The sequence below is a fragment of the Carassius gibelio genome, chromosome A8 (genome assembly GCF_023724105.1).
Source record: "Carassius gibelio isolate Cgi1373 ecotype wild population from Czech Republic chromosome A8, carGib1.2-hapl.c, whole genome shotgun sequence".
Taxonomy (NCBI): domain Eukaryota; kingdom Metazoa; phylum Chordata; class Actinopteri; order Cypriniformes; family Cyprinidae; genus Carassius; species Carassius gibelio.
Genome location: NC_068378.1, coordinates 23,945,074 through 24,233,431, shown reverse-complemented (window position 1 = coordinate 24,233,431; position 288,358 = coordinate 23,945,074). Strand labels below are relative to the sequence as shown.

The 288,358-nt window shown below is 36.8% G+C and overlaps 8 protein-coding genes and 2 pseudogenes across 24 annotated transcripts in view; 7 read left to right on the top strand and 3 right to left on the bottom strand.

Moving 5' to 3' along the window:
* Positions 1 to 14,187, top strand: part of LOC128018959 (uncharacterized) — a 16,369-nt gene extending 2,182 nt beyond the window's left edge. Inside the window, exons 2-14 of one of the 2 annotated variants that reach the window (XM_052604876.1) lie at positions 774 to 1,257; positions 3,239 to 3,305; positions 3,813 to 4,327; positions 4,879 to 4,955; positions 5,061 to 5,101; positions 5,972 to 6,043; positions 6,205 to 6,240; positions 6,439 to 6,492; positions 6,858 to 7,040; positions 7,142 to 7,435; positions 7,601 to 7,681; positions 10,158 to 10,406; positions 12,110 to 14,187. In XM_052604876.1, the coding sequence (XP_052460836.1) occupies positions 1,016 to 1,257; positions 3,239 to 3,305; positions 3,813 to 4,327; positions 4,879 to 4,955; positions 5,061 to 5,101; positions 5,972 to 6,043; positions 6,205 to 6,240; positions 6,439 to 6,492; positions 6,858 to 7,040; positions 7,142 to 7,435; positions 7,601 to 7,681; positions 10,158 to 10,406; positions 12,110 to 12,571 (2,373 nt within the window). In that variant the 5' untranslated portion in view covers positions 774 to 1,015 and the 3' untranslated portion in view covers positions 12,572 to 14,187. The remainder of the gene's footprint in view (positions 1 to 773; positions 1,258 to 3,238; positions 3,306 to 3,812; positions 4,328 to 4,878; positions 4,956 to 5,060; positions 5,102 to 5,971; positions 6,044 to 6,204; positions 6,241 to 6,438; positions 6,493 to 6,857; positions 7,041 to 7,141; positions 7,436 to 7,600; positions 7,682 to 10,157; positions 10,407 to 12,109) is intronic. The other variant, XM_052604878.1, reaches the window with a different exon arrangement.
* A 1,588-nt stretch (positions 14,188 to 15,775) lies between these two features.
* LOC128018958 (coiled-coil domain-containing protein 120) lies at positions 15,776 to 64,827 on the top strand. Of its 4 annotated transcripts, none has more exons than XM_052604873.1 (11): positions 15,776 to 15,931; positions 53,294 to 53,435; positions 53,543 to 53,624; positions 55,414 to 55,544; positions 55,728 to 55,844; positions 55,940 to 56,063; positions 56,933 to 56,989; positions 57,551 to 57,692; positions 58,810 to 58,911; positions 59,627 to 60,661; positions 61,649 to 64,827. In XM_052604873.1, exons 2-11 carry the CDS (start codon positions 53,388 to 53,390, stop codon positions 61,752 to 61,754), a joined length of 1,944 nt encoding a protein of 647 aa, XP_052460833.1. In that variant the 5' UTR covers positions 15,776 to 15,931; positions 53,294 to 53,387; the 3' UTR covers positions 61,755 to 64,827. The 4 variants fall into 4 exon arrangements, with proteins under 4 accessions (XP_052460833.1, XP_052460832.1, XP_052460834.1 ...); XM_052604872.1 differs by lacking the exon at positions 15,776 to 15,931 and adding an exon at positions 34,928 to 35,198; XM_052604874.1 differs by lacking the exons at positions 15,776 to 15,931; positions 56,933 to 56,989 and adding an exon at positions 34,928 to 35,198.
* A 5,547-nt stretch (positions 64,828 to 70,374) lies between these two features.
* On the top strand, positions 70,375 to 84,087 carry LOC128019159 (ATP-binding cassette sub-family D member 1-like; annotated as a pseudogene).
* A 3,748-nt stretch (positions 84,088 to 87,835) lies between these two features.
* On the top strand, positions 87,836 to 155,424 carry LOC128018957 (plexin-B3). Of its 4 annotated transcripts, none has more exons than XM_052604871.1 (35): positions 87,836 to 88,092; positions 121,555 to 122,659; positions 128,150 to 128,329; positions 130,136 to 130,264; positions 130,565 to 130,665; positions 132,087 to 132,219; positions 132,616 to 132,775; positions 133,344 to 133,452; positions 135,468 to 135,576; positions 136,004 to 136,129; positions 136,350 to 136,466; positions 136,693 to 136,783; positions 137,814 to 137,980; positions 139,527 to 139,678; positions 139,764 to 140,030; positions 140,552 to 140,725; positions 141,094 to 141,238; positions 141,459 to 141,695; positions 143,088 to 143,246; positions 143,699 to 143,847; positions 144,009 to 144,109; positions 145,268 to 145,485; positions 145,940 to 146,118; positions 147,096 to 147,162; positions 147,528 to 147,674; positions 147,769 to 147,928; positions 148,021 to 148,124; positions 149,381 to 149,462; positions 149,588 to 149,754; positions 149,901 to 150,061; positions 150,994 to 151,141; positions 151,299 to 151,363; positions 151,487 to 151,562; positions 152,336 to 152,410; positions 152,492 to 155,424. In XM_052604871.1, the coding sequence occupies exons 2-35, from the start codon at positions 121,568 to 121,570 to the stop codon at positions 152,594 to 152,596; spliced, it is 5,652 nt and encodes a 1,883-aa protein (XP_052460831.1). In that variant the 5' UTR covers positions 87,836 to 88,092; positions 121,555 to 121,567; the 3' UTR covers positions 152,597 to 155,424. The 4 variants fall into 4 exon arrangements, with proteins under 4 accessions (XP_052460831.1, XP_052460829.1, XP_052460828.1 ...); XM_052604869.1 differs by having other exon boundaries at positions 121,552 to 122,659; XM_052604868.1 differs by lacking the exon at positions 87,836 to 88,092 and adding an exon at positions 111,304 to 111,483 and having other exon boundaries at positions 121,552 to 122,659.
* A 1,129-nt stretch (positions 155,425 to 156,553) lies between these two features.
* On the top strand, positions 156,554 to 175,974 carry LOC128018951 (SRSF protein kinase 3). The gene is made up of 16 exons (XM_052604854.1): positions 156,554 to 156,674; positions 157,068 to 157,185; positions 158,821 to 159,212; positions 162,258 to 162,366; positions 162,571 to 162,658; positions 162,739 to 162,826; positions 163,907 to 164,013; positions 164,157 to 164,322; positions 165,931 to 165,956; positions 169,302 to 169,500; positions 170,884 to 171,111; positions 172,936 to 173,033; positions 173,124 to 173,231; positions 173,351 to 173,420; positions 174,375 to 174,467; positions 175,317 to 175,974. The coding sequence occupies exons 1-16, from the start codon at positions 156,659 to 156,661 to the stop codon at positions 175,499 to 175,501; spliced, it is 2,091 nt and encodes a 696-aa protein (XP_052460814.1). The 5' UTR covers positions 156,554 to 156,658; the 3' UTR covers positions 175,502 to 175,974.
* A 367-nt stretch (positions 175,975 to 176,341) lies between these two features.
* On the bottom strand, positions 176,342 to 179,654 carry LOC128018956 (pre-rRNA-processing protein TSR2 homolog; annotated as a pseudogene).
* On the top strand, positions 179,610 to 224,997 carry LOC128018954 (catechol O-methyltransferase A). Of its 5 annotated transcripts, XM_052604861.1 has the most exons (8): positions 179,610 to 179,745; positions 179,955 to 180,079; positions 186,951 to 187,056; positions 218,048 to 218,219; positions 219,408 to 219,525; positions 220,879 to 221,072; positions 223,541 to 223,672; positions 223,792 to 224,997. In XM_052604861.1, the coding sequence occupies exons 2-8, from the start codon at positions 180,016 to 180,018 to the stop codon at positions 223,969 to 223,971; spliced, it is 966 nt and encodes a 321-aa protein (XP_052460821.1). In that variant the 5' UTR covers positions 179,610 to 179,745; positions 179,955 to 180,015; the 3' UTR covers positions 223,972 to 224,997. The 5 variants fall into 5 exon arrangements, with proteins under 5 accessions (XP_052460821.1, XP_052460825.1, XP_052460822.1 ...); XM_052604865.1 differs by lacking the exons at positions 179,610 to 179,745; positions 186,951 to 187,056; XM_052604862.1 differs by lacking the exons at positions 179,610 to 179,745; positions 179,955 to 180,079; positions 186,951 to 187,056 and adding an exon at positions 213,896 to 213,930.
* On the bottom strand, positions 181,584 to 212,644 carry LOC128018953 (cyclin-dependent kinase 16). 5 transcript variants are annotated; one of them, XM_052604857.1, is made up of 17 exons: positions 212,173 to 212,641; positions 205,889 to 206,069; positions 202,288 to 202,452; positions 200,275 to 200,408; positions 199,791 to 199,916; positions 198,271 to 198,327; positions 198,055 to 198,169; positions 197,465 to 197,559; positions 196,766 to 196,828; positions 195,742 to 195,865; positions 195,295 to 195,415; positions 194,905 to 195,002; positions 194,681 to 194,786; positions 194,523 to 194,565; positions 193,289 to 193,379; positions 192,868 to 192,945; positions 181,584 to 185,425 (listed from the first exon to the last, which is right to left on the bottom strand). In XM_052604857.1, the coding sequence occupies exons 2-17, from the start codon at positions 206,007 to 206,009 to the stop codon at positions 185,388 to 185,390; spliced, it is 1,575 nt and encodes a 524-aa protein (XP_052460817.1). In that variant the 5' UTR covers positions 206,010 to 206,069; positions 212,173 to 212,641; the 3' UTR covers positions 181,584 to 185,387. The 5 variants fall into 5 exon arrangements, with proteins under 5 accessions (XP_052460817.1, XP_052460820.1, XP_052460816.1 ...); XM_052604856.1 differs by lacking the exon at positions 181,584 to 185,425 and adding an exon at positions 188,560 to 189,911 and having other exon boundaries at positions 212,173 to 212,643; XM_052604855.1 differs by lacking the exon at positions 181,584 to 185,425 and adding an exon at positions 189,517 to 190,002 and having other exon boundaries at positions 212,173 to 212,644.
* A 132-nt stretch (positions 224,998 to 225,129) lies between the features above and the next one.
* On the bottom strand, positions 225,130 to 227,900 carry abt1 (activator of basal transcription 1). Its single transcript, XM_052604866.1, has 3 exons — positions 227,187 to 227,900; positions 226,231 to 226,406; positions 225,130 to 225,764 (listed from the first exon to the last, which is right to left on the bottom strand). Exons 1-3 carry the CDS (start codon positions 227,524 to 227,526, stop codon positions 225,384 to 225,386), a joined length of 897 nt encoding a protein of 298 aa, XP_052460826.1. The 5' UTR covers positions 227,527 to 227,900; the 3' UTR covers positions 225,130 to 225,383.
* Positions 227,901 to 243,243: 15,343 nt separating this feature from the next.
* Positions 243,244 to 285,957, top strand: LOC128018950 (metabotropic glutamate receptor 6-like). Of its 2 annotated transcripts, none has more exons than XM_052604852.1 (11): positions 243,244 to 243,824; positions 258,754 to 258,970; positions 259,243 to 259,378; positions 268,367 to 268,521; positions 268,954 to 269,094; positions 269,273 to 269,473; positions 271,725 to 271,864; positions 272,784 to 273,407; positions 276,092 to 276,403; positions 279,427 to 279,672; positions 284,684 to 285,957. In XM_052604852.1, the coding sequence occupies exons 1-10, from the start codon at positions 243,270 to 243,272 to the stop codon at positions 279,667 to 279,669; spliced, it is 2,724 nt and encodes a 907-aa protein (XP_052460812.1). In that variant the 5' UTR covers positions 243,244 to 243,269; the 3' UTR covers positions 279,670 to 279,672; positions 284,684 to 285,957. The 2 variants fall into 2 exon arrangements, with proteins under 2 accessions (XP_052460812.1, XP_052460813.1); XM_052604853.1 differs by lacking the exon at positions 243,244 to 243,824 and adding an exon at positions 246,010 to 246,217.
* The last annotated feature ends 2,401 nt before the right edge of the window (positions 285,958 to 288,358 follow it).

The window sequence follows — 288,358 nt, the reverse complement described above, 5'->3', positions numbered from 1 at the left end:
GAAAACTTGAAATCGCATCATATGACCCTATTAAGCTAAAACCCACAGCAAGATTTGATTATTACTGAGATGTTGATTACATCTATTTGTCAGGTTTGTATTGTTCTTCTAGTTGTGAAAGTGCTCATTACCTTGTTCAGCCATTGAGTAGTTTTCTTAAACAGCAGTTGTATTAACCAGTTGGTTTTAATTAGAGGAAATGAGGTATTTTCCATTAAACAAACTTTAACAAACGCTGGCTGCTTGCTGGACTGTAGCGCATTTCTTTGCCATAGTAATTGCGCTGCATTGCAGATATCGAATGTTCTCAGTCCATTTGTATGCTGGCAATTCTGTCACCATGGCATCCGCTCATTTCAGCATGGTTCTATAAATATTTTCCTTCATGCTACTCTATCCTGTTTCTGCTAGCTTGAGTTTTTGCAGTAGCCTAATTTAACAGAAGGGTTTTATTTACATCAGTTCATTGGGAGAGACTTTCTTAGAAACTATTGCTTAAATGTTTTATTGGTATGCAGATCCTGATGCATGTACACAAAAATCTTATTTCTCTTTGGCAGTTTCTTAAATCATCAGTGACGATGTTAAGCTCATATGAATTCTATGTCTATAGTAATTCAGTATGTCTTTAGAAATCCATTAAGCAGCAAAAATGACCATGTTGGCAGAAATTTTTAAAACAGCCCTTACCATTATAATAATGTTACTGCATCTATAAATAATTAATTGAAAATTAAGTATTTTAGTTCTTCACATCTGCTTTTTCTTTACAGGTATGATTCATAACCAGTAAAGACATGGATGAAATATTGGATTTTTGACATTTCATGCAACCCAAGCTCTTCAGAGCTTTGAGATTACTTCTAATTTATATGGACTACAAAGTCATTTTTCCTATTTAAAAATGTGAGCTGGCGTTTCAACATCCAAATTCTTCCTGGCATGGCTTAAAACCATTGGTCTCACAAATCTACTAGTAATACAGAGGCCTCCAGGCCAGAGAACGGGATCAGATATGACTGATGAGCTGAATGGGGCCTTGGCTGAACCGCAGATGACGAAACCGGAAGAGACTCCTCCAATTGGAGCAGATGTTGTTACTGACGATGTGGTCAATGCAATGGGGAACAGTGTTCCTGGAAAGGTGATGTCTGAATCGCCACCTGATTGGTTGAAGCCAATGGAAGAGGATGAAGATGACGGTGGTGACGGTGTCAAGAGCAGTGAATGGATCATCATGAAGACCAATGATGACGTGTATGTGTTGCTTATGCCTAATTTTTGTTTGCATTAAGTGGGATTTTTTTTATAGTTTGCGTTAGAGGTGCAACAATATGTCACAGTACATCAATGCTACTGTAGTGTATATAGGGCTGGGTGATATGGGCAAAAAATTATCGTGCTAATATTTTTCATATCAGTCAGTATCAATAATTATCAGTCGATGGGATCATATTGTCAAGTCACCTTTATTTATATAGCGGTTTAAACAAAATAGATTGCTTCAAAGAAACTGAATAACATTCATTAGGAAAACAGTGCGTCAATAACCCAAAATGACAGGCCGTTCATCATTGAATTCAGTGATGTCATCTCTGTTCAGTTTAAATAGTGTCTGTGCACTTAATTCCAATCAAGTCAGTGATATCGCTGTAGATGAAGTGACCCCATTTGTCTACACTAGATGTCGAAAAGGACATTCCAGACTAACCTATAGTTTTCTGTTGGCGGGTGAAGATCCTCTTTTGTTCTTTATGCTAGAATCCATTATCTTTGAAGAATATTTTGGTGGATTGTAACAGTTTTAAGTCTGTCAGAACTTATTTTTCTCCTATGGCATGAAGTCGATGTAAATATGTTCATTAACAAAAAACCGCATCATCTGTAAAAATTGTAACAAACTATAGGGTAAAATTTATATGTAAGATTATGTTAAAAAAGTAAATTTTCTGACTGTTTGAGTTTTATCAAAATTAACCATTGGTTATCTACAGTATTACACAGTTAGATCATGATAACCTGAGTTGAAAACACACACAGTACCTCATAATTGTGGTAAATTGTAACTACGTATATGATTTTTATAGTGCTTATATAAAAAACAGTAGCCTAAATACATTTACTATAAATACTCTATGGTTTTGAGCAGTGCTGCCACTTATTGAGAGCATAGACTCAAATACTATAAAGTGAAGCCAAAACATCTCAGTAAGGCCACTGTTATCTTGCGAAAATTATGTCATTTGGATCCAGAGTTAAACTGTATTGATCGTGAGAGCCACCGTATCAAAGTCCCGGCCAAATTCCCACAGACCCAATTAAAAGCTCACAATCATGATGCCACATCCCATTTTTATAGCATTAAATAACTAAAAGCGAACTTATTAGAAAAACAGAACAATTGAATATACATCAGTGTGAAAAGAACTACCTAAAATGATTGTAACCATCTTTAGAAAAAATTATTTAAAGTGTAATTAGTTTTTTTTTTTTTTTTTGTCTCAAGTCCCATTAGATTACATGGAGTGGGTGGGGTTTATGACATATACTGGGTCCTGCCACCTGGGGTAACATCGAACATGTTATCATTAAATCGAGGAAAAATATTTTGTGATAATTATCATTATTTTATCAACCCGCCCTAAACATCGTGAGAGTTTAGACATTAAATTTAGCATCAAATATGATGTTTATTATTTATAAGACAAAAAAAAAGCATTATTTAATAAAAAAATATTTAATACATTAACATTAAATATTTAAAACCTATACAGGTGGAGCTGGGGAAGGCGGAGGGTTTCTGAAGCGCACTGCCACTACTACAGTGAGCACTAGCCAAGTATTTGAATGTTTGAGCAGCAAGCTCATTGGCTGCTGATACAAAAAGAAAAAATCAGCTGTGCCACGTGAATAGTGATGTAATTATATCAGATTGAATTAGAACGTATCAGTCTGCGCCATCTAGAGTTTCATGACAGAACTTTGTATCTAAATTTTTTTAGTTGACTTTTTCCACTCAAACTGCTATGCTGATTATTTGCAATTAAACGTTTTATTTATTAAATAAAAATAAATACTAAACAGAAGTGTGAGACCATTACTGGTCTCACACTTTTTGACCCAATTTAGTTTTTATATTTTAATTCATTTGATGATAAATCACTTTTGATAATTATACCACACCTGTTGATCGTGTTCAGTTGTTGAACTGACTTTCGTACTTTTCATATTCTCACAGTCCAAAAGTAAAACGAGGCAGAGGTCGGCCCCGGAAAGGATCGCACCCAGTTCGCCCTAAAACTGAGGTTTGTGTAGCAATCTATCTTGATTTTGGTTTGTTTGCTCCGTTAGAGAGAATAATATGTATGCACTATGGGAGCATTTGTTTTAATGAAAAATACAGTAAAACAGTAATATTGTGAAATATTATTTCAGTTTTAAAGAACTAATTTCTGTTGGAATATATTTTAAAATGTAATTATTTCCTGAAATGCAAAGCTGAATTTTTAGCTTGATCCTTTAACATTCATTCTAATATACTTTGATTTGCTGCTTAGTTCTCAGTTATTACTTGTTAATGTGTTTTTAATATGTTTGTAGGATGTTTTTTTAATTGTATTATTTAATATAATAGCAGCATTTTTGTTTAAATCCTTTAATTAGTGGTGCTTTCTAAGGTTACTACTTTTCTAAGTATCCAGGAAAATGTCCATAATCATTTTATCTTCTTCAGTCTTAATTGAATCCTATTTTAAATTATTACAATATTTTTAAAACACTTTCTTCTTTTCTATGTGGTTGTTTGGCGTTAGCGGATTGTTCCTCCTTTACTGGGAAGAACGCGTTCTAGTAATGCATCAGGAACTGCCATTCCCGTCCCAGATCCAGCGCACACACCTGAGGCTTTACCCAGAAATCTGCAGAGCATCAATCACAACCCGATATCAACATCTGAAAAACCCAGACTCATCCCCATCTCACCTGCAGGGGGCAGCAGCCTCTCCACAACCCCCAACACCGAATTTCACAGCCCTCCACGCCTCACGAGGGTCACGCCGCTCAGTTTCGACACATCCGTGACACAGAATTTCATTCACACTCCAGCTGTAAAATTGGGTAATGTTTCCAGACAGAGTGTTTCCTTTACTGAACCTGGGAAAGATGGCACTGAACTTCCCCTTCAGCTCTGGCTTTGTCCTCCTATGGAGCCCATTAGCCCTACAAAAACTCAGGATATGTTCTCAGATCAGATTGTAAGTTCAGCAAATTTTCCGGGGACTACGCTTAATGGATCAGTGACCCTAAAAGAAAGTCTTCCTCTGCTCAGGTGAACAAATCTGACTCATTTCATACCACTGACTCATTTTAATTACCGTATTTTTCGGACTATAAGTCGCACCCGAGTATAAGTCGCATCAGTCCAAAAATACGTCATGATGAGGAAAAAAACATATAAGTCGCATTGGACTAAAAGTCGCATTTATTTAGAACCAATAACGAAGAGAAAACATTACCGTCTCCAGCCACGAGAGGGCGCTCTATGTCTTCAGTGTAGACTACAGGAGCACTGAGCAGCATAGAGCGCCCTCTCGCGGCTGTAGATGGTAATGTTTTCTCTTGGTTCATGTCTCTTTGTTCATTTCTCTAGGTTCATGTCAAATTCATTTTGATAAATAAGTCGCCCCTGACTATAAGTCGCAGGACCAGCCAAACTATGAAAAAAAAGTGCGACTTATAGAATACGGTATATATTTTGCATGCTCTATTTTTAACTAGGTTCACAAATGTTTTAACATTGTGTCCAGTTCATGGTTTCTGCAGGTCTTAAAAAGTCTTTAGTTTACCTTCATAAAGTCCGAGTTGTTTGTGTTTCTTCAGTGAATGTGAAAGCTGTGGCTGCGCTTTTCCTGCTCAGAAGATCGGAGACGTAATGTGCTACGGATGTAGGCCTAAATGTATGTGAATTTGTGTTTACACTATTCATTTCAGCAAGCAGTGGAGGATAAGTATGATATTGTGTGATTTGCATTGTTTAATTTCTTTATTTCTCATTTCTGCAGCAGACAAGAAGCAGTCTCCTCCAAATATTGTGTTTAGGAAGGTATGTACCATTAGACAGGCATCGCAAAAGATCTCATTCCTGCTTTTCTGTACTTTCTGACACTGATTCTTGAGACTGTGATAAAACCAAGAGTTTAAATATTCATATTTTATAGATAAATTTAAATATTCATATTTTATAGATAAATAGAAATAAAACTTTTTATATATTTAGGATATTTGTATAATATTTTATGTTTTTGTATATGAAGTATTGAGTTTTGTTCTGAAGTTGTATTTTTATTAAACATTTTTTAGTGAGTAATATTGTTGCTAACAGAAATGTATAAATAAAAAATATAAAATTAGCACATTTTTTAAAGAATATTCTAGTGATCATCTCTAGTTCATTTCAAATCGGAAATGTCATTGTATTTTGAGACATGATTTTCCCCATGTATCAGTGCTGTATAAATATTTTTTAAGGCAAAACTGCACACAAATACATTTGTATATATTATTTTATTTTAATTGTACTTGCCAGAACGTCCATTGATGGACCTTATTACTCATCTGTGCTGTGTTGTTGATGTTGTGAAGTGGACATGAAGCAGTGCATCTGTGTTCATGTCAGCTCTGTGGGAGGTAAAAGGCTTTGGCGATATTTTTGCGTTTGAACTAATTTCCCTTTTTGTCTGCTCTCAATATATAAGCCCAAACTAGTTTGTTTATCGTAAGTAGCTGAAAAGCTAGGTCCAGATTATCCTCGATTTCTCTGCTAGCATTCTTTCATTCTCTTGATTATTCTTTTCTAGTAACTTACTTTCCCTCTTATTTCCAATTCTGTTGAATATAACACCTTAGTTATCATATTTCCTTTGCTTCATTTTTATTATGCTTTTTTTATTTTATCTTTATGATTATTTTCAAGGTGGGGCAGGATCAGTGGGAGGTTGGGAAAACAACAAAAAAAACAAAAAAACATCCAAGAAAACAAGTTCTGGTAATGATAATCGCATGACATCATATAGACACATTCGTTATGTTTTTGGGTGGAAACGTGAAACTGCAGCATACACAAAAGCATTGCCAAAGATCATCCAAAAATTCATCAATAGCTGAACTAATTCACACCTAAACATAACGTCACTCTGTCTCTCACAGAAACAACGTCCCGAACACAAGAAAACTGTCAAAATGGTGAGTCTACATGCTTTATGGAGCTAAATCTTTTTTTTTTTCCTTCACATATATTTAGTCTTTACAATGTAAAAGGGATCAGTGGATGGTTACTCATTCATAACTCTGATGCCTGATTCATTGTGTGATGCATATAGTGCAGAAATCACAATATATTCAGGAAATACTAATCCAGGTTATTATTGTGTGTTTTTATAGGATTTTGTCCCTGATGGTGATGATGATGATGATGACGATGATGATGACGATGAGGTGAGTGATTTGGCAGCACATGCATCTTTTTTGGTGTTTTTAATGATTGTGGCATGGGAGGTTTTTTTACCCTATGAAGCCTTCTGCATTGTATTTGAGACCTCTAAATTATCACCATGATCAAAAAGTGCTGAAAAACCTAAAGTGTCAATAAACTGTTTCATTTAATTGTGAAACTATTATTTCATATTTCAGGCTTTACATGTTTTGAGCATATTACGAATTGGACATGGAATATTCTTTTCCTGGTTATTGCTGAGCTCATAAAACCACTTTAAACCTAAATTAAGGTTTTATTACATTTAAAAAAAATCTGCCCTTTATTACCGGAAGAGCACAATTTCTCTGTCTGTTCTTGATTTCAGGTTGTGAAGAAGCGCAGTCGCAGGATGTGTCAGCAGTGTGATGCGTGCCTTCGCGAAGACGACTGTGGCACATGTGACTTCTGCGTGGACAAGCCCAAGTTTGGTGGCAGCAACAAGAAAAAGCAGAAATGCCGCTTACGCCAGTGCAAGCTTCAGTCAAGGCTTCATGGTCAAAAAGGAAATGTACGTATTTCTCTGACTAGCATCTGCTGGCATCGCCTGACCGTATGCCAGATACACACACATGCAAGATGAGTTTAGCCAGATGTTTCTTGTTTTATCAGATCGTGGAGGGAAAGCGAAATCCATCCCTTCCACGGAGAAGGAGAGATGAGAAGCCCAAGCTCAAGAGGCGCGGGAGACCGTCGAAAAAACAGAAACTCAGAAGCAACCCCTGGGAGGATGATGACGAAGTGTATTATAAGGACGAGGATGACAAAGAAGACTTGAGGCGTTATAAGATGAATGGCAGGAGGAAAGGAGGAAAGAGGAAATGGAAGTACAGTTTTAAGGAAGAAGAGGAAGACGTCTTCATTGAGGCCGTGATTGAGGAAGATGGAGCGTCCAACACAGAGGAGGTTTCTGGTTTCTGAGTCATGAAGTTGTCAGGAATTATAGTCATTTTTATACGATGGGATTGCAGCATTAGACTATATCAATATCACTCAGTTAGGTTCTTCAATGTTTTCATGATTGTATTTAATGTAATATTATGTTTACTATTTTTTTTATTTTTATAATAGAATCCTGATATTTTGGCCAGTCAGAGGTCAGCGATGGTGTCTAATGAGATGCACTCAAACACGTCTGGACTCAGTGCTCAGGTTACTTTCTACATCATTTTTGTTTCCAGCCTTGATTCTGAAATTAGTTTCCTAATTCATAGGCTTCAAAAAATATATACATATATAAAACAAAGATTTCTAAGCCTTGAAATAAACATATTAGCTCTGAGATGAATTGTAACTCTTTTATTTAAAAAAGAAAAAAAGAAGGTACAATGAGGACTTATATTAACAGTGTATGCTTTTCATCCAGAGTGTCCTACATTGCATTCAGATTATTATGTCACTGTTAACAAAAACAAGAATTTAAAAAACTATTATTTATATATATATATATATATATATATATATATATATATATATATATATATATATATATATATATATATATATATATATATATATATATATATATAACAGGGATGCACCGGTTGACCGGCCATAAATCGGAACCGGACGGTTTTTGCTTAAAATACGCGATCGGCAATCGGCCGGTTTTTTGTATTTTCTCAGCCGATTTTTTCCGGAAGTTCGCTCGCGTGCACAGACTACGTTGTAATCGTTCGCTATGTCATTTGTGTGGAACAGTATTTCGAAATTTGTGCGCAGGACCATAGACAGTAAAAGAAACGCAGGACACCGGCAGCCGATCAGTTCTGGAAATGCAGAGCTTCATGTCTGAGGCACAGATAGCAGGAAGCGATCAGCCGTTGGTGTACTGGCGCACAAATAAAAGTCCCTTTCCTGCGCGCACTAAACCGGTCCGAGCCCTGAAGACGAGTAGACCGTGAAGACATGTTCAGCTCAGTTTCTCACGTGTTGGATGAGAAACGAAACGGACTAAACTGTGACAAAACTGATTTTTTTATTAGAGCTTGCATACACGTTTGAAAAGCCAGAAATAAACGTCAGTTCTGCATTAGGATGATTATTTTTTTTATTTTACCTTAAAATTACATAGACTTAATTTAATTTAAAAATCACCTTCTGTAAGACACTGAAAAAAAGTGTTTCATTCATCCAATTAAAACATTTTAGGGTAATGATTCACATCTATAAATATTTTTTTTTACTTGAGACAATAAGTTATTTATTTTTCACTGGCTCAAGTAAAAATATATAGCTGTGAATCATTACCCTAATTTTTACATTTTTATTGGATGAATGAAACACTTTGCATCTTTGTTTTATTCGCATCAACATTATTTGATTTTAACATTTTGGAAAATGTATTTATATAGCATACTTTTAGTCTCACTGGTAAAGAGCTTTTTTTAAAAACCAAATTTAAAAACTAAAATACTGAATGCTGATTAAGAAACATCTTATTGAATGTGTGTTGATTGTGTTGTTTGGATTGTAGAACTATGCAGTTATTGCCTTTAATTTCACATGGTTACAGTTAATCTTTTAATTTAAGGCCAGTTCTCTGTAGTTTCAACCCAATTCAAAAACCAAAGCTAAATGCTGATGTCTGTACCATGTTTGTATTGAATGTAGGCTACTTATTGTGCAGTAACTGCCTTTAATTTCAGATGGTTACGGTTATTGTTTTCAATAGCCAAAAGCAAGTTTGGCCTATTAAATACCAAATATCTTGTTTATGCACACTTTCCTTCTTTCTTGTTTGTTGCTTAAAAAAAAATCGGCCAGTTTGCTTGTAAAAAAAACCGGTATCGGAATCGGCCACGAAAAATCATGATCGGTGCATCCCTAATATATAATATACATTTCTTTTTTTTTTTCATTAACGCTATAAAATTACAGTACCACTATTAATGGATGTGTAAATGTTTAATTTCAAACATTAAACTATATAATTTGTATGTTGATATAGAACAGCAAGGAACCATTAAAATGGTAACACTTTACAATACGGTGCATTAGTTATTATTAATTAATACATTAATGTTAACAGTATTACACTATTTATTCATCTTTGTGTTTATTAATAAAAGTAAAGTTGTTCATTGTTATTTGATGTGAGCTCAAGTCCATTCATTAATATCTACAGAAAAAAAACATTGGATTTTAGTAATGTGTTAGTAAATTTAGCAGTCAGTATGAATTGAAATTAATAACTGTTTTACAAGTATTAATTGTAAGTTCATGTTAACAAATGTAGTTAACTAAAGTTAACAAAAGAAACCTTATTGTAAAGTGTAACCATTTAAAGCTTTTCTTTTATAGTTTCTCATACAAGTATTGGCAGGCGGTTAGTGCATGCTGCCTTCACAAATTTGGAGTATTTATTTATGCTCTAGTGATCTAATAATGAACATTATTTAGTTATGTACCTAACATTACCTTCGATGGTTGCAAAAATCTCTGACTGTTGAATCTTGCATCAGGATTGTTGGTAGTTCACCAGGAGTTTTTCGTTTGGTTTTGTTTTTGAGGCAGTCTGCATTTTTTTCCAGATTAAAAGTGCAACCTGCATCATCCAGTTATGTATGTTTTGAGTTGGTTTGCCGCTGAAAGCTGATGTTTGTCTGGATTTCTGCATGTTTCACAGGGATTATACTACAACATGTCAGGCGTGCCGGCGGCTCCTTACGTGCTCGGATCAGTACCTCTGTGTAACAGCAATCCAGCGCCGATGGGTCAGGTGACCAGCTCTCTGCCGATGGCGGACGATGGCACTCAGAACGGCTTTCTTCAGATCGAGATGGTGAGAGTGGGATCACCACAGTCACATTACACAGAAGCAGCTCTGGACACAGAACAACATGTGTCAGAACCACTACAGGAGCCAACGCCGGTGGTGAGTCTGTCTTCACTGCTGCCCAATACAGCAATATTCATGTTTGAATGTTTTTGAAAGAAGTCTCTTCTGCTCTTCAAGACTGCATTTATTAGATCAAAAATACAGTAAAACTATAATATTGTGAAATGTTATTACAATTTAAATTAAGTCTTTTCTATTTGAATATACTTTATAATGTAATTTATTCCTGTGATGCGCAGCTGTATTTTCATCATCATTACTCCAGTCTTCAGTGTCACATGATCCTTCAGGAATCATTGTAATATATTGATTTGCTGCTCAAGAAACATTTCTGATTATCAGATTCAGTGCTGAAAAGAGTTAATATTTTTGTGCAAACCATGATACGGTTCTTTAATGAATGGAAAGTTCAAAAGAACAGCTTTTATTTGAAATAGAAATCTTTTGTAACATTAGAAAAGTCTTTAATCTCAGATTTTATCAGTTTATCAGAACAAAATATAATTTTAATATATATATATATATATATATTTTTTTTTACTTTGATTTAATTTGAACTCATATTAATTACATTTTATAACTTCAATTTCTAAAATTATTTTGTAAGTAAATCTCCAATTGTTTAACAGTTTAACAGTTATATAATATTTATAAAAGAAAATCTTTCTTTGCATTTACAGTCTAATTTTAATTAGAATATTATTATATTTTAAAATATTAAAGTGGCACAAGCACGCCCTCAAGCGAACAGTTTCACAAAAAAAGGAGGTTTTATTGATTATCAATTTATTAAAAGGCCTAAGCATTTTTCACAGTGTTTGTAAAGTGTTAATGGATCATGTTGATAGTTAAAGTGATTTTTCTACACCTGGGGTTATTCTTTTAGGATACTTGGGCAGAACTATATATATATATATATATATATATATATATATATATATATATATATATATATATATATATATATATATATATATATATATATATATATATATATATATATATATATATATATAAAACACAAAAAATCATCACCATTACATAAATTCATTAAAAGACAAAATGTCTTAAAAAACAAGTTAAGTTAGTTCTTATTTTGTTTCCAGATACTACTTGGTTTTATAACTTTTTTGTATTATTGTGTACAATGAAATTCAGTGATGTTTATGTGTCAGTCTTTACAGCCATTACAAAATGTGACCCTGGAGCACAAAAGCAGTCTCTGGGGTATATTTTTAGCAATAGCCCAAAAAACATTGTATGGGTCAAAATTATAGATTTTTCTTTTATGGCAAAAATCATTAGTATATTAAGTAAAGATCATGTTCCAAGAAGATATTTAGTAGATTTCCTGCCATAAATATATAAAAACGTAATTTTTTTGATTAGTAATATGCATTGCTATGAACTTCATTTGGACAACTTTAAAGGTGATTTTCTCAGTATTTAGATTTTTTTGCACCCTCAGATTCCAAAATTTCAAATAGTTGTATCACGGCCAAATATTGTCTGATCCTAACAATACATCACCATACATCAATGGAAAGCTTATTTGTTCAGCTTTCAAGTGATGTATAAATCTCAATTTAAAGAAATTGTCCCTTATGACTGGTTTGTCCTCTAACCCCTATTTTGAATCATTGTGGTGATTGTTGATTTAAAATCCTTCCAGCACAATCAGAGATTTCCGCAGCTATCAAGCAGGTCAGACCATGCAAATGTCACATCTGCTTTCATAGATTACTCACATCTTCAGTCTGGTGGGAGGAGAGAACGACCGAGACCAAGGCCTGATGGAGCTGTTCACTTCCTTAGGCCAGACCGTGCTGCCCGCTCACTGGGTGGGCGTCATGTCCAAAGGCCCCATCCTCCAGCTCCTGCAGTGCTCCAAAATCTCCAGCATGGCTGACACGGTGGTCCAGATCGAGAAGGGCTACTTCTACCAGGTCAGTGTCCAGAACCAGCCTCTCCTGCTCATGCACGCCGTCTACTCACGCCACCCCACCTGCCTCGAATCGGTCGATGAAGTGGTGTCGCTCTTGCTGGATTTGGAAGGGCTGGGTGTGTGTCAGGGCTACCAGAACTTCCACATGGGCTCGCCGCGGGAGCCTAGAATGAGCGTGAGAGCGGCTCTGTGCGATTTACTCATTCCCAAGGATGAGGAACAGTGTCCAAAATGCACACATGCTGTGGAGGGTTGAGCAGCTGTGTGAGAATCGACTGTAAACAAGAATCCTCCTCCACCAGCTTTGAAGCTTATAGTGCAGCCAGAACTGTTTCTGACCTCATGATGAACTGACTTAAAAAATGGTGCTTCTTCATGTAATGTTTTTTTTTTAAGAAAGAAGTTAATGATTCAAAAAAGGATCTGCAAAACACTGAGTTTTACTGAAATCCCTTTTTTTCCATTGCTTTCCTGTTGGGATTAGGACATAAATACAATCAGCTCTCATTTAAACTACCTCTTCATTATTTCATGAACCACTTTTAACCTTAAACCTCCCACGTGCCCTTACTGACTCAGAAGTTTGGTGAACAATTTTATTGTTGTACAATGACAAGCACGGAAGCTTGTTTCCACCATAGGATAAAAAATACAAAAAGCTATTTTTATCTGACAATGCAGACTTTTTTTTTCTTGTGATCGCAAGATATAAAATCAGAATTTCAAGATATAAACTAAATTCACAATTGCAGGGGGAAAATAATCTGAATTGTCACTTATTTTTATTTTGTGGCAGAAACAAACAAAAAAATAGCGAGGTCTAAACTGAGAATTTCGAGAGAAGAATTTGGAATTGGAATTGCAAAAAAGAACATCAGAATTTAGATCAATCAGAATAATCAGAGATTATATCTCGCAGTTCTGAGAAAAAATCTGTATTGTGAGATAAAGTCACAGTTACCATATTATTTTTTAGTATTCTGTCGCAAAATATTTTTTTTATTCTGTACTAACTTTGTCATGCTACATTTGGCGTTAATTGTTCAAATCTAAAGTTATTTGAAAGTAATTTTAAACCAAAGTCATTCAACCTTTTAAAATATTTTTTTTTATTGATGCCTTTTTTTAGCCCAAAGCTAGCACACCGTCTTTCATTGTGTGTGTTATTACGTGTGCAACAGAAGATACGCTCCGGTCTTTTTTTGTCCTGTTGTTAATCACACCTGCTTTCATGTGACTCAATTGTGTTACGTATGATAAAGTGCAGCTAATGGCATTGCGATCCGCAGTGCATCTGTGTGCATTTTTGCTGTTGTGTGTATTATTCCCAGCCTACAGCAGACATCCGGCCTGAGGAGATTTCAGTGATCAGCCTTTATACGGTTTAGGTATATTTGAATTCCTCCTAGTAGAAAAATCGATGCGGTTAACATTTGACTAGTTTTTATTTGTTTTTCATTCCTGAGTGATTCTAATTCTGATGTTTAAGGCAGCATTTTTTTTTACCTCTACCCCTGCAGATCTGTGTAAAATAAGGTGTAAAATATACATAATTGCCTGAAAGTATTTATAAGTAGAGGATGTAAGCTAGAGGTGATTCTGAGAGCGTCTCTGTATTGTAAATCTTGCTCTTTTGGTCTGTTTAACCACCGATTTCAGTTTTTGAAACACTGTAAAGTAAGATTTTTATGAATTACATAGAGAGAAAATTCTGCTCCTTGATAATCAGAATCACTCTTGAATCATCATGATGTAATGCAGGGGTTTTTGAACTTTTTGGTCCATGAAGAATCTAGAAAAAAACCCACTTTGCAACATGTACTTTTTGATGTGGTAACTTGCAATTAATAAAGTACGATTTCATGCAATAAATTTATTGAAGTTGACACCATTTGTAATGGTAAAACATTAAAACTCTAATTTAGCTTGTTTTTAAGTCAAATGGGGCTTCTGAACAACATTTGCTGTGAAAAGCGGTATACAAATGCATTAAGATTGAATTTAAAATGTTAATGCATTCAACGACATGTGTAATATCATGCTTGCAGTTTTAGTCTCACAGTATAAATTGAACTTTATGCATAAAAATATACAGATGGCTTTATATTTCATATCTCGCAAGAGGATCATATGGATGTTGAAAGCCCTGATGTAAGTGTCATTTCAGTAGTTTTCCACAAGAGGACCTTGTTCTCTTAATTTAGCAATGCATGGAGGAGCAGCAGATGCTTATGAATTGATCTTTTTGAAGCAACACTTTACTTCTCTCTTAAAAGATTTCCATTATGGAAGACAAAAATGGTATTCCTGTATTTGCTGTGACTCTTGGAGACACCTGGAGTCAGTTCTTATGGGTTGAGCACAGTGAGTCGAGAGAGAGAGAGAGAGAGACTCATTCATGGTGTTGTGCATCGATCCTGAATGAGCTGCTTTGTTTCCATACGGAAGTGAGAGAAAGTGACCCCAGTGGCCTTCCGTCTGATATCTGGCTTTCGCATTCAGTCTCAGCCTGATATTCATATCCTCCGTGAATCACTATTTTAGCATGTGTGCTTTCAGTGGATCTGCCAGATTCCACTTACAAAGAGAAAGAGGCTTTCAAATGTAGAAAAAAAACAACCCAATTTGGTAATTTCATTGTTACATTTGTGTATTCTTTTGCATTAAAGAGCTAGTTCACCTTCAGTTGCTGGTCTCCACTGACTTGCATAGGTCTTTTCTCTCTCCATATTATGGAAGTCAATGGGGAACAGCAGGTGAAGATGAACTATCTCTTTAAGATACGGCGACAGCTTTAGAATTTTTGTGCAGGATTTCAGGCCTGTGTTGAGGACCAAACCATCAACAAATCAAACTCAAGCAGAGATATTGAATGGGAAGCTGATTTATCCACCAATACTTAATCTCCAACAAGGCTTTATGGATTATGGCTGTGGTTTAACCCCTGAGATGCCAGAAGGGTCAAGTAATCAGGCATCAATCAGAGAATTAATAACACAGCTGATGCATAACAATTTACAGTTTCATATATATCTATATATATAGAGAGAGAGAGAGAGCCAGAACATTCGGTATTTAAATAATAGTATAATTATATAAATAAATAAATATATATATATTACAAGTATGAGTATTGTATATTTACTCAATTAGATTGATGTGCTTTAAATATTTTTAAATTCAATAAAATAAAGTTTTTATGTACTTTTTTTTTGTGTATATATATATATATATATATATATATATATATATATATATATATATATATATATATATATACACACACACACACACACGCATATATTTCACTATTTGTGTTTCCAGTACTGTGGCACTGAACGGGTTAATCGAGACACAAGCCACTAAATGTGGATGAAATATGATTGGTTTGGTTCCTGTGTGTAGATCAAGGCAGGATAAAAATCTCCAGCCCCTGCAGATGGAGGGTGTAGAGTGGCTGTGTGTGTAAACACAGGGGTGTGTGTTGAAGATGAGTCGATGATCATCATGATCTGGAATCATGCAGCTCAGTGAAGGACTAAAGACGCTCCGGAGATGCTCGTGAGATGATGCAGAGGGACGCACGTGGATGGCAGAGACTCCAGCATCCTCTCAGGTATTCAGGAACGGCCAGATGTTGTGATCGGATGTTGCATTGAGGAGCTGCTCTGTTTGCATGCAGCACATGGTCCGCTGTGCAAAACAAACACGTTTGACAATGAATTCCGCGACTATGTGCTGTTACATACACACGTGCTGTGTGCAGAAATGAAGTTTAATTGTTTTGCGTGCGTTATTTCAGTCTGAATTTATCGATGTTTAGTACTGATGCTGAAATTGAGATTTATATTGTGACTGGTTTTTAAGAATTAATATTAATTCATATATATATAGTGTGTATGTGTGTTTTTGCGCATTGTTATGGTGCTGTATAAAATCTGACCCCTGATCTCAGTGCGGTTGGCAGTGTTTGGCGATTTGAGGGTCCTCGCCCCAGATCCACGCGCATGATCAGATATATTAATGGGGTCACACATGCACCTCAGCGCATTAACTGTTGTGCTAATTAATAGCAACTGTGTTTACTTATTGTGTTAATGTGTTTAGAGTAAAGGTGTAACCCGATGTGTGCAGTTTTTGGGCATGGACACGCGTGGGAATGTTGCGTTGCTCCTGCGCGGAGAACTTGGGCGTGTTCAGTTTTTATCCGCGCGCACTTTTCATCGTAAATGTTTATAACAGCGAACTGATTTTTCTCGAACCATTGTTATTAAACCTCAGCTAAGAATTTAACTCATTAGCTATTGCAGACCCAATTCAAACATTATTTTTAATATGAATTTAGTCGTACCTCATTTTATATTTAAGTTTTATGTGATTGCAGATAGACATTGTGAGTATTTGCTATTTATTTTGTTATTTTAGTAATTTTACATTTTGCTATTTCAGAGTTCTCATGAAACAGCAATTTCTCAAATATTTATTACAATATTGATAAATTCATAATTTCACTAGTTAGAGGTAATTGGATACCTCACCTGAATATGTTCATAGATTTGTGTTGGAAGTTATCTTTGGAAAGGACATATAGATATTTTATTTGTAAACATCATACTTTTTTGTTGTTGTTGTTGCTTATTTCAGTTAATGGCACCCACATAAAAAATCTCACCAAAATTTCTCTGTGTGCACATTGCCAAAACTTAATATTTTCCAAAATCAGACGTCGCTTGTTATGATTTTCAAGGGTGTAGAATTCAGTAGAGACGCTACCAATATCCAGTAACTACTAAATTGTTCTAAGCAATAATTTTGATCAAACAATTTTATGTCTGCTGCTGTTACGTCCCAACCAATGCCAAAATCAAACCTATGCCCTTGTATTGATAATATATATATATATATATATATATATATATATATATATATATATATATATATATATATATATATATATATATATATATATATATATAATAGTGGAGAGTGTTAACTCACGCTATTTACTTTCACTGAAAAGACTTGTTCACGGATTGATTTAGTGACCCTTACTGTCATACAGTATGTGTATTGTCATGAAACATTTGAGAACAGTGATGAACGAGTGCTAGGAGTGTGTGGGTCTAAACCTTAACCTTACCACTATTCTTTGGCTGCCTTGCAAGCAATGCTATTTGCTCCTGGAAATATAATTTTAAACAGAATATCCAGCTAAGAGTTCCTCACTGAAACTCAATGTGAATGTTCTTGGTACAAATTTGCAAGCATTTGCACATATCTGTGTAAATATCTGGAAGCTCTTTTGCTGGATCACTCTCATATATCAGTGATAATCTAGTTGAAGGGTTTCAGAAAGTGAATATGAAACTAAAAACTAAGCTGTATTTATGAAACACCGTTACACATGATGTTTCTCCTAAATAGTTTGCCACACTTTCATGATGCAAACACTCACTATAACATAAATATTTGAAGTCTCTCTGTGTCTCAGATCTCAAATACGCTGTCATGTGAAAGTAATATTATCACTAAGCGTCTAATACATCATGACTCGCTCTTTAGCTGGAGGAGCCCAAATCTTAGCCCATTATCCTCTTTACAGATCATAAGTGTAATCAGAGGATTACGCTGAACTGCAGAGAAAGAGAGCAGCTCTGAATGTGCAAACTGGGTTACGCCGCTACGGGGTGAAAAGGTTTCGCTGAGTATAATTCTGCTATATTAAAAGGAGCGCTCACACTAATCTGTCCCTTCCTGACCTTATGAGAGGGTGTGTGTGGATCTGTTGAGCTGGTGAACTGATTATGTGAGCCAAACGCATGGGTGAGGTCTGGAGGAACCTGTGCCGGTGTAGTTTTAGCTCTGTTTTGTGTCTGGATGGGTTCTCTGGTGTATGTTTGGCTAATCTAGCGCAGAAGATGTTGGAAGCTTTTAAGGACAGGTGGATTTTCAAAAATGTGGCATTTATATGATGCTGTATGGATGTAAGAGGTCAGGTGAGGATACAATGAGAAAAGATAAGAATGGATACAATCCTCTCATTCTCTGGAGAAAATATTGAGGCTTGTGTGTGGAAATCTCTCAGGAACCACGGTGATGTGTTATGGGTGGTCGCCAGTGTGTTGCTATGCTGTTGCTGGGAGTGTTCTGGGTGGTTGCCAGGGGGTTGCTACACTGTTGCTAGAGTGTTGCCAGGGTATTGCTTTGCCATTGCTAGGAGTGTGCTTAGCGACTGCCAGGGTGTGGTTATGGTATATATTATTAAAACTCAGTCACCACCACGTTAGCTAAGCATAAGCATGTTAAAGGGACAGTTTTCCCAAAAAATAAAAATACTGCAATCCTTTACTCACCCTTGTGTCATTCCAAACATGTATGGTTTTCTTCATTGACTTTTATTGTATGATTAAAATCATTCTTCAACATATCCTCTGTGTTCCGCAGAAGAACGAAATTCAAACTGTTTCAGCATTTGCATTTATGAAGACTGTTTCTGACTTAAAGGGATAGTTCACCCAAAAATGAATGTTTATCTGCTTACCCCCAGGGCATCCAAGATATAGGTGGCTTTGTTTCTTCAGTAGAACACAAATAGAGATTTTTAACTCAAACCGTTTCAGGCTGTCAGTCTAAGTGGATGGGAAAACTGGCTTTGAGAGTCTAAAAAAAACCCTGCGGCTCATGACGATATATTAATGTGTAAAGACACAAAAAGATTGGTATATGCAAGAAACTGAACAGTATTTATATATATATATATATATATATATATATATATATATCAATGTATCGTCACAAGGCACAGGGTTTCATTTGGTTTTGTTAGTGTATGTTTTTTTTTACTCTCAAAACCATGATTCCCATTGACTTGCATTATATGACTGACATACTGCAATGATTTGAGTAAAAAAAAAAAATAGTGTTCTACTGAAGAAACAAAGTCACCTACATATTGAATGCCCTTGGGCTAAGCAGGTAAACATCACATTTACATTTTTGGGTGAACTATACCTTTAAGACTTAGGGTTAATGGTTTGTTCAGATCTCTAACCCTAAGAGCAACAGAAATGTTTGCCTTAAGACGAATGTCTAAGAGAAACAGAAAAAAGAGGCTATAGACGGATAAAGAAAATTCAAAAGTAGAGATCAGAGATGAGGAGAGAAATAGATTGTGTGTAGAGTAAAAATTGCAACAGTCAAACCTCTCGTTGTCTAATTAGACATTCAGAGCAGAGCGGCTTGTGTTACTGGAGGCTCAGGGAATATTTTCAGCAGCCTCTAAATCAAAGTGGCCTCTATCCCTGTCTCATCCCTTTCTCAGTCAACACACGGGTCAGGATGTGCTATAGGAAAAAGTGTGGGTTGCTTTGTGCATAATAAAGAGTTTCCTATAGTGAAGGTGCGTAGCTTAGCCCTCAGAAAATGTGCTTTTGAAATCCCTGGAGGACAAAACTACATGGATGTGCAATGACTTTTAAAGGAGTATTTCATCCAAACAACTCTACTCATTCTCAGGCCATCCAATATGTACAGTAGATATGTTTCTTTCTTGGGAACAGATTTGGAGAAATGTAGTATTACATCACTTGCTCACCAAAGAAGTGCTCATCTCTGCAGTGAATGGGTGCCGTGAGAATAACAGTCCAAACAGCTGATAAAATCCATTGGTGGGCAAGTGATGTAATGCTAATTTTATCCAATTCTGTTCCAATGAAGAAACAAACTTAGTCAGCGGAGATTATGTGAACTAGATGCCCCTGCAAAGACCTCGTCACCTTGATGCCCATCAGCATAAGACCACGGGAACCAGACAATTCCTCTGCACAATCTGACCTGTGTTGCCATGCCATGCTGGTTTCATCTGGCCAGAGGAGAACTGGCCTCCAACTGAGCTGGTTTCTCCCAAGGTTTTTTCTCCAAGGTTTTGGTTCCTTGTCACTGTCCCTTTGGCTTGCTTAGTTGGGGACGCCTGACTGATTGCACGGACAGTATCGAAAGAGAGCTGAGCTGGATGATGGCATCAATGAATCATCAAAGAACTGACTTAAGATGGAAAAATGATTCTTTGTTATTATCCTCTTGCATTATTGACCAACTATTTTCCTGTTTTGTCACTGTAAAGCTGCTTTGATACTATCAGTATTGTATAAAGCACAATACAAATAAAGATGACTTGACTTGATTTATCAGTCATCTTGGATAGAGGACAAATATAGCAAATTTACTATTCCTTTAACAAACCCCACAGCCAGAGTAGACCCTTTAGAGATGTGTAATGTTTGATCTCCGCTCAAGAGGTTTGGGGTAGATAAGGACGTGCGGTGGTGTTCACAGCGTCAGCGTCAGGGTGTCAGTGACAGAGCTGGGTCAACACTCAGGTCTGCGCCTCTCGCTCTGGGCTCAGTTTAATGAGTTTGTAATCACTCTCATGTCAGAAGGATGCTTGTGCCCTGGAGGCTTGGACGGTGTCAGAGCACTTAAGGAGCGCTGGAATTCATTCTGCTGAGACTCATGCTGTGCTGCTGCGCTGTTATTAAAATACGAAGGCTTATGAGTGATTCCAAAAGAAAAGAACACCTAAACCCCATGAAAGTTATGAAGCGAATTACACAAATATTTGTCATACCTTCCGAAGAACAATAAATACACCTTTGGTCTCCTGTGTGCTTGAGAGAGAGGCATGGTAATGTGAAACAGCTCTAGGGAATCGGACAATATGAAATCAGGTCATGTTGATCCAAGAAACCAAATGCAAAAAGTAGATTCTCAGTTAGAAATGGATGAGATCTGCTTTTCTATATCTTTAGTCAGGATGGAGGGCATATTTATTTATACCTTTTATTCATTCATTCATTCCTTAAACATTTTTATTTGTTTATATTTGTTTATTTAAATATGCCATCGATTTGTTTTTGTTTATTCTTTCTACTATTTATTCATTCTTTAATTCATTCATTCATTCATTCTGTTTGTTCATGTGAAGTGGTAGTACACCTAAAAATGTAAAACTCTGTAATCATTAAAAAAATAGTTTTGAAAAGAAGATGGTTTGAGAAAAAATAATAATAATAGTTTATTTTGAATATTTTGTCCATACATTGAAAGGCTTCAATTAAAAAAAATCTCATATGTAGTGTTTTGTTCAAGAAATTCATGCATATTTGGAATAACATTCATTTTTAGCTGAACTATCCCTTTGAAGTGAATGAAAATACTGTGAGAGACACTCTTGTGTTTGTGTGCTGTTGATTGTTCAGCCAGGAAACCTTATAAATATGTCTTTGAATTATTAATATTATTATTTTTAAACACTGCCTTGTTTTCATTCTCATCAAGTTAAGCATTATGTCAACACTGTGGATATCAAGAGACAAAGTTCATATTTAAACTAAATCTCAATCAACAGATTTAAAGCATCTTTGCTGATATCGATTGCTCATCTTAATCTTAAAAAACTGTGTGATGATCTTGAAACCAACTAAAGTCAAATGGACTCAGACAGACATAGGATCCTCTTAGACTGTGGTAACATACATGAATATCAATGTGGTGAGATTAATTTTTAATGAGGCTAGTGTGTACTCAGCATTAAATCACTTGCCTTGCCTTGCTTGCATATATATATTCAGTCTTATTAGCTGATATGTGGTAAATATTTCCCTGTAGGTAAAAATATTTTTTCTTCTGAGAAAAAGACCCTGTTATCTTCTCAAGACATTTAAAGGAAACCTCAAACATTGCATTAAATTTTTTTTAGAACAAATCTATGAGCTATTGCTTGCTATCCATTGATATTACTGTATGTCAACATTTGTCTCATTTGCGTCTAAGAAACTGTCTTCTGGGGAATAATGATCAGTGAATGATCAGTGAATCTTTCTTTGTGGTAAACTTCAGTAATAAATGTTTCATTGACTATTTGGTTGCAGGTTTGCTTTTAATAAGGTGAGAAGCATTTTTTTCCCATTTTTTTTTACTAGAGCCCAAACACTGACACAGTCTCTGTTGTCTAAGTGCTGTTTTAGGGGATCAGCTGATGGATGTGTGTGGTATAGAGTTTAAAAGATTAGTGGCTTTCAAGGGCTTTTCCCACGTCCTCTAGAGCATTAACTCCTGGAAGGACAGAGCTGTGCTTCAAAACCTGCCACTTAACTCTAGCTGTTTGGGTTACAGGAGCTTTGCAGCTGGTTTTCTACACCCCACCATTAGCTAAAGCATGCTGACGTTCTACAGATGAGAGTCACACACCTGAATGCACAGCCATTATAATAATATATAATTACATTTATATGTAAATATGAATGCAAATTTAAATTTCATATAAATACATATCAGCAGTTCAGTGCTAAATACTCAAATAGTGGGGTGTAGAATCTCAGTTCACGGTGTGTTTGGGCATATGTATTGTATAAATGCATAATAAATGAATAAACATTTTAATTATTTTTATTCTTATTTATTTTATTATCATTATTTTGAACTGCTGTGCAAATATTTTATTTATTTTTTATTTGTTGTTATTTTACATATTCCCAGAACCCAGCCCAAAGCTCTTTTTGTTGTTGTTGTTGTTGTTGAGATATCAACCTCAAATTTGTAACACCACTTGTTTAGATTTATAGCTATGATTTTACAGTAAATCGTGTTTTAAAAATATACAAATATATATATTTTTAAATACAACAATTTAACAATTTTTCAATTTAAAAATAGTATTTTTGTTAATTTTTCATCATTTAAACTTAAACTTCTTTTTTTTTTCTTTTTCTCACTTCAATAATCTGCAAAGTGTCTTCTTTAAAAAGAGACCTTAAGTCTGTGCTCCAAAGCATTAAAAATATATGACAGTTTAAGTTGGAAATTTCATATCCAGGTCTATGCTCAAAAAGTGTTTTAATTACATAATATACATTAATATATACTTCATAGAGTTAGGAGAAAGAAAAAAATCACTTCATGTTTAATTGAGTAATGAGTAATGCAGCCTAGCATGCATGTAATGTGCAGGTTAAACTGGTTTATATTAGATGCATGTATTTTGCACTTAAAGGACAACAAGAGTCCCTCCCGAGTAATCCTTTGACTGATGGGCGTGTTGGACACAAACTGATTCCTGCAGCTCTCCTGAAAGCCTCATGGGATAGAAAGAAGGGCGTAGTTGAAAGAAATCATCCGAGTGAGGCAAATAGAGGAGACAGTTTGGAAGGCAGTGTGGCCAATGGCTACGACAGCTCAGGGGAATTTAAAATGACCTGTCCGAACTCTAAAAGTGGGTAACTTTGTGGACAGACATCTATAAACGTAGCTTTATTTGTTTGAACATGCTCCTTGAGAAGATTTGCAAGGTTGCCATTTTGTGCGGTTTTGGCCATTTGAGTGTCTCATTGAATGAATCTGACCTCACCGGTTCAGTACCGACATCTGGATGAGAGTCAGTCACCCAAACATGACGGTGACGGCCCAGATCCGCCCTCCCTGTGCCAGCACCTCAGGGGTGAAAGGTTATTGGCTGTGCAGTCAGAGCTGCCAGCCTGCGATATGCCACTATTTTTAGTAGGGGATTTTTCACGTTGTTGCCATGCAGCAGTTAGACTCCCGATCGCTCTCAGCTCAATGTGTAGCTCCAGCTCATTGTGCAGTTTAGCATTGCAGAGCTGTGATGTAGAACTGTGACGGATCTCTAAGCTTCACTCAGGCAGAAGAATGTAGGTCATATTATAAAGCAAACGCCTAGAGAGGCAGACAGAGAGACTGGCTACAAGGCATTAAAACCTACTCCAGCATGCACATTTTAAAGATGTTTCCTAACTTGCCGTAGGCTGCATCGTGAAGGAGTGAACCAGAGGATGAGCAGGAGCAGGACGGTGGGTGCGACTGTAGCAGGGCAAGAAAACCTCACAAATGCTGTGCAGTATAGTGTCAAGGACTAAGGAAGGAATGAGCACAGTTACAAGACACTCAGTTAAACAAAAGCAAGCGTAGCACATGAAGCGTTCCTGCACCTCCAGATACAAACAGATGCAGTTATGTCTTCATCACGTGCTCTGACTTGCACAATCCTGTCCTTGCATCCTCCGTTTGCAGATGCAGAATGTGTTAGAGACTGAATATCTTGCACTGTCTCACAGTCGGACAGAGCTTTTTAATCATGGAAAGAAAAAGGAGTTCGGTCTATAGGAGATTTATTTATAGACAATGTATTTGCTTCTTTTGCTCAGCTTAGACAAACATCTGGGCTATCCTCTAATTGTTTTCAGGTATTTACAAGTATAAAATTATGTTAGGTAATATCTCTAATTTTGACATTTACAAATCCCCTGAATATCTTTATTCATTTATGACCTCTGAACTCGGCTCGAAGGGTTTTGTTTCTAAATATGTTAAATATTTGAATGATTATAGAACTCCTTTTACACAATACTTAAAGATAAGTATAACTAGGATAGCTATAGGGATAGATATTTCAGAAGATAATTGGACTAAGGCCCTCCAAGGTATTAGGTCTTGCTCCATCAACTCTAATTTTCCATTTATTCAATATAAAGTTGTCCATAGATTGCACTACTTTTGTACCAAATTACGAAATGTCTTAAATGCAAGTCCAATGATGGCACTCAAAGGTACTTAAGATTGATTTTCCTCATGACCCTCTTATTGCAATATTAAGCTGGGCTGCCTTATTACAGAAGTATAGTTTCAGTTAGATCCAAACAGTTAAATATGAAAAGACCATTGCAAAAAAGACAATTAACTCCCAAAGAGTCTTCGGGTTCAGGTTTTTCGTGACAGCAGCAATGGATACAGAAATTAGATAACAATATTTTCATGTAAACGGGTTATCTATCTTTCTGTTTGAATTTCTGTTATGAATGGCTCTTGTTTTCCTGCATAAAAATCATACTTAAATTATGATGACAAATTAATTACATTCTTTTCTCTAGCTGCAGCATGCTGCTGTAAAAGATTAATTATAAGCAATTAATTTCTCTTGGCAGTTGGCACACGTTGTGTAGACTGTGGAGATTCGTTGTTGCGGTGTGAATTATTGTTAGAGTGAAGCCAGGTGGTGATCTATTTATAAAACGCCCTTCTGAGCATGTTCTGAATTTTAGGACTGTTCACACCTCTAGAAGTGCTGCAGCCAGGTTGTTGTAGTGCTGCTCCTTGCCACAGAGGGCGCACTTGTACTTTAAATATCATTTGCACACAAACATTTGACTTGATTTTTCAATCATCAAAAACGATAGGATTTGCTAGCATAATTTCAGATCTAAAATACAAATATTAGGAAATGGAATGAGCAGGAACTTGGTGGTACAATATTATATTATTCGGGTCATAATATTGTTAAATATTGTTGTAATGTATAAAATTTTTACCTGCCTCAGACTTTTGGGACGTTTGGTGTTAACTGCTATTATCTACTTTGAGCTTTTTACTGCACTGCAGTGCTTCATTGTGTCTTTGGCTGTAGTTGTTCGTGTCTGTATTTCAGGAGGTTGCTGATGTACTGTAATCTGTCCATTCTTGGCAGGGATGAAATTCCATGGATCCATCACAGTGTGAAAAGCTTTACAGCCCATTACCAAAATCTGTCCTACCTTGAGTTTTGGACACCCTCCAGTGATGGAGCATCACAGATGACTTGGCAATTTCCGAATTCAGATAATTCAGTTACATCAAACATTCTGTCATTTTTAGACTCTTTGATACCAAATCAGAAACCTAAGTTTTAATATTAAAGCTTGCTAAGACATTTCCTCTGATAAAATACCGCAGAACAAGCTGGATTTCTTTTTTCTCCACCAGTATGCCTATGGTTCTGTTGACTGATGTCTTTGTTTTTCATGCTTATAATCATCAGTGCTGTTGATTTGAAGCCATATTATCTGCATTCCCCCACTGATGCCCAGAGAGCTCTTCTGAAGGCTGAGGGAACTACAGGTCTTGACAAGTTAACAGAGCGGTGAAGTGTTTGGGTTATTTTTCAGAGTTATCTCAGCTTCCCTCATGAGCCCCAGCTGTTCAGCCCCTCTGCAGCACACAAACACTAGCAGACAGGTTGCCAGATTTAGGACACACAACAGGAACAAGCACAATTGACAATGGAAGGCGAAGAGCCTTATTAATGGCTGATAATACATGGGGCAACTTTTTGAGCAATGTTGTCTCCAATGGGCAACCTGATGAGACACAGGGCCCATGAACAATATAAAGTATCCAGATAGACATTTGTTATCCATTCTCAATGTGAAAGCGCACAAGCAACATTGGCAAAATTGCTCAAAAAGTTGTCCCGTGTATCATAAGCCTTAGACATTATACGGTGATAAATGGAGGTCTCTGGTCAGAGAGCTTTTTAGATGGTTTTCAATGCTTTTTAGGTCAGGTATAATCTTCGATCTCTAACCCAGGTTGTTTGCTGGCTACCATGGCTGCAATATGCTGTGTTTTCCACCAACTGGCAACCCATGGGTGTTCAAATACCTCTGGGTGAACTGGAATTGGATGGAATCATACCAACTAGGGATGCACCGATAGGATTTTTTTGGGGCCGATACCAATTTTAACAAACAATTATTGGCCGATACCAATGCCGATATTTGTCACCTCTTCTCTTATTTGAAATTTTGCCATCTAAATAGTATTTTGGTCATGTTTTTAAATCAGCAAAGTTCTAAAACACCTGCATAAAATTATATTAGCAGTTTTATTGCTGATCCATCAAATAATTTCTAATGAACATGGATTGGATCCGTTTAATATTCAGCAGGTCTACATAAATACATCAGGAACAAAGAGATCTGTATATATTTGTTTACTGTCAGCTGTAATAGTGGCTCAGTGCCTTCACGGTTTGTTTTATCAAACCAACGCTTTTTCCTTATAAAGCTGATATGCCGATGGTTGCGAATTGAGGAAAAATCGGCCGATAAATATCGGCGACCGATACATCGGTGCATCCCTAAGACAAACAAAAACAGGTGTTCTGACATGGAACACACATTTCCAAGTAAAATAACTGGCTCTAGCATTGAACAAGTATGTTTTCTAAATATCACACCTTTATAGTTGTGATGTGGACACTGATATTCTTTTATATTTTGAACGATTTCTAAAATGATATCTTTATTGTTGTATTTAGCCTTAATACTTTGTGATAATGTTGTGTTATGTAGTATTCAGATGTGAGCTTGATAAGTTGGCACTGCAGCAGCTTCTGGTGGAGGAGGGTGAGCAGAGGACACACTGTTTGGATTTTTCTTCTTGGTAACTCGCGCCCCTCCCGATCGGAATCAAAGCGCAGCGAAGAGTAACGCATGCTGTTTGAAGCTCTGCTCACAAGTCTACATTGACTCCTAACGGGATCGCACGCTCAACCGCCATGAGCCAGAGCGAGAAATTCTTCCAGGGCAGTGGGGCACTGCATGAAATAATAATCAAAACACTTAGATGAAAAATGGTGTGTGGCTGAGACTGCTATGGTGCTGACAGAAGCTTTAATCAGAGGAATTTAATATATTCAAACAGTCTCAATGTGGACACAGACTAAAGTTTCTATTGTGCAGAAATTGTCTATAGCAGTGGCACAGAACTAGTTTTGCTCATGACCCAGATTTTGTGAAGTTATGACCCAGAACAGTACCAGGCTTGTTAATAATAAACAACAATGGCTTTATAATAAGACTTAAAATTATTAATATTATCTTCACATAAACTGAATAGGGAAATTATCTCTTTATAAATTCTCATTAGATATTTTTGCACAGTAGTTTTACAGTAACTTTAGTAGTTTGAGTAAAAGTTTGATAAGCACATTTATAATAATAATTAATCTTAATTATTAATGATTATATGTTGTTTAGTTGCATTTTACATCTCTCTCTCTCTCTCTCTCTCTCTATATATATATATATTTTTTTTTTCTGTTTTATAATTAATTATAAATTATTATATATATATTTTTTATATATAATTTGCATTTATAGACTAATTTGCATTCTATACATACACAATTTATATATATTTTTTCTTTTTTTATATTTTATAATTGATTATAAATTATTATTATGTTACTAATATATATTTGTAGCATTTTGAAGTTTTTATATAATTATTTGCATTTAAATAATAATTAGCATTTTATATGCATTTACATGATGTATTTTTCCTTGGTGTCTGCAATCTTTCAGAACAGAAGTGTGACTCATTTGCGGATCTTGACCATTTGAGAACCACCGGTCTATTGGATGTTGACACTCATACTAGTCGTTTATGGGCTTGGATGAATGTATGTTTATGTTTTGTCGCAGGGGCAGGCAGTTCATCCAGTGGTTCATGACTTTAAGAGGAAGTAGAGGAAGCTTTGCCCAGGGATGTTCACATGACCGAACGCTTTACTGTCATCCTGTGTGGAGTGGTGTGCTGTTGAGGGCATGCACGTCTCCAACACCACAATCCCTGAACATTTTTTACTCTCATAGAATAGAAAGAGCACAGACTTTTCACTCCGTAGTTCTGTATAGATACAGGACACTATGGGAAGAAGTTTACTAATTTAATACATCTGTTACTGTTATGCAGGATATGTACAGAATTGTAAAAATAATAGTTATTTGCATTTCATTCAGGTATGGAAATGATGTTGAAGTGTTGCAGATGGTTGCCAAGGTGTTGCTATGCCTTTTTGTCCACCAGGTGGCAATATTTCTAAGTAATTAATGCACCTCTCCTGAACAAGCAAAGGTACAATTGACTCATTATTACTTATTAGTCGATTGCTCTGTCAAATTACATACATTTTTTTATGTGCTGAGTGCTGACACATAACAGCGATGGAAATACATTTTTGTATCATTGTAAACTCATAAACTATATTACAACCCAGCTCTTTATCTGCTAAATTTGACTATATGGCATGAAGATATTAAGATATTATAAACATTAATATCATGATTGTCTTTAAAGCTACTTTGAAACTATATTGTGCACTATCAGGCATAAAAGTACCAAAAATTGTACTGGTGTAGTAGCTTTTCAAAAGTTGCTTATTTTTACCCTATTTATCCATAAATGATGCATATTTGTAACTTGAATGGTACATATTTAGTCAATTTTAGTACCTTAATAGTGCAATTTTGTGCCTTTTGAAAGGATACCACCCTGGTGACCGCTTGTGCACCTTTTTTCTGAGAGTGTGAAAAGAAAATACATTTGACTTGATTTAACATAAAACATTGATGTCTTTGTACGTCGTAAGTGGAGATGAGGTTCATTTAAGGTGGGACAGAGAATCTGGCATGAGCCGTGGTGATTGGGACACCCGAAGGGAGATGTTAGCCATCTGTTTAACAAATCGTGACATAAACGCTCTCCACCCCCTCCTGATTCTCACAGGTGGTTGTCATTAGCCAAGACCACAAATGCTGCCCAAAGGGAGTGACCTTAAACCCAACAGCTGCCCATTCAAGAACCCCAACATAAAACAGAGCGGTGCTCAAAGAGGGATATCATCACTACCACAGACTGACGACTAAAGTGCCCATCCATCCACCAAAACAAATGGACTGAGAGAGGGATATTCTATGGTTCTTCCTTAAGCGTTGGCATGAGATGAAACAAAACCATGCTTCCAGGCCTGCAAGCCGAACTGCTTATTATAACATCTAAATCCCAAGCCATAATGATGTGGAAAGGACTTGAATTATTCATATACTGGTACACCAAATCTTAAGAACAGAATATGTAAAGTTGTGTTTTCATACTGCACTTTAAGCGGATTTTAACAAATGCACTCGCACTTCTTTGATGTCTGAGTTTTCAAAGGAACAAGGGAGATTTATGAGTCTAAGACAAAAGCTTCACAGCAGCCAGGCATCATATGAGGGAGATCTTGGGGTAGCAGCTGATTCTGACATACAGTTTTGTTCAAAATAATAGCAGTACAATGTGACTAACCAGAATAATCAAGGTTTTTAGTATATTTTTTATTGCTACGTGGCAAACAAGTTACCAGTAGGTTCAGTAGATTGTCAGAAAACAAACAAGACCCAGCATTCATGATATGCACGCTCTTAAGGCTGTGCAATTGGGCAATTAGTTGAAAGGGGTGTGTTCAAAAAAATAGCAGTGTCTACCTTTGACTGTACAAACTCAAAACTATTTAGTACAAACATTTTTTTTTTCTGGGATTTAGCAATCCTGTGAATCACTAAACTAATATTTAGTTGTATGACCACAGTTTTTTAAAACTGCTTGACATCTGTGTGCCATGGAGTCAACCAACTTGTGGCACCTCTCAGCTGTTATTCCACTCCATGATTCTTTAACAACATTCCACAATTCATTCACATTTCTTGTTTTTACTTCAGAAACAGCATTTTTGATATCACCCCACAAGTTCTCAATTGGATTAAGGTCTGGAGATTGGGCTGGCCACTCCATAACATTAATTTTGTTGGTTTGGAACCAAGACTTTGCCCGTTTACTAGTGTGTTTTGGGTCATTGTCTTGTTGAAACAACCATTTCAAGGGCATGTCCTCTTCAGCATAGGGCAACATGACCTCTTCAAGTATTTTAACATATGCAAACTGATCCATGATCCCTGGTATGCGATAAATAGGCCCAACACCATAGTAGGAGAAACATGCCCATATCATGATGCTTGCACCTCCATGCTTCACTGTCTTCACTGTGTACTGTGGCTTGAATTCAGAGTTTGTGGGTCGTCTCACAAACTGCCTGTGGCCCTTGGACCCAAAAAGAACAATTTTACTCTCATCAGTCCACAAAATGTTCCTCCATTTCTCTTTAGGCCAGTTGATGTGTTCTTTGGCAAATTGTAACCTCTTCTGCACATGCCTTTTTTTTAACAGAGGGACTTTGCGGGGGATTCTTGAAAATAGATTAGCTTCACACAGACGTCTTCTAACTGTCACAGTACTTACAGGTAACTCCAGACTGTCTTTGATCATCCTGGAGGTGATCATTGGCTGAGCCTTTGCCATTCTGGTTATTCTTCTATCCATTTTGATGGTTGTCTTCCGTTTTCTTCCACGTCTCTCTGGTTTTGCTCTCCATTTTAAGGCATTGGAGATCATTTTAGCTGAACAGCCTATCATTTTTTGCACCTCTTTATAGGTTTTCCCCTCTCTAATCAACTTTTTAATCAAAGTACGCTGTTCTTCTGAACAATGTCTTGAACGACCCATTTCCTCAGCTTTCAAATGCATGTTCAACAAGTGTTGGCTTCATCCTTAAATAGGGGCCACCTGATTCACACCTGTTTCTTCACAAAATTGATGACCTCAGTGATTGAATGCCACACTGCTATTTTTTTGAACACACCCCTTTCAACTAATTCAACTAATTGCCCAATTGCACAGCCTTAAGAGCGTGCATATCATGAATGCTGGGTCTCATTTGTTTTCTGAGAATCTACTGAACCTACTGGTAACTTGTTTGCCACGTAGCAATAAAAAAATATACGAAAAACCTTGATTATTCTGGTTAGTCACATTGTACTGCTATTATTTTGAACAATACTGTATTTAATGCTGCTCTTTTATGTTTCATGCCAGTTGGCTTGCTTCCCTTTCCATCTTTCTTTTCTAAAACCTCTCCAGGAGTCATCCAGGGAAAAAAGCCCCTCAGATCCAAACTCTAAATGCTCCTCTACAGTAATCCACAGCTTCACGCTCACAGTGGGGAGAGGACAGGGTTTATCTGTGTGGTCACAGCACTGCAGATAAGAGTCCAGTGATCTACTTAACACCTACTGAATCTACTGAAGACACAACAGTGTAAACACTGAGGCTGTAGCTGTCATCTTGGGAGTACAAATACATTTTTGTGTTGTCATAAAGTGTAACATTTATTATTATTATTTTATTTATTTTTATTTAAAAGGGATGAAGTTATTAAAATATTATTAACAATAACATATTTTTTTTTTTTGTAAAGCTGCTTTAAAATAATGTGTATTGTGAATCACTGGGTGATAATGTAGTTGATAATTACTAGATACCACTTTAGCATAGTGTTAGTATACAGGTACTGTTTTATACTTATGAAATTTATGTGTTTATAATGTTGTTGTTTTTCCAAGACAATGACAACTGTTTCTAGTTCTTTGGGACTTGCATTAAATGATTTTGGCAAACAAAAAATGATCTTTTCAGTAATTCACATGCAAGTGAATGAGGCTTTTGTCTTGGTTTTAGAATTTTTTTCCAGAAATCGTCTTATTTTTTAAATAAAATGCTTATTTTAATATTCCAATGCAAAAAGTTTTATTTGAGCTGTCAGTTGGGTAAATCATCCTTTTTAAAAGTGGGACTTTTATTAAGTGGATGAACATTAATTATTTAAATCCTGTGGGTGGATTTTTTTTTTTATAAAAAAATAAAAATAAAAAATTATTTTGGTTCTTGAAAAAAAAAAGATTTTTAAATACAATTGTATAAAATATAAAAAAATGACAAACTGAAATTAAAGACATATAAAAACAAAAACTAATAAAACACAAAAAAATTACAAAAACATGCAACAATACCCAAAATTTTAACTAAAATTTAAAAAATATATTAATAATTCAAAATATGAAATCAAAATTATAATACTATGTCAATGATACTAAAATAAAATATGGAATGATTGGAAACAGGAATAATCCACTGAGCGCAGGATGGCTCATCAATACTTATTTTGTCATTTTTATTCCCAAAAGAGTGCAATTGAAATGCACATGCTAATTCGTTCATTTTTAGGAGTAAACTTGGATACAGATTTTCTCAGAGCTCACAGACATGGATAAGAAAAGTTTTTTTGTGTGTGTGTGTGTGGTTTAAAAGAGTGTGTACTGTAAATGTTGCATTAGTGTCACATTATTTTCAGGCTGTAAATTGTCATGATGTTGATTGGAGCATCAGATAATGGTTAATTGGATAAGCACAAAGCTGGAACCATGACAGCGCAGACGGTGGTGTGGGATTGTCAGTCTCATTAGGAGGAGACCGTTGTCCCGTCCTGTGGAGTGATTGATGAAGAGGCAGAGGGGTCTGGTCCCAGCAGGGTTTCTCTAAGTCTCTCTGTCCTCCAGCAGGATTCGTTGTGAGAATGTTCTCGTAGAGAATTCCAGGAAGGGCAGGAGATGCACTTTGTTCTGATCTCCAGCTGAACTTCCCTTCATTGAAATCCTTGCGCTCAAATTAAACTGCAGCACTGATGTAAATCCCAGATGACAGGCTCTCCTGTACAGTAAAGCTCTCGCACACCACACTGACCATTAGAACCCAAGTCATCTGTAATCCTGCCTCACTTCATGCCTAATTACATGGTGAGAGACAAGCATAAAAAAACTAGCTGGTTAAGATTAAACCATCTAATTAATGGATTAAAGGCAGAAAACCTGCTTCCAAAACCTTTTAGGAATAGTTAATTATGGAACACTGCTATATATCAGAATCTTCCCAAATCAGTTTATTTATTTATTTTTTATTTTTAAAAAAAGCATTTGTGACTTACTTGCGAGAATCACATTTCAGGAACATTAACAGCAGTCATGTTGAGCTGTGTCTGTTTTCTCAATTATATGTATATATATATAGAGAGAGAGAGAGTTTTTTTTTTTTTTTTACATGACTGTGAATTATTTACCCTTTTTTTTTTTTTTTTTTGCTGTTGTTTCAGTGTAATATAAGCCGTGGGCAGCTTAAAGGATCAAACTGTTGTTTCATGTCAATGACATCCTTTACATGTGAATAGCAATGCCTTTTTAAAGCCAATTGGTTTGCAAATGAAGGCACAGCTCTGTCCCTTTGGGGAAACTGAAGGTAGCCGAAACACAGTCTCAGTTTTCCCCACCTAGCTTACCATGAGGCTGCTGTTCTACTTTCTTTTCCTTTTTTTTTTTTTTGACATCTTTGAAACCTCAAGAGTCATGAGATATTCAAACACACATTCAATCGAAAGCACGACAGCTGTGTTGGAGAAATTTATTAGGAGGCTGAGTGTGAAAAAGTACTCACAAATATCTATAATTACAGCCATGTTTGTTTTTACTAAGTTATTTTTATCATATGTATATGTTATTAAATATAAATTATTGAATGAGCAATATGAACAGAATATGAAGAAACTGTGATTCAGAAGTTTAATATTAATCGATCCAAACGATCCAAGATCGCAGTATTTAATTTATTTATTAATTCATGTTGTACAAAATATTTTTTATTATAATTCTAAATTTTAATAACAGCAATATGAAGAGCTAAAAGAAAAGGAAGTTCATTTTTTGAATGCAATGCTATTTAATTCAAGCTGAACACCTTTAATTCAGTGACGAGAACCGGAGATGCATTTAAAGAAATAAAAAGAAACTTTCTGCAGGTTAATTTTATTATTCAGTTAATACCTGGTAACTCTACTAGAGCGTCCTGTTACGTAATCTTATTATATATTCATAATACCACCCGCCCCGCTTACAAGAGCCCACCTACACACCTTTCAGCCAATCATTTCAACCTGTCCGGTGGACGTCACGTTAGCTAATTAATATTCATAAGCCGAGTCTTTAAAGCTTAACCCTGTGCGCGTTTTTGGAATGGATCTGTCCGCTGGAGTGCGCTGAGTTCAGAGTAAAAAACAGCACTGAAAAGTCTCCGGGTTGAATGGCTCTGCTTTGGACTACTAGTTTATCATTACAACTCGATGACTTATCCGTTTTAACCTCGTCAGCGGAATTATTTCATTATACTGACAGCTGAATTTTTCGCTGTATTGCACCTCGACATTGAGCGATGCAGTTGCCGGTTTTTCTTTAAACTAACACAGAACATCACTATCAGGACTAAACATCAGGACTAAACTTTTAATGTTACAGGTAAGATTTCTTGTATAAAACAAGTCTGAAATCTTATTAGTATATTCTCAAACGCATAACACCAAACCACTTACCTTTTTATTTGGAACACACTGTGGAAGTACAATTGGTTTTACCACAGTACATTTTTGTAAGGGGACTAGGGAGCAATATATCAGTTGGATTTCATGACGTTTTATCATGACATTATGGCCAGAGTCATAATAACAGCTTGTTGTGATCATTGTTTTCAATAATGTATAATTTTGTGGTGCAGTTAAACACATGAGAAGAGTGTTATTGTGGCAGCATTGTTGTATTTTGCATTTGCACCTGCTTCTCACTTAAAAATCACAGTTTATAGGGCATAATTTATAGAGAGATGATGAATATGTTGCAAAGTTTGATGACAGTCCTCTGTTTGCATGCAAGCATTTGCTCACTATTTTCAAGGTGGTGATTTTCACACAGAAAGCCTTTGTGTGGTTTGGTTAGCAGTGAACCTCCTTGAAGATTTATCTTGAAAAAGAAAAGAATAGACTTTAGACTGCTAGCTTTTGTAAATATTGATCAGCTAGCATTACCTTATCAATAGGCTCATTTATAGCGGTCTTCTTTTTTTTGCAAGTATATTGATCTCTGCTCTGAGCATCTGACATTGCAGTCATATATTGTTTAATCATTTGTGCTTTAGCTGTAGGTGTAGGTGATCTAAGCTCTAAGAAACACACAGTATACCTCTTTGAAACGGTCTGTCAATAAGCCATCATTTCAGGCAAAAATCTGCCAGTGGAGTTTGAGTTGACTTGCTTTGAGCTGGAGTGTGGCTTGACGAAGTTTATTGTTGCTTTGTGCTAAAGGAGATTATTGAAGTGTTTGTAGAGCTCCTTAGAAACCAGCTTCCGTCTGTGTCACATCCCCATGCTCAACACACACACACACACACACACAGACTCAAAAACCTCTTGAGTCCAGGAAGAGTCAGTTCATTAAAAGAAGACCTAAACAAACCTTGATTTAATGCAGGTCTTTATAATCAATCAGGTTAATGAATAAACATAAATAAACCTTGCTCCACTATATTGTTAAATTTAACTTCCCATTCTCTTCCTCATTTTAAGCAAATGTTATTTTGCTGAATTTTCATGTATTATAATGTATTTTGTGTCCGAAAAAAGAAAATACATTTCTAAGAAAAATCTGACAATAACCCACAAACCCATACTGACCATGAACAGATGATGCCAACAACACTATTATTATTATTATTATTATTATTATTATTATTATTATTAATATTATTAGTGTTTGTTAAGGCAACCATTACTTCTAATTTCTACACTTAGAGTTAGTGATTTGAATAAACCATATGATTTGAAGGACATATAAAACTTCTGTGCATAATTTTGAGTAAAAATAATTTTTTGGTATCTTATATTTATGTGTCTTAAATATCATTTGTAGTTAACATTAAACTGTTTCGTCAATGTGTTTCAGTACATTTTTAATTTTCCCTTTGTCAGATTTTTGAATAATTATTTGTATTTTTGTTATATATATATATATATATATATTAGTAGTTATATTTTTATGTTTAAAATACAACATATATATAATAAAAAATATTATAATAATAAATAAAAAATAAATAGACACTAAATAAAATATTCTAAATAGTTAAGGTAATAGTTACATTTTATATTTTTGAAATATGGTTTATATGGTTTATATATGTGTACAAATGAAAAAGTAAATAATATAATATAATAATAATAGTAATATTAATATACGGCCCTAGTACATGACCCAATGTTGATAGTACCCATGCATCTAGATAAAAGTAATTGTTGTTAATTCTCTGTTGTGCCTCAGTGGCACCATCAACACATGTGTGCATGTGTCAGAAGCAGCTGTGAGAGCCCCAGCTCTGTCAGGTTTATGGGTCACTATCACGATGCCAAGACAACAGTGTTGTCTCCATACCTCCCATAATCAGCTGCTCGCTAGATCGCCAGCAAATGTGTCGCTTGTGATGGGCTTGAGTCTAGTGACCACATGAGACCACTGACTGATTTAATGAGATGCTCTTATGTTGATGAAAGCAGTTGTGTGAATCAGAGGCTGTTTAGTGTTAGTAATGGTGTTTGTTTTCAAGTGTAGTATGTAATATATTATTTCATATTTTGAGATTGACAATAGTTTCCCTAATATATAAATGTACATTTTTAGTAAAAAAAAAATAAAAATAAAAATATATATATATATATGTATATAATATAGTAAATTCCAAAAGAGGACACATATAGAAATCAGTGGTTAAGTTGTATTTACAACACTGTTCCAGAACAGTTCAACCCAAATATTCAGCTGTGTGCAGTGCATTTAATGGAGGACAGTTTCCTGAACCTGGGAGAGTAGCCTACTGTGCACAAAGGTTGTTTCTATAAAGTGGGGCATTTCCAACTTTGCAAGGACAGTCTTGCATACTCACAGCCTGTAAGTACGTTTTCATATTTAAAGATTTTGCCACTGATGATTCAAACGCGAGTTTTGAGCAGTGTAGAGCTTGTGGTTTGTCATTTCTCCTTTCAAAAAAATTTTTTTAAAGGAAGGGAAGCAAATTAAACTTTAGGCAGACACCAGGAAACAAATTGAAGTCATTGTGATGCCATGTGGGGCATTCCCAAAGACACCTACTTTAGTAATATGTACATACTTTACAGTATACTAAAGTAAGGGCCGTTTCATAGTCAACGCATCTGTACGCATACACGTCCCCGAGACTACGCATCGTTACGCTTCGGCCGCCATTATGCGTCGGTGCGTAGCCAAATGTGTCGTCCTAGTTTTTGATACGCTACGCGCCGATTCACGCAATACTATGCGTTGTTGGTGGGGGCGACATTGCAAGTATTGTGCATTAATTCAAGTATATTGTGTTTACAGAAGAAGAAGGTTTGAATACATTGGCGGGCGAAGAGGAAAAATTATGCGAACTTATACGTATCCATCCACATTTATACGATAGTTCATCCGCAACAGAATACACTCCTCTTCAGTTGCCATTGTGATCTGAATATCACGCGACCCGACTCTACTAATATCACCCGACTCTACTACCCCCTGTTGCGTGAGCGGTGTATTGCATACACGCATCACCCGTGACACTTGCGTTCACTGTTTAGACTATGAAAGGGAGCGCGTCGCTCGCGTTGCTTGCTCGCGTTTCTCGCGTTGACTATGAATCGGCCCTAAGTGTCTTTGGGAATGCCCCACATGGCATCACAATGACTTCAAATTAAACAATTTGTTTCCTGGTGTTTGCATAAAGTTTAATTTGCTTCCCTTCCTTTAAAAAATGTTTAATGCCAGTGCAATGTGGAATGCCAGTGCATGACAGAACAGTTGATTTCGCTCTTAAAAAATGCTGAACTTAAGTAGTTAAGTAGTTCAAGGGATACTCCACCCCAAAATGAAAATCTTGTCATTAACCCTCATGTCATTCCAAAACCTGTAAAATTTTCGTTCATCTTCGGAACACAATATAAGATATATTTTGAATGAAAATTGGGTGCCCTGTGACTGTCCCATAGACTTCCAAGTAAGTTACATTGTCAGGTCCAGAAAAGTATGAAAGACATCGTCAGAATAGTCCATCTGCCATCTGTAGTTTAAACGTAACGTTATGAAGCAACGAGAATACGAAAAATAGCGACTTTATTCAACAGTTCTTTGTCAACAGTCTCCTCTGTGTCTCTCCACATCACTCAAACTGCCTGTGCTCTTCTGTATCAGCCGCGCCACAAGGATGCGCTGTTTGTACGTGTATTTAGCGTTGATTTGAAAGAAAATTTTCTTCGCTTACAAAAAGTATTCTCATCACTTCATAATGTTACGGTTGAACCACTGATGGCAGATGGACTATTCTGATGATGTATTTCATATTTTCAGTAGGGCTGGGCGATATGGAGCAAAAAATATATCTTGATATATTTAGCTATATCTCGATATACAATATATATCTCCATATCTTTACAGGAAAAATAACCCCCCAAAACCTAATGCAAAAACAAATATGCCAAATTTTACGTTTAGGGGCCTATACATTTTTTTTCTTCTTCATCATATTTTTTATTGTTACCTAATTCTGTGTTTTAGCATGTGTAATTATTTAAATGCATAAAACAACTTAATTTGTTAATTTTGTTTCTTAAAATAGCCTTATGAAATATTTTTACCCCCTCTGAAATTCTGTGTATTTACATTTTTCTGGTTCTCAAATGAAGGCATAAAACATTCATTTAATTTATCTTTTAATTATTGAAAATTAAGCAAACTTTATTTTTTGATAAAAATTTTTTTTTTAAATTTACTACTAAAAATAAAACATGGAAGAAATGTTGTTATTATTCCTTAAAAAATATGTTCGTTTCATTTTAATAGTAGTAGTAGTAGTAGGCTATGTACATTCTGCTGAACAATAGTAATAGATTTCTGGCAAATACTTGTCTTTAAACTAAACCAGACTTTTATTTTGACGGGTAACTGTACCTTTACAGTTCTGTGTATGTGATGCTACAGTCTATGATGTGATATGACGCTGGTTTTACTCAAATCAAACACTCAGATGCTCATGAAGTGACTCTCAGTGCAGTTCTGGAGATGTTCTTCATGTGTTCACATCCTCATTTAGTGAGACGACAGAACCTGAAATCACCGCGAGCGTCACGCGCGCTTCCGTGTGTGTAATGAATGAAGTTGCGCTTCTGCAACTTCATTCATATCGTGATTTGATGTGAGTGCAATGACCTACTTTTGATTAATTCATTCAAAAATTGACAAATTCCGTGACATTCCGCGTTAAACTGTAAATTCTGTTTTTATGCCTGGATTCCGCGATTCCGTGCGCATTTTCTGCATCGCGGACATCATAGGGCACTACAGTAGACATCTGCCTGCTGTTCGTCCGACGCCTTTAAACCGAGGTATCTCCTTATAATGGAGCCAGTTGTCCTTTTCTGATACTAGTTCTGTAGCGGACGGCGCCATGTTCATTAGACAACACGCGAGGGGAGGGGGAACAAAACACTACAGTTCTCTGTACAGTTTTCTCTCCACCTTCAATACCACGACTTAGGTGCCCTTGAGCAAGGCATCAAACCCCAACTGCTCCCCGGGCACCGCAGCATAAATGGCTGCCCGCTGCTCCGGGTGTGTGTTCACAGTGTGTGTGTGTGTGTTCACTGCTCTGTGTGTGTGCACTTCGGATGGGTTAAATGCAAAGCACAAATTCTGAGTGAGGGTCACCATACTTGGCTGAATGTCACGTCACTTTCACTTTCACAAAAAAATCAAGGAGGCAGGGGCGAGCACAGCATAGAGAAGACAAACAAGAAAAGTGGCGGAATCAGAATGAAATATATATCATAAGTTAAACATAAAAGCACATTGTTATCTACTTTTGACTCACATATGTGCTTGTCAGTCTTGAATCTCAATAGGTCATGAAATTACTTGGTCTCATGAGTACTTTAAAGGTGTTCACATTCTCTACTCATACACTCTACTCATCTGGACAAATTAGCTGGACAATCAGATAGTCCTGTCCTTAACTAAATCAACCTACAATTGGATTACTAATAGCTGTCTTTGCATATTGGGATATGCATATATAGGATATTAGGTATTTTTATATTGAAAACATCACCGGTCATATTCGACTGTATTTCTGTCAGTAGCTCTTCTGGACAGGGCAGTTTCCACCTTTGCACCAATTCAACACCTCAATTAAAGCATGTTTTCTGGTGGGTGGAGTGTCTTTTAGCAATGGGGTGTTATGTACATTGCACAAAAGTGCTGACGCCTGCAGTCCAACCCAACCCAGAATGATCTCAGAGTGCACTATTAACCAACTGGCTTTTTGACTCACAGCCATCACAGTCTGAATCATTTCATGAGCCTCAGATGCTTATACAGTAGTGCATAAGCTTATCATAAGTGGAACATTGATCTGAAAGGGGATGAGATCACCTTCAATCACACTCATGCAAACACACACACACACACACACACGCGCGCACACACACACACAGACACACAAACATACAAAATCCTACCCATTGGCTTTGAATATCCAAACGAGGTTCCAATTTGCATCAGTATGATTCCAGCTGCTTGAATGAGCCCAGTCTGTTTAAAGCCCACGTGTTTCTCTTTGAGGTCTAATCTGCTCATAATTATCTCATGTTTTCAATGCACTTTAATTTCTCTCCTTCTGGATATATTTGCACTTCTCACTTTTTCTGTCTAATTGGTTTTATTTCTATTAGTTTTTTTTTAAATATATATTAAAGAGCCACACAGATGGGAAATCAAAAATTACCTGTATTACAGTGTATGATGTAGCTGTCCACAGTGTAAACGATGTGCAAAGTAATTAAACCAAAAAGTACATGATTTATAAAGTTATTGGCTTCTAAAGTATGGAAAAAAGATGCTAACGCATTGTTTACCGTGAAGTTGTGTGCGGAACAACGAATCAAAACTATGTCAGTTGACCAATCAGAACACAGTATGCTACCGAAAGGTGGGGTTTAAGGAAACTGAATCTTTTGAACAGCTTTGCGCGAACCGTTTGGGGATCTCTGAGAATTGAGGTAATTTTAAAATGATATTTTGACAAAATGACAATGTTTTTAACATTGGATGGATTTAAACCTGTTGTACAGGACTTATAAACAGTGATAGGAAGCTTAGAATTTTAAGCTTACTGGCTCTTTAATTTTGAAAACATATTTTTATTTTTATTTCTTTTAAAGTTAGTAATTCAATTTAAAAATAATTATTTAAAATTGTTATTTCTGTGTTTTCTGTGTACTACTTGTTGCTGAAGTAGTCGTCATCATTTATAATGTTCTGCTCTACCTGATTCATTGCTCAAATCTTTACTGCTGAGCCTGAGTTCAAAGAATTCTAAGAAAGCAGTTTTTTTTGTTTTTTTTTCTAGCCATCAGGAGCACCCAAAACATTTTTCCACACACACAGTGTTCTTGTTTTGAGCAGCTTCTCCATTCGGAACCACTGCATGAAACCCTGAATTAGAGTTTTGATGGTTGGGAAAGATTTCTCAATCCCTGTGTGGTCTTTATGTACTGCAGCAGTGCTTACCATCGTCTTCGAAGGCCGTTGTCTTTGTGTTGTTATCTAGAATGCGTATTTAATATGCTTTGGCTGTGGATCAATGTGGAACAGATTTCAGAGGTAGAGCTTTGCTGTGAAAGCCTACTGTGTGGTTCGCTGTACCGTGCCGCCCAGCAGTGGATGGATGTTGTAGATGCCCTCAGATGAATGTTTGTGTAACATGTGTCTTCCAGATGTACAGGTAGTTGTTGCGGTCTATCCCCATGGGACTGCATTTCCTATCTATCATCTGACTTGAAAGAGTTTTATGTGCACTGAGGTCTTTGAATGTGAGAGAAAAGCATCACTTATCGTCCAGGGCCTAACAAAAGGACTATGATTAGGTTCTCATGTGGGGGACGTAATTGTCATGGTGCACTTGTTGTTTGTTGTCTTTTACAAGCATGCTGGAAATATGTGTTGAGCGCTCTGGTGGATTAAATCCAGGCAAGTGAAGCCAGGATGCCAGTGTATGTTTTTCTTTTTCTCTCTTGAGGTAACCAACATGCATCACCGTTAATAGATGTTTGCAAATTGTAAAATAATTGAATTATCTGAAGGTACAATGACTATTTTTCTCTCCCTAGTTATGAATCATTTCAAAACGGCGGCATTTCACGTTTTTTAGCTTTGCTAATCAAGGTCATTTGCCCTCAAAACAATTGCTGCTGTTACTCTAAAATTAAAATTGACTGAAATGTACTCTTTGTCAGGCCATGATCCAATATGTAGATGTGTTTGCTTTTCATCAGAACAGATTTGGAGAAATTTAGCATTATATCACTTGTTCATCAATGGATCCTCTGCAGTGAATGGGTGCCGTCAGAATAAGAGTCTTTTTAAAGACATTTTTTTTACCTCAATGTGTTGTTTCGGCTCTATTTTTATATTAGTGTCCTCTAAGATTGCGAGTGATAACAAAAGAAAAAGAAAATGTTTACAGCGGCATGAGTCGTGACTGTCATCAGCCTGATTGGAACAAATTTTCTCTGTAAGTATTTTTAAAACATAAGACTTCAGATTTGAAGACTACAATAAGATTTCACTTCTACTGCAGTTAATACAATTTTGGTAGGCTACTATGCGATGATGGACTAAATGTTATGTAATTTAAATGGGCTACCTGTTATTTTTTGGGTATATCAAAAAGTGTATATTTTTAAATGTGATTATTGTTGGTACAAAGTATTTACCATACTTTCAAAATCAATATTCAAATAAGAAAAATATGCAATATGAAAGTAATTTAAGAAAAAATGTGTTTTACAGAGAGAGAGAGAGAGAGAGAGAGAAAAAACAAGATTTGGTTTTCAAAAAGCCTTTTTCCAAAAGGTACATCTGAAAAAAGTGGGGTCATCTTATAATCAGGACTGTCTTATATTTAGGTCAATAGAGTACGTTGCTGCATGTTTAAGCTGTTGAACGGCAGTATGAAGAAACCAGCATCATGACCCAACGTAACCTTTGAGCATGAATGCATCTGATCCTGATTGTGCCAGCACATTGGGCTTTGGCTGTTTTCACACTAAATTTGGACACCATGTTTATCTTCACACCTTTTCTGTGTGTCCAACAATTGCATAACAGATCCAGAAATTTGATGCACATACACATTCAAAAACGTAAACTATAGCAAATTTACAGTTATGTTGTGGAAAAATATGTAGCTAAGTTGAATGTTGTGTAAGTGATGTCAGATTGCCATTCATCTTGAATAGACATTTCTTATTATTAGCAATGTTGAAAACAGTGCTGCACCCCCCCACCACCACCCCCAGGATCCTTCAATGAATAGACAGTTCAAAAGACAGCATTTCATTTAAAATAGAAATCATTTGTATGATTATAAATGTCTTCACTCTCACTTGATATCAATTTAATGCATCCTTGCTGAATAAAATAATTAAATAAAAACCTTTGAACGGTAGTGTACATACAGTATAAGCTGTGTTATGAAATCAGCACCCAAGAGGAGTATTGCAGTGTCCGGCTGCAGATGATTATGGATCAGCAGAAAATATCATCTCAGCTCCTAAAAATACCGTCACCTTCTGTAACTCTACAGTATCTTTGCATCATTTCTGTTTTTCATGTGTGCTGTTTGCTTTAGGTTCAGATTGAGATTGTGAAATGGGGGGGAGCTGGTTCATATGTCGAGGCCATCTGCTGTCTGCGGCCGTCCTGACTCCTCTCTGCTGGAGCTGTTGTTGCTGCCAGTCAGAGGAAATGTGCCCTCCGCCCAGCCTGCTGAGAGGAGATGGAGCAGATTTTTAAAGGTAGTCAGGAAGAGAAGGATATGGGATTTCATTAAGTTGCTGGTGTGGTGAGAAGCAAAGAGCATCAAGGTGTGATCTAACTAGTGTTTCCTTTCGGGACCCTTGGGAGACCCCTTGGACTGGTATCATGCCCAGCTGTAGCCGCATGGTGCATGATGTAACCATTGCAATGAGCATTCGTAAACTGTGCCAAAAATTCAGCATGACCGAAAGGTTCATCGGCATCATCTGACCTGTGCACAAAGGCCAGGACCTGATGAATGCATGAGTAAAGCAGAGACAAATGATTACAAGCCTCATGGGGTTCGGAAGTTGGTTTGATTTCATTTCACTGCATTTTAATATTCATTTTGAAGGAAACTCCCAGTCTCTTGAGATTACATTTAGTCGCTAATACTGTGAATTTGGTTTCAGAGAGACTTGATGGCCATTTAAAGGGTTAGTTCACCCAAGTTTGAAAATTAGGCTGTGTTTTACTCACCCCAGAGGCATCCTAGGTGTATATGGCTTTCTTCTTCAGACGAGTCCAGAAGGAGTTATATTAAAAATTGTCTTTAATCTTTCAAATTGTTTAATGCCACTCAATGGGTGTTGCATGCATCAGTAAAAAATAAGTAAAAATAAAAAAAAAAATGTTTAAAAAGTGTTACACATTACACGGCTCCGGGGGGTGAACAAAGACTTCCTGTGGCAAATCGATGAATTTTTGTAAGAAAAATATCCATATTCAAAACGTAATAATCACTTTAATGTAGCTTGCCCCAACAGTTGTACGCGGAAGCAGCTCTGGGCTGATGACATCATGAGGTCAGCGTTGGGCATGTGCAGGTGAGTCTCATGAAAACCAACGTTTGTTTATAGGAACAAAGGAAGCAAAGTTTCCTTACTTCAGCAAAGGAAATGCAGTTTCCTCTTGGCCTATATTGAAATCCTCTGACAATCGTCTTTACAAACCCTTGTTTAGTACTTCTAATTAATGACCATTGTTTTGTTTTGATCTCCCCTGCGTTCCTGCCTACGTCACTTCTGAGCTGCACATGCGCAAAGCTGACCTCATACGTCATTCCCCCGTAACTGCTTCACTGCTTTACAACAGTGAGCGCAAGCTAGATTAAAGTGATTATGTTTGTATTTTATTCTTAATAAAATGCATCAATTCGCTACAGGAGGACTTTGTTCACCCCCGGATCCTTATGAGACACTTTTTTATTTTTATGGATGGGAGCTTTTTATTTAACTTCTTTTGGACTGATGCATGCAACACCCACAGAGTGGCATTAAACAGCTTGAAAGATCAAAGACTTCTCTGAAAGAAGAAAGTCATATACACCTAGGATGCCCATGGGGTTAGTAAAACACAGCCTAATTTTCATTTTTGGGTGAACTAACACTTTAAATATAGAAAAACATTGTACTGCATGTACCACATGTCCTTGAAAATAAAATCAAACATGATGCTGCAGTGGTAATTTGGGTGCCAGATCAAATCAATAGAGAACTAAGTGGAATTTAGTTGCCAAAAATCACAGAAATCACACAATTCACCTTTAGTTTGCATGCTGTTTGAATGAAGTCCCCTTTTTAATTAAAGGGCATCAACTATGCAGTTTGCAAGAATAAAATGACATACTTGGTTTACCAAATTTCCTGTCTTCCTCAAAAGAGAAATGGCTGTTTTTACTATTTTGGACTAATTATGTGTCTGCATAAGGCCCTTTCTGTTTTGTGTATTGTTGGTTTGTTTTTATTTTGTCAAATGAGCAATAGACAACATTAAAGCGATATTCTGTCATCATTTACTCTCCCTCGAGTTGTTTAAAGCCTGTATGATTTTCTTTCTTCTATTGAACACAAAAAAAGATATTTTGAAGAATGTTTGGTAACCAAACAGTTGCTATTAGCCATTGACTTCAATTTTTCCCTTACTATGAAAGGACCTTTTAATACCAGCATTTTTCAAAATATTTTCTTTTGTGCTCAACAGAATAAAGACATTCATACAGGTTTGGAAAAACTTGAGTATGAGTAAATATTCTGAATTAAATGTTTTGGGTGTACTATTCGTTTAAGACCTTTACTTATAACTTGCATGTTCCAGGTCATGCAGAAACCTGATGCCATTTGGTCCCAATTGTCCTTTATACGAAAGAGCAATGCCACACATGCATCTGTTTAGCACAATTATCCGGATCAGGATGGCTTCAGGCAATGGTTTTGACAGCTGTATTTAGGTGCACTCACTTTCTTTGAATATGCCACAGTTTGTGTAATTTTCAAGATGCAGATAATTATAAATAGAATTTTATGTTTTATGCAGAAAATGAGAGTGATGGTTATCCATGCAAAACTCACCTACTGTTGTAGACTGTAACCAGAATGTTGGTAGTCTGAGTGGTTGCTAGGTAGTTGCTTACAGGCCCAAATCATCCAAAGAGCCCACCCCAATTCTCTATGATATTTTGGTTAAGAAAAACCTGTTTTGACTTTGTGTTTGTCATTAGTGTGACCCATACATTTTGTGACTGCATGTAATTTTGCAGTGAAGAAAGTAAGATGGTTTCGGTGCAGTCCGGTGATGTGGAAACGCAGCTGTGTCCACACTTCCTTGTTAGTGTGGGATTAATTACCGGAGGCACAGAACAGTGGAGAACACGTCTGTCAGATCCGCCGGGATCAGAGAGGTCGCAGTGAGTCCAGGGAGCATGAAGAAATCTGCTGACCCCCCCTGCTGTCTTCAGCGCTGTCTGCGAGAAGATACAATTCAGTACAAACCGTGCTCCCCAGAGGAGACTGTTCTGCAGACCTGAGGAAAAAAAGTTGCCATTCTGTTTCAAATTGAAATTGTTGATGTTATGTGAAATATCAAGGTCGTTATTGGAGTGATCAGTCAGGAGAATCTTGCTGAGAGAAAAAATAAAGAGGAAAGAAAACAGAATGATGGATGTGCTGTCTTTTACAGGCAGTGTGTGTGTGTGTGTGTGTGTGTGTGTGTGCGTGTGTGCGTGTGTGTGTGTGCGTGCGCTCTTGTTTTTGTGATGTATCAGGACACAACTCTGTATAATGACCTGGGTATGACACCGGTATTACAAGGAGAGGGTGACTTATGAGGACATAACCCATGTCCCCATTTTTCAAAACGCTTATAAATCATACAGAATGAGTTTTTTTGAGAAAGTAAAAATGCACAAAGTTTCCTGTGAGGGTTAGGGTTGGTGTAGGGCCATAGAATATACAGTTTGTATGTATGGGATGTCCCCACTTTTCACTAAGCATTCTATCTTAATTCTTTTTTTTTTTATGATTATTTAAATATATATACATACATACATATGTGTGTGTGGGCTGTCCGGAAAGTATCCAGCCATGTAATATGAACAATTTGAGATGAACAATGCAATACGATTAAAACAGCTGGAGCTATGGGCATCCGGTAACTGACAGCTTCATTAGGCCTGCCCATCACATCTCACATTACGTCAAATCACCCATCTGACTCAGCCCTACTACAGCCCAGATTTAGTCTTTTCCCAAAACTAAAATCACCTATGTAGGGTTTATATATATATACAGTACAGACCAAAAGTTTGGACACACCTTCTCATTCAAAGAGTTTTCTTTATTTTCATGACTATGATAATTGTAGATTCACACTGAAGGCATCAAAACTATGAATTAACACAAGTGGAATTATATATGGAATTATACATATGTCATATTCTAGTTTCTTCAAAGTAGCCACCTTTAGCTTTGATTACTGCTTTGCACACTCTTGGCATTCTCTTGATGAGCTTCAAGAGGTAGTCACCTGAAATGGTCTTCCAACAGTCTTGAAGGAGTTCCCCGAGAGATGCTTAGCACTTGTTGGCCCTTTTGCCTTCTGTCTGCGGTCCAGCTCACCCCTAAACCATCTGGATTGGGTTCAGGTCCGGTGACTGTGGAGGACAGGTCATCTGGTGCAGCACCCCATCACTCTCCTTCTTGCTCAAATAGCCCTTGATGCCTTCAGTGTGACTCTACAATTATCATAGTCATGAAAATAAAGAAAACTCTTTGAATGAGAAGCTGTGTCCAAACTTTTGTTCTGTACTGTATATATTATACCATGTATTATATGTTATATAACATTTCATTATTATATCTATAAATTACACACCCATATAAAATATAATAAAACAATGTTTTTTTAATTCTTTAACAAATTTGTAAAAAAAATTATCTGTATCTTGTTTTTTCACTTTTTTAATATTTTTTTATTCTGTTTTATACAGTGTTAATTTTGACAGCAAATTCGGATTTAGTCTTAGTCTTAGTCTTTTGAATAACACACCATTTAGTTTTAGTCACATTTTAGTCATCTGAAATGTTTTAGTCTTAGTCTAGTTTTAGTCGACTAAATATCATAAGAGTTTTAGTCTTAGTCTAGTCTTAAGTCTTTTAGTCTTAGTCTAGTTTTTTTTTTTTTAGTAGAACAAAGTCAACTTAGTTGACTTGACTAAATGTTTCCATCAGTCTGTTATGGAATGGTATTTATAAAATAAACATAAGGCCTGCTCTCAATGAAAAATATACATGCTCTCTGAAAAAGATATGCATTCGTCCTGAATGATATGCAATGCATATGACATTCTTTCAAGATGAAGTACAGTATTATTGAAATAGACAACCACCTATATTATATTTGTATTGTATGTTCATTCTATTTCTTTATTTGTTTACATTTTTTAAGTTTGTTTTTGTTCATTTAAAATAGCACTGCATAGTCTTCACTGTAAAATAAAATACACAATCAAACCAAAATGTATTCAGACACCTTCAACGTTTCTTACAATATCACAGTTAATCTGCTGTAGTTTAGAAATTGGTAATAAAATATGACAATAACTCAGGGTTAAACTGTGTCAGAACAACAAATTCATCTTGATAATGTCTGTGGTGTGAAAAGGTTGCATTAGCAATTAAAGAAAGAAACACTTAAGCAAAACATGCTCAGGTCCCTAATCATTTTTTTTTTTTTTGTATTTTTTAGTCACTAGTAAAACAATATAATCTATTCTATCTGATTTTTGGATTGACTTTGGATAAATTCTTGTTAAAACTACAAAGTAATTTAATCAAGAGCAGTGAGTGATTTACTTTCATTTTCATACATTAAAGACACTGACAGCAGAGCTAGTAAATTAGGCGCGGTCACTTTAAGAGACAAATGCATCCGTTATAAAGATACACATCCGATTTCTTTCCAACTCTTTACTTTCACTGAAGACACAACTACAGACCTTTTCGAACACACTTTCCAAGACGGGCATTTCGACATATTTAGTATGTATTTGTTGTCGGTACAAAAGCAAGAAGACTTTGAGACGCGTCTCTGCTTGCTCCCTGAACACCGCGCTGCTGAATTGAGCTCTTTCACTTTTCGCTCTTTTTCTTATGTTTATTTAAAATGCGATTTGTATTTGTTCGTTCAGGTGCAGGAGGACGCAAACGTCCTGAAGGAGAACTCGGTTCAGTGTTGCGCGAGTAACCAGCTGCTCAGTTCAACTTTCCCGCAGCGCGGGGCTGAAGCCAACTTGATGTGTTGAATGCTTGGAGCACGTTATAAAACGTATTCTTACACATTTCTGTTTTAATAAATGCTCATATTAAAACATAGCATTACACATAAGTAGGTACAAAAATAATCAGTGATACATTTACGACCCCATAAAAATTTGGGTCGCAATGGCATTTCAAAAGGTCGCAGTGTAGTTCCCTGTGTAAACAACTTAACTGTTATGAAAACGTCTTCGAAACTGTGCAAATTTCTGCAAACTCATCTTTGTTCTCTTTTCTGTGTAACTGCTGCTGCGTTTGTTTAGCTGTGGCGCTTGCATTTGCCGCGGCTTTTTATAATGGCTCGGCTGCTTCTGCATAGATCAACCTACCCTCAAAGATTCGCTCTGATTGGATCTCTTCTCCATTCGTCCCGCCCATATATTTTCGTCTCATTTTTATTCGTTGACTAAAGTGTCAGTTATATTTCGTCACATTTTTCGTCATCATATCTGACTTTTTATTTAGTTTTTATTTAGTTTTCGTCCGTGAAAAAGGTTAGTTGACGAATATTTTTCGTCATAGTCTTCGTCAACGAAATTAACACTGGTTTTATATTGGTGTATACCCATAAAATAAAAATAATACCTGTAATTCTTGGGTAATTTTAATGCAACCAATTTCAATATCCTACGAAATGCCACATGCATGTACAATACGGCCCCTTTACATGTTCAGAACTGAGCTACAGGTTTACAGAGAACATAATAGAGAACAAATGCGGGAAGTCTCGAAAATGGACAGATCATAATTCCACGAACATCTGAACGGAGCTGATAATACAGGCTCCGACATGAGAGGGTGGAATGCTGGCAAACCTTGTGAAGACCGCAGAACATTTGTCATGACGTTTGGCGAATCACACACACACACACACACACACACACACACATGCACAGCTTGTCTGGTGCATATTTATAGTCTCAAATTAATGCTTGCTTGCAAAATCTGATTTTATCCTAGATTTTTATGTTTTCCAGACAATGCAAAAAACACTATATGGCTGTGCAGAACTTCCAGCCATTATGCTAAGTAGTGAGTAGTGAGTGATTGTCTATAGATTGTATTTGCTAAAAGGATTTTGGCTGAATACTGAGTGTTTGCTAGGTGACCAAGTCCAAAAATTATATTCTGGTCTCTAGATTTGGCTCAAATCGCTCATTGAGCATAAGTCTATGAAATGTGTTTGCATGGTTTATTGTTGAACACTAAGTGTGAGAAATAATAAAGTGACTACAGTACATCCTTAGCAATTACCTCTAAAGGAAAAAAAACACTTTTATAATGAGTAAAACTATTCAGTACGTATATGAGATCAACATATCATGCTGCTTTTATGAGAAATGACTTCATGTCCAACTTAGAAAGGATGAATATTGCGAAAGGGTTTAGTCAAAACTTTTCGAGATTTAGGTAAACTCTACAGTAAATGCTTAGAATTTGGCAAACACGTCAGTTCTTCAAGATCAGGGGACTTATCAAGCTCAAACTGACAACATCGTGACTCCATTAGCTGAAACCCAACACTAGGCAAACTAAGACAGGCATAGACACCGTGTTTGCTCTTGCAATTACGTTATCGGCCCGCTCGCTTTCATTTGTCCTCCCTTGACCCTCGAGTGTGTGTGATGGGCACGATTAGGTCATGACAACATACAATAGCTACATTGTTCTGTTGCTTTCTTTTAATTTTGGACGCATGCTTCACTCATCTGCTACTCTATTCTCCAGGTTAGTTCCGCATATGACTCAAATGGGTCTATTGATTTTCTTTATAATTATAACCTTCTGCATTTTTCAGAGACACCCATCATTCACAGCTTCTCAATGATAGAGCCACTCCGGGGCATCCAGAGAGCCACCCATCTCTTACGCAGCCGAGATAATAACTACTTTCTGATGCATGAAAAACGGCACTGAGACGGATAGATCATCACTGGGTGTCGAAGCTGAAAACATTTGGGCTTTTTGGTGTTTATTTAGGTTGCAGACAGGAAACCGTGTGAGTTGTAGTATTTGTGGTTTTTCGACCTTTCTCCTCATTGTCCGTGCCTCCTTGTTTATGGCTGATCTGAGGAAATGACTCGTGCCCTGGGTGAGTGTTTTTGTGTGTGAGGGTTTCTGACGGCATTGTTGTTATAGGTCAGTCTGAGCCTTCCATTTCTGTTTTCTGCACTCGCTTCCTGCTTCGTGAGCCACTTCCTGCACGCCGCAGTCCACTTCCTGTCCGGAGTTCCCACAGGCAGTTCCATGTGAATATGAAAAGGGGGAAACGCACTGTGAATCACATGTGAATGTGACTTGGGTCAACCAAAGATCTTGAAAGTGAAAATAAACTAAAAATAAGATCTCAAATCACTTATGCGTGTTTCTACTATTTAAGCAGTATTTCATTTAAATAGTACGTTTTCAGTTATATTAATTTAGTTTTGTTTTATGTGTTTTTCATTTGATTTGTTTTGGTTTATTTAAATATTTAGCTTTAAGTTAGTTTAAGTACTTTGGCTTATTTCCATTTGGTAACATTTCAAATTTTCATTTAAGGTTTTACATTTTTTATATATATATTTATATCTATTTGAGTTATTTTATCATTATTTCAATTAACCGAAGCCATTTTTATTCGTTTTCATTTTTGCTAAAAATAACAGCAATGAACTGAAGGCTCTAAAAATATCTTAATTTTGTGCACCCGAGAAATTAAAATAACAAAATAATAAACACTGAGATCTCTTTAATATCTCAGTTGTTTCTCATATACATTGAGATGAATTAATCTTAAAGAGATCTCAGTGTCTCAAAACTGTTAGACATTTTGCAGAGATACTCAAGCTTCTGTATCTGCATCTGTATCTAATTTTTATCCTTCAGTAGAATTTCTGAGACAAGTTGAAACAAGATCCTTAATAGAAACATAACTGAGAAATCAGTTACATCTACAAAACCTCACATGTCCTATCAGTTAGATTAAGAGCAACTTTGTAGTCAGTCTTCAAAGCCCCTCTCTAGATCAGAGCTCTTATGTGTGGAGGGTCTTCAGTGTCTCATGTAGTTTGTTTTATATTTCAGGACATTGAGTTTGTGAAGCGTTGCGCAGCAGCACAGTGGCTCCCCCTCAGGTCAGTCGGAGTACTGCAGCAACACCCAGCCACAAATCTGCTTCATGGCCACAAAACCAAACCTCTGCAGAACGTATGACTCTTACCAAAAGGTGAGAAGGTAAGAAACACATAAACTATTTACATGCCTTTCTTGTTTTAATAGACTCCAGCTGCCAGAAAGATGAGTCAGTGTCATATTTTGTTTGTCTCTATGTAGGTAAACTTACAATCAGGGGTCAGTGAGGCGACGCGAAAGACGTATGATATGGAGGTCAAAGGTCACCTGATAACATGCTCCGGTGAGCACCTCCATGTGTCTGTCTGTCTGTGTTTGTTTGTTGATAAGAACGAGACTTTCTACATAAGAACTGTAAATTGTCTTTTGTGGCGACCAGATGTCCACACAGAGACCCCACAAAACCTTAACTGTGGGAACATGTTTCTGTGAGGAGAACATCTTTATAAAGGGAATAAATCTTAGTCATCTTGAAACTGCAGTTTGCATCTGCTGTTTGGTGATGCAAGTGTTGGAGAAATGTACCTTTAAATCTTTAAGTATTTGACGTGTAAAAAGGCCAAGAGCTGCCCAAACATGCAAGGTTATAGGTACGTTTTTCTAGTCTTTCCCAGTTATTCATGATTACTGGGTAAGAATAATAAAAAAAAAGATTTATAGAACTACTTAAACTATTAAGGATTTAAGAAAAAAAGTTTTCTTTACTTTTCTAGCACTTGAAATCAAAATTTTAAACAAGTTATTTTTAAGAAAATTGGAGAGTTGAAAAATAAAGGAACAATTCGATTATTAGATTAATTAGAGAGCTGTGTTTACACTGTAAGCCTTAATGTACAGATCCGATCTTATTGCTTATTAGCATATTGGCTGTTTATTAGTACTGTTAAAGCACATATTAATGCCTTATTCTGCATGACTTTATTCTAGATCCAACCCCATAGCTATAACTATTAACATTTACATTTATGCATTTAGCTGACGCTTTTATCCATTTTATTCATGCCTTAATTTTTTTTTTAATAAGTATGTGTGTTTCCTTGGAACTGAACCCACAACGTTTTGCGCTGCTAACGCAATGCTCTACCACTGAGCCACTGGAACACCATCAAATTAGGAGTTTACTGTGGGAAAATTCATAGTTAAAAGTGAATTAGTGTTACTAATTCACGTTGAGTGGACATTGTTATTTGCAAGCCTGGACAATAGCTATCATGGATGTTTTGTAGCGCAAAATATAAAAAGAGCTAAGTTCATGGGGCAGGAGTTGATAACCAGCTCCTGAATGTTCTGCAGTTTCTTACATATAAAGTTCCCACCTAAATAAAATGCGAGTGCATATTATACAGCACGCCTGCATTCAAATGTTATCTTTATGGTCAAACGTGTCGCCCTAACATTGTGGTGGCTTGGAGTTCTGAGGGGAATCGGATATTTGTGTGTAGATGTAGATCGGATGTTCAGATATCAGATATGGATCTGATTTTTAAACCAGATTTGGAAGTGGCTCAGATCGGATATAAGAAAATCTGATCGCTTGTGTGTTTTTGTGTTTACACATGTGTAAACGCATGCGTGCCAGTGTAAACGCAGCCTTTAAGATGATTTAACGAAATAATTCAAATAAATTCTGTTTTTTAAACTTTCTATATTCATCAAAGAATGTATGTCAAAAATGTATCACAGTGTCTACAGAAATATTATTAGCAGCACAACTGTTTTAAACACTGATAATAATAAAAAATGTTTCCTGAGCAGCAAAATCAGCATATTAGAATGATTTCTGAAGATCATGTGACTCTGAAGACTGGAGTAATGTTGCTGAAAATTCAGCTTTGCATCACAGGAATAAATTACATTTTACAATACATTCGAATAGAAAATTGTTATTTAAAATGTGTATAGCATTTCACAGTTTTTATTATTTGTACTATATGTTTGATCAAATAAATGCATTCATGATGAGCATAAGAAGGCTTTCTTAAAAGAAAACAAAAACATACCAACCCCAAACTTCTAAATAAGTGGATTTGTGGTCCTTGCTATGATGTGACGTGTGTGTGTGTTTTCTACAGAGCTGCAGGGCGCTGCGGACAGTAAGCAGCGTGCGGAGCGGATGGTGGAGCTGCAGGAGCGCCGGAGGAGTCTGCACTCGCTGCTCAACACTCGGATAGCAGAACTCAAACGTGTGTGTCTGCAGGAGGCGGTCAGTATCTAAGAAGAAATTAAGATTGAATAAAGAATATGAAACTATTTATAAAAAACTAGTACAAGAAAGCTTGACATGACCGACTTTGTATTTCACCATGGTGTCCCTCTCGAACCACACAGCGGTGAGATTTTAAGGAAAAATATACTTGTTCATGTTTGCTCCTCATGAATTTTTCAGGAATTAACAGGAGAAGTTCCTCAAGAATATCCTCTGGAAAGTGGAGAGAAAGTCCCTCATGTGCGGCGGAGGGCTGGTCTGTCTCGCAGCGGGTCCAAACACAACACCAAAAATGAGGTGTGTGCATTTGAGATGAGATGGGTGGCCACTATTTGATATGGAATACGTGATAGATAAATATCATAAGCTGCTCAATGTTTGTGCTGGCTTAGGAAGAGGACGTCTCTCAACGCAAGACAAAGAAAACTCTGTTCAGCGGCGCCCTCCGCAGACACGTCGATTCTGAACAGCATCCTCCACACAGCAAACGCACGGTTCATAGAGGATGCCACACAGGTGAGCCTCAAGATTAGAAAGATGAACTAAACACAATCTCATGGCCAAAATGTGTGTTTGGGAATATTTTAATTATGTATACAGTATACTCTACCATTCAGAAGTTTGGGGTTTAGGAGAGTTTGAATGTTTTTGAAAGAAGGCTGCATGTAAAAACAAATATAGTGAATTTTTTTTTAAATGATAAGTATGTTCTTATTTGAATATATTTTGAATTGTAAGTTATTTCTGTGGTATAAAGCTGTATTTTCAGCATCATTACTCCAGTCTTCTGTGTCACATGGTCCTTCAGAAATCATTATAATGTGCTGAATTGCTGTTCAAAAAAACATTTCTTATTATTATCAATGTTGAAATTTATGAAATTGAAAAATAACAAAACTAAAAAAGAAATTATAAAAATAAAAACTCGTTCAGATGTTAACAAAAAGTATAAACTATATCTGATACCAAAATAACACTGGACAAACTATAGATTTTAATAACTATAATCTTTAATTTTTATTCAAATATCTTTAAATAATAACAGTTATATTTTACAAAAGTTAAAATCCTGAATAAGTATTTCCAGAATTGTATATAGAAATTATTTACAAATTAATCCTGAATAAAATCATGAATAAATATTTCCGGAATTGTATGACTATTATTATAAATAAATAAATTCTTTACAAATGAATTATGAATAAACATCCTTTTCAAAAGTATTACTTTTAGATTTGAGGAAAGGACTTCCTGCAGGAAGATCTAGTGGACTTTTTTTGTATGTCTAACACATAAAATGACATGAACAATGTTACAAAATAACAACAATATAGCTTTATCCGTTATCAGCAGCATTGAGCCATGTCTTCTGTTTATGTCTTCAGATAACACAGTGAAGACCGAGAGCAGCTCCACGTTTGTTTCAACCAATCAGGACACTGGTGAGTTATGGGACGGATCATTGTGTTACATGGACATGGGCAGTTGTGGCCTAATGGTTAAAGAGTTGGACTTGTCCTTAGTTCCTGAGGATGTTGCATTATAACAATGAATTCTGCTGTAAATGATAACTACCCTCTTTTAAAAGCACTTGTTTATGTTCAATGTCCCCAACCTCTATTTAGACACTTAAGACACATTTAAAAATGCTAAAAAGTCAAACGAAGTAATATACAGTAGCACAAATATTGCTTGTGCAGCTTTTGAGCACAGACCACACTGGCTACATTTTGTTATTTAATGCAATGAAATTATACAAAACTTTTTTTAATATTATATACTGTTCAAATGTTAATCCATTTATTCATAAAGAACACATACAATATTACTGTTTTTGATCAAATAAATGTGGCTTTGTTGTGTATAAGAAGCCTCTTTTAAAAACTTTACCAACCCTGTACCTCTGAACTGTAGTAGTTTCCTTTAAAAGTGTATCTCTGTGAAGTAGAAAGCATGCTTCTGTCTGAACCTCAGAAGTCTCTCTCTTTCTCTCTCTCCATCAGAAGATGCCTCTGACGGTCTGTCAGCCTCACAGCCCCGGCTGGTCTCGGGGAGCCCAGACAACAGGTTTTCTCGAAAACTCTCCCCAGTGGAGATCTATTACGAGATCAAAACACGCCGCAACTCTGTGGCCAGCTCAGCCAGGTACACACTCAGCACAATTTGCTTTGTTGTTGCAAGGAACAGCTGTTTTTCCACTTAAAGTTGAATCAGCATTAATTAGCTGGCCTGGAATCACCTCATTGAGATGAAAACCAGTTTAAATGGTTTGTAATAATAGCAGTAAAGGAATAGTTCACTCAAAAATTAAATTTTGTTGAAAAGCAACAAAATGTTATTGAATTTCTTGATTATTTTAAAGGGGGTGATTCACTGTAGATGAGATTGAGTAAATTTTTTGAGTAAATAAATTTTTTACTTGTTTTAAGCTATAAGTAAATATTAGCAACTGTAACCAGCTGTGAATATACTGTAATCATAATGTAGAAAATATTTTTATTCAAATATTATTGTTTAAAGTGCCCCTATTATGGGTAATGAAAGGTTCATATTTTGGTTTTCAATATCCCCAACAACATTGTGACATGCATGCAAGCTCAAAAAACACTTTCGTTGTCTAATAATATGCGTTTATTTTTACCTATGTGCTTGACAACTCCCAAATGATTAATTTATAGATACATTTGTCCAAACCCATCCTTTACGTGACGCTAATCTGCGGTGATTGGTCTGATTGGTCCCATTTTCATTTTATCATGAGCCTGTAATGCCTGATAAATCAAGAGTTTGTGAGCACAGTGCTGCCTCGTGTACAGCATTACCGGGGAAAACGCTATTTTACCGCACCAAAAGCGGCAACTAGTGACCAAGAATGAATTTGTATTTTCGTTCAGACAAACGTGAAAAGGCAGTATCCTAATGTTTCATGTTGATGCCAACATTGAACAACTTGGGATTTGTTTTAAAAACGACGCGCTTCAATGTTTCAGAGTCAAATCTTTTTGAGAGACAGTGACTGTACACACGGTGCACTTTCGGATTTAAAACTTGCCAGGATGTTTTCATTCCCTTAGAGCTGTGTTATACATCGCATGAAAGGTCATTTTCAAAAATCCATAATGGGGCACTCTAAACACTTAAAATAAGAAGGCAGCAACACTATTTGGCCATCAGTTTTATACAATGGTCCTTGACACCATTTCACAACAATCCAGGTTTATTAACTGTGTGCTAGAAGACTAAACTTAGAATTTTTTGCCAGCCCGAGTCACTCTCTTCCAAGGAGTGTGTCGAATCTGGAAGGTAGAAGTGTCCCGGCAACTCCACTTCTGTCCCGCAATGGAATAACAGGAGTGCACATCAGGTTACAAATGCGCAAAACACACATACACAAATATTTGTTACAACACTGTACACATCATCTTGAATGCTGACTACGATCAGTACCATGTGGACACTTGGCTAATGGTTTATATAGTAGTTTAAACCCCTGAATTGATAATGGCTATTATATTGTGAAATAGTTTTACAATTTAAAATAATTGTTTTCTATTGTCCTATATTTTAAAATGTAATTTATGTGATGTGATGGCAAAGCACAGCATTCATTAAAAATTTAAATTTCAAACATTTTAACATTAACATTATAAACAGCCATTTATTATTAACATTATGAATTAAAACGGTAACTTAATTTACTGTCACTTTTGATCAATTTAATGTATCCTTGCTGAATAAAAGTATTAGTTTCTTTCAAAAATAAACATTTGACTGATTCCAAACCTTTGAACACTAGTGTATATAATTCTCATGTAAATTAAATGTGCTTGTTTAGTAAATATCATTCTCTACAAAAACCCAGTATGCAATGTCAACAACATTACGACTAAAAATACATAAAATGTATAAATGTCTTTATTTTCACTTTTGATCAGTTGCATTCTTGCTGGATTAAAAAATAAAAATAAGAAATATTAATTAATTAAATATAAAAATTAAATATGAATTAATATTTAATAAAAAAATGTAATTGAAAAAAAGGTAGTGTGTGTATTGTAATGTCTTGTTTATTTGTGTAGGTCAGAATCCTCTAGCGGCTCTGCTGCTGTGAAGCAGTGGTCAGACAATCCCGAGGCGTCCCATCAGGTGCCTCTGCAGTCTCAGGAGGGGTCGTCCTCAGGGTCCTATGAGCAAGGGCACAGACGTAGCAATAGCTCTGAGACATTACTCGACCGGCACGGCTCCACAGCGGAGGACGGAGGTCAAAGGTCAGGCATGCCTGTACGGAACGGCCCGTACAAGAGCTCGGAAGCCATCATGGACTCGACTTTAAAACAGGCGCAGCGTAGCAGTCCCGAGCGGCAGGTAAACGGGCACACTGAACTGGCACACGTTCGCTTGGCCGCAGGAGGTCGGGGAATGAACGGAGGTTACAGTGAGATCCTCATGGATTATGTGTGGGGCAAGCAGCAGAAGATGCAAGCTCAGCAGCAGCAAAGACTGCAGGTGCAAAGTAATGCAAAAACCCGGCAGTGGGCCGATGGTCCCAATGCTCCACCGCCTCCTTACAGGAACGGCTTTGCCCAGTCTCAGCAGCTTATCCTAGGCAACGGCCCTCCGGCCTACAGCCCTCTAATGCTGAGAGGGAAGCCCGGCGAGCCACGGAGGGTCAAAGTGTCACGCACCAAATCCTGCGGCCCGATCGTTCCCTTACAGCAGCACCAGCAAGAGTCCATCCTGCTCACTGCCTACACCGAAAACAACACCTCCAATGCAACACATAACCAGCAGATCGACCACCCCCACAGGCCACCTCATTACCCTCTCGACTCCTCTGCGCCCACGACCCCCGAAGACCCCACACGCAGCCTGCACAAGGCCCTGGCACTGGAGGGTTTGAGAGACTGGTATCTGCGGAATGCGTTGGGACAGACGGCCAGCGGAGGAAAGGGCAAAGAGGGGACGCAGACCCAGCGCAGGCGTACCACGTCCTCTCTGCACAACTCACACCCCAATCCACCGCTCAAACACCAGCCACAGTCCTTCCAAACAGACACGTCCTGTCCACACATCCCCCAGTCAGCCACATTTCATGGACTCCCTCTACACGGCAGGTAATTGCAGACTGAATAAAAACATACATTTATAAAGAAGCCCTTGTTTCAGTAAAATATTAAATTACTAAATAAATGTTATGTAATGCATTATACAGTATATATAAAAATGAATGCATTAGGTATTATACATACTAATGCATTTCACATTTTAAGTTGTACAAATAAATTTATTGAATGAATTTTCATTACAATGTTTTGAATGAATAATAATAATAATATATTTTGAATGACCAATAGTATGTTTCTAAATTAATCTTTTATTTATTTTATATAGAAATTGTATTTTTTAAATTGAATAAAAAACTATTTGAATACATTTTTAAATCTAATTTAATCCTTTGATGGCTTCAGTTCTCAGTGTCATGCTATGCTTGAACAAGAAATAACAGTGAACAATAATATATTTCTAAATGAGCATAAGAGAAATATTTTAAATATTTTATATTTATTATATATACTACCATTCAAAAGTATGTGGTTGGTAATATTTTTGCAAAAAGTATTTTTATGCTTACTAAGGTTGCATTTATTTGATCACACATATAGTAAAACATTGTAAAATATAGGCCGTGTTGTGAGATATTATTATTTAACAAAACTGCTTTCTGTTTGAATACATTATAAAATGTAATTTATTTCTGTGACATCAGGGTCACATGATCCTTCAGAAATCATTAAAAAACATTTATTATTATCATTTTAAAAAACAGTTGAGCTTGTGATAACTGTCATACAATTTATTATCCTGGATTATTTGATGAATATAATGTTCAAACAGCAATTATTTATTTCTTCTTCTTATTATTGTTTTTACAAAAATATAGTCTTTGCTGTCACTTTTGATCAATTTAATGCATCTTTGCTGAATAATAATAAAAATAAAATAAAAAATAAAATATATATATATATATATATGGAGTTCCTTTTCTTAGATATTACCTATCATAACTGATTTTGTCACCTCTTCTTTCTTATCACGTACAGGTCGAAGGAGCTTTCTTTGTACCAAGATACCATTTCATCTAAAATGCAGGACATGACACTTAAAGAGAGCAGTAATGACAGACCCACGCCAGGCACGCTGGTCTGACGCACAAACAAAGAAGAGACCCAGACACAAAGAGACTACAGCAAACACCAGCTTACATGTGTATGGAATGGCAGACTGAGAGAATGCATGATGGACTATTAAAGAGACCTTTTGATTCCTTTCAGTGGTTATAGAATTAAATAATTCTGACGGAAATCAATCTAATCAATGTTACACTAACATATGTTAAGATACCCTTGACATGGGACAAATACTCATACTCAAGACTCTTTTCAGCATGAAATCAAGCTGTCTTCAAGTTTCAGATCATCTCTGGGTTCCTGCAGACTTCTTATGTAGTTTCCCTTTTAATCAGCAAAAGTAGTAGCAAGCTCTGGCAAAAGAGACAATATGTCAGCACATTCCTATCAGGGAACAATGTGAGTTCATTCTGTCACTATTTCCTTGATACGGATTTGTCACAAAGTATATACAAAGAGTTCTTGTTGTTCATGAGAATCCATGAGACCTTCCATAGGTCATACTAGATATTTAAGGCCCTTTGAAAAAACAAATCAGGATCTTCTCAATGTTATATGGAAATATTTCTATGCAAATTACAATCAAGAAGACTGTGTTTAGACAAAATTAATAATTTGAGTTTTGGTCTTGTCATTCTGAGTAGCAATTTAAAAATATGTAGGAGAAAAAAAAAAGCCAAATCTTAAAACTCTGGTGTACTGTTTCAGAGTCAGGGACTCACAGTATTTCATGAAATGTATAATTAAGTTAGTATCTTTATGACTAATCATAATGTGGAGGAGTATAAGTGTGCTTCTTCAGGACGATGACTTTAAGAATGGCACAGCTCCAACATCATCTTTATCTGTATCACTCATATTTATGATGGTTTCTATCTCCTCAGGCTGTAATCGTAGACCAGTATTAATATCCACAATTACAGAGAAAACAGAGACATTCACAGGTAGAATAAAGGATAACTGACATTTGATGTATTTTAAAATAGCATTTTTTTTATGAAAATTAAACCAGAATGAAAGATTGAATCTCAAGAATTCTGTCAAAAATAAATGTAACTCCTAAATCACAAGAAAAATTGTCTTTTAAAACGATTGTTTTAGGTCTATATTAAGATTAGGATTATATACATATATATATATATATATACATATATATATTAAAAAAGGTTTGCATTATGACATTTTCATGACAAGAATTATCATTCTCATTACTGTAAAAGAAGAAAATAATCATATTATTTATGGATTTAAGGATCATCATAGTTCTTTGTTTTGCTGGATTTATGCTGATTTAAAAGAATCCTTTCTGGACAGGATGAAATGTAATTACTGTAATACAAATATAATGTGCATGATCACTAAAAATAATGAAAAATATAAAGACACTCAAAAGCAAAACAACCGGATGCGTTAAGATAATGAGAATTGAGAGGGAAAGGCGCTTAGTTGTCATGAAAATAATGCCACAATGCAAAATAATAATAATAATAGGTTTTTAAAAAAATATCTAAGGAGAAGATTATTTTAAAAATACTGAGAAAAATATGATCTTGTTTTTATTTAGATTTTGGGGTTGAAATATCACTCTTACATGTTTCCTCTTTCTAAAACCATCAGGAATTTTTAGAGATGAGCTCTAGGGGGAGCCCCATGATCTGTTTTGAGGGGGTTCTGGATCCATTCACGTCAGCAGCATCCACTGTAGATGCCTGCACAGCGTCCTGCCAGGTGCAGTGCTTGTCTCAAGAAGCACCAGATTCTTGTGTATAGCGCCTTAATTGCAATTGTTCATTGTTCTTCCTATCAGTTTCACTGCAGATGTCAATATTTACTGTATCTCTCAAAAATTAGATTGCATGAAATGAAAAGGATTAATTAACCAAATCAGGACTTTGCCAAGACTAGTAATTTTCCAGCACCCTCCTTTAGAATTTATTTGAATTGTGATACTCACAATGAGGTGTTGCCTACTAATGATGCCAACTTTTGACCATTGTGCCTAGCAAATGTGGCGAAGCATGTAGAGACAATGACTTAACACTATCAGCCAGTCTAAATAAAGAATTAGGCTTCTGCTTATTAAACTCCAGATCTTATTCTCTCTTTATGACAGAAAAAATACAAAAAACGAACAAAACAGGCATTTTGGATTGCTGGCTAATCCACTCTAAATTATAGATATAGTCTGCTATGTTGAGTGTTCGTGCTCCCTTCTGAAAAAAACCACCAGTGCATGTGGCTATCTGTTTGTCTTTATTTCTTCTCTGTTGTTCTTTGATTTTTATTTGGCTCATTGTGTTATCATTATGTAGGCATCTTGATGTAGGTCTAGAAAAGCTTCTACATCTCAAATGCCTTCACCACAAATATATCTGTAGAATATAACTTACTGAAGCAATCCAAACTTTCTCAGATACTTTGTCAGCAAATGCTGCCGTGCTTGTCTCTCAGGACTACACTGAAAGCTGCTTTAATATGATCTGTTCATTTGAATCCAACACCATCGATGCATGGAAGTTTCACTAATAGAAATACAATTATTTCTTTCCTTCATCTTTTTTTAATAAACACAGACTTTAACACAAGAGACCTGTGAGAATACATTATTGTTGCCGGATGTTTATGATGCTTATAAAACCTTGCGGAGGACATTTAGGTAATCTAAATCAAATGTTTTGAAAGATCATCTTACACTTATGTGAATTATGATTATTTCTGTTGAGAACATAAAGATCTAAAGGATGATGGATATGAAGGATAACAGCCTTTTATTTTTGATGAAAGACTTAATAACTGTTGAAAACCTAATGAAGTTTGTTATATCTGTCTTCATCATGGTACCAAATGCTAATACTGAAGATGTTCCCTCCATGTTGTGGACACTATTTCCCCAGTTACCATTTCAAAATTCCTTTTCAAAAACTCTTTGATATTTCCTGCTAATCTTTTATCACTTTTGGAAGAAACCTTTCCAACTGTATATAGGCTAATTTGCTGTTTTCTCTTTGGTTTTCAACATTTTATATCTCTATTGGAAATAAAATCCAAGACTGTACAAAGTGTCTTTTTAATAAAGTGTTTTTGGTCATACAGTATGTAGTCATCTGTGTTATTTATCATGGCCATGTACTGACTGAATGACTGAGAGGCATTGAACTGAGAAATTGAAAAAAAGCAAAAACCAGCCTAAGCTGGTTGGCTGGTCTTAGCTGGTTTAAGATAGAAAGTAGCTGGTTTTAGCTGGTTTCCAAGTCTGACCAGCTAAAGAAGTGGCTAAAACACATTTTTTCTCACCAGAGTTACGTTTCAATGCTTTTTTGATAACTTAAACTTGTAGCTATTACCAGTTGAGTAAGTGGGCTATTACCATAATTTCCTGATATTGTACTACAAGGGTGTATTTTGACAAGTGGTTTGGTTTTGGCATAATGGGGACCTAATTTAATTGTTTGATCAAAATAATTGCTTGTTGCAATTTAGTCGCTGGATAATGTATTATGTAATATCACATTAATAGATGTTTTTTTTCTGAATAATTCCCAGATTTGGTGATATTATGGTGTAGGCCTACTTTGGTGTAATATTTGTCCTGCAGTCATGCCCAAGCTGTTTAAACTAAACTGAATTATAGACCGATATAATACAACGTATCTTGCCACGCTATGAACTCCCGGACAGACTCAAATGATTCGCGATTCCCAAACTGACTAAAATGATTCGCGAAATGATTCGAAAATGATTCGCGATGCCCAAACTGACTCAAATGATTCGCGATCCCGCTACGAACTCCCGAACTGATTCAAATGATTCGCGATCCCCAAACTGACACAAATGATTCGCGAAATGTTTCGCGATCCCCAAACTGACTCAAATGATTCGCGAAATGATTCGCGAAGTCCAAACTGACTCAAATGATTCGCGAACCCGCTACAAACTCCCGAACAGATTTAAATGATTCGCAATCCCCAAATTGACTCAAATGATTCGCGAAATGATTCGCGAAGTCCAAACTGACTCAAATGATTCGCGAACCAGCTACAAACTCCCAGACAGACAAATGTTTCGCGATTCCCAAACTGACTAAAATGATTGGCGAAATGATTCGCGATCCCCAAACTGACTCAAATGATTCACGAAATTATTCGCAAATGATTCGCGATGCCCAAACTGACTCAAATGATTCGCGATCCCCAAACTGACGCAAATGATTCGCGAAATGATTCTCGATCCCCAAACTGACGCAAATGATTCGCGAAATGATTCGCAAATGATTCGCGATGCCCAAACTGACTCAAATGATTCGCGATCCCGCTACGAACTCCCGAACTGAGTCAAATGATTCACGAAATGATTCTCGATACCCAAACTGACTCAAATGATTCGCGATCCCCCTACGAACTCCCGAACTGACTCAAATGATTCGTGATCCCGAATCGAACTCCCAAACTGACTCAAATGATTCGAGAAACCACTCCGAACTCCCGAACTGACTCAAATGATTCGTCATCCCAATGTTTCAAATGATTCGTGATGCCCATACTGACTCAAATGATTCGCGATCCCGCTACGAACTCCCGAATTGATTCAAATGATTCGCGATCCCCATACTGACTCAAATGATTCGCGATCCCGCTACGAACTCCCAAATTGATTCAAATGATTCGCGATCCCCATACTGACTCAAATGATTCGCGAAATGATTCGCGATCCCCAAACTGACTCAAATGATTCGCGATCCCGCTACGAACTCCCGAATTGATTCAAATGATTCGCGATCCCCATACTGACTCAAATGATTCGCGAAATGATTCACGATCCCCAAACTGACTCAAACGATTCGCGATCCCGCTACGAACTCCCGAACTGATTCAAATGATTCGCGATCCCCAGACTGACTCAAATGATTCGCGAACCCGCTCCGAACTCCCGAACTGACTCAAATGATTTGTGATCCCTTATCGAACTCCCAAACTGACTCAAATGATTAGTGAACCCGCTATACCATGAAAACTGTCCAGCAGAGTTGCTCACTGAATACATTTCAATCTGCTTCTCACACAATGCTATTTTATAGCTTCAAAAGATTTGAAAAATAAAACAAATTTTGTGGTGCTTTTTTATTTTTTAAACAAATTTAACTAATGTAATATTGTCTTACACAACATATGTAATTATATTATTATCTATTTTTTATATTTATTCAATTGGCTTGTTTGCTGAGGATTGGTAGAGCACTTTTTTGTACAGAATAATTCATTGAAAATAGTGTTAAACAATCACGAATTGCATTTCCAGTTTGAATCACTTCTTTTGATCTTATTGCACTGACAATATAAAAGTGAATTATTTAATTTTGTAAATATATATACTAGGGTTCAAAAGTTTGGGGTTAGTAAGATTTTTGTTTTTGAAAGAAATTAAGATTTTATTTAGGAATCATGCATTAAATTGATCAAGTGACAGTAAAGACAGTTATGATGTTACAGAAGATTTATATTCCAAATATTTTTTTCTTTCTTTTGACCTTCCTATTTATCAAAGAATCAAAAAAAAATTTGCAAATATTTCATAAAAATATTAAACAGTATGACCTTTTTGAAAATTCAGCATTGCATCACAGGAATAAATTCAATTTTGAAATATATTCAAATTAAAATATGTTATTTTAAATTGTAATAATATTTCACTATATCGCACCTTTTTATTGTATTTTTAACCAAATAAATTCAGCCTTGGTGACCTGAATAGAATTTATGTTTTAAAAAAAGGTATCGCTTGCAAAAAGATATTTAGATCATATTTTGAGATAATCATTCGTTTTAAAACCCTTGCTTTATCCTTGTTTGTGTTCTGTGGATACTGTAGGTTTGGAGGTGAGGGTGAGTATCCCTTTATAACAGGTGTTAGGGTTAGGATCATTTTGTCCATGTGTCCCAATGACAAAACAAATATTCCTGCTGAACAAACAGCACCCATGCCTGCAATGGGAAATGTTCCTGAACTTCACAGTCATATGGCCAGAGAAAGTGTTTATAGAGAGAGGTCATGTGATGTGTCTGAATACAAAGAAAGCCCTGGAATTGGGGCAAAAGTCTGTATTCACCTCTCTGACCTGAGGCTCACACTCACACACATTGCACTTAACTCATTTTCTTAACCTTCATGATTATTTTAATATTCTCTGATTTGATGCTTAAAAATATATATTTCCTATTAGTAAAATAAAGTTGATTTGACAGGTTATTATTTGAAACGAATCTGTGTGTGAGCTTGCTTGTTCCTCAGTTTGATGTTATCTTGTTGCTTGTGTATCTGTGTGTATGCGTGTCTGCGTGTGTGTTTGGCGTGCATGCGTCTGTGCCCTGCGCAGATCAAGATGTTGCAGCTGTTGGGATGGTAAATCTGAAAATGTCTACAGTATGAATCCAATATGCATTATGTAAATGTAGCAAACCTAAACATTGTGCATCCAACTACCAAATACACAATTTCCTGCCTCCAGTCTAGTTCTTTTAGTCAAGAGCTGTTAAAGCTGTTAAAGGGTTTTCATGTGTGTAAATGACTAAAAAGTACTCTGTCATCTCACAGGTCATGGAGCTGGCTGGCTATACAGCTCGTGTCTATGAGACGTTTGAAGTGTTTGAGGATGTGCGTATCTATGACTGGAAAAGTGTATAATATACAGCTTAAGAAAGTATCCTTACTTTGCACAGTATACCAATTTTCGGTAACACTTCGGTCCAATTCACACTAATACTAGTTGCTTATTAGCATGTCTATTATTAACATATTAGCTTTTTATTAGTGCTTATAAAGTACATATAATGCATGACATCCATGATCCTACCCAATACCCTAAACTTAACAACTACCTTATAAACTATTAATAAGCAGCAAATAAGGAGTTAATTGAGGCAAAAGTCATAGTTAATGGTTAGTTAATAGTGAGAATTGCACCTTAAAATAAAGTGTGACCCAATTTTCTATATGCAAGTACTGTAATATGCAGGTGGCTCAGATTTGATTAAATGTATCCTATACAGTCAGTACATACTGCATGGAATTCTGTATCCCATAATGCAATGCGCTCAACTTCATCTTCCATTTCCAGTGTGACAAATAAACTAGAAGCAATTTAAACTGTGAATTTCACCAAAATTGGTTTAAAATTTTCAATGCAATTACAGGACGCCATTTGCTGAACTGTCATGTAACAACATTATAGCATTTTACTGTTTAAACAGTAACAGGCGCATCATTTATTAAAGTACACAACCCATCAAAAGCTTGGGGTCAGCAAGATTTTTTATTTTTTAAGAAATATTCAGCAAGAACATTGTTTAAAAGTGACAGTAAATACAAAATCTTACAGATTCCAATCTTTTGAACAGAAGTAAATTGTAAGTAAATACTGAACAGTACATAATCTGTACTTTTATATACTACAGTATACTGACCATTTACATTACGTAATTGTCTTGTCATGTTTGTGTGTGTGTGTTTGCTCAGGTAACGTGACTGATGTGGAACAGGGCATCAAATGTGAAAACCTGCCCATAATAACCCCTACAGTCTGAACATTCAGGTAAATTCCCATCTTAAACCCTTCTTGAGTCATTTTAATTCATAATCTATTTTTAGCCAGTGCAAAATTGGTATGCGGATGTAGTAGGCATTGCATACATGGTACATCCAATTAAAACTGCTCTCCATTTTCCAGCTAAGGAGACTATATATTAAATAATTTCTATCTCTATGCTGCAATATCTCGTGCTCATGCAGAGTAAATGAGTCAGTGGTCTGATGCAACATGCTGTTCCCTGCATGATTTATGTGCCTGTGAAGTGTGAATATGTCAGTGAGGTTGTTATCTGTTTCTCTAGCATAGGTCTGTGAGTACTTCTATGATAATACAGCATTGCTAATCATCGGTGCCTGACCTTTGACAATTTAAAGTGGATTTAGTTGAAGATATATTATGAGAGGATAATGTAGAGAATTTCTATTTAGGTATTTTGCTCTTTCACTCTTATGGTGTCAGTTTTTGCTTGCATCACCTGTTATATTACATTAGCTTATCTTTATGGATTTTTAATTAGGTTTCCCCACCTATGATGCTGGTTGAGAGACATAGTCTGTGCAATCAAAAACATGTTGGCAGGACTTGAAACAGTAAAACTTTAAAGCTAGCAAGATAAGTGCAGCATTATTAGCATAATTAGAATTCTAAAATATATGATTGATATATACTATATTAAATCTTTATATACTTTAAAGTAGAATATAATTTCTAATATAGATTCATTATTTACAATCAAATAACTAAGTGATCTTAGATTTATAATAATCTAGATTGCTCAATATTAGAATGTGGGTATACAAAACAATGTATGTCTGCACACCTGTTGTAAATCCAGGGCAATTTTAGAAAACTCCTGTAGTATCAGTACGCAGCTTACACCCAATTATTTTAGTATGAGACCCATCGTTTGTCTTTCTTACTATTTCAGTGAGAATTATTTCATGGAACAAATCTCGAATGCACTAGTTATGAATGCAGTGTTGCATACATTTCTTAAGTCTGGATTGAGTATGTGCTCCCTAATGATTAATTCATGTTTCCTGCTAAATTCTGAGAAATGGGTCACGAGTACCAAAGTGTGACCCCCGTCTGGTCTGCCCCGGACAATGTGCTGATTATATTCTGTTTACACGTTGGTGTGCTCTTAGGGTTTTCACAACAGCGCCTCGATTTGCAGGGTGTTAATACCCTCTCATGGCCCTGATGTTGCAGGCATGCGGTGCGTTCATGACACAGTAAACATTACCCACAATCCTTTTTCAGATCGCTTTTGCAGCCAAAAGCAGCCAAGCCAAGAGGAAGAAGGCACGGTAGACAATAATGTCAGATAAAAAACGTATCACGGCTGCCAAATGGAATGTGGCGGTACTTAAGGTTCTTACATTTTTTGATGAACTGTTCCTTTAAGATTCATTTGTCAGCTCCCTCCGGTTAAATCTATATTTTGCTTCCAGACTGCCATCAGAATAGACTGAAGTCACTCGACCAGCTTGTCTCTATACTTAGAATTATCATTAGCGCCGCGTCCAGATGTTTTGAACCCAATGATTCACATTGGTTTGGTGTTGTGTTGAAGGTCTTTTAATAGTAATTGATGCTCTAGCAGGAGGCCGTGCTGGTGTGTTTATGTGTGTCTGGTGAATGGATGGCTTTAGCATAATGACAGGGTGTAGAAAGGGAGCGATTTTGTTTTCTCGGTATGTTGTGCTGCAGAAAGGCCTTTGAAAACCATCACGCGTTTCCCATCACAGTGGCTCCTTTTAACCCTGTGGCTTTGCTGAATTTGTAAACACATTTAGCTGTTTCCTGTGGTTTGTCCCTCTGTGGATCTTTCTCTCTCCCTCTCTCTCTCTCTCTCTGTGGGGGTGTAATGCGATATGCTGCATGTATGCGTTTTTAGTAACATATAAGGGGAATTTTGGGTCTTTCTCTCCAGGTTGATGAAGGCATGCATCTGCTGATCACGGGCCCCAACGGTTCTTGAAAAAGCTCTCTGTTCAGAATCCTGAGCAGCCTCTGGCCCGTCTACAGCGGAGTGCTTGACAAGCCATCACCCGAGCATGTTTTACATAACTCAATGGTACTGACTGCACACTGCGGCCTAAAAAGTGTACACTAAAAGCATGCACTTCACTGGTGATAAGAAGGTAAATGCTTTTAAGTATGTAATAAGTAGGACTAGGGTTTATGTCAAATGATATGTTAAATGAAGCTATGTTTGTGAATATCAGTTGCTATATAAGTTTTGCAATCCCTCTTTTAATTGTGATTTACAGTTCATTGTTTTTTTATGCTCTGATTTAAACTTCAGTAGCAAAATCTCAGTGAATTGATTCAAAAATCTGATTCAGATTCTGTTTGCATCATCACATATTGTGTATATTTTCCATGTGTAAATTTGTATTTGTGTGTTTAAATATTTTAGATAATTATTATAATTTTTTTTAATGATGTTTATTGTTAATATCATTAGATTATTATTATTATTTTTTTATTTTTTTTACTAAATCTTTGTACATAAAATGTCTGAATATTGTTCCTGTTCAAAATGAAAAACTAAAATCATTATTGAATTAAATGTAATTGGAAGGATGAAGGATGTAATCACATTGACAATTTGATTTGATCATATTCAGTAATTATGTAAATCAGAATAAAGGGAACAAAATGTCATAATTGCTTTCAATGGGGACAAAATCTTAAAATCTAGTAATTTGAAAACAATAGCTATTTAGGAGGAAATACATAAAAAAATGTTGAGCATAAAAAGACAGAAAATTAAGATATTAGTATATTTTTTTCTTGTTGCACTACATTACCCAGCTTTAGTTGTAAAAGAGTTTGTCATAATTGGGAGACATTATAGATGTCATAAAATTTTGTGTTGATAACACAGATATTTTTGTCATGTAAGACAGTGTTAATTTCGTTGACGAAGACTATGACGAAAAATATTCGTCAACTAACCTTTTTCACGGACGAAAACTAAATAAAAACTAAATAAAAAGTCAGATATGATGACGAAAAATGTGACGAAATATAACTGACACTTTAGTCAACGAATAAAAATGAGACGAAAATATATGGGCGGGACGAATGGAGAAGAGATCCAATCAGAGCGAATCTTTGAGGGTAGGTTGATCTATGCAGAAGCAGCCGAGCCATTATAAAAAGCCGCGGCAAATGCAAGCGCCACAGCTAAACAAACGCAGCAGCAGTTACACAGAAAAGAGAACAAAGATGAGTTTGCAGAAATTTGCACAGTTTCGAAGACGTTTTCATAACAGTTAAGTTGTTTACACAGGGAACTACACTGCGACCTTTTGAAATGCCATTGCGACCCAAATTTTTATGGGGTCGTAAATGTATCACTGATTATTTTTGTACCTACTTATGTGTAATGCTATGTTTTAATATGAGCATTTATTAAAACAGAAATGTGTAAGAATACGTTTTATAACGTGCTCCAAGCATTCAACACATCAAGTTGGCTTCAGCCCCGCGCTGCGGGAAAGTTGAACTGAGCAGCTGGTTACTCGCGCAACACTGAACCGAGTTCTCCTTCAGGACGTTTGCGTCCTCCTGCACCTGAACGAACAAATACAAATCGCATTTTAAATAAACATAAGAAAAAGAGCGAAAAGTGAAAGAGCTCAATTCAGCAGCGCGGTGTTCAGGGAGCAAGCAGAGACGCGTCTCAAAGTCTTCTTGCTTTTGTACCGACAACAAATACATACTAAATATGTCGAAATGCCCGTCTTGGAAAGTGTGTTCGAAAAGGTCTGTAGTTGTGTCTTCAGTGAAAGTAAAGAGTTGGAAAGAAATCGGATGTGTATCTTTATAACGGATGCATTTGTCTCTTAAAGTGACCGCGCCTAATTTACTAGCTCTGCTGTCAGTGTCTTTAATGTATGAAAATGAAAGTAAATCACTCACTGCTCTTGATTAAATTACTTTGTAGTTTTAACAAGAATTTATCCAAAGTCAATCCAAAAATCAGATAGAATAGATTATATTGTTTTACTAGTGACTAAAAAATACAAAAAAAAAAAAAATGATTAGGGACCTGAGCATGTTTTGCTTAAGTGTTTCTTTCTTTAATTGCTAATGCAACCTTTTCACACCACAGACATTATCAAGATGAATTTGTTGTTCTGACACAGTTTAACCCTGAGTTATTGTCATATTTTATTACCAATTTCTAAACTACAGCAGATTAACTGTGATATTGTAAGAAACGTTGAAGGTGTCTGAATACATTTTGGTTTGATTGTGTATTTTATTTTACAGTGAAGACTATGCAGTGCTATTTTAAATGAACAAAAACAAACTTAAAAAATGTAAACAAATAAAGAAATAGAATGAACATACAATACAAATATAATATAGGTGGTTGTCTATTTCAATAATACTGTACTTCATCTTGAAAGAATGTCATATGCATTGCATATCATTCAGGACGAATGCATATCTTTTTCAGAGAGCATGTATATTTTTCATTGAGAGCAGGCCTTATGTTTATTTTATAAATACCATTCCATAACAGACTGATGGAAACATTTAGTCAAGTCAACTAAGTTGACTTTGTTCTACTAAAAAAAAAAAAACTAGACTAAGACTAAAAGACTTAAGACTAGACTAAGACTAAAACTCTTATGATATTTAGTCGACTAAAACTAGACTAAGACTAAAACATTTCAGATGACTAAAATGTGACTAAAACTAAATGGTGTGTTATTCAAAAGACTAAGACTAAGACTAAATCCGAATTTGCTGTCAAAATTAACACTGATGTAAGAGTTAACATTTGGCTAAATGTATTCATTTTTGGCTTCATAAAAGCAACATAGCAGCGTAATTCTTGCATTAAAAAAAAAAAAAAAAAAAAACATGCATTACAAAACATTTTGAAAACCAATATGTCATCCAGGCAACTTTGATGAGTTTTTGTCATTGTACTATGATTTGAGATGAGCTAATAATAACCTTGCATACAGAATATTATGTGCATGCCAGTGGTGTATAAATAGGACTATGACTGTAGAAGGCTGTTGGTTTCTCTTTTTACCGGTTCAGCACCCAGTTCTGAGCCACGCTCTGCTATTTTTAGTTTAGGAATTAAGATCAATTAGAAATCAGAGAAGTGGGTTTGCGTGCATGTGTTTTTTTTAATTTTCCACACCGTGCCAGGTTAATTAGCACTGATGAGTATATGAGGAGCACAATCAAAAAGCAGTCAGCACATATGGTGCTCCTGTGACTGTGTTACATGATGGCTTCAATCCAAACCCAACAGGAGTACAGCATGGCTTCGTGATCATGCATACACAATGGGACGTGTCCAACATCATTTACAGAACGGCAGCTGCTTGCCATTTGGCCCACTTGCAGTTCACTGGACATTTCTGTATATCAGGACTGTTAAAGAGAAAAAAGACTGAATAAGACTTTCAACTGCTTTGAGGATGTGCCTAATGCACACTGATTTTGAGTAGACTACATTTTGCAACACTTTGCTCATTTTGCCTTTATGAGAATTATTAATGCAAAATGTGAAACACAGAGGATGGATGCAAAGATAGATCAAACAAGACAAAGTGAAAACAGCATTACATACACAGTGAGGAATATGAGTGTGTAATGAAGGTTCAATCAGAGTAGAGGAAGGAGACCAGAGTCGGCGTACGGGGCTCGTGAGAGGCTTTATTCCAAAACCAAAACAAAACAAATAAACAAACAAACAAGCGCGGCAGGTGCGCGCACTTTCTAACAGCACTTCGGCCACGGATACTGCGTCTGGTTTGCTCGATCGCTCTCCAGCTTCCTGCGCTCACGAGTCCCCGTCTCTCTCTCCTTTCGCCGGCTGTCGCGCTCCTTAAATGCGAGTTCCCCACGCCAATCACTGAAACGAGATCCAGGTGTTACTTGTTTCTCACCTGAACCACTTATCGCCGCTCGTCTCTTCACTCGCTCTCCCGTTGCAGACTTCGCTAAACCACGCCTCCGCCACATACCCCCACCGCCCGACTCAGGCCGGGGAGCCATCCGGCCTGCAGCCCCCCCCCCCCCCCCCATTCCTGGAGAGGAAATTGGCCACAGCCATCTGCGCCCCCGGCCTGTGAATCACCTTGAACTTAAATGGCTGTAAAGCTAGATACCAACGGGTGATTCGCGCGTTGGTATCCTTCATGCGGTGGAGCCACTGGAGGGGCGCGTGGTCCGAGCAGAGGGTGAACTCCCGTCCCAGGAGGTAGTAACGAAGGGTGAGAACCGCCCACCTGATGGCCAAACACTCCTTCTCTATGGTGCTGTACTTAGTCTCTCTCTTGGAGAGCTTCCGACTAATGTACAGCACCGGGCGGTCTTCCCCCCCCACCTCCTGGGACAGGACCGCGCCCAGCCCCCTGTCCGATGCGTCGGTCTGCAAAAAAAAGGGGAGAGCAAAGTTAGGAGAGTGCAGGAGCGGCCCGCCACACAGGGCCGCTTTAACTCGGGTAAAGGCCCGTTGGCACGGCTCCGTCCACTGGACCGTATCTGGTACCTCCTTTTTAGTGAGGTCAGTCAACGGGCTGGTGAGGTCCGAATAATGAGGAATAAACCTCCTGTAATATCCCGCCAGCCCCAAGAACTGCCTCACCTCCTTTTTGGTCTTGGGCCTGGGACAGGTTGCAATTGCTGCCGTCTTATCAATTTGGGGACGCACCTGCCCGTGGCCCAAGTGGAAGCCCAGATACTTTACCTCCACCCGCCCAACTGCGCACTTCTTCGGGTTGGCCGTTAGCCCCGCCCGTCTCAGCGCCCTGAGGACCGCCCTCACATGCTCCATATGCCGCTGCCAGTCCCCACTATAGATGATAATATCATCCAGGTAGGCGGCGGCATATGCAGCATGGGGCCGCAGCACTCGATCCATGAGGCGCTGAAACGTAGCCGGGGCCCCGAACAAGCCGAACGGAAGCGTAACAAATTGGTGTAATCCAAACGGCGTGGTGAAGGCGGTCTTTTCTTTGGAAATGGGAGATAAGGGGATCTGCCAATAACCTTTGGTTAAGTCCAATGTCGAATAAAAACGAGCCGTGCCTAACCGATCGAGCAACTCGTCAATCCGCGGCATTGGATAAGCATCAAATTTGGAAATTGCATTCACCCTGCGATAGTCTACACAGAACCGTACCGAGCCGTCCGTTTTGGGCACCAAAACTATCGGGCTCGCCCAATCGCTGTGTGACTCCTCGATTACTCCCATCCCCAGCATAGCCTCTAATTCGGTCTGAACTACCTTTTTTTTGTGTTCAGGCAATCTATATGGCCGGCTGCGAATTACGACTCCCGGCTCTGTCTCAATGTGGTGCTGAATCAGGTCCGTACGGCCGGGTAGGGGCGAAAACACGTCTGCAAATTCTACCTGCAACTGCGCGATGTCAGTGAGCTGCGAGGGCGAGAGGTGGTCCCCTCCTAGAGCCAGTGCGAGGGGTTTTCCTTTAATAATCGCCTCTGGCCCGAGATCATCCTCCCCACTCACTACCGTCGCTAGCAACACTGACTCCTCCCCGCTCCATTTTTTAAGGAGGTTGAGGTGGTAGATTTGCCGTGAGTCGCCTCTATCTGTCCGTATTACCTCATAATTGAGATCTCCTATCCGCCGTGTGACCTCAAATGGTCCTTGCCACTTGGCTAACAATTTGGAGCTAGAGGTTGGCAGTAAAACGAGCACTTTATCTCCCGGTGCAAATTCTCGTAGCTTAGTTCCCCGGTTATATAGCTGGCTTTGTCTGCCCTGGGCCTGAAGCAAATTCTCCATAGAGAGCCGCCCCAGTGTATGGAGTTTTGCGCGCAGGTCCAGGACATATTGAATTTCATTTTTGCTATCCGAGTGTCCGTCCTCCCAAGTTTCTCTCAGGACGTCTAGCACCCCCCTGGGCTGACGTCCATAGAGAAGCTCGAAGGGGGAAAACCCCGTGGAGGCTTGGGGGACTTCGCGCACAGCAAATAAGAGGGGTTCTAGCCAACGGTCCCAATTTTTCGCGTCTTCATGTACGAATTTCCGGATCATGGTTTTTAATGTGCGATTAAACCGTTCGACCAGACCGTCCGTTTGTGGGTGATAGACGCTGGTACGCACCGCTTTAATGCCCAATAATCCGTACAATTCGTTTAACGTGCGCGACATAAACGCGGTGCCCTGGTCCGTGAGAATCTCTTTTGGGATTCCCACGCGGGAGATTAAACGAAACAAGGCATCCGCCACACTTTTGGCTGAGATGTTGCGGAGCGCCACTGCTTCTGGATACCGTGTCGCGTAATCCACTAAGACTAACGCGAAACGGTGTCCCCGTGTGGATCGCTCTAACGGCCCGATCAGGTCCATACCAATTCGCTCGAAGGGGACCTGCACTAGAGGAATAGGGCGCAAAGGCGCTTTTGGAACGGCCGGTGGGTTTACCAGCTGACATTCCCGACAAGACGCGCACCACCTGCGCACGTTCTCGTGAATGCCCGGCCAAAAGAATCGGGTCGTTAGACGATTTAGTGTTGCTGCTACTCCTAAGTGCCCTGCCATAGGATTACAATGCGCCGTCCGGAAAAGCATTTCCCGACGGCTCCGCGGTACTAACAGCTGGGTTGTATCTTCATTTGTCTGAGCGTCGTGGGTCACTCGATACAACCTGTCTTTAATAACGGCAAAATACGGGTGGGATAGCGGACGCTCAGGGTGGAGGACCCGCCCATCGATCGAGCGGACCTGCTCGAAGGCATGCTTCAGCGTCTCGTCCTGGGATTGTTCCAGGGGAAAGTCATCGCGGCCGGCAAGGTTTAGCCTCGCCATGCCGCTCGGTTCCCCTGAGACCGCCCCGCTAGGCCCCGGGACAGATTCTCCCACCTGAGCGCTCGCCCCGCCCCCCGGCTGGTTCTTTCCCCCGACGGCACCCGCTGTCAAACACCCTAGTAAATGCTGAAATGCTGGCCAATTTGTCCCCAAAATTAGCGGATGCCGGAGGCGCGGACTAACGGCCACCTCCACACTATGCTTATGGCCCCGAAATTTAATACCTATGGCTTTTAATGGATATTCCCTTATATCCCCGTGCACACACCTCACCTTAACCATGCGGCCCGTATCCAATGCCCCGGATTGTATCAGGCTTTGATGGATGGAGGTCTGGTTACAACCTGAATCCACCAGAGCCTGATAGGTACCCCCCTTAATACTCACGGGTATTTGGTACAGCCCGGCTTGATCGGGGGCAGCCTGCGGGTCGTCCGGGATCCGGACCAGTGTCCCCACCTCCATCATCGGGCACCTGTCCACAAAGTGGCCCGGATCCCCGCAACGCCAGCAGGCTGGCCCGGGTCTCCCCGCTGCCCTAGTGGCGGGAAGTGGCTCAGGGGATTGACGTGGGGAAGCAGCCGGAGTGTCTTCACTCCCCCGTCGCTGGGGAGCGGCCATCCCTCGTGCGGGACCTCGGGCCCCGGCCGCAGGCTCCATCGCCACCCTCCAGCGGGGCGCAGCCCTCGGTGGCCCCACCCAACGGGACCTAGGGAGAGGGAGAGATTTCGGAGTGGGGGGGGAGGGGGAAACAGAGAGAGAGAGAGAGACAGCAGGGAGGGGCTCGCCGACCCCGGAGCACGCCGCCAGCTGATCCTCCGCCAGTTGGATGGCCAGATCCAGCGACGCCGGGCGGTGGCACTGGACCCACTGGGCGGACTTCTTTGGAAGGCGGGAGATGAACTGCTCCAGTACCACCGCGTTGATGATGGATTCGGCATCGCCGTCCCCGGCCAACAGCCATTTGCGGCACGAGTCCCGGAGCTGCTGCGCCAACACAAAGAGTCGGCCCGCCTCAGCCAGCTCCAGTGACCGGAAGCGCTGGCGATGTTGTTCTGGGCTGAGGCCCACCCTCTGGAGGATGGCTCGTCTGAGGTCGGCGTAGACCAGGAGGTTCGGAACGGGTAGTTGTTGGGCCGCCTTCTGGGCCTCCCCCGACAGCAGAGGGATCACCCGTACGGGCCAGCTGTCCACCGGCCACCCACACGCCTCCGCAGTCCGCTCGAACAAGTCAAGGAAAGCCTCCGGGTCGTCAGTGGGTCCCATCTTGGGGAGTGGCATGTGAGGGGGCGGGGCGCTGGGGGAGGCCGTCCCCGTCCGAGCCTCCCGGTCCAGCAAGCTCCGGACCAGCTCGCGGTCCTCCTGCTGGGCCCGCATCATCGCCTGGAACCGGTGGTCTTGGTCAGCCCGCAGGTCCAGCAGGGCCTGGTGGTGTTCTTGGTGCAGGCCCGCGAGCGATGATATGATGTCCGCAAATGGCGAGGCTGATGTAGCTGACGGAGTCTGCATGGCGAACGCTCTCCTTCCTCCCGGGTTTCGGCACCAGTGTAATGAAGGTTCAATCAGAGTAGAGGAAGGAGACCAGAGTCGGCGTACGGGGCTCGTGAGAGGCTTTATTCCAAAACCAAAACAAAACAAATAAACAAACAAACAAGCGCGGCAGGTGCGCGCACTTTCTAACAGCACTTCGGCCACGGATACTGCGTCTGGTTTGCTCGATCGCTCTCCAGCTTCCTGCGCTCACGAGTCCCCGTCTCTCTCTCCTTTCGCCGGCTGTCGCGCTCCTTAAATGCGAGTTCCCCACGCCAATCACTGAAACGAGATCCAGGTGTTACTTGTTTCTCACCTGAACCACTTATCGCCGCTCGTCTCTTCACTCGCTCTCCCGTTGCAGACTTCGCTAAACCACGCCTCCGCCACAGAGTGTTATTCAGAAGTAATATCTTTTCATCAAAAGAATCCTGCTATTTTAATCCACTAAAAAAAGATGTGGACTCCAGTTTCCTTTGAACTCATCTGGAGCAAAAAGAACTAGAAAATTACATTTTGGATTCATTATTATTTTTCTTCTCTTTTCAGGCCTTATATGTCGGTGGGAATGCTGAGAAATCAGGTCATCTATCTTCACTCTGTTCAGGAGATGCAGGAGAAAGGCATCACTGACCAGCAGCTGGAGGACATCCTCAAAACTGCTACATCCAGGAGAGAGAAGGAGGTGAGTGACATCACGGGAATCTCTTCCGATATCCTCTTCTAAGAAGGCATGGGCATTCTTACAATGTTCAGTTACGATCGTACCTTTTCTGTTGCTGCTCCGTGTCTGTGGAATGATTTGCCGGAACACCTAAGGTTGTCTTCCACTGTTGATAGTTTTAAATCTTCAATAAAGACTTATTTTTTCTCTTTGGCTTCTAATTCTACTATGGGTTACAATGTGATTGTGTCTGCTGATGTATTTATATATTTTATATTGTCTGAACTGATTGTATACAGCACTTTGGTCAGCAGTGGCTGTTTGAAATGTGCTCTATAAATTAAAGTACCTTGCCTTGCCTTTTTGCATATATGATTACTTTTTCTGTGGTTGGATCAACTGTGTAACATACTGAAACTATATCCCAATATGGAGCCAGAGGAGCAGGGGCCTGTTTCAACAAGGAGGTTCAACCAACTCTGAGTTAAAACTTGAACTCTGAGTTGACTTACTCTGAGATGAGAAACTCTGAATTTTCAGGTTCAGAACATCTGAATTGTGTTTAATTCAGGCAACTCTGAGTAGGTTGACCCTGAGTTTAGCCCGTGCACCACGACCATGAAAAGTCATTTTCCAATTAACCTACTTTCTTATCGATAGATCCTATTTACAGTAGGCTAAGTGCAAATAGCTCTAGATTCTATTTACATTTAGTTAAAACCGTGATGTATTGTATTTCCCATGTAAAAGAAGCAGTTCTTTGCAATAGGCTAAGTGTAAATAATAATTAAATGCTATGTATACTTTATACTGGCAGATACGTACTATTTGCACCTCAATATTGTTGTACATTAACAGGATGCAATAATAACAGATTGTAAATTATTATATTTATTAAAATTATAAATACTTTTATAATTATGAAAATACTCATTAGGCACTGTACTTCCACTTTTAGAACATATTCTTCATTTTTATAGAAAATAAATTCTAAAGTGATATGTGATGAGAAAAGTGATAAGAACAAGTTCGACAAAAGCCAGACTTGAACCCAATCAATCATGTCACACAAGTTAGTTCTCTGCACCCAACATGTTATTGCCTATACCACTGAAGCCATTATTCACATTCGTCAAATTTAACATTGTGTGACACTGCATGGCGGAACTACAGCAGATTTCCACTTATAATAGACACTCGGAATAATCTTGTTTTACATTTGCATTAAAAGGAATACTCCACCCCAAAATTTAAATTTTGTCATTAATCACTTACCCCCATGTCGTTCAAACCCAAAAAAGCTTGGTTCGTCTTCTGAACACAATTTAAGATATTTTTGATGGAAACCGGGAGGCTTGTGACTGTCCCATAGACTGCCAAGTAATACACTGTCAAAGTATGAAAGATGATGTCAGAGTAGTCCATCTGCCATCAGTGGTTCTAACATAACTTTATGAAGCGACGAGAATACTGTTTGTAAGCAAAAATAAGTAAGAAAACCTCATTTCATGGTTAACACACTCAGAGTTTTCACTTAAAACGGGCCCCAGGACACACTGAAATATACAACAACAAAAACTATAACAATAAACACAATGCAGTTAACATAAAAGTATCTACGTTACTGGATGTAACAATATTGATATCATCATTCAAACGTCAAAAACAATCTTATCAACCCATATCTTTTGAACAGTAGTGCACACAAACTGATAGATGAATGCTTCTTTCAACCAGTTTTGCAAGATAAAAGCAAGCACAGCACATTTACTGTACTGGATGTAAAGCGTTGAACCAACAGATTTTTTGCTAAGATATTAATATCATATAATTAATAATGCATGTTTAAATGATTCAGTAATATGGATGAAGCAAAACTGTATAAGTTGTAAACATGTTGTAAGTATTTAAACATTAAATACTTTCAGGTTGGGATGCAACTGGAAGGATGTGTTGTCTGGAGGAGACAAGCAGCGGATGTGCATGGCCAGGATGTTTGACTGACATTTTATTAAATATGACACACACAATTTGATGCAGACACATATATAATGAAAGTTCCTTTTTTTTTTACACCATGCTTAATACTGGACTAACATCCATTTAGATCCATCCATAAGTTAATAATCAGGAATATTACTGAGATATTTTCTCAGTAATGATCTTTCAGTTGCTTTAGATAATTGGTAGAATGACTTCCTCTTTCTAAAATAAAAATAACACTTTAAAGATACTAAATTATGATACATGTAAGAAAGTTGCTCATGGTTTCCTTGAAGTCATTCAAGTGATAAATATTAAATTACTGAACATTATTAGCATTTAACTGGATTCAGTGGGTGTTTTTGGAAACTATGCAGCTCACTTTGCATTTGAAGTGAGCAGCTGCTTTAGGGGAGATTATTGTAGAACCACTGAGATATTTATTAATGGGGAGAGAAAAAACTAGAAAATGTAACAATTCTAATGCCAACTACTGCTTTTAATTCTGTTTTTAAAAGTCCCCAACAACTTGTGTGTTTTCAAAGCTGATAAATCTCTGGTTTATCTCTACAGGCCTCAATTTGCCCTCCTGGATGAGTGCACGAGTGCTGTGAGTATTGATGTGGAGGGCAAAATCTTTGAAGCTGCAAAGGATGCTGGGATTGCTCTTCTCTCTATTACACACCGTCCTTCTCTCTGGTGGGTTTTCAATCGTATGAAAATGAAGAGCAGTTGCTTTATTGCTAGTGGGAGTGTATTTATGTCAAGCACTGAATCATAAACACATAAGATTAAAGGGTTCATATGATGGAAAACAGGATTTTTCTTGCTGTTTTGAAGTGGGAGTTTGATAAGTAGACAAACTGTAAGAAAAAACAGACTAGTTATCCAACAAAGAGGCAGTAATGGGTTGTTAAAGGTGCCGAATACATGGCATAAAATTACAAATTGATGCCCTGTCACTGTGATTGCACTAGGCAAAATAAAAAGTCAAGGGAACGGCCCATGCTTTTTTAGTCGATCTGAAAACTAGCCACGATGAATCATGACATGCCTTCGGGTTATGGAGAAAGGGTGTGCAGAAGTTAGCAGGTGAATCGTTCAAATGTCCTTCATGACATTGCACCCATTACCACACTGACACAAGACTTCTTTTTTTAAACAAAATACTAATTCCATTCAGCAAAGATGCATTAAATTGATCAGATGACAATTTAATGTATAGTAATAATTCACAGTTTTACTGTTTGTACTATATTTTTGATCAATAAAAGCATCCTTGGTGATCCACTGGTTTTACTCTGATGAATAAAGAATTATGTCATTACACAGATTTTAGCAAGACACAATATAGGTAATTTGAATAAAGAAACATGGATTATTTTATAAACTGACATTGCAGAAATTAAATAAATAACAATAAACTTTAGAAGTGTACAATATGCGCATAGTGCTATAAAACATTCAGGGAAAAGCCCATGCACCGTCCAGCTTTAAACATGGTTTCATCCAGAAATTTCTCTACTAGTTACTTTGTGTTACTTTCAGTTCAGTCAGAATGACACACCTTGTTCTAAACTTCCTCTGCTGACAGGAAGTACCACTTCCACCTGCTGCAGTTTGATGGCGAGGTCGGCTGGCGCTTTGAAAAGCTGGATGCCTCCACACGTATGTCCCTGCAGGACGAGAAGCTCCGACTCGATACCCAGCTCTCGGGAATTCCCAAGAGCCAGCGGCAGCAGTCTGACAAACCCAGGGGAAGATGACCAGAAGGAGGGGGAGGAGAAGGAGAGAGATGTGGTATCTGGTAGAAAAGAGGAGTGACTTATGGAGTGATTTGCAGACAGATGACGGATGCATACAAGGCCAGGTATAAGGATGTGTGTGTGTGTGTATGTGTGTGTGCATACAGTATATCTGCCCACATCAGAATCTGTTTCTAATAGGGTTTGGAATCAAGACCTTAATCAGAACCTGTTTCATTTTTAAAAGAAATACCACAGCGGGAATCGTGTTAAGGATGTTTGGTTCTGTTGAGGTTTTTAGAATGTTTGCAGTCCAGCAACGATTCAGAAGAAATACAGCACTAAAATATGCAAAACAGATGAATGTATCAGCCTTGAACCACCTTTGCTGTTGTCATGATGATCAACGTGCATCTTTTTTTTTTTTTTTTTAGCTTGCGTGAGAATCAGCAATCAAAGGTTGAGTGTGTAATTGTCGCCAGTGAAAAACAGCTATAACCTTTCCGTTTTCACAGACTGATTATATTTAGGGTTGTGAGTCATTCAGAACGGAATTCAGAATGTTTTTAACCCTTGTACTGCAAAGTCCTTAACCTATTAGGCCAGAAAATTACTGGATTTTTAAAATAATTGCTTTTAAAATTCTTGTTATGCTGTATTTTCACCAAATATTGGATTTAATCTTTTTGTCAACTTGTTTTCTTTCAATCAGCACAGATTTTGTATATCTTTCTTCGAACTGATTGATCATAGGCCTTTTTGATGAAAGCGAAAACACCTCCGATTTTAAATTAATCAATCAATCAGTTCTAAAAAGAAAAAGAAAACCTGTGCTAATTGAATCAGAATCCAATTCAAATTTGAATGCAAGAAAGTTTATTTAAAATTATTTGAAATTAAGAATTTTAGAATATAGAAATGTAGCTGTCATTTTACCTATAAATTGTCAAGAAAGTTTTGAAAAAACTAAATAAATAAATACTTTTGGAGGTTTAAAGGCTTTACAGACAAAAAAGAAAAATGTAAAAAAAAAAAAGACAAAAAAGAATGAATAATAGATACATGGATATATTCTATTTAACTTATTTGAGAGTGTGGCAGTTTTTAAATTCTGAATTAATAAATTGTATAAGCAGGTGAGATGAGGAACAGATAAAATGCCCAAAAAAGTGAAGTTGTTTTTTTCCAAGAATTGCATAATACATTCATTTTTATTTCATAATTTGACAATAGGCTTCTGAGAATAGCGAATGCAGTATACAGTATACAGAATGCAGAATACAGTAGTTTTCCAATCATTATCCATTCTTTATGCTTCAAAATTACTAAAAGGACTATTAACAGAATCATTAAGGAATCAGAATCAGATCCCAATAATTAGTCTCTAGAACACTTCAAAGCTTTTTTAGCTGTACAAAGACAATGCAGTTAGCGCGTGTGTGCGTGTGTTTGTGTGTGTTTGTTTATGTGTGTGTGTGTGAGGGTAGTACTGGAAACTGGGTGTGTTTTGGAGGGGGTGGGAGACAGCTGCCAACTCCACCAGGTGCAGTCAATGATGAAAGCACCTATGAAAGCTGTTCCTCTTGCTCGTTATCACTGTTCTCTGAAGAATTCTTTGGAAATCTGTGGGACCCAGGCGGCGTGTGTCTTTAGGGAAAGGGGGTTAGGGCTCTGCTGTTTTGTATCAGTTCAGCGGTGGTATTTTCAAACTTGTAGGAGTCACCATAAGTACTACAGTTCAAATCTGTGCCATGTTTTAATGCAAAATCCAAAAGGGTAAATTTGTCCTCAGTGTAGATGATATGCGTTTTTGTTATTATCCAGTTCTAATAGATATTTAAACAATGTCCACATTTCCATGCACATGAATGCTTTATTTACATGTATACGGGAATATCCCAATAGAATGTTGTTGACATCTTTTCTGTGAAAATGTGCAAGTAATTGTGGTCAATAAGAAATGGCTAATTTTAAAATGTAGCTTTTATTCTTTAAACAATCAGTGAGAAGCTATGGAAGCCTGTTTGCACCACAGGATAAAAAAACAATTGCAACTTTTTTCTTACATTTCTGACTTGTTTTCTTGCAGTTCTGAGAGACAAAAAAAGTCAGAAATGCAAGATATCGACTCAGAATTGAGAGATAAAAACATGCAATTCTATAAATTATTAGTTACAATTAATTAACTTGCAATTGTAAGATATAAACCCATTTCTGAAAAAATAAGTCATATTTTCGAGATGCAAGCTTGCAAATGTGAGTAATTCTGATTTGTAAACTCACAAGTCCAAGAAAGAAAAAAAACAGAACTGAGATATAAACTGAACTCTCAATTACAAAATATACATTCATAATTGAGAGGGAAAAAAAGTCATAATTGTGAGATAAAAGTCACATTTTTATTTACTTTCATTATGTGTTGAAAACAAGTTACATAAAAAGCACCTTAAAAGGAAAGTTTCAAATTCTCTTTTATCTTCATAAAACAGACATCAGTTGAACTTTAATCTCTAATTATGTCCATTAGAGGAGATTATGTTTTTCTAATAATTAAACTTGCTCTAATTTTGTACAAAAAGCCAGAGGGTAGATGTGATATGACCTTTTATTAGATAAAAACAGGGGCTTGATTCTGTTGGTCTGAGTGCAGGGCCTGAAGGAGCACCCATGGACACATGATTATTAAATCATTTCAGATTTAGTCCAAGGTGATGCCGTCTGATATGTGTATTGTGATGACCACTAGAGTTGATCTGAACATTAACAAGACCTCTTGCAGCTGAGACATTTCTTTAAAGTGTCTTTGGAATTTCATTCATTGTAACATTTCAAAGTGCTTTTGTTCTCTTATCATGTGTTGACTTCAGAAGGTCAGTCACTTGAAAGATATTTGACGATTGTAACATTTAATTACTGCTTTAAAAGAAATTTCCATAAAAAAAATCTGTCCACAATATTCGTATGATATTGAATTTCACAATGTCTGTATTTCTTACTAAAATATTTAATAATGTGAGATTTTGCCCAAATAATGCACGTGACATTACCTTTGCTAAGGCAAACTATTTTATATTGTGTTTCCTTTAGGTATGACAAAAAGTGATCGCAATGTAATTGATTCAATATTGGACCCTTTGCACACTTTCCTGAATAATTAACAAATGTATCTCTGTTGTCTAATAAAACATTTCCTCTTTAAAAAAAAACTCTCCATTCGTGTGCCTTCTTTTACAGCATATGGATTCAGAAGGAAATTGCAAAGTTGTTTCAGATGGCTTTTGTGCTTTCTCTGAACATAATCTGTCCATTGCACTCGAATACATTTTAGAGTGATTCTGAAATCCTCATTGCAATAGTTATATTTGGGCTTAGGAAGCTTCTTTTTCTATTACACACATAGACAGAGACAGATAAATAGATGGATAGTGGGACAGATCGGTGACTTGTATGACTTCCTATCCATGTGTCCAGATAGATAGATAGATAGATAGATAGATAGATAGATAGATAGATAGATAGATAGATAGATAGATAGATAGATAGATAGATAGATAGATAGATAGATAGATAGATAGATAGATAGATAGATAGATAGATAGATAGATAGATAGATAGATAGATAGATAGATAGATAGAAACGGAGACGATTGATCGTCTATCCATCTCATCTCTGACCGAAGTGTGTCGCTGTGGGTCTGTGTAAGATGTTACGCACCGCTCCCTGCCTCAGTTTTATTCCCAAGATAAATGACTTTCAGCTCCAGTGTTTCAGTGCCTCTGTCTGTCTGTCTGTCTGTCTGTCTGTCTGTCTGTCATCCACGTGTTGCGCTGCGCGTCTCGCGTCCTGTCGGTAGCTTCATCACCGGGAAGTTTCGATGCTCCGGGAATAACAGCACAGAGCAGAGCCCTGACCGGAGCTGAGAGCGGACGGGACTTTTCCCTGTTTGACAGACATTAACCGACGCCAGACTGTGCTGAAGAGTTTGTGAGGCAGGTAGAGTGAAGGAACGCTGTAAACTGCGGAAGGTAAGAAGACGAACATATGGCTGTGACGTTGATGTTACGTTTGATGTTTGTTGTGTTTAATCACAGTGAAGTGCTCACAGCGAGCCAGTTTAACATAGATTAACCAGCCAAAGAAACTCAACTCAACAGACCGCATGTCAATTTCTGATAGCGAGACTTTTGCATTTATATAGGGTAACTGGGGCATTGTTTCCCTGTCAAATTTGGCAAATGTGTCCCAATTTACCTGAATTCATAAGAAGATAGATATAGATAGATACTGTAGACAGATAGATATTCAAACTGATGTATTTTAACTTACTTAAAACAGGCTATTTTAATAGATACCAGAGTAAATATTCTATTAGTACTTAATGCTTTGACACTTTCAATCATTTTTCAGTATAAAAAACTCTTAAGAAGACTGTCAAATAGAGTTATGTTAAAGTGTCAAAGATCATCACCCATAGTGGTTTTAGATAACTCCATTATGTGTTTAAAACAATTGAAAGTGAGTTGCAATATAAACGTTCTTTTACGTATCCACGTGCATTCAAAAAATGTTGAATCCATATTAGTTTATGTCCATCTTACATGTATATGTCTCTCAGATGAAGAGCTGTATTGAATTTGTCATGCTCCATCGGCTGCTCTGTAAGGTTCCTTCATTCGGAATGGTTTGAATTCTTACATGGCCGGTGGCTCCAAGTGTTTTTTCAAGCTCTGGTTCATTCGTTCATGATAAAATGCTATTTCTCGTGGAAGTAATTAAGCAGCATCAAAGCCAGCGAGATCTTGTTATTTCAAAGCTCTGAATCAAGTAGAGCCAGACGTGAGCTTTGGCGTGTCAGCGTTTGACTCTCTCCACCTGTCAGTTGCTTTGGCAGCAGATGTGTGTTACTGCATTTAGGAAAGTTGAGTCCCCTTATAACGGAAGAGTCCTTTGGTTCAGAGAGAATGCAAAAAATGGACGAACGTACAACGGAAGTCAAGCCTGTATTCTATTTCTGACTATTACCTGTAACCAAAGTAAATATCAAAGATGGCGATGCCCCGAAAAAGTCTTTTCGCATTTCACACAATGGAAATTCAATTGAGGTGTGGTTTTATCTGTCAGTTTTTAATTGACAGACGACAGCTTTGATTGCTGTGTAAAGACTGGAGCATTTAAGAGACTAATATACAGACCACAAAACAATTTGATGACTGAATTTAAACCTTCAGATGACACTTAGGTCATATCTGCGTCTCTGTAAGTTACAGAAACTACACATGTAACCTCGCAATATTCTAGACACACATGTCACTGCCATATATAACTGAAGTGTGTGTGAACGCAATCATATAAAGGACTAAAAACTGAGTACCTGTCCAAAACTTGGTACTTTGTGCAACTGTACCATAGTTTTCTTAGTAGTAATATGATGTTAATACCATGGAACATTGTAATTATTTAGAACTGTGGTACATATTAAAGAGCTATAGCAGTACCATTTATGTTAGACAAGCAGGTCTAAAGGTTAATGCACACATTATATGAGCAGGATTAAACATGTAATAAGTGCACTGTCACTTTAAATAAAAGCATCTGCTGAATGACTAGTTAGTAGCAGCCTATAATCTGTGAGGTTTTAACAGTCTTCATCTCAGACAAAAGATATTAATAATAGTGTCTTGGTGCAGCAGACTAAGAGATGATTTCAGCAGGCTTCGTGATCGCTGAGCAGATGTGCTTCTGTATCAAGCAGGGATGTCTTGAACAATTTTGACTCGTTTTCACCAAATCAACACCGTGGTCGGTCCTTCACACTCCACGAGCGTGCATGAACACGGGTAGAGTTCATCAGTGCCAGAAACACTCGCTCTCACTCTGTTTTGCATTGCCTTCTTCAGCACATTATGCATCCGTAACATGACTGCCTATGAAAACTGTCAACAGCATAACAACAGAATAATTGCTGTTTTGTTCCACTGAAATGATTCTTTTTCTCTCAATAGCTGTCCAGCTTTCTTTCTTTCTTTCTTTGCAAATATTCTGCTAATTCTTTAAATAATCTCTCTCCCTTCTGTTATTTCTCTCTTGTCCTCTCATTACCTTGGTTCTTCTTGTGGTTCAGGGGATTTTCTGTTGAACTGATTAGTCTGTGTTTTGTGTTAATAATCTCTAATCTACACCCCTCTCTCATGTGCGTAGCACTGCAATCATGTGCTTAGCATTGCAATACTGCTTTTGTCCCATGTGCACTATAAACTATTGGTCAACCAATATAGGTTTTTAGGGGCCATGAACTGAGCAATCAAATTTCCTTTGATCTTTTGAAATATAACAGGTCAATGTACTATAAAAACATTCTTTAAGTTACAAAACTCAAAAGCTTCTTGTCAGACTAAAAACGTCTTTTATTGAAACCAAGCTCAGAAAATGAAGTAATAGTGTGGCTAAGCGCCGCCTCCGCAGGGTAAGATCAACGTTACTGCCTGTTTAGCCCCGCCCACTGATACGCATGTGTAATATCTAAATAAATAATTGTTCATTTATGTACATACAGTATGCATCTCAGTTACACCCACCAAGTCAAGTTAAATCTTCTCATTTACATTTATGCATTTAGCAGATGCTTATTCAAAGCGACATACAAAACAGGAACAAAAGCATTTTCAACTTTGACCCCTATTTTGTTTCATTGTGTTCATGGGTTTTAAGACTCATTCTTTTATTATTAGTTGACAAGGCTATCAGATTATGCAAATGATACAGGAAATAAAATTGTTGTTAATCAAAAATGTGAACATAGTTGTTGACTCAGTATCAGCCGGTTTTAACCACACATATTATATTGCTCGTTCTTTTATTAATGATTAAAAGGATTCCTGAGAGCATATTGAGTCTGAAATGTTTAGTTTACATTTACATTTACATTTAGTTTTTGCAGATGCTTTTATCCAAAGCGACTTACAATTGGTGGATATAGGGATACATATAGTTTAGTTACTTTTTACTCTGTAAAACTTTTTTTAATCCATAAGCATATCGGAAGTTAGGGATAAAAAAATTAACCGCGAGCCTGTTGAAAATCGATTCAAATATGTGACGATTCAAATCGGTTGAGACGCTATACAAATTGCAATTCAATTAGGTGTAAGAGTTCATATAAATGTATTTCTGAAGGGAACTTACTGTCTTGCCTCTGTATAATGCATATTAAAGTTCATAAGTGCAGCATTGCTTTGTTTACAGCGGAAACCAAAGAAACGCTTTATGTGCCACCTGCTGGCAGAGAGTGAATCTGCATCCCATTCATCTTGTCTTCTCTTTCTGTTTCCTGCTGATATTATGTATAGTTTCACAAAACTGAAGTCAAACCATTCTGTTTTTACTTCAGATTTCAAAATTATAAAATGTAATTTAGATTAAAAACTGCTCATGTTGCATGTATGTGATGTGCATCAGTTTCCTTATTTGGTCTTTTTCCTGTTTTGTTAATTGATTGATCCCCACCTGTCTCCAGTTCCCTGATTACCTCCTGTGTGCTTATATACCCTGTCTGTTCAGTTCTTCTTCGTCCGTGATTGATTTAATGATGTAGTTATGTGATGTTGTATCCTGATGTTAGTTAATGTGTTAAATATTGTCTGTTATCTCCATCGATGTTCTGTAAACTCTTCATTTGATTAAGAACCTCTTTGAGCGCTTGTTTTCTACGTTAGCACACACCCAACTGTAACAGTATGCAGAAGCTTTGTTTGGATCATGATTAAAATGCAGTGGTTGCCTCGCATTTTTAAAAAATCGCGAATCGACTCGAACCGTGAAATCTGAATTGTGAATCGAATCAAATCAAATCGGGAGTTGAGTGAATCTTTACATCCCTATAGGAAGTGTAATTCTTTTATGCATTACTCCGAGGAGTTTTGTTGAGATACAATCTATTTGTTTTATTCCATACAGATTATATCGTAGTTCAGGCCCATGTGGGCATTACATAAGCACTGAAATCCTTTTGTTCACTTTATCCTGCATGTAGAAACCCCCACGTGTCTGTGCTGATGGATTAGCCTGCTTGCTCTTGCTTTTGTTCGTCCTTTAATCAATACAAGAAATTTATGCAATTTACAGGGAATGATTCCAACAATTTCCAAAAACGTTGCTATTCTTTATAAAACTAACTTGCAGGTTTGGTTGAATGGTGTCTCTCTGCCTTAACCGAATTATTGATCTACGTAGAAAGTCGTAACAAGATATAATTATATATAGAATATAGAATATAGAATAGACTTGGAATTTAATTGTGAAGTGATTTACAGACAAAATTGGTCATTATGATGTGCTTAATGAATTACATCTATTTGTAGAGTGATGTATTTGAACTGAATTTAATTTAGCTGCTATTGTGTCCTTAGCCTCTCTTAAAGCCTTTCAGATTTGGCTTTACTTTCATTCAAAATGCCCAAACCTGGAGTCGCTGAAGAGGTTACGGGTTTGACATTGACTGCTCTCAGCATTCAATCTGGATTATAATGGGATTTCCTTTCAAATAAAGACAAACACACACACACACACTCGCTCGCTCACACCAGTGTACCCACCCCCCGCTCAAACGCATACATACACACCCGTCGTATCTGCACAAAGAAGACATCTGTTAGTGCATTGTTAATCAGTCATGTACAAACTCAGGGTTATCCCGAGGATCACAGGCACAGAAATTGACTCCATGTAATTAAATTAAGGAAGATCCTCATGATATGGGGTGTTTATTGACTATAACCCAGTTTTCGATGAGCTAAATGAGTCTTTGACTGCCATTGTTGTGATTTTGTGTCACTTTTAACATTGCTTTGGTTACTGTGTTTGTTTGGGAAGTATTCGATAACACAATCATACAGGCATGCAAAATCCCATAGTGATGATGAAGAATGCAAATTAGGAGAGGAAGCAGGAATACAGGTCTGACCGGGCAAATGGTGTGTGTTTGACAGTGTTTATGTTGCAAATGTGTATGTGTGTGTGTTAAGAGAGGTCGTGAATGACAGCCGGGGAAGGGGGATGGGGGTGGTGTGCATCAAACACTAGAGAAAACGCAAGACCGAGACTCAGCAAGCGGCCAAAGGGCAAGAGGAGGGAGAAGAGGGCAGATTTTGGCATGCTTGTGTTGCTACACCTGCTCCAGAACAAGATTAACTCACCCTCACTATTGAGTGGCTTCTCCCTAGAAACATGCTAGCATACGTTAGCCGTTTTGTTTGTTTTGTTTCTGTCCGTTTAGAGATTAGCGCTACTGGAAACCATGTGTTGTGTGTGTGCGCACAAATGGCACGCGTTTGAAACTTCCCAGAGCTCCAACGCAAGAACAAAACACTACTTGCAGCTGCCAGACAGCGGTTTATAATCCTTTTTGAATCTAGCAAGTTAAGCGTTGAAGGAGTTGGCTTTGATGATATCATCTCCTGGAGCTTAGACAACTGGTTTGCTGAAAGATGCAAATTCTGTCATCATCTGCACACTCGCATTGCTCAAAATGTGTTTTCTTGTGCATTAAACAGAGAAGTCTTTTTGCTTTTGTGCTTTTATATATTTATAGAAAGCATATATATTAATGATTTATCCATATTTATTTTCTTGTATTAATCAAAAACGAATATATATATATATATATATATATATATATATATATATATATATATATATATATATATATATATATATATATATATATATAAAATGTTTGCAGTAATATCCCCTCATCCCCTCCCCAAAAGCACTATAACAGCAGACCAACTGCCTAATTGCAGTGAGCGTGAGAAGGAGCGCATGACCCGCTGAAAGTGCACATCAATTCATGCTGCAGAGTCAAAATACTTCTACACCGCACTATCAATTGGTTTCGCACATAAGACAATCTCCTCTGTGATGTCCAGTGAGTTGCGCAGATAATTGGTCAGAGTTTATTCAAGTAGTACAGTTACGCTCTGCTGTAGCAATTAACTTCCCGTGCAGCTGGTAACTAGACCCAGATGAAATCAGCAGTGATTTGGTGGGAAATGTGTAATGGTGCATAGTAAAGTGTGTTAAATGGAGAAGAGATCACTGCACTCATTTTGGTAGCTGAATGCATTATCAGATTTGCCAAAATGTTTAACAAACAAACATGCAAGTTTGGGGAAGGTATATGTTTCCTGTGGACTCGTATCTAAATAAAATGAGCATTGCACGTGTATTGGGATCTTTACATGTTTGAATATGAGAATGAATCAGAACTGTGTCGTACATGGCACTTTCAGTCTGTTCCTTACACCAAGCTTCATATGACCTTTATGGTAGTTTTAGGAGCTTGAGAGTTGTGGTCACCATCCACTTACATTATATGGAGCAGCCTGGACTTTCTCCGATATAGAGTGACAATCAAAAGGCTCTTATGCTTGTCAAGGCTGCATTTATTTGATCAAATATACATGTAAAAAAAAACAGTAATATTGTAAAATATTATTTTAATTTAAATAATTGATGTCTATTTGAATATATTATAAAATGTAATTTATTCCTGTGATGTGAAGCTGAATTTTCATCATCATTACTCCAGTCTTCAGTGTCACATGATCCTTCAGAAATCATTCTTATATGCTGATTTGCTGTTCAAGAAACATTTATTATTATCATTTTTTTGTGAAACTTGTGATAATTTTTTGCAAAACACATTCATTTGACGGGAATTCGACAACAAACAAAACCTCAGTGAACAAGTCGGCACTCGACGGCTCATGAATTTCAGATGAAGACATATTTACAGACCCCTCTCTGATAGCACTGCGACGGGTCATTGTGGCAGCTCTCGTGTCTTTGTTTTGCGGAGTCATAATGGGTCATTTGCTATCTTCACTGATCAACTGTGGCTTGTATTAGCCCTGATCAAAGCGTGCTGTGTGTGTCTCGGTGTATTTGAGGAGCGGCAGTGAGTTGGGAGTGTCTTTCAGAGGCAAAGGGACACCTGGATTTTCTCCTTGAGAGATTAAGGCAGAGGCCCGGCCTCCTCGCTGGGTGCAGACAGATTAAGAAGCTCCTGGATCAGACACAGATCGTGTCAAGTGTGGTGATGGGGTGTGTACTTGCGTGTGTGTGTGTGTGTGTGTTTGCATGAAGGGCTCTTGATCATGCCAACCGCTGCGTTACTTTCCCAGTTGCCTGTCATCATGCGCCCAGCACAATCGCAGAACTTCTGTTGAGGGTGTGCTGAAGGTGGCATTAAACATGCATGACTTTTTTTGATATCCCAAGCATTTTCCCAACAGGGCTTCCGGGAGGGCACCTTTCCCATAGCAAAATTTCCATATAATCTGTAATTTATTTATTTAATGTTTTTTTTTTTTTTTGTATTAGAATCAGGAGTCATGTTTTTTCTCTTATTTATTATTCTGTAAAAAAAAAAATACAGATTCTTTTTTTATTATTATTTATTAATTATTTTTAATAAGGTTTACACCATGGAGGAAAAAAAATATATATGAATGAATGAATGAATAAACAACAAAAAACAAGACTAAAATGAAAATAATTTTAAATAGATGCATAAATGAATTAACAACTGAATGAATGAATGAATTATCAGATAATATATAAATAATCAGTTAATAAATTAATCCTAAATAATAATAAAAAAATGTATATGCTTTATTTCATGGAGGGAAAAAGTTAATATATACTTCATTTAAATGTTTTCAGCTTTAATTTTGGATGTAACGATCAAACAAAACGTTATAAACAAATAAATAAATGCAACATAAATGAATTATCAGTTAATACATTCCTTTTTAATTATTTATGATGTATTTATAATTTGAATGAGGTTTACAGGGTGGATGAAAAGAAAAAATGATTTAAATGTAAATAAATGAGGTGTAAAGTGTTAGCAAAACTATATTTTATTTAATTATGATGAATACCAGTGTATCTTTGAGAATGCGGTCACTAGTTTTATTTAGATTATATTCAGAACAAAAGGCTCTGTGTTTTTGTTTTTATGCTTAATATGTAGCAAACAGTGGCATTGACCCATGGCTGCTTTGTCCAGAATCCCTCATTCATCTGAGGATGGGAGATACCACACCGTTTGAGGATTAAGTCTGAAATAATCTGAAATAAAAACAAGGTACTTATCCCCCCTGATGGGCTTCTGCACTGTCGCCAAAATAGCTGCGATGTGGTTAGAGTAGGAGCCGGCGGAGGCGTTCAGCTGCCGCTTCTCTTTCATGCCATCTCTGTGTGCTTGTGAAATATGGCAGCACTCTTCTCTTGGAGAGAGCTCTTCAAACTGAAACTGCTTTAAATGCTCTCCAGTCCTGCTGTAACATCACATTACCGACTGCGGCTCTTTATTTACTCTCACCAAAGGCACACAGACACATTTTGCGCTAACTGAGTTTCTTGGTTTTGCAGTGGGGATGCTTTTGCTCCCTTCAAGTCCTCCTGAAGAGTTTCTTTTGGGGGCAATAATGACATGCGTGTTCGAATGGTTTTTAGTTGGAACAAAATAAATGTGAAGTGACGTGTAATGACATACAGCCATGTATGGTGACCCATACTCTGAATTCGTACTCTGCATTTAAACCATCCAAAGTGAACACACACTGTGAACACACACCCGGAGCAGTGGGCAGCCATTTATGCTGCGGCGCCCGGGGAGCAGTTGGGGGTTCGGTGCCTTGCTCAAGGACACCTCAGTCGTGTTATTGAGGGTGCAGAGAGCACTGTACATTCACTCCCCCCACCTACAATTCCTGCCGGCCCGAGACTCAAACTCGCAACCTTTGGATTAGGAGTCCTAATCTCTAACCATTAGGCCACAACTACCCCGTTGTGTATTTATATGTATATGTATCAGACAAGTTAATATTTCATGCTCTCTTTTACACTTCCTGACAAAGGCAGGATGCTTTTGTGGCCCAAAACAAAGTGCAAAGGATATGTTTTGGGTGTTTAAATTATGCTTTTATCATTCTTGTGATGCCCCAAAGGATCATGGGAAATGTAGTTTAGTCACACATGCCATAAACTGGCTTAAATAATAATATGTACAGTAACAGTTTGTTCTGATTAGAGGTTTACATGGTAGATAAAAAGAGAAAAAGATTACAAAAACACAGAGTAAATAAGAAAATAAACAAATAAACAATCAGTTAAATTGAGCTAGGTTACATAAAAATGTAAACTTGAAAATGTACCCTCAGGTCATCCAAGATGATGAGTTTGTTTCTATATCAGAACAGATTTGGTGAAATGTATCATTGCATCGCTTGCTCACCAATCGATCCTCTACAGTGAATGGGTGCCGTCAGAATGAGTGTGCAAACAGCAGATAAAAACATCGCAATAATCCACATGTAATCCCCACCTCTCCAGTCCATCAGTTAATTTTTGTGCAGTGAAAAGCTGTTTGTTTGTAAGAAAGAAATCCATCAAAACATTTTTAACTTCAAACCATTGCTTCCAGCTAAAATACAAGTCCTCTTACAGTATGCTAAAGATGCAAGATACTTAAGGCTGCAGTTAAAAATCTAAAGTATTTAAAAAAAAATTCTCATCAAATTGTTCTGAGCTTCAATCAAATATTTTATAGCTCTATACTTTTAGACATGCCAACAATTATCAAATTTAGGTCTATTTTCAATTCTCCAAACACATTTAATGAGAAACATTTAAGACAAAATGAACATTTAAAGTCAATTTGAAGTTAAAAAGAGGACATTTTCCTAGGCTGTGTGGCTTATCGGTTAATGTTAATCAATAGCCATATAGATGGTAATATCTGGTTTTAGGCTAGTGTTGGGATAATCAAGACATCAATGTTAAAAAGTCACCTCAAAAGTGGGTGCAGGAGGTATTTCAAGACAGGACAGCACATATAGGTGACCCATCTGGCTCCATTCTAGTATATAATCTAGTATACAATGAATCAATTACTGAAGGATAAAATCATAAAAAGATAAATACTGTAGGTTGCAATGCAATAGTTTCATGTTGATTTTAGCTAAGAACTCATTGAAGTCTCCCGAGTTTTAAAAGGTCATCTCTGAGCAATTAAAAAGCCCCTTTGGGTGGTGATTCATTCTGAGGTTTCACATTTATATGAACACAACACACTGTGTTCTGTCTGTTTCTTTTTCTTCCCACCTCACGGTATTATCTGATGGTAAGGCAGGGCTTTTCCACTCTGAATGTTTAACAAAGCTCCGTCTCCCATAACGGCACGGCAGTCTAATCTTAGAGCTGTTTTTATCACACAGAAATGCATTTCCAATCCACACGGCCATGATCTCTGTCTCTCCCACATTCGTTTATGGGCACGGACTCTGGCGAATAGATTTCGCAGTTGTTTTGAAGTGTTTTTATTTGTTTGGGTTACAGTGGCCACATGAACGCTTACAATGAAACCGCTGTGTAAAACGGGAAAGACCGGCGACTGTTTGTGTGCGCCACGCAAAACCCTGCCCTTCATCATGCTGTCTCTCTCTCTCTCTCTGTATGTTTGTCTTTTGTTTGTCTGCCGGTCTCTTCCTCTCCGGGCCTCTGAGTTGTTTTCCTGCAATTGTCTGCTCCTGTTTTCCCCCCGTTCTGTCTGTCTCACTCACTCGTTCGCTCTATCCCTACTGCATTCAAGCATGTGGTTAGGGCTGTTTGCCTTTTGAGGTGCGAAATGCAATTTGGCTTGTTAGTTACAAAACGAGGGTCAAGAGGGCACGTGGTTGCAAATGCAATTTGCCTTTTGTGTTTCTGTCTATAAAGTTCAAGTGAACCCCTTTAACAACTCACTCAACAGCTCTATTGTGCAGCCTAGTGGACTGCACTCCTGTCTGTTACCCACTTAGGGAGCATCCTAACGCGAATGGAATGTCGTAAGTGACTGCTTCAGCCCGGAAAGTCTGAGTTTCCAACTTCCTTCTTTGGAAAGTGCAATAGAATGCTACTTTAAAGGCAGGGTAGGTGATTTGGTTCAAAAACATTTTTGTTACGCTGGTTGAAAGTCTCTCTCAATCACTAAGTTATGTGCTCTAAATGAATTTATTTTGTAGGTGGAAGGCATAGGACCATCAAATGTTTGTCCAGTCATATCCCTTGATCCGAAGCCTATGACAGGCTGTCCTGCCTGCCTGTCGATGTATGTGTTTGCATACCTCTGCACACTCTGTTCGCGCAGACATGATCCGTCCACACAGTGCGTTCCATTATGCTATTGCAGAGCGAGTGAGAATGGAAGGCATTATTTTTGTAATATTATGCACTTTGTACTGTAATGTTTTCTCACCTGTGAATCAGACATGAGGTAATCTGACAGCATTGCACACAGCCCTCCACCAAAGTGTCACAGGTTAGCCTCAGCACCGCCTGTGCTCGTGTTTTGGAGGAGGTGCGGTGGTACCATTGGTCTGTGGCGGTTACACAATCGGTGGGTGTGTTCTAAAACTTCACCTCCTTTGACATGCGATTTTTTTTGCCCCTCGGTTCGTTTCTAATTCAATGGAGGTCAGGCAAGGAGTGTCTAGTATCAGTTTGTTCTCCTGACCATTATTTACTTAAGTAGTTTTCTTGGAGCCATTTTTATTATTATTTTTTTTTAACTCCGTAATTAATGTGTTTTGAAATGTAGCGAAGTACAATACTTCAATCAAAAAATACTTAAGTAAAAGTAAAATTACAGATTTTTAAAACTACTTTAAAAAGTAGATGTATACAAAAAAGCTACTCAATTACAGTAACGTGAGCAAACGTAATTCGTTACTTTCCCCCCCTGTAATCTACACCCCGCCTCCAGCAGCGCGGGGGTGTTGGAATGTTCGGAAACAGTATACCGCCGCTCACCCTTTTCGAACTTCTTTTTGCTCCAAACGAAGAACCAAAACGACTGCAACTGCAACCAAAATGCAGTTTTGTACTTGCTAGGTCTTGGAACAGAACTGACAAAGTGTGTAGACAAGAGTCATTTAGATTGTAAAATTAGCACCCTTGACAGAGCTCACTTACTCACTCTCTCTCTCCCTGGAGATCTCCAGTCTCTCTTTGTTGATTTACTATTGTAGCTAATGAGGAGGCGTGCCTGCGGCTGGTTCACTAGAGCTGTGTGTGTGCATCTGTGTTGGGTTCAGTTTACAGCAGAGGGTCTTCCCAGGCCGATTTTGGGAGGATGTGAAGCCCACTCTCTCTCTCTCCAGGCCTCTGCGCACACATCCTGAGTGTCTTCTCATGTAGCACATTAAAGACAGTGATCTTTGCCGAGAGGGACGCCCAGACAGGCTCACTTATTCAAGCCAAATTCTGCTTCTCCACATGCTGCTATCTCTGTGAACACCCTCTTCCTTTTCTCTCTCTCTCTCTCTCTCTCTCTCTCTCTCTCTCTCCACAGTTGTCCTTACTTTCTACTCTTCCCTCTACTTCCTTTAATTCTGTTCTGTTCTCTGTTCTCCACTTCCTGTTTGTCTTGTGTCATATATTTGTTTTTGTGCTTTCAACGACAGAGGGTGAGAAATTTGGAGTCTCTGACGTAGAAGTGCGTCTCCTTCCTTCCTGTATGTCTCTTTATGTTAGACAGTTAATGGTCAACTAATTGAATATAATTTTTTATATATAGTTATTTATATATTAGTTTATAATCTACCCCCACATACAAACAAATCGGATTGTTTTTCGGATTGTTGTTTTAGGTACATTTGTGTGTGTGTGTGTGTATGTATGTGTGTGTTTGTATATACATACATACATATACAATAATAAAATAAATCAGATATGTCCATTAAATAATCTAATTTAATCCAAGAATATATTAATTATATTTATACTATATATTTATTTAAAATATGTTTATTTACAATTATTATATTTTTATTTTCTAATTTATATATTTATGTACACTATTTGTGTATTTATATTACATTAAATTTGCATTTATTCATTTAGCAGACGCTTTTATCCAAAGCGATTTACAAATGAGGACAATTAGCAATTAAAACCAAAAAAAGGGCAATAATATTTAAAATAATATTTAAGTGCTCTGACAAGTATCGGTTAGCCTTATGCAGTACAAGTAGCAAGAGTTTGTTTTTTTTTGTTTTTTTTTCGATAATAAATAAAAAGAACACAAGTAGTAAGTATATAATTAGAATAGAGAGTGCTAGAGTTAGAGGGTCAGTTTTTTGTGTGTGTGTGTATACAGTATTTTTTTTCTGCTCCCGCAGTTCTAGAGTCAGTTTTTCCTTTCTGACCAGTAAATATGGGCTGGATTGGAGAAGAGGAAACTGATCGTAGAGCAGCAATTATGGACAGTGTTTCCCCAGCCCATCAATCTGACTCCCCTATCAGTATATGTTCAGATATGACACCCATCATGCTCTGCTCTCCCCATCTTTACGTCTTTTAGCCTCATTCTCCTGTCCTCAGCTCTCTTCTGTCCATCGTTTCTCTCATTTACTCTCTGCTTGTCTCTAAGCTTCCCCCGTCTCGCTCTCTATGCCTGTTTTTCTCTTTGCTTCGCGCTCTCTCTCGTTCCCCTTTGACACTGTGTGGGAGTGAGATTTGCAGGGTAGATTATAGAGTGTGTAATAGTGTGTGTCAGAGGCAGGGCTGCCACTGTAATTGGTGCCTTTACTCCACAGCTGTCTGAGCCCTGCAGCATCTGTTTCACTGATCACGCACATACATGCAACTCACCGAGCGGGTAAACCTAGCATCTATTGCGTGCTCCGGGTTATTGATTTTTCTTAAGTGGAAGAATCTCAGCTATGTGTGCCACTGAAGTCTTAAGGATGGACGGCATATGTGGCATGGCATCAACTACCACAGTAAACAATTTCCACTTCCTTTTGTAAAAAAAAAAAAAAAACATAAAAAAAACACCGAAACATATTTACAGTAATGCACTTGCAATGCCTAGCAGGCACACATGGAGCATCGCAAATGTGACTACTCTCAAAAATATCATTACACTTAACAAAATAACATGATTTGTTCCCTTTCATGCCTTGATAAAAATTCACTTCTTCTTTCTTCAGCAGATTGGCTGAGGTGCTTTTTGAATGTGGAAGATGCTGTCAAACTCCAAATATGACCAAAAAAATTATAATTTCACCATAAAGAGCATGGCTTGTGAACTGAATCAATTGTGCACTTTAATTGGTTGTAAAACCCCTCAACACATTTTTTGGGATTTTAATGGGAATGTATAGATTGTAGATCACTGAAAACAATGATAGCACTAATTAAGTCTATTATAAAGGGAAAAGGTTTTTTTAGTTTTTGTTTTGAGCCATTTTGTTCTGCACAGTGCACAGTTCATAAAACATGTGGTAATTGTGTTTGTGTTTTTGCATTATTAGTTTCTAACCTTTTGTTATGAGGATAAACTTCAACTTTTTTATTATGACAATACATTGATTTGATCTTTCAGTATGTAAATTAAATAATTTATTCTGTTTGTCTTTTTCATTGTTTATCATTAACTCCTTTTAATATATTTTATAAATTTCTATATTTGCCTATTTCTTGTAACAGATTTTGACCCTTTATTTTCATTGAAAATAGCCTTAGTGAAGTGGCATAAATCAATCAAATAAATAAAAATATTGCCACAAGCTGTCCAAGCACCAATAACTCATGGAGATAAGTAGGTGATAGAATTGCAGTGATTCTTTTCACATATTATGTGTTTTCATCGCAAAGTCAGCAGTCTTGTATCTGAATCAAATAGCTTAGGAAAGTTAGCTTAGAAAAATAGATGAAAGTACTGTAGCAAAAGAGACAACTGACTTCAAGAAATGTTTAGCCATTCAAATGGATTAAAAATAGATGGGACCTAAAAGGATTATAATTTTTTTGGACAATATCTTCATTATAGCCCATATCTGTTATTCACATAATAATAAATGGCTGATTACATTGAAATTGTTGTTAGCCCATCTAGCATTATTAGAAATTCATGAAATGTGGCATGTTTACTCTTGTTTACACAAGACTTGTGACTAGACACATGAGAACCGAAGGCGGTGTAGATGTCAAACGTGGTGCTATGCATTACTCTTCATTTTTAAATGTGTGCATATGTTTAAGATCTACAAAGGGGATTTTCAGAAATTAATGACTTATATTTTTGACAGTTCCTCATTCAAAGCTATATAGAACTTCAAAGTTGTTTGGACTACATTTGGACTGCTTTTTTGAGCTTGACAGCCCCTTCATGCTATCATTATATGGAGCAGCATCAATGAAGAAAGTGAATTTAGTTTTGGACATTTTGCATCCATTGCAGCTTCACATTACTGCTTTACACACTGAGGAACATGAACATTTTTTATTTTCAGTGGTTAACAGAATAAGCAGATGTTGCTGATAGAGCTTAAATAGTGTTTATTCTCAAATGGTGCTTTAAAACAGTGGATTATAGATAAATTTGTTATTTGTATATTCTACCAAAAACATCATCTTGTGTGCACAAACATCCTTTGAAATCAAAACGTTTCGCTGCTGAATGCAAATGTGACCAGACATCTGCTGGAAGTAGCTGTGCATAAACCAATGTCTTGATCACCTCATGTTGAGATGAGTGATTGCTTATTCTTCCTCACTATAAAGCCCAAAAATGGTCTTCTGCTCCCATTTTGCAGTTCTGATACGATTGCGTTCCAATGTGTTTCCCTATAATTGAATCTCTTTTGATTTATGATGATGCTGCCAGGGTCTCGTGGCGCACTGTAGGATGTGGTAATAAAAGTTTTTTTTCTGGGAGGGGGTTTGTGGTGCAATAACAGCCGTTTCCAAGTAATTGAGAGTCTTCATGGATCAAATATGTTCTCTTGTTCAACTGCCATGTTGTTTGCCTCCGTTGTCAAACCTGTTTTGTCACATTGATGGGGTTGAGGTGAGCTGTCAGCCGTGGTAACTCACTTGCCCCCCGTCATTCTTTCACTGTATGTTGCCTCGGGCGTTTGGATACTGTACTGAGGGTCACAGTAAACATTACAGGGTTTCAAATCCCTTTTTGGGTTGAGCGGGAGAGAGGAATGGGTATAGACCACAACTACTACAGCAAGATAACCATCCTTCAGGGCTACATCTGAAGAAGTTGTTTTGAGTAAAGAGAGATGTGAATAACCAGCATGGAAAAGACACAACCATTATGGGTGCACTCGAAAAACTTTTTTTTTACTCTTGTACAGACTGCAGACCAGTCTATGTGTAGGAAGTGGTGGAAATAATTAATCTTACCTAGTTAAGACTACTGGCTAGTGTAACACTTATGTATGGAAATGCAATGAAAAAGTAAAAAATGACCAGCTATTGTTGATTGCATGACGCACCATGCATCTGTTTTCCCATCCCACAAATAACCACACGCTGTAGTCTTCAGCTCTATGGTATCCACAAAAGGTCAACAGAAACTCTTAAATGTCTAACATAACTTAACATTAAACACTAACAGGTCTTTCTACCCAAAATGCATGAAATAAAACATTTTCCCTCCACATTTAGTTCCAAAAAGCCACTGTTTAGTTTTAATTAATGCAAAAACAATGATTGTAAGAATAAGTCAATCTCCATTTTACAAATTTGAGTGGGTTGAATGGAAAGAAATTAAATGCAAATGTCAATGAAACAGAACTGTTGCTTAGACTCAAATGAAAGTTAACATGCAAAATAAAAATGTCAATCAACAACATATTCTTCAATGTGATGTGATGCATGCAAAAACCAATACATTGAACAGTATTGTGTGTCTTGCTCATGCCATGCAATACATAAAGTAAAAAAAAATGCTAACTACTTTTTGCTAACTACTAGTTAGCCTGAGGTTTATATATATTAATTCTTTTTGACACCTCTTAAGTTTATGTGGAGTCATTTGGACTCAATTCTGTTCAGTTTTCAATTCACACTACGCAAGGAATTTGAATTGGGTCTACATACAAATTTTTAGAAAACAAATTTCTAAAATGTCAAACTACAGTCAATTGAATCAAGTTAAGACATGTTATTATTGGATATAGAGTTTGCTTGCTAAGGCTAACATCATTTGTTTAAATTCCAAGAAATTGGTACTGTTTGTCCAACGCAGTTTGTGCCACAGACATGACTGATACCTCAGATCATGCATTGCGTTGAGGAAAGGTGTGCCAGTACTTTCCTGAGAAATGAAACTTAGATTTTTTGCCTGGTGCACAATAACACTGTGAAAAAAATCACATAAGTTCACCTAAATCATATCTAGAGACCAGAATATCATAAAAACCTGAGGGTGGATTTGCCTAGTAACCACCCTAGCAACCACTCAGAATACCTTTTGCAAATGCAAAGCACACATTTTCATCATAAAATGCTAAAGTGTAGTTGCTCATATTTTCCTCTTTTAATCTGTTTTTTTTTCAAAGGACTATTGTGTTTCATACTTAACAAAGTCGCCTAATTTATTCTTTTTTTAGTCCCATTTTCTGATGTTTTTCTCCTACTGCTCAAATTTGCTACAACACATCAATTATTCATATATTCAGTTCATAGTCAATTAACGTATCCCAACTGTTGCGACGAAGGGTTCCAAAGAGGACACTTTAATATCGCATGTGAGGTGTAAGAAAACTTATTTCACGTCTGCTGTAGCCTCGGGGGCTTCTGGCAATGAAACGCAAACGAAATGTCCTCGGGAATCCAGCGACAACTTATTATTCCACTCAGAGCGCAGAGAGAGAGCTGGATATTTGGCTCGTCATGTAAAAAGGAAACTCTGCAGCAGAAAGAGGTCAGCGGTCATGTTCAGCCACAGAAGCACCATTCAGGCCTTGACGAGAGGCATCCAACACGCGGGGAGGTCACGGCGCTTCCGTTAACACACACACTGTCATCTTTATCAAGTCTGGCTTTGATATTGTAATAGGCATGCGATTTGCGCATTTAAGCGGCTTTCCGTGACTGGAACGTTCCGTGTCGGGAATGATGGAAAAAGAAGTCAACTGAGAGGGAGCAAGAGGAATGTGGAGTGAAGTTTTGATGCCCTTGATTATGGTGGAGACTCTTTTTGGGCACTGCCAGGCATGCAGAAAAAGAGACGGCTAAATGCATGCACGCTTTCTTTTGCTTGCTTTCTTTCACTCGAATATTCATTTGTTCAACAGGGTTATTATCAGTAACTAAAACAAATAAATAACTTTTTGTTACTCGACTAGTGGAAAAAACATGCAGAATAGACTGTAGAGTGTTTATTTTATTACATTTTTGTTTTGGCTTTTGTGGTGGCAATTTATGCAAATTAGTGCATATTTAATTAGACAATGGTTCATTTGCATATTGCAAACATGAGATTTCAGAAAACTTGTAATACAAAAAATATTTGCAATACTTAATGTTATAAATCTCCTGGGGAAATATGGTGATATCTGTTTGATATTTTTTTCTTAAATATCTCTTCTTAAACATATTTTAATTCAGCTCATTTCCAAGGCAATTTAAATACACTGAAAATGTAAAATTAAAATCAAATTCGAAATTTGAACAGAAATTATATCAGATTATTAATGATACTAAAAGTAACTCATACTAAAGGTTTCAGTCACTCATTTGCTCAGTGTTTCTCTCTGGTGCTCGACCTGTGTGGTTTTGCTTTGCATGTAGATGTTGATGTTTTGATTCTGATACATCCACAGGTTCTGCAAAGTGCATGAGGTGTGATGTGAATTCAGTTATTGAGTCATTTGGCATCACCAGGCAAACCACAAGGTCAATCAACTTGCAGATGATGCCTTTTATTTTGATAAATGTGTGGCTGGCCAAGTCTGTGTTCTCATCCTGTCCTATTTATCTCTTGTGGATTTCCCCTTTTAACTCTTCTAAAACACTGGTGTTCACGCAAAAATGAAAATGTTTGCCCAAGAATGTTTTTTATTTTTTTTTATTTAATGTTTATTTGATTATTTTTTTTTTTTATCTTACATTATCATTTGGATTTAATGGTGGTTTTGATTCTGGCAAATGAAAAAACAAACAAAAAAACAATTGTCTTCAGAATATTACAACTGGTACACTCACCTTTTCTGTTTGAGACTTTTCTGGCACATTAGATCACCGGTTTCTGGATGAACCTTGTTTGTTTGCTGTAGCCAGTGGCCTCTCTTTAACTTTAAATGCAGTCCCTAATGTAACACGCATCCTACAGGCAGCTATCAGAATAAAATTGATTATTGCTTTCAGGCATCCCTAAGATGTTTCGCCCCCCTTTCCAGAATATTAACACTTTGGATATATATTGATGTCTGATCTGGTGTGGATGTGCATGTGTGCGTGTCTGGTTGTGTGTGCACTCTCTATTCACTGTCCTTGTGGCCAGTGTGTATTTGGACATGAAGAGCCGTTTAGAGTCCTCCTAACAAATCAGCATTGTTCTGTTGTGGGGCCAGTCCTTGGCTCCGGGAGTGTAAATAGACAACTGTTGGGCACTGCGCTTCCTGCCAAAACTTCTTATGTGAACATACGCTCCGAGCCCATTCCTCCAAACTTGGCCCTCCACAGTCGGAAACACGTTGCTATTTCTAAATCTGTGCCTTTGTCATGAGAACCGTATTATTTTAAAGCAATTGTAATTAAATGAGTGCCAATTCTCATCTTATTGCTCGCCGCATCTCCTCCTGACTCTCCTCCCCCTCGCTTCATTATTTCAGGGATGCGTCCATTTTTGTTCCACCTGCCAATAATGGTTTCCACCCACCGCCGCGCAGATTTCCCCCCAATTACTGCATGTCACCCTTTCACCCCATGGCCCCCTCCCTCCCTCCCTCCCAGTCCATTCATTACGCTCAGTCTCCCTCTCACTCCGTCTTTCTCTGGCCACTCTGTCCGTCTTCTTCCCGTCTTTGTGTGCTGGATTAATATTTTATGAGCTCCTTGATGACGGGTGTTCACTGCTGGGCAAACAGCCCCAGCTGAGCCCCCCCAGTCTCATCAGTAAACCCACTGGGGAGCTCTGCTCTCTCAGCTCTCTCCCCTTCACTGACTCTGTCACTCTTTCTATCACTTTCTTCTCCATCTCTAACTAAACACAATGAGCCGTCATCATTTCTTTGCTGTGTCAAGGTGATTTCATGCTTTTGTGTGAGGCAAGGTTGTTATAGCTAAGGAAATCTAAAACCATAGATACAAAAACATCAAATATATATATTTTTTTGATGTTAAACTTATTTTACTTTAGTTGGCTGCTATGGCAGGATTTCTTATTTTCACTTAGTTTAACTAACCCATTATATATATATAACTCGCCAAGGTGACAGTTATTTAATTTAACTAGATGTACTGAAATAACTAAAATGAAAACTAAAGCTGAAATAAAAAATATGTAAATGACAGCAAACAATAAAATGACTAAAACTTTAAAATTATAATGAAAACATATATTGTATTTTCTTTTTCAGCTTTGTCAAGGAGATGTTTCTCATGTTCATTTAGTTTAATGGGGTCATATGATGCGATTTCAAACGTTCCTTTCTCTTTGGAGTGTTACAAGCTCTTGGTGAATAAAGAAGATCTGGAAAGTTGCAAAAGACTAAATTCTCAAATCCAAAGAGATATTCTTTATGAAAGTTAACACTCGTCAACGCCCCAATGAAACGATTCGTTCTAACACACCACCACATATCTAGGTCAGTATGTGGGAAGATTTGCATAACACCGCCCAGATGTTCACGCAAAGAAAGAAGGCATACTTTTTATTCTCATTGTAGTATTGTTGTTGCCACCGCCATGCTGTGTGTTTCACTGTGAAAGCGAAACTATTTTGTTTGGCCTTCCAAAAGAGGACGATATCCACTTTGTCATGCCTAGAGCTGATCCATGCTGGTCGCTGAGGAAATACATCAACTTTTGCTCTGTGGATCGCAGCATCTGTTTTCACCATGGACGAAGCGGCGTCCAGCCTGGAGTCGTCACATGTGGTTGCTGCAAGACCAAGGTACGCTCCTTCGTACAATCCGCCTGCCGCACTGTGCTCAAACCAGCCACGGCTCACTCTAGACTCTAGAGGTGTGTGACGTTGTTCCATCGAGAAAGTGAAGCTACTTTGTTTTTGGCTTCCAAAAGAAAACACGATTAGAAATCATGTATATATCACGTTTATAATGGGTTTTATGTTTATGTCTCATCGCTCCGACCGGACAAGGCTTCACAATATGTTAAGAGGAGTAACATTTCCGTCTCAAGCGTGAAGCATTCGGCTAATCACAACGTGCTGGATAGCTGGCCAATCACAGCATACCTCGCTTTTCAGAGAGATGAGCGTTGTGAAAATCAACGTGTTTCAGAAGGCGGGGCATAGAGGAGAACCAATAATGTACAGTTTTTTTGTTTGTTTTTTTTTTTACCTTAAACCGCATAAACACATTTCATTACACCAAATAATGTTCTTTTCAGCAGCATCATATGACCCCTTTAACTTGAGGTACTAAAATAACTTAATTAAACTAATTAAAACTATATGAACTATATAAAGACAAAACCCTTTCTTTCAGGGAATAATAAAAAAAGATTGTATGTGTGGTCCAAAAACATTTGTAAATACTGTGTGCATATACATATGTGTGTGTGTGTGTGTGTGTGTGTGTGTGTGTGTGTCTGTATATATATATATATATATATATATATATATATATATATATATATATATATATATATATATAGCTGCACATAAGTTATGCAATTATACAAGGCCCAGTTTCGAATCACAGCTGATTCTAGTTGATTTGTTCTTAATGGACAAAGGCACTGAAGCAATTTTCAGAAAAGTGCATGTATGTTACATTTTCCCCATTGGAGTCTTTAAAATGAATCCCTTTTTTAATGTACTTGTAGGTTGACACCGTGGGAAATGTCACAGCCGGGTGACATTTGACAAATGAAGCCCAGCGGATGGCGAAGAATCTATTAAAGGCGGCCCATTTGAGAGATCTGCATTCATTTCATTTGGTATTGTCTGAACCTGACAGTGTCCATGTCAAAACCCGGTGCAACAGAAACACACGGGTGTCACACCCCATCTGCTTTCTCCAGCTGCGACACAGAAAGGCATGTCCCAGCCCCCCCGCAACACCCCAAATCCACCCGACATGGGGCTTTAAATGCAGCGTGCTTCAGTTAATGCTCGAATGCCAGCATTAAATATTAAGGGGAGGTACTGCAGGCTTAAGTGGTGATTTTGGGTGGATTAAAAACTATTTTGTATTTAATTTTGACCCTCTACGACATGTTGCTTATCTAAAGCTAAAGAATTACAAAAATTTACAAAAAAAATAAAATAAATAATAATAAAAATGTCATTAGCACTGGATAACATTTTTTAAGTAAGAGTTTGTAATGTTATATGAAATATGATGTTCCATATGTTTTGTACCGATGTACCACATGTACAGACCACTATTTTAAAATATTGCATCTTAAAAGGTATCTCTCATAATTCTAAATGGGTTTTTGGAAAACATTAATGTTCATATACATTTGTTTTACTAAGTTTGTTGTCAAAATAAATCTTTTGAAAAAAATTGTGATGGTTTCTCTGGGATCTACATCACTTTTGATAAATGAAGATTTTTAATTATTATTTACTTATCCCAATTTGCATATATTAAGATTAAATCAGAATGTAAAATTAAAAAAATTGTTCTGTTTGTACTTTCTAAAGTTTAATTTTCAATAAAGGAGCTGTTAATGATTTCATTTTAGCCATTTTGCTAAATTAAGACAAAAGGGCCTCTCTCTGCCCTCAAATGACAGCCCTGAATCAGCTAATTAAATTGTTTGACAGGTTCTAGTAATTGTCTAAATATCTAAATATTATAATCATTTCAGTAGTATCTGTCAGATAATAAGGTGTGATTATCTGATACTCCTAGAAAAATTAATTAGAACACATTTAATGAAAAGGAAATTGTATTAATACCGAATATCAATAAGCACAATAAAACTGAAAGGGAAAAAGTCAGTATGCCTAATGTTAATCGATATATGTATTAATCATAAATAAAAGATTACAATTAAAAAATGTTTATTGCTTCAACATCAACAAAAAGGCAGTCATGTCTGAAAACTAAAATGCTATTATAAAAGGAAAATGTTTTGTCTTATCTGTTCACCTGTAGTACCTCCCCTACGTAAGGACAAGCCCCGCCCACTCTACAAGCGCTTCATTGAAACAGTTTCATGACGCACGGAAAGCCCCGCCCACTCCCACCCCAGAGCCGCTCGCGCTGCTCGCCGGAGTCTTGACTCGGAGCCGCTTCACAGCAATGTAGCACACGCATAATGGGATTTACCGGGTTCACTTTCAAACGCTTGTGTTGTTGTTTTAAATATTAACGAGACTTTTGCTTTGACTTCAAAGGGGATGAAACGCAGTGCCGCTGAATGAAGTGAGTAACTGTTCGCTGGGAAACTTTTGGGTGTTTATGCGTTTTTAGATTCTGATATTCACTAGATGCTTTAAAAACACTCTATTCATCTTTTGTTTAGTTATTTAAGATTAAAACAAGAGCATTTCAGTTGCAAATGACAGTATTGAGGGAAATGTTTAGGGTTATGTCACATTAAGTTATTGCGAATGTCAGTGGAGAAGTTCTTGAGTTCATTAAATTAAGCAATGCGATTAGGAGTAATTTTCATTTACCTGACGACAGGAATCTCATTTTAGTATTTCATAACTTACCATCAGCGCAGCGAACATAATGCATCTTTGTGTTCAGCTCGTTGTTCGGTGTGTTCGGTTTATATTTTATAACCTTTCAGAAGGTTGCCTGCAGTCTGGGACAGACCTCTGAGAGTATTCATTGATTTTTGCTCCTGCATTCTCTTTCAAGCTCTAACAAGCATCGCTTTGATAGAAAAGGAAGAAAGAAACATGAAAGCAAAAAGGTTTTCATCTTTATTTAAGAGTCTGCTATTGAAATGTAGTTTGCAAGCATTTTTAAACTACTTGATAATTGCTATCTAAATTGCCAACTGTTCTTTAATGCATTTCATTTTTCTTTAATCTGTTTATAAAACTTTAATGGGACTGATTTAGTTTAAATACCATCACACGAATGTCAATGCATCTGAAACATTATCAGACAGCTGCTTTAACATCCTATTCTCAAGACTCCAATCAGTCCAAGGTGACTAGTCAAAGACCTCAGATGCCACACTAACCTGTTGTGGAATGGATCTAATGTATTCAGGCTTAATTGGAAGATAACTAGATGTTTAATCACACATTTACTCAGTGGTTTCCAGCCTCTGTATCAGCAGCTTGCGGTTATTGTACTATTCCTCCGGGAGGTGTGGCGTGCCACTCCAGCAATCGCGACTGAGATTGTGTCTTTTCAGCGAGCCTTACCAAGTTTCACGAAACCCAAACATCCCTTTTCACCCTCTCTTTCTTTTTCCACGCACTCCCCCTGTTGTTATGACTCCATTGTCTCCTTTCTAAATACCTCCTCCCTTTTAGTCCCTGAGGAGTGGTGGGTTTTCACCTTGCGTTCAGCATATGGGGGGCGTAATTTTCTGCTCGTGTTGACATTCTTTTATTGTTTCGTGCACCCGGTACCCACAAACAAGTTTTTCCTCCCTTTAGTCTGTAATTTACACTCCTGTGGATTTGCATTTTCATTCCCTCTTCAAAGACGGCCCTTATCTTGTAAAATGTTTGGCTTGTAAACACTTAAGGGAACCTTCATTCAAAGTCATTATTATACTCCCCAAGCTTGGCAGACAAAACATACAGGTTTTTCTTTTTTGCTGTTTTTGTTTGCAGCCTCTAAAAAAGCTATTAAATAGGGTGTGTAATGTATGAAGTAGCCCATGAATTTAGTGGCAGCTCCCTTCCTGTCAGTTTCACTGGAGTGAGCGTGTTTATCTGGCCCCATCAAGTAATTAATGTTGCATTTTTATGCACGCAGATGCTTGTCAAGGTGTTGATGAAAGCAGTGTGGGCCGCTCGCGAAGTGAGAGAGTCTGCCGGTGTGAAAACGAGAGCCGAGGGTGAAACCTAATAATCATCATCATAAGGTTGATGGTTCCAGAACTGTTTTTAAAATTCACAGAGAGTAGACGCACTTCTCACATTCATCTAGCTTATGAATATAGATGTGCACCTTTCTAACCTGTCAGAACTGTTGAATTCAATCAGTGTAAAATTGAAATGCCACTTTTAAAAAAAAAAGGTTTTACTGTGATTACCTGTAGGTTGCATTCAAAAGAGCCACTCTGTGTCATTTTCCTGTAGATTCACAGAGTTCGTCTGTGATAAAAGCTTGCTTGAGCATCATTATTTTCTCCCATTGTGGCCATTACGGCTCATTACCATCAAAATGAGATGTCATCATATTTGTTTGTTCAGAGGGGTGATAATTACAGGGAGCCTTAGTTGATTGGTTGCCTGACTTACTTAGTTCGACAGCAGCCGTGTTTTCTCCAGCTAAAATTCCTGCAGGACTTACACGGCACTGCTAACCCCTTGCTCTCCTTGCAGAAACACCCTGATGATATCAGATATCTAGCAGTGTGCCTGAAAGATGTGCAAAATATTCATGAGCTCAGTTGGGGAGTATAAAGCAGCTATACAAGGAGAGGAGGCTTTGCTGGAAACAGAGGACAGATTGCAACAGAGATATAAAGATAGTTGAGTTGGCGCAGTGGGAGGGAGAAAAAGATTGAGTAAATACGGAACAACGAGTCTTTTCTATGAAATATTAGGAGTCTGAGTAGCATACAACTGTCAGCGATGAAATATGCACGAGGTTACTTTACTAATCGCCATATTTTATCACACTCCCGCTTTGTGCTCTTTAAAGAGCCAGATGCTTTCTCTGTTGTTTTTTGCCTTTATCTTCCCTTTTTTGTTAATTTTCCCAACCTTCTCTCTCTCTAGTTCCATATTTCCCAACGTACCCCCCCGCTTGGGCGTAGAGTATGGAAATGAGAACTTGCCCACCCTCCCTTTGCACAGAAGTGGTGATTAACCACTGCACACCCCAGGCACGCACGCACACACACACACTCTCTTGCACACTCACACACACACACACACACACACACACACACTTGGTGTGCTGACACTTTCATGCCTGGCATCAAAGAGACTTGTAAATCCCAGTCACTCTCACTCTCTGTACGCATTCAAAGAGCCAGCGCAGTAGTAATCAGCAATGGCTCCGTGATGTGCCCATCTCCAACAGGCATGATGCGTGTTCTAAGATGCTTTGTCTTTGTCTCGCACTGAATTTCCAAGTTTATTTCCACCCTGACACCTGCGTAAGCATTGCACAGTCTCACCTGCTGCGACGACCCAATCTGTGCTGATCTGCTTTGTGTGCGATAACGCAAATGTGATCTTACCTTATGAGAGCTGAGTGACTTTAATCAGTTAAAATATTACTTGCTTTTTTAATCAAGCTTTTGCAAGAATGTCGTAATTTTAGGAATAGATGAAAATTCTGTCAACATTGAAACACTTTCATTAATTTATTTGATCTTTTGAACACAAAAGACAATAGTTTGAAAGGTTTTTCATTTTTGGTTCATGTACACCAAGCAAAAAAGGTACAAAAGCTATCAATCGGACCGTAACCTTTTAAAGGGTTTTGCTTTGTACCTTATGCACCCCTAAATAGTGCATACCTTAAAGGTGCACATCAGTAACTAAAATGTACATACGTAGTAATACCTAAATGGTACATGTTAGTAACTTTTAAAAGGGTGGCACCCAAATGATTGCTTTTGTACCTTTTCTTTTCTTGAGAGATAATGAAAGTCAGCAGGCTCCAGTTTTATTTTATTAATTCAAATCAAAAATTGTGTCTGTTAATATTACTTAATACACCTGAGCTTAAAAACTGTAGCAAATGTACTGATTATTGTTAGTTCATGTTAGTTATGCATTAACTAATGGGACCTTATTGTAAAGTGTGTTATCATATCTTCTTTTGTATTCTGCAAAAGAAAGTCAGTCATGCAGGTTTAGTGCAACTTAAGTAAATGCTAATAGAATTTTCATTTTTGGCAGGACTATCCCTTTAATTTACTACATTGCAATGTCTTATGAATTTTTCAGATGCTTTATGAATTCAGATGCTTTTAAACGTTGAGAGATGCTTTAATGAGACACGGTGATCCATATTGCAAGATGCTTTGTGTCACATCAGATTTCCAGGTTAATTTCCACTCAAAATCTTGCTGCCCCCACCTGCTGTGACCACTCACCCGACCTACGCCCTCTTTGTGTGGCACGTACAGACTTGAATGTGAAGCAAACATCTCATCTGAGAAGTTCACACCTTGAGAAAGTGATCCAATTAGACAAAAATATTTTTATCAAGCTTTTGCTAGAAGGGCGTGATTAGCATTCATGAATTTACATGCATCTGCTTGCACATGCAGAATTATGCATTTAAGCTCCATTAGACTGAAGGGTGTAACCAAGTATTCAGTTTTGGGGGGTAATTGTGGAGCCATTTAAAAATCAGTGTTGATCAATCAACATTTCTGAATACATAAGGGATGCATATTAATGTATATGGTAGTTACGCCTACTGAAACCTAAAAATTGTAGCCAGACTAAATTGTTCCGTCAGTTCAGACGGTGCTTTAAATTAGGGGAGAGGTTTTGTCAGATGTCAAGCCTGCCGAAGCGATTCCTGCCTCTGATAGCACAAGCACACAGCATGGGTGGGGTTCGCCTGTCTGTCTGTTGGCTCACCCCCATTGAGGAGTCTTGGCCTCTGAAGCTCATCTCATTTTTGAACACACACAGAGGCTCACTTTTTTGAACGTGCCAGTTACATGCTTTGTGTGATGTCCTTCATTTTTTTTTGGGGGGGGGGGGGGTTGCATGTGTGGAAAGCGTGTCTGTCTGGAAAAATTGTGTGTATGGGTAAGCTTTGTGTCTGATACAGTGTTTTGTGTATTATGCACTCAGCAAAGAAATTAGACACACATGCATGCTATAATTTCTAGCATGTCTGTTTCAGAAGGTAATGAGTGTTGAGTGAGTGTAGCAACCTAGTAAGTATGTGCTTTGTTTTAATAGGCTGCTGTGTAGAAGAGAAAGTTTACAGAGATTGTGAATGTTCACACACACACACAGCACTTCCAGTAAGGGTTAAAGGTCAGCCTGCAATCGAAATGGCTCTCCCTGAATTGGTTGCACCTTTTTAGCAGTGATAAACTATGCTACGTCCTATTTAAAACATGTTTACATAGCAAAAGCTGTTATTTGCAATATGCATTAACTATAATAGCTGTTTGTCTGGTTTTATAAATGTTTGCTGCTAAACCAACCCCCATTTATTTCCTCCCTTTGTCATCTCCCAGTTCTTTGTGTGTGTGTGTGTGTGTGTGTGTAAGGAAGAGCTCGTCTCCAATATATATCCAGAGCTTTTTCCATTCCTCATCACAAAGGCAGTAGCTATTCCGCTTTCTAAGTGAATAGAGAGTGTGTTCTCATTCGCTCCCATGATCTCCCGAAACAGTTATTACCATTTAAGTAAAAAAAATGGAGATGAATGCTGATGCTGCAAAATCTCGACTTAATTCAAGCTGTGAAATTGGCTGTTTTGACAGTATAAGAGACCCCTTGCTCGCTCCATTTTAACATGCTTTTGTTCTGTGCCATTCTCACCCTGTCTGCTGCTGTAAGGTGGATCTGTGTAGGAATGGCTGCATGTTGGGTGGGATTCAATCTCTAGCACTCTTGGTTAGATTTTCAATGAGGATACGATGGGGGCGACACACCCTCTTGCTACTTAAATGCTCTAGGGCTGTGAATGCCTCACTAATTTATTCATGTGAGATTGATATATGTAGCATTTACACAATGTCTTTTCAATCAATACCAGTGTAATATCTTACTTTTTAATTTAATCATTTAATTAAGGTGTGCAAAATAGTCACATGTATAAGCATTTCTCACCCTCTTTTGACTGTAGAGTTCATCAGACTGCTTTCACTACTGTACCTTTAAGACTGATGTATATAAATGACCTCTGTTATGATTTACAGGCATTCCTGTAGGTCAAACAATGGAGCATGGTCCTAGCAATGACAACAGCAGGGATTCAATTCCTAGGCAATGCATCAAATAATAGAATTTGTACCTTGAATGCAGCGTATGTCAGTTTGGAAGAAAGCATCAGCAGCGAATGTAAATACAGAGATTTTCTAAACTTTGTTTACTGCCTTTGTTCACACAGTCATTAAAAATTTTATAGGTTTTGATATTTACGTAGATTGACATCATAGCCGTGATGAATTCTGCACAAGCCAAACAACATGTAAAAGTAGTCAGAAATGAATGTGGAAAACTGCAAAGAACTTTCATTTAACCACTGAGCTAAAAGAAGAGTTTTAAACTTAGGAAAAAATACATTAAAAAGAATAAAAATATATAAAAAGGAAAAAGCACCAACATATGAATTTTGTAACGACTCTGGTTCGACTATCATCAAAATGTGTCATAGCTTATATTAAATGTATTTTTTAATAAAAGATCAAGGAAGATTTAAATTTTCATGATATGACCACTTGAAAAATTGCATTAGAATCTTTTTTTGCTGACTGTGGAATATCTAAAACAGGTCAGTTTATTATCAAAGTGTTTTTTCCACTCTGAATGCAAGTCAGCATCATTTAGCTTATCCAGATTCTGTTGTGCAAGACCTTGATGAAACAGGTCATGACTAAGGCTAAGAAAAATCATCTGACAATGTGTAGGCTCTCTGAGCTCGTTCCTTTTTATCATGTTCATTAAACGTGGATAGCATGGGTCCTTAAGCTAGGTAGACAAGAGACACAGTACAAAGCGATGTTCAGATTTCAGCCTTCATAAACAAGGTGGCGCATGAACTCTCCAATCCAAAGCATAATTGAAAAGAAGTGGCTAATCTCAGCAGCATGTCAAACTGTCCTTTTCTTACCCACCATCCCTTTGAAGGTGGAGACAAGTTAAAATGTTATGCATACTGATAGACTCCAGCTTCTCTGGATTTTTCCCCCCTCCTTTACTTTGCTCCTTCTCTTCATCTCTCATATACAAGGCCCTTAAGACTTGTTGGCTTCTGTGATATGAATTAAAGATGAATCTTTCTTTTCCCTCTATAACTTTCTTGCTTAGATACTTAGTGTCCTCTGATACTTTTTCTCCTTCAAAAATGGAATCATGTTTAGCTAACCGGTATAAATTAGTCAAGCCTCTATCTAGACTTGTCTTGAAGGCAAGCATATCTATTACTATTGCTCATACTTGGGGTTAATTGATTTGAATGAACTCCTATCCCTAAATATTACACCTTGTCATGTAACTCATCCTGCACTACATGTGACACGGATGTGAGTGATTGCTCAGATTGTCTTGTTGAGAAGAGTTGTACTGTGGAGGTCAATTTAGTTCTGAAAAGTGAGCAAATAATGCATGTAAGTTAGGGGCCGTTCACATATCGCGTATTTTGCATGCTCATTTTCGTAATTTCCCATATTTGCATGCGGTATGCGCGCTCATAATGGAAGCGACGCGGTCACGACGTGCACGCAGTGCGACGCACTCGTTTTTCCAGGAGCGTCCGCACCGCATCCAGTTAAAAACATCTCAACTTTTCAGGATGCCGCAAGCGCACCGCAGGTCATGTGACAAGAACTAACCAATCAGCTTCATCCTTTCCCATAACAACGTTGAGAGCTCAGCCAAGATGAATGAACAGCTGACCATAGCTGTATATGGATTGCCGTTTTTAAATAAATTTAGTAGCAGAGCTACTTCAAGCGATTTTTAGAGCTGCAAATCCATTTATCCTTTGCTGAAATTTCCACGTCTTCACTGAAAGAGCACGTCATGGTTGCTTAGCAAAGGCAGTGGCCTCAGGGGCGCAACTGCCCGAGCGCTTTTTAGGCGCGATATGTGAACTTATGTGAGCAAATTTTTGGGCATGAAGCGCCATTTTTTTTTTAATGGTTAACCACTGTGCCAAATACCCCCCCCCCCCCCACCTTTAAAAAAAGAAAATAACTCTGTAATCATTTTTGAAATGCTCCGATAAAAATCTATAGCCTGTTTGATTATCATACTAATAGTTTTGAAGCATTGTTTCATAAATAGTTTGTATTGCACTGAATACACACAGTAACATTCAGGAGCACAGAAACTTGGCAACGCTGCCCCGCTACTTTTTTGAATTGCTACATTATATCTCTTAGCAACTATGTTTTTAAAGTAACTAAATTCAGGTTCATTGTTTGTATCTCTCTCTACAGTAAAACCCACCTACTTTGATTTGATTGCCATCTCAATTATTTTGACATTAATGAGCACTGTTAGACAACTGATCTGAAGCAAAGCCACTGGATGGCAAGCCTGCAACCTTTAGCCAAAAAACTATAATGACTAATGGATTGGTAGTATGCATGGAAGGAGACCAGAGGCCATTTTCTTTGAATGTATGTCAATGAAGGTAGTCGCCTATAGCTAGACCTTCAAAATGATGGCAGAAGATCTGGGAACCTTGGCCGCTTTGAATGGCATGGACCACCCAAGTAGGGCTGGGCGATATATCTAACAATATGATCGTGCGCATCTAGTCAGTAAATCTGGTTCCGTGATTACAGCTAAATCGCCATCAACTTTTTCAAATGGAGCGGCATTTCGTAGACAGTGCCGTAGATCACTGACAAGCTACACATTATCGTGTTCATTATCGCCTTTGATGAATACGCAATATGAACGCGATATTGCATAGCCTGTCAGTGATCTACGGCTCTGTCTATTAAATGCTGCTCCATTTGAAAGCAGGTGATGGCGATTTAGTGGTAATCACAGAAGCAGATTTACTGACTAGATGCGCACGATCATATCGTTAGACTCCCTGGTCAGGCTGGTCTTTTGTCTGGTTTTAGATGATTTTTGGATACTTTTCAGCTGGGAAACACACTAGCTGCTTAACTCCAGTTAAACCAGTTAAGACCAGCTTACATCAGACCACAGAACCAATATATCCTGGTTTAAGATTATATTTCCCCCCCATAAAGTAAAGCCTATAGGTTTGGGGGTGGACTTGGGATCTGGGCCACCTAGCAACCATGTATCACTGACCTAATAAACTTTGAACACTTTAGCTGTTGCATAGTAACACCCTGGAAATCACCCTGTATATCCTAGAAAGTACATGGCGACATGTTAAAAACACTTAAAACGCATCACTGACCATGTAGCAATTGTAATGCATTATGACATTGAGTTCTGCATGGGATATGCACCAAGCATTTTCTGAAGACAGTTAAAATCTAGGTGTCATTGCATCAGCTGGTTCTTTATTTTCTCTCTGTTTTTTTTCAGAGATTGATAAATGAATGTAACAGCTGACGCTCGTGACTTTTGAGTGGTTGATTAAAGCAGTGTCTGTTTTCTGTTTCATCAGTAAAACCAAAAAGGCAACAGCTACAGGCATCATGCATAATTTAGCACCTAACTTCTTCACATCTCTATTACTTTTCTCAGCACTTTCTCATATTTTCACACACACTCACACACACTCTCTCTATTTCTGTTTCCCCACTTACCCTCTCTTTACTTCTCTCTCTCTCTCTCTCTCTCTCTCTCTCAAATCTCGGTAATTCTTAAAAAGGAATACTCCATGTGTTCTCATGTCATCTTGTGGCAGTCAGACTCGTCCAGTAAACAGTGAGACGATACAAACACTAGCAAAGAATTTTAATGATAACAGGAGCCTGCATCTGGTGCACTTTGGTAAGTTTTATCAGCTGCCATTGCGTATGCTGCTCATACGCTGGCATTTAGACTTTTCTGAAGTAAACTCCAGTACTATTGCATGTTTCTTGGTCTCAGAGGAGTTTCTTTTATTGCACTTGACCAAAGCCTAGCAGTCTCACTCAAGCACCCTTCACTGCCTGTGTGAAGGTGGCAGGACTTTGAAGAACAAAAGAAAATGTTTGAAGCCTGTAGTTTTTGTGCTGAATGGTGATGTGCTGCAGTAGGTATTCTCTGTGGTGTTTTTCTGTTAACTTAACATTTGTCTTCTCTCTCTCTCTCTCTCTCTCTCTCTCTCTCTCTCTCTTTCTCTTCCTCCCCTCTCTTGCTCCCTTTCTTTCTCTATATCTTTATCCTTTTCTCTCGATCATCCATCTGAATCATCTCCTCGCTCTGGTTTCCGCTAACACTATCTTGCTTTGCTTTCTGACTCTTTTCCTTCCTTTTCATGTGTTACTCAACTTTCTGTGCCCTTCTCCCTCTTCCTTACTGTCTTTTCCTGTATCTTCGCTTCCTCCCTATAACTCTATTCATTCACATTGCCTTCATGTTTCTGAATTTGCTGACTAACCTTTTTCCCTGTTTACGTTTTCACCCGATCCCTCCATTCTGAATTATTTTTCTTCCTGCATGCTTCTTTTCAACTGCCCTCTCTCTCTCTCCCTATCTTCTTGATCTCTGCCTCTTTCAGCAGGTGAGGGGGTGCCATGCCAGCTGCTGCTTCCCTGTTGCTGCTCCTCGCCATCTTGTGGTGGCCTCTGGTATTGCCTCTGGCCCCCAGTCATCTTCAAAGCCCCCCTTCATTCATCACCCTTAATGGCTCTCGCCTCAATCACCTCCTGCTTGATACCCATTCGGGCCACGTCTACGTGGGGGCTGTAAATGTGCTCTATCACCTCTCTCCAGACTTGCAGCTACTCTCCTGGGGCAAAACGGGGCCTAAACTGGACAGCCCGGACTGCCTACCACCCATTGACCCCACTGATTGCACCCAGGCGGAAACTACGGACAACACCAACAAGCTTTTGTTGCTGGAAGAGATCAAGGGAAAGGATCCGCTCAGCCTGATTGTGTGCGGGACGGTTCTGCAGGGCATCTGCGAGAAGCGAAGCTTGGAGAATGTCTCTCAGGTGCTGTACAAGACCGACAACCCCGTGGACACGCAGTATGTGGCAGCAAACAACCCTCGAGTGTCCACGGTTGGTGTGGTGGTTGAGCAGAAAGATGGTCTGCTTATGCTTGTTGGGCGGGGCTACACCAGTAAGGGACCTGGTGGGATCCCGCCAATCACGATGCGACGCTTAAACCACACTGCTCGAGCATTCTCCCACGAAGAACTTGGAAAACTGGTTGTTGGTAGCTACTCCGAATACAACAACCACTTTGTGAAAGCTTTTCACCACAACAACTATGTCTATTTTGTGTTCTCTCGGCGTGACGTGTGGGGCAAACGAGAGTATCGGACATACGTTTCAAGACTCTGTGCAGGCGATCCCAATTTCTACTCTTATGTGGAGGTGCCGCTTTCCTGCGGTGGAGGATACAATCTGGCACAGGCAGCTGTACTTGGCTATCACCGTGAACAACCCACGCTGTTTGTGGCCATGGCCATGGGGCAGGCATTGACTCCCACACCCACAGACAGGACAGCTCTTTGTGTGTACAAGGTGGAGGAGCTGGATAAAGCCCTGCATGGCGCCCAGCTACTCTGTTACACACAAGAGGGCAAAGACGCCAACAACAAGGAGAAGGCATATATAGAGTACGAAGTGTCCTCCAGTTGTCTGAAGCTCCCGCAGGTAAGTTGTTGGCCTTGGTTTGTAGTCATTCCTCAAAGAGGATTACAACCGACTGTAATTCATCATGTTGTTCTCAAAGGGCCTTTGATGTGTCATCTGATCCAACTAAATTGAAATTTTGCTCTTTTGCCAGATTTGTTTTCCAGGCTGTAGTTCCCTAATCCCCATCCATCATTCACAATCAGTTTAATTTTAGACCCCTCTAAATAACAGCAGAAATCCAACATTAGCCAATGAGATTTAGTTTATGCTGTTTTCTTGGCAGAATATTGCACTTAGGTATATGCTTATATTGCCAATCTTAGGCAGTCCTACCCACCTACCTCAGCATGGCTTCAAAAGACTTTAACAGATGGAGGTAATAGCTCCGTGACTGTAGTGGCTTTTTAATGAGGGTTAAATCCACAGCTAAAGAGCGATAAGTAGGAATATATTGCTCAGGGAAGCCACAAGATATCGGCCTATTAGCCAGGTCGTGTAAGATAGCAAGGTGTGGGGTTTCTTGGCGACAGATCAGGGTCAGCTGGGGCTTTTTTGTGAAAGGGGTGTAAGTCTGGGCGAGTGGCAGCTGCCTCAGTTGTCAGCTGTCTGCGCCAGTGTTAATCCGCACGGCATAACAAATGCAGCGGTAGCTTCAAGATTTCTGCATGTTACAGGGACGATTTTAAAACTCTGTGAGTTTTCCATCTTCAGTTTATGCAACTGAAAGTTTATTTGTCTGTAACGGCCATTTAGCATAACAAAACAAGTAGCATCAAATTTATTTTTGTAATTTTAGGTATGCAGTGGTTTGTGTAGTTTATGGTTTGTTTTAAGTTTGGCCAATGAATACTGGAGATTTTCTAAAAGAAAAATCTAAAGAGGTTTTGTTTGAGAGAAAATGAAGATACGATGACTAATTTGAAATTGGGTAATGTTCTATTCATGTGTTACTGTGTGGAAGGGGGTGGTGTGTATTAGTATGAGCTTGGGAATGAAATGGAGTGGTGTCTGTGTGTGTGTAGCCTCTGGGAGGTGGTTAAATCCAGCTTAACGTCACAGCTGGTTTGACTTCTGCTGACCCACATCCTCTCTGGGCTCGCAGCCCCAGTGACCACCACACACAGAAGCCCACTGAAACTCTGACCTCAAAGACACAATAATGTAACCACTTCCAATGTGTATGTTTCACTGTATCTAAAATATGACTTTAGTCTGTTATTGAACTTGACATAAAAAAGAAGATATTTAACAATTATCAAATCAAATTTGGACCATTGCACCATGTACATAATAATTTTAACACTTACTGTTTACTGTTCCAAAACTTTGTGACATAGCATTTTTGAAGATTGTAATGATTGTTTTTGTCTTCCAAACAATTGCAATGTATGGGGGACTACACGCTGTCTACAACCAAATTTTGGTCTGTTCCTCACACAGCATTATCATATGAATTTAGAAAACTTGGAATATAACCCAGGACTCATGTTGATTACTTTTCTCATCCTTTCATGGTCCCTTTGAAGCTTGAATGCTCCAGTCTCAGTTAATTTAATTGCATGGAAAAAAGCTAAATTTCTCCTTATGTGCACAACAGTGTTAATTTTGACAGCAAATTCGGATTTAGTCTTAGTCTTAGTCTTTTGAATAACACACCATTTAGTTTTAGTCACATTTTAGTCATCTGAAATGTTTTAGTCTTAGTCTAGTTTTAGTCGACTAAATATCATAAGAGTTTTAGTCTTAGTCTAGTCTTAAGTCTTTTAGTCTTAGTCTAGTTTTTTTTTTTTTAGTAGAACAAAGTCAACTTAGTTGACTTGACTAAATGTTTCCATCAGTCTGTTATGGAATGGTATTTATAAAATAAACATAAGGCCTGCTCTCAATGAAAAATATACATGCTCTCTGAAAAAGATATGCATTCGTCCTGAATGATATGCAATGCATATGACATTCTTTCAAGATGAAGTACAGTATTATTGAAATAGACAACCACCTATATTATATTTGTATTGTATGTTCATTCTATTTCTTTATTTGTTTACATTTTTTAAGTTTGTTTTTGTTCATTTAAAATAGCACTGCATAGTCTTCACTGTAAAATAAAATACACAATCAAACCAAAATGTATTCAGACACCTTCAACGTTTCTTACAATATCACAGTTAATCTGCTGTAGTTTAGAAATTGGTAATAAAATATGACAATAACTCAGGGTTAAACTGTGTCAGAACAACAAATTCATCTTGATAATGTCTGTGGTGTGAAAAGGTTGCATTAGCAATTAAAGAAAGAAACACTTAAGCAAAACATGCTCAGGTCCCTAATCATTTTTTTTTTTTTTGTATTTTTTAGTCACTAGTAAAACAATATAATCTATTCTATCTGATTTTTGGATTGACTTTGGATAAATTCTTGTTAAAACTACAAAGTAATTTAATCAAGAGCAGTGAGTGATTTACTTTCATTTTCATACATTAAAGACACTGACAGCAGAGCTAGTAAATTAGGCGCGGTCACTTTAAGAGACAAATGCATCCGTTATAAAGATACACATCCGATTTCTTTCCAACTCTTTACTTTCACTGAAGACACAACTACAGACCTTTTCGAACACACTTTCCAAGACGGGCATTTCGACATATTTAGTATGTATTTGTTGTCGGTACAAAAGCAAGAAGACTTTGAGACGCGTCTCTGCTTGCTCCCTGAACACCGCGCTGCTGAATTGAGCTCTTTCACTTTTCGCTCTTTTTCTTATGTTTATTTAAAATGCGATTTGTATTTGTTCGTTCAGGTGCAGGAGGACGCAAACGTCCTGAAGGAGAACTCGGTTCAGTGTTGCGCGAGTAACCAGCTGCTCAGTTCAACTTTCCCGCAGCGCGGGGCTGAAGCCAACTTGATGTGTTGAATGCTTGGAGCACGTTATAAAACGTATTCTTACACATTTCTGTTTTAATAAATGCTCATATTAAAACATAGCATTACACATAAGTAGGTACAAAAATAATCAGTGATACATTTACGACCCCATAAAAATTTGGGTCGCAATGGCATTTCAAAAGGTCGCAGTGTAGTTCCCTGTGTAAACAACTTAACTGTTATGAAAACGTCTTCGAAACTGTGCAAATTTCTGCAAACTCATCTTTGTTCTCTTTTCTGTGTAACTGCTGCTGCGTTTGTTTAGCTGTGGCGCTTGCATTTGCCGCGGCTTTTTATAATGGCTCGGCTGCTTCTGCATAGATCAACCTACCCTCAAAGATTCGCTCTGATTGGATCTCTTCTCCATTCGTCCCGCCCATATATTTTCGTCTCATTTTTATTCGTTGACTAAAGTGTCAGTTATATTTCGTCACATTTTTCGTCATCATATCTGACTTTTTATTTAGTTTTTATTTAGTTTTCGTCCGTGAAAAAGGTTAGTTGACGAATATTTTTCGTCATAGTCTTCGTCAACGAAATTAACACTGGTGCACAATATCCAGGAAGGGGTATTGAGAAAGGAAATGAGGTTCAGTTCTGATTTCATTACGACTTTATGTTCAAGATTTTCATGTTGCAAATGTAACAGTTATGGCCATCTCAATAATTCATTGGAAGTACTGCAGAATGGATTGCTATCTAGTTTCCAAAGCATTAGGTGTGTTTGTGTATTTTACCTCATTTGACTTCAATTGTGTGCCACTGTTTTGCTGTCCTGTGTGGCCACTCCCCTTGGTCTGTTAGCTGAGGTATTGTTGTGCATGTCCATCCACTGACGACTGAATAACATTAGGTCAGGACACACCAACCCGTGGCTGGCTCCAGTGAGAGTGCATTTAAAATCACTCCCAGCCATAGACAGATGATGGGTTGGGTTTGACAGACACCATAATAAAAGTTGCTGAGCTTTTTTTACATTGATTTTTATGCACACAGCAAGGACAGGATGTTTCTGGCACTATCCAAATCTTCATAGTTGACTTTGGAAACTTAGTGCTTTTCCAGTTTTTAGAGCTCCAACTTAATATTCTACTTGCATTTTGGATTTTAATTGTTCATAATATGTCATCTGTCAGGTTTTTTTTTCTCAGTATTGGAAGCATGTGGGCACACAGCTGTCTGTCTGTGTGATTAGCTCGAACCTCATTATTTCCAAAACATTTAACATTCATTAATTCCTAAACTGTTTATGTATCCTTTGACCGATTTCCAAGTAAAGCCAAATTGTATATATTAGAAACTTGCATGCCATTGCATTTAAACTGCCAGTCAGAAGTTCGGACACACCTTCTTGTTATTTATTATTAAGGTTCCATATCTTAGCATAGTAGCACAGTCATTAAATCTATGTAAAAAAAAAAAATAATAATTCAGCTCTTGTATTTGAGCATCTTGCTGTTTATATGCTCTGCAGACTCCAGGGTGTCCAAGCCTCTTAAACAAATACACCATGTGGATTTAGACATACAAGAAGGTTTATAACTTTGAAGCAGAAGACAATGCAAAATAACTAAATTTATCACTCACGAGCTGTTTTCGGTGTGTACAGAGAACCATGTCTCAGACAACATGTGAACACTTCATTTCAACGGACAGATACACACAAAATTATGTCAAAATATTCTCCAAAACAGTTGGTAATGTCTTAAGTGAAAGTATTGAGTAACAGTTGAGAAAGAAGTCTGACGTGTGCCATTATACTGGATAATTTACTGTGCTGTCTGTGTCTTTTTCAAGAAAAAAAAAAGTGAGAGAGAAAATCACTCACTGCTCTCAACTGAATAAACTTTTTTAGCTTGATCAAGGATTAATCTATATTTAATTTATACAGTGATGACTGTGCAGTGTTATTTTACATTTGGTTATTCAATTTCTGTACCTGAACACCTACAAACCCAAAAAGCTGGACCTCTCTAATAAATGTGCAATTTTAAATTAGCCTTTAAAACTATTTCATGAATTCAAACTTAAGCATTTAAATTGAATAGTTTTGAAGATTAAAGTGTGCCGACTTTTATATGGTAGTGTAGTTTAATGTATTGAACGAACTGCAACTCTCTCCCAATAATTTCCTCCCTATTGTCACTGTCAGTAAGGGTAGGCAGAAATTGAGTCCTCTGCAGTAAATAAAGTTGTCAGCAGTGGCGTATAATCAGTTTATGGGTTGGGAATCGAGAATGGGTTGTTATTCAGAGACCTTATGTATAAATATTCTGGAACTGAGTTGTTTTCATGACATTGTGTCCTGTTTACAGTCTGCATTCTTCCCCTAATGCAGAAAGAGCGCCACATTAAAACCATACTGACAGTGTTTTCAAGCACTATTACTTCTAAAGTGCCAAAATGTCACATTTTAGCCAAGTTGAGGTTGCAGCCTGAGTTTAATATGATTAGAGAGAGGAAGACTGTTGAATTCCCAACTGCTCCCATCCCTAATTATTTTCCATCTGCTATAACCATGAACTGTGTATTATAAATGTATTTGATGATAGATATAGGTAATGTAATGTTTTTGGGGGTGTGCAGGACTCTCTGAACAAGTACCCATGCGGAGGTGAACACACACCCAGCCCCATCGCCAGTGCCACTGCTCTTGAGGCCACGCCCGCTTTCACCTGGACTCCTCCCATCACTGCTGTCACCACGGCAACTGAAGTTGGCCACACCATAGTACTTTTAGGAGACAAAAATGGAAGGTTGCACAAGGTATGACTTACTATTACCTATTATTAGCCATGCATTTTTTTTTAATCTTGCATCATGCTTTAATGGCTCTAAACCTGCAATTTTTGTGTAAGCAGCACAAATCCTTTAACATTAAATACCCACTATCCATCACTGAAACATAATGGGAAAAATCAGCATGAACAACTGAATTTTAAAGGCTGTGTACTATCATTAAATACTTCTTTATTCAAAAGCAAACACATGGAGTAATCGTAATCTGTCATTAAGCACTAACTCTCCAGTAATGAGCAAACCACCCTACAGCAGGGTAATATTATGTTATTAAAATGGGTTGGTTCAGTCAGAGTTCAGATAATGTGTTACATTATTTATCAGGACAAAGTTTTGGGGAGGTTTTTTTTTTTTCTTTTCTTTTTTTGTAAAATGCTTTGCAGTTTGGACACTTTTGTATCCTTTATTTGAGGCCTACAGTTCAAGGCCACTGCAAATGAGACAGTATAGTTGAAGATCAACTTTCAAAGCAAAAAACAACAACAACATAAGTCGTCACAGTTAGCTTGAACTGTCACATTTGGACTTAGGCTGCTAATTAAGGCAAATGGACAAGAGAGAGCATGCAGGTCTCTCAAGCTCTGTGATCTTAGACGTGAAACAGTGTAGAATTTATTTATGAGTCATGGAAAGTGAAAAGAACTAAATGATGAGCAACTCTTACACTTGGTTTCAGTTATAGTTCATCAAAAACTCATCTTTCCAATGTCTGTATTAATTAAAATATTTATTAAATGATGTTTTCTGTATAACAACAGATCTGTCAAGCACTATAAAAGTGGTCCATATGCCCCAAATAAACAAACATTTAAGTAAGGGTTTTTACAGAAAATCTTCTCTTTCAGCAAAGCTCTAAAATGCCATTAAAAGTTTATGTTCAGAAATTTAGACATTGATGCCAAGTTTTGCTGTTCAACTTTTTAGTAAATAACAACTTAAGCAGCTAGAGGCTTCAAAAGACTTGGAACAAACCGCAAAAGGATGATTTAATAATGATTGCATTGTTAATTTTTGGTTGAATTATTCTTAAAGATCCTTAAGGCGGAAGATCCTAGTGCAACATTCATTCAGACTTGGGAAACACATTCATTTTGTTGCATTACAGTAAGCGAATATATTATGATCTGCCAATTTTGCCTACTTTCAGTCTGAGAATGTGGTGTCTTTACTGCTCGTGGTTGGCCCGTCTGGCCTGGAGGTGGTATGAGTGTGTGTCTGCATGTAGGATGGAGTGTGTGTTTGTGTGCGAGCGGCTGCCTCATCAGCGTAAGAGGACATGTTCTGAATGCTTATTGCAAGCGCCTTAGGGAGAACCAATCCCAAGGGAGCCAGTCACATGCAGTGCGCTCTGGATCAGCTGATAGGGGTGGCAGGAACCGCACTTTACGTTTTTCATCCCTCAATCCCCTCTGGTGCTGTATGAAATATTAACGGCCATACTCTGAAACAACAGCTTGTTTACCACCCAAAGTTCTCCTCAGGCAGAACTTATCACAGAAAGCCAATGGTATCACTTCCCCTGCTTGCAAGATGTTGAGAAACATACCGGGCTGCTGAGATTGCAACTAGCCTGAGCTTTGTGTCTTTTGTATATGCATATGTATGTGAAAGCATTGATTCGCTTTTGTTCATGCTTTTGAATAAACCACTAATTGTAGGTATTCAAATTGAGCGTATAATGTGCCCCGCAGCGTTTTTGCTACAGACATAAGTGATACCTTTAAAAGTGGTTTGTTTGGAAAAGTTGTGCTTTATATGCCTTTTTTGTTGCAGGTGTTCTTGCATGCAGATGGTACCGGTACCAAATATGACACAGTGGAGGTGGATGCAGAGAGTCCCATTAACGCTGACCTGCTGTTGGACTCCACCAAACAGAACGTCTATGTATTAACTGAAAGAAAGGTATGAGAGACAAACAACTTCCTTTCAACTGCCAGCAACTGAAACACGACATCTGTTACATGCGCGCTCTCAAAGGAGAGATTACACGTTTACTTTGACAAACATCATTTGAATAACAGATTTTTTTTCTCGAGATAAAAGTCTGGTTTTGTTTTTTGCATGGTCAAGTAATTGCCGCTGGATTTTTCTTGGCAGCCAATCAGAATCGGAGATTGTTTTCACACTTCCTCTTGCGCTTTATCAGTTTCCAATTCAAGAAACGCTGCTCAGGGCATCTGATTTGTATTTGTGTGTTTTTAGGTTACAAAGCTCCACGTCGCTCAGTGTGAGAAGCATTTAGACTGCCACTCCTGTCTGTCTAATAGAGATCCCTACTGCGGCTGGTGTTCGCTGGAGGGCAGGTACTTGAGCTCACCTGACTGCTGTTACACATCACCGCCTGCTCTTTCAACACTCCCTTCCCATCAGGCCACGCCTCTCCTTTTACATAAACATCTAAGCATATGGAGATCATTTACATAGATCTTTGAGATATTCATAATTTTTCAACGATTTCTGCTTCCACAGAACAGCAGATATTCGTTTCCAGTTCAAGTTTTTTTTTAGGAGATTGTTCTATGATTTCTATGATTTAATTCTACAAAACTGTTCAAAAGTTTGGGGTCAGTAAGACATTAATACTTTTACTCAACAAGGATGCATTAAATTGATCAAAAGTAACAAAAAAATATTTGTTACAAATGATTTCTATTTCACATTCTATTTTTCAAATTCTATTTTTCAAAAAAATGCATCAAAGTTTCCAGCAGCACAACCGTTTTCAGCATTTATAATAATAAGAAATGTTTCTTGAGCACAAATCAGCATATTAGAAAGTTTTCTGAAGGATCTGTGACACTGAAGACGGGATAAATTTCATTTTAAAATATGTTACAACAGAAAAGAGTTGTTTTATATTGTAATGTATTTCACAATAACACTGTTTGTATCGTGTCTTTAATGAATGCAGCCTTGATGACAGTAAGAAACTTCTTTCAAAAGCTTTATTAAACATCTTACCAACCACAAACCTTTGAACAATGGTTTATATTTGTCTTAGTTAACCCCGAAAATTAAATGGTCATCTATTCATCCCCATGCAATTTTGACACTTTATTGACATTATTTTCTTTCTTTCTTTTCAGTCACCAGGCTTCTGTTTTCCCTACATTGTAACTTATACTGCAAAAAGCTCCAAAGTGCATAAAACAAGTGCAAAACAGCACCATAAAAGTAGTCTGTCCACTATATTCAAAGTCTTTTGATACTATACAAAAACTTTTTATGAGAAACAGACCATTACTAACCACAAGCAATTCACAAATAATTGTCCTCTCTGCTGTAGCTCTTAAATTTCCTGAATCCTATCATCCTAGCAATAACGGCTTAAATTCTGTCTGTTCTCACACAGACAGAAGCTGTCGTATGGGTTTAGAAGACTTGAAATATAGCACATGAGTCATATGGCCTAACTTTGATGTTTTAAAAGTGCTTTTATGTTTTGTTTTGGAATTTTTGTTTTTGAAACATAAATAGCCGTCCACTCTTGTTACATGAGAAACAGAATCTCAGACAGTGTGACAAAATAATATGGTGAGAACAACATAAACAACATAATTTTTTAACGTTTTCTTTTAACGCTGCCTGCCCAGACGTTGACCTATGATGCTTTAATAAAATATCTCAAAAGCTCTGAGAGGCCTCTGGAGTTTATTTCAGTTTTGCTTTCATATCCTCTGTAACGTTAAACAGAGCCTTATCTCATTGTTTCTTTATGTATCAGGTGCACAAGGAAGATGGACTGTGCACGGCACGCTCAGCATCACCACTGGATCTGGAGCTACAGCCGTGAGCACCAGTGTGTGTCCATAGAGAGTCTACACCCCTCCATCCAGAGCAGAGAAGAGCAGACACAGGTACAAACCCTGATCCCAGATCACCGCCCACACTCTGCTGTCACATTATAGTCTGTGAGGTCTTCACAGCATCCTGAGAGAATTTTAAGAGAATTGTGATATGCCCCATCTCGAATTCTTGCTTCAGTTGTAAATGCATCAGTACACTGGACTCAAGGTTTTCAAGTGCATACTAACATTCTTGTAAGGGGTCAGATCTCCGCTTATGCAATACGAACGGATGGTTACATAGAGTGAAAACCTTGGTCTTAACAAGCGAAGCACAAAAACCTCACCAGCATCCAAACAAAAGATTCAACAACATCTCTTATTAGTATTCACAAGACCAACCATGGCCTTGCACATTCCTAAAATGGCCATTAAATATCTGATGGTTTTTTCTTCTCTGCTTTCAAGGTCTCTTTCACGGTTCTACAGTTGCCGGTCTTGTCAAAGGATGAGTCTCTATCTTGCGCTTTTGGGAGTTTGGCTGCTCAGCCTGCGGTTGTCATAGAGAATAGAATCACATGTCAATCTCCAGCTCCAGAGCAGCTCCCGCCGAGTACGCCAGGCAACGGTGAGCCACGCTGACATGATCGCATTGCCAAGGCCGTTTTATCCCAGCTACCAACTGTTGAGCTGAGGGGAATGAAACCCAAACCATTTCTTTTCAAGAGACCATGCTTCTGTTACCCACGCAATACTTTTTTTTTATTCTTGGTAATCTGAAACTGGCTATCATGGTTTTATCTAACTGCCCAAGCAGAATATGTTTGTGTGCATGTTGTGAATGTGCACTGGCGTGGATTTATATACATTTAAAGATACTTCTGTTGATTTTACTGATGTTGAATCTGGGTTATAGGGATTATTTTGACTTTATCTTCTTTGCTGCAACTAGAAAATGGCATTCTGCTGGGAATATGTACTAAAGCTTTTAGTCAAACAGCCCTGAGATCCAAACAATGAGTTATGTGTCTCTCTAGAGTATACAGTAGGTGTACAGTATTTACTGTGCAGGGATGGTTAAATTCATGTTAAATATTGAATATCATGGACTCACATTTCAATGTGGAGAATCTAGGTCAAAATTTGAAATATTGTTGGTTTTGTCATATGCTTTGCTGATTTTTGTTTATTTATAGATCACGTATCTGTTCCAATTGCACTGAGGTTTGGAAACGTGACCATCTCGCATACAAATATCACCTTTTATGATTGTAAAGCAGTCGGACGGCTCAACGCTTCCTCACCGTAAGCACATATGCACACAGAGTTCATTCTTATGAATAAATTTACACATGCAAAATGCAATGTTTAAGAATTTAAATGCTTGTATCATGAAAAACCCTTATATTGAAGTAGTTGAACTATGCAGACACACTTACACAACAGTTCACCTTTACAGAAGCGCACCTGCAAAATATTTTAGAAATCTTTGGTACTTTGATGTCATAACTTCGTAACTTTATAAATTGCATCAAATGCAATTTAATATTTAGCAACTTTTCCTGTGAAATGAGAGTGAGCAAAGGTCACAGAGGTAATTTTACACGTTGAGGTCTTAAACCTAAACTAACAAAAGCAACCTGTTTAGGTGAATCTCATACAGCCTGTAATTAGGGCTGCACGATTAATCAAACGCAATTAATCGCAATTGTCATGCGCATTTAGTCAGTAAAGCTGGTTCTGTGATTAGCAGTAAATCTCCATCACCTGCTTTCAGGTGGAGCAGCATTAACTACACAAAGCCGTAGTTCACTGCTATGCAAAATCGCGTTCATAAATGCAGACGATATAATTGTAGGATTATGAAATCTACGAAATCGTTCGCTATTATGACAGCTCAGTGAACTGTGGCTCTGTGTAGTAAATGCCACTCCATCTGAAAGCACGTGAAAATATCACAATTAATAACATGTTTTAACTTCAAATTTACTTCATAACGTCAGTCAAGTGTGTAAAATAAATCCTTCTTTGAGAGGATGTGGCTTCTTAAACAGAACAATTAAGGCACACAGTATTTCATTGTATTCTAAGCAGTTATAAAGGCTATGTCGATTAGCATTTCATTATACATATACTTTATTATGATGATAATTTAAATAAGAAGAACTCCATACAATATAAACCATATATTGCTGTAGTCGTGTGTTTATTAGTCACGCTGAATCAGTAAAAGCAGTTACATTTTCTGTTTATTCAGCTGCAGCTATAGGCAGTTTCTGGATTTCTTCTTCTGGGAATATTTGGATTTTTAGCTTCTGCCTAATCGCGATTTAATGCCTTTTGCGATTTTATTTCGATTAGTTGTGCCGCCCCACCTGTAATAAAGAATTGCTTAAAGCAAGACACCACAGGTCAATAGTGTAATCGTTTTTTTTAATTGTTTAAATAGGCAAATGAGGCATTCTCTAATTAAATAAACACTACTTTGCATATATTTCCAGAAAACATTGAATTAAGTCAAGTTCAAAAAAATGTTTTCATATTGTTGATATATTACAGTTAAAGGTTTTTACAGAGAGGCTTTCGGATATCTCTCTTTATCATTCCATAAATCAGAAATTACTGTCAACAGCCAGAACTAAATTTACCATATTTTTAGGAACAATGTGGTAAATAAATCAAGTGAATGATCTATAAAAATCCCTTATGTGAAAACCTTCAGAATATAGATAGGAGCAAAACATGTGAATTTTGGTATATTCCTGCGAAAAAAAAAACTTTTTGAGAAAACAACCTGTAAAAATATGTATTATAATTTCTACATAAATTAACATTTAAACGTGTATTTTAGAGGTTTTCTTTCCACTAAAGAAAATATGAATGTTATGGAAGTAAAAACCTGTAGTGTCTTGCCTTTAAGAAAATAAAGCTGAGTTTTTCTTGACAACTAAGCAAATTAATTTCATTACTATAATGTAAAAAAAAAAAAAACGAATTATCATAAAAAAATTTAAATTTAAATTTGAAAGTGCTTATACATCATTCATGATAGTATTTGTTGTGCTGCATTTAATTTTATGCTAATTAAAATAAAAAATAGCATTTGTATTCAAGTCATTTGTAGTCATTTTTATGCAAAATATTATTTCATTTTTTTCCTTTTGGGGTTAAATACTTTCATGACCTGTTTAATTTAAATGAGTCTGAGTGAGAGGATGGAAAATGAGTGAAACGCTGCAGTACGACTATGCTGCAACCGTGACTATCATAATAGATGTATAGATTTTCCCGTTCATTGTATCGTATGTGATCTGCTGCAGGTGCATGGCGTGTGTTAGCAGTATGTGGCCGTGTCATTGGTGTGTGAAGGATGAGATCTGCACTCACGCTAAGAGCTGTCCTCGTCAACACATCATCTATAACAGCAGGGTAAGTATCTCCCCCAGGACTTTACCATCTCCTGACCGCTAATCGAGATCATTACAGACAGTCAACGGGGTCACGACCTCTCATGATACATATAGTGATCTATTTTCTCTTTCTCAAGGTCAAAATAAATGTATATTATTATACTTGGAGATCATCAGTAATTGTTATTTCAAATAAAGGAATAAACATTTTCAGTAGTGGGTTACGCTACCAGGGTATTTTTTTGAAGTACAGTTTACATGTTATGATATTGTAGTTTAGTATATCTCTAACACTGTGGTAGAAATCATGCATTCATGTCTAAATTTGGTCTGTTCAATCAAAACGCACCTTACACAGATCATTTGCATTAGACTGGATATTCTCTTCTTTTCTAACCAACCCTTGCCCTCACTGAAATTCTCATTTTGTGTGTGCATGTGAATAGGAGCAGTCATTGCCCCACGGGCCGGACTCTTGCCCCTGTGTCTGGGCCCTGCAGAGCTCCCCTCTGGTTCCTGTTGGCTTTGACAGCGAGCTCTCTCTGCAGGGCAAAAACCTGGACATATTTGAGGTGATGCTCGCTTATCATTCCACCTCATACATTGTGCCTGAATCAATATGTTGGCCTTGACGTTTCATGGCTGTGCATTTTAAGACGCGATTGTCCCAGGGTGGTCAGGAGGGTCTGGGTGAACTCATTTATGATAATGCATGTGGAATGGGGAAAGGGGTTAGAGATGGCTCGTGATTAGCATTTGATTGTGTGACATGCCGTGTGATATTTTAAACAGGATGAGGAAGATTATGCTTGCTTGCTGGTCATTGAAGGCCAGGAGCTGCGCTTGTCGGCCACGTTGGACCGCAATAAAGAGACGGGGACGCATGTGTTCAAGTGTGCCGCTCATCAGGTGATATTAATAGCGTCCATTTATGCATTGCCACATCAAATTATGCCACAGCCGGTGCAGTTAATATAGACTTGTGCATGTGATGTCTGCAGTGATAATAGCTGTAATTTATTTCACCAGCCAGAAAAACACAGCAATTCAAACATGGATTTGTTGATGGTGCCACATATAATTTGTCTGCATGCACCTGGCTGATTATACATTGATTTTGTATGTGTGTGCTTAGTTTCAGTACTCAGGAAAGCAGTTTGAATATTTCGCTCCTGTATACCTGCAGTGGGGGACGCAGCGTATAGACACAGCACCACATCTCCGCTGTGAGTACCGTGACCATTTATGCATGTTCATTCAGTGGCAAAAATCATAAAATTAATTCTCTTTTTTTTTGGCACTTACTAATTTGCTAATTAACTTAAATACATGTAAAATAAATATATAATAAAAAAAAGTACATGCATGGTCTATATATATATATATATATATATATATATATATATATATATATATATATATATATAACATGTAAAGGATTATTTAAATTCATATATTTTATATTCTGTACAATGAAGTATTATACTTATGTGTGTGTGTGTGTGTGTGTGTGTGTGTGTGTGTGTGTGTAAAATAACATTACAGTTTTAAATAACAATTTTGTAGAACTTTTAATACAACTTTTAATGCTCTGTTTGTGTGTGTATAGTTTTAAATATACTACCGGTATATATAACTTCTTAATGCTATATATCATTTGTTATTTTGTAAATTTGCTGTTTAAAGTGTGTGTGTATATATATTATATATATATACATTAAAAATGTTATATATTGCACATATATATGTGTGTGTGTGTGTGTGTATTTGTGAACCAGGAGCACAAAACCAGTCGCTGGGGTATATTTGTAGCAATAGCCAAAATAACGTATGGGTCAAAATTATAGATTTTTCTTTTATGCCAAAAATCATTAGGATATTAAGTAAAGATCATGTTCCATCAAGATTTTTCCTACAGTAAATATATATTTAAAGGTGATTTTCTCAATATTTAGATTTTTTTGCACCCTCAGATTCCAGATTTCCAAATAGTTGTATCTAATATTTACATCCTAACAAACCATACATCAAAGGAAAGCTTATTTATTCAGCTTTCAGATGATGTGTAAATCTCAATTTCAAGAAATTTACCCTTATGACTGCTTTTCTGGTCCAGGGTCACATATATATATCTACATACATACAAGTATTAAAAAAAGTATTGTTTTATGTTTTTAAAAACTAGTTAGCAGCTAGTAACAGTTTTGTGCCTGTTGCTTGTGACCTAATTGAGATGAATTTGTGTCTGTGTAACAGTGCAGCTGTACGACTGCTCAGTTGGACAGTCCGACTGCAGTCAGTGTCGTGCGGTTGTGTCTAATTACGGATGTGTGTGGTGTGTCGGTGAAACCCCCGGCTGTGTGTATAACCAATCCTGCACCAGCGGAACCCTGGACACCTGTCCTCCTCCTAAAATTACTGAGGTACACATATGCATGGTCCAAAATTAAATTGTGTGGGTGAATTTAGAAAATGTGTCACCAACTATGAAACTTCATTTTGTGTTATTTCCTTAAAGATGCCCTTTGTTGCCAAGGCAATGGAATTAATTAACTTTAGTTTTTATCTTGAGTATTTGAAGCAAACCATACAGCCAATTCTGTCATTTGCATAATCAAAAACCTGTCTGTGTGTCAAAAAAACATCAAAGTCGTGGGTTTGATTCCTAGGGAATACACGAACTGATAAAGCATATACTTTTGGATAAAAGCTTCTCCCAAATGTATAAATGTCAATGTGAAGGCAAAAGCTGTCATCATAGTCACTGATCATTTCATAAGTGGACAGTTTGTGTCGGAGGATCTAGTTTGAGTGTTCAATAGCAATCTCTGTGTGTGTAGCTTCAAATGCACAAGCATATAATTATATTGATTTATTTTCTCAATTTACTTTTGTAACTGGTGTTTTCTGCATTGTGTTTTTGATTAAATAAATAGATCAATTAGCGGGTGCTTCAAGTGTATCGATGAGACAACAAAATTAACCACAACATCAATTAAAACAAAAACATGAAAATAATGAAAAAATAAAGTTATAAATATAATTTAAACAGAAAAACAAAAGGTTTTTTTTTACATTTTTACAACAAAGATGAAAAAGAAACCCACTTCTCCCATGCAGAGACAGTGAAGAAAGGAAAGAGGAGGGGCAAAGACAGGAAATTAAGATTAACTTTGCAATCAGAAAATTAAAGTGGAGGATGCACACATATAGACCAACATATTAGGTGTACATTTAAACATTTTTGTGTAATTCTAAATGAGCATAATACTTTCCATATCTGTTAAATTTTCATAATGGTAATTCATTCAATCGTTTATTGAATAATTTTTATGTAAAATTATTTTGTATATTGTTTTTAAACACACATAATATTTATTTATCTGGGTTTTTTTAATGGAATAATGTGAACCAATTTGATAGAACAACACTTGTTGGATTTGTGCCGAGTGCAGCTGACACCCTGCTTATTCTTATCATCTACTCTTCCCTGTCTTGCTCTGTCAAATTTTTGAGCTGATAGAAGACAGTTAATACAGTTTCGGTTATCAGACAAAATGCAATGTTAACTGGTTTCGGGTATCAGACAAAACATATTTATGGGAGAGTCTGGATCTAATATCCCTGGTGTGGAGTTGCAAAACAAATTTTTTTCATAGTGTCTCTTTGATTTGATTCACATAGCTTCTGAAAGACCAAAAAGCTGTGAAGCTCAAACTATTGTTATTGCATTGCCATTTAAACCTATTATTGTTCGTTACATACATTACGTATCTTACATACTTTGTAAACTAACTATTAGTCACATGCAGCACATGGCAGGCATTCATTTTGGTCTTCAAGCACATATTTATAAAAGACCATGTGTGTTTTGTACATGTTGCCATTTGTTTTAAGTTTAATGTGCCAAACTGAATTGAAAAATTAAATATCAAAGATTAATTTTATCAAACTTTTATCTGTGGGTAGGTTGAGCCGCTGACCGGGCCACTGGAGGGTGGCATCTTGCTAACAATCCAGGGATCGAATCTGGGCCAGAGCTTCCAGGACATCCAGGCAGGGGTGACGGTGGCAGGGGTGACCTGCAGACCTCTGCCTGAAGCCTATCGCATTTCCACCAGGTACGACTCCTTTTTTTAGTGCACCAGATATGATGACAAGTTGGCGTCAGATTTCATATGTGCGTAATTCTGGTTTTGTTTTCAGCATTGTGTGTGAGCTCCAGGCCAGTGCAAATGTCACAGCCGGACCGGTCGTCATCACCGTCAGAGGATCAGAGAAACAAGAGTCCCAGCAGACGTTCTCATATCAGAATCCACAGCTGAGCAGGATTGTCCCGGAAAAAGGGCCCTTAGCTGGTGGCACAATGCTAACGGTCCATGGGTCGCAGCTCCTGACGGGACAACGAACAGAACAAAGTAGTGACCAAATCGCTGACCTGCAGGCTTTCATGGGCTCAAAACCCTGTCGCATGTAAGAGCAAATGGAGCTAACATCACCTTGGTTCCCTTGACAAAAACCCAACTGGATTTTTCCATTGGCTTTTAAATTATTGTAGGAAATAAGCTCTGTGACCAAAGTTTGTGTTTCTTACATGTTTTGTAAATCGTGATTATCTTTAGAAATGAACACAACTTTTGAATTTTGAAACCTAACTACAGTCAGCAGAAGTAAGAAGGCTATAAACGAACCACAACATTGTCGCTTGACTTCAGCATCACTACCATTAAGCTTCTTTCAGTCTTTATTTTTCCTTTAAATTTTGAGTTAGAATATTTTGAAGAGCGCAATTCTAAGCGCAATGAGGATGTGAAAGTGGACCGGAGGTACTCAAATGTTAACTCATTTATGGGTTTTGGCCTACAAAAATACATCATCCCTACAGCACTTGATATCATTTATCTGTTTATTGACAGAAAATGTGAATGCAGTTGACTGAAAAGATGCTGCAAGTTGTATTTGTCTAAGTTTTCCTTTTCTTTTTTTCTGAAAAGCAATGAAGTGAGTGACACACGGCTGATTTGTCGCACCAGTCACTCCAACCAAACTGGAAGAGTGCCAGTCAAAGTTGTGTTTGGAAAAGCAGACAGGATTTTGGATAGTGTTCTTTTCAGCTATATGGAAGACCCTGTGATTACTGATGCAACACCTACAGAGAGTTTCTACGGGTATGTGCGCTCAAGGCTTATAATTTCCCAAAAAAAAAAAATGAATTACCCTCAAGTTGTTCCAAACCTGTACGAGTTTCTTTCTTTGGGCACAAAAGAAGATATTTTGAAGAATGTTGGTAACCAAACAGTTACTGATAGCCATCGACTTAAAAAAAATACTATGGAAGTCAATGGCTACCGTCAATTGCTCAATTACCAGCTTTCTTCAAAATATTTTCTTTTGTGTTCAGCAGAAGAAAGAAACTCATACACACTTAAGTTGTTACAGTTATTGTCCATGGATGAGCAGGCGTTTACTCAGATCTGTTCTACATCTACGTCATGAGACTACATCTACGTCCTCTAATATTTTTATTTAAATTCAGGGGTGGACGTCTTATATATGTGACTGGCCAAAACCTGAATGTCGTTCAGCAGCCAAAGATGTCAGTCTCTTATGAGCCTAGAGACAGATCAGGAGTCAGAAGACGTCGATACACCCACGTTTCTGTCAGGAATCCCTTGGTTATGGTAAAACAGTCAGAGAACTCATTTCACGGATTGTTTCAACCAATTTTACATATCAAACATAGAATTTGTTTTCAAAATTAATGCATGCATGACTTATACAGTTGATTCATTCATGAGGTTTAAATATTTATTCAGAAATGGCTTAATCTTTTACTTGACTAAAACTCATTCTCACTCCAAACGCATGAAAGGAAATGCATATGTTTCTTTTTGTCTTCAGATTCAGGAGTTGTGCACCAATGTGACCTCAGAGAGGATGATTTGCAAGAGCCCTGCAGTGGAGCCGAAATCCAGGATCGTGCGAGTGTGGTTCGAGATGGACAATGTGCACATTGACTTTCACACCATCAAGAACAAACCGTTCGTTTACCACCCAAACCCAGACTTATTCCAGCTCAACAGTGAGTCCCGAGGAACACCCATCCGATTCAAACCCGGAGGAGTCCTGGCAGTAGAGGTGCTCGCATTTCTGTTTTGTTGATTGTCCACCAGTGAAATTTCATTATATTATAAAAAAAAACTACTGCCTGTATAAACTAAATGTATTCAATAAGAACAGTTCTCATATTAATAGTTGAACAAATGGGACTGTCATCTAATGCAGAGTTGGGTGACAGAGATGTATTTGAGGAAGTTAGTTGCCATTTAGTTTCATTTGTTATATATGTATATAACAACTGCACTGCAAAAACGCTTTTCAAGCTTAGATTTTCTGTCTTGTTTCCAGCCAAAATATCTAAAAATTATTATAAAGTAAAAATTATTCTCTTGTTTTCAGAAAAAAAAAGAGTTTTTGCTTGAAACAAACAAAATGATCTGCCAATGGGGTAAGCAAAGTAATCTTGTTTTCTGTTTGAAATAAGATTATTTTGCTTTAGTTTTTGTTCTTTTAAATATTACTATTTAGTTTGATTAATAATCCTTTTTAGATATTTATTTATTTTCAGTTAGAAATTTCAGAGCTTAAGTAATAAACTTATTTTAGTTTGCTACCAAGGTTAAGTTACTATTTTATCTTATATTTAATGTTGGTTTATATGTAAGAAATAATTGACGGTGGGCCATTGAATTTTTATAAAAATAATGCACACCGTTACACTTCATGTGCGCATTATTTTTAGAATAATTCAACATCCCGGAGTCAATTATTCCACTTATAATGCAGTTATCACACCTCAAGACATTGATCAGATGATATATTTAAAGGGATTCGTCTGGTTTTTGTACTTAAAATAGTAGTGTGAGGAGGATTATTTCTTCCACATCTCATCCAATGCCTATTTTGCTAGTTCCAAAACATAATTTTAAAACTGGTAATGGAGGCTTGAGCCACTTGCATTTTAAAGCAGTTATTAGTGCAGTTATTAGAAAGAGAGCGAGAGAGACAGAGATGTAGAGAGAGAGACAGAGAGAGAGAGCTTGTGTGAATAAGGCTACCTCTGTGCATCTCAATACAGTGCTGTTATTATCTCAACAGTGAGAAATGTCATGTGTAGCCTTTAAGTTGCTACACTATAGGTTGACTGATAAAATCATCAGGGCACCACTGACAACAGCTTTTTGTGCAAACTGCGTGACTGTTATTACAGTAAACTATGTGAAGTGATATGAAACTGTAATGCGGTCAAGAGAGCTGCCAGGAACTATGTTCACTGTGTGTTTCCCAGAAAATAATTGCACACCTCAGAACATCCGTCAGCCAACGGTCTCATAGTATGATTTATTATATTTATTATTTGATTTGATTTCAGCTTTATTTCAGTAAACTAAATATATTACTAGTTTTAGTTGCACTTTTTAAGTTGTAGTTGAGTTGCTGTGACTGAGGATGTGTGTTTTGTGTCTGAAGGGTAAGGGACTGACACTGGCTATGAGTAAAGAGGAAGTTGTGGCCTGGCTAGGGGACAAAGAGTGTGTCATCAAGACTCTGGATAACACACACCTGTACTGCGAACCACCTGAGGAACTGCCTCTCGCCCTGGACGACAGCGACTTACCAAGACTAAAGGTCAGTCTTTATCCAGTGTCAGCTTTAGTTGTTTCATTGGATGGCTTAAAATATAAATAATTAGTTATTGGTCATAACATGAAAATAATTACAGGCTTATCGAGAATTTTAATATTGTCCATCCCTAACTCTTTCCAAGAAGCATTGCAAATAACATGACAAAATTGTGACTTTTAGATCAATTAAAATCACATCGGCTTGTTTGTTCTTCTCTGAACAGCCTCAGAGCTCAGACTTACTGTCTGTCTTGAACGGTTCATGTGTTATTGTAAATTATTTTCTCTGTATTGAAAATGAGGTTTTTACTACCGACTGCGGCCTGGAACCCATCTCTTTAAAGAGATTTAATTCATTGCTTCATGTTGTGTTTTATCACACCTGCTTAGAACTGTGACTTAATTTTGCGTTCACATGCTACCATCTGTGTGTGTGTGTGTGTGTGTGTCACTCAGGTGTTAATGGGACGCCTGGCGTTTGACTTGGGTCCGGTGCAGTATGACAGTGATTCACACTCCCCGGTGCCTCTGTCAGCTCAGATCGGTCTGGCAGCGGGGGCCGCGGTGGTCGTTCTCATCGTGCTGGTTATCATTCTCATGTACAGGTAGAGTGAATTCAGATGGCACATTCTTCACCCTTCTGGGCCTGTCATCATGACGATGAGCCGTGAACTCACATCCAGCACTCGGAGAGAATTCTAATGGTATCCATTTGTGGAGGGTAGCGCTCTAACCCTGTGCTTGCTCTCGCTCTCTGTTTGTAAAGGCGGAAGAGTAAACAGGCTCTGAGAGACTATAAAAAGGTTCTGGTGCAGCTGGAGACTCTGGAGATAAATGTTGGAGACCAGTGCAGAAAAGAGTTCACTGGTATGGTAACACTGTTCATCCATAGACTTTGTCTTAATTATAATATACCACTGTAGACGTCTGTCTGTCTGTCTGTCTCTGTCTGTCTGTCTGTCTGTCTGTCTGTCTGTCTGTCTCTGTCTGTCTGTCTGTCTGTCTGTCTCTGTCTGTCTGTCTGTCTGTCTCTGTCTGTCTGTCTGTCTGTCTCTGTCTGTCTGTCTGTCTGTCTCTGTCTGTCTGTCTGTCTGTCTCTGTCTGTCTGTCTGTCTCCGTCTGTCTGTCTGTCTGTCTGTCTCTGTCTGTCTGTCTCTGTCTGTCTGTTTGTCTGTCTGTCTGTCTGTCTCTGTCTGTCTGTCTGTCTGTCTCTGTCTGTCTGTCTCTGTCTGTCTGTCTATCTCTGTCTGTCTGTCTCTGTCTGTCTGTCTGTCTCTGTCTGTCTGTCTCCGTCTTTCTGTCTGTCTCTGTCTCTGTCTGTCTGTCTGTTTGTCTGTCTGTCTCTGTCTGTCTGTCTGTCTGTCTGTCTGTCTGTCTGTCTGTCTGTCTGTCTGTCTGTCTGTCTGTCTGTCTGTCTCCGTCTGTCTGTCTGTCTGTCTGTCTGTCTGTCTCCGTCTGTCTGTCTGTCTGTCTCTGTCTGTCTCTGTCTGTCTGTCTGTCTCTGTCTGTCTGTCTCCGTCTGTCTGTCTGTCTGTCTCTGTCTGTCTGTCTGTCTGTCTCTGTCTGTCTGTCTCCGTCTGTCTGTCTGTCTGTCTCTGTCTGTCTGTCTCCGTCTGTCTGTCTGTCTGTCTCTGTCTCTGTCTGTCTGTCTGTCTCTGTCTGTCTGTCTGTCTGTCTGTCTCTGTCTGTCTGTCTGTCTGTCTGTCTATCTCTTTCTTTCTGTCTGTCTATCTTATTTAAGTTGTATGTAAGTATTAGTTAATTTGTATTATTCATTTTAGATTTAGATAGATAGATTTCACTTATTTTAATTATATTGTTGTATTAACAGTTACAGCTGTATTATATTATAGTATTTGGGAAGTATTCCTTTTTTTTTCCCTAAATTTATATTTATAACAGTTAAAATAAAATGACAGCTTGCACCAACGACATGCACTTTTTATTCATTCAAATTGAGAGAAACTTTTCGATTGATGGTATCCATAACATGCACCATTAAAGAGACTTTTTCCCGCCCTCCAGATCTGATGACGGAGATGATGGATTTGAGCAGTGACGTTGGTGGTCCTGGCATCCCCTTTCTGGATTACCGCACATACGCAGAGCGTGTTTTCTTCCCCGGCCAGAAGGGTGCGCCGCTGAGTCAGAATCTGGATTTGCCTGATTCTCGCAGGCAGACGGTGGAGCAGGGCCTGGGTCAGCTCAACAACCTGCTCAACAACAGACTCTTCCTTATACGGGTCAGTGAAGTGCTTTGTTTTCCTGTAGAGGAAAAGTGCAATTACAGTGTTTATGCCGCTGGTGTATTCAGCACGTCAGTGGCTGTTTCTGGAGACGTTATTTCACCTCAAAGAGTAAACAAAAGATGAAAAAGAAAGCAAATGTAATATTCATTTTGCACAGAATGCGGCTGGATGCCTGTTTAGTAGAAAGAGGGTTTTTTATTATTATCTTTTTTGGGGGGTGGGGGGGGTCTCAATCGCTATCCTGTCAGACAGCAGCACAGAAACTTCAGCGTTGAACTTCGGGATTTTAAATATTTATCCATTGTTGCAGTCTGAGGCTTTGTAGTGCAGTGTTTTGAAAGCTGAAGCTGTTTGATTGAAACTGGTTAAACTAGAACGCTGTTGTAGTGCATTTTAGGCGACATCTGATGGCACTAATGCAGGTAAACTCTGCTCTGGGTTCCTCTAGTTCATTCATACTCTGGAGGTGCAGCAGAGTTTCTCACAGCGGGACAGAGGTTACGTCGCATCACTTCTCACGATGGCCCTTCATGACAAGCTGGAATACTTCACAGATGTGATGAAGACCCTGCTGGGGGATCTAGTGCAGCAATATGTGGCCAAGAACCCCAAACTCATGCTGCGCAGGTATTGTACATATACTTTTTATTTATCATTGTTATTTTACCCAAAGCAACATTCATGGCATATGTTTTATTACCGTATTTTCGAGCTATAAGTCACACCTGAGTATAAGTCACATCAGTTCAAAAATACGTCATGATGAGGAAATATATATATATATATATATATATATATATAAGTCGCACTGGACTATAAGTCGCATTTATTTAGAACCACAAGAAAACATTACCGTCTACAGCTGCGAGAGGGCGCTCTATGCTGCTCACTGCTGCTGTAGTCTACACTGAGCAGCATAGAGCGCCCTCTCGTGGCTGTAGATGGTAATGTTTTCTATTAGTTCATTTCTCTTGGTTCATTTCTCTGGGTTCATGACAAATTAATTTTGATAAATAAGTCGCACCTGACTATACGTCGCGGGACCAGCCAAACTATGAAAAAATACTTATAGTCCGGAAAATACGGTAGTATATGTGTTGCTTGAATCAGCTGGCATTGATATTTGCACCTTTACTTAGGGAGTCTCAGAGGCTACAAAATATTAAAATTAATAAATTAATTGATTATTTTCATATTATTCTTTTTTGTCAGACAGTACACGTGTGAGTAGACGCATATTTTTGAAGATGTAACCTTGTAGTTAACCACAAAGCAGGTGGTTAAGAAATGTGATTTAATTATACTGTATAGTATGTTTGTGTGGTTTTCAAGAACAAAGTATTCAATAATATTCAATAAACAATAATAAGCAGACTAATAAGAGACTCCTAGCTTATGAAAATGGATTGCCTCTATTGATGATTTTACCTGGTGTTTCTAAGACTCCATTGTAACAAGTTTCTAGCTCGCAATAAATACATTTCTACATTTCAAATGAGTGCATCATGTGTTAATGTAAAAAAACAAACAAGCGGTCTGATCCATCCTGATCTGATTATAGTAAATCTAATCTGATCTGATATTTAACACGTCATCATCTGTAGGACAGAAACGGTGGTGGAGAAGATGCTGACCAACTGGATGTCCATCTGTCTCTACTCGTTTCTCAAGGTATCACAGCATGCGATTTGCATTGATTAATGAGTGAATAATGAGAATAAATCACTGTTTGTATTCATAGTTTTAAAATGTGGTAATATTATTATAATTTATTTATTTTTCACAAGAAATATATTTTAATTTAATCATTGTTTTAATTAAAAATAAGAATATGTATTTCATTAAAATGTATTTATTGTGAAAAAAATAATGTTTTTTATTTGCATATATATATATATATATATATATATATATATATATATATATATATATATATAATTTTTTATTATTATTATTTTAAATAGTTTAATAAAATAATAGAACATCATTATTATTATGAACTATTAATTTATCTTTTATCTTTTTATTTTTGCTAGGAGGTTGCTGGTGAGCCTCTCTACAAGTTGTACAGGGCTATTAAATACCAGGTGGATAAAGGACCAGTGGATTCAGTGACGGGCAAAGCCAAACGCACTCTCAACGACAGCCACCTGCTCCGAGAGGACATTGAATACTGCTCAGTGGTACGTCTCTGTAATACTTCCATCTTAATGCTATACCAAGCAAATCTCCTAAATGAACCAATCTAATAAGAGGAGTTTTTGTGTCTCATCTCAGACTCTGACTGTGCTGGTGAAGAGCGGTGTCGAGGTCCAGCCTTGTCCTGTTAAAGTTCTGGACACCGACACCATCACTCAGGTTAAAGATAAAATCCTGGACCAGATTTATAAAGGAGCAGGATTCTCCCAAAGACCAGCCGCAGACTCACTGGACCTTGGTACGGTTTTTCTAGATGTATATAGATTAGTCACCACTACAGTTTTGTTGTTGTTGTTAAAGCTTCTTGTTTTGTGTGTTGTTCTCCTTCAGAGTGGAGATCAGGTCAGGCGGGTCACCTGACTCTTTCTGATGATGATGTCACAGCCATCGTTCAGGGTCGCTGGAAACGGATCAACACTTTACAGCACTACAAGGTACAGCTGGACATTTACTGTGATTAGAATTGAACATGGAAGCTCATTCAGACTGATTAGTTGAAATATGGGTTGGTTAGTTGGTTTGTGGGTTGCTTGATTAGTTGATTGACAGTTTTTTTTTTTTTATGAGTTCTTAGATTTTTTGTTGTTGTTAATTTTATTAATTTTATTGATTTTTTTAAGTTGATCGTTAGGTTGATTGTGTGGATTTATTGTTTGGTTTCTTTTTTTGTGGGTTCATTGTTTGGTTGACATTGACATTTACATTGTTTTATGAATTTATTATTTGATTGAATTTATGAATTTATTTGGTTAATTTTATTGTTTGATGGATTTTTAAATGTATTGTTTGGTTCATTGGTTCATTGTTTGGTTGATTTTCTGAATTTATTATTTGATTGATTTTGGGGCTGAGTCAGGATGCCTTTCTTGTGTGGGGTTTGTGTGTTATCTGGTAAATGTTTTGTTTGTTTGTTTTCTAGTTGATTGATTTTTTTCTTTTTTCTTTTTTTTGTGTGTTGCTTATATTTTTTTAGTTGATTGTTAGGTTGATTGTGGGAATTTATTGTTCAGTTGATTTTAAGTTGATTGGTTGGTTTTGTGAATTGATTGGTTGATTTTTGTGAGTTGATTGTTTGGTTGATTTTATTGTTTGATGGATTTTTTAAATGTACTGTTTGGTTGATTTTTTTGTGGGTTAATTTTTTGGTTGATTTTCTGAATTTATTATTCGATTGATTTTCTGAATTTATTGTTTGGTTTGTTTTGGGGCTGAGCCAGGATGCCTTTCTTGTGTGGGGTTTGTGTGTTAACTGGTTAATTTTTTTTGTTTGTTTTTTAGTTGATTGATTTTTTTTTTTTTTATTGTTGTTAGATTTTTTTTTTTTTTTTGTGAGTTGCTTATTTTTTTTAGTTGATTGTTAGGTTGATTGTGTGAATTTATTGTTCAGTTGATTTTAAGTCGATTGGTTGGTTTTGTGAATTGATTGGTTGATTTGTGTAAGCTGATTGATTTTATGAATTTATTGTTAGGTTGATTTTATTGTTTGATTTTGGAAATTAATTTTTTGGTTGATTTTGTGGGATGATTGCGTCACAGCAAGAATGTTCGAGTCTCGGTTGAGCCAGGATGCCTTATTGTATGGAGTTTGCATGTTAACTGCTTAATTTTCTGAGTCGGTTGGTTAGTTGATTCATTGACCATCTGTTTGGTTGACTTGATTTAGCTCTAAGTGTCTCTTCTCTCTTCTCAGGTGCCTGATGGGGCCACTGTGGCTCTCATCCCTCGTTCCCAGAGTTCTCTTGGAGTAAATCAGTTTTACCAGACTGGAGAGAGTAAGTTTAATACTTTTTGATCAATCAAAAGTAAATTGCCATTATTTTTACACTCTTTCCACTCATAACTGACCATCAGAGAGCAACAAGTGATCAATTCTTCTTGATGTCTGGTCTTGCTTTAGAAACTCCCATGCTGGAGGGAGAGGAGGAGGAAGGTCTTCGTCTGTGGCATCTGGTGAAGCCGAGCGAGGACCCCGAGATCCCCAAACACAGGAAGAGCAGCATGAGAGAGCGGGAGCGGGCAAAAGCCATTCCTGAGATCTACCTTACACGACTGCTTTCTATGAAGGTACGGGAAATGTTTGCGATGGAGCCATCTTTAATACAGTACACGCCACATCAAACAAATCCTGCCGTTTCTCATATTTGTTTGAGATGCTGCTGACTGTCAATGTGATTGAAAGCTGCTCTGTGTTTTCAAATGTGTATCTTCAGGGCACTCTGCAGAAGTTTGTAGATGATGTCTTTGTAGCCATACTGAGTACAAAACGGCCTCCACCCATCGCTGTCAGATTCTTCTTTGACTTCCTGGACGACATGGCAGAAAAACATGGGATTGACGACCCAGAGACCGTTCACATATGGAAAACAAATAGGTCGGTGCTATTTCCTACATCTTCGAGTATTATAAAACTTTTTAATGAAGCATTTTAAGAAAACGTTTTTTTTAATACTTAGTACAGTAATGGGATTGAATATGACATTTGGAGTGGAAATTTAACTTACCGTATTTTCCGGACTATAAGTTGCACTTTTTTTCATAGTTTGGCTGGTCCTGCGACTTATAGTCAGGTGCGACTTATTTATCTAAATTAATTTGACGTGAACCAAGAGAAAACATTACCGTCTCCAGCCACGAGAGGGCGCTCTATGCTGCTCAGTTCTCCTGTAGCCTACCACTGAAGACATAGAGCGCCCTCTCGTGGCTGTAGATGGTAATGTTTTCTCTTGGTTCTTGGTTCTAAATAAATGCGATTTATAGTCCAGTGCGACTTATATATGTTTTTTTCCTCATGACGTATTTTTGGACTGATGCGACTTATACTCAGGTGCGACTTATAGTCCGAAAAATACTATCTAGTTTTTGCTCTTGTGTAAAATTTGCAAAGCTAGTTAATTATTCTTTTTAGTTGTTTTCCCCAAATCAACTTGTTCACTAATTGATTTGAACAATTCAGTACTCAATCAGTCTGAATCACAATGGAATTACAATATTATAGAAAACCATAGTTAATACAAAGATAATGGAAAAGCCCAGGACATTTGTGAAATCTGCAAATTTCTATAGTTAATATACATTTTTATATGCATTTTAATTTTGTAATATTTCTTTGGCTAAAATTGTATAAAAAAAAGTGAGCAACTCATTAATTCATATCGGATTAACTGATTTTACTGAATTTGAATGGATTTTTAGAAAAAAAGGGCATGGAAATTCATGGAGCAGAAAGTGTGAGAACCCTGATGTTTCTGTGTTCATAATATTGAATGTAATTAAAACGTGTTCTTGTCTTCCCTCCACCTGCAGTTTACCTTTGCGTTTCTGGGTCAACATCTTGAAGAATCCTCAGTTCGTCTTTGACGTGCAGGTGACGGATAGCGTGGATGCCGTCCTTTCCGTTATCGCTCAGACCTTCATTGATTCCTGCACTACATCCGAGCACAAAGTAGGCCGGGTCAGTACAGCAATTAACCTCTTGACCTCTCTAGCTGTGACCTCATTATAATAAGAGAGTGCATGTTGAGCGAGAAGGCAGGAAAGGGAAAAAAAGGAAAAAGCTGAAAGATTTGGTAGCAGTGAAAGAGCTCATTGTCATGTGTCTTGTCCTTCAGGATTCTCCAGTGAATAAGCTGTTGTATGCCCGAGAAATCCCACGATACAAGCAGCTGGTGGAGAGGTGAGAAAATCTAAATGATGCATAGCAATGCAGACTTTTGCATTTAACACATCTAGAAGCAACTGAAAGGAATAGAGGATAGTTATGGTATCTAACGCTATAAAGCTTCTTCCTCTCCTGCAGGTACTACAGTGATATTCATAACGCCGTGTCTGGCTGTTACCAGGAAATGAATTCAACCCTCACAGAGCTGTCAGGGGTGAGACTGGATTTTACTTTTTTCTTAATTCAACTCCATTTTACATTTTAACACACAGCAGGCTTAGAAAAGAACAAAAACAAATTGCCCTATTCAATCATACATTAGCAATTCACACATACAGCATGTATGAATATTCTTTTAAATTTCTTGATTTTGATCAGGATTTAAAATGTGATGTGTAATTTCTTGAATTAGTTATTGTAAAATATTTATGAATTAGTACTACATAATATTTGTAAAAAAAAAATGTGGTGTGACTATTTAAACTAAGAATTATAAAACATAAAAAATATTTTTGAATGAATAGTACATGATATTGAAAAGTTATTCGGCATGAAAAAACTGAATTAATAATTACAAGTATTTTTGGAATATAAATGTATGATATTTGTAAAAAAAAAATGGCATGTGGAATGACAACTTGTTGAATTATAAATTGTAAATTTTCAAAAATATTTTTTTATTAAAAATTCTTGACATTTATAAAAAGAAAATACAGTGTCAATGTGAAAATTCAAGTTAATAATTATCAAATATTAAGCATATTAATTTAACTAATAATTCATGATATTAGTAAAATAAAAATTTTTTGAATGATGTTTAAAAAAAGTTCTTTCTTTGAATTTACTTTTTATACTCTTGTATTTAAGGTATAAGGAATGTGCAATTTTTAAATGAGATTTTCCCTCCATTTTAAAAGATTTTTCCTTTTCTATCTCAAGGACACTTAAACCTCCTATTTTAATATTTTGATGACTGTCTGTTTTTAGAGTTTTGCGTCTGAGATGAACAGTTTGGTGGCGTTGCATGAGCTCTACAAGTATATCAACAAATACTATGATCAGGTCAGTAGGCACTGATATAAGCTTCTTATCATGTTTGTGCTAGAGGAGAGTAATATATTCTTCATATTGCTTTTTGTACAGATTATCATATCTCTGGAAGAAGACGCTGCGGGGCAGAAGATGCAGCTTGCGTATCGGCTTCAGCAGGTTGCCGCCCTGGTGGAGAATAAAGTCACTGACCTTTAGGCTTTGACCTTTCTCCTTGTCGTCTAAGCTCATCTATAATCATGTGTGTGATCGGCTGATGAAATGCAGTCACTACGTCAAAACACTTGTGTGCTTCCACAACCGTTCACATAAACTACCTGCATATTCTTAACAAAATGGAACAGGAAATGAAGTAACGATCACTTTCTTCCGATGAAACCTTCATGGGAATTTTATTGGAAAAGGATTGCTTTTCAGACTGAGGCGCTGAACGACTCACTGGAGGATTGACTGATGGGAAGTGTGTGTGAGTGTGTGTGTGTGCGTGCATGGTTAATTCTGATGTGTTTTGTCTGAAAGGCTCTGCTCTTTATTTGAAGATTACTTAATTAAAATTGTGACACGAGACTTTTTTAATGACACTACTGAAGCAGCTCTCACATATTGTGACATGCTGCGACGCATTTTATACCATTTTTACTTTCACGCAAGTGATCAGATCCACTGTATGGAGATTCACGAACTGATTCAAACAAAACCCACATTTGCTTTTACTGTACGTGGAGTATTTCGTTCCAGGTTTAGAAAAGTTCTGCTTCTGCACAATCACATCTTAAACTCAAAGACTGTCCCTGGCCCTGTGCTGTTAACCTTTTATACTAACGTTTTTACATTAGCATTGCAGATCAAAACAAGTGTTACGCTTTTCCAGGGACTGTAGAGTAAGTCTATGCACACAAGTGCCAAAACAAGTTATAAAAGCACAATATTTATGTGCATGTTATTGTGTAGCTTTAGGTGTGCATGCAAAATGTCACAGTTTTCAGGTTTTCCGCTGTTGTTAATATCGCAAATATCTGGAATTTCACAAAATTGTTAAATGTGTTCATCTGAATCTGGTTTGTAGTATCAGAAGCTGTTAACTTAATTTATGTTAATCAAGCATTAATATGCCTTCACTCCCAAGATTTCTGATGTATCCCTATAAAATATGGGCCTGGGCCACATTTCGCTACCAAATCAACAGAAAAAATAATAAATATGAAGAAATTATACTTTGCACAACATACTCTAAAATATCATTATTTAGTTATAGATTTTTGCATTGCTTCCTAATACTTCTAAGAATGTTGCAATGCACAATACCTTTCAATTCAATTTTAATTTCTGATTTAATTTGATTTAGGCATGAAACCAATCCTAGATCTTTGCAGGTTTTGTGAGATTCACCCACACTTACATTACATGGCATTGACTTCCTAATGCCTGCTTTGTGTTTAATAGCACAAGCGAGCACAATTAAAGATCCAATCTCATGAGTTTTGAGTCTCAGATGAAATTGCAATTCAGCCAGGATGTGCTGTCTCTTGGGAGGTATTGAAACAAAACTGGGACAGTTTGGGTCATTGGATTAATGTTGGCAAAATGGAGAAAAGCATCTTTATTCACTTGGTCTTAATGAATAGAAAAGCAGCAGTTGGATTGAGAGTTGTGTACATCAGACACTGAATAGAAATTAACTTATTATATTGTAAATACTACTTATTTATACATGACCGCCAATGTGCCTTCTTTGTTACTTTTTATAACGTCTACAATTCAAGTAAACGTGCTTGACATTACTTGCCAAATGGAGGAAAAGATGAACTGTGGCACAACTGTTGCCTGTTGTGAAGATCATACAGTGCTTTTAGTCTCTGGACTGCAGTGCGTCTCAGGATTATAGCCGTCGATCTCAATGGATTCAATATAAAACCATGTGTAGCTCAATCATTTCTAGCCAGCTCATTTCCTCGAGCGATCTGTATTCACCAAATAAATATTTGCGTGTGTGTGCATCCATTGTTTTAAGCTTCTTAAAATGGTCATAATTTGTTTTTACCTGAATAAAAATCACCTTTGTGGTTACATTTTGGCTCACCCATAATAATAACATGATCCCTTTTATGTATAGAACTGAAAATAATGAATTCAATGCTATCTGGACACACATCTTGAAGGCTTCCCTGTTCCTGCTCTTATTTGTGAGATTTTGAGCTATTACGCTTCATCATACTAATGTATGCACAGAGTTGTGTTTTAAAAATTGAAAACGTATTAGTTTGCTCATCTTGTGTATGTTTTTTAGCCCATTGCTGAATGTGTTTGGGCTCTTGGTGTATTTTTTGATTATTATAGGCTGATGCATGCTTGAGATTTGATTGGATTTTCTGATTGGGGTGCTTTATGAGAGGTTCACTCGATGGACTGCATTATGAGTGCACGAGTCTCATAAAAACACTCCTCAGAAGAAAGTGTGTGTGTATGCATGAGAGTTTTTTTTAAGTAATTGTAGCGCTTCGTACATGATGGTGAGGTTTTTTGGCGAATCTCCTGTTATGGACACTTTTCTCTAAGAGAATGCAGCGAAACCTTCTTTTGTAGAGCCTTGCGATTTCTTGTTTTGCCAGTTGTGTGGAAAATGGCTTTGTATCTTTGCAGATATACAATTCAGACCATTGTTTAGAGAATTGTTGGTGTATATGTAGCCCTCGCCTGGCTACGAGTTTTTATACAAGGGTAAAAAAAAATAATATATGGTAATTTTCTAATGAATTTGGGGTTAAAAGAGAACTTAAACCCACTCAAAAGACGTACTCTTTTTTTTATTTGTATTGTGTATAGTTTGCTAACAATTGTGTATATGTGCCTGTACATATTGTGAAGAGGACTTGTTCTTTTTCTTTTTTTGTTTTTTGGTTGTTGTTTTTTTCCACTTTGGACAGACTTACTTTCTCCATTCAGGAGAAATTGGGACCTAAATGTTTAAAGAGTGAAATGGAAATTTGTATCTGGAAAATAAATAAAGCTATAATTTTAGCAATGAAGACATTGTGTTTACTGATTTGGATTTTGTATATTTGTAGACAGTAGAACAAAAGTGTTTTAAATGGGCGGATCCATCTTCTGTCGGCTAAAATGATTTAAAGTGACATGTCAATAACAGAAAAGAAGGATACTGGTTCAGATTCTGAGCCATTTCTAAAAAAATAATAATAATAATAATTTCTTGCTTTTAGATAATAAACATGAAATTGTATAAATATTTTACTTTGGATTTTTATACTTGAGGAGGGAAAGTGTTTTAGTATGTGCCTAATAATAAATGTTTTCTAAAATAATGAAATATATAGAAATAATAATAATAATAATATAATAATAATAATAAAAAAAGGTTATTAAAATGAATCAAAATGATAAACCTAATGTAACTTTTGGGAAAATAAGTCCTATTTGAAAATACACAATAATGTATTCACCATCAGGTGTTTCAGATTTGGAGAAATTAAGCATTACATCTCTTGTTCACTAGCGGATCCTCTGCAGTGAATGAGTGCCGTCAGAATAAGAGTCCAAACAGCTGATGAAAACATCACAGTAATCCACACCACTCCAGTCCATCAGTTAACATCTTGTGAAGTGAAAAGATGTGTGTTTGTAAGAAAATAATTTGCATATTTCCCTCCTGATTCAGATAAGATTACCATTTCACAAGAGAAATAAATATTATGGATAGAGGACAAAATAATAATAATAATAATTTCAGTTCACAAGATGTTAATTGATGGAGCGGTGTGGATTATTGTGGTGTTTTTATCAGCGGCACCCATTCACTGCAGTGCATCCAGTGGTGAGTTAGTGATGGAAAGCAAAATTTCTCCAACTATGTTTTGATGAAGAAAAAAACACATCTAGATCAGTGTGAGTCAATAATCAACATTTTTCATTTTTGGGTGAACGATTCCTTTAATGCTTGATGAGGTCTGACATTTTGGCAGAAATAAAAAAAAGATTTTTGTTCTGAACAATTTTAAGTAAACATTGTTCTGTCTCACAAATTTTGAATAAAATACTGCCTTAAGTGGGTACAAAAAAAAAAACTGTTTATGTGCATGATGATCAGAAAATATAAGGATCTGTGCAGTCTGCACGTTTTTGCGGGCCCCGTTGTCCTCGCGCAGTGCCTTTTCAACCGCACGAGATGCTGTCAACACAGTGCTGTCCGAATGCGCATGCGCAGAACCAACCGAGGCGAATGTGCGTGAGGTGACAGCTGTCCCGATGATATCGATGAACGGTGAGTGTTTTCATTAAAAACCAGTCGAACAACCCTAAATATATTCATGTCTGTGGATGTATTATGTTTCTTGAGGATAAATTCAACAATGTCGGCTTGCCGGAGGGTTAAAAGGACGCTTGTTTTGATGACTAGAGCCCGTGTTAGCTGTAAAGCTAAGCCTGAGCACGTTTAGAGGATCTAATGTTTGGTTTTTCAAATTTTTTTAAGTATTCGGTTGTTTATTGATAAATGCATGGGATTAATAAATGCATGTATCCTGCTGACATTTGTGATATCCTTGATTTTGTTGGTGGATTGTCCTCCATTAGTAGTGAATTGGGGGTGGGGGTGTCTATAACAGCATGTCTAATATGTATTATGTTATATGACATTCTCTTTGATGCATGGCAGTATCCAGCAGCGATAACAGCCTTCCCCTGAACAGCCACGGCAAAAAGCAGAAGAAGAAAAACAAGAAGCACCGCAAAGCAGCGGCAGGAGCACTGGAGATTTCTAGTTTGGAGCTGGGGTGAGTGTGTCTAGCTGGGCATGATCCAGATCTGGGTTTCTGCTCTGTGAGATGCTGCTAAAAATATATAGGAGGGTGGCCATGGGAGTCACTTCTCCAGATAAGCATATTGACTCATGGCCCTCCCTCCCGGTCCATGCATGTGCAACCTATTTTAACACACCCTTGGAAAACAATACACATTAGATACATATCATAAGGACCACAGTTCTGTTCAGATATTGGTCAAAATTATAGTCAAAATATATATTAAAATATAGTCAAATAAGGAGAAATGCAAGTGATTCAATTGCATTAGCAGCACTCAGAAGTAGGCCAAAATAGCATGAAGATGCACAGAGTAAGAGTGGATGTGTATGTGCTTCCCCTACATAAATATCCCGTGTTCTTAGTATCTTAGTTTTAAGAAGACATTATATTTACACCTTCAGCTTTTTGTTTTTTATTTCTCCAATTTAAATGTCTTATTTGGTGTCAGTAACATTTGCAGGATTCAGTCAATAGTGATTCAGAAGCAATCCGGCCAGTGAACTTCAGTTTCATTACTAAAATAAATTAAAATGAAAAACGAATTTATTCCTTCAGCCGTGTCATCATAGTCTCAGCTTTATGACAAGTTAGACTTTTGAAAACATAAACCTATTACTTACAGTACATTGAGCCTATTACTTCTACATTCTGACGTTTTTTGAATAATAATAATAACAATAATTCTACTTATCTCTTCTCTTATCACAGTGGACATGAACTTCACTCTGTAGCCCGATGTCTGAATGTTCTTATGCATTATAGCATGTGCATAACACATTATATGTTTATGTTGGCCATTGTATTAGCCACACTGCTCTTAACCGATATTGGTTGGCCAAAGTTGCTAACCCCTTAAGATGTACTTATTGGCCATTTAATAACAGCTAGATAGACTGAGACACAGTGTGGCTTTATAATAAGGTGGTGCATTGATGTTTTGAATTGCAAAGATGGTTGAAGACTGTGCTTTGAATGAAATCAAAAGCCCTAGATATGAAAGGCACAGCTGGAGATTGCTTATGAAAAGTAGTAGAATTATGGAGTTGTCATCAGGGATTCTTGATTATAAATAGTAACATTCTGCTTCTTTAAACATAGCTGCGTTTTCCATAAGCCCCTTTCACACTGTATGTCGGACCCGGCAAATTGCCGGAACATTGCCGGGTTGCCTTCTGTGGGAAAGCAAACATGTCCTGGGATTAATTTGTGCAAACAGTAATGAAATGGAGATAAGTTAGTTCCTCACTTTCCGCGCTGAAGCTGAGATCGTTCGCTAGCTTCAGTTAAAGTATATCGTGCCTAACGTTTTCGACTCGTACATTACACGTCACGCCCTGATGTCACGTGTCTTTACGGGACCTTTACGGGTTGTGTGTGAACGCACGCACATATACCGGGTCATCACTGGCAGTGTGAAAGTGTAAAATCTAGAACCCCGGGAACAATTGCCGGGACACATTACCCATGTATTTGCCGGAATCGCAGTGTGAAAGGGGCTATAGATGACGGATAAGTGATGTTTTGTAGAAAATTTTCACACAGGATGTCAGCCACCAGATGATGTATTTAAAATCTTATCTTCTTCTTTCATTTCTCGCTCTACAGACCCCAGATCCCCTCCTCCGATGAACTGTGCCACATCCTCACCATCCGCAGATGCACCACCCCTCCAGAGTCGCCCCCGACGCCCCCGTTAAACCTTTCCCAGAGTCCCCCAGACCTGCAGCCTCCGGCCCCCATCCCTCACTCCGTTCCCATCACAGTGGTTTCCTCACCCAGTGTCCTCTCGTCTCCAGACACATCTTCCACTCCCACAGCACCTTCACTGGTTCTACCTGCTGTTCTCTCCACGACTCCTCCCACTCCACAGGCCCCGGCCAATCAGACGATCCCACCACAAGCTCTGAGCCCTCCCCCTCCAGACTTTTCCCCACCCCCAGCAGAATTACTCGGGTCAGATGATGAGGAGCAAGAGAATCCGTCAGATTACTGTGAAGGTAGGATGATCATAAGAAATTGTTGCTTTATAGATGATTTTAATGATACTTATTTATCCTTATAAAGTCCTTATAAAAATATGAAGTTGTTCTACTTAAAGAGGCGGTATCACCGATACATAATGTGGAAAAATATATACACTGGTATATAAATCACACTAATGAAATGTATCTCATCCAAGCGGCAATCTTTCGCTCCCTTTCTTGAAACTAACGCGAAGTGACTAAAACTGCAATTCATCGACTGTCCACTTGAGGCTGGCTGCAAAAGGGAGTCAACCCCATAGACGACTCATGTTAAAATGCCCAAATATACAGCAAAAAAAAAAAAAGTTGACTGGTACAAAAAATTATTTTGGTCTATATAGCTAATTCAGCCCTCTGTGACAACTGTGAGGGCGGGTGATTTTTTTTTTTTATAACTCATCCGTTTAAATTATATTAAGCCTTAAAGTTCTGCATCATTAAGGGCTCAGCAACTTGAGTGACAGGTGGATTGCCGCTGCTGTCACCGCAGTCGAGGAAGGTGGGCGTGGTTTCAGCAACCAGCTCCCGCATTTTTGCCAATTTTCGATTATCCAGGAGTGATGCTCGGTGATGTGCTGCCAAGATGGTGACAGACACCTCTGCCTACTTTTAGTTTCAAAATCGCTCTTCGGAAACCAATGGGTGACATCACGGAGACTACGTCCATGTTTTTATACAGTCTATGATCTCTAAACAGTTAATTTTGCTGAAAATTTAATAAAATATTTAATGTATTACATAACTATTTAAAAATATCTTTTTTTATATAATCCAGTGAATTAATTACTTTGCAATAAAAAAAAAAGCCCTTCATTTCATAATTTTCTGTTTTTATTTGGAACATTATTAATGCAAACCAAAAAATTATAATATTCATAAAAATAAAAAAAATCTGGTATCAGTGCAAAACAGTGGTATTCTAGCATTATTTATGAACTATTATAGTTTTTTTTACACATTTTTATATTGAATTAGATGTATTTTCACTTTTTTTATTTTCAGTTGAGTTTTTAGTAATGTTGTTAATGATTTTAACTATTATTGTTTAGGTTTAATTTATTTTTATTTCAGTTTTAGTTTTTATTTCCAGAAATTTTCATTTAGTTACCAAGGCCGCATTTAAAGATTTTCGTTTAGTTTGAATTTTTATATAATATTAAGATTTTATTTTATATTTAAAAATGTTTTTAGTTAATGCTAATAATCCTGGTGCAAAAACAGCTTCACTTTTTGGAAATAAAAGATTTAGAACTGGCTACTATTATAAAGCTAAAATTACAAAACAAATAGCTCCATCTAGGGCTGCACGTATTTTCGTATTTCGTATTTTAATCTCGATAACGATATCTACCTTTCTCAATTAATTAAAAATAATCGTCACGATATTGGCCGGCTCGTTATTAATCTTGAAACGTGTGTTTAATTTGGCATTTGCGTTATCTTGCATTGCTAACAAGTCTTCTCTAGCGTTCATGCTTATAGTTGCCAGATGTGAATAGCTTTAAGCCCTAAAACTGAGCTTTTTTCCTTTAAGGATACACTTTCTTCCCAATGTTTTATTTAATTTGTGCAATCTGGCAACCCGGTGTGCGCTCACTGATGGCGGAACAAGCGCTGATGAGTTTAGCGATCTCTCCACAGCGATATTCTGCTTACATGAAAGTGTCATATAGACAATGTGTGGTTTTTCACAAGCCATTTGTACTGTTTGTGTTACCAAATGTGCCATGATCAAACTTTCACTGAGTTTCAATAATGGATCTATTGTGTTTGAGGAATAAATGCGCTTTTCCTACCTGAGACAATACAATGGGGGAAAATGTACATAAATTGGAATTGTAATTTATATTAAGAGTCTCGCAGTTTTCGTGTTGAAAATGGTATGGCAATGTTAATTTTCACTGCTCCGGGTGTGACAATGACAAAATGACATTGCAATATTTTATTTTTGCGATTATGAAATCTAATCAAATTTTTCTTACAAACAAAAATGGGGTGAACACACTTACATTCTCATTTTAAATGATTTAAACATCGACACCATCGTGTCAATTGATTAATATGCACGAGGGAGAGAGAGCAAGACAGCACTGCGATGTGACTATGGTGGATTCGTACATCGCGATATCGATGCTTAAACGACACATCGTGCAGCCCTAATGTGAATACAGATGACAAAACACTAACCAAATCCATGAGTTCTGTATTATCATAGTTGGTTAAATGAAGTCAGAGTATAGTCAGTGGAGGTTGGTTAAAGGACACATGAAATGTTATTGCATTTCCCTGCTGGAAAAAAACAAAAACAATGCTAAAACCTGCATGATTTAAGTTGGTCATCCAGCTCAGTCTTTGCTGGTCAAACTGGTCAGAAGGCTGGTTTTAGAGGGATTTTGACCATTTCCTTAGCTGGTCAGGCTGGGAGAATATCTGGAACATCCAGCTAAAACCAGCTTGACCAAGCTGGGAGACCAACTAAAACCAATTTAGTTTAGGCTGGTTTTAGCAGTTTTTTTTTCAGCAGGATAGAATAATCGTTATTAATACTCGTGATTATAATTTTAATCAAAATTAGGGGTGCTCCGATCACGATCGGCCGATCGCTATGCGCATCTCATCAGTAAAGCCGGTTCTCTAATAGAGAAGATGCGCAAATCCACTTCATTTTCAGCGTTTATTGGCGCATCTTCTCAGTTAACAACGGCTCTGTGTAGTAACAGCTGCTCTATGTGAAATCATGCACCTGATGGAATTAAACGCTGATTAGAGAACCGGCTTTACTGACGAGATGCGCATTAACGATCGGCCGATCGTGATCGGAGCACCCCTAATCAAAATAATTGTGATTATCAGTTTGACCATTATCGTGCAGACCTAGCTCCATCTCTGAATTCTGATTGGATGACATACATTTGAAGCTGTTGTAAAATAGCTGCTATGTTTTTTAATGCAGCAATAGTAACATATAATGACTGGCTGAATGCATGTTATGTGACAATATAAATTTTTTTTTTTCAGGAGGGTATTATCCAGTGAAGATTGGAGACCTGTTTAATGGCAGATATCATGTGGTCAGGAAATTGGGATGGGGCCATTTCTCCACTGTATGGCTGTGCTGGGATCTACAGTGAGTATTTTTATGTTGTATGAACGTGAGTCCTAATCCCTGGGATTAAACTGCTGGAACTAGATGCACAATCTCTAAATATTGAGATGTAAGCCGATGTCAGATTATGGATTGTCAGCCAGATAGTTGTGTATGGATTGTCATGCATTGACATGCTGTTTGACTGTCTGTTTGAATTCAACAATATATAACTTTTGTCTGTAGGCGGAAAAGATTTGTGGCTCTGAAAGTGGTTAAAAGTGCCCAGCACTACACTGAGACTGCACTAGATGAGATTAAACTACTGAAATGTGTAAGTATGGGGACTGAATACATTAGCATTTTTTATGAAAAAAAAAAAAAGATATGTATTATGACATAATTTTTCCTCAGGTGCGAGACAGCGACCCCACAGACCCCAAACGAGAGAGGATCGTTCAGCTTATTGATGATTTTAAAATCTCTGGTGTCAATGGTGTTCGTATCCTTCACTGCTTGCATCACATGCTCATGTTGGTGCGACTTTCAAGCGAATACTGTTTTGTTATTCAAATTCGAGATTTCTTGGTTTGTTTCATTCTACTCAGACCTTATGAAATCTTTTTTTCCTCACAAATTTCAATTTTTTTTTTCAGTGTTTTATTTTTTTCCTTTTAATGGGTTATTTAAATGTTAAAAATAAAAAAGCATGTAAAGCATAATCAATTATTTCCGGACTATAAGTCGCACTTTTTTTCATAGTTTGGCTGGTCCTGTGACTTCTAGTCAGGTGCGACTTATCAAAATTAATTTGACATGAACCAAGAGAAATGAACCAAGAGAAAACATTACCGTCTACAGCCACGAGAGGGCGCTCTATACTGCCAGAGATGCTACTCAGTGCTCCTGTAGCCTACACTGAGCAGCATAGAGCGTCCTCTCGCGGCTGTAGATGGTCATGTTTTCTCTTGGTTCTAAATAAATGCGACTTATAGTCCAGTGCGACTTGTATATTTTTTTTTCCCTCATCATGACGTATTTTTGGACTGATGCGACTTATGCTTAGTTGCGACTTATAGTCCGAAAAATACTGTATATCTTTACACAGAATATTTACATTTTTTAGAATACATTTTATTTTTGTCAAATAACGTTCTGCACAAATTGCATTTTTTCCAAAGTATTTTTACTATAAATTTTAATAGAGTAAATAAAGTAGTAATAGTAATATAATATATTGCTCTGATCATTTCTTAAGGTTAAATACTGTTTATTTAGGTGGTTTGTTATGTGTATTTTACAAAAATAATAAAAATAAATCATCAAATGAAATGGGGAAAAGCTTGTGAACTGAATTTTTAGAGGAACTCTTGAGGAGGAAGTTCATATATAGTTTCCACATATAGTGAGATGGCAGATGCTGAAAATCTCAAGAGTATTACTGGCGATTGAGTATCTATAGCAGATGAAACTGTGCTGCTCATTTGCTTTGGGACATGTACATGTCAACATCATATTTCTGTCGCTGTCCAATTGTGGTTTATTAATCACAGACTCTGTCCTTGACTCGTTGACCTCTCAGATGTGTGTATGGTACTAGAGGTGCTCGGTCACCAGCTGTTGAAATGGATCATCAAATCCAACTACATGGGTTTGCCTCTGGTCTGTGTGAAGAGCATTCTCAGACAGGTGCGTCTGTTTTACAGTCATATTGTCCCGTCAAATAGCAAAAACAATTTCTCAGACTTGTTTTTACCAGTGTGCGTTATAAACATTGTAGCTCCATCAAAACCGTGGGAGTGATTTATACGTGTCTTATTTCTCCTCTTCAGGTTCTCGAGGGCTTGGATTACTTGCACACGAAATGCAAGATCATCCACACAGACATAAAGCCAGAGAATATCCTTCTGGATGTCAATGAGGTGTATGTGAGACGGCTGGCAGCAGAAGCCACGTTATGGCAGAAGGCTGGAGCTCCGCCCCCTTCTGGCTCCTCCGGTATAGTTTTTTATTTTTAGTGTGTGACTCCCATGAACTCATCTTAGTATCACGTGAGACATACATAACACTCCCTTTAGACTTATGTATGACTCATTTAATGCTTGCATAATAAATGCATTCATTATTAAATAGACAATATATAAAGAAATGTTATAAATTGTATTCATATAAAATGATGAAAAGCATACAATGACATAAACCAGGGATACACAAAGTCCCCCACTACAATCCAGAGTTATTTAGGAAGTCAGTTGCGTGTCTGTGCAGACAAAACTACATCAGTCCCAGTATAATCAAGCTGTCTGATGGGAGTTTCTAGTTCTGTCTCACTTCCAGCCTTGATCACTGTGATGCAGTTAATTTTGTTGCTTGTGGTTTAGACAGTGTAAGCAGACTTTAGATTGGTTTGTATGGAATTATTTTTATTTCTAAATAAATGAACGTAACTTTTTCAGAAACTGTCAAAAATATGCCATTACAAAAGAAGAAAAACACAATGAAAATGAAAAAAAATATTTACATATTTAGTAATAAAAAGCATGAAATATTACATTCAAATCACAGCGAGAGCTTTCCATTATGCGCACCACTGAGTGCGTCTGTACTTCCTGGTCAGAGAGCACCTGTCCATCAAGTTAATTTTTTAATTTTCATTGTGGTTTTCTTCTTTTGTAATGGCAGATTTTTGATAGTTTGTGAAAAAGTTACGTTAATTTTTTAAAATCAAATATAATTCTATAGGTTTGATGAATTGCTGATAAATTTGTAGTTTTTTTTCTTCAGTGTGTGACTGGACTGAATTTGCCTTCGTCTCTGTGTATTTGTATTTGTAAACCTTTGAATCAGATTTAAGCATCTTTCTTGACTTTACACTTGAACTATAGTGATTTTGTTTTCTTCGATATTAAGATATTTACATGTGAATGAAACGGTTGCGAGTTCATTTATGAATTTCATTTTAATTTCAAGAGTTCTCCCTATCTGTTTTCTAAATTCAAGTTTTTGATCTTGCTCTGAATTTCATTGACCTTGTAGTTTTGGTCAGGTTTCTCTCTAGTGACGTACATCAGACTTCTCCAATCTTTGAGTCTTTTTAAAACAAAACTCTTTTGTACAGACGGTTTCAAGCTTGCGTTCAGATCTGCCTACAGCTCTGCATAAAGATTTTTCCAATAAACAACTGATGGATAGAACCAAGTCGCTGCTTTACAGCAGTGATGGACAATATTTTTCGTACAGATTTACCTTCCTGTGGATTTTAGCCGAATCACACAGTTGTTTTCTCCTCAACGATTGAGTCCAGGTCATAGAATCAGGGTTTATTTAATTAAGCTTAAGTTTTAAATGTAAGAAAGCATATAAGAAAGTCATTTGAATGTGCTTTCAACGCTTAATCGACTACAGATGTGCATGCTGGTCGTCATTTCTCCTCTGCTTCTGTGGTGAATATGCCAATCATTTCTCATTTCTTCTCTGTCGTCTGTTTGGTTTCTAACTGGTGTCCTATCTTTTCTTTCTCTGTTTTCTTTTTCTTTTAAATTATTATAATTATTATCATTGTGGTTTTCTGTCCCTTCCCTCTTTCCTCTTCTGTTCTGATGGCAGTTAGCACGGCCCCAAGGGAAAAACAGGTACGTTCAGAGTTGTGCCTGCTGAAATACAGAGAGGATGTAGTTTGTCCTGGTGAAAATCACACATGATTGTTTTAATCTGCCTGCTGTACCCTAACCCACCCTTGCCTATGTAGATAGACAGGCATGAACTTCTGAGAAAGGGGCAAATCTCCATGGCTGTGGTCAGATCCACTGATTTTGGGAAAGAGAATGCCACCTATGCTCAAAATGTGCTTGAATGCACCGAATTGACTGATAGCTGATTTTAAGCCGGTGTAAATGCACAAAAGAGTATACGTTTTATTAAAGGATTTCTTTCGGTTTCACCCAGTCAGTGGATTTGGTCTTGACGCTCTTTGCCGTCCCACAGATGTTGTGTTGATTTTACACCGTTAACTTCTCACTAACAATATTAGACCTTTCAAAGGTGTCTGCATGCTGGAGCATTAAACCAGCTAGCTAGCTTTCTTCATTTGATCATTCTGCATTTCAATTCATTTCCCCCTTTTATTCTTTAGAAGAAAAGTGAAAGAAGACTATTTTAAAAGTGAGAAAAGGGCAGTGCAGTAAGCTGTTCTCAGATGGGAGCATTATCTTTTCTCACGTCATGACAGCCAGAGAGCCGCTGTGTTCCCGCTGCCTGTATTCTGCTTTTCTCATTTCAGCCACCACCTCTGCATGGTTTGCGTGATTTCACGAATTACTGTCACATATTCCTCTCTTCTGAATATAAATGAGTTGCATGGCAAAAAGCAAGGCTGTCTACGCCACTGAGATGAAGAAAGAAATGTCGAAAAGAACAAGATATCTCAAAATGATTAGCTTTGGACAGTGTTATATTCTTGGAAGGTATTTCATTTTTAAGACCAAAACAGGTAATGAATTTTATGTTTAAAGTGCCCGAAACACAATATGCTTAACAGGCTTTTAATAAGAAATAAAAAAATAATAATAATAAAATAAAAGAATAATATTCAGTGCTGTGATAAAATAATACTAAAATAATAATTAAAATTACTAGTGCATTTTAATCTTTGTTTTGCTCTATATTAAATGTTAGGTTACAGATTTCATACTTAACGAATGGCTGGTACATAAAACTTTAAGAAAAAGTAATTATCAAAGCAGATTTTTTTTTCTGCATGCCTCAGGTCAATTTATTATAATTATTATTATTGTTAATGTTACTAACAGCAAAAATATATTGATGACAATTTGATAACCTTATGTTAACCAAAAAACTTTATTATTATTATTATGCCTTCAGATTTCTTAAATAAATGGCCTAATAATTCCCTAAAACCTAGATGATTATCCTGATTATCTCTAGTATTTTAACTGCACGACTTAACATGTTTTAGGTCGGCAAAACTGCTTTTCATCTTCTTAATTGTTCCATATTTTAATTTAGTTAATCTTAGTTATTTCAATCTAGATTCCTTCTGTGCATCACCTTCTTTCTAATCTTTTCACCTGTAAATGTTCTGATGTGTGTAACAGTTGCTAATTCACATCATAAATTATCTAAAAGGTTTGTAACTTTTGAGTGATTGAATCCTCTGTTCTTATCATAGAAAGCATTACTCCCGTATTCACCAAACTGTGTGCAGTTTCTGTAACAGACGTTATTGCATGCACCTTTCAGACCCCATTAGATTACAGTGACCCAATTTATGTGATATACAGTAACCAGAGCGTGATTCCTGGAATACAGTTGAGTACCTCTCATATATCTATATCTGCACCTACAGCAGTAAGACTCATTTATAAGTAGCAGCAGCAGTTTTACAGACAGCGCCAGAGGCAGAAGTTCATCAGGTCAGTCCTGTAAGACTGGACTCAATAAATCGAATGTGTAACGGCTCGGCCAGACAACAGACATGGCAACAGAGCTGCCATCCCAAAATAGTCCCAGAGCTGAAAATGGTGCAGTAGTGTCAGATATCCCCCGTGGCAAAATTCACTTTATACTGCATCAGTGTAAGCTTATTGTATCAAAAATGAGTGAATCATTTAGAAGCGACCCTGGACAACATGTCATGAAAATCACCATGAATGCATAGTGTTTGGATTCTGTAACCAGATGAAATAACCCTTCTGCATGCCATGAAGGTTGGAGACCCATGAAAGGACATTTCAGTGACAATCCCTTGAAGTAACCTGACGCTACATGTTTAAGTTAAGGACTCAGTGGTGATTTTTCCTTTTTTGTTGTTGAATTTGAACCAGCAAATTGCCACCATTGGATCCTCTGCAGTGAATGGGTGCCATCAGAATGAGTGTGTAAACAGCTGATAAAAACATCACAATAATCCACAAGTAATCCACACCACTCCAGTCCATCAATTAACATCTTGTGAACCGAAAAGCTGCATATTTGTGAGGAACGAACACATCATTTAGATATTTTAACTTCAAAGTGTCACTTCTGGCCAAAATACCAGTCCATAATCTATAATAAGACTACCTTCAGTGAAAAAGTACATCCCCTGTTGTCCTCTCACATCCACTGACATATTTGTTTAGAACCGCTTTAGATTGTTGTCACTTGTAAACGGTGCTTGATCTGTACTTTATTTCTCTTCTGATTCAGAAAATATCATTTTTTTTTTTTTTTTACTGGAAAGCAATATAATGGATTATAGACTCATATTTTACCGTATTTTTCAGACTATAAGTCGCACCTGTCCAAAAATACGTATTATTAGGAAAAAAACATATAAGTCGCACTGGACTATAAATCGCATTTATTTAGAACCAAGAACCAAGAGAAAACATTACCGTCTCCAGCCACAAGAGGGCGCCTCTGGCAGCTGGAGACGGTAATGTTTTCTCTTGGTTCATTTCTCTTAGTTAATTTCTCTTGGTTCATGTCAAATTAATTTTGATAAATGAGTCGCACCTGACTTATAAGTCGCAGGACCAGCCAAACTATGAAAAAAAGTGCGACTTATAGTCCGTAAAATACGGTAGTTGGAACCAATGGTTTGAAGTGTTTTTATCAGCTGTTTATACTCTCATTCTGACGGCACCCATTCACTGCAGCCGATCCATTGGCAAGCAAAAAATATAATGCAAAAATTCTCCAAATCTGTTTTGAATATAAAAACAAACAAAGTCATCTACATATTGGATGGCCCTGAGAGTGAGTAATGTTTGTATGAGAACATACTCACCAAAGTAGGTGTGAGATTAGTTTGCTATTGCAAACATAATCATAATTGCACAGGTTCATCAGCTAACATTGTTTTAGAAGGTCTTTTTGAAACTTTTTTTAAACTTTTTGAAAGCTTGGTGTTCCATGCTGTTTGTTTTTGTTTTGATTCGGCACTTTATTTTTTGCCCATGTGTGTTTGCATCTAGATGGGTAAATTATCAAAGAATAAGAAGAAGAAGTTGAAAAGGAAAGCCAAACGGCAGCAGCGTCTGTTGGACGAGCGGCTGTTGGACCTGCAGAGGATGGAGGAGCTGGACGGAGTTTTACCGCCAGATGCTTCTGGAAACACACGAGCGCTCTGGAGGCTCAGCGAGGACGGAGAGGATGACGAGAAACACGCACAAAGTGAGATACATTTATGTCAACTAGTGAATCATTTAATGTTTTAATGATTCTGTTGAATTAATATGCAAAAATGGTTGATTTACTTTGTGAGATGAGGTACTGAAATAGTTGTTTTTAATACATTTAAAAAGCTTTTTAAAACTCCTTCTGGGGAATTCCGTGAGTAATTGAAAGATTATGTATAATATGGAGGAAAAAACATAAACAAGATTAATGTGTCAAATTAGTTCTATTTATTTCTGTCTATATTTCAAGACCGAAAGTAATGAGACATCCATTATGCATGTCTCCTCTTGCTCCTGAGTAAAGAAAACATCACTCCAATGTCTTAAAGTGAACAACAACATCTTTTACTCAAGTGTTTTCATTTGTGTAAACAGAATTACCCAGCATTAATGGCCATCAAATGGAAGTCTAATTAATGAACTGATTTAATTAACCATTTACAGACATGCAAAATGACATTAAGATGAATTTTAGGTAGAATGAAGCTTTGTATGTGTTAATGATTTATGTATAAAACCAGAGGCTGCATCAATCTTTCTACAGATTTTTTTATTTGTCTTTAGTTATTTGTCAGTGTGGAATATTTAGTGACATATAGGTAATTTTCATGACTCTTAGGTTTAGGAAATTGTATTTGATTTACAATTTTTAGCACAAATAATAATATTGTACCAAAAATAAAATGTTGTTAGTGTGATCTAAAGTTTTGGAATTTCATTGGTCAGAAAACGTGTGATTAGGGATGAGGATTAAATATAATCATGCTTGCAGACATTTTTCATGTTACAGCTCATAGTTTTTGGACCTAAGGGCTATGAGGAGGTGAATGATGTGTGGTTTTAACTTGTGCATTGGTCCGTGTGCCACATGGATGTTTTTGATGCAGTGCATGTCATCACTTTTTCAGCCTCTTGTTGCGTTTTTAGATGCTTTGTTTAGTTAAAATAAGTTTTTTTATTAAACAGCATCTCAAGACCCCTGTGTTCATTTTCATTCTGCTGAATCTGACTGTTAAACTATGAAACTATAATTAAAATATTGACACTTTCTAAATTTTAGCATTATAAGCTCCCTGATTAAACTACTTATGACCATATGGTGATTTGACCAAAATCTTTTCCATGGTATGAGGAGTTTTCAAACAGAGTATGGCTCTGTTTCTCAACATCGTTGCTTAAATGACTGCTGATTAAATTTGAAAAATTGGTTGAAAAGACTTTCCAACAAATGATCTATTCAGCTTTGACGACCAGAGTCCAATATCTCTGAAGCAGATTTTGATGGACTGATGATTTTAGCTCCTCCAAGATGCTTTAATTTTCATTTGAACCTTAAGAAAGGATTATTAATGAAATTAGCACTTTATGTGTGTCACAGTGAACGTGAACGGTAATGGACACTCTGTTGGAGCTCTGAATAAACGCAGTACAGAATCAGACTCGTCGTGGTTGGAGGAGGGCTGTAACGGCTTCGGACCCCTGCGCTTCTCCAGCCCTGGATCGGGTCTGTCCGGCATGTCTGGCTCCATCCTGTCCGCTACCTCTGAGTCGGCTCTGTCCACTCTGTCTGGATACTCCACGGAGCGCTCACTGCTCTCTCCCAACAGTACGTACACTGCTTTTTTGATGGAAAACGACCAGAGTGCAACAGCTGCCTTGCTTCTGCAAGTATTCATTATTCACATAGGGATAATAGAGTCTCTAAATAACAAACCATGAACTAAACCAACCAGCTGTAAGTTAAGCAAAACAGTGTTTGAAAATCTGAAAAAAGGACGGGTATTATACTGTATACTTAATGGCTTTAATAAGGGAAAGAACTACAATCCCATGAAGTATCATCATAAAGGTCCCTCTTCACATTTCTGTGGTTATGAGAATTCTGTAGAAACTACAACACATCATTTTTGCATTCCCTTTTGCAACAGTAGCATAAGAAAAAGCCTTTCTATGAAGAAAAAATAAGAACAGATTGATTACTGTGGTCAGAAGAGAGAAAGATCAGCCGTTGTATTAAAAACACTCACGCAGCAGCTGAGGCTAATTCTCTGTAACTTAACGGCAAGGTAATATAACTATAATAAATATAGTGTAAAAATTTACATGAACCTTTTTTTTTATGGAAATTGGCTAGATTTATGATGTTAATAACTGGATACACACAGTCACAGTCTGTGAAATGGGTCAATTAAAATGTAAAACGATGGATAGATATAAAGCAAGTCTAAATATAAATGTATATTGAAATAATATATTTTACCTTGTGTTATGCATACAAATATTGAAGTAGTTTGCGAGCAGAGAGAGTTTGACTTGATTACGTCATTTGCAGTGTACTAGGATCTCCTAATGTAACTGTTATTTAAAGGGGGGGTGAAATGCTATTTCGTGCATACTGAGTTTTTTACACTGTTAAAGAGTTGGATTCCCATGCTAAACATGGACAAAGTTTCAACAATTAAGTTGTACGTTTGAAGGAGTATTTCTGTTCCAAAAATACTCCTTCCGGTTTGTCACAAGTTTCGGAAAGTTTTTTTCAAGTATGGGTCTGTGTGACGTTAGATGGAGCGGAATTTCCTTATATGGGTCCTGAGGGCACGTTTGCCGGAAGAGCACGCGCTCCCGTATAGCAGAGCACTGAGAGCATAACAGACTTCACTGATCAGAGCGAGAGCGTCGCGAAATGTCACAAAAGGAGTGTGTTTTTGGTTGCCAGGGCAAGACAACCCTGCACAGATTACCAAAAAAAAAAACAGCATTAAGGGACCAGTGGATGGAGTTTATTTTTACAGAGCATCAACGGAGTTGTGCAAGTGTTTTTGTTTGTTCCCTGCATTTCCAAGATGCTTGTTTTACAAACAATGCCCAGTTTGACGCCGGATTTGCGTATCGTTTATGTCTTAAGGATGATGCAATCCCAATGAAAAAGGGTCACGATCCTGTGTTGGAACCTCAGGCGGTGAGTAAAACTGCTTCAAATATCTAATCTAATATCTAATATCCAAACGCTCTCAACGCAAAAGCCTACTGGCGCTTGTGATTCTTTAGCTCCGCCCACACGTCACGCCTACAGCCGGTTGTGTTTTTCCGGGAAAAATCGGTACAGACTATCTTTCTCTTATGAATATAATAAAACAAAAGACTTTTTGGAGTTATGAAGGATGCAGTACTACTCTATAGGTACTCAAGATTAACAGGATATTGAGTGAAAGCGAGCATTTCATCCCCCCCTTTAACAATACGTTGAATAATGTGGCTGATGACCTACTGAAGCAGGTCTGTTTTTAAAGGTTTGTAAGTGAATGAAATGTTCACTTCTGTAATCCGACCGTTGCTTTCAGTAGGCTTTTTATCTTAAATGTCAGAGAAGTTCTTGTGCTGCTGAACGTTTGACATCAATGCTAAAACGGTCTGTTTTTTTGTCCCCCAGCATACTCTGCTGCTGATTTCTTAGTGAATCCTCTAGAAACTCAGAACGCAGATAAAATACGCATCAAGATTGCAGACCTAGGCAATGCATGCTGGGTGGTGAGTACAGTGCATTGATTCCAGGCATTCAGAAAGTGAATTCTGGATCACAGCTGGTGATGTTTACTGCTGTCCTCTCCTCCTCATCAGCACAAGCACTTTACTGAAGACATCCAGACACGTCAGTACCGAGCTCTGGAGGTGCTGATCGGAGCCGAGTACGGACCCCCGGCTGACATATGGAGCACTGCGTGTATGGTACGAACTCATTCAGTGTGGATCTTACACCTACTATTCCCTAAAGACTATGAAAAAATGGTCAGGATGTACACTTGCACTTCCTGCTTATTTGTCATATATATGATGTGTCTTCACAGGCGTTTGAGTTGGCGACCGGAGACTATCTGTTTGAGCCTCACTCAGGAGAGGACTACACTCGAGATGAAGGTCCGTTCTCTTGGTCTTCCTCCCAGGATATTATTATTGGCATGATAAAATTTTTTTTTACTTATGAACAGTGACAGCTCATTAAATAATTGAAGTACTTGTTCTCATTTTCAAATACTTTTTCTCAGAGCTGACCGTTCAAAAGTTTGGGATCAGTAAAACTTTAATATATATATTCACTCATTTATTTTGAGAAATTAATATTTTATTCAGCAAGGATATGTTAAAGTGATCAAAAGTAACTGTAAAGACTTACTTTTTACAAAAATATTTCTATTTCAAGTAAATGTTGTTCTTTTGAACTTTCTTTTCATCAAAAAAATAAATAAGTAAATATGTATCACGGTTTCTACGAAAATACGAAGCGGCACAACTGTTTTTCAATCGCACTTTAGTTTGCAGACTAATTTAACTATGACTTTTGCCTCAGATTCCTAATTTGCTGCTTATTAATAGTTAGTAAGGTAGTTGTCATGTTTAGTTGTTGGGTCGGGTTAAAGGATCTGAATTATGGTCATGCATAATAAAGTATTAATAAGCGCTTTATAAGTATTATTTAACAGCCAATATGCTAGTCATATGTTTGCTAATATTAATAGTTTATAATGAGAATTAGTCCCTCAAGTAACGTTTTACCTCGTTTTCAACGTTGATAATAAAAAAATCTTTCTTGAGCAGTATATTAGAACGATTTCTGAAGGATCATGCGACTCTGAAGACAGGAGTAATGATGCTGAAAATTCAGCTTTGATCAAAGGAATAAATTACAATTAGAACAATAGAAGCAGTTATTTCAAGTTGTAAAAATATTCCACATTATTAGTTTTCACTGTAGTTTTTGGTCAAATGAAAGCATCTTTGATGAGTGTAAGAGACCAAAATCTTTCAGAAACATGAATATATAATAACGTTTTAGGTTATGCAATGATTACAATGTGCTGTGTTGTTTTCCAGATCACATAGCTCACATCATTGAGCTGTTGGGTCCCATTCCTCCACACTTCGCCCTGTCAGGCCGATACTCCAGAGAATACTTCAGCCGAAGAGGTAAGAGCTCTGGATGTTTCAGTTACAAGAGAATGTCGCGGTGAAATCTGACACTTTCCCTTCAGAATCAAAGGAAAAGGGGTTTGCAGACCATGTGTTTATGGCCCAACAAGATAAGATTTAGACATCAGGTCATAGTCAAAAAGGTTTTCCACAAATGTGTGATGACTAATCAGGATATTAGTACCGTATTTTCCGGACTATAAGTCGCACTTTTTTTCATCGTTTGGCTGGTCCTGCGACTTATTTTTATTAATTAAATTAATTAATTTGACATGAACCAAGAAAAATTAACCGAGAGAAAACATTACCATCTACAGCCACGAGAGGGCGCTCTATGCTGCTCATTGCTCCTGTAGTCTACAACTGAGCAGCATAGAGCGCCCTCTCGCGGCTGTAGACGGTAATGTTTTCTTGGTTCTTGGTTCTAAATAAATGCGATTTATAGTCCAGTGCGACTTAGAATGACAAATCCCACCTGATTGAGTAGCATCTCTCACCTGACAAGAGATAAAAATCCCTTGAAATGCCCTTGAACCTATGTCTCCTGTGACAAGATATTTGAAATGCCATGTGGTCCATAGTAGGAAGACATAATCTATTTGGATACAGTCTAGTCTATACATGCGTATAAATCTACAGAGAGTCTCAAGAATGTTTTTAGGCGCCATAAATGTGTTTTATCAGAAGATGCTTATATATTTAAATGTCTGTGTATATATATTTCTTAATTTCTTATCCTGTATTCACAACTTTCCTTCACACAGTGCTGAACTACTTGTTCACTTTCATAGAAAACAAGCGTCCTTGAATTTGCATCTGAGTGTTTTTGCATGTGTGTGTGTGTAGGTGAGCTGAGGCACATCTCTAACCTGAAGCCATGGGGGCTGTTCGAGGTGCTGCTGGAGAAGTACGAGTGGCCTCTGGATCAAGCAGCCCAATTCAGCGACTTCCTGCTCACCATGCTCGAGTTCATCCCAGAGAACCGCGCCACAGCTGCCGAGTGTCTACAGCACCCCTGGATCAACTCCTAACATGCTCTGTTTTCCTCGTGTTCACTACGTTTGTGCGGTCTGTGTCATTTTGGTCCATCTGATCACTTGGTGCTCACATCCACCTTCCAGAGCAAACTCACTGCTAAGGTTAAACATACTGGAGATACAGTATCTGAGCACAGACCTAGCTAGAACCTCAAACCTGTTGTCTTTTTATATATATATATATATATGGTATATATATTTAAAGAAGCTTTGATCTCTGAACATGATGCAGATTTGTCTGTAGTCTGTTGAGTTTTCATTGTACGGTCATATAATTGTTTAGAAGGGTCACATATTTATGTTAAAATAGTGCCTTGACATGTCATCTGCAAAAGAAAAGAAAAAAAAAAGCCCATCGCCTTTTTATATTTGTCTGCGAATATGTGTGATGAATGCTTGTTTGTGACCATACAGAACACTGTATGAATACTTGACTGAATTCAATAAAGACTTGAGCTTAAACCCTGTGTACCGGAGAATAAAGGCTCACTTACAAACAGTATTTTTTTATAATACTGATGTGGTCACCATGATATACTTTAACAATAGAGCGTTTAAACATTTTACATAACCAAACATGAAAAAAACTATGAAAACGCTTGTTCCAAACATGCATTATTTTTTTTTTCTTCCATTGAATAAAGTTTAACTGTTGCTGTGATATTGTAGCGACACAAGAGGGCGATAAAGGACCACTGCAGGCATTAACCTACAAGTTATAAATAAGGGTTACAGGAAGTCAGAGAGAATCGGTGTTATAGATAGACCATAACTAGACAATTAAAATGTATATACTTGTGTATATGCACCAAAGACCAGACCAGTTACAAAGCATACACAAATTAATTTCATTAGACTTTGTGTACTCCAAACTAAGCATTTATGAAAGAAACCCGTGAAAGAGGTCCAGTGAGGTAATCTATCTGTGTTTTAACATCAGTCACATGCACCATTCTGTGGGTTTGTTGTGGTTGAAAATGCAGAAGTATCCAGAGCTGGAGAGACACAGAAGCCCTTAAAACGTCTCAGTTTTAAGAAAGAAATTCCTCAGTTTTAATACTGCAAGTCCAGTCACTTCTTCCTGTGTACAACTGTCCAGCCATCATCCTCTTCCTCGTGACTCACAGCTTGAGGAAGAAGATGCTGCTCCTTCACCGCTTCACCGTTGACTGAAGCTCCGCCTGCCCCTCCATCACACTCCATAGCCTGAGAAAAACAACCAGACACAATTCAGAAAGGGGAGATTTGCATCTAATACACCAAACATTCTGTACTATTAATTAATATAATAGGTATATATATATATATGTATATGTATGTGTACATATGTGTGTGTGTGTGTGTGTGTGTATTATTGATTTTTTTATATTACGCATGAATGTTAAAATTGTAAATGTAATATTGTAAATATAAATATGAATGTATGTATGTATATATATATATATATATATATATATATATATATATATATATATACACACATATATATATTTCTTTTTTTAAAGTACGTATTATATATTGTATATTATTGTACACTGCATTTTTTATTGTATATTACATAGAAATGTTATGTTAAATTTAAAAAATATTCACAAATATATAAATATAAAAATAAGTTTAAATCAAATAAGTTTATATAAAATGTATAAATTATACAAAAATATTAATTTACTTTAAATGTTAAATATAAATATTTAAACATTAATAAAAACATGCCAAATATTTTTTTACCATTATTTATTTTTTATATATCATATATATGTACACTTAAAATATTACAAATTTAAAAACATACCATAGGGTTCTTTACTCAACTCCAAATAACCTTTTATGCTAAAAAGGTTCTATAATGACAAGAAAGAACCCTTTTGGCACAAAGGGTTCATATCTTGAATTTTGTGATCATTCACATGCATTCATAAATGCATTTGAATACACCGAATAATGCAGTGAAATAACGCACTCAAAATGCACACGCGCACTAGTATGACTTCATCATGTAACTTTACATAAGCCTAGATGCCTGCACTTTTTAGGCACGATTTGTTTAGTTTTTTTAATATACTTGATTGTTAACGATCATTAAAACAAAAAATACGAGTTCACATTTCACACCTAAACAAGCGTGGAAAACGTAATTAGAACTAGCTACTAAATTAGTTAAAAATGATTCAAATGATTCGCGATCCCGCTACGAACTCCCCGAACCAGAGTCAGATGACTCAAACGATCCCACTACGAACTCCCGAACTTATTGAAATGATTCGCGATCCCCAAATTGACTCAAATGATTCGCGATCCCGCTTTGAACTCCCGAACTGACTCAAATGTTTCGCGAACCCGCTACGAACTCCCGAACTGATTCAAATGATTCGCGATCCCCAAACTGACTCAAATGATTCGCGATCCCGCTTTGAACTCCCGAACTGACTCAAATGTTTCGCGAACCCGCTACGAACTCCCGAACTGATTCAAATGATTCGCGATCCCCAAACTGACTCAAATGATTCGCGATCCCGCTACGAATTCCCGAACTGACTCAAATGAATCGCGATCCCGCTCCAACTCCCAAACTGGAGTCAGATGACACAAATGATTCGCGATCCCGCTACGAACTCCCGAACTGCTTTAAATGATTTGCGATCACCAAACTGATTCAAATGATTCGCGATCCCGCTACGAACTCCCGAACTTATTGAAATGATTCGCGATCCCCAAATTGACTTAAATGATTCGCGATCCCGCTACTAACTCCCGAACTTATTCAAATGATTCGCGATCCCCAAATTGACTCAAATGATTCGCGATCCCGATTTGAACTCCCGAACTGACTCAAATATTTCGCGAATCCGCTACGAACTCCCGAACTCACTCAAATGATTGATGAACCAGCTACTAACTCCCAAACTGACTCAAATGATTAGCGATACCAATACACATAATTCTATAAAAGTGTGCACACAGAGAGAAATAAACAGCAGATGTTCATTTTAACAACTTCTTTAACTTGAGCAAACGCTGCTAATACACCTACATTTGATAATAAAGTAAATAAACCGAAAACATGAATGTTTTAATCAGAGCCGGATTATCCATAAGGGCACTTGGGCCAGTGCCCAGGGGCACCAACCATTCACAACTAGGGGGGCACTACATGACACAATTGATATTTTTCGTAAATTGTTATTATTAACTTGAAATTTTTAAAAGACCATGCATAACTCGTTTATGAACACTAACTTAACAACAATAATAATAATAAATTATAAATAAATAAAGATTATATGACCACTATAAGTCCCCCCCCTTCCGTCTCCAATCTGTCAGAGATGAGTTGGTCCACAACAAGTACGCGCAAATGTGTCATTTTTTAAACGGCTACAGAAAATGAATCAAAATGGACAGACGTCAATTGAGTGGTTTTGCAAAAAGAAAGGTAAAGAAAGACAAGGACGCTAGATGTTTAGCTACAATTCAAAATGTTCCAGGGATCGAAAGATCTTTTTTAAACGAGTAAAGAATGAGCTCAGGACGGGGGGATTTGCGTTATAGTGCCCAGGGGCACCACACTGTTTTAATACGGCCCTGGTTTTAATGCTACTGAATATATATTTATACGCCGGCCATACCTCCTCATCTTCACTTTAATCATCGTCGTCATCAGCAGGTGTTTCAGTGGGTGTGGCCTTTGCTCTCTCTCTCTCAGCGTTCTTCTTCTGAATCATCTGCTTGATCTGCTCTCTGACCTCCGTCAGTCTGTCCTGCTGACACTGCTGGAACATCTCACACACCTGCTGCGCCACCTGAGCGAACACACACACAGCTCGCTATGCACACTTCGACTAATATCTGTTCAAACACACAGCAGACTTGCCATCATCCACCAGCGTGTCAAACTCATAGTTCATCAGGTCTGAGATGAACTCCTCCAATTCATCCTGCTGCATGCCTGCAGCCAATCTGTGAGGAGACACAGACGGGTTTACTGTCATCAGAAGATCTACAAAGCGTCAGTGAAATTATTGATTTGCCAGCTCTGACCGTTGTCGATGAAGTACTGCTGCAGCGCGTGCACCATCCACTCCGCTTTCTGACTGTGCGCGCCCCCGAGACCATTATCGACCGCGATCTGAGCAAACACATCCATTACAGCTACAAATCACTGCTCAGGATCAGCTCGAGGTGCGCATCATCACAAGTCCTCTGCAGCTGGATGAAATATCGTTTCAAGACATAACGTAAGACTGAACTTTAAGTGTTGAATGTTTGTTTACTGTACGCTATATATTTATAACTGGCAGCGCTGACTTGCTAATCTGGTAACAGCAGTATGATTTCTGAATTCGAAAAATGAGGATCAAACTAAAGCTTAATTAAGAAATATGACAGTATTATACGAAATATATATTTTTTCGGAATATAATGTTATAAATTTACTAATTTGCAGCACCAGCCACGTTTCCAAAACAAGCCAAACTGCTTCAGTGAACAACTCACGTGTGGAAGATATGAGCGGCGCCATCTTGAAAATCAGCAGACCTGAAGAGTCTACCACAGGTGAAGATGCACCAGGTAAAATATTCAATCGCAGAAACACATTTTTAGTGAAAGCTACCTCCATACCACCCCCCCCCCCCCCCCCAAGTCTTTTGGATAAGTTTGCTCATCACCCAAGAAAGAGGACCTGGTACAAATTATCATTAGAAATGTATTATTTTAAATGATTAATTTATTAAAATACACACCCACACAAATAACTTGTAACATATAGTCACTTTTGAACAAATTAAATGAATATTAACTATAAAAATAAGGTATAGTGTGTGTGTATGCATGTCTGTGTGTGTGTGTGTATGTATGTGTATATATATATATATATATATATATACACACACACACACCATAAATACTGAACATATTCAGAAATTATGTATTAAGTTGATTAAAAGTGTCTGTTACAATCAAAATATAGTGCTTATAACTTTTATGAATACATTGTTAAAATAAGCTTGTATATACTCATAGAAGATAAATACAAATTATTATTCAGAAATGTACATACCTTTATTGAACTGTATATCTTTGATACAATAAATGAACAGAATTCTATAACATTTTTCAAGAGGTATGTGGGAATACCGTGTTATAAGTATGTGGTTTTTATCATAACAGTAATTCTCTGCAGTAAAACTGGCTCAGTAAGAAACACAAAGCAGGGTGTCAGCATTATGACATTCCTTGGAAAAAATCAAACACCAACCCATGCACGACTTCGGATAACTTTGGCATTGACCAATAGCAAAAGCGGAAAAGCAATCAGCAAACCAAGCTGCTGTATAATACATGTTGAGGCGCATATTTACTTCTCAGAAACCTTGAAATGGAAAAGAACGGCATTGATTTATATCAAGTTTGAAATCCTTACTTTAAATATATAGCTGCAAAAAAAAGTCACAAAAATATTGTCAACGTGTGATGGGTGGACATTATGGAGATGAAATAGCAGATCTTCTGTCACTTCAGCTTCATTCTGGTGTCCAACTGTGAGCCATGTGTGATGTAATCATAAATCTGTGATTTTCTTCAAGGATAACTCTGTTAAAAATATAAACCTTCATTATAAACCGTATTAGTTTTTCATTAATTCCTGTGGTACACAAGTTCTGGAATTGAGAACCATTGCTGTAGAGTTCACCGACTCGTGTCTGAATACATAAACCTCATGCATAAACCCAATCAACGTTAAGCCATATTTACTAGTGGAATATGAATGCATCCAAATGCGGGTGACACGTTTATATTTTCTAGTTTTTTTGTTTTTGGTTTAGTTTTCTGGTTGTGTTAAAATAAAACCACAAGCTGACAAAGCACTTGTTTGTTATAGTGAGTGTCATCAATGTACTGTTGTCAATATTTTAAAATCTTTTCAGTGGCTGAATTTGATTTATGTATATATTGGTAATAATTTTAATATGTAATGAACATGCAAACGTATAAATATATAATATTATCATATATAATATTATATAAATAGGGGTTACCTGAAACTTGAAAAGACAAAAAAAAATTCACAAAATTCAAGTTTGGGACACTGATTATATTGCAAGCAAATATTATTCACATTTGTTCTGCTCGTGACAGTATTCAAATGACTCCACTTCCTTCTTTATAATTAACAGAGATGGATCAAGTTGGTTGGAAATGAGCTCAGCATTCATACAAGCAACTGGATGTAACAGTCTATTTGTATTTTGTAAGATTTTCCATGTCAACATACTTCTGATCCACATATCCTTGGGTGAAAAGATTGACTATTGCAAATGCAAGAACTCAAAGGTTAAAAACAATAGAACAGGAAAAGGGATTTTCAACATCGAATCAAACATTTTGCAACCGTTATTCATGGTTAACATAGACTCAAACAGAACACGTGACCACTTACATATGCATAATTATTTACTGAAAATATATTATGGCCATCTGAGAGAATTTCCTGCATTAGATATCCATGAGATGTGAAATGTAGATTGACAGGGAGTATTGCTTAATGTGTTTAAACTGCTTTTAACCTATTTATAGAGCAGCAGACTGCATCACTCCATTCTTGCCTTCACACATGGACAACGGCCAACTGGACAAAAGCAGTCAGATAGCTGAAAATCCTGAAACTTTGGGCATTTTAAGTGGATGCAATTGCAATATAAATAAAAAAAATCAAAAGAAAATAATACTGTATTGATCAATGATCAAGTTTTGTTTCGCATTAACTGCCAATTCTAAAACAGAGTTGTACAATTAAAGAAATGCACTAAAAACCGCATGAAGTCCATATTTTCTCAAAGTGTCTCCAAGTATAAAAACATTTCACCTGCAATCATATCAAAACCTCACTTAAAATTGAATTCCACATAAAATGGGCAATAAAAGAGCTTTGAGTTTTTGCATGACAGTTTCTGGCATTATTTGCTTCTTTTATATTTTATGACAAGCAATGCATGCCAATTCAGAACCAAATTAATTTCAAATAAGAAGGGTTTTGCTAAAAAACAAACAAAACAAAAAAAACATTATTGCGTAAATTAGCAATTATTGCGCAGTAATGAACATTTGGATACCTCACTTATCCACTGAAGCCCTTTCCATCCTCATTCCAGATGAAAGCTTTAAATCAGAAGAGCCGTTTTCATCCTTATGATCTCACAAACATCAAAACCAAATATCTACACCACATGAGTCTCCTACTGTAGTAACGTCTGGTCACTACATATTAAAAAATAAGAAAAAAAGAACACAATGAACAATGTCATCAATAAGTATAACAAAAAATATTTTCTTCTTTGCTTTAAAAATTATATGTTGTTAGGAGGATCTTCTCATTGCATTCTCCACGCTTCTGATCTGCAAAAAAACAACATTCTAAGGCTATTTTCAATGTACCACAGTCTTCAACTATACAACACTGTCATACAAGTCTGCACTCCCCTCGTCAAGAGCGTCTCCTCACATGTGACCCTGGAGCACAAAAGCAGTCTTACAGTAAGTTACTGGGCTCTATTTGTAGCAATTGTCAAAAATACATTGTATGGGACAAAGTTACAATGTAGACATCGATTTTTCTTTTATGCCAAAAATCATGATGAAGATCATGTTCCATAAAGATATTTTTACATTTCCTACTGTACATATATCAAAACTTAATTTCTGATTGGTAATATGCATTGCTAAGAAGGTGATTTTTTTTTTTTCAGTATTTAGATTTTTCTTGCACACTCAGATTCCAGATTTTCAAATATTTGTATCTCGGCCAAATATCGCTAATAAATTCAAAGGAAGGCTTATTTATTCAGCTTTCAGATGATGTATAAATCTAAATTTTGACACTTCTGGTTTTGTGGTCGAGGGTCACATATATTCAACACAGGTTTTCACCGGTCATCTCCAACAGGGACAAACAGAAGTCGCAATCTATCACCAGACCAAACGCTTTGGGATTGTTTGAATTAATAATAATTTTAAAAAATTATATTTACTAAAATATCATCCACATAGTTACACCGATGGAAACTGAGAACTTAATCGCTTCAGCATTCAGCTCTAATGGAGTGAACCTTGCAAAAAAACAAAAAAACAATCACATTTCACCCTGAAATAAAGAGACAATAAAAATAAATTATATTTTACATAAAAAATTAATTAAGCTTATTTTTTAGGAACCTTTTTTATGATGGTGAATTTTTTTTAATCATTATTATTTAACAATTAAGCAATACACACACTACTGTGATGCACTTTAAAGATTTAATATTTCTCATTACACAGCAAATTACTCCGTATTACAGGAACAAGTTATTGTGAAATTATTCATTACAGCAAAGAAAGTATAACAAATATTTCCTTATAAATATTATAAAAAAAAACAATATTAAATACACTGTATTTTAATATTTTACAAAAGTTTTATAGAATTTTTATTTTTATTATTACATGAACAAGAACTTTTGGGACTTATTGCTTTTGAAAATTTTACAAAGCAAAAAAAAAATCGGCTTTATTTTTTTCTTAACAAAACGTTTTATTTCTCTCTTAATTTCAGGGTAAAATATCACCTTAACTTTTTATTATTTTTTTTTCTTCAGAGATTCACCCAATAATCACATTTGTGGGACAGTTTAATCATAGACATTGTGCAGAGATGCCCTGAATATCGTACAAGCCAGGGGACGTACCGTTTTGAATCTGTGGTGTTACGTGACACCAATGGGCTCCAAAACCTGCCGAGTATGAACAACCGGGCTGAGACGCAGAACATTATCCACCGCACTCAGCTGTTCTGCAGAGTGACAGACACCTGAGCCCTACACAAGTCGACCGGTTCTCCACATGCGCCCGGGCATCCCATTATGAGTTCTCATCACCCTGACTGAACCGACAAAGTAACCAGCTCAGTTTTCAACCAGAGTGACAGCCGTAAGAGCTGCAGTAATGGAAGAATTATCAACAAGGCTTGAACTAGATATGCGTCGAGATTATCGGAGGCTTTCCTCAATGCAACTCAAACATTAGAAGTTGCTTTGCACAAATATTTTGTCCTTGACAGCTGATCGAGGGGTTCACTTGAACATTACAATGGAAATGGAAGCTCATAATTCAAACCAAAAGGGATACAGAGATGGCCTTTGGTGAAACTGTTTCTAGATGATCAAACTGTGTTGCATGGCAAAAAAAAAACAAAAAAAAACATGTAAACATCAACTTAAAAAGGAAATGCTTTTGCAAAAAAAACAAAAGTAGAGCATGTCGTCAATGTTCTGATGAATACAAATAACATTATGTTTGATTGCGATGAACCATTGTGTTGGCATAGTACTAAATCTTCGTCTTTGGATGGGAGGGCCGATGACTCTAATGAAGGGGACCATTTACTGGAAGACTAGAGTTACTTGGCTTTTGGATATTAACAGCATTCATGACACGTTCCTTCATAAACTCGCCTTCCTCTTACATTACTATTGAGAAGTATTGCAAAGAAAACGGGTTGATTTGTTTCAGTCAAAAGGATGAAGAGTCAGGCCATCCAGTAACATTCAGCATCTGATTGGTTGATTACAGCGGCTGGATTGACGCAACCATGTTGAGGAGGTACAGCAAAACAGGAAGAACATGTTTGTGTTGTGAACAGGGAAGGAGAAGTGCGTTATTCGGAACAAAGGAAACAATCCACAAATCAACATCCTCAGCCTCTCCATGTAAACAACTGCAGTGACCCCTTCTACACACATAATGCCACAGGACTAGCCAATGAAAAACAGATATTCCTCGTCTGAACGCGTCCTCCCCGTTTATCTTCCTTCTTCCCCGTCCAGAGCCACCCCACGTGCCCTCAGAAGAGCAGGCTCTGCCGTTGAGATATGCTGTTGACTGGAGAAAGAGAAAAAGAGGAAGTTTAGGCAACACAGACGGACAGCGTTCAATGGTGCATGCAACATTGTGCACGATTAAACCAAATGCACAATCACTTGTAACGACTGTCAGTGGGTATAAAAGGTCACAAAAGAGAGAGAGAGAGAAAATCAGCACTCGCTTCATTTAGAGAACTGGGCATGAGCATTACCAAACACAAGTCAACGTGCACCCAAACACACAGCCACACACACATGCTCAGTTTACAGCTCTAGAGAAGCCTGGGCTGTTTTCTTATTTGCTGAGGGAAGGGGGTATTCGCACAGCAAGCTCTTCTCCTCTGTTTCCACATTATGGCTTCTCTGCAAGGGTGATGTACAGTCAAACTTGTGCCCAATGCACTCCATTTTATCTGATTTCAAGCTCAGCCAAGACAACACTAAATTATTCTAATATGCCGGTTTGCTGCTCAAGAAATATTTCTTATCGTCGTTTAATATTTTTGTGAAAACCATGATGAATTACTTTCAGGATTTTTTTAATGAACAGAAAGAATAGAAAAAAAACATTTATTGGAAGTAGAAATATTTTGTTTCCTTGCTGAAATTTATGCATCCTTGCTTTATATAAGTATTGATTTCTTTGTAATACAAATAATCTTTTCAAGGATAGTGTATTATTATACAACTATTTCAATCTTCTGGCACCAGCCTTTGGCATTTCATCAGTGATTTAAGACACGGAATGGATAAATATTCATATTTAGCTCTGACTTCAGTGCTCTGTATAAACACTGAATAATTAGAAGCTCTAACGGCCTGACAGCTTCATCGATTCGTGGACTGAAAACATATGAGGTCTGAGTGGAGGATATTTTCAAACTAAATATCACAGGAGAACCTGCCTATGAACATAGATGCTTAACGAGGATGAATGTCTCATTAAACGCATCTCATCTGAATTATGTAACCTCAGCCCATGAATTACTGATTTTGTTAGATCACCAAAACATTGTGGGTTTAGTTTATTTTACAATCAAAAATAAATAGGAAAATCCCTCATTTTGTAAATCTTTAAACCATTTGCTGAAAACCAACATGGCAACCCTGCTTCTGACATGCACATCGTGCGGATTGCCAAAACGGACAGTGGAAGTCCATGCTCATTTTAATTGTGATGAGGTTATCATATCATACACATAAAAGGAAAAAGGTGACAGATGAGAGGGGTAGATTGGTTTCAGTAAATTGAGCATTTAACCATTCACACAGCTGTGAGAATGAAGTCAGTATGGGATCTTTGCTCTGAATCAATGCCATGTTTATGCAAGTGTTAATGTAAGGATATAATCTGCTGGTGCAATGTATTGTTTGTATGTTCTTATTTACTTCAGTGATGGATGAAACAGATGCTTCTATAATTTCTCATTTCAAGCAGTGCATGAGACAATTACATTTTAAAGTCTACTTATGCACTCTGTTCAGAGAGAAAACATGTTTTTGGAATATCCAAGGAATGGTTGAGATGTGATTAATTCTTGCAGGGTACCACAGAACAGTACAGATGAACAAGAAACTCAAGGGAAGAAATCTGGTTTTGTTTTTTGTGACCTCCTGCCTTGAGCGGAGGGCGACAAACATGTACCTAAGGTATGCCGAAACCTTAGACATCTTTGCAAAAGCTCTGGAGTGCAGTGAAGCAGTGGTGTAAACCAAAAGAAAACAAAGCACATACAAATAGGCAAGGAGAGAAAAGAGACCGTGGGAAAGACAGAGCAGAAAACAAAGTTAGCAGTGAATGAGCTGCATAATACATGGAGCTTAACAAGAACTTCCTCCTGAGAATGTCTAATGCAGTGGCATCATCGCATCGTGTGTCTTAACGAGCCTATACGAGAAATAAACCGAGATGAATGAAGATATTAAGAGAGAGAGAGGGAGGGAGAGGAGTAAACCAGTGTTTCCGATTAGAGCATGGTGAGGTGAAACTATTAGAAGATGAGCAATGTGAATTTAGAGAGCACAGAAAATGAGCTGCGTATTGTTGAGCATGAGAGTTCATCTCTCATTTTAATGAACATAAATGATATTCATGAGGAATATGACTGGGATCTGTGTGCTCATCAAAGTGATATATACTAAAGGCTCGGTCTCATTCGAATCATCTAATGCAGTGGTTTTCAACCAGTGGTCCTGGTATTTCAGGTGGGCCGCCAATTACTATTAAAAGAAATAATATTGTTAATATGTAAAAATTTCTGAGTCATAACATACCATCATTTCATATATAGAATTAAATGGCAAAAAATAAATATTAAACTGTTACTATGCTTCCACTATTCAAGCTCGCTGATTGTTTTAAGAATAAACCACCAATTTATCTTAGATATTTTTGCTGCATATGCTACAGAACAACAAATTCAAACCGCAGTAAAGATAGTTTGTGGTTTTATATTCAGATTTCTTTTGGTATAAATACGCAGTGCGTTTTCATTAACATGCAAATAATACCGAATAACATTCTCCATTATTTGTGAATTCCGGTGACGCTGTCCTTTGGGCCGAAATCAGTTTTTTTTTTTCGTAGAGACTCTTAATTTTATAACGCCTGTAGCTCCGAAAGTTGGAGACTTAGAGGAGTGAAACTGGTGTCATCTTCACCAGCCTGATCTGTGAATTTTTTTTTTTTTTTTTTTTTCACTGCAAAGCTCTTGTCCGTAAACCTCTTGGTAAGTCCACCATTAAGAAATGTGATAGAAAGGCGTACTTCATGTTTAACGTCTATTACCAATAAACACGCAGTCAAACATGCAGTTTTCTGGAATAAAAAACATTGATTTAGATTGAGCTCGATTTGTGAAAACTTTCACAATAGCATTTTATCACGTGGCCTTGTTTCTCTTTGCTCTGCCCCGTTTTTTGTCTAATATTGTCATATGTTTGCTGTTCCAATGAATAACGGTTTCCAATTTATTATGTAAATGAACTTACACACACACACACACACATATATATATATATATTCGGATACTTAACTATTCTGATCTTAAAAATTTGGTCAGTTTACCATGCACACTTAAGTATTGGTCAGCTGACCCATCCCAGAATAACTAAGATCACTTTTCTGATCTGTTAACAGTTGAGTTTTGGTCAAAAAATAGTCAAATTCTTGAGGAAAATCTACTGTCTTCTGCCAGAATGTTGTCTACGGAAACAACGTTTAACTTCTAACATGACAATGACACAAAGCTAACAGCAAAACTGATCACAAAGTGCTTGAAGAACTGATATCCCATGGTCACCATGGAATTTAACTGAACGAGTAATTCTGCAAAGAAGTGTGGGCAAATATTAAAGTAGATGTAATTAAAGAGAGGGAAAAAATACCCAACCGGAGGATCCTTTTTCCAGCTGTGTGATAATTTTATTTCTGAATGTAGGTTTTATATCTTACACTTGGATGTTATAAGTTGCAGTGAATAAAACAAAACAAAAACTGTCCATCTTCATTTCAGGCTGCATAGCAACAAAATGTGAATGTATTAAAGGGAGTGATTCTTTTCAATACCCACTGTACACACATACATGTATACATACATAAAAAAGGAAGAGGGTGAAGAAAAGAAAATCATTTATGTAGTTAAACAAAAAAATATATATATATATAAAGAAAAAATAATAAACATTGGGACTGATTTATGAAATATTTTTGTAGATACATTGCAGGCTAAAATAGAAATAATCAAGAAAAGAAAAACGGAATAATATATAAAATAATAATAGAATTTAAATAAATGACAGTATATGCATATACTTGTATACAGATGTTTAAAAAAAATCTTATATGTATCATTATAAAGATATTGTAAGAATCATGAAATTAAATTATCATTTTTTGTATAATAGAAGCTTAAAATTAATACAGGTGCTTCTCAATAAATTAGAATGTCGAGGAAAAGTTAATTTATTTCAGTAATTTAACTCAAATTGTGAAACTCGTGTTTTAAATAAATTAAATGCACACAGACTTAAGTAGTTTTATGTCTTTGGTTCTTTTAATGGTGATGATTTTGGCTCACATTTAACAACCCCCCCCCCCCGCCCCCCCAATTAGAATACTTTATAAAAAAATAAAAAGATAAAAAAAAAACAAAGATTTAGTGAATTGTTGGGCTTCTGGAAAGTATGTTAATTTAGTGTACATGAACTCAATACTTGGTACGGACTCCTATTGCTTTAATTACTGCCTCATTTCGGCGTGACATGGAGGTGATCAGTTTGTGGCACTGCTGAGGTGGTCTGGAAGCCCAGGTTTCTTTGACAGTGGCCTTCAGCTCATCTGCATTGTTTGGTCTCTTGTTTCTCATCTTCCTCTTGACAATAGCCCATAGATTCTTTCTGGGGTTCAGGTCTGGTGAGTTTGCTGGCCAGTCAAGCACACCAACACCATGGTCATTTAACCAACTTTTGGTGCTTTTGGCAGTGTGGGCAGGTGCCAAATCCCGCTGGAAAATGAAATCAGCATCTTCAAAATGCTAGTCAGCAGAAGGAAACATGAAGTGCTCCAAAATGTCTTGGTACATGGGTGCAGTGACTCTAAAATATAAAATAATCATAGTAATAACAATAGTAATAATTACATTTGCAGCAATAAATGCACGTATATTAGGGGTGTAACGGTACGCAAAAATCACGGTTCGATATGTACCTCAGTTTTAAAGTCACGGTTCGGTTCATTTTCGGTACAGTAAGGGAAAGAAATGCAAACATTAGACTGCAGGTTTGTTCATTACTATAAACTTTTTTTTAACAATTTGTTTACACTTTTTATATATATATATATATATATATATATATATATATAATTTTTTTTTTTTAATAAAATATATATAAAATTAAAGAATAAGAAATAAAATACTGCTGCAAAGTTCTCCACTAAATAAAATAATCTGTCTCAAAACAATATCATATAATAAAATAATGAAAAATCTAAATAAATAACTATGATTACAGTGCAGCATTACCAATCCCAGCTTGAAGGCCTGCTCATATTTTAAAAAAAATATATAAGTGCAACATCAACAGTTTCAGTTTTTAGACATGCTCAGATTTCGTTATTGCGTTGGACCGATCAGAATTAAGAGCAAAGGTCTGTTTAAATGCCGACGGGAGCTGCGTTTGAATTACAATAGTTTTTTCCAAGTTGTAGTGATGTTCACACTCGCGTGATGCTTTTGAAAACCTTAGGCCGGTGACACACTGGCATATTGCACCTGTCAAACATAGTCTATTTTGCCGTCAAAACTGTTGATGGTGTCCTTTATCAGTAGGCTTTATATTTATGCTCAACATGAAGTATAGATATTGTTGTCGTGAAGACAAGATTCTGGTCTGTCGGTGGCCTCCCTCTATGTCACCTATAGCAGCAGCAGCACGCCAGCGCCGCGTCAGGCACGATTCTGGTGTGTAAAGACACAGAAAACGCGAGGCAGCCATCACGCAACTGACACGCAGCAGAAACGCTACGCACAGACCACGCAGCCAGTGTGTCACCGGCCTTAGAATCAGCTGCAGGGCGGGATTTGCGCAGAACGTGTAGACTTCCGCCACTTAATATGTTCGTTTGGAAACACGAAAATTTACCTATGTTCCGCGCACAAAATATTGCATTCGGTACACACGTGCACCATACCGAAAGCCCTGTACCGAAACGGTCTGGTACGAATACACGTACCATTACACCCCTAACGTGTATATGTGTGTGTATATATATATATATATATATACACACACACACACACACACACACACACACACAGATGTATGAATCATATCATTATATGCATATAAAGGCATTATGAGATGCTTAAAATTCAATGTAATTACAAAATGAAATTGTATTACAGAGGCTTAGAAAAATATTTAGAAAACATAATGACGAATTAACGCTGGCAGAACTTTATGAATATGATAAATCAGAAAAATGTAGAAGATCAATTGCCAGTGCACTGAAATAATTGTGCTCAACATTTTGTCCTGTGTGCAAATGTACTGCTGTAGACTGATGCACACATAAATCATAATTTATGAATGAATATATATGCATAAATTAATTTGATCCTATCAGCTATTTATAAATAAATATTAACATCTATATATATGAAAAAGGTTTCCACGGATAAGAATAGTGATGTACATTATTCAGGTAAGGGTCAGCTAACCCTTGGATAGGTCAGCTGACCAGTACTGAATTGTGAAAGGTTTCACAGATCGGAAAAGTGATGTTAGTGACCCAGGGATGGGTCAGCGGACCCGTACTGAATTGTGAAAGGTTTCACTGATCCGAAAAGTGATGTTAGTGACCTAGCAAATGGTCAGCTGACCTGTACTGAACTGTGAAAGGTTTCACAGATCCGAATAGTGATGTTAGTGACCCAGGGATGGGTCAGCTGACCAGTACTGAATTGTGAAAGGTTTCACTGATCCGAAAAGTGATGTTAGTGACCCAGGGATGGGTCAGCTGACCCGTACTGAATTGTGAAAGGTTTCACTGATCCGAAAAGTGATGTTATTAACCTAGCAAATGGTCAGCTGACCTGTACTGAACTGTGAAAAGTTTCACAGATCCGAATAGTGATGTTAGTGACCCAGGGATGGGTCAGCTGACCAGTACTGAATTGTGAAAGGTTTCACAGATCCGAATAGTGATGTTACTGACCCAGGGATTGGTCAGCTGACCCGTACTGAACTATGAAAGGTTCCACAGATCTGAAAAGTGATGTTATTAACCTAGCAAATGGTCAGCTGACCTGTACTGAACTGTGAAAGTTTTCCCAGATCAGAATATTGAAGCCAAGTACTCAAGCAAAGGCACAACAACCAAAACTTTGTCAAACAAAGTGTACAAGTGTGTGTGTGTGTGTGTGTGTGTGTGTATATAAGTTCATTTACATAATAAATTGGAAACCTTTATTCATTGGAACAGCAACCATATGACAATATTAGACAAAAAATGGGGGCAGAGCAAAGAGAAACACGGCCACGTGATAAAATGTTATCGTGAAAGTTACTGCATACAAAAATACAGCAAGAACTGGCTGAAAATATCAGTCTCTATCTGATTGGCTGGCTTAATGAAATTCATTTTTTGCAATCCTTTACTTTTTGAATCCATCTCCTTACTCCCAATACAATGATTTGTTTTTTTTTATGATTTAAAATGAATAATAATTAATAAATAAAAAATATTTATACGCCAGAATTTAATTTCAATGTCACACAAAAATGTGGTTGGTCACTTTCTAGACAGTTCTTGGTCAGACTAAGATGAACATCAGACAGATTTTCACAAGACTATAAAAAAATCTGGACTGTTTGAGAGTAATGCCAGCTGACGTGCCCATACACTGATGGAAGCAACTCAAAACTATCATCATGAATCATCATTCATTGTGGTTCTACCTGATTCTGACAGGGAATTCGTCCTCATTCCTGGCTCCTTCTCCAGCTGAATTTCTTGAAGTGCAAATATTGATGTAGCTGGCAGGGAGGAATTGAACAGTATGTTAACATGCTGAACTAAAACTAGGGCTGATATATATAACGTTAAGGGTCAGAGAATTTGTCCAAGATTATTTCAGCACACACCAAACTTCATTGCAAATACAGAATAGCTCACAGCGGCTCAGTGGAATTAAATGTCTTTCAAAGTAAAGTGTGTGTGTGTGTGTTAGACTTCTGTCTGGCACTTTGATGATTCTATCTGTCAGTGTGAGGTGTGTGTGCATGTGCATCAGTTATCTGGCACCATCATAAATTTCCTCGGTGCACAGAGATGTGTGTGTGTGTGTGTGTGTGTGTGTGTGTGTGTGTGTGAACTCACTGTCTGGCAGTGTGAGAATTCTCGCTCCCAGGCAGCTGAAGTATGGGTGTCTCATAGCTTCCTCTGCTGCGATCCGTTTCTTCCCCTCAAACTGTAACAAAGTTCAGTGTTAGTCAAGCTAGTCACTAATCAACTAACTAAAAACACAATATTATTATACACTATAATTCAAAGGTTTGGGGTAGTTTTTTTTAAGCATTTAAAATTATATATATATATATAAGTCAGCAGGGATGCATTAAATGGATCTAAAGTGAAAGACATTTATGAGACACTGTTACAAAAGAATTCCATTTCAAATCAATGCTGTTCTATTCATCAAAGATTCCAGAAAAAAAAGTCATATCGCTTTCTACAAAAATATTAAGCAGCACAACTGTTTTCAACATTGATAATAATAAGAAATGTTTTAAATCAGCATATTAGGATGATTTCTGAAAAAGCACGTGAAACTGAAGACTGGAGTAATGCTGAAAATCAGCTCTGCATTACAATAATAAATTACTTAATATACATTCAATTGGAAAACCGAATCAAATGGATTTTTTATAAGGTTCATTTAACAACTCAAAACTTTTTAACTGTAGTACAAAATTCAAGTTACCGAAACACACGTTTTTATAAATTATAACAGGAAATTGTTGTTTGAAAAGTTGTTTCAGATAAAGCAAATAAATAGTACAAAGAATTTTTTATTTTTTTTGGTAAAGCACAAGCTGTTGAATTAACCAGAAACGTGTACTTAATTGAATTTCGATTTTTGACCTAAAGAAACATTTCTTCACCCGAGCAGTTTTATTTATTGTTTACAGGCAAATAAATATTCAGACAGGCTGAACTCTGGAAGGAGAACAGCCATACAGTATACTAAAAATGTCAGTTTTCAAAGTCATTATTAAAATACTTCCTCTTAACCCAGCCTAATGAGGAAATAATACAATAACTTATAGTCTATAAGCAATGCTTACATAGGTGTGATTTCCAGATAAGTGCAAATACTATAGCTCGAACACAAGCATCCCAACTGTTGCTTTCTGTAGAGCTGCCTAATGACACTAATGATGACATTATTGTCCTTTTTTCAGCTGCTTTGCAGCAGAACTTCTCATATTTGAAGTTTACATCATTGCTTCTGTTATTTTTAACCTGTGAAGCTGCTTTGAAACAGTCTTTATTATATAAAGCACCTATAAAGTAAAGTTGGCATTAGTGGACTAAATTATACACAAATCACCTGCAGCAGCTTCGACAGAAGTTCAACTCCATCATTGTCCAATCTGCAAGAGAAAAATAATTCACTTCAGTAAATGACCTCCAACAGCGTGGCGTTTTTTTCGACAGCAGGAGCAGTGATCGTTTCAGGCATCAGACCCAGAGGACAGCTGTCGTTACCGTGGAGTGTGATTGTGGAGACAGTCGGCCCGGTATCGGGGGTAGTTATAGGAGATGAACTCCTCGTTGGAGGTTATTCCGGGCCACGTCTCCTCTGTGGGCGTACCTATGAAAAGACAGGAGGGTTTATAAATATCACAGTGACACACAGAGACAAACTGTCAGATCTAGAGCCAGAAAGAACAGAGTGGGAGAGAAGGAGCGAGTGGGTGAGAGAGCGGTACCGAGCAGTTTGAAGATAAAGTGCAGCTCCTCCTCCACTGTGGAGCCTGGGAACAAGGGTCGACCTGTAGACATCTCGTAGAAGATACAGCCAACACCCCTGCAAAGAGAGTCATTAAAACTCAATTCAAGTCCACCCCCATAGAAGCTATGACGTGTGTGCGAGTGTGCGCCGATTTTACCACAGTAAAAACAATTTATTTATCGGATCCGCGCCTAAACAATTGGCCTGAACGAGGTGGTCTCGGCACGACTGAAAACAAACTCTGGAGCCGTTCGGTTGTGGCACTTAGCAAAATTACTAAACAAATTATTAATAAATACTACAGTAACACTGTTACACTGTTACAACAAATAAAGCAAGTAAGATACATCAACAGGTGGATGCTCACCACATGTCAATCTGAGTAGAATAGTCTGTGCTGCCCAATAGGATGTCAGGGGGGCGGTACCAGAGCGTCACCACCTCATTGGAGTAGGTCTTGGTGGGAATCGACTTTGCTCGTGCCAGACCTGAATACCAACCAAAAAGCACATTTAAAAGCAGTCTGCCTAGTTTTCAGCAAGCTTTGTATATTTTTACAACATATTAAACATCAACTCCACATAAGCCCAACCAGAAGTTTAGTACACTAGATTCTTTTAGCCAAAGCAGCAGTACATTTACAGTACAGTTATTACAGAGAAAATGCAACTAGAGAAACCTGAGCATATGTTTTTCAAGTAGGTAAGTGGGCAGCTGGTTTTCATTAACTACAGCACCCACACCATGAGAAAATAGTGAGAGTAAAGAGGAGTTTTGTATTTAAAAGTAAAGATGAGGTTTGTATGTTACAGACCAAAATCAGCCAGCTTTAGCTCCCCGCGCTCGTTGATCAGAAGATTTTGGGGCTTGAGGTCTCGGTGAAGGACTTTACGTCTGTGACAGTAGTTCAGACCTCGCAACAGCTGAAACAGGAACAGCTGAGATGGAAAAAAAAAACAAGCAGGTGAATAATAAGAACACTGTACATGATTGTGATGTGGAGCTAGGGGTGTGACGGTTAGTATATAACCGTGAGACCGGCGGTTATAGTTGAACACCGTCATTAGAACTCTATAACCGCCAAAACCTTGTCATTTTTTATCAAAAATTATTTTCAGTTTTTAGATAGGATCATAAGATGCGCAATATATCGGGAGACATGGTTTTTACCACTTAACGAAGTTTTGTAAATCGTCAGACATAACATTTACCGCTTCATAAAATTGTGCTTTGTAGAAAACCTTTCTTAAAAACGAATTTCGTTTTGTACAAATTTTATCTTAATTTTAATAAATGTTTCATCAACCAATTGCATGTATTTTAATAAAAAGCAAATATAGCAGACAATGATAACCGTGACATGGAAGCACCAGCGCGCCGCTTGCACTGCACTGTGAACTAGAGCGCATCTCATCGTAAATGAAACTCCGCGTAGGCCTATGCCCCATACATTAGCATTAAATATCTTTGCTGCATCCTTTCTAGAACAGACAACGGCTTTTTTTGCGGCTCGCATCAGCAAAGCATTGCATCACAAAACAATCAGTGGATGGCGGGCGGGTGCGGCTTTGAAATTTGCTCAAAAAACGTTGGCGCAGATGATGAGTTTTGTGACAGATCTCCTTAATAAACGGAGGTCTGAAATCTCTGCCCCTTTACCGATCAGTGCGCGCTGACACGGAGTTAACCCGCTATCTCCAAGTACAACAAATTGACTCTACGGCAGATCCACTACCCCCCACCCATCCCCGCACATTTGACTCACGTCATAACCCCTATGTGGAGCAGAACGATTATGAGGAACAGAAAATGACAGACATTTGTCAAAGACGCCTTACCTTGACATTGTGCATATGAATGCTGTTTCCGCAGTCATCTAGGTACTGTTTCAGGTCTTTATCCTAGGAGATAAAGGAAGTCATCAAAGCAATAGATGAATAACCAAACTTATATTATATAAAACTTATGTAACTTATATAAAACTTATATTCTCGGGGATTTACTAACTTTTTTTTGTAGCCAACCAAACCCCCTAAAAGAGTTACTTCATATTTTTTTAATTAACAACACATTCACATGCTTTCTGATGTTGGTTAATTGTTACACGACATGCAGGTCAACAATTTTTTTTTTGTTTATTTAGATTTTTAAATGTTTTATTTTCATTGTTTTTTCATATAAAAAATAATTATTTGAATTCTAAATTGAATTATTTATTAGCTTTTCATGTAGCTTTGACATTGTTGTCATTTTAAAAATGCCTGTTTTTGTGCCACATAAATCTGCTCTATAACTATTATGTCGATAGATATTCAATCCATAAGTCATTTCAATTTAATACTAACTACATTTGTTTGGACAAGAGTAATTTGACTGCATTTTAACTACTTTAAATTATGAGCAGTATGCAATTTGGCAAGCTACGGTTTCCAAATAGCTTCTCCACTGTTGGTGTGTAGATGAGTGTGTGTGAGATCATAAGTGCAGTTAAAAAGTGTACAGAGTACAGTGAAATACCGCACATGTGAGTGACTCACCAAGTACTCGAACACGAGTGTAAGAGACTTCTGAGTGTGGATGATGTCATGAAGAGTCACAATATTGGCGTGTTTCAGGTCCTTCAGCAGAGACACTAGAGAGACACAGAAAGAGACCGATTATTCCTCAAAAAGTTGGCCTTTATGAATATTCACTAAATGACAAGCCAAGTTAACATTAATGCAAAAATAGTTGAAAAAAAAAATCCCCCAAATGAAATTGACCTTAAACAATCTTTTGCTAGAGTACTTTAAAAATGTTGATATGCAAATCATCTTAGTTAAGGTTTGCTAACTGGAAGCAAACATAAAGTGCAAACATAAATGATCAGGGTTGGCTGGGGAACAGAGCTTTGTGTGAACTTCTTGCATATTATATGCATGTTTTCCATATTATAAAACCCTTTTAACCAGCTGAATTCCCCTGTAACAAAAGCCACTGATAGTGAATTTAGAGATTAACTGTCTAATTTAGAACATCCTAAATTTAAAAGTACAAATGTCTGTCATTGTGGAAGCATGTGGGAAATTTGGGGCAATAGTTTGATCTAATTTTAGTGCTGATCCACTTTGGCACGCTTCTAACTCGCCTTCTCTAATGGCAGTGCATGGAGCTCCTTCCTCGTGCTCCAAACGGATTTCCTTCAGAGCCACCAGATTATCCGTCAGTTTACTGCGGCCCTTATATACTGTAGCATAGGTGCCCTGAGAAAGAAAAAGATGACAATGCACAGTAACATGACTATGGTGCTTTAAAATGCTGTTTTGGATCAGAGCTACGATCTAAGAATTGCCTGTGACGTTACCTCTCCTAGTTTATCCAGTTTCACGTATGTCTCCAATTTCCCAAATCCGATCTCAGACTGCATACAAACAAAGACAAAAAATGTCACAACATGGTCCTAAAAAGCAGCACTTAAAGGGTTAGTTCAACCGAAAATCAAAATTAGGCTGCGTTTTACTCAACCCCATTCTAACTCAAACTCATTGTTGTAAATGGAAGCAGTTCCAGGGGAATTACGTATGAGGTCAACGTTGTGTCTTTTGGACTAAAGCAATGCAACACACACTGACTGCAATGATAGAGCTTGAAAGATCAACAATTTTTAATATAACTCCTACTGGATTCATCCGAAAGAAGAAAGCCATATACACCTAGGATCCCTCGGGGGTGAATAAAACGCAGCCTAATTTTCAATTCTGGGTGAACTAACCTCTTAAACAACATGGGGATACATGGCAGAAAATTTCAAAGGCATTCATGTGGACTCATTAAAATACACCCAAATCACACTGCTCCCATTTCAGATGGCTGGGCTGGACGCAGAGGTTTATATAACACACACAGACGACATGAGCTAAAATATCCCTCCCCAAAATAAATTGGGAACAACTGAAGTGTAACAAATGAAGTGTTAAAATGCATCACAGATCAAGCGTGTGTCAACAGCACTGACTAAACATCACAGTTTAAGGTTAGATCTCATATCGAGGCCAGCTGAACTTGTGGTATTTCATAATTAATTAAAAACATGATTTTGACATTCTGTCAAGAATACTGTTCAGAACATATCCGGACCATATTTTGCCCCAATATGACTTATTTAGGACTCTATTAAGCATTGTGACTATTTACAGAACAATCCAATTATTTCCCATTCAAATTCTCAGTAACTTAATGTGGGGAAGAAAATCCCTATAAGATATCCAAATTAAGCATATATTTTATTAAGCAAAGACTAAAACTGCAAGTCCAAATGAAAATGATGAATAAATAAAATAACTTCATATGATTTTACGCCAGCATCAAAGGCTATATTTATGGCAAAATCAAGAGTAATTTTAAAAGAAAAAAAAAAAGGCTAATAAAACAACAATAATTTAATATTGTTCATAATAATTAATATTACTTTATGCAATTATTTTTGTAAAAAAAAAAAAGATGATATACAATCTTTGTTATATATTTGATTTTTATATATAAATGGCCATTAATGTAATTTCTAAGTAAAATTGTTTCCTTTTAGATTTACAAAAATATTTATATAAAAAAGGCAATTGTTCTCCATTAAGTAAATATAACCAATTGTCTTGTATAAACAGCCTGGTTATTTCTATTTTCTATTTCTATCTTTCATTCACTTTCTATAATTAGTTATGGATACATTTTATTAAGTATGAAATGTTCTAGGCTAGTATGATATGGGCCACACTGAAAACGTAAACAACCTCACTAAAATAGGATTTGAGCAAAAAATCTGGCACAAGTACAGGCTGTAAAAAGGAAAAAAGCTGACAGAAAGGAAAACCAAGAGAGAGGCATTACCAGCGATACCCTGCGTAATCTCCGGCTGAGCGGTTTGTCAAACAGGGGGCTGTTGAGGTTGAATTTCTCCAGGTAGCCATCAGGAAGCCTGATATCGGCAGGCAGAGAAAGACGTTTGTTTATGTCCTGAGAGGGAAGGAGGAGGGGAAAACCATTAATTTAGTTAAGGCCTAAAGGTTTCATTACACTACATAACAGTAATAACCCATCTGGCCCGCAGGCTAGTCATCTAACTGATGGGTACCATGCCGTGGAGCATTTTCAGTAACCACAATGCACCATTAGTCACACACAACTGATGTACCTTCAATAGCAACAAACAAGCTAATGGTTATTACATGGTTTAATTCAAGCAAACAAAACAAAAACAAAGCTAAATTGAATGTTTTTATTATCCAACATGTCATGTATTATTCAGTGTCCCTCTCTAAAAATACTGGCAAAAAAAAGAAAAAAGTAATGCATTTCAGAAATGGGATCATACCTCTGTGGAAATTTTGCGACCGGGGTTGTTTCTCAGACGAACTCGGACGGGGCTGTGCACTTCATCAGAGGATGTGGCCGAAGCCTGATCGCTTTCTCCATCGGAACCCATTTTAACATCCTCATGGACGATTTCTGCATTTACAGACACAGCCACACACACTCAAATACATTTGCATGCTATGATGACGTCACTTTTCCAATGATACTGAAAAAATGTATTAAATCAAATCAAATCCAATGTTTCTAAATGTCATTCCACCACTTCATTATTCTATTTTAAAACCAAATTAATGCTGGTTTATCATCTGGGAGCCTGAACACTCTCCAAATGCATCTCTTACACATTTTTCTGTCTCTCTCTGATGCATTTATATGACTCGGAGATTCATTCCACACTACAGCTGAGGAACTACTTAGCTGCTCTGAAAGAAGATACGTCTCGTACACACACAAAAGGAAAAAAATAGAAGTCATTATCTTCCATTCATTTATTCACTCGCTGTCCCATCCCCCCCATTAAACCATAACACAATCTCCCCCCTACCCCCTCTAACTCCACACACACACACACACACACTCTCTGCCTGTCTATCCATGTATAAAAGTGCAGTGGTTCTCAATGGATTTTGCTGCAGAATGCAGATTTTACATTAGACATCTAGAAGTGACACAGGCATAACAGAATAACTAGTTGCACCAAATTAAAAAGGAAAATTAGGAAAATTTGTCATCTTTAGTAGTTTAGGTTTCTTTTACCTTGCATAAATTTTATGGCCATGTAAACCTATTTATTTAGTCTGCCTTTTATCTGATATCTTATCAATTCTATGATTTATAATCCTTTAATCTGGTATAAAGCAACTTTCCATGCTTGAATCTAATTTAGTTAACAAGTGACATTGGTGTAAATAAAAAAAATTGTAGTGTCTATTTGGGTGCATGGCCTTCAACAACAAAAGATAAGCAGACTTATTTTGCATTGTATGTATTATTTATGTATTACTATACATATAATATATGTATTATTATACAATTAGTTGCATTTTATCATCTGCTTTTAACATTGGGTTGCAATCCACCAATTGAGAACCACTATAATAGTGTATGCGTCTAAGCTTAATTTACGAGAGTCCAAGTTGTACAGTAGGGTTGGGAATCAAGAACAGCTTTTTTTTTGGTTCGAAAACATAACCGAATAATTTTATGACATTCAGTTTCACTAACAGTCCTGAAACTTTTGCATTCTTACATTAATGTGGACATAACTCCTAAAAAAAATAAGAAATATAAGCATGTCTAATTTTCTTAACATTCCATTTAACAAGTAGTCCATTGCCTATTAAACAGAACAGAAGCAATTGGACAATCAGAAACAGGTACACAATTCTGGAAAAACATGATTGTATCTTTGCTGTCTTTATCCCTCACAAACCCCTTTAGATCCAGCAGATTATGGGTTTAGAGGGATAGTTCACCCCAAAATGTAAACTCTGTCACCCTTTACTCACCTTTAAGTTATTCCAAACCTGTATACATTTCTTTCTTCTGCTAAACACAAAATATGATATTTTGAAGAATTTGGGTAACCAAACAGCTTCTGGTCCAGTTACTGACTTTCTTGTCTAATTAATGAAAGTCAGTGGGGACCCAGCAACAATTTTGACACATATTCTTTAAAATATCTCCATTTGAAGCAGAAAAAAGAAAGTAATACAGGCTTTGGAACAACTTGAGTAAATAATGGCAGGGATACAATTTTTGGAAGCAATATTCCTTTACAAGAAAAAAAGTCAAAGAAGTTGCTTTGTCATTAATCTTCTGCTAAAATGACTTCATTGTTTGGCAAAAGGCCTATAAGGGAAGTGAATGCAATAATAAGCAATAAGGAACCGAGGTGGAATCGTAAGCAAAACTATCAAAATTCCTTATAATTCCCATCCCCACTGTGCAGCCTCACACACATCACACTCTCGTCCTCTGTGTGCATGCGTGTACGTGCATGTGAATGTACCGAGGCGAGTGGTGTGGTTGAGATAGGAGCTGAGACTGCGGCCCAGGCTGCGTGGTCTGCGCAGGGTGCTGCTGTAGGACTGCAGGAGGGAGTGCATGCTGAAGGAACCCCCCGAACCTCTCACTGAACCCCGCAGACCACCACTGCCGCCAACTGGCATGGCCTCTGGGAGAGAGGAGAGGAGAGGGGAGGAGGACGACACAAAGAGGAAATGAAGACGAGGAGAAGGGGGGGAAGGGCAGACAAGGAGCCAGGAAGGAGAATGTAAATGTGGCGCGACACATAATGGGAAGAGTTATGGGAAAAGGAGCAGTAAAAGGAGCAGAAGTGTATAGAAAAGGGGTGAATAAAGAAGATTAGTGTATTTTGGAGATGTATAGAAAAGAAGAAGTGGTAGGGAATGATTGATATGGTTTGGGTGAAATGGTAAAGTTGGGTAGCAAGTGTTTGCGAGAAGACAGAAAAGGGAGAAAAACAAGGTTTGGGGGAAAGGTCACAGGATGAGAAGAAAAAAAGAGGAAATATTAAATTAAAAACAGAAAGAGTCAAATTTTAGAGCATGCATTCATTTTTCCAAAATGATTATAAAAAAAAAAAAAAAGAGAGAGATCAATTTACAAGGATCATCTTCCGTGTTAGTGAATGAGTTACAAGGGGCACAATTATTAAGCACAGACATGGATAAACTCATTTTCTCACTGACGGTAATTGTTTCCAATGATGCTCTACACTGTGGCGGCAATTAAAACGTCACACGAAGGCATCGATTCATCAGCATGTGAAAGCCAAATGCATCTCAAATGTGTGCAGGGTTTGGAGAAATGCCAAAACAGGCTACAAAAGAATGAGATGTCGATATGATGATGTATTTGCATATGGTAATTAGAATATATAACATGTGTATATATATATTATTGACTTGGATGAGGCAGTTATGGAGAAGCGGTTTTGTTGAAACAGTCAGATCTGAGAAGAGCAGGATCTGTGAGTGCAGTTAGCTTGAGATGAGAAGCCATGCTAGAAAACAACATGCTGATTGGTCAGAGGGGGTAACAGCAGGCAGGAGACAGTAGCTTAGCTCAACGCACGCAGAGCCATAGCCAGCCCTTGGGTATAATGGACAGATTGGCTTTAAAAATGTATTTTGGTTTCTTAATGCAATGCTTTAATGCTGCATACCCGTATCACACTGACAGGCAACACGAAGGGAGGCAGAGGTGAATGTATATGCATTCAATGACAAATGGCTGAAACACACTTTATTAAAACCACATGGATTAAAGCACAGCCCTGAGCTTCCTGGTGTATTCTAGAGAGTATCGGGACTCTTAAAGTCAAAATATTTTTTTATATTTACTAACTTCATAAATGGCTTGCATGCTCTTCAGTACAATATACTCGTATATAAAAATTAGTTTTTACAATTTTCACCCAAAAATGGAAATTCTGTCATTATTTACTAACTGCAAAGTTGCTTGAAACAGACACACACACACACATATACACATATTTCTCTAAAATATCTTTTCTTATGTTCCACAGCAGAATTACAGACATGCAAGGTGAGAAAATGATGACAGAATTTGTATTTAGGGTGAAATATCCCTTTAAGAGAGATTTTACACCTGCAACTCAGTTACAGAATTCAGTTTTTCTAAACAAAACACTATTTCTTAAACTTTTTTGACAGAATTACCTAAAATAGCATTTATAACAAAACACCTTTGTAAAGAGCATCTTAAAAAATACACACTGTTATACAGACATCACTTGGTCATAAGGTGAGTTGAATTGAGAAAATGTGCATTCTGTCAGCAAAGATGTGCTACTTTTTTGTGTTTGTCTTATCGCAATTCAGAGGGCAAACTCACAACTCAGGTGAAATCTAATTTCTTTTGTCATGGCACAGTAGATTCAAATAGAGCACCTCCGCTGAACAGTGAAAGGAAACACTGCTGTGAAGACAGTGTACTGAAATTCACAGCTGCTCTGTTCCAAATTTACAGCATAGCTCAAGTAAAAGCCACAGATCTGACAAATCCATAAACAAGGAAATTAGCAATTTAACTGAAACTACACTTGACATGCTGAGAATTACAGCACTTAAAGTGGTCTTTTGACAGACTAAATGCTCTTTTTTTAAGTCTGGCCATTAGCAACAATACTGGCAACTTTCTGGCTGTCATTATATAAAAACCCTGGAACAGATTGTACAGATGGCGCTGAATTTGAGCTGTTTTTATCCCCTCCAGTAAGAATATTCACACACACACACAAACACATTCTCACTGGTTATGAGCATCTGAAATATTATATGCCACAAAGTTTTCATGCAAGTCCCAATATTGGGAAGGAATGACTGTTAGAGATGAAACGTAATTATGTTGTAATGTTTGATTAGATGTACCTAACCACACTAACTGATTAGTCAATCACATAAGTCGGCCAAGTTTGTGCATTTTCTGCATCAAATTCAAATTGTGGAACATGACGGAAATAAGTTAAACATGATAAAATGTGTTAAATGTAGCATTACGGCCTAAATATTTAATAAACCACGCAAGGGAATAATTTGACAGATGACAAGCTTTTAAAGTTCTGTGGAAAGCTGCAGATTCAGAGTCCATGCAGGTTTACTGATAAGCTAATAATGCAATCCACTATGGGCATTAGGGCTGCACGATTAATCAAAATAAAACCAAAGCTGTGATATGGCTTAGTGAGATTATCAAATTGTGATTTAATTAAATAAATATAGGCACTGCATTCTTACACACAAGTGGTTCATTATCCACAGGTGATTGCAGTTTTTCAGAGCAGCTCGGTTCACAGTAAATGCTGCCCCACACAAATTTCATCTCGGATTCTGCTTTAGAACATTTTAATGCGTCAATCTTCACATACTTTGAACGAGAAGCACTTATCAAAAAAAAAAAAAATTATAGTTCAACTAAAATAGGTAATTCTGTCAGCGAAAAAAAAAGAAGATATTTTGATGATTGTTGGCAACCAAACAGTTGATGACATTATGGAATAAAAAAATACTATGGAACTCAATTTTTACCGTCAACTGTTTATTTGAACATTCTTCAAAATATTTGTCAGATTTTTATTTTATTTTAGTGAACTGCCCCTTTAAGGGCTCTGTGTGGTTTTCTGTCAAAATAAAAGTTTGATGGCTTAACATTTGGAAACATTTTGGAAATTAGTATTTGTAAACTTAGTTGAAATGTAAAATACAATTATGATTAATATACATTTTCTTTAAATACACTTTTTATTTTAAAGTTAAAATTTGTACATTTTATTTAATAATAATAATATACTATTATTGTAAAAATAAAATAAAAATTAATAAACCTTTCAAAGCATGCATTTTTTAAATTGCAATCATAATTTTATCAGGGAAGAAAAAAAAAAGCAATTTTTTTTTCACATTTTTCCCCAAATCGTGCAGCCCTAATGGGGAATTTTCTATGTTTTACTGGTCAAATGCAACTGCATGAATGTTCAGTAAGATAAAACACTGTACGCAAGTTTCGCAAAAGAAATCAAGTGTGGCGTCCGTGTTGTCGTGCAAAAAAAGAGAATGTTACTGTACCAGAATCGCTGTGTGCTCCTGTGTCCTGAGAGCTGATGGTCTCACTCAAGGTCTTGTCCCCGCCGTTACCCCCTCGCAGCGTCAGGGACAGCTGCCGTTTGATCTTCCTCATGCGGTCCATCAGTGGGGGTATGGGGGGACGAGATGAGGGGGGTGGAGTGGCTGCCACTGTTCAACCGCCCTGTCAGAGACACAAACGCACAAGCAGGACCTTACAAGCTGCTTCCTGATTCATTTGATACCCTCTGTGATTACTGGACGGAGCAAAGTCATGCATTTTCAAGGACGCCATCCTCTTAATACAGTAACGGAATGTGTTAACATATTCTGAGATAAATATTAGCTTTAAATTCTGTACAGACAAACATGGAGCAGAGAGGTGATTCAGAGGACGAATTTGTTTATTTCATAACGTGGTTTGAGCGAATGGCGCTCTATGGAATGAACATTAAAGTGAGAGACCGTAACTGGAAGAGGTTCACGGGGAGAGATCACACCTAGAATAAACAAATCACACAGCCAACTGTAACTGCACACATAAGAAATGATTAGCCACAATGTTTTCACACTTATCATTGTAAATGCGATTATTTTCATTTATAAATCAAGTGCTTAAAGGATTGCAGACGCTGTAGATTCAAGTGTTTTAAGGCCGGAAATGCAAGGAATCCAACTGGGAGACTCAGAGAGGCGCAAACAAGGTAATTATTTCAACAACACAGCCATTAAATGAGAGTATGTGCTGAAGGCACTGAATACGTTAATGATCACAGACCAGACTTGAGCATGAACATTCATCTCAGTTCAGTAAAATTCAAAGAAAGTGGCCAGAGATTACAGATATGTTGAGAATAAAATTTTACACATACTATTTAGCAGTATGCCTAAAACACCCAGATGACCAAGTAGATGTGCAGTACACAACCAGAGCACAGTGAGTGAGACTGCACTCGACTTGACCTTCCGTTTGAATAGTATTGGACGTGATTTAAATTATTAGGATCTCCTTTTTCACTATATATAGAATAATACTATATATAAAATGAGGTAGTATTCCATTCAACACAAAGCCTAGAAGAGGAAAAAAAACAAAGTTACCCTCAGTGCTTGTGGGGAACACAGGGTCTTCTTTTTAGGAACAGCCAAAATTTTGCCTTTCCTTTAGACTGATCACCTGCTTTGACACAAAGATGAGCAACAATCTTCACCGCAAATCCAAGCTTTGGGTCCTTGGACTTAATGTGACCCTCTAACAAGGGGACGGGATTCTACTCAGGCACAAGATTCCAAACACTTGTTTCCTGTGCAGATAGATATCGCAGTCCATGCTAAGAGAGACTTAACAAGTAATGGACCAAATGTCCTTTAGAGATTTTGCTTAAAGATTCAAAATAGAAGTCTGAACAACACACTAAACCACTCAAAAGTTTTAGTTTGTTAAAGAGCAATTTAAAACATGAAAATACATATCAAAGCAGTACTTCAAGGTGATAAATCAATGTAAAATCCCAAACTGAGAGGTTTAAAAGCACTGCATACGCAATGCATACGATTTTGGATGACGCAAGAAACAAAAAAACTAAACCTTTCCCAATTTTTTAACATACAGACACTAAATTGCAATAATGAAATGAGGGTTTTAAGGAACTCTAAAGCAAACCATTGGAAGGTTAACATCAAAAATACTATGAATAGTTGAAATACTTGAAATAGTGAGAATGGTATTTCCTTCAAATGCCTTGAAGCACAGAAACACACTCCTGAAACCCAAGATGACAAAAAATTAAGGATGTTGAAAAGAAGAGCATATAAATGGAGACAAATCCAATGGTAATCAAAGCAAGGCATTTGAAGCATCTTAGTTTTATTTATCGTTCCCATGAATTCAAGACGAATCAAGCAGCCTCAAATCAGACGAGAGAATCAAACAGGAAATACAGGACGATCCACAAGCCTTTGCTCTTGTTTACAATAAACCACAACAGCTCAGATTAGGAACTCTTACAGTTTAAGGACACTTTTTTTTTTTTATATATTCATCATGTTTTGCATTCTGAATAACAGTCAGTCATGTGCAATGTGGTTGAATGACTGACAAAGCAGCGCGAATCAGCTGTTCGGTGCCAAAATGCATCTAGACAATCCCTAATCAGTTCCGTAATCAAGGACAAACAAGACACAGTTATATATATATACACATGAGCTTAACCTGTTTACCCACCACCATCTCTGCTCCACACTGGCTTCATTCATGACCTGGTGAGTGATTGCAGCCCCGAGGACAGCAGCAGCAGTCTACACCGGGTTAAGGGCCATTTTCAGCCCCCGGCAAAGTCTTAGTGCTACTTAATCAGGGTTGATGACTCTTTAAGTCTCGTTTCATTAGTTGACCATCAAAACAGCATGCAGGACAGCGTTCTGTGGGCCCCAGCTAGCTAACACAGGACTGACTGCATTTCAGCTGTCCCGCAAACAGACTGGCAGGTTTCAGTTTCAGAGCCAATGTGTTTCTTTAACTGACCTGCATTGATATGTTGCAGACTGAAGCCAATTTTCCAATAAAAGCTTCATGGGGTTCAGACAAGTGACAGAAACTGACAGCTTGGTCTGCGTCCATGTGGATGAGTTTACAAACCTATCCAATCAAGCGGCAAAAAGCGGCCTGTTTTCAGTAAAACATCTTTAATTTGATCATATGGAAGAGAGTTAAACAAAGCACCGATCCATGCTGACCACAATCCCCCAACATGCCTCTCCAACCAGACTGACATGATGCATCCAAACACAAGGTGACACCCTGACAGGGGTGACCTTCATAGAGACTGATTCTGGAACACTCGGTCCAGACAGCACTACATCAACCAGCCTCTGAGCACAAGTGTGTTTGTGTTGCTGTCATTTCTCTGAACTTGTCCATACAGCAAAGCACTTCATCAATATGACGCTGCTGAAACATGCCAGGACTGAAAAAAAATCAGCCTGCTCATGTAGGTTGCTCTCTAATTGGACACTGTTATTCACTGAGGCATTATGGGCTCTACGATTTTCAAATAGAGCAATAATGAAGACGATTACAACAGTCGAAAGAAAGCTGTGGACACAGCCTTTGTCAATTATGCATCAAAGCTTTGGAACACACTATCCAGAGATATTAAAGGGATAGTTCAACCAAAAAAGTTCATCTGCTTACCCCCAGGGCATCCAAGATGTAGGTGACTTTGTTTCTTCAGTAGAACACAAATAGAGATTTTTAACACAAACCGTTACAGTAAGTCAGTCTTATAATGGAGTTTAATGGGAATCTCAGCTTAAAAAAAAAAAAAAAAAAAAAAAAAAAAATTATATATATATATATATATATATATATATATATATATATATATATATATATATATATATATAAAAATTAAACCAAATTAAACCCTGCGGCTCGTGACGTTACACTAATGTGTAAAGACAAAAAGCGATCGGTATGTGCAAGAAACTGAACAGTACTTATATAGTTTTTTTTACCTTTGATACATGCAATGTCTGAACTGTTAGAACCCTCCTGAGCACGTTCTCAAGCAAGTGCATGAGGAGGCTTCTTCTTGCTTTATGGCGGATTGCAGACTTAAAAAAGTGCATTTCCGCCACCTATCTCTCAAATGGACCATTGACACTCCTAATTGAGATTGTAGATAGAGTGTCAATATTCTAAATTCTTGCATTGCTTGTAGACCAATTCTTCAAGCAATGCACTTTCCTCCGGAATTATTCTAGTCTTGCTTCAAAGCCAATTATGTCCAACATGGAGTCAAAGTCAAGTCAAAGTTCCAGTGCTTTCCCTAATTCTCTTAAATAAGCAATCAATGGAAACCACCACTTAAGTGGTTTGGTGAATGCCATTTAACTAAAGCATCAAAATGATGTATGCTCCAACAGTGGAAGTCTATTTAGGTGAGGAAAGCAAAGTTAAAGACTCCTAAACCATCCGTCACAAATTAATGATAATATTCCATAAACCAACCCACTCAACATGCACCCACGCCTCCAACATGCCATTCTGAATCAGACCGGCAAACTGTCAAACAAGCTCCTCCATCTGACCAGAACAGAGTCTTTAAAGAGCCAGTAAGATGAAAATTCTAAGCTTCCTATCACTGTTTAGAAGTCCTGTAAGGTTTAAATCCATCCAAGGTTAAAAAGCATTGTCATTTTGTCAAAGTATCATTTTAAAATTACCTCAATTCTCAGAGGTCCCCAAACGGTTTGCGCAAAGCTGTTCAAAAGATTCAGTTTCCTTAAACCCCACCTTTCGGTAGCATACTGTGTTCTGATTGGTCAACTGACATAGTTTTGATTGGTTGTTCCGCACACAACTTCACGGTAAACAATGCGTTAGCATCTGTTTGGGGTGAATTATGTCTTATTCCTCTCACCGCGAAGCAAACAGTAAAATAAAAAACCTGAACAGTCTCGCTGCTTTTTCTTCTGTGTGCGTATTCAAACCGCGCGCTTCAGTTTGAATCTGAATAGCGCGTTCAGCAGGGGGCGTGGTCACATTAGATATAATGAAGGGAGACATGAAAAACAGACATCGCGTTGTTTTCATATGGATTACTTTATCACAGAATATTTGTTTTCGGCAGCACTTGTTTGGTTTTAAAGTAGACATGTCAAGCTTTCTATAGATATCTCTCTCATGTCTCTTCGTTGAGTATTCACGGAGTTACACTTCATTTTAATGACGTGTTTGTACATGACGATCACTGCAGACAGGCTGCAGAAAGCACACATACTGATAAGACGCTTGGGAGAAAACAAACACATAACTTCATAATCATACTTCGCGTTGTGATTCGGAGATGCTCGTTGTTCTAAATAAAGTTGGTAATGAACCCTCTTTTATGGCCAAACGCTTTGAAAATCCTGCCTTGTACTCACCAAGATTAGAAAAGCAGTCATCAGTGAAATGTTGTGAATACAACAAAAGGGATTTGTTGTACTGCTCTGAAAAACAAACTTGCCTTTACAATTAAAAACACACTGTCTCTTCGACATGATGCTATCACACCAACCAGAGTGTTTTTTTGGGAGGTGGGGCAGGTCAGAGTTCTGTTTCTCCCAAAACGGTAGGCGGAGATTATTATGCAAAGTGTTCCTAGTGACGTACATAGAGATGGGTGTTTCAGCGATTCAGAGTCGACTCCTTACTTTAGAAGCCAATAACTTTATAAATCGTGTACTTTTTGGTTTAATTACTTTGCACATTGTTTACACTGATGGACAGCTACATCATACACTGTAATACAGGTAATTTTTGATTTCCCATCTGTGTGGCTCTTTAATGGGGACTTCTCATTAACGTATCTTATTCAAGTTTTGATAGAGTGGGACTGAATCACTCTTCCTCCTTCCCCATTCCATCAGTGTAACTTAAACCAAAAGTGGTTTCACCTGCTGGGAAATCAGTGTGAGCTGTTAAGATCATAATGGCATTTTCATGCAAGAAATGGTTTAAAGTACAGATTTACCCCTAGATAACATGCACTGTAACATGCACATGTACAGATTCACAACTATGATGTAGACTTATTGAACACCCATTCATGTTTTGAATGAGTGACGTTAAGCTCTCATCACTAGATACCATTGCCAACGTAAAATACGTTTCAATGGCTTCGATCAATTTAATGAAATGTTATTATTTCATAATATGTTTAATATTACTTTTTTCATATATGTTGAACCAACTTGATAAAAAATTACTTAATAAACACATACTTGTATAAGCCCTGAGGTAAGTTACTTCAGATGACATTAATAGAAAGCACAACATTACTGAATAAAACAGACGACTCTCTCAAGAAAGCATAATTATCCAGGCAAGCCATAAATAAGTAAAAATAATGAAATTAAACATTGATTGCAGCCAGACTGCTGACTAATCCACAGTAAACCACAGATAAACACGCTAGCCAGGTTAGCTAAATTAGTTAGCTGGCTTTAAAGATCAAAATTAAACCGCCATTGTACAGGAATGCGAGAATTACTTCTCCTTATTTTTATTCCTTCATTTTAGCTTTAGCTTTTCCGTTTGACTCTTTATATCATAAAACAATCCTTTTGGTTTTCATTCAGACAGCCCGACCGACCCAAACAGGATATCACACAGAGACTGTCCGGCTCAAATTAACTCAAAAACGGCCTAAATCTACTTTTTCTGTCCCATTATGATGCGTTTTCCACTTTAAGATGAAATATCAGAGTGGGACAGGACGATCTCCAAGACGTTTTCTTACCCGTGGAGTTGAGATCCGTATGTGCTTGTGTCAGTGAGTATGTGTTGCTCTTGTAATCTTAACAGCAGTAATAATATCCCAAAGCCGCCGCGCGCTCCCAATAGTCCTCGGCCATGTTCATCTACGTCTGCTGCTGCTCGTCCGGTCTCCACTGCTGCTGGAGCGGCGACTCTAGACCCCGCATGTCTCACTTGCTGTTCCTTCTGTTCTGAAATTGCTAAAACGTTACCGCAGCTGTTTCCTTCCTTGCCAAATCCGGACTGGAGTGGATCATGGAAGCGACAGAGCAGCTGCGAATAGACTCAGGAGTCACTCACTCCACCACCAAGATTCATCGGATAGGTTGGGGAACGTGTAATTATGTAATTGAGCAAATTCTTCCGTAACTGATACGTTTTTATGATGTATTTATGTTTTATTATGATATATTCCTGAGTAGGTTTATTCGTTGTATTATGAGTCCCTGCAGTCATCAAATCTGGATACGAAGTAAAAGCGTCCACCCCTAATAAATTAAACTGACTCATATTGGGCTGACCCGAATTCCATTCAAGTAAGTCAGACTGTACCATTCGGGCGGAATGCACAGGGGAGATGCAGCGGGAGTGCAGTTTCTAATGCAGAATGCTGTGGGGCACTGCATGTCATGCTGAGTCGTTACATATTTGCCATATTATTTGTTTACGAAATTACGTTATATTACGGTTGTTTATAATAGGATCAGATTTATTAATGAAAAGGTTTCTCAATGCATCAATGTAGAACCTGTTCAAGTCTAGCTTAAGAAATAAACAAGTGTATCATTCTGTTATATTTGACTGGAGTTAACTGAAATTCAGACAGTTTGTCTATCTGTCTAATAAAATATAATTTACTGGTATACACACACACAAATGTTTGTTTTTGTGAAAAGTGGGGACATCCCATAGGCGTAATGGTTTTTATACTGTAGAAACTGCATATGGCCCTTCACCAACCCTACAACTAGCCCTAACCCTCACAGGAAACTTTGTGCATTTTTACTTTCTCAAAAAAAAAAAAAAAAAAAAAAAAAAATTCTGTATGATTTATAAGCGTTTTGAAAAATGGGGACATGGGTAATGCCCTCATAAGTCACCCTCTCCTTGTAATACCTGTGTCATACCCATGTCATTATACAGAGTTGTGTCCTGATATATCACAAAAACAAGAGCACACACAAACACACACACACACACACACACACACTTATGCTGTGCTGTAATATACAACATAAAATAAATAATTTCCAATAAATTATTTATTTTAAAAAAATCCACTTGAAAAAAAAACTTCCCATAATGTACATTTAGTTTAGTAAAGTTTTTTATAAAAATGTATATAATTTATTAAATCCAAACTCCGTTTGTAATAAATGTCCATACCATTGTATGTAAATTAAAATTCCAGTGTATCTTGGATTGTCTACTTTGATCACTTGTAACCTTATTAGAGCATTATGTTTTGAATATCCAGCCTGATTTATAATTGCAGTGACAGCATCAATGTGTGTGTGTGTGTGTGTGTGTGTGTGTGATGGAGGAGCAGTGGAGCCCCACAGTGAGTCACCGCTCTGGTATGCTCCAGAGCCCCTAGCAGTTACTTTAGTCCTGGAAACCCACTGTATGGGGGTTGCGTCAATGTGCCTTGGGTGCAAATGAATATTTATTTTGTTCCTTTAATAGTTCCCAACACTTTACTTCACCAGGGAAGAACCTGAATGCTGTTAATTAACCAGAGGTTAGTATTTTTTGCATACATGGCTTGACCTTAAAAACAATGCATGTCAGTGGTGAAAATGAAAATGGCAAGTTTGCATATATACAATGCAACCAAAAGAGCATTTGAATTCCATATACTGTAAGGTTACATCTTTTGTTACAAGTATCCATACATTTGGAGGGGGGTGCTATCACCAAGATTGTTATTTTTTATGTTTTTTCAATGGCAGTTAATTACTGTGGCCATTGGCAAAGGCAGGCATGTATGTTCGACCTTGTCGTGATTAAGACAGCACTTCTGAAAATGACTCTTTCGGCCACCAGTGGCCACTGTTCAGCAAGGTTAGGTGACTTTACACATGCCATTCTTATTATTACTTGATGACGACTGCATTGTTCTTTAATTAGAAGTAAAGATGTTATTAAGGTCTTATTTATACTGGTGAACCATAATGCAGAGGAGTTAAGTGGCTGATGTAAAGCTAAAGGGCAAACCCATTGACGCATGCTGAAATGTGCTGGATTCATTAGTACATTCACATTTCAAGTGCTTAACATGTTGAGAGTGATACTATTATACAGCATTTAGATGTTCACAGAACCACAACACAGAAGAACAGAGCGCCGGTGCTCACCTGTGGATGCACTGGCTGGAAGCGTCATTATGTTAGTGTGTGTGTGTGTGTGTGTGTGTGTGTGTGTGTGTGTGTGTGTGAGTGTGTGTATGTGTGTGTGTGTTAATGATTTAGATTGGGAGTGACATGTACTAAGGAGAGTGCATTTGGGTTCTATAACCTTTCTCCTTCTCTTCTCTGTTTTCTTGTAAGCCTCATGTAGAGCTCATGCTATACTTGATGAATCTGTGGTTGTACCAGCCATATAGAAAATTATCTTGAATTTCTAATTTGTATATTGACGTGGTTTTAGAGCGATGTTTCACATTAAACAAAATAGTTTTACATGTGAATTTTAAGCTGGTTTAAGATGGATGAACAATTAAATATACAATATCAGTCAATATCAATAAATGTTGACTGATTCTGCTTTATAATTGAAACAGCATATATATATATATATATATATATATATATATATATATATATATATATATATTTTTTTTTTTTTGTTTAGACTTTTTACTTATTTAGATAATTAAAATATAAAGCCATTTATATTTTTTCATTGTGATTTTGAGATTCACTAAAGATTAAATTTAATCGTGTTATTAAATTAAACTTTAAGTGAATGTTAGATGATGGTAAAGTGAAGGAAAAGCCCATGTGCCATTAAATATCCAATGTCAGTCAATATCAATAAATACAAAAAATATCCAATATCAGCTGGTAATTGATGCTATTAAAAATAGGCTACTATTTAATTTGTAATATTTTGTCTAAATAATTAAAAATGTAAAGCAAATAAATAGTTATTGTGTGTGTGTGTGTGCGTGTTTGCTGAAGATTACAGTTAATTGTGTTATTATTATTATGTTATTAAATAATATAGTTTTATCATTTAATTATTACATTTAAGTTAATGTTAGATAATTTTAAAGGCCATTAACCAAGGCACCAATAAACATCCAATAGCAGTCTGTATAAATACATTTTTAAAAAGCCTTGAGTGTTGGCTAATACTATATATATACTATATATAGTATTGTCCCATTATTTTCATAATGTATATCATATGTATATCTTCCTAATCCATTATATGCATTCTGAAATTGTGTGTGTATATGTGTATATATATAGTATTGCATTGATTGTGTTTTCTGCAGGAGACGTGCCATGGTTTATACTACCTCCGTAAGCTGGAAAATGGTGATGCTGAGGCCCCTCTTTTGTCATCATTATCCATGTGTCAGTGTGTGCAAAGGGAGGGGAGGGCAGAAGGAAGAAAGATGGGGAAAACAAAAGAGAGTGAGACAGGAAGGGGGTGTAAGAAAGCGCGAGAAGATTAGAGCATGACTGGCTAAAGGAGGATTAAAAACTCAGCCCAGTTGGCCGAGGCTCAGCTCCTTCTCCTGTCGTGTGTAAGTGCGTGTCTGAGTATTTATGAGTGGAAGTGTGTGCATGCATCTCTCTCGCTTTTTCTCTCTCTTTCTAGCGTGACCTATGGTTGTACATCACTTTCAACACATATCAAGGCAGCCCAGCAGAACAGGTTAAACAGAGCAAATAGAAGAGGGAGGGGAGAGAGATAGAGGTAGAGAGAGAGAGAGGGGCCAACAAGAAAGACTTTGTCAGAGAAAGGCATAAAGACATCGGAGTAAAAGAGAAAGGGAAGCTCATCTCTCTGTGTGTTTGTGAAGACAGCTGCAAAAGGAAGTAAGATTATGGAAATGTTGTTTGGCATAATATTGCAACAGATTGTTCTTTGTTTGGCTTGTTTGAAATTCAAGGGAACGCATGCATATGTGTTACGTATTATATGATCATTTTTTTCTTTCCATAACATGTTGTGTTTATGTAACTTTATGCATGATCCAGCTCTGCATTCACATCAACCAATATTGTTCACACTTCAATATTTATTCATAAGCAAGATGGTGATTGGAGTTCGCACATCCCGCACACAGCATGCGCAACATGTTAATCCGTTGCTTCCGTGATTACAGCACACTTCGGTTTACTAAAGTCCAGCAGCAATCTCTAATTAATCAGTAGACTTAAATATTCATGTGGTAGTAATCAGAACTCAGACTTGCTGAAAGTCCTGAGGTCTCTAGAAGGCCACAAAGTCGATATCAGCATGTGTGGGTGAGCTGTAAAAATGGTCACTTAAGAGATACACTTCTATCTTTTAAGTCTGTCTGGTTCTTTTGGGGGTTTTCTTTTAAGCTGCTTGTCTGAGCGGTGATACCATCTTTAATTAAAGCACGCTCTGACAGCACGCAGGCTCATACTGTCACCGCTGCGTCTCACTATGTTACTCCAGGGGATCGTGCCTGGACTTTTTTATGAGCAGCCCATTGTGTCTGCACAGAATGCCAGATCAGAAGTCCTTATTCTGAGCTTGAATAGAATGTATTAAGATTAGTGTCATTTTGGCAACACTGTAATAATAACTCCTGCATGTGGAGGTATATTGCACACACTTTTCTCTACTCTTGAAAAGAAAAAGAACCTTCTTATTAAAGGGATAGTTTGTCAAATAATTATATTTCTTCTTGAATTTAAATCATAGTATTTTTTATTCAGCCAGGATGCATTTAATTCATCAAAGAATCTTGAAAAAAAGTACACAATTTCACAGTTTCCTCAAAGATATTAAGCAGCACAACTGTTTTCAACACTGCTAATAAGAAATGTTATTTGAACAGCAAATCAGCATATTAAAATGATTTCTGAAGGTTCATGTGACACTGAAGAGTAATGATGCTGAAAATCACAGGAATAAATTACATTTTAAAATGTATTCAACTAACAAACTGTTATTTAAAATTGTAATGTCATTTAACTTATTTTACTACATTTTTTATAAAATAAAAGCAGCCTTGGTGAGTATGAAGTTCTATAAAAGTTGCAAGATGACGTGATACTAGAGTAGGTAAAGTGTGAAAACTATCAAGGAAAGGGTAAACCGTAAATATTAAGCCATAAAAAGTTGACTGTTAAAACACATAAAAAAACTTCTGAAACATAATTCTGCAAGCCATTATAAGGTTTACTCTGTTCACGTGAGTGGTATAAATCAGTTGTGGAGATAAAGCTGTGCCATATTTTTTACAGCACAGAATTCTTTTAAACTTTTTATCTTTTCTTTTCTGTGTATTTCATGTGTCATCATGTATGTGTCCATTTTTTGCCAATCTGAATGTTAATGATTATTTGTAACATCTTAAATGACCTTGCAAACACGGTTAGGCGTGTGTTGTAGACATGCTTGTCTTGTGATCTTACATCATACTCTGACTGCGAGAGCTGTGGGTATTTACACAGGTCGGGCTGTATGTCATAAACACACAAAAGATAATCAAGAATTTAGGTCTAAAGGTTGTGGTGCTTTAGTAGCTAGGTCAACAATGAAATGAGAGTTAGTTTTGAAGTAAGTCTAACAAAGCCTCCCTTTTTTTGGCTGACCTTATTCATTTATTCTCATTGTGAACGTCTCTCTCTCTCTGTCTTTCACAGTATGCTGTGGAGTCTGTTGGCCGTGACGGTGGTTTCAGCTGCTGTCCTGTATGTCCTCTATCACTGGCTCATCCCTACAGCTGTGCAGAGCAGCGGCTGGCTGGCACTTCTCTGGCACGATGTCATTCATGAGCGGCTCCTTGACATCATGACGGGAACATCGCGACCTCAGGTGACCCTCACTGTCATTCATCGCTCACACATATGCAGAGATGAGATGTTGATGTTCAAAGAAGACAGAGAGTCACTGCTGACAAAAATACTATGCTACTACCATGCTGGCATGTTTTTTGGTCATGTACCATGAAAATACTGTATTTTGGTGAATCTATCCACCTGTAAAGAACCTGGCATGGTTATATGATCTGATTGATCTTGAATTATATTTATACATCTAAAGCTTTGGTTATTACAGAGTATTCATCTCATCACTATCACTCTCAATTTCAGTTGTTACCTTCAAGGAAATGATTTAGAAAACCTTGGGCAAGTAAAACAGCTAACTGCTGTTAGAATATTAAATGGTGAGACATGAATATGAGTAGGTGTAGATAAATATGCACATTAATTGTACACGTGTGTGTGTGTGTGTATGTTGAAGTATAACATAGATGAGCTTTAGATCGTTTACATTGCTCGTATGCATATTTGTTTTTGTTGTTTTTATGATGTTGTTTTGGTATATGTCATTGTTTGTGGTATATAGTGAACACGAAGACAAATTTCCACTATAACAGCAACTATCTATTTCTCAAAGTATTTATTATTAAACATCACATTTATTATAACTTTTTTTCATTAAGAAAATGACACCTATTTTTATATTTACAATTAATAATTTACATTTATTATACAAAGTGAGTACAGGGAGGAATATAAGAAATAGTGAACACATCAAAGGAGTTTTTACTGTATTTTTTTTCGGTCCATTAAGTTATTTATTCAATAATATATTATTATTGTATTGTTACATTATTTTCATCATAATTAAGAACATTTGTATTAGTCAAGAAATTCTTTATGATGATTACTTTTTTTTTGTACTTTATGTCCAAAAGAAATTATTTGAAGAACATTGGTGTATATAAATACCACGCTACATGCATAAGATAATCTTTCATTATCATTGTATATATTAAAATACCACAGTATTACCATCTTACATCTGTACCACGGTACAGCCAAAGTAATTTTTTTATGATTAAACAGGATTTTTCAATAGCAGAAACCCAATAAAACTTCTTTTGAAAGCCAGAGTAATTAAGGTCCTCCTGTTATGTCTTTTATTTTTTGATTATTGTTCTCTGGCGATGCTTTGTTAAAGAACACTGTTGATCATGGCTGATTTCTGTGAATGCAGCGCATGCTGAAAGCCATTCAGAAGAATGCTACAAAAGGAGACCCTCAGAGCATCATCTCAGCCATCGACTATTACTGTCGACACAAAGAATGGGCCATGAACGTGGGCGATGATAAAGGTAGCAGCCTGTATTCCCTCACCTCCTTCTCTGCTCCCTTACTAATTTTCTTACCATTTGCTTGATATTTTTTTGCTTCTATTATCTCTGTATCTCTCTTCTCTGCTCTTGAGTAAATGGCTTTGGGGCTGCTCATAGCTGGCTGCTCTGAATGAGAAGTGATGGCAGTCTCCTGTCTGTGGGTCAATATGCTCTCTGCATGGCTGCACACATGCATACTATAGTTTCATATACAAGTGTGCACAATGTACAGCCAATGTACAGCCACAATCAACCACTGTAGGTGCACTGATGCATTATGGGACTGAAGATGGATTAATTTCAGAAGTGTTCCCAGAATGATCAGTTTTATACAGTATACAAAGTGATATTTTAATTGATGATAGTTGAGACATTAAAGGAACATGTCAGTGATTTACATTTTAGGGAAACTGACTTAATATATCCACTAAAAATCACCATAACACTGGGGGATTTAAAGACACCGAGCAAAAACACTGCAAAATTTATTTTCTTGTAAAAAAAAGTATTTTTTCCCCCAGTACAAACATTTACTTGAGAGGCAAAATTACTTTATATAGAACTATATTATATTTTATTTTTAGTACATCAAGTTAAACTAAACGAAAATGAGAAATGTTGTTTTATAAATCAAATAAGTTTTTTATATTTTATTTCAGTTAAAGTTTATTTTATCTCAACAATGATCAATGATTCTTCAATGGTTCATTATTATTTAACAGTGATAAAATGGGCAGGAAAATTTCTGGCAATTGGTAAAGAAAAATAAACTTAATTCAAAAGACAAACAAGAATATTTTTCTTATTCCACACTGAACAAACAAAATTGGCATATAAGCAATTTGTACTCAGAAATTTAAACCAAACTTCAATTTATTTTGTATTCTTTTTTTCACAAACTTAAAAAATAAATCTTGTGCATTGGCATAAATGTTTTTATGTTAAGCCAAAACTTACTTAAAAAAAAAAAAAAAGACTTTATAGACTGATATTTTGTAAATCGTGTTGTATGTAATTTTGCTTCTCAAGTAAATATATCTTGATTTAAGAATGTTTAGACATTTACTGATCTTTTTAATTAGATATTTTATCTAATGCTAATTTTAGCTAATGTTTTCTAATGCAGTGACATTCAGTGAGCCATTATATGACACCAAACAATGAACATCAGTCTGATCTTGTCCCTATTAGCAGCTCAATGTCATGTGATGAATAAACGATGGTGCTAATGGGGAAGAAAGGCTCTAATGATATTTCGACGATATCATTAGCCACTTCATTGATTAGTTTCCTCAGTTATCCTCTGGTTGAGCAATGTGTGTCTCTCTGAAGGGCTCATACTGGATTCAGTGTTGATGGAGGTAAACCCCAGCACGGTTCTAGAGCTCGGCACGTACTGCGGCTACTCCACCGTTCGGATCGCTCGACTGATGTCCCCTGGCTCCAAACTCATTACAGTCGAATTCAACCCAGCCTTTGCTGAAGTTGCTCGTCAGATCATCGCCTACGCGGGCCTTCAGGACAAGGTGAGAAAAAGAGCTGGCATGCATTAGTTCCACTGAGAAAAAAAATGGTGTAGTTGTTGAAACAATTTTCACTAATTAAAATAAATGTGACATTTTTAAGCAGGGACGGACTGGGAATAAAAAAACGGGCCTGGACTTTGACTAAACCCAGCCCAAAGCAATCGGCGCGCGGAAACTTGACAACAGTCTGTCTGCGCCATCTTTGTGTACTGTTGATTTAAACACTCAACTTAAACACTCTGTGTACTGTCAGGTATTTTGTCTTCTTCTGAAGGTGGTTTGACAAAAAAAAAAAAAAATGACTTGGGGCGCTTAAAAGTAATTTAAAGTTGAGCTGGAGTGAGTGTCTTTCTCTGCTCTTGGTCTAAGCTCAACCTAAATAAAAAAATTATGAAATGGATAAAAAAAAAACAGGTTTTATTCCAAGATAGCATGGAATAGATTATATAATATGCTGTTATAACACAAAAATACACCATTACAAATGTAACTTCTGTATTCAAAATCTTCAAAGTTTGTAAGCATTAACTGTAACATTACCAACATTTTTAAAACTAAAAGCACAAAATATTTCTTAATATTAGCTACTGCATGTGGCATTTTACAGCTAAAATGTTGAAGTTTAGCTGTTTTAACTACTGTAATCATTAAAAATGTAGCAACCTGAATATCACTTCCTAACATCATCCCTAGAAAGTAACTCTTTCTCCTCTCATGTTCCATACTTACTGTATTTTCAGGACTATAAGTCGCACTTTTTTTTTTTTTCATAGTTTGGTTGGTCCTGCGACGTATAGTCGGGTGCGACTTATTTGTAAAAATTAATTTAACATGAACCGAGAGAAATGAACCAAGAGAAAACATTACCGTCTACAGCGGCGAGAGTGGTGCGTACGTGGTGGGTGGTGGGCCGTCCTGGAGTACCGGCCGTTCTCCAGATCACACAGATGGCCAGTCCGCCCCTGTTCGTGGATGTTTCGACGTGGAAAGGAGTTCGGAATGGAAATATTGGTATTTTATTTGTTAAAAACATACATTTCGTACCTTAAAATCAGTAAATGTTATGAAATTAGAGCACAAAGCCAATAGAGTTCAGAGCGTGATTCATTTGAGTCAGTTTGGGAGTTCAAAGCGGGTTTGCAAATCATTTGAGTCATTTTGGGAGTTCGGAGTATGGAGCGTGAATCATTTGAACCAGTTTGGGAGTCGGAGCGGGATCGCAAATCATTTGATTCAGTTCGGGAGTTCGTAGCAGGTTCGTGGATCATTTGAGTCTGTTCGGGAGTTCATAGCAGGTTTTGTTTCACTTTCACAGTTGCAGTACGTCTTACATCCCCCTCACCTCCATGTAATGCGAGATGGTAAAACATCGGTGGCATACACTGCAATCTCCTTTCTTAGGGTCACCTGTAACTGGTTTTAACCATGTATATTTTTTCTCCCATTCCTTATTATACGAACAAAGACGCTTTTTCTTCTCGGGAGCTCCAGATAGATCAATTGGTCCTCTGTTGAGGTTTTTTTTTTTTTTTTTTTCAGTGTTTATTTTCCCGCTCTGGCTAGCCGCTAGAACCAATAATAACGGCTACGCTGCGCATGTTCAGTGTTTTCTTATTAACATTTTTTTTTATTGTAGAATTGTAATTTAAAGGACGATAAAATAAAATAACGAAGACAAAATTAAAATGCGGGACACTGCTTATGACTTGCGGGATGCGGGACAAAGCTTCAAATTTCAGGACTGTCACAAAATGCAGGACAGGTGGTCACCCTAAGTTCAAAGCGGGTTCGCGAATCATTTGAGTCAGTTCGAAAGTTCGTAGCGGGTTCGCGAATCATTTGAGTCTGTTCGGGAGTTCAAAGCGGGTTTGCGAATCATTTGAATCAGTTCAGGAGTTCGTAGCGGGGAGTACCGGCCGTTCTGAGATTCTCCAGATCAAATAGATGGCCAGTCCGCCCCTGTTTTTAAGTAGAAAGACTGAAATGTTATTTTCTTGCAAAATATAGTCAAAAAAATTTGTATTAACAACTTGCAGCAATTTGCATCAATCTACCATTGAATTGTATTATATATATATATATATATATATATATATATATATATATATATATATATATATATATATATATATATATATATAATCATAAAAATCTAATATTATCTGATTGAAAGTTGATAGGATGATAAATTTATGGCTAATATTTCTTCTGGTTCATTCCTCACATTTGTCATGAAAGAACATCTCATGCATTGTCATTTAAAAAAATGAAAAAAGCTAGTTATTTAAAATATTATTTGTGCACTACATATGTACTTTTCCACACGTTTTGAGCAAACTTCATTTACACTTTACACTTAATTGTAAGGGGCTCCAAAGTCACAAAAATAGATAAAACTGAATACAGTTGCTTAGGACTAAATAAGTATTTTAAAGGTAACAACACTTTCTTTGTTCTGTTTTTCAAAGGTTACTCTAGTGGAGGGATCCTCTGGTGATTTAATCCCCAAGATGAAGGAACGATTTGGGATAAAATACTTTGATTTCGTGTTTCTGGACCACTGGAAAGATAGTTATGCACCAGATACTAAACTTCTTGAGGTAGGAAGGCAAAGGTTAAGTACACACACAAACACACAGAGTATTGCTTACGTTAACCCCTCAAGAAATGGTTCTAACGTATGAAAAATTACAACCATATTTATTTTATAATATTGTAGGACTGTGGTCTACTGAAAAAAGGCACTGTCCTGTTGGCCGACAATGTCATTTGTCCTGGAGCCCCGGAATACTTGAAATATGTGAGGAACAGCCCACGCTATGAAAGCCGATACTACAAGTCCAACCTGGAATACACCAAAGCAGAAGATGGCCTGGAGAAATCAGTCTTCTTAGGATGAGAAAGAATGAACGAATAATAATGTAAATCAGGAACGGCCAAGGGAAAAAGAACATTGACATTGTATTGTTTGATAAAGCTAAGAAATACAATTGCTTAAAAATTCATGTTGTTTTCCTAATCTAAAAATTCACAATGTATTTTTTTTTTTTCGGCAGTATTTTTTCTTGTTTTTCCATTACAAATATTTTTAATTAAGATAAATTTACTTAGAAGCAAAATGACAGCAAATATTTAGTCCTATTTTCAGAAAAATGTATACAAATTTAGTTTTTGCTTAAAATAAGAAATGACTGGCATTGTTAATAACACTTTTTTTTTATTTTTCCATATAATTATGACAAATTTTTCAGAAAACAAGACTTAAAGGTACATTTTGTAAGATATTTGCAGTAAAATATCCCAAAACCACTAGGCTAGTGTTATATATTTTGTCCAGCTGATTACTAACAATATCTCTAATGTTTTCAACTACTTGTAAATCATGAGAAAATCCATATTTTAAACAGTAACATGGGGCAGTGCAGTCCCCTGTCAATGACGTGGTTACCCTTTGTTACCACCTTTACTGACGTAGAAACCACATGACAACAGTGTCATGGACCAATGCGGAAGTAGCGTCACGAGTCGCGACAAACTTAAACTAAAAAGAGATGCCGATCTCGCTTGTGTTTTACTCGACAGGTGAGTTGTTTTGATTCGTATCTTTTGAATATCGTTGAAAATCGAAAATCCATGATTTATCTTTCCGTCTGATTGATGGCCGTCAGCGGTTGGGTAGAAGACGACAAATACCATCATTCCAATATCCTTCTTAGCGTCATCAAACCACGGGTTTGTTATTGTTTGGGTAGTGCGCCCTCTAGTGGCAGGTCCTACAACCTGTACCTTTAAGTCAGTTTTATTCCAAGTAAACATCTTGTTTTAGAATTTATAGATTTTTCCTGGAAAACGAGAAAAAAATAATACTTAAGAAGTGTATATATTGGTATTGTATTAATTAAATAAAACACAATTTGAATTTCAATACTACACAAGACAATTTTATTAATATGATAACAACATTAATCAATAATTTGAATCCCAAAAACTCACCCAATGACAGCTTCTAGGTTCAAACGACAAAGTCATTAAAGAATTAGAAGAAACAGGCATGGGGTAGACTTAGAGAACTATTTAATGAATGAACAATGCATTACGCTTTCAGAAGATGTTAACCCTCTTTTCATGGGAAAATAGATAGAAATAGAAGTAGAGTTGTGCAGTGTTTTTATTCTGAATGTATGAAACGGTCAATCAGAACAATCTACATGAGGTTTACATAAGTTCTGTGTCGATTGTGTCGATATGTCGAAAGATTGTATGTTGAAAAGCTTGTACAGAAATACAAAAAATAAGCGATTCCCCAAAACATCAGTCCTGAGCCTTTCTACTACTGAAGATCTTGGCCAGGAGGGAAACATTTGACTGAGCTTTGTCCTGGATGGTTTTGCTCTTCTCTTGTGCCTTCTGGAGGTTCTTCTTGGACAAGCCTTTGTTCTTAAAGCGTTTCAGGTGGATCTCTTCTTCTGTAGGTCGCTGTTTGTAGTCCCACGTCTTTTCCTCTATGACCTCTCCCTTCTTCTCCTTCTTCTTCCTTAGGCTCTCAAGCCTCTGGCTCTTTTCCACACTAGCCAGGTAGAAGTTAGTCTCCTTCTTGGCCTGGGAGATTTCTGTTCTCATACGCTGATGATACACCGTTTGCTCGTAAGCCAATCGTTCGCTGAGATGGCACCACTGGAACCTGTGCAGGTACTTAATAAAAAAGAGAGAGAAAAAGTAACTATACAGCTTTATACATGATGAGTTTTACATTGTTTAAGGCAGGTACTAAAAAAATTGGGGGATTGGTCATATTTTAAAATGTTTTTGAAAGAAATCTCTTCTGCTCACCAAGGTTGCATTTATTTGATGAAAAATACAGTAAAAACAGTAATATTGTGAAATATTTCAATTTAAAACAATTATTTTTAAAAATGTAATTTATTCCTGTGATCAAAGCTGAATTTTCAGCATCATAACTCCAGTCTTCAGTGTCACATGATCATTTAGAAATCATTCTTATATTCACTTTTAATCAATTTAATTAATCCTTGCTGAATAAGTGTTCAATTCTTATATATATATATATATATATATATATATATATATATATATTTTTTTTTTTTTTTTTTAATTTGCTGACCCCAGATTTCAATAGTAATGTATCTGTATAATGTACCTTCATGGACCACAGGTCACTGCTGAAGCGGCTCCTCTTCTTGTTGGCCATTGGTGTGTTGTGCAGACTGGCTGCGACTCTTTTAGCGATGCGCTTGTCTCTGAACTCCACCCAGCCCTCCGTGAAACTGGATGAATTGCTTCCTGCTTTCTTTTTCTTCCTTTTCACACAGCGATCTAGAAGAGAGTCACAAAAAATATGTATATGGGAAGTTGATCAAACATGAAAACATGAACAAGGTATACTTTTGGGGGGGATTTTCAGCATCATTACTCCACTCTTCAGTGTCACATGATTCAGAAATCAGTGTAATAATATGCTGATTTGCTGCTCAGTTATTATCAATTATAACTATACCTCAATTATTAATAATGGTCTTTAATATTATCAATGATGCAAAACAGGTTTTGCTGCTTATTCTTCTGTGTTATGATACTTCTTTACAGGATTCTTTGATGAAGAGAAAGAATTTTATTTAAAACAGAAATCTTTTAATGTCATGTCAATGCATGCCTGCTGGTCAAAAGCTTATTTACCCCAAACCTTTGAGCTGCTTGTGCATCCCGGTTTCAACAACATTAAGCAGCACAACTGTTCCACATCCATAATAAATAAGAAACGTTTCTTGAGCTGCAAAAATTAAGGATCATGTGACACTGCAGACTTTAGTAATGACGCAGAAAATTTAGATTGGCATCACAGGAATAAATTGCATTTTAAAATATAATAAAACAATTCAAAATTACCGTTTACTGTAATAACGAAAAAAATCTGTTAAATGTTAGTCTGCTTAAATTTATTACTTTATGAAGTAGACATATATATATATATATATATATATATATATATAGGTGACCCCAGAGCTAATGGACATCGACTATATATATATATATATATATATAATTAAATGTAATGTTTATTCCAATAATATAAACAAAACAGGACTGTAGTTTTACCTTCAGGCTGAAGGAAGATCCTCCCGATCTCTCCGTACACACTCAGCATAGTCCGCATGTGTTTTGGTCTCATCCTCGGAGGAATGTGTCCCAAATACACGATACCAGGGATACATTTCTTGCCCTTTGGTTTCTCTGAGTCATCTTCTTCATTTATATCCAGATCAAGAGCTTCACCATCAGCACTGTCATCTTCACAGTTCATCTCCTGCTCAGCATCGCCTGCATTCTCCTCCAGCTTCTCATCTTCCTCTCGTTTACAGTCATTCAACTCTTCTTCATCGACCATGGGTTGTGTTTCTAGGTCTGCTGTAATTTCATTCTTCTCCGGAAGAGCCATAATTAGATGTGACCGCTATCAGAGACCGAAAAGTTCACTCTGCGGCGATCCACTCACGTTACTCTTTAAAGCAGTTACCGCAAAACACTTTCATTTCATGTGATTCTTACTTTGTAAGAGTGAACAGTATATTTCCATGTAAAATATTATCTTCATCCATAAAGTTATATGTCCATTCCAAGATGTTTGGGGGGAAATTCTAGAAACAAATCGACTCCCTCAACACATGTGGCACGGCGAGTGGCTCTGACGTCAAAAGCAAGCGTCAAGAAAACAGCCCCGGAATTTCTTAAAGAGACAGAACTCTTCATAACGCGCTCTAACATTCATTGTATAATATGATAGAATTATTTTTGTTATAGGCTTAATGTACCACATTTTCTTAGGATAACATTATATCATATTATAACCCTGTCTGAATTTAATATATGTCAGATAGGAATTTGACAATTATTTAAAGCATTTAAAGTACTAAAGTAGTATTCATACTGAACATTAGAGGGCGACAAAACACAAGGAAATATTTGAACCCGGGCAATTTGAGCAGTCTCGCGTTTAAAACATAACCCACATCTTTAAGCACAAACTGCAGGATGTTATGTACAGCTAGTACTTAGAAGTCCTCATAAAAGCCAGTTATGTATTGCAACACAACTGTAACACATTACATTTCTTTAACTAGATAAAAAGCTCAAGACAATCTTAAAGGGGTCATCCGATGCTACATGCACTTTTACAAGTTGTTTGAGCTGAAATGTGTGTTGGCAGTGTGTGTACACAACCACCCTATAATGATAAAAATCCACCCAGTGTTTTTTTGTTTTTTTAAATCTAATAAAATCTTTAAAACTTTCTCAAATCTAGCAGATCTCAGAAGCTTGTCCTTGTGACTTCACAAAAACAGGCCACTCCCACCATAGTTTGATTGACAGTCGCATTTGGCTATGTACCTACAGAAGAATTGAGTATAAGGTTTTTAAATTAATCTTTGTAAATCGTTTTTCCTAATAATGTGCTAATTAGCAATTTTTATGATGAATGTGGTAAAAGGAAACAGTCCCTCAGAGAGTGGTTTGGAAGAAAGGGGCGGGGACAGCAAAGCTCATTAACATTTAAAGGAAAATGCTACAAAATGGCTTGCTCTGAAAACAGCTGTTTTTGACAGAAAAAAAAGGTATTTTTACATTACCATTGAGAAATTTTAACCAAATTATGTTACAGACTTTTAATTAAGACCCTAAAGAATCATATCAACCCGTGGAAAATTTGCATCTGATGACCCTTTTAATATCGGCTTGAGAAAAAAGACCAGAGAGTTTGACGTTTCTGCTCTTAAAAGCTTGATGTTTGTTTCAATATGTTTTTAACATTGAAGTAGTTTGAGGTTCTGAAGGTGATCATGCAAACGAACCGAAAAAAGTTATTTTTTTATGAGCCTCAGTTTATGAAGAAAAAAACAGCAAGAGGTCTTCTCTACTAATTTATCTTTCCACCACTGCAATCTTCAAACAAATCATCAAAAATGAATTATGGCATAGCTGGTAAAAATAAAGAGCTTTTAAATAATAGCAATATGAAAACAGAGGGACGTTTAGAAGCATTCAAAGAAAGTAAAGACACACCCGTCCACCATTATCCCAGGAGTGTGTTCGTCTCAGCAGGATCCCTCTCCTGTATTCATGGCCATGTGCCCATCACATGTGGGTTCCTGCATTATTGAAGAGGATGACTTGGGTTTACAGAGAGCTCTGCAGCAGTTCTGGCTCTGGCACATCTGTCTATTCAAATTTAACCCCAAACACCAGGGCAACAGGCTCAAGGGATTCATCTGAAATGGCATCATCACTAAGGCAAGGAAGACACCATCTCCTCCTTAAATCAGACACCTCCTGTGCACGAGCTTCACTTTAAAATGTATGTTAGATGGAAACATTATTCATTATGATCAAGTTTGTAGCTTCACTAAATTTTAAATATTATTTTAAAAAACCACTGCAGTTCAGTTGGTGACAGTTCAACAGGAAATCAATTGAAAGCATCCAGTCATCTCATTCCACTGAAGTGAATGTTACATTTAACAGTATATACTGTAATAAATATTTGAGAAATTATTGTATCTGATTGTGTGAGTCTATGCAGAGTGACAGCCAATGTAAAAAGAACAAATTAAATAAGCAGATGAACACATAACAACAAAGTTAAAGAGGGTAAACTTTATCGTTCAGCTGAACTGTGCACGTACTGTATGTTTTAAACATGTTGGCTCCCGTATATGTTCTTACTCTGCCCATATATTAAAGGGATGGTTCACTTTCAAATTAAATTTTGGTATGTTTTAGCTTACCTCAAGGGCATCCAAGATGTAGGTTTCTTTGTTTCCACAGTAGTTTCCATTTTGATATTTTTAGGTCAAACCGTTCTTGTCTGTGACTCTCATAATGCAGGTCTATGGTCACCACCTCAAAGAGCATGCACAGAGGAGTCCAAATTAAACAATTCTGTAATCTCTGGGTAGAGTTTGCAGCCACATTATCGAGCCATTGCACATGGAAATGGTCACTAACAGATATGGGGAAGTAGAATAACAGAGGAGATGTGATTGAATAACCTAATTTGACATTTTTTAAATAAATGTGATTTTATAATACGAGTCACCTTCATGGTCCATTTGGGTCCTTGCTATATGAAACAGCCTTTGAGGATCACATTTGCAAGTGTTTGTTTTATGCAAAAGGTGACTGACAACTAAAGACATGTTTCTGACAGTTCACTGTCCACCAAATTTATACGCACACTAAACGGCCCATGGTTCACAATGGTGTGGATACATTGCGACAAGCAAAAAAGTAACACAGCAATGCAGCTTAACAAAGAAAACTTCAGCCAATGTTATTCGCAGCTCAAACCCCCATTTGATGTTTGATACATCATATATAAGCAAGAAAAGTCCCTGTTTCTGATGCATAACCAGGAATCATGCAAAATAAAATAAAAGTTGTATTACAATTTGTAAAAACTATTTCATTTTGTAAATTATCCTTTTCTAATGGGCCTATCTTCTGATCTGTATTGTCTACCATGTCTTGTTAATATACCAAAACCCCAAAGAAACCAAAGCAGACCTAATGGAAAGCACATTTAATAGAAGGACTAGGAGAGTTTAATGAAATGGGATTGCAAGCTATGACTTTGTTACTAAAAGCTTCAAACAGCATCCATAATTACAGCAAGAACCATAGAGAGTAAAACACAGAGCCATCTGTCTTGGCCCCTGTGACAACACTAGTTAGTCACAGACACACGCATGCACGCACGCACACACACACACAGTAATCAAAGCACACAGTGCATTTAACATACCTCAAGTTACACTGACCTTCTAAACACAAACTTACTCTTTATGCAAAGGTGAAGTTGCAAACAAAAAAACAAATGTGGACACTAACAACATCACCAAACAAACTCTCCAGTACCTGAGGGGCTCTGTATGTTAATGATTTATTTGCACATTTTAAATATTGATCAGTTGGTGGTGGGGGGGGGGGGGGGGTTGCAAGTGTGCAATTGAACAGCAGGAGGTTCTCTTCACTCTGAGATAAATGCAAAATATGCCCTGACATGAGGTTTTATCTCAGTGTGAGTCAAGCACATGCTTTAAAAGGCTTCAGTTCCCAAACACTCTCTGCATTTTGAATGGGCACAAATAATGTACTTGTATACTAGTCTAGTTGTCAAATGATCACATGCAGTGGTCAGTGGTTAATAACCTGCAGGTTGCAGCTGGTCGTGCTTGTGGCATTCATCTATTTGTCAGCATTGGTCTGTGTTTTATTTAAAGTTTTTTACAAACGCTAAGACACATTTCTCAATAAAGTCACTTTTTCAAAACTCTTCACACAGTTCTCCTAACTATCTTTCAACTTGACACAGCAGTTCATTTCACATTCAAAATGCACTACAACTACCAAAACACTTTGTTAATTTTTACATAACACCAGCAAAAGTTTTCACAAAACAACCACAATTCATCATTTATAACATAACATAACCTAACCTAAAAACACAAACAACAGGTAGCATTATACAGTGTTTTCCTTTATAAAATCTCTCAGCAAACAAGAGTGATACTATCTACTGTTTAAAATTCACATTCACACGTCACATTTCTTTCTTATTCGGCTTTGTACTGTGATAGGATTTGAACTTAAGTTTAGCAGTTTTGGAAACATTAAGTAAATGTGCAAATTGGCTTAGAACAAAAAGTATTGGTGGTGTTTGTATTTTGATGTCATTTGATTTTGTCAATGAATGCATTTTGTGCCAAAAGCAATGATAAATAATCCACAGTTTATCCCACATAGACTAATGTTATGCTCGATGTGGGTAGAGTTTTAAAAAAGTGACATTAATATTGATAAATGTGTCCTAGTATCCTAATGTGAAAATGATTACATTTAAAATTGTCTCCACAAAAGCCAATGTTATGTTCAATTTGTGAAATGAAAATTAATTCGACACATTCACTTCTGATAGATAAGGACAATAAGGGGACAATAAGGGGAATATGCAAACAACAATGGTGGTAGGCCACCCGCAGTTATATTTTTTCCCATTTCAAGCACTGTTTATCAATGAAAACAAGGAGTCTGAAGTGATCTGGATCTTGTTTGATGCTGGTTTGGTGCTCTAGTCACCACTGAATAATTCAGACTCTCTTAGCTGGCCTGTTCAGAGAGATGAGGGTATAGGTCTTGAGTCCTACATTGAACTTGGTTATTCAGATATTCAAGCCACACTAAAAAATGTATACATTTTCAGATAAATGGCATCTGCAAATAAATGCTGTTCGAGTTTACTCAGAAGTACTTTCTTGTTCTTTTCTGTTAACTTGCGTTCACTTGGGTGAGTTTCAGTGGATGTATGAAGTCAGTTCTCTTCAAGTTCACAGCAAAGGTGTCGTTCATTACAAAACATTTGATTTGAAATCTTATATCAATTGTTTTAATAATTTATAACACTATTTATTATTAGGGGAAATGTACAACAACTTGAAAAGTGTGTTTGTACTATGTTTCTATGAAGTGTGTTTGTACTATGATTTTTAATCGCAGTAAACCGTAAACGGCTGCTTTCGTGTTAAGCGGGTGGTTCCAGGTCATGGAACATCCCTCTTGAGTTTATGCAACTTTAATATCTTCAGACCCTGCACAGTTTCCCTATTGCACTAAAAATATAACACTGGAGTTACTTATGCATGAACACATATGCTGATCTCTACTTTAACCCTTTAACTTGAGCATTTTTGCTATTTTGTTCAAATTAAAGGTTCTTTTTCATAATTTCTTTGGTCGTATAAAATTGAATTTCCCATCTGTTGTCTCTAAATGATATGTTATAGGCAATGTTAATAAGCTCAAATTTATATTTAGTAGGACGATAAACAGCAAGATGCCATTTAGCAGATGTTTTTTTTTCTTCTAAATGGATTTACAGTGAATTTCTTACAGTTGACAACCTCCCTAAAACAACCTGAAGTTACAAGTGTTTTTGTTGTCACAAAACAAGCCCCTGTGGCTCCCTCTGATCACCATCAGAGGGCTACGTCACCTGAGTACTGATTATTCTCCAGACTTCAATTCCCACAACCCCATGCATGGGACTGATCACCAGCACACCTGCACCTCATTCTCGGGACTATTTAAGCAGCTCTCAATCTCTCAATCGTTGTGAGGTCTTGTTTTGCTGTGGCTAACATTTCTAAGCGTACACTACTGTGCATTGATCTCTTGTGTATGACCCTGGACTGTACTGACTTGTTTGATTGTCTGCCTGCCTTTGTGACTCTTCCTCATTGTACTAAATACTTGCTGCATAGTTTGCTTCCTGCAATGGCTGTTTAACCTAAAGCAAAGAATGAATATCAAATAATTTCTAATGTCTATTATTATTTTTTCATAGAATTTTATAAGCATCAAATTATATCCAGAGTTTTGACCTGAATTCTGTATATCTCTTCAAAATTCAGTTGTGTGTGCAGGTGTGCAGGGAGAGAAAGGAACCAAGACGGGGGAGCCTATTAATCTGGCACATGTGTAATTATGCCAAATATTATCTACTTACATAATGTGTAGAAGTATAGCAGATGTTTACTGAAGATTTTACTTTATGATTATCTTCTGACAAAGATTAAACCAATAAACTCTAAATGTAGATTTTTATGTTTCTTGCAAATTATGAAATTAATTATATTACAAAATACAATTCACATATAAATATGAAATATTACAAATATTTATTTTGCCGCACACAGTGCTTTAAGTGGGCTGGTACGCACTGGTACTCAGTACAGCCACTTCCAAATATAGCTCTTGAGCGTACCACCACCTCTCCAGGCGCCCAGAACGTGCTTTTAGGGTACTGGTACGTTCATTTGGACAACTGTTTTAATAGAGGATTTAATCCTTTCCCTGCCTGCCGCTTTTCAGAGTGCCCTTCACAATGCACGCTTCCTAATTCTTCCCAGTTCGGAGCGGGTTCGCGAATCATATGAATCAATTCGAGAGTTCGTAGCGGGTTTGAGAATCATTTGAGTCAGTTCGGGAGTTCAAAGCGGGTTCGCGAATCATTTGAGTCAGTTAGGTGATCACGAATCATTTGAATCAGTTCGGGAGTTCGTAGCGTGTTCGCGAATCATTTGAATCAATTCGAGAGTTCGTAGCAGGTTTGCGAATAATTTGAGTCAGTTCGGGAGTTCGGAGCAGGATCGCGAATCATTTGAATCAGTTCGGGAGTTCGTAGCGGGTTCGCGAATCATTTGAGTCAGTTTGGAAGTTTGAATGCAGTAGCTCTTTCTAAGGGTATTTTTTCAAAATCCTTTTGCACATTTTATTTATGTTCAGTAGTTCTTTCTAGCTGAAGCAAATCCACAAACTAATAAAAGGATTTATTATTAAGGTCGCCTGTTTACTGCTGTAGCTATATAAAAGCCCTTCAATATAGTTGTTGTTACCTCAGGGGATGAGGGGAGTCATCACAAAAAAAAATGGCTATAATAGAGTACCGGCACCTCTTTTGGGCCACTTAAAGCACTGGCCGCACATAACATGAATGTTCTGTTCAGACAGATTGTTTTCATGCAGTGAATGGATCAATGACATTATTTTTTTATTATTATTAATTTATTTTGGTCTGCATTTATACATTTATTTAAAAAAATGAAATAAACAGTCAATATAATATAATATAATATAATATGCATGCAAATGTTATGTAGACATGCTTATTACATGCTTTAAACTAGACTTCAATAGGTTTTTCTGAGCTAATCAAAACGCCAAAAAACAAATGTTAGTCTACCGAAGCTTCATTCCCCCTTTTAGGACAAAGTAGCCTACTCATGCACTTTTCACAAATGTGACTCAATAAATCAAGCCGAATAAATATTAAAAAAAGTACAGTAAAATGATAAAAATAAACAGCAACACACCCAAAGAGAGTATGAGGGCTATGGACCAGCACAAACTGCATGACAGCATACGCATACATGAGGTGAAGAGAGAGAGAGAGAAAGCAAGAGAGGGAGGGGGGAATCGAGCTTTTAAGAGATTTGGTAGAGATTAGAAGCGGCACAATGATGAGAAATATTTTATGTTTGATACGAATCACATTTCATGGTGAAAAGGCAAAGAGCGCGCGCGCGGGGGGACGCGGACAGAACTGCGGAACGCACGAGTGAATGAATGAAGGGATGAAGAAGAGCTCGGGGCTTTCTGTAAACTGTTCATAGGTGAACTCTACAATTACCGAAGGCTTCAGGTGGTTTGATCAAGTCATTATGTCTTCAAGGGTTTGAGGAGAGGTCGTGGATGTCTCGACAGACTCCTGGAGAAAGTTCATCAGGACGAACAGCTGAACAGGATGAACAGGTAAAAACATCGGACTAGAATCTTTATATTTGTGTCTTGCAGTGTGTTTTCAATATGTCGTTTGCTTCCACAAATTTACTCCGTTTTCTGTAATGTAAAGTCATTATAATATTTAGGATAAAAAGTGCTATGGTATAACAGTGTTTTTCACGTTTTCATTTTATTTTATATACATGTAACTGCATGTACAACTGTAAAAAAATGAATATCAATCATTCAGTACCATATATCAGGGTACCACGGTATTACCATGGTTTAGGAAACTGCTATGATGATAACACTATAGCATTCCTTGAAGAGCCTTGGATATACATTAGGATTCAGTACCATGATAATGCCATCTGATACCATCATTGTAATAGGTTTTGGGACAAAGAAAAATATTTTGGGATTATTTTTTTGTATTGTGGTTATACTATGGTTTTCTTTGAAGTACAATACATACCCTGAATATGGTAAATGCATATGGTAATCATTCAGTATCATGATGTATATTAGTTACCATTGTCTGACAACAGCACTGTATCATTGTTTTAATTATGATTTTTTTTTCTAAAGGTGCACAGGCATAGATTTTTTTCCATAAAAATTCCATGTTTTAAATGTATTTTATGTTAGAATGTGACACACGCATATCTTAATAGTGAGTTTAAATGAAACTGTCAGTCAAATGCTTCTGAAGTAACACATATTCCACACTGTTTGCATGAAGTCCAAACAGAGCAATCTCATGATGGACTGGGATTGAGAATGTTTTTTTTTTCCTCTGCTTGAAAAAAAAGCCATTTTAATCTTTTTTTTTTTCTTTTTTTTTTGATTTAATAATATGTGATTTATCAATGCATCTTTGCGGCTTGTGTTTATTTGATGTGCCTCTATTATGCATTTTGTGGGGAGTGACATGATATGCATAAGCATTTAAAAGTACAGGTTTTATAGGTTTGCGTTAACATGAATGCATACTTTATTATTGTATAATGTAGATTATCATATAGGCCTTGACGTATACATCATGATTACACAAAAGAGGAGTTAAGTGGCATTTGTAATGCGTTGACACCCATTGCACTAGAGATGACTTTTGTGATCTTTTGTGCATTTGTCTCAAAGCTAATTTTATCTGCTTTCCATGTCCTGTAGGATGAATTCATAGTTTCTTAATCCATGCTATGAGGTCTGTCGAGTCTCTTTGGATTATTGCAGCAATGAACTTCCTGTTGGCTGTGTCATGCTTTTGTGCATGAGAGGTCACCATTTAAAAGTCTTCCATTTGTGTGAACAATGTGATATGTTGTCAGGGATGTTTGCAAAAGCGTTGTAATGTCAAGGATTCACAGTGTGTGATCTTCATCTGATAATGTGTGTACTCTGTGAGATGACCCTAGAAAAATCAACAAGAGTTCATATGAAATCTTTTGTGACAGAAGTTATTTTTTTTGCACATCATGAGTGCTTAGTTAACTATGTAGGAGATTTTTTTTACTGCCAATCACCTGAGCCATAAACGCCATATATTGTGAGACGAATGAATCTTGAGCAGCAAGAAAACGATGCAATGATAACTCTGATTGGCTAATGGCATCACAAGAATGCATAATGTCTTCATTCTGAGCCATGAATTCAAGCAGATGGCAAACATGAATGCTTTTGTATATATTGTATTTTTTAACACAATACACAGCAAGGAGAACAAATAAAGCAACAACAATAATAATACAATTTTAAAGAACAAAATGTGAGCTAACATACACACAAAAATGGCCATTGAAAAACGTTTACTTAGAAAATGCAAGTGAATTTCACAAAATATAACAAAGAAACAGCAATTGAATTGAATTAAACATGAATTTAAAAAAAAGACTGATATTGTATTTTCTTATAAAACATCCTCCAATCATCGTTTTTTTTTTTTACAGTGAAGAGTAACATTATGAACTTTACATAAGAATCCAATATGCAGACTTGAGGAAATCTAGAAATGCTGCGTGCATTTGAAATCAACAATGTTGGTTGAGTTGGGCTCAAAAACAAAACAAAACAAAACAAAAAGTTTTATTCTTTTAAGAGCTGTTCAGAGCCACCGGTAAAACATCTGATATACCTATGGTGAAATATTTGCAATTAATAGGTTATTTTATGAGAATGCACAGCTACTTTTGAATTAGTAATGAAGAAGGATGTTTTTTGTAACCACCTGTGTAACTATAGGGATAACTGGGCCATGCTAACCAGCCCAACCTTGGCTGTAATAGAGTGGTGCAAGGGATGATGTATTTTTGTACGTTAAAAACCAGAAACAAGTTCACAATCGCATTTTAGCACTTATGGTTCCATCACCCTGAAGTCTGGAGTTTTTTTTGTTTTTTTGAATGGGTTATTGGTTAAATGCCTGGATGCCATAATATATTTTCACATTTTATCATATGAAAAAATACATCAGTATTACATCATTTGGTTTGTTATTTTAAATGTTTTTAAAAACATCATCATGTCGATCCAGTAAACTCATCCAACTGGTCTGCCTATACAGCCTCTTTGTGTTTATAATAACTCTACTGGTTTTCATGCTAACTCAAACTTACACGTTAACTACAACAATCAAGTTCTTTAAAATAAAGATTGAAAGAGTTATTGGTGGTGAGTTTGAAGTCATGTGACCTTGGTGTAGTTCGTTTATAGCCTACATTTAGCTCTAACATTCATAAATGTTCATTTGTCAAGATTAAATGTCTAAGTATTATAAACTTTTGTTGGACATAGAGCTTATTTTCTTCAATAACCCAAAAGCCAGTGAGCGTGATTTCAGCAAGTTCCTGGATCAACATTCCAATCAACCAATCAGAATTGAGATATAACTTTTCATGAAATATCTGTTTTAGGCTCAAAAAAATTGATTTCCCATCGATTGCAGGAATAAATTTAGGGTTAGGTTTAGGGGTAGGGATTGGGTTAAGTCTATATTTTTGGACAATAATGTTGTTCCAGGATCATCAAAAGATGTTGATCCAGGAATATTAATTGCTTGGCAAAATCACGGCGACCCCCAAAAGCCATCGAAAACTGCATTTTTGTTTTGGGAACTAGGGTTATGGTAACTTCTGGGTTGGCTTACAAAAATCATCATCACCACAGCACTCTGTATTTATGTTCAGAATATTCATTCAAATATTACACATCCTTATAAGTTCATCGTGGTTTAGGATTAATTTTTTCTGTAGCCAAAAAGCTGTGCATGATCTTGCATGCTTCATGTTTATTTCTTGTGAGGGTTGATTCTGTATGTGTCAGTGAATCCGCAGAGATGTGTCGTGTCTCATTTGCTATTTTTTTATTCTGAAGGGATCTCTGTAAGGCCGCAGCACACCCTCAATCCGCCCTTTTCCCTGATGCAGACTATTACCTGCCATTTTATGCACTTTTATGTCACCAAAGTATGCAGCGTTTGAGACTGTGCTCTATTTTGCTGCGGCTCTAGCTTGTTTGCAGCACAATGCAGGATTTGTGTTGTCCATTATAGCCTAATTGGACCCACATATCCAGGTAACAAGAAGATGAATGAGGTTTCAAAATACTCCCTACGTCTGTTACAGTAATTTTGGACAGTCTATTGCAAAGACCTTCAGCTTATTTCTGAACTGTTGACCTCATTGTTGCAGAATGGTCCATCTTAATCCAGGCACAGTGACACTTTTTTGTGCCGGGTCACATTGTCTCTGTCTGGTCTATCATTTCAGATCAATTTCTTTCAAATTTCTCACCAACGTCTACAAGATTTTTAGGTCTAATATGAAGGAAAATAACCCCCCAATGAATTCCAGCCCTTCATTTTTGAAGAGTGTTAACATTATCTTGAGTAAGTATGTCACGCTGGGAATGACCTCACCATTTGTCACCAGCCCAGACACCCGAATGGGCATTAATAGTTTCAGCTGATGAATTTTAAAATGCATTAAACTGAGACTCTGTTCGCAGACTACAAAATGAAATTGGCATTTTAGTTGAACATGATATGAAAATATAATGTTTTTGGAAGGGGGATTAAAGAAATTGTGATAAGATTTTATTTTTGCAGATGCCAATCCTAGTAATTCGATTTCTACTTTAAATCAAATCCGTAGAGTCATATAATACTTACGTCAATTGCATATATTGAAGGAAAAGCAATGAAACTTGAAGTGAATGACAGAAATCCAGTATAATGGTCTGCAGACTGCTATTATTGACTGCATATTAGCTGTCTCTGATGTGCAAATGCTTTAGAAAGTGCTTTCCTCTCCCTTTGAAATGCCTCATAAACATGCTGCTTTTTATCATTCACTTGGGGTGGGCTTTTCATTGGTGGCTTTTATGTCTTGTTTACAGGTTTGGGATCACCATTGGGATGTGTCCTGTGAAAACCATATGCCCTCACTGAATGCATTTACTTTAATGCCAGTAATGTGTTCACTGCATGGTGAGCGCTATCCATACGCAGGCCTAGACAAAAACAGTGATTACTGTAATTAGATGATGCCACAATGGATTATTGTTTAACAGCTTTAAATTATACGGAAGTTCTAAGCGGCCATGCATTATAATTTTTTTTCCTTTTTGTTTTCTCGTTATAACGACTTAATTTTCTCGTTATCTCGACATAACGAAGTTCGTTTTCTCGTTATAACGACTTATTTTTCTCGTTATCTCGACATAACGAAAGTTTTTTTTCTCATTATAATGACATGACAGTTTTACTGTTGCTATAGTAACGAACTCAACTTTGACAGGCATCTGATGGACAGCCATGCAGGCGCTCTTACTGTAGCCTATATTTCAGCAAATTTAGCTTCGCCTAGGTAATGACGTCTACAATACTGTACATAAATAAAGGCTGATCAATCACTGTTGATTTTTCCAGAGACAGTACAACGAACGTCCGCGTACAGTAAAGTGGACAGTGTACAACACCGCATCAGTTATATTCAGGTCTATAGTGCCACCTGCTGGCGCAGTTTTGTAACTTCTTAGAGAAAATTAATTCGTTATAACAAAAAAACGAACTTTGTTTTGTCGAGAAAACGAGAAAATTAAGTCGTTATAACGAGAAAACGAACTTCGTTATGTCGAGATAACGAGAAAATTAAGTCGTTATAACGAGAAAACAAGAAGAAAAAATATTATAATGCATGGCCGCTTAGAACTTCCGTAAAATTATGTTTTATCACCATGAAAATGATATTTACCAGAGAAAGTGCAGGAAAGAGCTTGTCTCCTTTGATTATCGTCTGACTTCGTGCCACTGCCACTTTAGTGCCAACCTAGAATCAAATTACTTGTCATGAGGAAACGAACCCACTTTCAAAACAATTAGTTTGCAATATTAAATATGTCTTTTAATTTCAGAAATAGCAATGGGGTGCTTTGATACACTCAAGCGCAGACATCTCCAGATCATATAAGGGAAAAGTATTAGATATTCAATCTGATTTGTGTTAGCTGAATGAATTTAAAGGGAATGCAGAAGAGCAGACTGAGAAGCTGGCAAAAATAGCATGCGAACGGTCTAGGATTTGATTTGGCTATTCGACGCAAACTCAATCTCCAGTTCTTACTGTAAATGCAATTCGGGCTCATAAGGAACTGGAAAAGCAGCGTTCGATATCAGAAGTTGCTGCTGAACAATTGTCTCTGAGTAGATGTTGCCGTTTCGAGTAACTGCAGCAAAAAGCAGATGCCACCGCTACAGCGATGTGCTCTGGAGTGTGATGTAAAATTTTCATCAAAATGTAATGCCTCGCTACTAAGAGGTTCTGAAAGCTGTCAGATGCAGCTCCAATGATTTATCCTTCCACTCTCGTACATAAACCATGGCTTGTGTTTGGAATGAAAATCTTGTGTACTGTTGACTGAATGCTGCACAGTATGTACTGTATATTGTTTATTTTGTAAACAGTATACAGTATGTCAAGGCCATAACCACCATAGATGCAGAAATTAGAAATGGTTGCTTTTTACCTCGTCAAAAACCTTTTTCACCGGTTTTGGTGCATGTCTCTTTAAATGGTAATAAGCTACTGTTCACTCCACCCTTCTGAAGTTCATACTACAGAAAAAAATATGTATTATAAAATTTCATTAAAAAGATAAGTTAAAGGAAGTAGTTTTTTCTTCTCAAATTTAGATTTTCCACAGCAGTGTTATTTTTGTATCATTGAGATAAAATCGTTTTTATTCATATTTTTTATCAGTATTTATTTTTATATTTTCTGTTTTTCTTTTAATTTTCGTTAAAGTGAGTATCAGTGTTTTTCAGTGATTTTATTGTGTTTTGTCTTTTTTAAGTAGTTTTTGTTTATTTTATATCTATATAGGTTTTATTTATGTTATAGTTATTTTAGTACATCAAGTTAAATTAAAATAAAAAAAAGTTGTAATATATTTTATTTATATTTCTTTTAACATTTATTTAATTTCAAGTAACATTTTCATTTGTTATGGTTTTAGTTTTAGTTAAATAACCTCGCTCCACAGAATGCTATAGCACTAGAAACATGCCAAAAATGACATTTGTTGATTCAGGAAGATGACATCTATGACACCTATGTCCACTGTTGATGAAGGTATTTTCAGAATTTCTACAAGGACAAAACAGTTGAAAATCATCGAAGAAGCACCATCTTGAGTCTCATGGTGATCCATCCCATCATTTTATTAATGTACAGGTCTTTGTCTTCCCCCATTGCATCTCTGAGTGTCTGTATGATCATCCTATAGACAGCAGCCTTATTCGATACACTCTCGACATCAAAGTTAACTTTTCTTGTATTGAAGTTTTAGACACTGGCTACAGTCTTTCTCATTCTTAGCTAAAGTTTGTCTTTTCTCTCTCTGCTTTCTGAACAAATTCAATCTTCCATGGACCTTTGAACCCTCTTGAGAGCCACTCATCCCACAGCTGGTCTTTACAATCACTACACATCAGAACAGTTGGGCTCCATTCCCCGGAGCTTCACCACATGCCAGGCTATATCACTCTCCATTCACAGTGTTTCAGTGCAGAGCTGTTCCCAGCAGATGCTTTGAGAATGAAATCTGCGTTCTTTAAAGCACAATGTATCTGGGTTTGTTTATGATGTGTTATCCTCTGTTCATGAATAGTTAGCGAGTGCTGGAAATTCAAATTATTCTTTTTTTTTTTGTGTGTTTTTTAGTGTTCCAACACTATTTCCATAAAACACTATTGTAGAATCATTGTCATGAGAATGTGTGAATCCACTGAATTCAGCAGGAAATGTGTATTGCAATTTGCAAGAATGCAGAGTTAAAACTCAAAGGTTTGCAAAAGTGACAAAAACTTTCAAGCTTCTGACATGAAGTGATTCTGTGTGGTTGCTAAGGTATTCTTGTTATTTTTTAATGTGTTGCTATGTGGTTGCTAGGTGGTTATTCATTCGCCCAAGTCAAAAGGACATACAAGACTTGCATAATATAGAGGATTAAGGCTAAATAATTTATTGAAATAAGACCGAGCAATATAGAAATTGCTATAAATAAATAAAGACTAAATATTAAGACAAGATATTCAGAAACTAATACTAAATATTTGTTTGGTAATTTTGCAGTTTTACTGTTAAATAAAAGTATTATTCTTGAATTTTATATATATATATATATATATATATATATATATATATATATATATATATATATATATATATATATATATATAAAATAATCGATAATAATTGCATCTTTATTCTTCTTCATGTACATACTTTTGCTTATCTCTTACAGGTTCCTCAGATAGTGGATGAACACCTACGTGTTTGTTTCCTGGTCATTATGACATATCTTCCTCTGTTCTCACTGGACCATCAGGTCGGGATGTTCCGGGTTTTAAGATGGAGCAACTGTTACTCTACCACATGGCCACGCCTCTTGTGGATTTTGTGGGTGTGGCTAAACCCATGTTCATCAATTCACCAGCACTCACACCCCCATTCCATCAAAATCCTGGGGGACATCACTTTGGGGGGCCTTTTCCCAGTACATTCCAGGGGTCCCGCAGGGGTCCCGTGTGGAGAAATAAAAAAGGAGAAAGGAATCCACCGGATGGAGGCCATGCTGTACGCACTGGACCAGATCAACAGTGACCCAGAACTGCTGCCCAATATTACGCTAGGGGCCCGGATCCTCGATACGTGTTCCAGGGACACTTACGCTCTAGAGCAGTCTCTCACATTTGTCCAGGCCCTCATTCAGAAGGACACATCTGATATACGCTGCTCCAACGGCGAACAACCGATCATACGCAAGCCTGAGCGCGTGGTGGGTGTGATAGGGGCGTCAGGGAGCTCAGTGTCCATCATGGTGGCCAATGTCCTGCGATTGTTTGAGGTGAGAGATCATTTCAAACATTTGTGAGTGAGTGAGTGAGTGAGTGAGTGAGTGAGTGAGTGAGTACTAGGGTTGTGCAAAATTCTGAAATAAAAAATTGGCCCCATCTGTCTATCTATCTATGTATCTATTGTTCATTTGTCAGGCATTTGTTCTACCATCTATCATTCTATCTATCTACCATTTTGTCATTCACAAAAATAGTTATATGAATTTCTGTGAATGTCTTTTTATGGTACTTACCTTACATTCAATCTTGAATTGCAGTTCTGTATCATGTTTGCTACCTCATTTCAAATTCGGGAATGGATTTGTATTATAAAAGGTATTCTTAATACAGTTCTGAAGGACACAGCCCTTGTATATACAGTATGTGTATTTCCAACATCCTTGTTGGTTTTGTAAATACACTCTGGGATTCATGGAACAACAGCAAATCAGCCATTTTAATTCGAAGTTAAATCAACATGTCATTTCACTTGGTAGTTTTAGGACTATGTCTGATTGTGTGATTTTCACACTGAACCTCTAGTTTTTATTCTTACCCTTAGCCCTGTATTTGCCCCACCATACCAGAAAATCTGCTTTAAAATGGACAGGATCTCGATGCCTATGGGCCAGGACCTCGTGTTAATTGGCACGTCCTGATTTTGCCAAGTTCGATGTGTTCCTAGGTCAACATATTTTGTTGACCCTGGAACAACATTTTACTCCAAAAATATATTCTTAACCATATCCCTACACCTAAACCTAACCTTAACCATGAGTAATCCCTAAAATCAGAGGAAATGATAGATGAATGACACTGATGTACAAGCACCAAACACTGATTTTAAGCGTAAACTTCACAAAATCTAAAAACTGGTTCTTCAAATCTGATTGGTTAATCACACTGTTGTTCCAGGGTCAACAACGATGTTGTCCCAGGAACATGTCTCACTTGGTAAAATCAGGTTCTGCTGTTAATTGACAAGCAGGATTAGAGAGAGCAGCTAATCATTTAGCTCTCTGCTATCCCATAGGCTTTTGAATATTAGTTCTGCTCTGTCCTAAATCCAGCAAGCATTTAGGCTGATTTTTATTCCCTACAGCTGTGGATTCTCATTCTCTGCAGTTCTTTTACCAAACTTTCAATGCACAAATCGTTCATTCATACTGCATTCTGTGCTTGTGGAACTGGATCACATGAACACTGGCCAGGTGTTACAAAGCTCCACGTGTTTCATCTGCATCTCGAAATGCCAACCTCACTCATTGCTTGCCATGGTGGAAATGATCAATGCATATCATATTCACTTTGAGCAGCAATCACATTTAGTGATCTTCATCCAAACATGCAGAGCTTTAAAACACTGTGCTGTTTTATTTTGCATCTTTGATCTAACTTTACTCTGACTTTATTGTGGCACCTACTTGTTATGTTAAAAATGTTGTCCTTACAGAGGCGCTCACAGGTTTGGAATAATTAAGCTTTCTAATGTTTTTATGAAAGAAGTCTCTAATGCTGCATTAAGGCTGCATTAGTTTGATCAAAAATACACAAATACACATTTTTACAATGTTGATGAACTGTTTTCTATTTGAACATATTTGAAAATATAATTTATTCCTGTGATGCAAAGCTGAATTTTCAGCATCATTACGCCAGTCTTCAGTGTAATATTAGCCTTCAGAAATCAATCTAATATGCTAATATGCTAAATCTAATATCAAGAAACATTTCTTCTTAGTATTTATTTATTTATTTTTTATCAGTTTTCCCATCACAGGAATAAATTATATCCTAAAATATATTAAATCGATTTTTAAAATTGTACTAATATATTTTACAATATTATTGTTTTTACTGTATTTCTGACCAAATAAATACAGCTTTGGTGCATCTTTCAAAAACTGTAAGAACCTTAATATTCCAAAGGTTTATCCCCCGATGATCTCTTATCATCTCAGCCTAATAAGAAATGTTAAACATTTCCAGTAAGTAAATCTTGCCTATGCATGGGTGAACTTGTGTCCAATTTAATGTCCAATTTGCTTATCTGAAAAACTGGCGAGTACATCATTGTTGGATCAAGCTCAATTTGGACGAAGATAGGAGAGCACATTTGTGTAATCAGCAGTTTTTTTTGGCAACCACAAGCATTTATGATCAGACTTCTACCCACAGCACAAAACCCATGCACATTTTTCCTTTAATCAAACAAAAGCTGGAGGAGGTTTAAACAAGTGTGAACAACTATTCTTTATTCTTTCTGAAACACTTTGTCCTAAGAGGATCATACTTAATGGCTCATATATTACAATATTAGGCTTGTCTGAGAACACATGGCATGAACACCCTGCCTGGGAACGAGGGAATCTCTGTGACGAATGGTGTGATTTGCTCCCCTAGTGTAAGTGTTTTTGTGAAGTATATCTTGTTCCCTATTTCCTCGGGTTCAACAGGACTCAGATCCCATCCTACATGGTTCTTATGTTTAAAATATGTTTTAAACATATTGTTCTGAGAACATGTACAGATGATTTTTTTCTCTTTTGTAAGGTGAAAAGGGAAATTGACTTTATGCGAGTCGACCGAGTGACAGACTAATAAAGCTTTTTTTAGCTGTTCTCTAATGGAACAAGACAACAGAGTCAGAGGGCTTCTATATGTCGTCTACGCTTCAGTGAACACTGGTTAAGACTCCAAGAGAAGCTGATTGTATGTCATAATACAATTTGAGCTCCCTTAGCCCATCTGTGGTGCATTATTGAGCTGTAAAGAGCCCTTACTTCATTTTGCGAACAAAGGCTGCGATGATCGCTGATTGATCTTCATAGAATTGCTTTGACAAAACAGTGTTCAAGAGAGACTCGCGGGAAAGAAAATCCAAGATCATGTTAATATCCCATTCGATTCTTCTATGAAGCAGCGGAGAGCACTTCTGCTTAGTTTGCAATCACAGATTCAATCTAAACCATTTCTGTGAATGATCTGAGCTGCTCTCTACATTCACGTTACAGCTCTATACACTTGAGGTGCTTAAAAATGGACCCGTTTTGTCTATTTTAATTTCACCAAAGGAATTTTAGGAGAGGATGATGTCAGATTAAAATGATTGCATGAATGCTGAAGCCTCGCATGTTTCTTTGTGATTTATCAATGAAACATTACAGCTTTATTGTATTTATTGGAAATCCAGCATTTTCTAGTTCAGAGTCGTTATGGAAATGTGGTAATCTCATTAACAGGGACATTGCTAAGCCCCTCAGTTGATTTCTGCCCTTGTCAAATCTATATTTACACATTTTAGGTGATCCCATAAGCTGGTGAAGACAAAATATCAAAGGCGTCGTTGTATATTAAAATATATAACTGTGTATTAAACAATGTTATGCCTTCAAACCAGAAAAATCACAGTTGTTACACCATGATATGGTGTAGTTATGGCAATGACATGTAGTTTTCGGACACATTTTTTTCTTCGAAGTATGTGAGGGAACTCCAGAGGGTCTGTGAGTTGATGAAAAGGTAGTAATGAATTATATTGAATGCAAAATTAAAATAAATAAATCAGACTGCATGATAATCTTGCGATTGTTCAATTTAATTAAATAACTAGTCTGTTGCATTTTGTTATTATAATTATTAAATAATATTTTATTATTATTAAAAAAGATAATTTATTTTATTTACCACAGTTATATATTTCTGTTGTCTTTTTTTTATAATTACAATGAAAAATAATACTGCCACCACTTATAATGATAAAAATTGTGTAGGTACAAATGTGAAGTTAGATTCTTAAAATATGTACTTAAAATCTCAAGGTGTATTTGAAGTAAATATTTGACATCTCAGGGGTTCGGCTGTCTTGAATATGATTGCAGTACCAGTAAGTATAATGGTTTAACTCTATAATTCCATCACAGTACCATGGTACCACTACATGATTAGCATACAGATCAGCTCACAGTGTCACATTTCTCTATTGAATTTTTCCAAATGGATTGAAATTCAAATTTCTTTTAAAAAACACAAAACCTGTGAAGGGAATTTCAATTTCACAGGAAGTTATCCCATTGTGCAGTTGTAAATGACAGAAAGGTCTGTGTCTGTGGGGACAGCTGTATGTAGCCAACCCTCTAATAAAACACAAGCGGAATAAGGTCTGAAACGAATGAGGAACAGAAGCACTGGTACAGTGGATCTTTATTAACCAGACCTTTTTGTGTCTGTATGATGAGCGCAAGTGAATATTCCAGTCTACAGATTGCTCGCTGAAGCATGGACAAAGGTTCGACAGCCACCTCTTTCCATTCATCATTATTTTGTTGTTTAAATATGCTTGGGACAGTCTCAAACAGCCATTTAGCCCATGTTTTGCATATGAAAAAGCCTGTTGTTTCGCTGAAAGTTTTACACAGTCGATCAGTAAGATGTGTTTGATGTGTCAGAAACATGATGAAAATATCATGAGACGGATTGCGAGGACAGTGCTTGAGTTCAGGAAATTTCTTTGATGTCTGTGACACCTGTCGTTTGTGGACAGTCTTTATGTTTATTCAAGCACTTTATGTCAGAAATGAATCGGTGGATGCACTGAAAATATGGACTTCACTGATGATTGTAAAATATGTGCTTTTTAGTATTTACTGTAGTGAGATGCTTACTATGATTGCAGTAGTATACTTGCATACTCTCAGAAAAAAAGTACAAAAGCAATCACTGATCTGGTATTTTATTAACCCCTAAAATGTGAATATTAGCACCTTAAAGGTACATATGAATAACTAGTCTATAGAGTTTTTAATTTTGTATAATGCATTTCAAAAATAGCCAGTATGCCTATATTTAAATATACTACCACATTATAAAAATGCCAATAAAATGTTAACATCTCTCTAAATTCATTATCTAAAGGTATAGTTCACCCAGAAATCTTCATGTCATGCAAAATAAGATATTATGGAGAACATTGGGGTCAAAACAATACTGGTCCCCACTGACTGATTAGACAAATACAGAAAAAAGTAGCAGAGGGAATGAGAGAGACAGACAGAGAGAGAGAAGAGAGAGAGAGAGAGAGAGAGAGAGACTTTTATTTTGTGTTTTCTGCCAGTTTGGAACGATGCAAAGGTTAGCTAATTATGACAAATGTAGTTTTTTGGTGAACTATCCCTTTAAAGTCAACATTTAGGTTAAACATTAAATTAATTTGAAACCTTAAAGTTTCATATTAATTAAAATGACTTAATTATTAGGTTTATACCTAATATACCTTTAAAAAAAAATTAATGCACTAAGTAATAATACACACTTCGAAATCCATCCAGACATATTTGGCGCGCTGTTCAATGAACTATAATTTGTGATGTGCTAATTCTGATCTCACATACTGTTTAGGACAGATAGTTTGTGAGTTTGAATGCAGTGTGTGTTTTCAGTTCTGTATTTTTAGCTGCGTTTCTTGATTCGAGAGTCACAAGAGGGTCCAAATCTCATGCTTTCCACAGTCAGGGCGAGTTAAATGAGATTTTATTTCACCCCGTGGTAATGACTCTCCTTGTCAGACACTCACTTGAAAGACGGCACGTCCTTCCTGCTTTACAGACAGGGATGACACACCTATGAGCATCCACAGACCTTCGGTGCACCTTTTTAGAAACAGAGCACACTGGTAGTCATACATGTACATACACACAGAGCTCATGTATTTCTCTGAGTCGCTCTGACATCTTTCTGATACACTCAAAGACACACACACATATACACACACACACTCTCTCATTTGGATGACAGAGCAGTCACAGACCTTCCGGTGAAAGCGATAAGCCCCGACAGACCGCATGAACCAGAGTAAAAATCAGCACTTCAGCATAATTGTAAATGTGGTCTCTGTGGCCGTTCTCACTGGATGGAGACACAGTAGCAAACCGCATGTTTTTTTAATGATAAGACTTGGTGCTCTGGCTCATGAAACAGCTTCAGGTACTCCATTTTTAAAGGCTCATCTTTATGTGGCATAACACTCTGCAGAGATCGTTCACTGTCTCTTTGTTTATGGAGAGGATTTAGATGCGTGTAGAACAGGAGTTTGATTGCCTCTTGCCAAAACAGTCAGATGAGGTAATAAAACAGAGAAATGTATTGTTTGTGGGACAAACTCAACATGAGTGTGTTGTTTTTTACAAAGGTGTTTCTTTATATCTCATGCCTAATTAGGTGAATCAATAAGGAAAATTCGGCTAATAGGAAATTCGAACATAATTAATATTGCAGGACTTTTTTTGGTGGATTCCTGAACTCCCTTGAGATGCATTTTTAGTATGTGTAAAACTCATCACAAATTATTTAAAGTGTAGTATTTTTTTATATATATATATCTTACTGAATTCATAGCGAAATCTCTAAAATGGTGGTTTTACTAAGATTGCATGTGAAAATATTCTAATGGAAACAACTTAAGTCTGAAAGATTCTCTATGCAGATGCTTTTAGCTGTGCAACTGCATGCGTTCTTGCGTTCCAGAATGCGATCGGACCACATTTCATAATGCAATGCAAGTACCAGGGTTATTTCAGTATGATTAATAGTTTTATTGATAGTTTAAATTTGTTTAGATTTTCTATTTTAATTGTAATTTTTGTTAAAATGTAAGTAAATTAGCTGTTTTTGTCATTTTTTTTTTAAAATTTAAAATAGACTAGTTTTTAATAATTTTATTTTATTTTCATCTATTTTAATACATCAAGTTAAATTCAGTTATAAATATTTAATTGACAACTAGCTGAAATAAACAAGTTTAAGTTTTTTTTAATTTCACATATTTATTTTATTTCAGGTAAACAACAAACAATATACAGTATATGTATATATATATATATATATATATATATATATTAGGGGTGTAACGATACGCGTATTCGTATTGAACCGTTCGGTACGACGCTTTCGGTTCGGTACGCGGTACGCATTATGTATACCGAACGGTTCGTTGGAGTAATTAATTATATTTGAAAAAAAAAAAAAAAGAGAGAGAGAGAAATATAATGATATGCGTTCAACAAGGTAGCCCAATAACCCAAACAACGTAACAGGCAACGCCCATGACACTCCCGAAGAAGAAAAAAACACCATCTTATATGTTTATGTAGTACGCGCTGAAGGCTCGTTGCAAAATAGCCAATGCGTTTAACAGACTAGAAATGAGAAGATCCTCCAATAACCAACAGGTCTGGTGTTTGGGTGCACTTTGGATTCCCTTTAAGCTATAATGGTGATGGCAAGAGAGTGGTGGATAAAAAAACAACGGTATGTCGCATCTGCAACATGACAGGGTACACCAGCGGGAATAAAAAAAAAAAAAAAAAACACCAGCGGGAATATCTGGGATATATGCGTCAGTACTATCTGGGAAAAGACGAAAAAAAGGAGAAACATGCACGCAGCAAACTATCCCTGCAGCATTTAGAAACTATAGCTTACAGGGAATCCAACCCAAACACCAGACCTGTTGGTTATTTTAGGATCTTATATTTCTGGTCTGTTAAAGGCATTCGACATTTTGCAACGAGCATCAGCGCGTGCTGAGTGAGCGAGCGCCTTAGGGGCCGTTCACATATCGTGCCTAAAAACGCATGGAAAACGCTAAGCGCGTCTTTCTCCTCCTTTCCAAAGCGCTTGGGCAGAAGCGCTCATGAGGCGTCTGTCTTTGCTAAGCAACAATGACGTGCTCTCTCCATGAGACGCGGAAATTTCAGCGAAGGATAAATGGATTTGCAGCTCTAAAAATCGCTTGCAGTAGCTCTGCTACTAAATTTATTTCAAAATTGCAATCCATATACAACTATGATCAGCTGATCCTTCATCTTGGCTGAGCTCTCAACGTTGTTACGGGAAAGGATGAAGCTGATTGGTTAGTTCTTGTCACATGACCCGCGGTGCGCTTGCGGCATTCTGAAAAGTTGAGATGTTTTTACATTTTGCTGTATCTAAAACGTATCGAACCGAACCGAACCGAACCGTGACATCAGTGTATCGTATCGAACCGAACCGTGAATTTTGTGAACCGTTACACCCCTAATATATATATACACATATATATATGTATATATATATATATATGTATATATATATATGTATATATATATATATATATATATATATATATATATATATGTATATATATACATATATATATGTGTATATATATATATATATATATATATATATATATATATATATACATAAACTGTATATTGTTTGTTGTTTAACTATATATATATATATATATATATATATATATATATATATATATATATATATATATAATGCTGTAGAAACAGTTTCCACTCAGCAATTATTAGAACATTTCAAAGACAGTTACTAGCAGGTAACACATTCAATTAATCATGAAATTTTTAAGTAGAGAAACTGAAATAGTATTTTTTGTGTAAAGCATACTCCAATAATCTTCGTTATATTTGCAACTACAACATTTTTAACAGTGTAGTGTCAGTGAGATTTAATAACCCGGACAAGGAGTTGCATTCTCAGTGTTGCCTCAATAGTATTTTTTAATTTTTTTTAATTAACATTGACATTAGATGTTGAACTGACACTGAGTATTGGTCTCCCGATGTCAAAACCGAAATATAATCAAATATCAACTTCTTATGATGTTGTGTGCCTGCTGGCGGTTTAAACAGCTGACAAAAACATCACAATAATCAACTAATCACACAACTCCAGTCCATCAATAAACATTTTGTAAAGTGAAAATTTGCATGCTTTTAAGAAACAATTCACTCATTAAGACGTTTTTAGCTTTAAGCCATGCTTTTGGCTAAAATATGATTCTATAATGTTGCTTTCTCCAGGTATTGCGTCTGAATCAGGAGAGAAAAATGCAAAGATCAAATGCAATCTACAAGCAAAACAGTCTAAAACAGTTATAAAGTCAGTGGATTTTGATGTGAGAGGACAACAAGGGGTTGGATTTTTTCTCTGAAGGAAGAGTTATTATGGATTATAGACTGTATTTTGGCCAGACGGCACCCATTCACTTGTTTGATGCACAGTATGGCACCCCTTGCAGCAATGCTTGCATCTTGGCATGAATTGTCTTCTGTCACGTAAAATTGAGCTTGCGTATGTAGAAGCTATTGTGTTCACATAGTTGTGTGAGTGTCTTTCTGGCCTTAATTACTCTGTCTTCGCCCTGAGTCATTAAACAGAGTCTGGGGGTCTAGAAAGCACATCAGTTGCTCTTAGCTGCAAAATTAGAGGACCAACTAAAACTGAAACTGTAAAAGAAATTGCTAAAGAAAGGAAAGAGAAAGCTGAACAAATTTTTGACAGTAACAGTTTTCAGGACCAAAACACTTTGTGAGTCGCATGTTTGAGAATTAATCATTTAGAAATCGCATGCAATGGGTCAATGGAGGGATTCTATTTTGGTTTAAGATTTCTACAGGTGTCTTTGTGAATAAATAATCATTGCATTAGTCATTTTAAAGGAACAGAGTTTCCACAGGCACCTTGGCTGCCAGAGTTTCCTCTAATTGTCGTTATTGTGAGGTAAATGGTCAGTAATTGCACTGATGTCTGTGGCAGTTAATTCAAGTGAGAAAATCTTGACTTTTCTTTTTTGTACTATAGGGAATGCTTTTGTGTGAACTTTTTCTTGTGTCAGTTGCTATTATTATGCATAGAGACGCTTAATTATCAGGCTGTCAGCAGTACAATTTTCACTTGCCAGTGTAAAGTCCATTGGTCTGTCCTACTTATAGGCAGATCTACTTGCATGAAATCACCCTTAAATTAGTTGTTTAGCATGCACAATACACAAAAAACATGGTTAAAGAAAGATAGTTTATAGTTTAGACTTCTCACTAAGTTAAAGTGAAAGTGACGTGTAATCAAGTATGGCGTCCCATACTCGGAATTTGTGCTCTGCATTTAACTCTGGATGTCTCATTCTGCTTCCTTCTATCAGAAGAGAGATGTATAACCATCAGTATTGAGTCATGCTAAAGCAGGACCTTCAAAACAAGGTCTATCCAGGGCACAGAATGACTTTGTCCAAATATTGAGGTTATGTTTGAATTCAAAAGACTTAAAAGTGCTTTGTAAAAATATGTTTTAGTTTTTAGTTATTTTCAGTGATCAAATATATACTGTATACAGTATGTACAGGTCCTTCTCAAAAAATGTGCATATTGTGATAAAAGTTCATTATTTTCCATAATGTAATGATAAAAATTAAACTTTCATATATTTTAGATTCATTGCACACCAACTGAAATATTTCAGGTCTTTTATAGTTTTAATACTGATGATTTTGGCATACAGCTCATGAAAACCCAAAATTCCTATCTCAAAAAATTTGCATATCATGAAAAGGTTCTCTAAACGAGCTATTAACCTAATCATCTGAATCAACTAATTAACTCTAAAAACCTGCAAAAGATTCCTAAGGCTTTTAAAAACTCCCAACCTGGTTCATTACTCAAAACTGCAATCATGGGTAAGACTGCCGACCTGACTGCTGTCCAGAAGGCCATCATTGACACCCTCAAGCGAGAGGGTAAGACACAGAAAGAATTTCTGAACGAATAGGCTGTTCCCAGAGTGCTGTATCAAGGCACCTCAGTGGGAAGTCTGTGGGAAGGAAAAAGTGTGGCAAAAAACGCTGCACAACGAGAAGAGGTGACCGGACCCTGAGGAAGATTGTGTGGAGAAGTTTATAAGTAGTTTTACCTTTTCTGAGTTATGTTGGGAAGTTGTGGCCTAGTGGTTAGCGAGTTTGACTCCTAACCCAAAGGTTTGAGTCTTGGCCCTGCTGATGTGCCTGCTGAAACCATGACTGATGTGCCCTTGAGCAAATTAAATATATATATATATTAAATATGTCTTTTTTCTTTCAGTCTATGTGATTTTTTTCTTCCTGTTTAATCATCCACTTAGCTAAAACTGTATGTCCAGTCACTTAATTAGCAATAGCTGGCAAACACTATTAAGATATTTCCAGGAGGGCATTTATCATAAAACAATGTCAGGCTATTTATAAGATTATTTATATCAATGAATTTAGTCAAGGTCTAATTAACCATGAAACAACTTTTAAACTTTAAATATCATATGTAGTGATTTGTAAACTTCACAAGCTGGTAGTTTAAGAAAGAAATATGTGAAAAGTGAAGTTTTTGATAAATATGCTGAGCGATTCCTTTATCAAATGTTTGTCTGGGAAGCAGAAGTCTTGGCTCAAAGCTTCTAATTAAGTGCTGCATCTAATTAATCAAGAAAATTGCATCTCTAGGCTATAACCAATGATTCATAAATGCGTTTTCAGCAAGGGGTACGCAAGAGTCGACTCAAGGTTTATGTGAACTGTGTTTGGGTCATTTGAGGGAGACCAGTGGCGACATCATGATGGATTGATTTGTTGTTGACAGACAAGAGATCAACTCCCGGAGGACACTTTTATTGCTCAGAGGTTGTGTTTTCATAGCTCTGGAAACGTATGAGTGTTCTTTGTGTTTCATTGAAGGATCCAGTTTGTTTCTTCTTTTCTACATAGCTTGTAATTTGCCAAATTTAACAAACTTTCTGTACTATGAATATTGTTAGCTCTTATGACAAATAGCTTGTGATGTTCCTCATTTGCATGTCACTTTGGATAGAAGCATCTGCTGAATGAATAAATTGAATGTTTCAGATGTTTCAGAGCTATAAATTGAATGTGGAGTGCAGCTCAGATCATTTTTTGTCTTGGAAGAATTGAATGGGAAATTAGTTAATATTGATATCTCCGACTTTGCAATTGCAAATTTTGTTGTTTTGGCAAGTTCAAGCAAGAATTGAAAGATCTTCTGTAATTCGAGAGGAGGTACATGAGATAGTTTTTTTATTTCTCAATAGAAACATCTAAGAAGCAGAACGCCTAATCAGAATTCCATTTAATTTCATTGCTACCTAGAAAAAACTGGGATGTTAAACATGACATTGTTTTAAAACCGATCATATCAAGGACTGATTTTCTTTGTGAATTTTCATGCACAAGGCCCACAGTTGGACAAGCATGGACAAACGTAAGCATTCACCCATAAATACAAATACACATATACTACATGCATGTAACAGAGATTAGGGCTTTAGTGAGGTGTAATTAAAAGGTTGGATTTGGATCGTGTCAAGAGGTACTAAACATTTCTGTTATGGAGTCATGATAAATTAGTGCAGAATATTACACTATTAATTCTGAGAATCAGTTGTGTTAGGACAGAATCTGACTGTTTGGTATTTTACATTATGCCCTATTTTTACAGATGTTTAGATTATATATTATGCTAGATTCATAATTATTTTCCTGTTAATTATTTAAATCTGTTTTGAAATTTTTATGTCAACTATTTATTTGATCATATTTCAACAACAGATTGAAGCGCTGATGCGTTAAATCAACCAAAAGTGAAACTGAAGACATTTTATAAACACGGTTCTTTTGAACCCTTTATAGATTTTTTTTTTCTTTTTTACTGTTTCTGAAAGATAACTGAAATCTGGATTAATGGTACTGAACATTCAGCTTTGTCATCACAGGAATAAATACGTTTTTTTTAATAAAGCTAATTAAAATAGAAAACAGTTAATTTATTTATTATTAATTATAATAATATTTCACCAAAAATTGCCATGTACCTTAAATATTTCCAAATGAATCAATATCAAATCAAAACGTGAAATCTGTGTCAATAGTACCATGGTACTTTCTGTCACAGTACTTTTTTATAAAGGTCCATTATCTAATACTGAGATTTTAAGTAAATATTTACATTTTTTAATGCCATGTTTGCTTGTTTAACTTAAAAAAAAAAACATTTATTTTTTTATCAGTTTTAAAGTATTAGTAATATTTACGAAGCTATTGTTCTTATTACTCTCAACAAATCATAAAAATTCATATTACTGTAATTTACAATGTAATTACTTTTTTCCCAAAAGATTTTTATAATACAGGATTTCCCAAAAAGATAATTATTTTTGTACATTTAAGATTTTACATTAATATTGGTATAAGCCTGTAACATTTCTTTGCAATTATTCTTTTAATTATTATTATTATTATTTATTTTTTATTATTAATTCGTAATGGTATTTACTCGTGGGCATACCATATACACCAACTCACGAACACCCTGCAATTCCCTCACGAACCACCAAGGGTTGGCGAACCCCACTTTGTGAAACCCTGATCTAACACACCTGATTTATTTCATCAGTTCATCAGTAGAGTGCTCCATGACCTGAATTGGGTGTGTCAGATTTTTTAGACACCTGAATCGTGCAGGATTTTGAAATGCTGGATTAAAGTCTCACTGGCGGGGGACGCCACACATAATCAGCGTTAAATTAATTATTTTCTTCCCCCTTCCTAATCTCTGTATCTCTCCTCCTGTGCTTAACTTAATTTAACTAAAACCTCTCTTATCCTCATGGATAATCTGTCAAACAGTTTGTTCATTCATTTACCTGTTGTAAGGACGTCCCTTACTGCTCACCCACATGCCGAGACCTCGCTTACCTTCTGCGTATTAGATGACGAGACATGATCACTGCTCAAGTTTGTCAGTCACTGGGTGAATGGTATTTGAGGCCAAACGACAAATCATGATGAAACAAATGGCAGCCATCTGCATTTGCTCCAGACAAAAGATGTAATGGCACACATAATTCACTACCACATTTTGTTGTCAAAGCTTAAGTGCTCTATGAAAGTTTGAAGCATGCTAACACTCATTTGAAGCAAAGGAGCGTTTTTATGATGCAGTTTTTGTCATCATTTATTGATGATTGTGTGTTTTTTAAATGTAAGCTGGTAAAATGTACATTTCAGGCTTTAAAAAAATAAAAAATCTTTTCAATGCAAAATATGTAACGTCTTTAAAACAAGATAAATCCTAGAGAAATGTAATTGTGTAAGATAATAAAATGTATTTTCAGCAAATATTTGTACTAGCCTACTGTTTAAAAGTTTGGCACCAGTACTTTTTTAGCAGATCAGCATATTAGAATGATTTCTGAAGGATCATGTGACACTGAAGACTGGAGTAATGTTGCTGAAAATTCAGTTTCACGTCACATGAATAAATTATATTTTAAAATATATTCAAATAGAAAACAGTTATTTTAAATTGCAATAATATTTCACATTATGATTTTTTTACTGTGTTTTTAATCAAATACATGAAGACTTAGTTAGCATTAGAGACTATCAAATACTTTTTATTGTCCACAAATTTTTAAAAGGTACATCTTTTTAATAATAATAAAAAAAACTATAAATCTTATTCTACTGTATTAAAATTTTTGAAAATAAAATGTACTTGAAAAAAATTGAATATACTTGAATATGCATTTTACAATCTTCCCATATGAATACATTTTTTCAAGGATTTAGTAAATATTTCTTCTGGAAACCAAGACAAAAAAACTTAAATTAATAAATATTTTAATTTATTTCTTTTTTGTAGTGAAACAGTTTTCCTGGGATGTTAGCAAGACCAAACAGACTAAAGGCCGTTCAAGGACGATAGCTATAAAGATAACGATAAAGATAAAGTTCTAAAATCGTTCTCAATATTAAAGAATAGCAGAGTCCACACTATAACAATAAAGGCACAGAGAAACGATATCATTGGAATCGCTTTCAGAACTATTTTTGTTTCTGATGAACCATAAAAACATTGACAGCCAATCAGAATCAATCTTGCTTAATGAGCTCGAGAATTTAATGAGTCAGAAGCACATGCTCTTAGAATAAACAGACTATATAGTTTCCTGGTGTGGACGCTAATATCGTTATCTTTATAGTTAACTCTATAGTTATCGTACTCGGTTTGAACAGGCCTGTAAATCTCTCTCTTTTCTTTTTTCTTTCAGATCCCTCAGATCAGCTACGCCTCCACAGCACCAGAGCTGAGCGACAATAACCGCTACGACTTCTTCTCTCGAGTGGTACCACCAGACTCATATCAGGCCCAAGCTATGGTGGACATTGTGAAGGCGCTGGGCTGGAACTATGTGTCCACATTAGCGTCAGAGGGGAATTATGGTGAAAGCGGAGTAGATGCCTTCGTTCAGATCTCTCGAGAGGCAGGTATAGTATCCGTACAGTCATCAGGCTTTGCATTCTGTTCGCTGATAGTCTATGGATTTAAAAGACACTGACACATATAGAATGATCCAGATTGGGCTTTCCATTAATATGCTTTCAAAAAGTTACAAAGAGGAGCATGACAGAGACAGCTGCATGCATTTGTACCCATCTGCTGCCAGAAATTCATTAATATAAATAGAAAGTGAGTCACATTTTAGAAGAGAGAAATTTCAGCATCGGTGTCCATCTCTCTCTCTCTCTCTGTGACAAAGGAGGTCTGTGCATCGCTCAGTCCTTGAAGATCCCACGAGAGCCCAAACCAGGAGAGTTTGACAAGATCATTAAGAGACTAATGGAGACCCCCAACGCTCGAGGAGTCATCATCTTCGCCCATGAGGACGACATCAAGTAAGTGAATGATATGCTTAATGTACATTTGATCAGCAAGGCCTTTTAAGCCTTATAACATTGTGGGTTAAATACAAGTTCAACTCTATCAGCTGCATCTGCTGCACGCTGTTGATTACATTTGAACGCCTTGTGCAAATTTATGGAGGCAGAAATGAGTGTTAACTTCAACTGCTTACCTGTTGTTTGACACACACAAAAAAGGTATTTTAAAAGTGTAATTTTTTAAATTAACAATTTAAGCATGTTAATTTTTTATAGAAAACTGAGGAATTCCATGGAATGTCACTTAAATCATCATCAAATGAGCCAAAACATTTTACAAACGAACATGCACCATTCTCAGAATGAAGATTTTGTGTACTTACTGAATAATTCATATGAATTCAAGTGCTTTATGTTTCTGCTTTTAAACTTTCAGCTAACAAAGTTTGTCTGCTAGAATTAAATTTTAATTGCATGAATGCACATGCATTTATTATTATTACTATTATAAGTATTATTATTATTTTTTATTTCAACTTAAAGCAATGTTAACAACCCATTGGACTTCGTTAAGGTACCTTTTCACTGTTTGACAGTATGTTGGAGGAAAGGTGTTAACAAATAAAAAAAAACTTATGATATCAGCTGACAAAAAGTTGTTTCAGAGGCAGATTTTAATGAAAGGTTTAGAAGACAAAAATGTTTTGACCCCTTAAATAACACGCACTAATGATTTGCATACACTAAGAAGTGTTAAATTAAGTAGTATTAAGGCAGAGAGGGTACATTTTGATTGTTCACTTGTATTTAACCCAGAATATTTGCTATATGAGTGTTTACAAGCAACTTTGCAATGGTTTTGTCTATAACAAAAGCATAATGGGAGTGTAACGGTGGCTCTTTTTGATCTTTTTTTTTTTTTAAATAGTTATGTGGAACAAACTGTTTGTTCCATCTGTCGCAGTGCAGCAGACTAATGTCATCACAGATTTGATATTGGTTGACTGGTAACAAGGGCACATGAAGATTATTTGATATAATTGGACTAACTTTTAGTATTTGTGTAATTTATGGGAGATTTTTAAAAAACAAATACTAAATGCAAAGCATGTGCAATTAGAAAAAACATCCACTGATGTAGTGATAAGACATTGTGGGATGCTTCGCTTTTAATATGCAATGCATTGCACATGCTCCTGTATGCATATAAATAGAGTTGGCTCCTGACCAACGAATCACAAAAGGGAACAATCTATCTATCTATCTATCTATCTATCTATCTATCTATCTATCTATGTTTTTTTTCTAATCGCGATTAATCTTATTATTGTCTGCGATAATTGTATCGAATCGTCTGCTGCATGATTGTGTGAATTTTACTGAGCGCAAAAGCGATAGATCTGTAAAGCAATATTGTGAGAGGGATATGTGTTACTGCGTCCCATGCAAATCAAAATAATAAATCACTAAGTTAACAAAACGATTCCCTCCACTGTGCTGAGCAAGCGCTTCTCTGATGTCTTCACATGCTATCGGAAACATCCTATTTCCAACTTATAAAGCCAGTGGACAGTGGATTGTGAATGGTGATAGCCTAAATAATTTGATCGGGAGCATCCCCTCCTGTGACCTATGATTTGTCTGTATGTGTATTCAGAGCCAGTGAGCAACATACTTTCATAATATTAAAAAACTGCGTTAACTTGCAATACAATAATTGAATAATAATAATAAAACAATTAATCAATTAATGCGTTAACTTGCCCAGCCCTAATATAAATCATATAGTTCATGTTTAAGTCTTCTCTTGTTTAAGTGATGTCTTAGTTTGTTTTTATATCACGTTTTTCAATAAAATTGCACATGGGTTCTTTAGAAATCGCCTTCAGTGGATTTTTATGGCAATGTAATGCTTTTGCTACAGCAATCTGTCACGACACATTAATCAGCCACAACATGGTATTTCACAAGTTCACACTTACATGTAATAAATAGAGTAAAGGTTATGCATATTTGACGTATGAATTTGCCCCGAACCCAGAGTACCCTCAATTGACAGAGGAATAGCTAGAAGTGAGGAGATGGGGTGATGGAGGGATGCTAGAAAACTGTCAAGGAACAGTGGTAAGTCTGCTGTGTACTGTGTATATACCTCTTAAATTATTAAATGAGTTTATTACTGAATGAGCTCTTGTGTTAATTAGCTTACTTCTCTGAATGTGCTCCTCTTGAACTGTGTTAATAAAATATAAAGAGCTGAAACTTTGTTTCATACCAAGCGTAACCTGCTCTTTCTTGTCTGTTGGCGTGTTGTCAGTGTCCTCTTTGCTCCAGAATATATTTTTATTTTGCGTGAGAACATGATGTGTGGTGTGAGAGTGCCATGGCTTGACTGTCATAGCAACGGTAACTAAGGGGGAGCAGGTCTTTGCAAAGGGTCAATTGGAATCTTGCATTTTAAAAGTTTGAATTCACATTAGAATATGTTTCTGGTCTTAAATTTAATTAGAATCAAAAGTGGGTAAAATCTACAGGATTTTATTCTTTATTTCCTTAGAAAATCGTATATTTATTGGTGTTTTAAGAAACCAAACCGCAATACACTGATCTGAATAACCTAAACTTTTTTTTTTTTTTCTAAAGAACCATATTTTGAAACTAAAGACTCCTGTACAAAAAAGGTTTATTCACTGAAGGAATAGTTCACCCAAAAATGATTTTTTTTTAAAACATTTGCAAAACTTGAGAAATTTAGCATTCAGATATGGAGAAGTATAGCATTCCATCGCTTGCTCACCAATCGATTCCCTGCAGTGAATGGATAAGAGTCCAAACAGCTGATGATTGAGGTGTGGCGCATGCGCGAGCGGCGACACGGTCTCTTTGCGCGTCCTTAGCTGTGTTTGTTTGTTTTTATTAATTGTTTTACAATCCATCAATATTGACGGTTAAATTTTTATTAGATGAATGTTCAGGGCTCAGAATGAAGACGAACTCAGTTATCTTGTTGGTGATTTTGATCACTTATGCTGCCGGTTACAATCAATGCATGCATAGTGACCAGGGAGCGCGAATCACCTACACACGGGACTTTCTGCTAAATTTTAAATCCCCTGCAATGCGATTTCATCCCTATGACACATCGTTGTTACCACCGGAATGTGTCAGGGGTAGCAAGAACGCCAAAGCAAGAAAACGTGGCAGGAAAGGAGGAATCCGGGAACGAGTGAAAAGACAGCCCTACAGACAATCACTTCCAACTGTCATGTTCGGCAATGTCCAAAGCCTAAGGAATAAGGCAGATGAGTTGCGGGCCTGCACTCAGTATCTCACCGAATACCGGCAATCCTGCCTTATCTGCCTGACAGAAAGCTGGCTCACTGAGACAGACTCCGACTCATCGGTCGAACTAGAGGGCTACACGCTGGTGAGGATGGACCGTAATCAGAACTCCGGGAAAAGGAAAGGTGGAGGTGTGTGCGTGTTTGTTAACAATACATATTGTAACCCTGGTCATATTACGATGAAGCATCAGATCTGTACGAAGGACATTGAACTTTTAGCGCTTTCCTTAAGGCCTCATTATTTGCCTAGAGAAATACACCAAATCAGACTGTTTGTTGTGTATATTGCGCCCTCCGCCGACACATTGGCCGCTGCCACTACGATTCATGAACTTGTAACTAAAACGGAGGAAGAGGCCCCCGATGCAGCTAATTTTTTGTTGGGTGACTTTAATTTATGCAGTTTAAAGGAACATTTACCTACGTACCAACAATATGTTACCTGTTCAACACGCAATAAAGCTTGCCTTGATCATTGTTATGGAAATATCGAGGATGCGTTTTATTCTAAGGCCCTGCCCGGTTTAGGGAATTCGGACCATAATATGATTAAACTGATGCCAAAATATGTGTCCCGCCTACGGCGTGAAAAATCAAAAAAGGTGGAGGTTAAATGCTGGACTGCTGTTGCGACTGAGGCACTTCAGGATTGCCTGGAGAGCACAGATTGGAATGTAGTGACCGATGGGACTGACAATGTCAATGAAGCAGTGTTTGCTATATCGGGGTATGTACAATTCTGTGAGGACGTAATCATCCCCCGAAAGACTATTAAGATGTATCCTAATAATAAGCCCTGGGTTACCCCAGAGTTAAAGCAACTCCTTAATGAGAAAAAGAGAGTGTTTAAATCAGGAGGAAGTAGAGAAGAGAAAAAGACAGTGCAGAAAAAGATTAAAAGCAAAATCAATGAGTGCAAAGCAGCATATAAACATAAGTTAGAAAACTTTTTTAAAGGTGACGCTAGGAGAGCTTGGCAGGGAGTCCAATCTATCACAGGATATAAGTCCAAGAAGCATCCGTTGGTAGCAGAGAATAATTTTAATATGGCAAATGAATTAAATGATTTTTATTGTAGATTTGATATACATGATTTTAAAGTTGAACAGAATGAGATCATTACAGCAGTAAGAGACATGAAGGGTATAGATTTTGATATCCCCATGGATGTGGTCAAATTCTATTTTAGACGTGTAAATCCTCGTAAAGCATGTGGACCTGATGGTATTAGCTGCAGGACATTAAAGGTGTGTGCTGATCAGTTGGCACAGCCCTTCCATAGGTTGTTTCAGCTGTCATTAGATACAGGCGTTATTCCCAGCCTATGGAAACAATCCTTAATAGTGCCTGTGCCAAAAAACAATAGACCTAAGGAATTTAATGATCTGCGCCCTGTTGCCCTTACTTCTGCAGTTATGAAATGTTTTGAAAAAATAATTTTAAAACAACTTCTCCAAGAGGTTTCACCCCTTTTAGACCCGAATCAATTTGCTTATCGTGCAGAGAGAGGTGTTGAGGATGCACTATTATCTTTGATTAACAGCACTCATGAGCACCTTGAACATGCTCAAAGCCTGGTCAAGATTGTGTTCATTGATTTCAGTAGTGCTTTTAATACGATCCAACCCCACCTACTGTTGAGAAAATTAGTGCATTTGGGAGTAAATCCCCAAATTATTTTATGGATCTATGACTTCTTGACAGATCGTAGTCAGCAGGTCAGATTTAATTCAAGCATATCATCCTCAAAAATTATAAATACAGGGGCACCACAAGGGTGTGTTCTGTCGCCTATCCTATATACATTATACACTAATAATTGTCAAGCTTCCTCTTCAGCTCACATTTATTTTAAATATGCTGACGACACAGCATTGGTTGGTTTTTTAAAGTCGGACATATCTTCTGTGAGTGGTTTTCAGAGGGAATTGCAGGGTTTCACTCAGTGGTGTACTGAACATTTTCTGGAAATCAATGTGAAGAAAACAAAAGAGATGGTTATAAATTTTAGCAAAAATAGAATGATAGTTCCCCCCTCTAATATTAATGGTGAATTAGTGGAGAGGGTTTCAACTTATAAATACTTGGGAGTTGAAATTGATTCTAAATTAACTTTTAATGAATGTGCACTAAACAAAATTAAGAAAATGCACCAGCGGATGTACTTCCTTAGGAAATTATATAATTTTAGATTAGAAAAACACATTCTTGTAATGTTTTATAAAAGCCTACTTCAGAGTGTTTTGTCCTTTGGCCTCATCTGTGTGTTTGGTAACATGCATGTTAAGGACCAAAAGAAACTGCAGCGCATGATTAAGATGGCCAGCAGGATCATCGGAATTGACCAGGTGTCGGTAGCTCAGCTGTACAATGAGCTTATTTCAAAAAAGACTGACCAAATCCTTAATGACCCTACTCACCCTCTATATCATAAATTTATTAGAAGTAATAGGTCAACTGGTAGAATTTTACAACAGAGAATTAGAACAGAAAGGTACAATAAATCATTTGTCCCCATAGCGATCAGATTGTATAATGATCACGCACATCGCAAGCTATCATAGTTTTAGTTATTTGATAATATTATAAATTTTTAACGTCAAATGTTGGATTGTAATTTTCATTCTTGTAGTACTGTTATTTTTTGTATAGATTGTGTTTTATGTGTTGTGTTTGTTTTTTGGAGAATATGTTGTGATAAGGGCGTGTAATGAATGAATGACCATATGAATTTCCCCTTGTGGGACAATAAAGTTCACCTTAATGATAAAAACATCACAGTAATCCAAAAGTTATCCACACAACTCCATATTTTAACATCTTCTGAAGCAAAAAGTTGCATGTTTTTAAGAAACAAATCCTCCATTAAGACTTTTAACTTCAAACCAGTCCATAATCCATAATAATGCTTTCTTCAGTGAAAAGTCCATCCCTTTTGTCCTCTCACATTAAAATCCACTGACATATTTGTTTAGAAGAACCGTTTTGGAATGTTTTTGCTTATTTCTCTCCTGGTTCAGATAAGATTTTCAATGAAGAATATTATGGACAGAGAGCTCATATTTTTACCAGGAAAAAAATATGTAAATGATGGACTTGTTTCTTACAAGCACACAACTGTGTGCTTCACTAAGTGTTAATTGATGTACTAGAGTGGTGTGGATTACTTGTGGATTATTGTGGTGTTTTTATCAGCTGTTTGGACTCTCATTCTGATGGCACCCATTCACTGCAGAGGATCCATTATTGAGCAAGAAATACAATGCTAAATTTCTCAAAATCTGTTCTAATGAAGAAACAAGATCATCTATATCTTGGATGGCCTGTGAGTGAGTAATTTTTTAGGTAACCTATTACTTTAAAGCTGCAGTAGGTAACTTTTGTAAAAAAATATATTTTTTACATATTTGTTAAACCTGTCATTATGTCCTGACAGTAGAATATGAGACAGATAATCTGTGAAAAAAATCAAGTTCCTCTGGCTCCTCCCAGTGGTCCTATTGCCATTTGCAGAAATTCATCCGCTCCCGGTAAGAAACAACCAATCAGAGCTGCGGTCCGTAACTTTGTTTGTGTTCAAAATGTAGAACCATGAATCCATTTTCCAAACCGTGTTTTTAGCCTGTCCTGAATCACTAGGGTGCACATATAATAAGTGTTTATATTCGGACTATTTTAGATTGCTTCGGGGGTACCGCGGCGGAGTAACCCAGTACCTTTGTGATTCTTCATAGACATAAACAGAGAGAAGTAGTTCCGGCTACGATGTTCTTCCGCAAGACGCAAGCAGTTATGTTTATTAACCGCTAGAGCGTCAAAAGTTCCCTACCGCAGCTTTAATGCTCCAGAATATAATTGAAGAAGTATTATTTTACATATAACATCTCTTATTACTGTAATGTTTCTGTGCAGATGTTATGATGTTTCACAGGCTTTTCAATTACCTGCAGCGAAATAACAAGGGAAGACAGAATATTTCATCATTTTAAATGATAATTGTGCATATGAAAAGTGTGACATAATATCTATCATTTCAACTTTGCTCTTTGAGTAACTCAGGGGTGTCACCCTTCACACTGGAAGTGCTAAAGCTGCATGGGACATGTCAACTTAGAAGGTGATATACTGTCAAATCCAAAATAAGACTTTATCAATTGATCTTTTCATATATGATAAGAACAGATACAGTATTCGGGACATTGTATTTTTCCTGTCATATTACCATTTAGTTGTTTCCATTTTTCAACTTTGCAAATTCAGAAGTAACAAAAAAAACTCTACCTGTTAAAAGACAATACTTTGCTATCGCCGTCAACACTCAAGAGTGACGGTTTGCCCCTCTGGGTTTGGGTGTCAAAGTCTCTAATCCATATGCCTTATTGATGATGCTTTTTGACTGGCTTATGCTGTGGAGAATGTATGTGCAGATGAAATTTTCCCTTCATTAAAACACTGTCTCTCACACTGCGTGAATTGTCAACCATATCTTCTGTGCTGAAAGCAAATGCATAACCGAATGGCTTAATTAATTCAGAATGACTTGGTTAAGTGCCACTCTAACAATTTGATATTTGATATTTGAATTTCATGAAGGTCTTTTCATTTACACACTTTTTATATGTCAGATTAATATTTGTGTATATATGCATGCTGTTGTACTTTGTATAATACAATAAAGGAGGACTCCCACAGCTTGGTTCTTCACAACGTTTCTTTTAGATTTATGGACAAATTACATTTAAGTTGATCATTGACAGATATTAAAAATGCACCCATCTCATTGGCAAAAATATTAAGAATTTGGTCATGCTCCAATTATGTAAGTGTTATGTAAAAATGCAGAAAAAAAAAATCGAAATAAATTTGAAAATATTACAAATGTATTAAAAGTAATTAATTTATTAATAATTCATTAATAATTTTAGTTCATTATAATTCAAGTTACAAATAATATCAAGTTAGATGTGTGTGTGTATATATATATATATATATACAAAATAGATTAATTTATTAATAATTCATTAATAATTTTATTTCACTATAATTCAAATAACAAATAATATCAAGTTAGATGTGTGTGTATGTATATATATATATATATATATTTCAATTGTGTCATGTAAACTACTATTTAACCAATAATATAGACTTATTTAAGAAGTCTATATTGGCAAAACCCTGCTGAAAGAAATTACAATATGATTGTATGTACATAACAGAAGTGCGATGGGTTATAGACATTGTTTCTTGTTTACATTTATCACTTTAAAAAAAAAGTCTGGTATCAGTATTCAAGTAAAATCCATTTATTTTCTATTCATTTAAACACTGTAAACAGTTTTTGTAACAGTTTCAGTTTTATACAGATGTTAGTTACAGCCAAATAGCCATGAATCTAACATCTCAAGTTCTTTTTTAGACATTAAATAAAATGTTAGTGGTTTGTTTGACACTAGTTTGATTGCTTTTTTCCCCTCTCTTTGTTATAAATTGCTACATGATTGTAATGACATGAATGGCAATTATTGAACTGATTAAATTACTGTCCAAAATACTAAAATGCAGCATAATAGCAAGAGAATACTGCATGTCCTCTATAATATTAGTAAGACTGACTTTGCTTTGGTATAAAATCCTGTTTGTGCTGTTTCTTGTCCAGGCAGGTCCTGGAGGCTGCAAGGAAGTCCAATTTGACGGGTCATTTTAAGTTTGTGGGATCGGACAGCTGGGGTGCCAAGAGCTCTCCGATCCTGGACCAGGAGGAAGTGGCTGAGGGTGCCGTCACCATTCTGCCCAAAAGAGCTTCTATTGAAGGTTTGAAATATACATTTACATCCTTTAGAATCATCATGAAATAAATGCATGTCACTGATGGTATTGTGATTGATTAATTTGTGCGCTTATAAAATTATATAAGAAATTTGGATTCCACCAATAATGGTTCTTTATAGATTGTTCCATGAAGAATATTTTACATCCATAAAACCTTTCCATTTCACTGTTCCATTGCACTGTTCTTCACATTAAGAGAATTAAGAACTGTCCACTGAAATGTTCTTTGGGGACCCAAAAAATATTTTACAATGCAATCAACTATCGACAGATGACATTAAGTCTTGTCCTACATTTCTTTGTTGCTTGATAAGCTGTGTTACTCGGAAATAGGTCGCAACTTTAATACCATTTTTCTTTTACAATTGATTCCACTTGGAGGATAAAATTAGTCATTTTCTGCTTTTTAATCAGGGTTTGACCAGTACTTCACCACTCGATCCCTGGAGAACAACCGCAGGAACATCTGGTTTGCTGAATTCTGGGAGGATGACTTCAAGTGCAAACTGACACGTCCGGGTATAAAGATAGACCCAGAAAAGAAAAAATGCACAGGTGAGAGCTCCAGTTAGCTGTTTGCAAGTTAACCGATGTTTGAAACAATGACAGCTGGCCTTAAAAGCTTTTTAATGTCTTCTGTCTGTCATCTCGGTCAGCTTCTCTAAATCTTTTAATTTGTCATTTTGCTGTCTCAGTGTGTTAATTTTACCATTTCTCTCTCTCTCTCTTCCAGGAGGAGAACGGATCAGTCGAGATTCTCATTACGAGCAAGAGGGCAAGGTTCAGTTCGTAATTGATGCGGTTTACGCTATGGCTCATGCTTTGCACAACATGCACCAGGATTTGTGCCCGGGAGCCACGGGCATTTGTGATAAGATGGACCCAGTGGAGGGACGTTTGCTGCTTAGCTACATCCACTCTGTCAACTTCAATGGTGAGTCAACATCACGCTAGATCAGAATCACTGAATATGAGACTTGACTGGCATCAGAAATGCCATTAGGCTGGATGCCAAAAGATGTTCAAAGGTCCAAACTAAAACCCATAGAGAACTTTAATTTTGGCTCACAAACTCATTTGGATTGAACACTGTGTCATGCATATTGACATGAATCTGCCCATGTACATGTTGTTCCAAACCTGTATGATTTTAGTTATTAATGGAGAAAGTTAAGATGAACTGGTTTGTTGTTTGCCTTATTAGTAAGTAATTTTTGGATAAAAGAGTCTGATAGAAGAATAAATGTTAATGTAAATGTGAAAATTTTGAAGAATGTGTGCTCTTATATATAATTCAAGAGTACAGCAGGTTTAGGTAATAGAAGTTTTAATTGCTATTTGCTGAAAATCACTGAAAATTTGTGTTTGCAAACATTTTTATCAAAATTCAGTTGAAAACATTGACACTGACGTAAAGGGTCTCACTTGGAAGACTCAGTCTCCTCTGAGAATTACAAGAAATGGCCAATTACAATGGAGTGGAATTTGCATGCCAAGCCAATCCCTGTACATACAGGTATATAAGATCGTGGCGTGCATCCACTCATTCAGGTTTGTGCTGAGGAGCCGAGAAGCATCACGACATTCAGTGCATTTGTGTGATATGACTTATGTCTCCGTTCCCTCCTTCAAGGAATGAGGGTTACTTACATAACCGAGATGTTCTCTATCAGTCACTTATGTTCGATGTTATGTTGACACTGGTGTTAGGGGTCCCTGTCGAAAGCGACACAACCAGAACTCTATTCTGAAAATTTAAGGTGAGGTGCTGACAAGCAAGTGTGTCAGGACAGATGCACCTCAGTCCCTAACCTACCATAAGCCAGATCATTTATCAAACATACGGCCTTACCAGGGAAGCTGGAAAAAGGGGTGTTCCAACATTCTCACAATAAAAAATATTGTCTACAATTTACAAGAACATGTTATTCCAAGAAAAGAAAACTATTTATTTTCTAAAAAAAAAAATTCTACCTCTATTAAACACTAATATTATAGCTACTTTTCACAGTCTTATCAAATTCTGAATATCAAGTCCGCCCTACAATATTATTTTCAGAATAATGAATTTAATTTTAAAATGTGTGACAATAGTTTTGTTTAATGTATTTCATGTGGTGTTTATATTCAGCATGTGCTTAGTACTTCGCCATACCACTTTGGCCTCAAAGATCTGTGTAGATTGAAAACAGAAAAAAATCTCCAGAAAAGTTGTGACAACTAAATCTAAGTTTGCTCTGGTGTTGTGAAGCTGTCCATGAAGGAATTGCCATTAAATCACTTCCTCAAGAGTGACTGTCATCTCGCAAACATTTGGTGAAAGCCCGCCTGGAGGGAACTGGCTGAACAAGCAACATGCATTATCGTGAAGGAGAAAATTGCATGGAAAATAAGTCCTTTTTTCACCCCAGAATTTCAAATGAAGATGTCTTCCTCCTACACAGCAAAGAACAAATAAGGAAAAAACAAATCCTCATCCATCCAGGGCTTACAGAAGCAGGTTATCAGTGGTTCAATGACGTGTTTTTGCTGAGTTGGAGGAAGGGATCTAATGCCTGAACTAAATGCACATATTCAGGTTGACAAAGACAGGTTCAAAGCACTTCCAATCGTGTGCCAACAGCCCAATGTTTGTATTTAATACATTCTGAGTTTCCCATTCAAATCTGGTCATAGACTAAAAACAGATATCACTGCGTGTTATGTCACGCAGCAGGGTAAAGTATGCATGAACGGAGCATCTATATGGCAGATGGGTGTAGAGCGAAGTGAAGATGTTCAGAGTCTCAGTGGAGAAGGAGTGACAGGAAGAGGAGGTGATCAGTGAAGCTAGAACCCGATATCTATTTATGATAAATCTTGCTGTGATCGCGCTCATCTGAAGAGCTGATTTTCTCAGCTATAATTTACTATCAAATCTGTAATGTATTTCTTCAAAGACCAGAAATCAGAATTGTTTTGTGGCTTTCAGTTATCTTAAAAGTTGACAAAAGTAACTTAGCAGATTTATGCGTCTAGATAAAGAATATCACCTTGCACAATAAAATGCTCCAAAAAAGGTCAAAACATCCTCTCCCAACTTCCTGTTTTAATAGAAATGCATACAAAAAAAGATGCAAAAGACAAAATCAAAGCAAAAGAGTCTTATTAAACTAGTTTAATCGTGTTTCTTCTGTGATTATCAGGTAGCGCTGGTACTGCCGTTCTGTTTAATGAGAACGGAGATGCTCCTGGACGCTATGACATCTTTCAGTACCAGATGACCAACACCACCAATCCAGGATACAGAGTCATCGGCCAGTGGACCAATAACCTGCGACTCAATGTAAATTGACTTGAATTGTACATTAGCACACACTTTAATCATCTTCACACCTGAAGGATCCAAGAACATGTACCAGTTATACATAAAAGTGAAGACTCATAAAACTTTTCCCGCTTTTTAAAATGTTTTTTTATGTAATTTTGTTAAAGTTTTATTATATTGATGTAATATATATTTTTTTAACCATTATAACATAACATTTCAGATTCTGCGCTGTTTCGAGAATCCTGAAAAAAAAAAGTATTACTGTTTTCAAATGAATATTAAACAGTAGACCTGTATTCAAAAGTGATAATAAGAAATGTCTCTTAAGGTGGCAACCCTTACGAAAGGAAAATATATTTACCAATATATTTCTTAAAATATATTGTGATATATTGTTATATTATTTTCCCTTTTTATTTTCTAATATTTTATATATTTGAATACATTTAATAATATATTGATGATACATATATTCTATAATATATTGCAAAATATACAAATGATTGCCGCTTTCAATATATTGCAATATATTGGAAAAAATAAATATATATAAGAATATATGCCTCATATTCGTGTACAATATGATATTTTCCAATTTACTGCAATATATTTTTGTTTCATAAGGGAAATCAGTACATTAGAAGGATTTCTGAAGGATGCTGAACATTCATCTTTGCCATCACAAGAATAAATTATATTTAAAAAAAAACATTTAAATAGAAAAAAGTTATTTTAAACTGCAATAATGTTTCACATTTTTTATCAAATAAATGCTGCCTTTGAGAGCAGAAAAAACTTAAAAACTTAACTTAAAGCCTAAACCTTTTGCTTACTGTTTGTTCCAAAACATTTGACTGATTTGGTTCTGCAGATTAATTGTTTTTCTTCTGTTATCTAGATTAATTGGTTGTTAATATTCTCTGTATTTCATCAGGTGGAAGAGATGCAGTGGACTGGTGGATCCCGTCAGATGCCGGACTCGGTTTGCAGTTTTCCGTGCCGCTCGGGCGAGAGGAAGAAGATGGTGAAGGGTGTCCCGTGCTGCTGGCACTGTGAGCTCTGTGACGGCTATCAGTTCCAAGCTGACGAGTTCAACTGCGAGATGTGTCCTTTCGACATGCGGCCGACCCCCAACCGCACGGCCTGCCGTCCAACTCCCATCATCAAGCTGGAGTGGTATTCACCCTGGGCCTTGATCCCTCTGTTCCTGGCCATTCTTGGCATCCTGGCCACACTGTCCGTCATCATCACCTTCATCCGCTTCAACGATACCCCCATCGTGAGGGCTGCGGGCCGTGAGCTCAGTTACGTGCTCCTGACGGGAATCTTCCTCATCTACCTCATCACCTTCCTGATGATCGCTGAGCCGGGGACGGTGGTGTGCGCTTTCCGCAGGCTGCTGCTGGGGCTTGGAATGTGCATTACATACTCTGCCATGCTTACAAAGACCAACCGGATCTATCGCATCTTCGAGCAGGGCAAGAAGTCTGTCACACCGCCAAAATTCATCAGCCCCACATCGCAACTTATGATAACATTCATACTGATCTCAGTACAGGTGAGCGTGTTAAATGTAAGTGATAATTATTTCAATGCTTTCTGCAGGATGAAACCCATTTCCTATATGTTCCAAATTTTATGGAGCTGGTTCCTGAGTTGGGCTGGTTGGAAAATAGAATACATATTATTAAATATCGCTAGAATATTTGCACTGTCATTCACAACTTTGGGGTCAATACTTTTTTATGCTTTTGATAGAAGTCTTGTGTGCTTACCAAGGCTTCATTTAAATACAGTAAAAACTGAAATCTTATGACATATTACTGCAATTTAACTGTTTTCTATTTGAATATATTTTCATTTATTCCTTTGATGTCAAAGGTGTATTTATAGCATCATTACTCCAGTCTTCAGTGTCACATGATCCTTCAGAAATCATTCTTATATGCTGATTTGCCGCTCAAGAAACATTGCTTGAAGACCTTGAAGTTTAAAACTAAAATATTTATTCTTAATTTGTTTGTCACAACTGTTAAAAGTAATACATTAAAATTATTACAAATTAATAAATAAAAAAATAAAAAATGTTAGTTTAAATATTTATTTCTAGGAAATGTATCAGTTAATTAGTCATTTAAATATTCTCTGCATATTAGGTTTGCATAAGAAAAAAGAAAAAATGACACACATCACCTTTAACATTCAGCTTCATGCATTTATTAAAAACAGCTGTCGCAGCTTCAATGAGAAATCCAAAGCCAAACCATTGAATTATTGAATAAAACATGAATTAATTTAATTAAAGAAAATTCTGCTGCACATCGCATTGAATTCTGTAGCCAGACACCTTAGCAAGTCCCGATCGAACGTGTCCGTCTCCCTCCAGCCAAACACAGGTTCATAAGTGCCACAGAGCCACTGGTTATAGAAACTAAAGCCCCTGTGCTGTTGTTGTATTCTCAACACGACCCTATGGATGAATTTTGAGGTTTTGTCAATAGCAGTTTCCCAGCCAGTCAGGTTCTCCTGTGTTTGTACACTCTGCCGAAGCTGATAAACTGATGTTGAGTACCTGGGCTTCATTCTACTTGTGCCAGCATACGTGTCAAACACGCTAATGTGCAAAAGCAACAGATCCAACATCAATAAAGTTGAAAAAAAATTATTTACAGGTGACAAGAAAGCCCAACTGCTGTCGATGCACATCGTGTCTGCTGATAAACACCTCTCCGGGAGACGAAAAAGTGCTGATTTGAACTTTTACCAAATAATATCTTAGAAGCTTTGTAGTTTGAGTTTATCCCCAGAATTATGTGGATGAGTCACCGGCAGAGGCGTGGGGGAGACGAGATTAACAGGACGTTAGCGGGAGAATGATTGACAGCAGGACATTTCTCAGCATCTCCTCCAGCGCAGATGTGTCACCGATGCTGAGCGGAGAACGGAACTCCGTCGGGCGATTCTGACAGAAACATCTGTCTCCCCAACTGCTGTTCTGTTCTCCTCCCAGCCGTAGAAGTTTCTCTGAAAGTTTTGCGCATTACCCGATGAGCATCAGAACGAGTCACTTCCTAGTCTGAATGTTCCCATTGAGAACAGGTGCTAAGGACACTCTCTAAATCACGCCTCTAAACAACTGCTCATCATTATGATTTATGGTGAGCAGACGTCCCATTTCAAACGTCCTTGTTTTTTATTAAGTGTTCAAAATGTAAAAAAGTAACTTGTTTGCTAGATATTACACATTAAAGTTAAAAAAAATATATTTCTTTACATAGAGTTTGCCATTTCAATTTTAATTTTTTGTTTTAGAAAGAGTAAATAACTCACTAGACAGAAGTAAATTAAGAAAATTAAGACTTTCATACTTTCATGTCTGAAACTGTCTGTCTGAATTTGATGGGAGTTTATAATAATATTTAATAACAGACTTTGACAAATCTGAGCACAGTTTGTGATAGTAGGTAAGACACATCTATAAATAACATGAGTGTTGTTGGCCAAGGAACATGTTTACTAAATGAAAATACACACTGTATGTGAAAAAATAATGTTTTGTTTTTAACAATAATGTGTGATAGAGAGCATAAAAGTAACTCTTTTACATTTTGAACACCAAATAAAAAATGGGGTCGGTGACCAAGGATGCATTTATTTGATCAAATACAGTAAAAATTTTAATATTGTGTTTTCTATTTTGAATATATTTTAAAATGTAATTTATTCATGAGATGCAAGGCTGAATTTTCAGCATCAATGTCACATGATCCTATGATGTTTTATTTTCTGGATCCTTTAGAAAAGTTCTGAAGAACAGAATTTATTTCTAATAGAAAAAATAATGCATCCTTGCGTTTTTTTTTTTTGTTTTTTTTTTGACAGTCTACATTTGGCATGGTCAAAGTACACAAAACATCTTAATTCAGAATTAAAAACACTGGAAATTTAAGTACCACCTTTCAGCTGAACATATCCCCTTTTTTCGTTTCAGAAATCTGTTCACGTTATTACAAAGCGAGGAAAGGAACTTATAGTTTCTTTTCGTCTTTTAAAAAGCACTTTAAAACCCATCATTAAGAGCAATCAGGCTGATAGCTGGCCTATTTTAACCAGTCATTTTGTGAAAAATCATGTCTGCTGACATCAGTCTAACAGCAGCTCTTGACAAATGAGTCTGCCCTTCTGACTGACCAAGTCTCGCCATTTAATGATCAGCTTTTACTTCCTCCCGTCTCTCTGCAGGTTGTAGGAGTTTTCATCTGGTTTGGTGTGATGCCACCACACACCATTGTGGACTATGACGAGCAGCGGCCGCCCAATCCAGAGTTGGCGCGTGGCATCCTGAAGTGTGACATGTCTGATTTGTCTCTCATCTGTTGCCTGAGCTACAGTATCGTGCTGATGGTCACGTGCACTGTGTATGCAGTCAAGAGCCGAGGTGTGCCTGAGACCTTCAATGAAGCTAAACCCATCGGCTTCACCATGTACACCACCTGCATCGTCTGGCTGGCATTTGTGCCTATTTTCTTTGGCACAGCACAGTCCACTGAGAAGGTGAGGTGTTTATTATAATGGGATTCATTATTAATGTTGGTAAACAAGTAGTTTCACCAAAAATGTAAAGCATTAACTTGTGTCATTTTGTTTTAAAGAAATTATGTATTGGATTGAGCAGGGATGCATTACATTAAAAAGTGATAGTACATTAAATGTTAACAAAAAAACATTAAATGTTACAAAATATTTCTATTTCAGATAAATGCTGTTCTTTCAAACTTCTGTTCATCAAAGAATCCTGAAATAATAAAACATATCGCATTTCACCAAAAAATATTACGTAGCATAACTGTTTAAACACAAAAATTCAGCGTTGTCATCACATGAATAAATTAAATTTTTAAATATATAAAAATATTTAATTACAGTTAAATAGTTTTTCTGTGTTATTGATCAAATAAATGCAGGCTTCGAGAACACAAGAGACTTCCTTTAAAAACAATGTAATACATTTTTATTTATTTTTTTGCATATGACACTTATTTAAAAAACATAAAAAAAATCTAACCCACTCACTTTCGAATGGTATTGTATAAAGTGACAAAAATGCCATATAATCTGGATTCATGCACTATATTCCACATATTCTGAAATAATAATAATAACTTTAATAATAATAGCTTTTGTGATGAACATACTGATATTTAAGTTGAATTTTAATATTCTTTCTCTCAATTTGCACATATTCAGACTTTGCCCGCTAACACTTCTTGCTTGATTTGATTTGTAACTGAACATGATGCACCAAGTTTGAACATGCAGCAGTGCAAATGAGATCTTTAGGATGGTTTTGAGGTTGAACTTGACCTCATTCATCACATGCTAGTAAAAAGCCTCCTCAGAAGTGATTCTAGTGCTGTTTTAGGAGAGGAGCACACTCTTAAAAAGAAAGAATCTTTATATGGTTCCATAAAGAACCTTTAAAGGGATAGTTCACCCACAAATGAAAATTCAAAAATCATTTATTCACCCTCATGTCATTCCAAACCTGTATAAATTGCTTTCAATCTTCAAAATATCTTCTTCTATGTTCAACATAAGAAAGCAACTCATACAGGTTTGGAACGACATGAGGGTGAGTAAATGATGACAGAATTTTCTGTTTTGGGTCAACTATCCCTTTAACATCCATGGAACCTTTTCATTCCACAAAGGTTCTTTATAATGAAAAAAAAAATATATATATATAAATATATATGTTGCCAGTCGTTTCTGTTACTGTTTTTTTACTGTAATGAAAGCTGTATTCTCCGACAGTGAGAAATTTTATGAGCTATTAATACTTTTTTCATACTTTCAAAATGGGACAGAGAGCAATACTACACATTAACGTTTCACATGTCGCCTTCTCCATCTTCAAAACACAATATATAGCAATGCAACACCATCTCTCTGTGAAACAACTTGTTTTTCCACCACAATGTGTTCTCACAGTTCTGCAGCAATCCATCAACAAAAGAGCGGCGCTTAGTCACTGTTTAAGTCCTTTTAAGTAGAAAATTATGTGAAATGAAATCATTTCAGTATGAAGGCATTGAAGTAAGCAACAACCTGCCCGGTTCACGATAACAAGTCCAAGTTGTATTGCTCACAGTTTTTTTTTTTTTTTTTTGAAGAGGCCTTTGATATGGCAGACATTGAAAGGGATGAGATGAGAAAAAAAAACACATTTCATTTCTCCCCTTTATCGCCGAAAGACACACCATGACACAGAGACAAAGACTCTTCCGCCCACCAATGAGGTTCTGGGGGTTGACTGTGGGACGAGGTTGATAACAGGAGTGTTTTGAAGACAATGTCAACCCATCTTAATAAAGCCAGAAGCCTCGTCAGCGGGAATTAGGAATTAGAGCATTAGTTATTGCTACATAGATTAAACAAATCAGGTTTATACTGTGTGTGCTGTTTCCTGGGGAATGCTCTTGGGTGGGAAGGTGCTCTTTTATTTGCCTTGGCAGCTACATACAGTATATGTAATTTTTGATGCATTGCCATGGCCAGTCCAAAGGAAGATTTTATTGCTAAAAGGATGCACAGGAGGCTTTAAGAGTTATTTCATTCAAGCATCACATTAGATTTATATTTCAGTTCATTTTAGGAAAACAAATGATAGTTGACACAAATTAAGAGCTATAAAATTAACGTGGAGACCATTAATGCACCATTTTTTAAAAGTTCAGGGTTAGTAAGATATCTTTCTGAAAGGAATTCATATTTTTGTTCAGCAAGGATGCATTCTATTGATCAAAAGTGACAGTAAAGCCATTTTTAATGTTATAAGATTTCTATTTCAAATGAATGCTATTCTTTTGAACGTTCTATTCAAGCAAAAGTCCATCTCCAATTTCCATCATGATTTCCACAAAAATATTAAGCAACTCAACTGTTTTTAATATTGATAAGAAATGAGAAAAATGATTTCTGAAGGATCATGTGACACTGAATATTAGTAATGGTTTATGACTGAAAATTCAGCTTTGCATCATAAGAATAAATTCGATTTTTAACTATATTGAGATAGAAGACAGTTATTTTAAATCGTAATATTATTTCACAAGCCTTGGTGAGTGTAAGAGACCTAAAGACATCAAACTTTTAAATAGTAATATATAATAATTATGATTAATAATTGTAAGAATTAAGTTTATTAAATAATAATTATTAATGAAATATTTTTTTGGAATTACATAAATTTTAACTGCTATTTCATTGTTAGTTCATGTTTGACTAATGTAAAAAATGTTATCATTTTAATTATTACTTGGCATTTAAATATTATGATTATGAAAAAATACTTATATGTTACATGTTATATGTTTTTTGTCAGATGAAAAATCAAGACTATGTTGCACAGTGACAACTGAGCTGTTAAAGCAATCTTATTTGTCATGTTATCTTTATTTTATTTTGGGGAGTAGCATCACATTTTCACTCTAACATATCCTGCGAAGATCTGAGATGATTCTGATGATCTTTTGATCTGTAACTCTTGACCTTTTATTTCCTGCGTTTTGATGTAGATGTTCATTCAGACGACGACGCTGACCGTGTCCATGAGTCTGAGTGCCTCTGTGTCTCTGGGGATGCTCTACATACCAAAAGTCTATGTCATCATCTTGCACCCGGAGCAGAACGTGCAGAAGCGCAAGCGCAGCTTTAAGGCTGTTGTCCAAGCCGCCACCATGTCCTCACGCCTCTCGCAGAAATCCATCAATGACAAGCAGAACGGAGGGACCAAGATCGAGCCAGACAGGACGCAATAGCAGGTAACAGCCACTCTCAGGAGTCTGTCCTGAATCTCCTGAGATACCATTAAAATCTAGAAGAATGCTACAGATAAATCAACCCGTTACTATTTAGAATTATTAGCTTATATACATTTTACATATAAAAACATATTCCTTTACAACTAACTGAAATAACTTTTAAATGTTTGTTTTAATATTTGTTTTAGTTAATGATAATAACCCTGCATGCAGAACCTTTTTATTTTATTTTATTACTTTAAGAAATCAGATCAAATTAATTTTTATATCGGTTTTAGTTTTACTTGAGTTTTAGCCTTTATTCATTTTATTTCTAATTGTTTATCTTAGTAATTCAAGTTAAACAAAAAATAATAATAATAATTAACCTTACATGAAATAAGTTTGTTTTTCTTCTAATATTTTTATTCTATTTATTTATTTATTATTATTATTTTATATAACCCTGTAAATAATAGAAGAACCTCTTTGGATTTTTAATTTAAAGGTCCCATGACATGGATTATTTCCTTTTCTTTAAATGCTTTTTAATGTTTCCTTATGTGTATTTATATTGTTAGTATGATTTTTACATTTAAAATTTAGAAATAAAAAGCATTTTTAGATCCTGATATTAGCCCTCTGGCTTGAATGCTCTGCTTGAAGGGGCGTGTCTGCTGTGAGACTCCGAGTAAACCACAACTGTTGTGATTGGCTGACATCTTTGCATTCGAAATGCATATTACATGTGAAACCCCTCTCAAATATATATATATATATATATATATATATATATATATTTATTTACTATTACAGCTGTCGAGATTAACGAATCGTGGAAGTGTTGATTATATAATTATTTTTTCAATCTTTTCCCCATCACATGAAAGGCTGCAGTGATGAGCATTGAGTAGACAGAATCTGTTTATCGCGTGGATGCAGTGATCTCGTCATTATTGCAACACGTTTTCTTTCACAAAATGCTTTCACCACAGCTAACAGCAAACACATGAACACAGTAAGAGCTGCATAACAGCGTCATTCATTGTAACGGCAGTTTAGGCAAGTGTGCAGATATACTCGCAATGTGTAACAGCTCCGGAAAAAAGCGAGCGTTCTTTGATCGCTCTCTGTAGTTAAATCACAATTTAAATAACAGATTTGTTTCATGCTACTAAGAGAAACAATGTGAAGTTGATCATTTAGTCACTGGCTTGATTCACTGATGCATAAACAGTATTAAACGATTTAGAAAGAAAGTCTGTGTGAACTTGAATGATTAGCTACACATCAGAAATCACTGATCACAGATCAGGCATTAATGAACACTGTTACTCACTGTTTGTGCTGGTGCTGTCGAATCCATATCATAAAAGTCTGTTTGAAATGCCTGTGCTGAATTATATGTAAATATTTGGGCGGGCAAAGCAGAGAAAGGGGAGGTAACAATTCTCGTTACAATGTCACAACGAGGAGATTCAAGATCAGACCGTTTGAGCTTCCATTTTCTCAAAGGCAGAGAAAGATAGAAAAATCTCAATTTACACCGATTCAAATTTCTAGAAACTTGGGGACCATATACAGGCTAGGGGAACTCATATTAATGTTAAAAAACCTCAGAAAGTGAAATTTTCATGTCATAGGACCTTTAAATGATCAGATTTTCAGACAAAAAAAGGTAAAAAGAAAACAAAAACAAGACTTTAGTCAGGGAAGTGCTAGTCTCACGTAGCCAGTCCTTTAGGCTGAAGGTCTGGAATTCATGGCAGCTTTCATTGGCCAAGGCCCGCCCATGAGGCCGTTTGATTGACATGTCAAACAACCAATCCCAGTTTGTTTTGTTCTGCGTCATGTTTTGGGGCGTGGAAACGGTGTGCAAATCTATCTGACATATTTTAAAGATTCTATGTGGCAAACATAAAATATTTCACATGCTTTTGAAAATCCAGCGTTTGGTTGATCCTGATAAGCGCTCGTTGTCACAATTGTAAACACAATTGCTTTCCTCTTTAGTGATGGGGTTTAGTGGGTTAAAAAGCGCCACAAACACGTCTCGCGGAATTCCTGTAGAATTCAACCAATCCGATGACAACTTTGACACTCCTGAAGTGTTTCCACTTTTGCGTCCCATATGCATCGGACGTTCAGCCATCAGTTTGTGGGCGAGACGTCTGAGGTCCTGAGTCTTGGGTAGTGCCATATTGAATGACATTACATGTGATGTGCCATTATTGTGACAGGAATAAAATGAAGCCATGAGGAATAGAAGTAAAGTGCATTCTATGGATTGTACTGTTGTTTAACAATACGGTACCAATTGTTCAGCTGAAGAAATTACTTTTCGAACATGACTTTCAGTAGTCAAAAACTCCAGAAAACAGTTTTGAAAGTTGCATGAGGCATGTCTAGAGACTACAATATTATAATGTTGTAACTAGAAGCCATCTAGCATAACAACCAATAAACTGCATAGCAATGCACTTAAACATTCAGAACACTTTAATACTAGCAAAGCTGCCAACTACCCACAACACCCTAGCATTTTCTTTTATGCTGTGTTTGGTTTCTGCTGTGAAGTCATATTTGCTGAAACTTGCTCTTGTGAACTTTTATGCCCTCAAATGTCTTATAGTTGGAGATCTACTAAGAAATACTGCTCTGTAATATATTTCATTGAAATAAACTGTCTTCAATGCTTCCAAGATGGGATTGTTAGGGAACTCAAGGTGTCCTGAATCCTTTTACGTGAGTTGTATTGACTGCCCCCTTTACATTTTGATATCCATAACATCTCCCTCTCTCTCTCCTTCTTTTAAATGGCAGTGAACTGCTTTTGGGTTTATTTTCCACTTGTTCTCTATCTCTGCAGCACACATTTGCTCCTCAATACATGCAGTTTGAAGCAGCACATCTCATTACTTCCTTATTACTGAGCCTTTGGAAGCAAAAATTCACTAAGCCTGCACAAAATTCTTGAAATGATGCTTGTTGATATGGATATTTCTCTGCGCTGGAACAATATTTGGGTGCACAAGCGAAGAAACTGGAAGCAGAAAATAAATTATGGAAAGCATGTGGATAGACGTGCAGCGAATATGATTATTGTATGAATGAATTTATTAATAAAACAAATGCTAAATGATTCTGTTATATATTTTGAATGCTATTTTCCTCTTCCCCTTGTAGTTACTAAAAGCGTATGTCATTTTGCCATGTGACAACTAGCCCTGGTGACCTTTCTTTTTATATTTATGATTTTATTTAATTAGTGGATATATCATTCAACATTATGGTTCAGTAAGATATACGTGTTCTATTTTAATATATTTTTACATTTATTTATTCATGTTATGCAAAGCTGAACTTACAGCAACCATTATTCCAATATTTTAGAGAAACTGTAATACATTTGATGCATAGAAAGTTATAAATAGCAGCATTAATTTGAAATAGAAATCTTTTGTAACATTATAAATGTCATTGCTGTCACTTTTTAAAAATTTTGTGCATCCTTGCTGAATAAAAATATAAATTTCCTTAAAAAATAATAATAATCATGCTGACCCAAAACCTTTGAATGGTTGTTTGTCTATTGAAATCCCATTAGATTATACACATGTAGCTTCACAGAGGGTTAATATTAGATATGATTTACATTTTAAAGCTGTTTACATATAATGGTATTTCTTTAACAGTACAAGAGCAGATTGGTAACTTCACTGACCCCAAAGCACCATATAGTGCTGAACTGTGCGTTCAGTCTTTTCAGAAACAAACGCTAGCACAAATCATCAGTTTGACAGTTGATTGACAGTAATAAACAGTGATCTGTCTGTTGTTAGCTGCGTTGATCTCTGAAGAGAAGAGTTAGCATGCTCTCACATTTGCCCTATCGCTCCTGCGCCCTTAAAAACAGAATTTTACCCCCGGCTACATGCAGACAGACAGTTTCTCATGCCAGTACAGGGTAAATCATACTGGACAAAAAGGCATCTGCCCTCATTGTATAGACACGTACAGTCTCTTGTGTCTTTTACTGTTCTTGTGAATAAGTTAAAGTAGTTTTCATTAACTTTTTCCAGTTGTTAAATGATTGTTATTTTAATGGTAAAAGACTCAAAAACATATTAACTGGTTAATAGTAAGTTCCCCCTCAATATACGGTGAAAAACTCTTTTTTTGGAAGTGAAAAGAATGTATCATTTGCAGTGAAAAAAAAAAGTACATAATTTTTTTCATTAAAATAACCTCATTCAGACTACCTCCGTTGACCCCTCGCAAACAAGATTTTAAAAGGCATATCATTACAAATGTAGTGTTTTTATACATCATACAAATGTCATATTTCCTCTGCCTGAAGCAAGGTTTTGATAGTATTCCCTTACTGCTATCAAAAATGATGTCAAATCATAACTGCCGTCTATTGATGTAACCGTGAGAAGACTGTATTTGCCTTCAATAGAAAATGCTGCATTCATGGGAAATTTGACCAAAACCCTTAAGGGCTTGAGTAGTAAAGGAAAAACACCCACTTCCACCACAAGAACCATTTGTGTGTGTTTTCTTGTCGAAGGAGCATTCAGCAGCGTGATAAAAACAAAAAGCAAACAAAATAAAAAACAGCAAGGCTCTATTCAAAGGAGACACCAATCTATCATCCGTGGGTGTTGCTTACATCTATCTATCTCTCTCTCTATCTATCTGTCTGTCTGTCTGTCTATCATTCTCTCTTACTTTTTAGCTATCCATATATAGCTATCATTCTATTTATATATCTATTGGCCATCAACAGTGAAAAATGCTTTTTTTTGCTGGTTTATTTGCAGTATCTGCAAACAGAATCATACTAACAAGGCAATCTTTGCTGGTTGGTTTGGGGCTGTTTATGTTTTTTTTTTTTTTTGCAGACAGTTTGTCTCTTTTTTGATGTACAGTCTTTGTAGCATCCCTTTAAAGTGCAACCTACCGTCCTACTTTTTTGCTGAGTGTTGCTGAGTTTCTCATATTCACAGATCTGTCTTTGTACTTACAGGTGCCCCTTGGAACATCTGTGTGGATCTCAAATCACTGAGGAACAGTATCAAAGGGAGAGTTTTGCTGTGTTGTATTTTGAGATGCCAGGTGAGGACGTTAATAAAGCCGATGTTTCTGACTGTGAAAGACGAATCGCTAACACTGCGAACAGAAAATACTTTATTGAGCATCTTTGTCAAACACTTGAAAGCGCATCATAGATAGAATGTGTCCGAAAGCTTTTCTCATCCAGAGGATCTTTGCGGATAGCACAATGCGATTTGGAAAAATCTCTTTGTCCCAGTTTAACCTCAGAAAGAGTATTGTGTAGTTATTGCGGTAAGGTTTTAGCATGAGACATTTACAGCGGTGCACTTTTGGACTTTTGCACTGACCAAGTAAAAAAAAAAATTATTGAAAGACAACCAGATTTAATAAATTTAAAGATCTTGACTGACCCTGAAGAAAAACTCTTCTCACCTTTAACAGTTCAGCAAAGCCATTGCTTTATCAGCTCAAAATACACATTTTTATTTCAGAATGTATTAGACACTATTTAGAGTCAGTTGAGTATTTGATAGCTTTGTGCATCGTATGTATCTAATATTAATTTAAATTATTCTAACTAGGTGTTATTAATTAGCTCTTCTATTTATTTATTTTTTCAAATAATGTATTTGTTTATCTAATGTCCATGATTGATCTCTTTGGCCAAAGATATGTGGGTGCTTTTATAAAGAAACCTGTAAGAACTAAATATCAATACAACATCCAGAATGCACCATGTTAAAGAATCGTGTACAGTTTAACTTGTTTAACATTTTAAGTAGAGGAATTTCCAGAAGGTTAAATGGATGTAAGTATTATTTTGTGTGTTTTCCGAGACTGAAAATATGCATGGAAACTCTATCTGAAAAGTCTTATTATTTTACATATGTAACATGACTGCTGTGTTTTGCTAACATCACGTTACAGAAATGTAAGTTTATGTCTTTCTATTTTCTATTTTTTGTTACATCAGTGTTTGAGGATGTCCATATATTCTGCTGAGTTCATAATGCAACTCTACAACACTGGCTGTGTCTATAAAGATGTCATATTTGAAGAAGTATTGATGTTGACTGGTACAATCAATAATAGAAAGAGCAAAGTGATCAATTGTAATTAAAACTAAGTGTTGATGGTAAGATTAAAACGGAGTGCTGTTGGTAAGAAAGCTTTGCCACAATAGTTCCTACAAGAAATTAAAACAGTGGGACACCGTGCTGTGAATAAAACTCATTGTTTTCTGAATCTTTCAGTGTTTCTGTTTCCAAAAACCATTCAGTTAAGCCCTGCAGCAATGTTTGATACATAGAAAAGAAAATATATATGGTTGCGTGTGCTTTCCACGCATCCCTGAGAACAAAATAAATGATCATTGTTTTCTTTGCTTATGAAGATCTATAATGTGTTTTCTGTATATTTTGCACAGGCTCTCTGAGTTAGTGTATCCAAAATGAACATTGTATCATTAAACCCTTAAAACAAAAGGAGAATCCATATGCAAATACTCATTTTACCAAATCTTAATGATTGGTTGAAGTTTAGTCCAACTCACTGATTCATCACTCACAGTTTTAGTAACAGCACACGGTGAATAATAACATAATGATCTACAAAAGATTTAATGCACAATTCAAATGGACTCCTTTTATATTTTATGGTACATTTATGTTGCTTTTGAATCCTTTTTGGAACTTGAAAGCTTCCAATTCATTGCAATAGCATGGAAAAGAATGACATTTCATTATTTGGGTGAACTTCCTTTACAACTATCAAGTCAGATCTCAGTATAGTTCTTTCTTGTAACACTAGAGAACGATTCCCTTATTTGAATGTACGTTAACACATAATGGTCCAAGTTCTCATGCATTTTGCATGCACTACTATTGCATTGCCACATACAATGCACAAAAACACTTTACTTGGGTATAAATATTAATTTCTATTAAAGATAATCATTCTGTCCCTATTTACATAAGTGTTCAAATTATGAGTGACAGTATGTAGGTAACAAAAATAAATAAATAAACTCCATTCCTCCTGTAAAGATGGTGAATCTTTTTTTATTTTTACAACATATGATCTCTTTTTCTCTGTGTTCACACCAGATGAACCATTAGGTCATTTCCAGCACAGTTTACTTACAGTCTGAATGCCTTACAGTAACACTAGACCTAGATGACAGACTCGTCTACTGGAGGTGAAGAAATCATGACATCTGATCTTGGGGCAATAGGAGTCTAAACATAGGGTTTCTATAGAGAGACTGAAAGACTTGACAGAGTAAACATTCACCACAAAATGATCAGCTGCTCAAACATCAATCAGCCATCAGTCAGAAATATGGAATCATGACACATTTACTGGCCTTTAAATTCAGGGGCTACGAGAAGTTCAAGTTTTGTGTTAAGGAATAGAATAAAAGAATTGAAATTACGTATTTTCATTGTATTAAATGAGAGATTCAGCCGGGTAATAGTGCTCATATAATAACATATAACATTTTATAATAGTATTTCTCTAGTCATCAATTTTACTAATTATTTTAGAATCATCATCATCTTCAGGAAGAAAATAACCAAATTCCAAGCACTTCAGCCTCTGGAACGTGAGTTTACGGCCTATATGGGCTTATGTCTAATGTTTGCATTGTTTTAGTGTTGTTTTTGACAGAGAACATTTTAAAAATCTCTTAGGTCTCATAGCAGATTTGAACAGTTGCAGGTGCCTACACTGACAACCAAAAATGTTAGATTAGTTAAAGGTCCTTTTCAATTTCTGGGTAATTTAAGTATTTTAGTTCTGTGAATTGAGTCGCTCTTGTCTGTGCGTTTTTGACAAACACTGCCACCTTGTGCCATATGCATAGTCCTACAGGTGAAACTCTCTGATAACAAGAATGAGGGAATGAGGTTGCTATCCATCTATCTATCTATCTATCTATCTATCTATCTATCTATCTATCTATCTATCTATCTATCTATCTATCTATCTATCTATCTATCTATATATATATATATATATATATATATATATATATATATATATATATATTTATACAGGGGCGGACTGGCCATCTGTGTGATCTGGAGAATCACAGAACGGCCCGTACTCCAGTCATCACCTCATTCAGACTATAAGTCGCATCAGTCCAAAAATACGTCATGACGAGGAAAAAAACATATAAATCGCACTGGATTGTAAGTCGCATTTATTTAGAACCAAGAACCAGGAGAAAACATTACCGTCTGTTTTTTCAGTGGTAGACTACAGGAGCACTGAGCAGAGCACCCTTTCGCCGCTGTAGACGATAATGTTTTCTCTTGGTTCATTTCTCTCCGTTCATGTAAAATTAATTTTTATAAATAAGTCGCACCTGACTATAAGTCGCAGGACCAGCCAAACTATGAAAAAAGTCCGGAAATATACGGTAAGTATGGAACATGAGAGGAAAAAGAGTTACTTGCTAGGGATGGTGTTAGGAAGTCATATTCAGGTTGCTAAATTTTTAATGAATACAGTAGTTAAAACAGCTAAACTTCAACATTTTAGCTGTAAAATGCCACATGTAGTAGCTAATATTAAGAAATATTTTGTGCTTTTACTTTAAAAAATGTTGGTAACGTCATGACGAGGTTATAACAGTTAC

What these genes read in the sequence shown, in the direction of transcription:
- LOC128018958 (XM_052604873.1), top strand. Translation starts at nt 53,388, where the DNA reads ATGGCCACAAAACCAAACCTCTGCAGAACGTATGACTCTTACCAAAAG. An exon ending in AACACAACACCAAAAATGAG is followed by an intron (nt 55,845 to 55,939) that starts GTGTGTGCATTT and finishes GTGCTGGCTTAG; the next exon opens with GAAGAGGACGTCTCTCAACG. An exon ending in TCATAGAGGATGCCACACAG is followed by an intron (nt 56,064 to 56,932) that starts GTGAGCCTCAAG and finishes TTATGTCTTCAG; the next exon opens with ATAACACAGTGAAGACCGAG.
- LOC128018957 (XM_052604871.1), top strand. Translation starts at nt 121,568, where the DNA reads ATGCCAGCTGCTGCTTCCCTGTTGCTGCTCCTCGCCATCTTGTGGTGG. An exon ending in ACATCATCTATAACAGCAGG is followed by an intron (nt 135,577 to 136,003) that starts GTAAGTATCTCC and finishes GCATGTGAATAG; the next exon opens with GAGCAGTCATTGCCCCACGG. An exon ending in GAGGAGTCCTGGCAGTAGAG is followed by an intron (nt 141,696 to 143,087) that starts GTGCTCGCATTT and finishes TTGTGTCTGAAG; the next exon opens with GGTAAGGGACTGACACTGGC.
- LOC128018951 (XM_052604854.1), top strand. An exon ending in CGGCCCCAAGGGAAAAACAG is followed by an intron (nt 165,957 to 169,301) that starts GTACGTTCAGAG and finishes GTTTGCATCTAG; the next exon opens with ATGGGTAAATTATCAAAGAA. An exon ending in GGACTACACTCGAGATGAAG is followed by an intron (nt 173,421 to 174,374) that starts GTCCGTTCTCTT and finishes GTTGTTTTCCAG; the next exon opens with ATCACATAGCTCACATCATT.
- LOC128018954 (XM_052604861.1), top strand. Translation starts at nt 180,016, where the DNA reads ATGAGCGGCGCCATCTTGAAAATCAGCAGACCTGAAGAGTCTACCACA. An exon ending in GCGACAAACATGTACCTAAG is followed by an intron (nt 187,057 to 218,047) that starts GTATGCCGAAAC and finishes TGTCTTTCACAG; the next exon opens with TATGCTGTGGAGTCTGTTGG. An exon ending in CGGGAACATCGCGACCTCAG is followed by an intron (nt 218,220 to 219,407) that starts GTGACCCTCACT and finishes CTGTGAATGCAG; the next exon opens with CGCATGCTGAAAGCCATTCA.
- LOC128018953 (XM_052604855.1), bottom strand. Translation starts at nt 206,009, where the DNA reads ATGGACCGCATGAGGAAGATCAAACGGCAGCTGTCCCTGACGCTGCGA. An exon ending in ATGCACTGCCATTAGAGAAG is followed by an intron (nt 197,560 to 198,054) that starts GCGAGTTAGAAG and finishes GTGTCTCTCTAG; the next exon opens with TGTCTCTGCTGAAGGACCTG. An exon ending in TTCATATGCACAATGTCAAG is followed by an intron (nt 195,866 to 196,765) that starts GTAAGGCGTCTT and finishes TTTCCATCTCAG; the next exon opens with CTGTTCCTGTTTCAGCTGTT.
- abt1 (XM_052604866.1), bottom strand. Translation starts at nt 227,526, where the DNA reads ATGGCTCTTCCGGAGAAGAATGAAATTACAGCAGACCTAGAAACACAA. An exon ending in GATCTTCCTTCAGCCTGAAG is followed by an intron (nt 226,407 to 227,186) that starts GTAAAACTACAG and finishes ACTCTCTTCTAG; the next exon opens with ATCGCTGTGTGAAAAGGAAG. An exon ending in GTGACCTGTGGTCCATGAAG is followed by an intron (nt 225,765 to 226,230) that starts GTACATTATACA and finishes TTTTTTATTAAG; the next exon opens with TACCTGCACAGGTTCCAGTG.
- LOC128018950 (XM_052604852.1), top strand. Translation starts at nt 243,270, where the DNA reads ATGACATATCTTCCTCTGTTCTCACTGGACCATCAGGTCGGGATGTTC. An exon ending in TCAGATCTCTCGAGAGGCAG is followed by an intron (nt 258,971 to 259,242) that starts GTATAGTATCCG and finishes TCTGTGACAAAG; the next exon opens with GAGGTCTGTGCATCGCTCAG. An exon ending in TCATACTGATCTCAGTACAG is followed by an intron (nt 273,408 to 276,091) that starts GTGAGCGTGTTA and finishes GTCTCTCTGCAG; the next exon opens with GTTGTAGGAGTTTTCATCTG.